This window comes from Heterocephalus glaber, unplaced genomic scaffold, assembly GCF_053883595.1.
Source record: "Heterocephalus glaber isolate CG9 unplaced genomic scaffold, H.glaber_assembly_v1.0 deba00001452, whole genome shotgun sequence".
Lineage (NCBI taxonomy): Eukaryota > Metazoa > Chordata > Mammalia > Rodentia > Bathyergidae > Heterocephalus > Heterocephalus glaber.
In genome coordinates this window covers 22,278,985-22,564,853 of record NW_028258302.1, presented here as the reverse complement: position 1 = coordinate 22,564,853, position 285,869 = coordinate 22,278,985, and the positions used below count along the sequence as shown (strand labels likewise).

The 285,869-nt window shown below is 51.1% G+C and overlaps 2 protein-coding genes and 1 non-coding gene across 3 annotated transcripts; 2 read left to right on the top strand and 1 right to left on the bottom strand.

Annotated features, from left to right (window-relative positions):
• The first annotated feature begins 39,633 nt into the window (after nt 1–39,633).
• Klhdc7a (kelch domain containing 7A) lies at nt 39,634–46,183 on the top strand. Its single transcript, XM_087215690.1, has 2 exons — nt 39,634–45,329; nt 45,960–46,183. The coding sequence occupies exon 1, from the start codon at nt 39,704–39,706 to the stop codon at nt 41,981–41,983; it is 2,280 nt and encodes a 759-aa protein (XP_087071816.1). The 5' UTR covers nt 39,634–39,703; the 3' UTR covers nt 41,984–45,329; nt 45,960–46,183.
• Nucleotides 46,184–68,895: 22,712 nt separating this feature from the next.
• On the bottom strand, nt 68,896–69,001 carry LOC147827276 (U6 spliceosomal RNA). Its single transcript, XR_015452839.1, has one exon. It is a non-coding gene; the product is annotated as a U6 spliceosomal RNA (small nuclear RNA).
• Nucleotides 69,002–159,673: 90,672 nt separating this feature from the next.
• Nucleotides 159,674–257,682, top strand: Pax7 (paired box 7). The gene is made up of 9 exons (XM_004850406.3): nt 159,674–159,824; nt 162,277–162,512; nt 163,074–163,203; nt 164,031–164,159; nt 210,697–210,896; nt 217,712–217,877; nt 219,493–219,695; nt 246,975–247,218; nt 253,905–257,682. The coding sequence occupies exons 1-9, from the start codon at nt 159,740–159,742 to the stop codon at nt 254,018–254,020; spliced, it is 1,509 nt and encodes a 502-aa protein (XP_004850463.1). The 5' UTR covers nt 159,674–159,739; the 3' UTR covers nt 254,021–257,682.
• The last annotated feature ends 28,187 nt before the right edge of the window (nt 257,683–285,869 follow it).

The following is a 285,869-nucleotide window of genomic DNA, read 5'->3' as shown; positions in this document are numbered from 1 at the left end:
GTGAATTATGCAGGAGGCTGTGGGAGCAGGGCGCTGGGATCTTCATTATTGATGAGAGATGACATGTCCTCCACTGACAGCCTGCCTAAGAGATATGATTAGCTTGTAAAAAATTAATCACCGCTCTCAGGGAGGACATGGATTAAACCCCGAGGAGGGGTGTTATCGATGTCTCCTAATTTCAGGGGACTTTGAAAAGGTTTTAGAGCAACTTGGAGGAGACAATTAAATTCAATTAGAATCACGGTGCTGAAATGTCACTCTCTCTTGGGGGACAGGCTGAGGGGGTGGCCTTGGGGACCTTTCCTTGCTCGGAGGGCCAGCAGAGGCTCCTCCCAGGTCCTCTCTTCCAGTATCCTCACCCTCACCTGTGGCTCAGCTTCCACCTCCCTCCAGCCTGGACCACTCTCCGAGCTCCCCCTCCATACTCAGCTGCTGGCCCTGCATGACCCTGAGATGTCTCAAAGGCACCCCCAGACTGCCACATGTGATGCCAAGCACCCAGCCACCACACCCACTCTGCCTGCCTTCACCCTGCTCCCTCCCCTCCCCTGGAATTCATTGATGTATATTCTCTTCCTCTCTCTCTCTCTCTCTCTCTCTCTCTCTCTCATCCTGGGGATTGAACCCAGGGCCTTTGCACTGAGTTAACTTCCTCAGCCCTTTTTTAAAATTTTGAGGCAGGGACTTACTAAGTTGCTGGGACTTGAACTTGGGACTTGAACCCAGCTGGGACTTGAACTTGCGATTATGCTCAGCCTCCCAGCGTGCTGGAATTACAGGTGTGCTCCTTCTTAGTGAAGTCTCCACCAACAACCATACCCAGACCCAAGACTTGCTGACTGAACTCCAAAACTCTTTTGGAATCCATCCATTCTCTCCATCTCCCTGGCTAAAACGCCTTAGTCATGTCAGCCTCCCCACCACCTGGACCTCAGCAGTGGCCTCCTCCCAGGTGTCAGAATGCCCACCTCTCTCCTCCCATCCTCCCATCCTTTCCTGATTCCATCCATGGTTCCCTGGGGATCTGGCCTCCAAGGGAATCTAATGTGTCTTGACTTCCGGCCTAAGGACTCGTCTGGTATTGAGAGGTGGGTGGTCCTGTGCATGAGCCCCTCCCAGAAGTGAACACCCCCAGAGGCACCCCACCAACAGTGAAGGTTGGACTAATGGGCAATCCCGGAAGCCTGGGGCTGGCTTCTCAGGAGGCTGCAGCACGGTGCCACCCTCTGCCTAAAGCAGCCTCGCAGGACCCTGGCTCACCCTCCCCAAAGAGCTGCCTGTGCCTGAGGCCTTATCTCAGCTTTGTAGTCATCCTCTCTGGGTGTTACTGATCTTCACAAACACACATCTGATGGTCACGTCCTCTCACTTGAACCTTTCTAGGATCTCTTGTTGATCATATGATGAAAGCAAACCCTTGAATGTGAGGATGGGGTCCAGTTTATGCTCCCCCCAAATACAGCCCTTGGCACTGGCGAGGATAGCAGAAGTAGCACAGTCATTGTTACCTTCCCCCTGGTCTTCTCCACTAAAGGAGGTCACAAGACTAGGACAGCTTCTCGGATCTTCCTCTGCAGCAGGTCATGGACCCTCATCAGAGAGCTGCTCACCTTGTCCCCATAGGAGAGGCATATCCTTTCCCTGAGGACCCAAGACAGGGGAGAATCAGAACAGGCCTCGCTGACTCCTGCCCCTAGGTTATTACCTTTGGTCATACTTTTATCCAATAATACCTCATAATTGTCTACTTCTTCATCAAACCTGCATTAAAAACACACAGATTGTGCGTGGGGGTGTTAGCTCAGTGTTTCTGGGACCTGTCTTGCAAGCACAAGGTCCCGAGTTCGATCCTCAGTACCAAAAACCAAAACCAAAACAAAAATGCACAGGTTGGGCTGGGGTTGTGGCTCAAGGGTAGAGCACTTGCTTTGTAAGTGTGAGGGCCTGGGTTGAAGCCCCAGCACTGCAAAGAAATAAAAAATCTTTAAAAAATACACGGCCTCACTGTTTCTTTGGGGCTTTGTTTATGAAGTCTCCTACGTGCTCTAAAACTCATCTTGGAGCATTGCTTGCATGCTTTTCTCTCGCTAATCTGCCTTTTGTTACAGCAGCCTAGCAATGGATGAAGAAAGATATTTTTCACCCTGTGGTGGCCCCCAAGAACCCAAATCATCCGACTCCTCCATCCTCATCTCCACATGCACCCCTCTGTGGGGGACAAAAAATAATTTTCTGTCTACCCTGTGATTCCTAACTAGGACTCCCCATAACAAAAGATAGATTAATGAGAGACAAATGGAAGTTCATTAACATGTCCCTCCTGCAAGCATGGAAGAAACCCAGAGAGAGGAGTAACTCGCTAGAGCAGATCTCAGGGAAAGTTTAAATTTCAAACCTAACCATCATCATTTTCTGAAACAGAGAGAGCAGAAATGGCAAAAGCCTTGGAGCTGGCAGAACAAGGCATCTGGGATGAAGGTCAAGGTTGTCCTACATACTGAGGTCATTGTCTGCTTCACTTTCCCTTCCTGGTACAGAGGGGACCCTCACAGATGGAACTTCCTGCACGGGTGTAAATTTCTCTTACAAAAGAGTGAGTTTTCAGCCCTACCCCATGTGTCTGCAGCTTCTCAGAACAACCAGCTCAAAATAACCATTATGCCAGAGAGGTGTATTGGAGAGTGGCATAGAGTGGTCTACGGTCATATTTTGGGGTGCTGCATCCCTCATGAGACCCATCGCCACCTTCTGGAGCCTCACATTCACCATGCATCTCCCTGCTACCCAGCCTTTGGCTGTGCAGAACTCACTGCCTACAGCCCTTTCCATAGCTCACGTCCTCCGGCTGGCCTTGCACAGCTGCCGGGTCTGTCTAAGATTTTCCCTGAGCTTCATCATGAGTTTTGACCCCTTCTCTTATAAATTCCTATCACACCGGATCCTATCCTTTCATTGCTAATAATCAGAGTTGCGATTTCACAGTTTCATGTTTCTTTATGGGATTGTTTGATTAGCACCTGCCTCCCCCCGTTAGGAGTGAGCCTCCTGAGGACAGAATAAAGGGAGGGAGGAGGAAGCGCACCTTGAGCTCAGAACTGTGGCTACTCCTTTCTTTGTAGGTTGTCCTTTGCAAGGTTATAGCCCCTCCTTTTGACTGCACTCTAAACTCTAAGTGCAGGAGCTGCACTTAAATGATTAAGACGTTTTCTTTAAGTTTACAGAGCCCAGAACATCTGGTGACCTTCAGATCGTATCAGAATACATAACATCGATTCTTATTCATTAGTTCTAAACATCAGCTGAAATAAAACATGTAAAGTCCTCTGAGGTTTAACTTACAGAAAGGTAATATAGCTATCTAAAGAACTACAGAAGCTGGCCTCAGGAGGTTGAGGTCCACTGTAATTCTGGCCAGAAAAAAAGAAAAACAAAAATAAAGAGGAGGAGTCTATACACCCTAGACCTTGCTCAGCATGTAGACTTCCAGTCTGTTTCACCCGGCACCTCCCTCTAAAACCCCTTCCATGTACCCAAGTTCCTGAGGACGACAACCTCCCAACTTCTCACAGCCAGCCCTTGAGTAAACCTGACTGCCTTTTGTCTCTCAAGTACTGGCTTTTCAGTGGCAAGCAGCTAGATCTGGGTGTGGCAATAAACTGTGCAAATCTCTTTATTCCACACTCGTTAGTGTTTTAACTACTTACTGAGAGCTTCTAGGTCTTCCCCCTACAAGCTCCAGATTCTCTCCAATGTTATTGCCCTTTATTCTCTCTACATGCCCAGGGGTCCAGCCAATCCAAACTGCTTGCACTTCACCAATTGACCCTCTCAGCTGAGTGCCCCCTAGAATGTAAACACCGTGCCACATGTGCCAAGGCTTCCATGACAATTTGTTGACCACATAAAAGACCCTCCACATGGCTCCTGCATGCTGTCCTCCCTGCTCCTGAAAATCACCACCTTTGTGTCAGGCGCTCTGTAGGGCTGTATTGAGCCCTTTCCTTAGAAGTTTTATTTTATAGATGAGGGAAATTGGGCCCCAGAAACATAAAGCCGCTCACCAAGCTCACAAAGCTGGAGAGTGGTACTGTGTGTGTATCAAGCCAGGCCTTCCCCACAGCACCTGTCATCCACGTTCCCGCCTCTTCTCACACATGGTTTCCAGTTCTCCCCATTGCTTAAGTCCAGCTCAAAAATCACCTCTTCCCTAGGGCCTCCCCTAATCAGCTCTTCTTTGGCCAGAACAAGGCTCTCCTCTGAAAGGCCGCCAGAGCCTTGGATCTGGCGTTTGGGTTTTGTTTTATGTGATCTATTGCACACAACTCTCAGCTCCCTGGAGAGGGTGGGAGGAGAGCGTTCTCATCTTTGTGAACTTCACATGCACCCAGGAGGTGCTGTACAATGGGTCCACATAATGTCTCCCCTGGGGGACAGTGTGACAGTGGCCACCCCTTCATAAGTGTCCTTTGACTGCCCCTTTCTTTGCCCAGCATTCTAAGTTCTAAAAAAAGCCACACTTGAATAATTAAGGTGTTAACTGCTAAGTAATCTTCTTAGATTTACAGAACCCAGAATATATGGTGACCCTCAGATAATATGAGAATGTGTAACGTCCCTTCCTTATTCTAGACCTGTGAGAAGTCATATGTTTGTCTAAAGAACTACAGTAACTAGACATGGGAGGTCAAGTCGAGCGCAATGTTCCAACCAGAAAGAAAGAGAGGAAAGAAAAAAGAACAAAAGGAAACACACCTTGAGTGATAAAGACCCCACTCAGCAGGTGGCCCTCTTGCTGCTCTACCTCCTTTCCCTCCCCATAAAAGTCCTTTGTGTGCCTGAGTGTCCTGAGATGGAGCTTTGAGGACAATGTCCCCTTCTACCTTCTCAGACCTGGCCCTTGAATAAACTTAATTTCCTGCTCTCCAATTCTTGTCTCCCAAGCATTGGCTTTCAAGTGGTGAGCAGATGGACCAGGATGCAGTAACAAAAAGGAGGCTTGAAAAACAACACTAGCTGGCATTTCACAGCAGCTGCTGGTTGCCAGGTCCTTTTCTGAAAGCTCTGCCTGCAGGAGCTAGCCAAACATATGAGCTCTCCACAAGATGGGGTATATCACTCCCATGTTACAGATAAGCACACTGAAGCACAGAAAAAGTAAATAATTTAGCCCAAGTCACGAAATTTGCAAGTCATGGAGCTGGGCCTCAAACCCAGGATTATGGCTCCAAAGTCTTGCTTTAAATCAAAGTGCTCTGAGGTTTGGGTGACCAACTGTCCAGGTTTGCCTGGGATGTGGGGCGTTCTGTTTGAAAATCGGGACAGGCTCAGGCACACCAGGACAAGTCAGTCACCTTAGGTAGTGTCTGCAGGTCACTGGAGATATGCAGTGCTGGATGGGGTGCTGCTGGGCATGGCGTGGGGCTTCCTATGGCTGTGCCCTGATTGCCTGCTGGCCTCTGTGGTCACTGTAGAGTTGCTCTCCTTCCTCCTTTGGTCTGCTTCAGGGTCTTGGGAGAGGACATTATATCTCGAGACTCTGCCTACCAGGTTAATGACTCTTTGGGATGCTGTGCCGCCGTCCTGAGGGACAGCAGGAGGGTCACCCTGGGGACTCAGGCCCAGACCAGCCATCAGACCCTTCCATGGGGATGGGGTTAATCAGGACCAAGGAAGCAGAAAAAGAAACTGGGCAAGGAGGTGACGATTGTCAGCCTTCTGAGCATCTCTGCTATGGACCTCCTCCTCGCCTTGACTGTTCTGGGGTTCCCTGCTCCATACCCAAGGGGCTTGACTGCTTGCTAAACAAGTCTCCAATTGTGGTCTGGTGGAGGGGAGGCTCACAGCAGGCCAGGGATCTGGGCAGCCCAGGATCAGCCCTATTTTTCCACCAGGAAGAGGGAAGCTCAGAAAGGTACAGTGTCTTGCCTGAGGTCACACAGCTTAAGATCACACAGTAGCAGACCTGTGGTTCATGGTAGGGCCATCTGCCTCCTCCCTCTTCGATATTTCACTCCACTGCAGGGGTGGTCAGGCAGCGGAGGTTTTGGTCTGGCTTCAGAGCCAGGCTCGTGTGGGGATAGGACTCCTGTACAGAAATTAGCTAGATGGAGATTTAGGATGATCAAACACAGTTTGAGGTCAGCCCTGGCGGGGCAGAGGCACAATGTGGCCTGGAGGGATGGGGACCTATCCCAATAGCAAGTCATGGTGGATACTCAATGTCCCAGATCAGCTGAACCTCAGTTGGCAGGAGAAGGTGCCCCTCTGGGCTCTGAGCTTCCGGCCCTTTCCTAACTTCGTCATATTTGGGATCTAGATCCTAGATCCTGGCTTCCTCTTCTTCCATTCCCAACCCACCAGAAAGTGCCCTTCTAGAGCCACCCATGGGCTAACAGCCCACATGACCTCTATGAGAACAGTGGCCAGCACTAAGGGCCCTGGGACCTCTACCTGGATCCAGGCACTGGGCTGTGAACATCTGTTTCTTTCCCGTCATTCCCACAGTGGGCCCTCAGTAGATGCTGTTATGCCCGCACCCTGGGACTGAGGCTGGGGCTGGATGGTCTGCTCACTCCTCCCTGCCCAGCCTTTTCACTCACCTGAGCCTCACCCTCAGGACAGGAGGAAGCCCATTCTCAGTGCAGTGGGGACAAGGTGCAGCTCAGGAGTCTGCCTTTTTAAGCACGCACCCCAGTCAGTCATTGTTCTTACCCACGCATGACTGGGGAAACTGAGTCTTAGAGGCTAAGAAGAACCTGCCGAGGATCACCCAGCTCATAAGCTACAGAGCTGAGGCTCAGAGGGACTGAGGAGCAGGGACACAAAGTGCCCGGTATCGTTGGTTTCGGGAGTTCTCAGGCTCAGAGGGTCAAGGTGGGAATCAATGTCACCCAGACCCCAGTGGCAACTTCGGGCCTGGATCTGAGCCTCCTTCCTCCCAAAGGCCAAGAAGACCTGAGAAGCTCGCATAGGGTCAACCTCCCAGCACAGCCAGCAAAGACAGAGCTTCATCTGCTGGAACTGGAGCGGCGCCATCCACCTGCTTGAGGAGTTGCTAATAATGGCTGGGTTTTAATGACACTAAATTAGTAGTGACAATATCGCAGCTTGGAAGGCGCCCCTGGAATTGCATGTACCAGTCAGGAATGGTTTCCAGAGCTTCTTTGCCTCAGGGCTGGAGAAGGGAGAGGGAAAGGGAGGGAGAGAAATGATAGCCACGGGTGCCCTAAATTGGGGAGAGATCGGAAAGGGAGTCATCGGGCATAAGACCTCTGGGTGGAGGGAAGCAAGACAGGAGGGCATGCTTAGAGAGCTCGGATTCCCAGCCTACCACCTGGCCTTGAACCCACTTCCTCTGTGTAGACCACCACCACAACAATAACAACCACCACAATGACAATCATAATCCCACCTAGCATCCACTAAGCACTCATTAGGCGCCAGGCCCTGTTCTAATGCTGCCCATGTTATAACTAATTAGCTCAATCTTTACATCCACCAGGTAAGTACCCGTGGCGATTACCAAGCATGACTGCCAATTCCTTGACTTTCAGCCCATGGAGACAAAGTCTCTCTCTTTTCCTCTTGGCCGGGGTGGGCTTGCAGCCCCTTCAGCTAGCAGAACATGGTGAGAAGGAAGAGCAAAGCTAGATAAACAAAGGCACAGCAGTTTCTGCCCTGTGTGGGCGACATTGGGTAGTGGAATCGTGGGTTCACATCGTGGGATATGGCCTTCCCCTGAAGCGGCCATGCTGGGAGCAAGCGCAAGCTTCAGGGAAGAGATCAGAATGCCCAGAGCTGAGGGCCTGACCACTTCCCACCCACCCCACCTCCTGTGAAAATGATGTCCTCCACCCAGTCGACCCAGGGCTTCGTTCTCCCTCAAGATCACATCCAAGCCGGAACCCTCTGGGTTCTTCACCCACATACTTCTCGATCTTCCCCAACATTAGATCCCCTCTGCTCCAGCTTCTGATCTCCTCCTACCCAAGGTGCCCAAAGGAACTTGGGCATCTTCCTTCTCTCCTCCACCACAGTTCTGGTGGATTCTATGCCTTTAAACCCCTCTCATTCCACCCCTTCTCCTGTCCCCAGTGGCCCTACTGTCCTGCCCTTACCTCTGGCTGACATCTCAGCCTCAGTGTCTCCTCTCCCCAGGAACTGCCCTCAGGCCACTGGAAGGGAAACATCCTGGATCCTTGGGCCCTGTGTGTCTGCCACTGTCATCTTCTGGTGCCTAGGACAGCCTGCCATCATGGACCTGTGATGTGAGCCCCCCATGACAAGGATGTGGTCGTCAGCACTTGGGTCGCAGTGGCACCCTGAGTCCCAGGCCGTGGGTGCTGGGTGCCTCCCACAGGCCCACTCCACTGCCATCTCTCCTTGTGGCCATCTCAATTCTAGCTCTTTCTGAGCTCCCACCCTGCAACAGCCCAGCCCCATCACAGCTCCCTGGGTTCATCAGAGCCAAGTACCGGGGACAAAGTGGCTGTCCCCCCTGCCCCTGCACCCCCTCAGAAAAAGCTCCAAGTCCCTTCTTGCCATGTGTTTAGTGATCGCCCCTTCTGGTGGCAGACTTGTTCACAGAGCTCTTGGGAGGCATTGTGCCTTCTTTTAAAAGGATATTTATCATGGATCCTACGTGCCATGCACTGGGTAGGTATCTTCCCTGACATTTCCTTTAAGTCTCCACTGTTCCCCAAAGAGGTGGACATGCTGATTCCATTTACTGGTGAGAACACAAATTTCCCTGGGAGCATCTATGTTAATAAGGAAATAAGGGGCAGGAATAAGCAATTAACTAATGAGGCCCTAGAAATGCACGGTCAGCAAAAGGGCAGCCCACCTGCCCTGCAGGGCCCTGAGAGGTGCCTGTGGAATGGTTTACAGAACGCTGGGCCAATGTGCTTAACCCTTTACACCTGCATTTCCTCACCTATAAAATGGGGGTAATCACAGTGCACACAGGTTACCCCTTAGCCAAACATGTGGGACTGCAAATATTTCAGATTTTGAAATATTTATATATATATGCAATAAGATATCCTGAGGATGCGAACCAAGACTAAACACAAAATTTATTTATGCTTCATATATACCTTATATATACAGCCCAAGATAATTTTATACATTACTTTGAACAATTTTGTACAGGAAATGAAGTTTCATGGTGTGGAATTTTCCATTCCTGGTATCATATTGTTTCCAACTTTGGAGCATTTCAGATTTAGTATTATCAGAGATGTTCGGCCTGTAGTGCCATCCATGCTTAGGACAGTGTCTTTTACCTGGTCCTCGGTAAATAATGGCAAAATGCTATGTTATTTGCAATTTACTACATTTTTTGTCTGCTACCCACCAGTGCCTGGCCCTACCTTCCTCATGGCTCTGACCCCAGTGCCTGAGATGGTGCATTGCATGTAATAGATGTGCAATAGTATCCTTGAATGAATGAACAAACAAATATGCCAAATTAACTCAAAGCTTCTACTCCTAGGGATAATCCCAAACCAGTGGGAAAGCTACACTTGCTATTTATTTATTTTTGTGGTGCTGGGGATCAAATCCAGGGCCTCACACATGCTAGGCAAGGACTCCATTCCAAGCCACACCCCCACCCCAGCACCATATTTAATGAGCACTGTTTATGGTACCTCATCAAGGAAGAGCCCGATGTTCACTTATCAACCCTGGATGAAATAAATAGCACTGTGGCCAAAGCATCCTGCCCCAGGGTTGGAATGGTGATACATGTCCATGCTCATTATTAACGAAAGCTCTCCGCTGCTGTCACTGAATGAAAGAGGCAAATGACAAAGCAAGAGTATTTGATTTGATCCAATGTGTGTGTGTTTGTACGTGTGTGTGTGTGCGCATCCGCGAAGCATGCCTGTGTGGTCTGCAGTGATCCGCACTTGTTTCCCAGTGATAAGACTCCAGGAAAGAGTTTTTTTCTCTTTCTTCTGCCTTTCTAAATTGCTTGGGGCTTTGAAATTGAAAATATATAAAACTTTGCAATGAGCTAAACTGAAAACAACTTAATATAAAAAGGGAAAGGAAAGGAACAGAGAAGATAACGACTGCGCGCGGAAGCCAAGGTCTCCCAGACTGTGGGTGTGCACACCTCCCAGCCCGGCCTGTCCCGACTCTGTCCACTCCTACCCTCCCTCCTTAGGACAACAGGGCCATGTGAAGGGCCCTGAGGTTCCTTCTGGTAGAAAAGGCCTTATCCACAGAGCCTCTCCCATTAAATGCTCTAGTTTCATATTCTTTTTCACTTATTTATTTTTATTTGGCAGTGCTAATGCTGGGACCCAGGACTTCCCACAAAGCTAGGCAAGTGCTCTGCCCATGAGCCATCCTCAGCCCTGGGAGGTGGCAGCACCCACTAAGTGACCCCTGTCATGGACCATGGTGGGACCACTTTCCACAATGCCCATGGCAGAGGAAACTGATGTGTGTGACGGACAGCATGTTTTGGGAGCCTGTTCCATGCCTGGCTCCACGGTCTGTTGAACGTGAGTCTACATTTGTTCTCACCAGAGCTCCAGTTGAGTGATGCAACTGCTGATGCCAGTCCAGTGCAGTGGCAGTGCCATTGGCTCAGCTAATAATGACAGCCACCAGTGCGTACATGCATGTGTGTGTTCATATCCCACACATATATACAATGCCTTAAAGGCATCAACTTAAGTGTTCATTATAGCAGCTCAGAAGGTTGATACTGTCATCTCCATTTACTACATGAGGAAACTGAGGCACAGAGAGGCTTAGTAAGTTGCTCAAGGTCACTAAGCTAATAAGTGGCAGAGGCCACCTGGCTCCAGACTTCAGAACTGTGACCCTGAGGCTGTACTGAACTGAGGCAGCTTGCACAGGTCAGTAGATAGGGTCACTCTATGAGTGGACAGCAAAGCTGTGACGACTAGAAGCACTCGCCTCAGAAGCTTCATGCCTCTGTTTCCCTGGCTGCTAGTACTGGCTGGGGGGTCCTTCCCACTCCCCCTAGCAGCAAGTAGCCTAATTGATGCTTCTGAACTTCAAGGCAGCTTGTTTGACAGTTGTTTTTGGAATACAAACATTTTTCTTCCTTTCTTTTCAAACACTGAAGATGAGAAAGTGTTTCTTAGCTCTGAAATAGACATTAACTACATTTCATTACGGTCTGTGTTCTGGGTGCTTTGACATCTTGGGAGCCTTTCGGTGGCTGGGGAGACTGTTCCTCCCAGAGATAGCTAGTTCCAAGAGAAACAAGAGTCCTTCCACGTGCAAGCCAACCAATCAGAACCGGGCCTGGCTCTCTCTGTCCTCATCAGTCACTGCAGGCCCTGGGCCTCAGGGGGCAGCCCCTCCACCTCAGAGCTGCTGACCCAATTCACAGACTCCCAGTCCTGCACCTGCTCCCTCTGCTCACCTGCTTGTCCACTCCTGCCTGGGAAAACCAAAGTCAAGGGTCTGCCATGCCCCCTCACCTCTGCCGCCTGCCCACTCTTGTGCGGCCCCTCTTCTTGGGAATGGAGGGTGGCAAACTGCCTTCTCCTGGGCTGGCCTCTCCTGTTCCATTGGTCTCACTGCATCTGAGTAATACTAAAACCACAGGCTCAACACAGGATGTCCCAGTCTCTTCAAGGAACAAATGACTCAGTCAGTTGGGCCCCTACGATGGAAGGACACCATGCCCCTACTGCCTGCGAAGCCCCTTCTACCTGGCACAACCCTCACATTCAGCTTTTCTGCTGCAGTGAAAGAAGTTTCCCACCATGACTGCTAAGAGTGCCCGTTCAAAGCCAGCCCTGCCATTTCCAGGCTGTGCGCCTGCCCCTAAGTCATTACTTAACTTCTCCATGCCTTGGTTTCCCTGTTTCTAAAGTGGGGAATAGTTCCAACCTCACACTGTTTTCTTCACTGCTGCCCAGGCCCCCTAAGAATGGGAAGGGAACCTAATAGGTCAATACCTATCACAAGGACCCAGCTCCTGATCTTGCAGAGGAAAGAACAAATTTCTAAGGGGTGAGTATCTCTTCCCGGTCAGTGGAGAGAAGCAAGTAAATCTGTCCCCTCCCATGAGCACCTTCCTCCTGCTCCAGTGCATGGGGAGTGGCGGGTACAGGCAGAAGTGGCACTCACCCTCAGCTCTGGGCCCTGAGAGTGTCACCTGCCACACAGCAGGCACCAGGTACCTGGCCCAGCCCCTGCCCTCAGGCATAAACACCAAAGGTACTCCCTCTCCCAGTCCCACCCCAGCGCTGGCCTGGGGGCCTCTCTTATGAGCCTGCCTCAAAAGGTGTCACCTCTTGCTGACAAACTCTAGTGACCATGAGAAGCTGGTTGGGGACATGTGTGTGCACATGCGTGCGTGGTGGGGCTTGAGGCTTCCTGGGCCCCAGAAAGGGTGGCAGGGTGATAGGGTGGAGGTCATGCTGCTGGCTGGTGCCCACTCAGGCCTCAGCTCAAATGTTGCTTCCTCCTAGATGCTGCTGGTGATCCTCTCTGATTGATGACAGTCCCCTGCCTCCATGTCCCCTCCTCATTCTCTTCCATGTCCCCCGGGTTATGTTCTTGTAGCTCTTGTCACTGATATTCTCTTGTTTCACTGTTCATTCACCACTTCTGTTCCCCAACTAGAGAGTAATCCCATGTGAGACTCCTTTCCTCATTTAATGCTGCTTTCCCCACACACCCCAATCCCTCCTGGGGACATAATAGATGCTCAATAAATGCCTATTAACCATTCAGATGAAAACATGAATGCACTGCCTGCAAAAAATGTATCTGCATCCAGAGGGCCCAATTTAGCTTCAACAATGGAGGACCCCTCCACTCATGGTGAAAATGGAACCCAGGGTTTCACTTGTGCTAGGCCAGTGCTTTGCCACTGAGCTATACCTGAAACCCTATGAGGACTTTTTCATTTCATGGAACAAAGGTCCAGAGATCAGATGGGTTTTGATCAGGTGACCATAGATATGATCAGGACTCTGGCTCTGTTTCTCAGAGGTTGTCTCAGCTTTATCACTCTCCAAGCATTGGCTTTATCTTCATATCGGCTTCCTCCTGTGCCCATGATGGCTGCCAGCAGCATAGGAATGAGAGACTTCACTGCTCCACTCATTAGGAAAGAGAAAGAGGGAAGAGACTCAGCCATTAATAACCACACCATGTACTGTTTCCTTCCATCTGATTGAGCCACTGGATGGAATACTGCATGCTGATTGGCATAGTCCTGGACTCCTGACCAATACCTGGCAACCATGACCATGCTTGATGGAGCTAATTATGGTCACCTCCTATATGTAAGAAGGCTTCCTAATGGTGAGATGAATACTTGAACAAACAGGAGTAGCCCAGGGTATTGGGAAGGCAGCCTGCCAGAACTACAGCATTACTATTCCATGTTAGGGATAAGGGATCTCCTGCCCAGAGAGGCTGGTACTGTGCCCAAACGTACTGATCTCATACACCATGAAATCTGGATATGAACTCAGACCTTCTTCTCTGACCCCAGTTTCTTGGTGACTAGGCACCAAGCCCACGTAGGTCAAGGCAGGTTCAGTATATTCCACTCCATAGGACACAGAAGCAGCAAGATCCCCCAAGTAACACAGTAACCCTGACTCAACCATCCCCAGTGTTCCCCTAGTTGCAGATGGGATCCCCTTGCTCCCCCGGGATCTCCAGGTCCTCCCTGCCCCGGAGGTCTGCTCCAGGTCCCCAGACTCCTGGGGCATCCACAGACAACCCATGCTGGGGTGGTCCCACCTCGGCCTTCCTAAGCTGCAGTCCTCCCAGTGGGCTGTGCATCCCCAAACTGCTGCCCCTTCAAGGGAGGACCCAGCAGAGTCTGCCCAGCCTCTCCACTCACACACCCTCCTCAAACTTTCAGTTACAGCCCTGTTCCCTCTCACTCTGCCACTGCACAGAAGCTATTCCCTGGTTTGGAAGCACTGGATCCCTTCATCTCTTTCGCTCTAATGCTTACTTCTTTTTCAGTGTCCCTCACTTCTTGGTTTGTAACCTTGACAAATTATTTCCCTCTGCTTGAGTTTTCTCATCTGAGAAGCAGAAGTAACAATAGAAGTGTTATGAGGGCCAGGGATTTAGCTCAGTGGTACCGCCACCTGCCTCACAAGCCCAAGGTCCCAAGTTCGATCCCCAGTACCAAAAAAAAAAGGAAGAAGTATTTTGGAAACTAAATGAGAAAATGCACACAACATACTTACAACCTTGTTTAGTGCCACCATCCGGCTGGTAGGTTCTTCTCTCAACCCAGAAGGAAGTACAAGGCAGAGAGTCCAAAGACAACTGGGCAAAAGTATTTATTGTAGAGGGAAACTGGAAAGCAGCATTTATTGTAAAGCAAAAGCAGAAAGTCCCTGGGCAATAAACCCAGAAGGGGGTCCCAGGTGGGTTGCCCCAGGAACTCTTTCTCTAGGGGTTTTTTACACGAAAATGACTGCATCTCAGCCACATGGAGGTCAACCTATGGGCTTACAAGTAGGAAAATTTGATTCAGAAGTGGGCCAATAGGAACTCGGGGTATGTAGTAAGTGTACTTTTGCAAGCACCATTAATTGTAACTTTTCTAAAATTAGCAGAACAAAAGCACTCCAGAGGGGTGTGAATAGAGGCTTGGTGGTACTGGGTATCTATCACTGTTTTATCTTATTTTCTAGGCAAGAAAATCCTGCCAGTCTAGGAAGGCTTTTGTTGAGCCTCTGAGCCCTGACCTTGGCCATCGTGCCCTTCACTGAGTATTCCCGACTCCCCTTTGGCATGGCTGCTGCCTGGCTGCCTGTCCTGTCTGCAGAACCCTCTTTTCCAGAACACTCCCTCTCTACCCTCCCCTCAGGGCCGATATCCCTCTGAGAAATCTTCCCGCCTTTCCACAGGGCCCTGTTCATCCTCAACATTTTCTAGTACTCATCATGTTTTCCAGAAACTGACTGTTTGGATTACTGTTGGGTGCCTCTTGTTAGGAAAACAATTCCCAAACCTTAGAAAACTGAACCTAAGCCCAACCACACCTGCACAGAGGGCTCATGGTTCATTCTCCCCAGGTCTTTGCAATCTCCCTGTTTCACTTAGCACCTAAAAGTGCTCATGAAGAGTTCACTGTTATGATTATTATCACCCTTTGGGTCTGAGTTTACACTTCTTCCAGGAAGCCTTCTCTGAATATCCATCTTTTCCTGGTCAAAGCTACTTGCCCTGCTCTGGACCCCACAAATCCCAAGTAGGTCAATCACATGCAAATATTGCAATAACTGATTCCTCCTCCCTGGGAGGAGAGATGCTAGCATCTGTCTGGTTTACCTCCTGGATCCTCAGTACCTAACACTCTGCCTGCCGCATTGTTGAAGATCAATAAATACTAGTGACCAAGAAAAATGAATGAACACCCAAGAGGCAACAACTCTCCATACATCTGAGTCACTGGGCCACCAGTAGTTTCTTGACAGTGGTGATGAGGGTTTACATTCACTCTAAGACCTTCTTTCTCCTCCCCTGTGCTACCCTGCCCTCCCTGCTCCCTGGTGAACCCCAATCCAGGATTTAGGATTCTCTGCTGATTAGCACCTTCTCTTGCCTTCTTACCCTGGCTATCAGAATGGATGCTCCCCTCCCAATCAGCTGCCTCTATTACTGCACCTGGAGCTTCATCAAAGGACCCTGATTTCCCTCCTGCTGCCCAAGCCCATTAGACACATTCTGGCTGCCAACAGGGGCCGACTCCCCCGCAACACGCCGGGCCAGGCCCTGCCCTGGCAGAGAAGCCAGACCCAGTCCCTCCTGGAACTACCCACAACATTCACTCAGATACAGATAATCCACGCAGGTAGATGGGAATCCAGGGAAGGATAATCGGAAACCAGCAGAGGATCTGGAAGTCATTTCTACTTGGCTTTGAAGAGCATTCAATGAACTTGTTTTTCCTCCTACCACAGATTTAACTTCTTAATCCTCTTTCATTTCTGCTAATATTGAAATGAGTTTGTCTGCTCTACGCACAGGGGGATGACCCCAGGATGTGTCTAACAGCTGCAAGGAGCAGCTTCAGGTTTGACGCTGGACAACACAATGAGCTGTGTCTCGCTGGGACCTGAGGCACTGGTGCAATCCCCTAGGCACAAACCCTAAGGAGGCCACTGGTGGTTCTCAAATCAGCTGAGTTCCTGCCCCACTGTCTGTCATTGGAGCCCCTGGCTGCACAGCCCTGCCTCTGGGGAAACAAAGACCAGCACCTCCCCACCACACACACTCATTCACACATGCGTACACACACACACACACAAGCATATTATCCCAGGTGGAAGAAAAGTAATGCTACCTTCTGAAAACCAGGGGAAAAAAGTCAAAATCACTTTTCTCACTTACCTGGTGGATGTTTTCAGAACCTGGTTGGTGGCAGAATTCCTAGCACTACAACAAATACAGGAAATCCCAATCCTAACTCCATCCTCCCTCCCCCAGGGTACTGGGAACATCTCCTCCTTCCGGGTATATGGATGAATCTGGAGGAAAAGTTCATCCCTGATTAGCTGAATTGCCACAACAGGTCACTCAGCCTTCCTGAGCCTCATGTGATCTGAGAAATGGGTACTGATACCTGGTCTGCTGATCTCACCCAGTGACAATGGGGAGGGCACACATGGTGGTAGCAAATATAGACATGAGGACATGAGGGTGCATACCATCTCAGTTGCCCACCACCATGATGGTAGCTGATGTTAGCTGAGCACTTACTGTATGCCAGGCCTTGCTTGCAAAGCTTTGCAAACATTCAGCCATTGAATCCATAAACAACCTTGTAACATAAGAATTATTCTCATCCACTGTCTACAGATGCAGACACAAAGGCTTGGAATTCATTCCAAGTGGTCTCACATCTGCTAGAGTCAGGACTCAAACTCACACTGGACTCTGGGTTATGGTGGGATAGAGCCACAGGTCAGCAGTGTAGTGGTGACACAGGGACAGAGAAGTAGACAAGGAGCAACCCACTAGCAATGAAGCCATTCCTGTGCTTTGAGAATGGAAATGGCCCAGCTAAGGAGGCCAGCAGGGAGATCCAGAGTGGACACGGTGACCCCATGGTCCCCATAGGCCTGCTGACCTCAGACCTTGACAGGAAGGAGGAGCCCTCCCGACTCTAGCTGGGCCTGAGTGTCCCAGCCTCCCCTCTATTCCTGTCTCCATCTTCCCTGGACATTCCTTCAATCACTAGACAGAGTTTCATTGGAGCCCTACAGTGCACCAGGCCCAGGAGAGACCCTGAGCCCTGTCAGCTCCCCTGCTGATCACCACCCCTTTCCCCACCAGTAGACCCAGGAGCCCCCATGGGGCAACCAGACCCCCTAGGACAGCCTGTGGGATGTCCCTGGTCCCAGACCCCAGCTGGGCAAAGCAGGAGGTGCACATGCAGGGGGTAGGGGCACCAATATGGGGACTCCACTTGGGGAGGCCCTGGCTGCACTCAACACCACCTGCAACAGATGCAGGCACCAGGCTGCACTGCACTGAGAGGTGAGGGCTTAGTGCACGGAGGCGGGAGAAACCGATCCTGTCTCTGCGGGAGCCTGGAAATCTCCACAAAGTCATTCTCCAAGAATAAGTGTTCCAGCCTCCTTTTCTTAGCAGATGATCCCCATCTCTAATAAGTCCATTCTCCTTCAAATCAGTTGTGGGACAAGATAATGGAGACTTGGGGGAAGATAGGTGTGTGTTTAACACTTGCACGTGTCACGTGGTAAGTAACTGCATGACCTTGGGCAAAGTCCCCTTGGGTTCTCAGTCTTCCTGTCTGTGAAATGAGCTAGTAGTGGTGTGCTCATGACAGGCATTGCTAAAAGATCATTCATTCATTCAGTCAGTCAGTCAACAAATCACTGCAGGGTACAGCTTTGTAGTAGGTGGTGTCCTAGGTCCTGGGGATATAATGTTATAAGAGAGAGATGTTCTCTCTCTTAATGGAACTTGATTTCAATTTGGTATTGGTCACTGAGCCTAGATGTGGCCTCAGAATCTTTCTAAACACAACATAACCTTGAAAGCCACCACTGGAGCACTGGAGCACAAAAGAGGGACCCTGAATTAGTCAGGCTTCTTCAGAGAAATAGTAACAATGAGATAAAAGAGAGAGGCAGAGGCAGAGAAACAAATGGACAAATCTTACAGAATTAGCTCACATAGTTGTGGAGGTTGGCAAGCCTGAAGTTTATAGATCAGGCTGAAAACTCAGGCCATATTTCTGTGTTACAGTCTGCAATCCTCAGGAAACTTCAGTTTTTGCTCTTAAAACCTTCAGTTGATTAGATGAGACCCACCTATAGTTACCCCATTATTGAGAGTCATCACCTTCACTTAAAGTGAACTGATTGAAGATGCTAGTCAGGTTCATAAAATATCCTCACAGCAATAACTAGGTTGGTGTTTGAACAAACAACTGGGCACCAGAACCTGTTCAGCCTGGCATAGAAAATCTACTTGTCACAAACCTTACTTCCTATCCCTAGGAATCATCTCCAAGCACACATTTAGTACTGACAGTATAAGTTTGGAAGCTTTCAATTCCACGTGGTTCTTGGGGAAAGTACTTTCTTCAGGCAATGGACTAAGTGATCAAAGAGCCCATGTAAGGGCTTAGGAGAGAAGTTAGGAGAGAGAACTTCTAAGAGGACCATTTAGACAATCAGGTCCAGCAGGCTTTCTCATAACCATCATCTGTCACTATCAACAACAAATACTTTCTTCTTTCAACCCAGAACTTGGGAATGTACTGCCTTTGGGATTGTCAGAAGGCTTCTTCACATTAGAGCGGAAGGGATTTTTCAGGTTGGTGAAATTTCCCCCTCTGTACTGACACTTTCCACACTGGAGTGTGATTTACAACCATCCGAGCCACCGAGGGAGGGAACAGGGAGAAAGCATGAGCACCTGCCCTGTGCTAAGGACCTGCATTGGTCAGGAATAGGCTAGGTGAGGCTGCAGGGACAAATCTGCCTGGAAACCTCTGAGACTCAACACAACAAATGTCCTTTTCTCTCTGATGTTGCATGTTGGACACAGGTTGGCAGGTGACTCTGCTCCAGTTATTCAGAGGCCTGGACTGATAGAGGTATCCTTATTTTGTTATGGTGTTACCCTAAATTCCAGGACTTCCTTGCAAGGGTACAGGGGAGTGTGGAGAATTCACATGTGCTTTTAAATGCCTTGGACTAGAAGTGGCTGCTTGTCCCATCTGCTCACATTCCATTGGCTGTAACCAGTCACATGACCTCACCTGTAGTCACCTGCACATCCGGCAAGGGGAGGAGAACCAAATGGCCAGATGCTATTCTCTGTCACAGCCTTTTTTTTTTTCTGGTACCGGGGATCAAACTCAAGACCTTGCGCTTTCAGTCAAAGCCTTTTTTTAACCTACAAGTATTGCCTGTATCAATACTCAGCAGGATAAATTGTACTTGTTTTACAGATTAGGGAAGCAAGGATCTCTCCTCTGATCCAAATGCAGGTTCTTTAGGGTAGAGGTTTCCCAAGGGCTATTTTTGGCAGCCTTGAGACTTTGCAACTTCCTTCCTGGTTTTCGCCTGGGTTCCGAACCAGTGATTCTCAGTCTGGGTATTGCAACACACCAGGAGGACTCCCCGAAGCTACTGGCTATTAACTCAACCCAAAGTAGAAAAACAAAATAGTAAATTATTTGTTTTTTTAAAAAATTCATAGGAATTAGAGTGAGTTCCTAGGAGGATGCAGAGGGAAGGGCGGCACGGTAGACACAAAAACCTGTAAGAGGAGTTTTCCGTCAGGAATTTACATCTCTCCAGGCAAAGAGCTGGGACCACGGCTCTGAGCAGCAGAGTTCTGCATGCAAAAGCCCCCTGCAAAGTGGCAGAGTGGGTGGGGACAACAACAGTCATCTCACTGCACAGACCTGAGGGCTTCTGATCCCACCTGGGAGGGAGCAGCCAAGGGCAGAGAGAACAGCCTGGTCGGGAGTCAGGCAGATCTGAGACAGAATCCCAGCTCAGCTCAGCCCAGTGTCCCGAGCCTCGACTTCTCCAATATAAAATGTGAGGACAGAGCCCACCTCCCCAAGTACAGAGAGAGAGGCAACAAAATGGGAAGAGGTATGCTAAGCCTTGAGGAGGTGCTTGCTGTCTCTTTTGCCCTCCCCTTCTCTGCCTAATGGAGAACTGGCACTGGGGCCAGATGTGTGGGTCCGTATCATTAGGAACGCAGCTCGAGATGCTGCATCCACCTTCACCTGTCAGGAGATGTTGAAAAGGCCGTACTGAAAAAAAAAATGAAAGTGAGTTAAATATTCAAGTACAGGAGCTTGGTTAAATAAACTCATTCAGACTGATGAAGATTGTGCAGCCAAATGTTTACAAAGAATTTGAAATAGCAAAGGAAATGTTTATGACACTATTTGCAAAGAAAAAAAAAGGCACAATATGGTATATTCAAAGTGGTATCAACTATGCAAAAACAGAGTTTTGGGGCCTGGGAGAAAGTCTTCAAAGATCAACCCTCAATTGCATTATGGCTCTTCAGATGAGACACTATTCTTTAGAGATCATGTTTAATTTCATGTGCATTGTATGTTGCAATTTCAATTTTTCTCATGTTTAATTTCATATTTTAAAATATAACAAATTACAAGAAAAATATTCCTTAAAAAAACACATAAATGTGGGATTTACACCAGTGTGCCAGAGATGGGAAGTGATGAGACAAGCAGCATGTGGCCCAGAATGGGAAGCAGGGACCCCTGTGGGGAAGGCAGAGCTGACCTTGAATCCTTTGCTAACTGGGTGACCTTGGGGGAGTCATTTAATTCTCAGAGGTACGAGGTGCTGAGGGGCAAATAGGGATGAGAAGTCATACCTCCCTGAGGACCTATGTGAGGAAACTGGTGGGATCTGGCACAAAGTAGCTTCCCACAGCAGCGACTCAGTGGATGCCTGTTGTTTTCTTCCCTATATCCTGGGGACATTTTCAGCATGGTGGCTGCTGGGAACATGGCTACAGCCTCTTGCCCAGGACAGGTGGGCAGGATCTGGCTCCCAAGTTCCGCATCTCTCCCCCACCTTTCCTCCCACCCCATGTGCGGTCCCTGCAGCATGAGTGGTGCCTGGTGTCTTAGTCTCCTGAAATTTGTGCAAGTCACGAAGCAGTGCTGTCGACAGCTTCATCTTCAAAGGGACTTAGAACGAGGGAGCAGCTGCTTCCTTTGCCCAGAGCCTTTGAAGTCCAGGTCACAGAAAGCAGAGTGACTGGGCAAGGCGACCTTGAGGGATTCTCTGCCAACCTTGGGGTCTGAGATTCTCTTCTGCTCTTTCATGTCATTCTCCAGAAGGAAAGTGGCCAGGGCGGGCTTGTGCTGGCTGCGGACGACCTTCCTCCTCTTCAGCCTCCCAGGGCTTCCTGAATCTCACAGCCCTCCTTTCAGACCGGGCCACACCCTGAACCTCGGGTCTCTGCCAGGTTCTCCTCAGGCACAGCTGCCCAGTAAGTGATGTAGTCCTCTACACGAGGAGTTCCTTGAGGGCACAGACTGGGTCTTATGCACCTTCACATTCCTGAGCCCATGGCAGGGTCTGGCAGGGAGCAGATGTTCAGGAGCTTGCTGAATGGATTAAGCCCATTTACCCCCATATGCTACTGTATCTCCTCAATAAGGCCAGCGCTCAGCTGTGGCTCCCCACCAGGGACAGAGTATATACCGAGAGGGTATCCCTGTACCAAGCATCCTCTTAGCCTTTTACTGCCTCCCCTCCTTTAATTGTCAAAAATGTTATTGCTCCCATTTCATAGACGAGGAAACTGAGGTTAGGAGAGCTTAAATAACTTGCCAAGCAAGTGGCAGAATGGAGACCAAACTCCTCACTGTAGCTCTGAGTTTGGGCTTTTCCACAGTCCTCTCTATCACCTCCCAGTCAGAGGTCAAAGGCTTATACCAAGATTTTATTTATTTATTTATTCATTTATTTATTTATTGGGTGTCAAAGCCAGGGCCTCACCCATGCTAGGCACACTCCCCTGAGCTAAATCCTCAGCTCCGCCAGCAGCTTCTTAATTATTTCCCTTTGAAGACATTTAATGGGTGAAATATATATCTATGTTTAAAAACTTCATTAAAGTATAACTGATGTCATAGAATTCACCATTTTAAGCACAAAAAGCACTGATTTCTAGTAAATTTTACAGAGTTGTTCAACAATCATCACAATATAATTTTAGAAAATTTCCATCCTCCTAAAAAGACCATTAACAGTCACCGTGTTCCCATTCCCAGCCGCAGGCAACCACTGATCAACTTCCTGTTCTACAGGAAGTAGGTTGGCCTTCTCTTAGAACTTTTCTTTTAAATAATAGAATCATGCAGCACGTAGTCTTTTATATCTGGCTTTTCTTGCTTGGATCTTTCTGAGGTGTATCCACATTGTAGCACGCATTAGGAAATTATTTGTTCTTTTTTTAACTGTCAAAGTAGAGTGGACACACTGTATTTGTGTATCCATGATCCTAACTTGATAGACACTGGGACTGTTTCCATTTGGGGGCTTTTAGGAATCATGATACTGCTGTGAATACTCACATGCAACTCTCTGGGAAACATTTTCATTTCCTTAAGACCGAAACTGCTGGTTGTATGTTTAACTTTCCAAAACAAGTTCCAAAGTGGCTGCACTTTGTACATCCCCACCAGCAACATCTGAGGGTTCCACTTTCTCCAAGTCCTCACCAATGGTTGGCATGATATGGTGTTTCGTTTTTGTGTGTTTTATAATAGTCACCTGGGTGTGAAGAGGTATCTCAGTTTGGTTTTAATTTAACTTTTTCTAACAGCTAATGATGTTAAGCATCTTTTCATGTGCTTACTGGTCATTTGTTTATCTTCTTTGGTGAAATATCTAGTAAAACCTTTTGCCCATTCTTAATTGAGTTATTTGTCTTCTTGTTGTTGAATTATGAAAGCCTGTTTGTTCTCTTAAAGCCACATCCTCATAATTGCTTTGGAGAGACGAGAAGCACTTATTTGGTGGGAAAGAGGTCTATGCTGAAATCCTGACTTTACTCTTGAAGGGAAGGGTCATGGTGTGCATGGGTTGCAATAAAACAGATAAAATGTCCAGCACATACTAGGTGCAGATCTTTCATTTGCTTCACAAATGAAAGCCCTGTACTAGACTGAACAGCATTGCGGGAGCTGGGGGCAAAAAGCCAACTCCCTGGCTTATGGAGCTCACATTCTAGAGAAGGAAACAGACCATACAGAATAACAAAACAAAATAAACATAAAATGATATGTCAGAAAGTGTCAAGTGAAAAATACAGCAAGAAGAATGAGCAAAGTGTGCCCAGGGGTTCCATCACATTGAGTTTTGAGGAGAAAATATGGGAGGATAGTGCCATCTCTGCCAGGTGTGGTCAGAGAAGATGCCTCTGAGGAGGTGGAGGCAGTTGAATGAAAGTCCAAGCAAAGTGAAGGAGGGAGCCATGCAAGGTTCTGTGGGAAGAGCATTCCACTGCAGAGGCATCAGTGGTTCCTGTCCCCGTCAGGAACAAGTTTGTGGTGCTGCTTGGAATACTAAGTTCAGTGGAGCCCTGTCTCCCAGGAGCCTAGGCAGGTGTCAGGGTTGGTTGGATCTCTGTGCTGCCACCGCCTCAAGTCTTGCAATCCCCACACCCCACCCGGCTCTGCCCGGACAGATGCACACATGAGCGCCCGTGCCCTGTGCCCCGGCTTCTTTCTCTTGCTGCTGCTTCATCTTACACGAGAAGCCCGGCAGGGGGTAGAGCATGTTAGGCCAGAATAGCCACAACTCTATCATCTTCAAAGCGCAGCATACTTTTCCATTAGCGGCTCACAGACAGCACAGACATCGGAACTGCTTTCTGCACAGCAGGGGCTCTCTGAGTGCCCTGGGTCTGGGCTGTGGCTCTGGTCCCGCAGGCCTCCCCACCACGGGGAGGGGGTGGCATTCTGAGACCTGCCAGGGGGTTGGGAGACACGGGCACAGGCTTGGCATGGTGCCTGTCCACTGGAGGCACATGATGCACTCTGGGGGTCAGGGTCTTTCCCCAAGGGCTGCTAAGCCTAAAGGTTAGAGCCAGTGCCTGAGAGCCAGACAGCCTGGGTTCAGATGCCAGTGTAACCATGCAGCAGCTCGGCCCTCCTGGGCAGGGAGCTTCATTCATAAACCCAATGTCTTCATCCTTAGGCTGCTGAGCATAGGAATACCCAAGCCAGGGGACACTGGTGACAGTCCAGGGCTTGGGTCTGGCACATGTACCTGATGTCAGACGCTGTTATCACACTGCTGAACTCTTCTGAGCTTGAGCCTGACTAAGCCTCCCACCTCCCTGCATGCAAATGTCTCCCTTTATCCATCCCTCGACTTTAGGGCTTAGCGCAATATATTTTAAGTTTGCCAGCCTCTCATCCTCAGCCTTTACTGCCCTCCCTCCTTCCTGGGCCACTTTCCTCTCTGCACATGGCAACTTCCAGCCAGGGCCTCTGCATGTCCCTGTAAGCAGGATGTTCTGTCCAAGAGTAGAACGTCTCACTTCTAAAACCGGCCAGCACTGGCCGAGCTCCACCCTGTGCCTGGGGTTTGGCACTAACTACATGCATCGTACGTGCATTTGCTGGTGATTTCCTATGGCCACACTGTGAGCTCCTCGAAGGCTGGCCTGAAATCCGTCTTCCTCTTGAGGCATCCCTGTGCCCAGCATGTGGCACCCAGTGGGTACAAGGTGTCTTTATGAGGTATGATCACAAATACTGCTGCTGAGTGCCATCCGAAGGAAAGATACAAAAACATTACAGTGTGTCCTCATCTACTTTGTTCACTGGGTCCGGCACCTTGCAACTTCCAGCTCTTTCTCAGAGTTAAAATGACCATGAAAGGTAAACATTTTAAATCAATTCAGGACATTACGGCAGCCATAACAGCAAACTAAACCAAAAACTTACCAAAGAGGACTTCCAGAACAGCTTCAGAAGGTGGTAGGAATGATGGGATAAGTGTATCTGAAGCAAGTGGGAGTTTTTTGAGGGAGAGTAATGACAATGTGTCTTTTACTGTAAGTAGCTGGACTCTTTGATCATACCTCGCATTTATTAAATGAATAAATAAACAAATATCTCTGCCTCCCTCAGACTTTTTCCATTCTGTTTCCTCTTCCTAGAATGTGGTTTCACTTCTCCACGTGCAAAAAACATCACATCCTCAAGGCCCTGGGAAACCAGGCCTTATGCCCCCTACCCTGCTCCTGTGCTGCCCCCTTCACCCTCGAAGCCCATTCCTGTCATGCCCTGTGGATATGACAACTTTTCCCCTAAGAGACTGTGAGCCTCCTGAGGGTGGCACTGTGCTTTGCCATATTCATCCCTGCACCCCACCAGAGCCTAGGCGCCTGGGCTCCTCAAGTCCTTGTGGGGCCCCAAAGCAGGATGTAGGACCGAGGCACTGGTGATCTTCCCTGCTAGCCCTGTGGCAGCAGTGTTTTATGCACAAAAGGTGGGAGGGGCATTCAGGCCTGAGAGTCACTCCAGGCCTGTGGCAGACACCCCTGCCCAGTATTAGCAGACTATAAGTGGCACAAGCTTTTTGCCTCACCATAATTGGCTGGCTTATATTAGGGGTCCAACGTGACTCAACTGGGCACGTCAGGTGGCAGAGTTGGGCGAGCATAGCTCCTTTGACAAAAGATTGTCACCGAGACTTAAGCCCTAGTCCATGAAGTGGCAGGGCCCTGTCAAGTCAACTAGCCAACATCAGCTCAACTCCAACTAAATTCTTTCGCTCAGAATTAACCATTTGTTCTACTTAGCAACACACACTAGAGCCTCCCCTTTTACAGTTCTACCTGCAATATTTGCTATCACCTGGTGTCCTGGTCTCTCCTTCCCACAGTTGTTATGAATAAACACTGGACATTCTTCGTGCCTTTTGTCTTAGCTGCCCAGAGAAGCTTAGATCAGCCCCAAGACTCATCTCTTTGAATTTCTCTTTGTGTCTTCTGTTCTTGTCAGCTTGCATCATATTGTCTCGCAGAAAATGAGGACCCACTGCAGGGGTCTATACAGGCCAACCTCCCCATGCGGCCTGGAAGTGGCTCTTCCCCAGAGTGTCACCCATGGGGCCAGTTCCTCTCTGCCACACCCCTGCCTGAACTTCCTGGTGTTGTCACGCCCAGGCACCCCAGATGTGGTGGCTTCGAACATCACAGGCCCCTCTCCTTCAGTCCTGGAGGTCAGAGGCTTGGCATGGTCTCACTGGACTAAACTCAAGTGTCCCCATAGGCTGGCTCCTGGCCATCCCAGGCAGGGACACCCAGGATCATCCCGATTTTACAGTCAGCTGATTGGCAGAGTTACTCAACCACACTTCAGTTTCCTCTGCTCTGTAACCCAACAACCAGAGATTCGGGGCATCAGGATATAGGCATCACTGGGGAGCTGTAATTCTGCTACCAAACGCTCTTCCTCAGCCCAGTCACTATTTGGGAGGCACCTTCTGTGGGCCAGAGCCCTTGACAGTCTTACCCCTGCAGTCGTGGCAGGTGGGGACACTACAGGTCTTCCCTGGAAAAGCAGGGCCATATGTGGCTCTTAGGGACCTTGGACGCTTTTATCTTCATTCATTGAAAAAATATATTTAAAATGATATTTTATGACTGCATTAGTACAACAATTCAATCCAATCTGGATTTTATCGTTTTTTAATTTCTGATTTTTTCTTTTTGAGACAGGGTATCCCTATGTAGTCAGGCTGGCCCTGAACTCACTATGTAGCCCAGGGTGGCCTCGAACTCACAGTGATTCTCCTGCCTCAGCCTCCTATGTGGTGGGATTACAGTCATACACTACCGCACCCAGATTTAATTTCTGAATTTAAAAAGACATGAAGACATTTTGTGGACTCCTAATGGTGTCATGAGCCCTCACACTGTGCTCAACCTGGGAAGAGGCAGGTACAGGGCCACATGGCCAGCAGAAGGCAGAAGCGGGTCACTACCAGGACCCCAGGACTCCAGGGCAGAGTTCTTTTTTCTAGCCAGTAACTACTCTGTCAGTGGCTGAGCAATTCTTGGCAGAATCAGACACAGAGCCGTAGGGACTCTAGAGATATTTTGGCCCCAGAATCTTATTTGACTCCTCAGGATCCAAGTGCCCAGAGAGAGAATACAGAATCCTCAGGGATAGGCACACAGCCAGTCAGCTCTGTGGCCAGGACGAGGACCTGGCCTCCTGATTGCCCATTTAGGAATCTTTCCTGTTCTCCCCTCTGGTCTAAGGAAGCCCTGGGATCCATGTCCCCTGCCTATGCACACATACACACACACGCACACACACACACACACACACACACGCCTCTCCCTGTCTTGGGCATGCAGTGTCAGGACGCACCTTGGCTACAGCTGTGCTGACTGCTTTCTACATTTGAACTGGTTAGGATCCATCACCAAAAGCGTCTACTTTCCAGGTGGGAAAACTGAGGCCAGAACAGGAAGGGAATAACCTGAGCCCCCGGCAGATGAGGCATCAGTGCCCAGCACCAGTGTGGGATTGCCCACCCCTGCAGCTGTGCTCCAAGTCAGCACCAGCCTGAGGGGCTCTCCCCCCCACCCCCCCTCACAGGGACCAAAGAAGGTTTTGAAAGAGCAAGTTCAGGGACACAGTGACCAGACAGGTGCAGGACCAGAGCCAGAAAAACTGGTTCTGAGTGCCCTGGGCAGCTTCCCAGCCTACCTTAAGTCTGCTGGGCAGGCATCCAGGTGGAACAGCAGGGCCTAGCCTTGGGGTTTGGGTCAGGCCCCATAGGGGGCAGCAGGCCTCCCCAGGCACCTCTGGGATGCCTACTCCTTGTTACTGAGCCCCTCTGAGCCTCAGTTTCCCCACGAGAAGCAGTCAGAGCATCTGCTTCTGAGAGCTGCCGTTACTCAGGATTAAACCCCCATAGCACAGCACCTGGCACCCGATGACAGCGAAGTGTCGGTTGTGATTTTCACAGTTTGCATTAGTAGTGATTAGCAGTGATTAGTGGTACACAGAGGAACTGTGCTGCAGCTGGGCCGGGAGGCCAACAGGAAAGGTCAGGGTGGCAAACCACCAGCACAGCCTCAGAGAGGAGCTGTATGGTCCGATGCCAAGACCATAAGAGCTGGGGACAGCACTCTGACGCTGCCGTGGCCTCCAGCACCTCCAGCACAGAAGGCCCATGGAGTCTGGAATGTCCACCTGAGTCCTCCACAGGACCCCACTGGTGGGACACACAGCTAGACCTTGCTTCATAGGAGAGGAAGGTCCAATTCTGAACCCATTTCACAGATGGGGAAAACTGAGTCCCAGAGAACAGGGATGACTTTCCCCTAAACACGCAATACTTTCCTAACAATGCCAGGACTCAAACTGGGCATCCTGACCTTTTTTCTTTTCTTTTTTGATTTTTGAAACAAGGCCTCATTAAATTGCCCACGTTGGCCTCAAATTTGCAATCCTTCTGCCTCAGTCTCCTGAGTAGTTGAGATTATACGTGTGCCCCACTAAACCCAGCTACATCCTGACTTTTTTTTTTGGTACCGGGGATCAAACTCGGGTCCTTGCACTTGCAGAGCAGGCGGCGCAGCCACTGAGCTGAATCCCTGGGCCTTACATCCTGACTTTTGAAAGAAAGGATGATCATTGCATGTTTGGAGATTTCAGTTCCTCACATCACTCATATCACCCAAGAACACTTCTCTTTACATTCTTTTGTTTCTCTCTAAGCCTTATCTGACCTAGAGCTCAAGGTAACTGGCACCCCGAAGCCCTGAGAACAGCTTACAGAAAGGGTGCACTGTTGGCCTCAGAGGCTGCAGCCAGCTTCACAGGATGTCATAGCCTTGGTTCCAGCCTCATGGTTCACCTTTCACCGAGGTGATGCCCTCAGAGCTTTGCTAAGCTACACTCCCTTCCATCTCTCCGCAAAGCCTCGCTGCCACTCCCAGACTCAGCCCTGGTGTCCCCAGTGTCCCCCAATCTTCCAGCCCTCCCTGATGGGTCTTGGGCCTGAAGACATTAGTGCACAGCCTTTCAGAAACAAGAAACGAAGACCACCCACCCTGGTGCTGCATTCATTCATTTGCTCTCGTTGGAGAGGCAATTTTTAAACAGTTTCTCAGTCTGCTCTCATTTGGTTCATTTGTTTATTTGACAAATATTTATCAAATACCAAGTAGGAGCCAGAGCTTTTCTCCAGCAAGCCCACCCTTTTCCCCTCCCCATTCCCCTCTCCATCCCCCTCCCTCCCTCCTCCCCTCTCCTCCTCTCTGCCACCCCCCCCCCTCCGCCCTGCCCCATGGAGAGAGGAATCACAGGAAGCTCACTAACCCTGTGCAGAGCTCAGGTCTTCTTAGCTCTCAACTCAGTGCAAGATAAGAGAGTTCTTTCCCATCCCCACAGAAGCTGCCCAGAGCCCTCTTGCATCCACACTGGGCAGTGGTTTGGTTCCTGACCTCAGGAGTCAGATGGCCCAGCTCCACAGTCTCCAAGTAGAAGACATGGTCCTGCTGGGCCTCAGTTTCTCCTTTGTCAAACAGCACAGGGAGTGGGTAGGTGGGGGGGGGGGTCCTACCTGAAGGTTTGCTGTGGGAGAGAGCAGCAGGCCAGGGGCAGGTCCAGCCCGAAGCAGACGGAGACAGGGGCAAGGATAGCCCTCGGGTGTGGGGCCTGTGGCCTGTGCTTGCAGCAATGGGCCTGGCACAGGGCTTCTTTCATGTGCTTTTGGTGGTGAGTCAGCCCTCTCTGCATGACTGTAATACCAGAGAGTTCGAAGAGGCCTCCTCCAAGGTCCCTCTCAGCTTTGAGAAGGTCTGATTCCAGAGAAAGCCAGCTGCCTAGAAACCCAGGAAGCCTCACTCTGCCCTGAAAGGCTCTGCTTCATCTCTCCCTCCAGGTTCTCCAGCAGCAACGGAAATGGAAATGCAGCACCACAGAGCTCACTATAAACAGCGAGCATCCATGACCAGCCAGGCAGATGTGAAATGACAAACGGCCCCACACCCCCTAAATCATGGGTCAGGGGAAATTAGAACCTGGAGCACAGAACACAGAAACAAGTCTTATTCTTGGGGAGTGAGCCAAGAGAAGTAATGGGGTCACACCTGGGAGGAAGGCCTGGACAAGGGAACTGGCATTTAAACTTTCCTCTCTTTGCACCCAACTGTTACTTCTGCTTCCTCCCTCTTCTCTGAGACTACAGAGGAGGACAGTGCCAGACCTTCCACTACCTGGGATGCTACAGGAGAGGGAAGTCTTTCCTTGGTTCTCATCTCTTTCTCTCTTATTTCAAGTCCTGCCATCTGCTTGGTCTCCATGGAAAGTAACTTTGCTCATTTCTGCATTCTGACTCTTTCACTCTTTCATCCCTGCCCATAAGCCCATTAATTAGGGCCTCTGCACCCAGGCACTCTGTTTCCACCATGTTGTGCACCTGCCAGTCCTTTAAGACTCAGTTCTCGGAACTGCTTCCCACAGTTTCATGGCACCTCCTGTTGTGTTCAGCATGATTTACAATGACACTGTCTCCCAATGACTCTGACTTTCTTTTTTTTTCCAGTATCGGGGATCAAACTCAGGACACTGTGCCTAGAGGCAGGCACAGTGCCACTGAGGTAAACTCCCAGCCCAGAACTATGGCTTTCTAAAGTGATAGGGGTGGCTCTAATAGATCAGAGGTTGAGCTTGCTAGTCTTGTGACTTTGAGCCTCTTTGATCTTTAGCGTTCCCTTCTGCAAAGTGGGCACAATCACTTCTAACCCAGTGAACTTCGTATTAGTCTAGGACATTAACATCACCTTCTGCAACCAGCAAACCCAAAAGTCTCATGGCTTCCCCTAACATCAGGTTATAGTCAGTGGTTCCTAGACTGGATGGCCTTGGTCAGTCTGGGAGTGGTGGCTGCCAAGATTATAACTCAGCAAGAGGGAGGGGAAGAGAGAGCACAGTGGATCTTCGCTTCCTGAACCCAGAAGCCACTGGTCCCTTCTGCCTGTCCCTGTTAGGTCATGACTCAAGCAAATGCCACAGATTAACTAACAGAGAATAGGAAGGCCCTAGCCCAGTGCCTGGCACACAGGAGGTGCCCGATGAAGCTGCTAGTTCTGTCTGTGTTTCTCCATCCTCAGAACCAGGCACTTAGTGCATCCAAACCCCAGGGAGACAGGCTGCCTCCCAAAAGAGTGTGAGGTGGCCCAAGCCCAGCCCTGCCTTCCTTCTGCTCCCACACCCCCACCCCATAGCCCCTGGCCAACTTGTCTACCTGGCTGGCTGTCTCTCTGCAGAGCACTGATTAGTGCTAATGGCTGTGCTGTTTTAGGTCCATTTAGAGGCTCAGGGCTGTGGAACAGTAACCTCCCCTGCCCCTCCAAAATACCACTGCCTCTGTGCCTCTGGACAGGGCCAGTCAGGTCCCACCTCCTGGCTGCCTCAGCTCCTCCAGGGCCAGGGCCACCCTCCTTCTCTCCCACACAGCCAGGCTCCCCGCCCCTCATCCCTCACCACTGAGGATGGCCAGGAGAGGGTCTCTGCTTCCCTGTCTGCTGGTGGTCTCCCTGGATGTGGGGCCCAAAAGGCAGAGTGGTCGTCAATACACCTTAACTCATATGAGCACCATGACAACTTTTACAGAAGCAAGGCTTACGGGCTCCATTTTACAGATGAAGAAATTGAGGCCCAGAGGAAAACAGTGTTTTCAACTTATTTGATAGGAAGGCTATCAAAAAGCAGTGGAATAAACCCAAAGCACACACCTCACAATGTACCCCCCTCTCCTGGCTTACTTCTCACTCCGAGAGCTCAGTCTGTGATTTCTTGTAGCTCAGGGCTTTATTAGGGGCTCAGGCTCATCCAGAACTTGCATGGGAATCATGTTGCTACCAGGCATATATGGGGCTGGTGGTTCCACAAAACACTGAAGAATGAAGTCGTGAACCAAAGAAAGAGGTTAGGAAAGTTTTATTGGGAATAAGGAGAAGGGGAATAGCTCCTGGAATTGAGGTGAGGTCCCGACTGGGTTGCCACATGGCTCCTTAACTTAGCATCACTTCTAGCTAAGAAGGGCACAGGAATTGCTTAATCATTTATTGGGCACCTGCCATGGGCAGCTCCATGAAGTTAAAAAAATGATCAATTGTAACTATCCTCCAGCCCAGTTTGTTTACATGGTGTTTACAGTAAACTGGGATCTTGGAAAGAAAACTGTTTATTTTGCATTATAATTTCCTTAGAACTCAGGAACATAGTATAGGGAGTGACTCTCTTTAGGACAGGCTGGGCTGCATTCCATGTTACAGAGGAAGTTCATGGCACAGAATTTTAAATTCCTCCAAACCCAGGAGCTTCCACGTTGCCTGAGGAATGTTCATTCCTGGTCGAAGTCCTAGTTTACTATTATTTTAATTCCCATTAATAGGGCTAGTGCCCCACAATTTCAGGCCTTGGTCATCTGCTACTAAACACTCTATCCACATCGTAAGCTGTCTGCTTTCCAGCCAGGGCCCAGGGCTTCTAGAAGATGCTCTGTGGGGCCTGGGTCCCAGCATGAGTGCAGAACCCCTGCTCTGGCCTGAGTCCCTGAGAATCGGCCCAGTCTCAATGGGGGATGTGTGTGTGTGTGTGTGTGTGTGTGTGTGTGTGTGTGTCTGCAAACGTGAACAGAACAGCAGGGATTCAGGAAAGAGCTCCATAAGGCGGGGATATGGCCCATGTGATGGCAGGGACAAGGGGACAGTAAATAGATGAGCTTGGCTGGAGCAGAACTGGTGTTTGTGAACAGTGACAAATGAGGCCGGGACTCAAGGGGACCTTGGAGAACAGGAGGAGGCATTTCAGTTTGATTGGAGAGACCACAGGGAGCCATGGGTTGTTCTGGAGCCAGCTAGCAGCAGCTCAGGAAGGAGCTTGGCAGAAAGGCAGGAAGAGCCAAGGGGAGAAATGAGCTCTAGGATGGGGCTCCACGGACATCTGGGCCCCGGGAGCTTGCTGCAGCTGGAAGGGCACAGCAGGGCTGGTAACCTTCAGGAATATTGTCAAGGAGAGACCCGGAGACCAGAAGGAGGCAGCCCTGCTGGGGGCAGGTCCTTAGCTCTGCCCGCTCCTGGCTGGAATCCAAGCCTGTTGGTTTCCTTCTGGCCAAGTGGTCTGTTCCTTCTTCTAGGCTGGCTGGTTTCTTCCCTAGGACATAGAGACAGCCCTGCCTGCTGTAGAGGCTGTGCAAAGGCACATAAATGAGAGATGCCTGAAACCTTCAGCCAGGACCAGGCACATCAGCTGCACACAACAATGCTAGTCCTGTTAGGACCCAGGCGTCCAGGCTAAAACACTTAGTTAGCTAGTTGAGGTTCAGTGGTCGAGTGCTTGCCTGACATGCATAAAGCCCTGGGTTGGACCCTCAGCGCTGCAAAACAAACAAAGTGACACTTAGCATCTGGGTGTGGTCATGCATGCCTGTTAACACCGGTGCTCTGGGAGGCTGAGGTAGGAGGACTAGGATTGCAACTTGGAGCCCAGCCAGGGCAAGTTAGCAACTTAGAAAGACTGTGTCTCAAAATATAAAATAATAAAAAGCTGGGGATGTACTTCAGTGTGAAGGCCCTGGGTTCAATCCCCAGAACTGCCACCACCAAAAAACAACAACAACAAATTTATCAAATCCCTGCTAGGTACCAGGGTGCTTCCCAGACATCATGTGTTTTCTGACAATGACCCCAGAGGACAGATCCTGCTCAATTGGGGGAAAAGAAAACAGAGGCCCAGGGAAGATCTGGATGCTCAATAGTGACGTCAATCAGGATTGATACTGGAGCTCCAGGGTCAAGGGTCATGACCTCTGGGTGGTGTTCAAGGTCATGCCGGTGATTGATTTGGGGAATTGCGGGTGGGTGGGGCACTGACCATGCAGGTGTTCATGGTGCCTCCCAAGAGCCACCTGGGGTCTAGCTACCATGACGTTTACTACTGTGATCTTTTAGGCGGGGGTGGATCTAGAACCCTGCTTACCAGCTCCTGGGTGATGCTTTATTAAATGGCAAAGGTTACTGAATGGGCATGCTGGCACACACCTGTAATCCCAGCGCTTTGCAAGACTGAGGCAGGAAGATCCAAACTTGAACCTACCCTGGGAAATTTAGAGACTTAGCAAGTCCCTGTCTCAAAATAAAGAAAGAATTAAACTAAAAAATGCTAGAGCGTAGCTCAGTGGGTAGTCCTCAGATCCAATCTTCAGTACTCAAAAAAAAAAAAAAAAAAAAAAAACTTTTGGGATAAAATAGATCTGGCCTTGCACAGGAATCTGAGTCTCAGTTTCCTGAATGGTAGAATGGGTAAATCTGACCAACTTTGCAAGCTGGCTGGGGAGATTAGAGATGGTGCCTGCAGCCTTGCCAAGCCAGGGCAGGACTCAAAGAGGCACTTGAACACCAGATCTTGACATTACTACTGTCCCTCTGGCTTGGCCCTGAGCCCTCTGTGACAGCCAGTCTCTGCAGATAGGCAGGGCCTCATTGCCACATGCTACAGCTCAGGACTCTTCCTTATCTTCAACTCCTTCCACCTCAAGAGGAAAAAAATCAGGATGCATGCTGCCATGTCAGATAGCACCCACGAATCGTTTCACATTCAATTTCCTCATCAAATTCACGGGCACGTATCGCATGCCATTATTCCATTTCCTAATGGTCTGTGTGGTGGCAATTGTAAGTAGGACATTTCTCCATGCCCTTGGCAGTCCCAAGCCTTCAGAGCTCTCTTTCTGGACCAGACCGTCTTCCCAGCAGCTGCAGCCTGCCTCGCCCTCCCCTAAGTCCTGCTATTGTCTGCACCTGGTCTCTGCTCATTCAGGATATAAGGGAACAAAGTAACTTGTCTCTTTGGAGGGCAATCTCTGCCCTCACCCTACACAGGTGATGGGTGCTGGGTCCAAGGTCAAAGTGAAGAGTGTCTGGAGCTCCCCCTGCATGCCACTCCAGGCTGTGGGACTTTGGAAAAGGTCACTGAGCCTCTAGGAAATTTAACATCCACAGCTATAGAATGGGATGGTACCTTGCAATGCTGGGAGCTGACTTCAAGTTCGAGAATGGTGGGGAGGACTGAGGAGGTACTGGGGGAACAGCAGCCAGGCTGGGAGAGCCCAGCAGTGGTGATTTATCAACCAGAAAGGAAACAGTTCAGCACTACAGGACCGGTAGGCGTGTGCAGTGCCCTGTAGCTAGAGATGAGGTGCAGGGTGCTGAGTGGAGTAAAACCTAGCAAGTCCCAAGGAGCATTTATCCAAGGAAAGGCCCCAAAACAAGGGTGAAAACCATGGCCAAATATGCACTTAGCACCTTTCAGACAAGCAAGAATCTATCCTCAACCAGAAGCACTATGTGCAGGTCCCAAATGGACCAGACTCACTCTCCCTCTGGTCCAGTATACCTGGAACTAGAGCAAAGGACATCTGGCTGTGTCAAACCAGAATCCTTTTATCTCTGACCCTTGCAGACTCAAAATGGAAGACACCCTCCCTCCCCTGCAAGTGGAAGTAGGTATATTCTTACATACCTCCCAAATCTTCCCTCTGAGGCCTCTGCCTTTCTATGCTCATATTCCCCTCCCTAGAGGCTGGCTCCTGCCTCCTCCCAGCCTCCACCCACCGCTCAAGGCCTCACCTACCACAGTTACCTGGAGACGGCCTCCACCTGAGAGAACTCAGACCTGGATTGACCAGTACAGTAAGGGACTGTGGCACAGTGGAATGCAAAGCTGATCACATGAGGATAGGCGTGTTGATCTGCACAGCACGCACTCCTCTCTGCGGGTGTTACGGTGTTACCCACCCCCTGAGCCTGCAGAAGAGTCTCAATTTATCAGAAAGCCCAGATTGGCAGCGGGCAGGCGCATTCACAGAAGCCCGATATAGACTTCCAATTATCTTTTAATTTCACTCCTGTCTTCATTTGTTCATTTCACTTTTTCCAAACAGAGACTGAAAAAAAAAGCGTAATTTGTGGAGTCTAAAGTCAGGCAGGGGGCCCTGTCGGCTTCACCTGCAGCTGGAAGGAGACCTGCAATGCCTGCCAAGGAAGCCCCTGCCTCTCCGGTCCCCAGAGCCCCTGTTCTGCTGACCCTCTGTCACTTCTTCCTTTCTAGATACTCCAGTACCAGGGCCCTCTCTGATTTGGGAAAGACACCCCACCTCCGGTTAGTTAGTTCCTGACTCACCTGGGAACCGATTTTCCATATGCAAACCAAGCAATCCAGAGTACACACTCCAACCACCTCCTTCTCTAACCCTCTGGGCCAATATTGCCCTGACCAGGCCCAGATATCAGGCAACTAAAGATACCCCAGGTTGCTAAAATTATTCACACTAACCAATCCTAAATCTGTTGACCCTGCTTTTCCCATTCCTCCTGCCTCTCCCATTTCTCCCCACAAATTGTAATAAAGACTCTCACCTTTGCTTCCCCCTCACTCCCTCTGCCTCCCCGGTGGTCCTGCATGGCCTCTCCTCTCAGGTACTGTGACCAGCTTCTGAGATGCAGTCACTTCCTGCTCTGTCTCAGTGTACCTGAATTACAATAAAACCACATCAGTAAGCAATGCCTTCGGTGGGTTGTTGAGAACTGGAAAGGAAGGCGGGCTGGTTCATGAAGGCTATACGCTCATGTGTTTTGCAAATGCCACTTCTGTCCTGAAACAAAGGAAGATCACAGAAAGTGCCACAGCCCTGCACTCAGCCTGAGTTCCAGGTGGGAGTTCTCTGTACTTTGTCATGGCTCTGAGAGTTCCCTGCTTTCCTCTTCCTTGATATTTCTCCTTCTAGACTTCCTCCGTTCCTGCTAAATCAGATGCTCCCCCCATCCTGTCCCAGGGTGGTACATGGACTCCCATTTCTCCCTACTCCACCTTCTCCTTGCTCAGCTTCTTCCCCAACTAAACCACAGTCTCCACGGGTAATGGGCCACAACTGTCCCTTCAACCCTTGTGACTGCACCCTTGTGACCTCTGGCCTGGTGCATGGGTCCCACCTGGTGATATTTGTTGAATCCATCAGTCTGTGTCCCTTCTTTCCTCCCTTATCCAATTCTGAATCATTTCTGGAATTACTTTTTCAGATTCTGACAAATCATCTCATTAATCTCTCCTAGGGAAGGCACTGTGGCTTGATCAACTCTTAGGAAGATGCCCCAGCTTTGGGTTGGGGAATAAGTTCCCCAGTGCTAGGCTTTATCTCCTGGTCCCAGAGATTCATCCAGATTCCCTCTTGCAGGCTGGGGGCTGTTTCGGGTACCCAGTACCCAGGAGCACTGGTTCCAAGTAGAAACACTGGTACCCAACATGGAGGGTGTCAGCTGGAGGCACAGGGAAAGGTCTGGGCCCCACAGAACTGTTATCCAGTGAGAGCAGCTTTCAAAGGGGCTAAGGCCATGCTTGTGTGATGGCATCTGAGAGTCCGGTGTGGATCACATCTTACCAAGGGAGCAAGAGCACTGGAGTAGCCCCTGCCGTTGCAATGGTACCCTGGCCATGATGGGGCTCAACGACCCCCCAAAGTCATTTTCTACCACTGGAAAAATCATTTTTATTACCCTTAATGCCTTGTGCTCTCCTTCCCAGGGGAGGTCCATGGGCTGTGCAGCTAGAAAGGTCATAAATTAAGACCTAAGTGACATCAGCAAGTCTCTCTGAGCCTGTTTCCTCACCTGTAAAGTGGGCCCAGTGATAACACTGCCCTTTCCAGATTGCTGGGAGGATTAAATGACTTGATTTATCCATAGCACCTAGGACTCATTCCCATTTCTGTATTCATCTGATTATGTAGGGAGCAAGAGCTCACTCACCACCAGGGGAAATTTTCAGCCACCCCCACTTGGCAGTCAGGCACCTAGGCACTGGCCAAGTCATGCTGGTGGAATAAATTCAGGTCTGTGAAACTCTGGAATCTACAAAGGAGGATTGAAGTCCCCATTTACAAGAAAATTGAGATGACATCAGGGATTCATTTGCCACTGCCCAAAAGTGGGACAATCATCCATTCCCCCCTAAAGGAGCTGTGAGCCTCGGGTGCCATTCTTCCAGGTGCACGCCCCAGGTTCCCCCAGTGAAGGCATAGGCTGCACTGGTTGTTCTAGCTACGCAGCCCATTATGTGTTTTGGGGTTCACAGGTGAGCCCAGGCCAGGCTCCGACAGAAGACAGATGCTGTGCCCGGGGCACTTGGTGACAGCAGATGAGCTAAAATCTGGTAGAGGAGCCTGGAAGGAAAAGGGTCCAACAGGTTGGGAGCACGTCCATCCACCAGCCAAGGTCAGGAGGCCTGGCCTGGTGAGAGCTGCCCTGAGCCCTGGCCCAGGCGTGGCGAAGCCAGGCGTGCTACACGGTGAGCTGGAGACAAATTCAAAAGGATAAATTGAGGCTGTGTAGAAGGCAGTGAACACTTGCAAAAAGAGTCAGGATGTTCTCCTAAGGTCAAAGTCTTCAGCACTAAATTCCTCCAGAGTGTATTTGCTTCCTAGACCCCCAGAGTGGTTTTTATTTTTGTTTTTCAACGAGGTGACACTATTAAAAATGGAGACCGAACACATGACTGCTTAACCACTCAGCTGCTCCAGAGCATGGGCAGATCAGGCAGGGTAGGATCCTCACTTGACTTTACCTGCTGGCCCCAGTAGGCAGCGAGAGCTTGTGACCCCCAAACTGGCCGCCCAGCAACCTTAGAGGACTTTGGGCAGGGCAGGGGCAGAATGAGGTCTGTACTTCTGGAGGTCCAGCTGATGACCATGAATACCAGTGATGAGGGTGTGTGATGAGGAGGAAGCGGAGGGAGACCAGACACTAGCATTTACTGTGGCTTCATGACACTGCTGCATAGTCACAGCTGGTAAGTGGCAGAGCCTGATAGTTTGGATACAGGATCCACAGCCCTGGTGATATGGGGATTGGGTGTGGTTAGTGTATAGGTCTTCCCTCAGCCAGGCTAGTCACCATAGAAGGGGAGAGGATGTGTCCTGCCCCATCTGGGTGCTAATGCAATGTGCTTTCTCTGCCTACTCCTCAGAGAAAACCTGCCGAGCAGGAAAGGAGGGCAGAGGCTGTCAAGAGCTGATCCGGTGGCTTGGCTGCAGGCCCTGGCTTCAGCCTCTGTGCTGCTTCCCCACTTGACCAGCTAAATGCTGACCCCAACACAGGGACTGGACCCATCCCCCACCACACCTACCCTGGATCCACCTGCTGCATGGCTCACCACACCCAAGCTGCCTATTGTAGGGATTTGCAAAAGAGAAAACAAAGCAGACCACAGACTAACCAACCCTATGCATTTCCTGGCCGGAGGACAGTCTGGTTAAGAGCTTCCTCTGACTGGCTAGCATTTGTAACATCCCCCAGCTGCAGGCCAGGTTGCTCTTCAGGTGGCTGATCTCGGGCGAACCTCCGGACAGATCCCACCCCACCCCTGGGGAAGGACTCAGGAGGCAGCTGCTGAGATCTGCCATCCCTGGCCCCAGTGCCCTCTCTGTGCCAACTCAAAGTCACCTTTGCTCCAACTCGTCAGCTGGCTGGCCAGGACACCCTCCCATTTGGCCCAGCAGGATCCAGGAACTGGTCCCTATTGGGCAATCATTAATCGGATTCTTGACATTCCTGGGCCTGGGTCCACCTGAGAAGCATGCTCCCCGGAGGAGCAGAGGCCCAGGACTGGCATTTGGACATGCAGCTCATGGGCAAGGTAGTGCTGTCTGCTGTTGCGCTGCTCCTGGTGACGGCAGCCTACAGACTGTACAAGTCGAGGCCTGCCCACGCACCACAGAAGGGTGGGAACACTGAGGCCAAAGCTGAGAAGGAAGCAGAGGCCTCAGGGCAGCCTGCTGTCCAGAGTGCTTCTCCGGGGACACTCCAGAGGCGGCCGAGACGTCAGAGGAGTAGCCACAACGCCGGAGCACCATTGGGCTGCAGCTGGGAGGTCCCGGGAAGCCCCTGTGTCTTGGCTCTGGGAGCCACTGGCAGAGACAGGAAGCCCCCGAGTAAAGGCAGGCAGTGCCCGAGCTCTGAGCAGGTACCTCCTTGCTGCTGTGACCAGGAAACCGGAACAGCTGTTGACGGTAAGCTCACCCCTCCCTGCAGCTCTCTAGCTGAACTTGCCTCGTCAGTGGACGGCAGCTGTGTGGGTGGTGAACTGGCTACATGGATGGACAGTGGGTCCTCAGAGCAACCAGAGCCAGGGAAGCTGGGACCCCCTCAGAGCTGGGTGGCCCCCATGGAAGATAGCAGTGACATGAACCAGAGCTGGGTCTTCAGCCATGTGACAGGAGTGAGCAGAGAAGAGGCCGGGACGGTCCAGGCTGCCTCAGACATGGACCTGGCCGTGCAGCAGCAAGAGGGAGCCACCAACTCTTCTTATACCTTCTCATCCATGGCACGGGTCCGAATGGAAGAGAATTTCATACAGAAGGCAGAGAGGCCAGGGCCCCAGCTGAAGGGCAAGGTGTACGATTACTATGTGGAATCCACTTCCCAGGCCACATCCAGGCTGGCCCCCAGGAGAGCAGCTCTGGCCGAAGCTCCCACCCCTGGGCCAGTGCTAGAGACCCTGGAAACAGGAGCATCCTCCAGAGGCCAAGCTGGTGATGCAGAGGGTGGGGCCAAAGCAATTGCCTCCCCGAAGCCAGTGCTATCACCCTCTGTACATGGCTTCAGCAGGAAGGAGAGTCTCCTGGAGATCTCGGAGAACCCAGAGCTCCAGCTCCAGCCTGATGGCTTTGGGGCGCCTGCTCCAGACCACCCAGACCAGGGTACCTTGCCTGGTTTATCCGGATACAGTGGGGAGCCCCACGTACAGCTGGTGGCTAGGACCAATTTCTTCCACCTCCCCCTCAGTCCCACTTCTGCCTTGGACATCTGCCTGGATCTGGGCAATTGCTATGAGGTGCTGACCTTGGCCAAGAGACAGAACCTGGAGGCCCTCAAGGAGGCAGCCTACAAGGTGATGAGCGACAACTACCTCCAGGTGCTCAGAAGCCCGGACATCTATGGGTGCCTGAGTGGTACAGAGCGGGAACTGATCCTCCGGCGAAGGCTCCGTGGCCGCAAGTGCCTGGTGGTGTCCGACATGTGCCCCCAGGAAAACTGTGGCCGCCTCTGTTGCTATGATGATGAGCAGGATGCCTGGTACCCCCTGGCCCAGCTGCCCCCTGAAGCAGTGTCCCGGGGATGTGCCGTCTGCAGCCTCTTCAATTATCTCTTTGTGGTGTCTGGCTGCCAGGGGTCTGGGTATCAGCCTTCCAACCGTGTCTTCTGCTATAACCCACTGACAGGGATCTGGAGCGAGGTGAGTTCGCTGAACCAGGCCCGGCCTCACTGCCGGCTGGTGGCTCTGGATGGCCACCTGTATGCTATCGGGGGCGAGTGTCTGAACACAGTGGAGCGTTACGACCCTCGTCTGGACCGCTGGGCCTTTGCCCCTCCACTCCCCAGTGACGCGTTTGCCCTGGCACACACAGCCACGGTGTGTGCTGGTGAGATCTTCGTCACAGGTGGCACGCTGCGCTACCTGCTGCTCCGATTCTCAGCCCAGGATCACCGCTGGTGGGCCAGCCCCACGGGTGGTAGCAAGGACCGCACGGCTGAGATGGTGGCTGTCAACGGCTTCCTCTACCGCTTTGACCTAAACCGCAGCCTGGGCATCAGCGTGTACCGCTGCAGTGCCAGCACACGGCTCTGGTACGAGTGTGCCACGTTCCGGATGCCCTACCCGGACGCCTTCCAGTGTGCCGTGGTGGACACCCGCATCTACTGTGTGGGGCGCCAGCGCACACTCTGCTTCCTGGCCGACCACGTCTCACCCAGGTTTGTGCCCAAGGAGCTGCAACACTTCCCATCCCCTCGGGGCACCCTCCTGCCCACTGTCCTCACCCTGCCTGGCCCCATTGTGCCTCAAACCAGGGTCTAGCAGCCCTCTGCTGGGCTCCCCAAGGCAAAACAGAAGGCAGAGTCCCACTCCTGCCTATCACTCCGGGGGTCTGGGAATTTGGCCGTAATGAGGGGAATTCTAACCCTTCCTCCTCTAGTTTCAGGGTCTCAGATGGGCCTTTCCCCTTCGTGGGCTTCAGAGGCCTGCCTAACAGAATATTAAAGCTAGGGACCAGCCTTCCAAGGCAGAAGAAAGACATCGCATCAGCATGGATGACCACCACCTTGCTTCATATCTAAATTCTTGGGGGCTACATCAGGACCCCACCAAAACTTAGAGCATAGCCTTATCCAACCACAGCACTAGAGGCCCCTCAAGCTATTCCCTCTAGAGATGGGCCTGACCTCTGTGAGCCTCCAGCGCCCCTTCCTAAACTGGGCCCCACCTTTAATTTACCCAGAAGCTCCTGGGGCACAGGTGGGGAAATTCAAAGGAGGTGGTTTGGGCAGGACCAGGAAAGAGGTAGGGGTACAGCCAGGAGAGAGGGCTGCAGCTGTCAATCAGCTGAAGTTGAAGGTGCCCACGGTCACTCTTGTCTGCAGAGTAAATTTACCCAACTCTACTTTTTCTTGTTCCCTGGAATTCTGTGTACTGGAAGGAGGAGAAACTAGCCATCTTCCCACAGAGGTCTACTCAGAATACAATTGATTCTATAAACAACGAGGTCTCAGGAGAGGGAGGAGCTGATGTGATCCAAGGCCACCTTCCTTCTAGGCCCCTGCTCATATCCACTGCTCCCTGACCCCAGCAGTCTTTCCCTAGACCTCAGAATCCTTTCAGGTGACCCAGCTTCTGTGTGGAAGCCCACTACCTGTCAGCATTTTGGGGCTGGTGAGAGGGCACAGCAGGACTGGCCTTCCCTATGCCACGTGGTCACCTGATTAGTCTCATCAGTCAAGGAAGGACCAGGAAGGGGCCAGTCTATCATAGAGCTGCAGAGCTGGCAGATTCCACTGGAGCAGCCAGAGGCTGGATTTCCTTTCACAGAAGGTTTGGTGAATTCTGAAATGGAAGAGACTCAGCCTCAGGAAGGCACCCACTCTTCCTTAAAGGAAGGGAGAGGGGTTGGTCCACTCTACCCCCAAAGCCCTTATTTCCTCTCCAAGAGATACAAAGATCAGACCCAAAAGCAGTTCTTGGCCCCAGCCTGGAGCAGGAGACTAATTTCTCCTCCTTCCAGTACAGCTCATCTACCTCCCTTGTGGTCCCATGGCAGACATCACTAATCAATGCCGTAACTTTTCTGAAGGAATCCTTATAATGGCCTCAAAACTGTACCCATTCTGAGTTCTGGCAGTCATAGTAATTACCAACAGATCAGCGCTGGGAGCTGGATTTAAGGATGGAGATGGACAGGACATCTTGGTGAAGCAACATGGCTCAGGGAACCTGGAAAACCCCTCAGGGGGCATGATGCCAGGATCCATCCATTTGCTGGTAAAATAATAGCATTTAAAGCACTTATAGACTATTTGGACTGATGACACAGCAGATATCTGCCCTAATGGAGCTCACATCCTAGTGGAAGAAAAAGGGGAATTTTTTTTAATAAAACCAACACAGAGACAAATACTTTGAACCCATGCTGCATAGGTGCTAAAGGGAAAGGTTGAGGGAAAGGACTGCTCTTTCAAACAGTGTGATCAGCCTCCCTGGTGGGATGGAATCTGAGCGGGGACCCCAGTGGAAATCTGGGAGATGCACAGACCAGGAACTGAAAGGCTGGCTCCTGCTGCACCACATCAGCTGGCGAGGACAGGGCTCCTTCCGTGCTGTGCCATCTTGGTATAGAGGAAAGGCCGGGTGGCTCAGCTATTCTGACTGGGCCTTGGTACAAGGAAAAGAATTCAATCACACCAACACTTGTGAAACAGACATATTATATGGGAACAAGCTACATTCCCCAGGAGAGAAGCAGAGTTTGCACATTCAGGGGTGAGGGCCAATGTAATCACCAGGATGTTGTAGACATCATCTTCAGTGTGCAGCTGAGTAATAGTGTGATGACATCTAGGATTTCCACTTGACCTTGTTTAATAGCCTGGGGTCTATGGACCTCTTGCTCTTGGATCAGAGTGGCTTCTATCTCTTGGCTTTCTGTGGATCATCTGTCATGCTTTCCCCAGTAAGAGTTCTTTCTTCTTTAGGAAAAAAAAAATAATTAAGTCTGTGTTATTTTTCATTTTAAGCCACCCTTGCCTGTTATAGAAAAAAAATTGGAAAATAGAGAAAAGTATGAAAATACTCTCCAATTTTGCCACCCAAAGACATCCCCTCCCATGGTGCAGACCCCCACCCCCAATTTTTTCTTCTGTGCAGTTTTTGTTCCGCTCGATTTTTGCCTAGGTATGATTATGCTGAATATACAATTCAGCTGCTTCCTTTCTTCACATAGCATTTTAGAATAAGCGTTTTCCCATGTTATTACAAACTCTCAGTAAACATCATTTCAATAGTTGTACAATATTCCGCCGAGTGAATGTATCACGGTTTATTTAAACATTTTCCCCTCTTGTTGGGCCTGTGGATTTTTTTTTTCCCAGTTGGTTTCTTTTTGTATCAGAAATAAAACATCCTTTGTTTTCTTGTCTCCCTTCTGGGGCTTCTATCAATATTTACAAGAATCCCAGCCTAGGTCCTGTCTGGAAGAGCAGAGTTGCTGAAACAAACATAGATGCCTACATTTGCCTACAGCTGGGGCTGCAGCTGGAGCTGGAGCTGGGGCTGGGGCTGGGGCTGGGCTGCTCTCTGTCTGTAGAACACAGAGCTGTCTTGGAAACCCCCAGCCAGAAAGCCAAGACCGGCTAAAGGGACATCCCAGGTGCCTCTCTAAGGAATCCCTGGCCAGATAAGACAGGGAGTCACATTTAGTGAGCACCTGCTCATTTTATGCTGGGGACTGGACTACATGGTTTCATAGACATCATCCCACCATCCTCACAATAATCCCATTTTGCAGGAGAAAAATCTGAGGGCCAGAGAGTTTAAGAAAATTTCCTTAAGAGCAAAATCCAAAGACCTTCCATGTCCTTAAAAGTGTGCTTAAACCTGGCCACCTCTATCTCAATGAGACCTTTCTCCATTGTGTCATCATAAGGCAATGTAGCCAAGGACTTGGCCCCAGCCCACATCCTGGTTACCCAATCCCATCTCCACACACACCAATTAATAATGCTCCATCTCTGAATCTTGAACTCAAAGGAAATTTTCTTAAATTCTTGGATCTTCGATGCCTACATCCATAACATGAGTTGCCCCTGCCAGGCTCTGAAGAAGGATATTGTGAGAACTAACAAGAAGCACCCAGTCCAGGGACAGCTCCGACGTGGGTCCCCGAAGAACTGTTGTCTGGTGGGGAGGGGCTGCTGAGCCAGCTCGGAGAAGGGGGTTCTTCTGGGGCCTCCTTCCCTTTTCCCCCGAGTCCTGTCCTCTTAGGGGGAAGCTGTCTGAGATTGAAGCTCCAAAGGCCCCTTTTTGTCTGAGAAGGTCTAAGGGGATGCTCAAGATAAAGGTTACTCATATTCTGGGGCTGAGGGTATAGCTCGATGGCAAAGTGCTTGCCTGGCATGCATGAGGCCCTGGGTTCCATTCCCAGAACAGCAAAACAAAATCAAAAACAAAACCCTCATATTTGTACTGCTCAGGTTTTGAGACTGTCAGGATTGACTGACGAGCTGATCTGAGCTTCTCTGGGCTCAAAGCACTAAGCCTCTTCCTGGGAGGAAGACAGTCCAGCTTCAAAAGTGCTCAGAGGTCCTTGGAAGGCCTGAGAAGGTGCCAGGTAGCAGGAGCTCCTTCCCTTACAGATGGAGTGTAACTAGCTTTAGGGCCTGGGAGGAACCGGGCCATGTCTTGGTTGCATATTTGGAGCAGTAGACAGAGGTGCCCAGCACTTCCTGCCTATGTCATCCTTACCTGGAGGAGCCTCATGGCCTTGTCCCCCTCATTCCCCTAGGAGTCCCCTGAAGCTGTAGCTGCCACCAGGAGCAGCTCCCTAGGCAGGTTTGAGGCTGCGAGGCTAGCAGAAGGAGGGAGATGAAACAGGGTGAAGGAGGTTCCTTCAGGGAGCTAGAAGCAGAAGAAAGAACTGCCTGGAGGGAAGGCTCTGCAAATAGCTCCTGGCCTCCAGTCACTTGAAAGGTGGGATGGGGGTCAAAATAAAACAAAAATGAAAAGCGATTGAGTCTCACTTGCCTTTTTGTGTGTAAGGAGGAGGTGGAGACATGGATATTATACCAATGCCAACAGCAGTGTCCTCGGCACCGGCCTATGTGCAGGCCTGCAGGAGAGGAGTTGAGCCCCAGGTCTCTGCTGAGTCTGCAGAGCCCTGTGGCTGGCCCAGGGGTATTTTCACAGGACAGGGGTATCCTCAGAGGACAAAGAGAAACAGACCGGGCCCTGCTCAAATTTCAAAATGACCGTTCAAAACCTACTGATTGAAATGATTACTAATAATTATTACAACAATCTTTTTATGCTAAAATCCTAGAGGACAGAAATGTAATCATTGTTATTCATTTATTGACATTCGATGCTCATAGTCTCTTTAGTCATATTAGCTCATTATTTTTAAACTAATTTTTAATTTTTTAAAATTTTGAAACAGGGTCTTGCTAAATTGCCCAGGCTGGGCTTAAACTTTCAATCCTTTTACTTCAGCCTCCCGGGACACTGGGATTACAGATGTATGCCACCATGCTTAGATTTATTTTCTTTTTTAAGAGACGAGGTCTCACTATGTTGCCCAGGCTGACCTCATAGTACTGGAATCAAGTGATCCTCCTGCCTCACCCTCCTGAGTAGCTGGGACTGCAGTCACATGCCACCACTTTTGGTTTCTATTGCCTCATTTTATCCTCAAAACAACCAAGGTAAATAGCAAAACTGGCCAAATTCTCCCCTTCCTATCAATTTCTCCACCACTGGCATCTTGTCATGTGACTTGCTTTGGCCCTCTGGGACAGTACCACACTTGCTATAGCAGAGAGTTTGCTCTCTTTTGGCCCTTGGAAACCCTGAGACTTCCACCAGGGGGACAAGGCCAGGTTAGCGCAATGACAGCCACATGGCTCAGTCGCCCCACTTAGCCAGCCAAGCACCTGACCAGAGAATGAGGCCACCCACCAACCACCGACCACAGGACCCCACCAAACCCAAGCAAGGCCAACAGAAGATGCGCCTGGCTGAACCCAGCCCAAACCTCTGATCCACAGATGCATGAGAGGAACAGATATCTGTAGTCAGAAACCACTGAGCCTGGGGTGGTTTGCAGTACAGCCACCAATGGGTAAGTGGTTGACTGTCCTGTGAGGTATCATCTAGGGTCATAGTTTCAAAGTTGAGGGATCTAGAGCTCCAGAAAGTGAAACAGCCTTCCCATGGTCACACAGCTGCAAGGAAGCCAAGCTGGGAAGCCACCCCAGGTCTACCTGACCGCAATCCCTCAGTTCTTCATCATCCAGCCATATGGCCTGACTCCGTTCTACAGAACCACCAAGGATTAGGATCCCACCCAGGGGCCGGTTACCAGGCCTGGCTTCAACCCTCTGTCACTCCTGGAGGACCCCATCTTCCCCCAGACCCAGGAGCCATTGGACATGGGGGGCGGGGGGACAGCTGTGAGCCAGCTCAGAGGAGGATCTAGAAAGACCAGAAGATCAACTTCTGGAAATATCTCTGCTAACACCTGCTGAGTGTCAGGCTCTGTCACAGACACTTCACTTGCAGTAATTCATTTAATTCTTAAAACAGCCCTCTTTGTTAGATATTCACTATTTCAAAGATGGGGAAACTGCGGCATGGAGTTTAACTGTTCAAGGTCACATAGCCAGGAAGTGGTGGAAACCACCAGGGCAGGACTGCTCCCCAGTGTCAGGAGTGGTGAGTCAGCTGCGAGAATGGGGGGCTTTGCTTATCTCCCTTTTAGAGTCGCTGGGTCCAGGCTCTATGCGGACACCGCATGAGCAGGGGCCTTGGCCATCTTATCTGCTTGGTGTTGTTCACTTTGGTGTCTCCAGTGTCGGATCCCAGATCCGGCTCAGGGCAGGAGCCCAGAGGCACTTTGTTGGAAGAAAGAATCAAGGTGGCAAGTATCACTTATGAGACTGCCTGGGCCCCTCTTGGTGATCGGGCCCCTGACTCCCTGCTGATGCTTTGGGGGGAACCTGGAGCACCCCGGTGTGGGTTTGGTCCCTGGCATTGAGATTGGAAGTCTAAAATCTTGAGGCCACTTGCCCCAAGTCACAGCCCTTTTCACTGTGGTGCCCCGCAGTCTGTCACACAGCACAGATCTGAGGGAGCCAGCAGAGCTGTGTCCTGGGTCCCGTGTGGCAGTGGTGGCTGCCCTGCCACAATCCCACTCCCTGCACAGCAGCCAGGTCACTTGTCTTTTCACATCTTCTTCCCTTTCCTCAACACAGCCCCCAGCACAGCACACAAGGTAAGGGTGGCAATGCCCCCCTCCCCGCCAGGTCACAGTGTTGAGCACAGCTGTCCTCCTGCCTCAGCACCTGCAGCCCACCCAGGAGCCTCCACGCTGGTGAAAGACACTCTGCCCATGCAATGGCAGCCTGGCACCACCTGAGGGTTCAGTGCTCCCCAGGGTAGACCCACGCAGTGACAGGAGGGCAGAGCTAGTGTATAAATACCCCAGTTCTCTGAGTCCCAGGGGGACAGCTCTGATGTTCTGCACTGGCTCCCAGATGCCCCTGTAGGACTGAGCCCTCATTATCCTGGTGGTAATGAGCTGATTAATATTGAGAGTGTGTATGTGTGTGTGTTGTACTAGGAATTGAACCTAGGGCCTTCACACAGAGCTACATCCCCAGCCCTTTTTTATTTTGAGATAGGGCCTCCCTAAGTAGCTGAGTTGTTCAGGTTGGGCTCAGATTTGCAATACTCCTGCCTCAGCCTCCAAGAGTGCTGGAATTCCAGACCTGGAACATCACTCTGAGCTGTTGACAACTTTTTAATAAAGTCACATCTGACCTCCCTGAAGATGCTCGCCTTGCTCCTCCTCCCTGCACAGACTCTAGGAGAGGTGCACTCACTCTTGCCTCCTCTAGAACTTCACCTCAGGGATACCAGCCGTCTCTCCCTAACTCTAGAGAGTTTCAAGCAGCATTTGGATGGGCTCCAGCATTATCCATTTTAAAAGAAAAGCCATTTTCACAGGACTGGCCTAGTAGTACAGTAAAGTAAGCTGTGGGTATGCCTCAGGAGGGTGAAAACACTACAGTCTTTCTTAAAGAGGCTGTCTTTCCTAGCTTTTTGACCCCTTTGTCAAAGATCAGGTAGCTGAATGTCCCTGGGGTTGTTCTGCATCTTCTATTCTGTTCCACTGATCCACGAGTCTGTTTTTTTGCCAATGCCATGGTGTTTTTATCACTGTAGCTTTGTAGTGTGACTTGAAGTCTGGATATACCTTGAGACCATAACATTGGGTGAAATAAATCACACACAATCTTAAGTATCACGTGGTTTCCCTTATGAGAAACCCAAAATATAAATAAAGTGCAAAAGAAAAGATGGATAATAGCAAATTGGAAGGAGACCAAGAGATGGAGTAGGGGGAGGGAAAGGGATTTTCAAAAGAGAATTAAGATGTGTTGCGCACATGCACCAACTCCCCACAAGGAATGTGATCATTATATACTACAAAAATGTATGAATAAAAAATTTTTTAAACTACACCCATACAATGGGTTGCTATTTGTAACAAGTGTCAAAGGATGTGGTTTCATTCTGTTCTTGAGGACAGTTTAACCTCTACAGTCTGTTGATCATTTTTCCTGTAATCACATTTATCTGATCCCATTCCACAGCCTTTACCTCATGAATAGTAGGAGAGCTCTTGCTACACTGGCCTCAATTTGAATCACAAAAAATTGAGTGAATCCTTCAAAACACCTTGAGTAACCAAATCCAATCTGCAGAAATCCAAACCTGGCACCACGCCTGGTAAGTGTCTAACTTGGACTGGACCTAGAAACAGTGCAAGCCGTTGCCCTCTCCCCTCAGCCCACACCCACACCCGCTCCCTGGCCCAGGCAGTGGGCTGGTCGGTGGGCTGGTGGCAAATCAGAGCAATGCCAACCCCAAGAAAACCCGGGCAGCAGTGTCTCTAGAACTCGTTGCTTTAATTTAACACAAACACACAGTTTTTATTGTGGTAAAATACACATAACACAAAATTCACCACTGTCATCGCTGTAAGATGTGCAATCCAGGGCCATTAAGTAAATCCACCTGTGCATCTATTCATGCTTTTATCAGATTACAAAGAAGCCACAAACATTTATTGTAGAATATATAATTGGGAAAACATAAAGAAGCCCAAGAAGACAGTAAAAATCATTCCTTCTCAGAAATAATCTGTTATCGCTTTGACTTCTTCATTTCCAGTTTCTTATTATCCATAATTTTAAAAACCAAAGAATGTGGTCTTACTTTCTACATGGTGTGGGGCTGACTTTTCTCCCATCAGAATATTGTGACTTCTGGGTCTTGGGTTTTTAAAAAATATATATCATTGGGTTTATTTTAATTGTGATAAAACATGCGTAATATAAGATTTACCATTTGGGCCACTTCTAAGTGTAGAGCTGGGGGGCATTAAGTACATTCACACATTGCACCAGCCTCCCTCTATCCCTCTCCTGATCTTTCCTGCCACCCCAAGCAGGTTTGTCCCCATGAAACCTCAGCTCCTCCACTCCCCTCTCCACCCACCCCTCATGAATAGAAGTTGTCTTTAACTCTGGAAAACACCTTTCCCTAAAATGAAGACCTTTTCTGTTCCGTCAGCACAGGTAATTAGGAATGTGCCTTAAGCACAAAGACAGGCTGGTTTTTATCCATTTTAGAAGATTCTGCAACTAACACAGCACCCAACTCTGTGGGACACTTTGGAGGAAGAGAACCTGATAAATAGCTTCTTTCTCAAAGATACCTCATTCCTTCTCAATGCCACCAGCAAGACAAAGGGAAAAGCACTCTCTCTCCTCCATGTGCTTCCTCCAGTCTCACCCTAAATTAATTACTTTTGGTGCTTTGGTAAAAATATCATTTGGCAACGGCCAGGGTATACACCATGTTAATGATTGTGTTACATTGTGGGTCCTAATTATGCAATTTTGAGCTCTTTCAGTAATGGAGAACTGAGTAGCTATAATTACATAGTAGCAGGACAAGGTCTGTATTTAAGGAGCACCACTTTGCAGTTCCACACAGGATAAGCAGCGGTGGGAAGGTTGGAAGCCCAGAGTTGGGGTGCACAGTGGGAGCCAGGGAAGATCCCCCTTTAGCACAAGTAAACAGACGCACATTCTCCATTCATCAGCTGTGTCTATACCTGTAGTCCCTGCAAGGTGCTAGGGTTTCTGTGGGAGTCGGTAGACTCATTCTCCTGAGGACACCAATGAATAAACAGATAAACAACTGCGTAAAATAGTGGCAGATTGGCTTAAATTCAATGCAAGAAATAAATGTCAGCCATGATGGAGAGTGACAGGAGAGACACATTAGATAGTTCTCAGAATGCCTTCTTCAAATAGGTGGCATTTAAACTGGAATATGAAAGATGAGGACTTGGCCTAGAGGGAAGGAGACATGGAGAGAGGAAGGGATGGGGAGAGAAGGAGCAAGAGGAAGGGGCACCCTTGGAGGGCCACCAAGAGTAAAGACCTTGTATCCTAACCCAAGAGAAGCTGGCCTGAGGGGTGCAGGGTGGGCCCAGGCCACAACATTGTCAGAAACCTCCAAAGGATTTTGTTGTTCTTTTTCTGTTTTAAAATCTTTTTATTTGAGAATAACTTTAGATGCCCAGATAAGTTCTGACCCAGTTTCCTGCATTGCTCACCTTGCAGTCCTATGGTTCATTGGTTTCGGCTAAGGAACCACAGTGCTCATTTACATTGACTAAGTCTACACTTTACTCAGGTTTCCTGAGCTTTTCTGCTGCAGAATTACATCTAAGATCCTATAGTACTTTTAGCAGTTGCATCTCCTCAGGATCCACTTGGGGGTGACAGTTTCCTAGACCTGCCCTGTGTTTGGTCGCTATGATGGCTTTGAGGACTACTGGCCAGGTGATTGTTAAATGGTCCTTCTATGTGGTCTTTTCTTATGTTTTTTGGAGGAAGTTGATGGGTCTCCAGGCTACAGTTCTGGGTATAGACTCATAGATATTGACTTTCTACACTGGGTCATATTCTAACACTACGTTATTTGCTTTGCTTCATTTATCTCAATGTTGGCCACTAGGGCTCTTTTGTTTGACTTCTGTGTCCCTGTATCAGTCCATTTTCTGTTGCTGTAAGAAGATATCAGAGGCCAGATACTTATGAAGAGAAGAGGTGTATTTAGTTCACTGTTTTGGAGACCCATCATTTGCTTAGCTCAGGTGAGGGCACTTCAGTGGATGGCATCACAGTGGCAGAGGACATGCAGAAGGGTGAGACACAGTGAGACAGGAAGCCAGAGAGGTGGCAGGGTGAAAGGGGAGTCTTGATCCTTTATAATAGCTTACTCTTTCTGGAGCTAGCTCACTCTCTCTGGAGCTAACTCACTCCTGGAGACCTGCATTAATGCCTCCCCAGGACAGCACCCCCAGTGACCTAATCATCTTCTACTTCTTACACCCCACTTCTTAAAGGTCCCACCACCTCTCAGATTGCCATCCTGAGGACCAAGCATCCAACACATGATCCCCGAGCATCTCAGGGTGGGGACAGAGAGCAAACCACATTTGAACCACATCAATTCTGCTGTATCCCCATCATTTTGTTCCTTTCTCTCTGGCACTAAGTCAAGATGGTCCAGGCTCATATACAGTACTTCCTGCCCAACTCTGGGCTCTGCTATTTCTCCAAGGAGCTCTGGTTCCTTTGATGAGAGAATGATATTAGCAACAAAGATCTGAGCAGAGGGGCCACAGGGGGATTTAAGCACACAGTGGCCTCATCTGATTTCAGTTTCAAGTGTTCCTGGCTGCTACGGAGAGAATGTGTTGATGGGCAGGCAGAGCGGAAGCCTGGAGATCAGGTAGGAGGAGATGGGGGGCATCCAAGTAAGAGGGAGTGGCCTGGGCTACACTCGGACACCGGGGCAGCTCGAGATGGGTCATTGGAATAGCAAGGTGGCCCCCAGATTGCTTCTGCTGCCCAGCTCACCTCAGCTCCCGCCCAGTTTGCCTCTACCCTAAATGTGACCAGAGACCTAGGGCAGGATCCCAACAGACCAGGCTCAGCTGACTAAACAGGACACAGTAGTGGTAAACACAGGAAGGGAATTTACTCTCAGTATGGCCGCACTGGGGAAAAACTAGCAGTCCAGTGACTGGAAGTCTTGGGGGTGATATAAGGAAGGAACAGAAGGCGGGGGAGAGCTGAGCAGTCTCGGTCAAATCAGGGTCTGATTGATCATCATATCAGGTCTGGATCTGCAAGGTCCTGCTGGGGCCGGGGGTGATGATTCCTGGGCTGTTCAACTCATTGTTCCTGACTAGAGACAGCTGGAGAGGAGAGAGGATTCACAGGGAGAACAGGTTGAAGGACAGAATGGGATTAGTCAAGACAATGACCGGGTCCTCTTTTGGGTTTAGGGCAATGATTGGAGACCTTGGCTACACTCTGGTGGTTTGCAAAGGGGCATTAGATTCGACCCACCCTTCCCACGCCGTGAGTCCGGACTCTGGGACAAAGTGCCACCTGCCACCTCCCTCTTTTTCACTGAAGTCTCTCTCTTGGCCCTCCCCATTGACTTCAATTCTCGCTTCAGACTCTTGCTGTATCCTCTGGACCCACTTCCCTCTTTCTCCTCCTTCTCACACCGCTAAGTTCTAATGTTAAGACACCGAATCCCGAGAGGTTCTTTCTCTGCTGCTCACCAGTCTGCCATCTTCCCGGAAGTCTTTTTTTTTTTTTTGTATTTTTGAGTCAGGAACAAGGCATTAAAGAAGTTCATTTTGGGGGGAACTATTTATTGAGGAATAGACACCTCCTGCCTGAAAGGGACAGGAGCAAACCTGGAAAGTGAGTTGCCCCTAGAGAAGTTCATTGTTGATAAGCTGTTGATTATGATGTCCCTGTAAGTCTTGAAAATATTTTAGTTATTTTATCTAGATGACTTTAACCTTGGAGGGAGAGTGCTTAGGGAAAGTTTGGACTGATCAACCTTGTATTACCAGCTTTTTAAACAAGCACAACTTAACTGATTAACTTGTTTGTGCAGATTTGAGCAAGAATCTGACTCAAAGTTTAGGGTAGCAAAAGGAGACAGATACAAAATGAAGATAAAGAAGTCAAGCTTTTATCCTATGTCTAGTTGCCTGTCTGGAGCCCAAAGAGTCACGGTCTTTATCAAAAGCAGCCTTCAGGTTCCTGCTCAGTGACTCTTCTTGTGCATTCCCTTTCTCTGCAATTATCCTGAAATGTTTCCTGTTGCTTACCACCAGGCTCCCTGTCCTATGGAGTTATAGTGCTCTCACCTTTGACCGCTACAATAAGTCCTAGAAGACAGGGTCTGGGTGGGTTTATTTCACTTCTCCCAAGCTCTCACATAGAGCCCACACATGCACTGGGTGTGGTGGTATATGCTTGAAATCCCAGGACTCTGGGAGGTGGAGGCAGGAAGATCACAAGTTCAATTCCCCAACCTGGACAATTTAGCAAGTTAGGGAGACCTTGTCTCAAAATTTAAAAATAAAGGGCTAGGCATGTAGCTCAGTGTGAAGGCCCCTGGGTCAATTCCCAGTACTAGGAGGGAAAAAGCCCTCAATGTACCTGGGCCATGCTTGGGAGCTGAACTTGCTTAGGAGCTGGATTTGTACTATTCGGTGAACAAAACAGTTGGCTGAGCAATGGAGCATCAAGAATGGAGCTGCAGGAGGCACCATGTAACCCACTTAAGAAAATAAACTGTTCACAAGTCCTTTCTCCACATTCATTTGCATGGAAACAATTAGCATGCTAATTAAAATTAAGTCTTCTCTGTTCATTAAAGTCAGCCCAGCAGGACCCCCAGTTGGCAAGATTGTGCTGGCAAAAATGTTGAGGTTCTCTGGTCACAGAAGAGAAGCCACTTCATGTCTAGTCCAATATTTATGAATCTCAGTGACTGCTGCATGTGATGGGCCGTGGTACCTCGGATTTGAGTTGGCTAGACTGGCAAGCCCGTGCCAGCTGACACCGCCATGTCCCAACTCAAACTAGTGAGATTTGTAATCCCTCTCCCAGCCTTGCCTAGGTGGAGCATGCCCGGCTCTATCAAGAGTTTGTTGCTCAAATTAATAGTACAAACAGGATTTCAGAAGGGAATGTTTAACCCACTTAAGACAACACACTGTTTTGAAGCAATTAGTACCATTTGCACACAATGAATGAGCTCGATGCAGAGAAGCCTTATTTCTGCATTAAGAGGAATCCACCAGGACCAGCATTTGGCAAAGCTTTACCATTGGTTCGTTCCATCACCACATGTTCTCCAAAGGAGTAATGAGGCCATTTACTGAAAGCAATCCCCAAGCTTCGGGTTTCTGAGTCATTCTCAGTAATTCTCGCTAGGCCTTCATTTCAGCATCTATAAAATGGGGGTGATACCTATCTCATCGGGTCATTGTGAGGAGTTAATGAGTGAGTTTATGGCCATTAATGGGAGCTGGATTCACTTTGGCCTCCCCCCAAATTTGGTCAAATGAGGAGACAGACTCTCAGCTGCTAGTGGTGTAAGACCGAGGGCCTTACCAAACGCTCGGAGGAGCTGACTGCAGCGAAGAACACCCGGGAAGGAACACACCGGACAAGTTGGAAAATAAAACAGACCTTTATTAGTCTGGCCAGACGGCACTCCCAAAGCAAAATAGCTTAGAGAGGCAACTGGCTCAGAGTCCGAGGCTGTTTTTATAGGGGGTTGAGGGGGAAGTTAACATATAGAATTAAAGAAAAGGGGACAAAGGTTAGTGGTCGACTGTCAAGTATTGATGGTCAGCAGACATTTGCAGCTTGTTCTATAGATTGTGGCGTCCAGAACATCAGTTCCGGGCAAACAAGGAGTTGAATAGTTTACTTTGGGACTTTAGGTCTGTTACAGATGTTTATCTAGTGTCCCAAAACTAACAAGCATCTTTATCCATTAACTCACATTTAATCACCATGGGGCTGGAGAAAAGGAACAAGGGTTATGCAGTCCCACAGTGGGGACAACCTGACATCATTCAGAAGCCCCTGTGTTCCTAGAACAAGAACAGCATCCAACTTTGATCTGAATTTTGCTACCGACTAGCTGGGAACCAGATGAACTTGTCTAAATTTCAGACATCTCCTTCTGTCATGTGAGCCAGATGAATAAGCTTTATGATTTTAAACTTTTTTTAAAAAATAAAAAGGTATTAAATTTATTTACTAGCTTATATTCCATTGGGGAGGTCAAACTTTTCTTCTACCCTCTTAGGTTTAGTGCTTAGGAGCTTGCAAATTAAACTAATAAAAGATAGATTAACAAGAGAGAAGGCACACAGTATTTGGTAATATTTACATTCCCAGGAGCTTGCAGAAAAGAAGGGAAACTTTTAGACTTAGGGTTTTATGTATTCTTTTAAGAAAGGAAAGAGAATTGGGCTTCAAGGAATAGTAAATCATAGGGAAGTTACTAGGAAATACATAAGGGAGCTAATAAATGATCAGGGTTATTTTAATAAGGTTTGTTTACGCAAATTCTTCTTGGGGTCAACTCCCCATCTTTGATTTTTTTTTTTTTTTTGGTACCAGGGATCGAACTTGGGACCTCGTGCTTGCGAGGCAGGTGGCGGTACCACTGAGCTAAATCCCCAGCCCCAACTCCCCATCTTTGATGATATGAGTCACTCTTCTCTCCCTGGCCCAGGGGAGGGTGGGAACCCCTTTCTTACAGGGAAATTTATGCCCTGCTTTTAGGCAGACTAGCGAAGGCCAGAGAATTCTTTCTACGTTTGTTAATTCTCAATTATCTTCCATTCAAAATAATGCTCTCACCAAAACGACATGTTTTGGGGTGCACTTTCTGTCCCCCTTCAATTCTAATTGGAACCAAAATAAGTGTGGCCCAGAGTTTGCCTGAGCTGGGGGCAACCAGCCTGGAAAGTTCTCTGGTTGAGGTGTGTGTCTCCTCCCAGCCCCACGTGCCTTGAGGTGGAACCCGGAACCACACAAAGGCCCCTGGGAAAATGGTGCTCTTGCTCATTCCATAGATATTTACTGAGCACTCAGGGGGTATCAGATGTTGTTTTAGGGACTACAAAAAACAAGTACGTAAACAAAGATGATTTTGGAGTGCTGAGGAAGGATACAGAGACAAGAAAATAGAAAGGGTCTTTGTTTGGTTCCCAGGAAACAGAGGCTAAGAAAAAGACTTGAGTGTAAAAATGGTTCATGAGAGAAAAATCTCAAGAAACATGGAGTGGGGAGTGTGACACAAGACAGGGAGGGAAAGCAAGCTGTGAGATTATGGATCTCTTTTTCTTCCAAAATAATTTCAAATTCACTGAAGAGTTGCAAGGAGAGTATCCAAGAAACAAAAACTTTTGAACATTTTCTGGCTGTTTTCTTCCACATATCCTGACATCCTGACAAACTGGTGACAGGATGTGTCACCCCCCCACTTGGTATTTATTTTTCCTTGCAAATAAGGACACTTTCCCACATAACCACAATGCATCCATCAAAATGAGGAAATTAATGCTGATATATTACACCCATGTATCACTCCCATCCTCAGATGTCTCCAATGTCCCATGTCGGGATCACACAATGCATACCCACAGCAGGGCTCCTTAGTCATCTTCAATGGAACTTTCATGACCCCGGCAGCTTTGATTATTTCAAGCCAATCATTTTGTAGAATGTCTCACAATTTGGGTTTGTTCAATGCTTCCTGTAATTTAATCAAAGTTACTCATTTTAGCAGAAATTATCACAAAAGCCCTGCTATGGGTGGAGTCCTGTAGGAGGTGGTGAGACTTAGATTTGTCTTGTTATTGGTGATATAGATTACTACACTCAGGTAGCATTTCTGTGTCAAGTTGCTCTTTTCTCTTTTATAATTAGCAAGTATGGGCCAGGTTCTGCTCCCTGCCTTGCAAGCACAAGGTCCCATGTTCAATCCCTGGTACCCCCCCCCCCAAAAAAGACTATGAAGTATGTTGTGGTGAGGTACTTGGAGACCATGTATCCTATTCCTCATAAACTTTTACCTCCTAGTTTAGCATTCCCTGATAAATCTTGGCAGAATTAGTTATTACCATGATGCTTGCCAAACGGTGATTTTTCTAATTCCCTTATTTATTCTACACTTATTAGATAAATTTCTATTATAAAAGCTTTCTTTTCTCCCCAGGTATGTATTCATTTATTTACTTTTATCAATGTGGTCTCATAAGTTCTTGTTTCTTTTCAGTGGATTATAACGTGTTTTAATATAATTTATTTTGATGCTCAAATTTTCCCAGAACTGGTCAGTGGCAGCTTCTCTGTGCTAGATACTGTGTTCTCTTTGACATTTTCTTGCACTACTTTGAGCATCTCCTTATTTTCTAGAAAAAATATATTTTTATTTATCTTATACTTCCTTTGCCCCAGCTTTGAAGTCAGTCATTTCTCCAAGTAGCCCTGATTCCTTTTACTGGTGAATGATATTTAGAAACCAAGATCTAAATGTTAAGGGTGCTCATTGTTATTGAGGAGGTGATGCTCCCAGGCCCTCTCAGTGGCCACATGCATCTTCTATATCTCTTTCTTCACTTGTATGCAGTCATACCCAGGTATCATAGCACATTGATTCCAGACCCCTCCACAAAAGTATCATATAAAATAGTGTAGTAGCTGAGTGTTGTGGTGCATGCCTATAATCTCAGCACTCTGGAGGTGAGGCAGGAGGATGCCCAAAAGTTTGATGCCAGCATACATAGTTCAAGGCCAGCCTGAACTACATAGTAAGACCCTGTCTCAAAAGAAAAAAAAGTGTAATACTTGCATACATCTTCATCTGTGTGTGTATGTAAGTGTGTGTGTGTGTACTGGGATCAAACATGGGGTCTGGTACATGCAAGGCACATAGCCCACCACTTGAGCCGCACCCCACCCTACTATATATCTTAAATCATCTCTAGATTATTCACAACACCTAAGACAATGTAAATGCTGTATAAATAGTTGTGGTACTGCATTGCTTAGTGAATCATGACAAGAAGAAAGTCTGTTACATGCTCAGCACATACTCAATTATTTTCCAGGCATTTTAGGTACACAATTGGCTGAATCCCTGAACGTGGAAACCACCAATACAGAGGGCAGGAAGCATGAGTTCCATTTGTGCAGTCTCCCTCTTCACCTGCGGGGCACTGTCATCCCATTCAATGCTTCCTGGACCACTTTCTCCACAGAAACATCCTCCTCTCTGCTCAGGAGCCAATATCTTCTACCAGGCTGCCAGGCAACCACAAACTCCTGCCCCCATGCAGACATCTACTTCAGGTGTTCCAGCCCAATGGCTTTTAGACTACAACACTGAAGAAGGCCAACAGGCCAAAAGGACAAAGCCAAGTGGAGTTCTAGATCTGAGAGTGCATCTTGTCTTGAGGGTGGGTTTTCTGGAAGCAGAACCTGATAACTGAATGCAAATATCTGTGGGTTACTAAGGAAATGTTCTCAGTAGAAAGAAGCATGAGTGCAAGAGAAGCAGGAGAGAGGAACAAAAGGAGCCATGAAGGAATGCAGTTTAAGATGGACTCTAGGGGCTAGGAGTATAGCTCAGTAGTACAGCACATGCTTTGGATGCACAAGGCCATTGGTTCAATCCCCAACACACACCCAAAAGGTGAAGTCTACCCACAGCTGGATCCCACAGAGAGCTGTGGCGCATGTCTCTTGCCCCAATCATCATGGAGAGGGACTGTAACTCCACTGTATTTGTCATTGCTATGATAAATTACTTAATACCTGCAATTTAATGGAGGAGAGGTTTACTTTGGCTCACAGTTTCAGTGGGTTCGGTCGATGGTCAGCCAACTCCAGAAAGGACAAGGGTATGGTCAACTCCAGAAAGGTGGAAGGGTGTGGCCAAGAAACTGGAGAGAAGGAAGAGCCAGTGACAAGAATACAACCCTTGGGCTGGGGATTTAGCTTAGTGGCACCACGGTTGCCTTGAAAGTGCAAGGTTGTGAGTTTAAACCCCAGTACCAAAAAAAAAAGAATACAACCCTCAAGGTCACATCTCCAATGACCCACCTCTTCCAATCAGGCTACAACTCCAGCTAGGCCCCATCTTGGACCACATGAGACTCTCAGGGATCATTTTAGATCTAAACCATAATACTCCACACAAGGTGACTTCAGTCACCCAAGACACCAATATTCCCAGCATTCTAGAAAGCTGAGGCAGAAGGATCACGAATTCAAGTCCAGATTGGGCAACATAGCAAGATCCTATCTCAAAATAAGGAATTTTAAAAGGGATGGGGATATACTTGAGTATGAAGGCTCTAGGTTAAATCTCCAGTGCTGCCAAGAAAGAAAAAGAATTTTTATAAAGGAAGAAAGTGAAAAGACAATCCACTATGAGAAAATACTTACAAATCATATACTGTTAAGAGTCTACTATCCAACACATGTGTAAATACCGAATAGTTTCTCTGGTGTGAGAAACTGAAAATGTAAATAAGGACTAAATGTATAATAGATAATGTGAAATAGGAAGAAAAGGGGCAAAGGGGAAGGAAGTGGGAGGGCTAGGGGAAAGGATAGAAGGGAATGGGATTAATATGAGAAAATGGAAAAATAGGAACAAAATCTTTGTAAATAGGGAGGGCTGGAGGGGTTGAAGGGAGGGCTGGGCAAGGGTGAAAAATAAGAACCAAGAGAGACTATGCAAAGGTGCAAATTTCCAATGATGAATGTCATTATGTTGTATACCTAAAATGTACCAATGATTAGAATGAATAATCGATAATGTAAAATAGGAAGAAAAGGTCCAAAGGGGTAGGGGTAGTGTGAGGGGCAGGGGAAAGGAAAGAAGCGAAAGGAAAAATGATGCGAAATGGAAAAAATGTAAATGAAGTCTTTGTAAATAGGGAAGGGTGGAGGGGGTGAAGGGAGGGCTAGGAATGGGGAAAAAATAAGAACCAAGATGCATTATGTAAAGGTACAATTCCCAATGAGAAATGTAATTGTGTTGTATACCTACAATGTACCAATAAAAGAATTTAATACAAAAAAAAAAAAGAGTCTACTGTCCAGAATATATAAAGAACTCTTACAACTCAACAGGAAAAAAGAAAAAAATCTTAATTGTAAAATGGCCAAACAGTTTGAGTGGACATTTCTCCAAGGAAGCTATACAAATGGCCAATAAATACATATATGGAAACAGGCTGACCATCATTTATCACTAATGAAATGCAAATCAGAGCCAAAAGATATTGCTCCACACTCTCTAGGATAGATATAATTTAGAAATGGTAAGGAACAATCTTTGGCAAGGATACGGAGAAATTGGAACTCTCATAAACTGCTAGTGAGAATGTAAAATATAGTGGCCATGGCAGCACATGGTTTGGAAGCTTCTCAACAAGTTAAACATAGAGCTGCTATATGACCCAGCAATTCTGAGATATTGGTATATACCCAAGGTATTTAACCAAGAGAATTGAAAACAGGGTCACACAAAAACTTGTGCAAAATGTTCATAGCAGCATTATTCAACATAGCCAAAAAGTGGAAACAACCCAGATGTCCATCAACTGATAAATGGATAAACAAAATGTGGTACAGCCATAAAAAGCAAAGAAGTACTGATATACACTATAACATGGGTAAACCTTGAAATCATTATGGTAATGAAGGGAATCAGACATAAAAGTATGTATGATTCCATTTATGCAAATGCATAAATACAGAAAGTAGATGAGTGGTTGCCAGGGCCTGGGGACATTATAGGGGATGAGTAGTGACAGCTAATGGGTATGGAATTTACTTTAGGGGTGATGAAAATATTCTGGAATTAAACACTGGTTTCACAATGCTGTAAATATACCAAAAACTCATGAGCTATACACTTTAAAATAGAGAATTTTATGATATACAAATGTCTCAAAATTTGAAGGTTAGAAAGACAGACTGACATTATCAGCTGTCTACCCCAATATCTGTTACTAGGCTGAAGTGTGATGTTTGGAGTCCAAGAAATCATCTTGGACCATGATTGGCAACTAAACATGTTGTCAGCCAACAGAAGGGGCCCACCCTAATGATGGATGAGTTTCTGTGTTGGCCTACCTGAGGCTTCTTTTACATGAAAGAGAAATAAGCATTGAAGAAACAAAAAGATGACACGGTTTGTTTTGCTCATGTTTCTGCAATGTACTTCTGCAACAGCTTGTGTCTGCTCTTGTCAGCATCAGCTGGGTGGCTTGACAGCTGGAGACTGAAATCCTTGGAAGACTTGTCCACTCTCAAATTGGCCAGATAATGGTGGCTGTTGGCTGGGATCACAGCTGGGGCTGTCAGGTAGGACACCAAAGCATAGCCTATCTAGATGACCTGCACTTCCTTTCCATGCAGAAGTCATGACTCAGATATAAAGGGGAAGACGGAGGCTCCCAAGGCAGAAAGTACATCACCTTTTGTGATGGAGCCTCAGACATTGTGCATTCTCTCTGCATCTACTCTCCTAATTTAGACACAAATTATAGATTTTGATTGTGTTGTATTCCTCTTTGAAGTTCTGTTTTTGCTTTGTGTTTTTAAACTCTGTTATTGGTGATATAGACATGTAGGGTTATGATATTCTCTTGATGAGTTGACCCCTTATCATGTTCCTCATTCTGAAATCTACTTTGATGGTAAAATAGCCACTCCCACTTTCTTTTGATTAGTGTTAGTATAGTATATAATTTTTAATTCTTTTACTTTTAATTTGTGTCTCTCTCTCTACATATATTTTTTTTGTACTGTGGATCGAACTCGGGACCTTGTGCTTGCAAGGCAGGCGATGGCCCCACTGAGCCAAATTCCTGGCCCTATGTCTTTATATTTAAAATAAGTTTCTTTCAGGCAGCATTTAGCTAGGCCTTGTACTCCTTTTTTATTCAAACTGACAATCTCTGGCTTTTAATATAATTATCAACTTGGGACCTTGTCCTTGTGAGGCAGGCAGTGACATCACTGAGCTAAATCCCCAGCCCTATTTTTCATTCATTTTATCTGTTATTATTCCTTATTTCTTTCTCTTCTCTTGCCTTCTTTTACATTAACCATTTTATAGGATTCCTTTTTATCCCCATTATTGACTTGTTAGTGATCTATTATTTACCTATCAGTGTGTGTGTGTGTGTGTGTGTGTGTGTGTTTAATGACTGCTCTAGAGTTTACAATATGAATCTTTAATTTGATTCCATTTAGAAATACTATGCTATTTCATACATGGAGTTAAAACCATAAACAGTCTTTGATTCTTCTCTCTCACCTTCTGTGCTAGTGTAGCCAGACATTTTACCTCTGTAGACATTACAAACCAAACAATACATTATTACTATTTTTACTTTAAACAGACAAATATATTTTAAGTGATCTTTACATGTATAAAAACAGATTATACACTTACCTACATATTTACCTTTTCTGACACCTTCTAGTCCTTGACATTTATCCACATTTCTTTCTGATTTCTACTTCCTTCTGCTTGAAAAACTTGCTTTTTCCTGTCTTGTAGCTTAAGTCTAAGAGGGATTAGTTCCCCTAAGTGTTTATGTGTCTGAAAAAGATTCTTCTTTTGCCTAATGTTTTGGAAAATATTTTCAGTGGATATAGAATTACAAACTGATAGATTTTTAAAGGCTTAGTCCTCTACAGACATCACTTTATCATCTTCTGTATTACTTGGCTTTTGGAGAGAAGTCTGCTTTTATCTCAACCTTTCTTCTTTGATATATAATGTGTCCATTTTTCCTACTGCTTTTGAGGTTTTCTCTTGATCACTGATTTTTAAAAGTGACCATAATATGATATGACATAATATGAGCTTCCTTTATGCTTTATTCTTCCTGAACAGGTTTATTGAGCTTGGATCTGTGGATTTATGGTTTTCATCAATTCAAAAATGCCCTGGATATTATTTATTCAAAGTTCCCCACCCCTTCACTCCTAGGTTCTAATTGCCCATATGTTAGATCACTTGCTGCTGTCACATTGATCACTAGTGGTGTTTGCTTTCCTTGTCCTTTTCCCTGTGTGCTTTGCTTTGAATAATTTCTATTGCTCTATTTTCAAATCCACTGATCTTTTTTCCTGTAGTGTCTAATCTACTTTTATTCTTGTTGCAGTGTATTTTCCATTTCAGATACTCTATGAGCCTTACCACTCTTAACTTTCCTTCTCTCGGGCAACAGTCCATGATGCCTGAAAACACCACTTGCGCCACTTTGACTTTCTGGTTGTTTAAGGTGGGAGGGCAGAAGCAGAATTCAGCCATGTTCTAAAACCAGCACAGTGAGCTACTTCCATTGGCAGATAAGACCCAAAAAGCACGTCTAGTAAATTAATGGACCATGGCAAGACTTGTAAGGGCCTGATCTCTGTCCATGGCAGGGCTTTGTTTGTTGGATAAGATTTCCCAATTTGAGGCCAGGCTCAGTACCACTGCCAGGAATCTTCCTCACTCACATCGCCCCCAACCCTGAATCCACCTTTCTCTTTGAATTAAAAAGAAGGTTGAACAAATATCAAAATAATTGCACTTAAAGGGTTGCCAAACTGTTAGCTTTTCCAAGTCCATCCCACATCTCTGTCTGCCTGCGAGAACAATAATGGCAGGGGAAGCCTTGGAGACCGAGAATTCTCACTGTGTAGGCACCATCCTTGCATGCCCTTCAGATCATGGCATGGTAACTGGTCCTCTACCTTCTGGGTACAGCCCAGGCCCCTGTGTGGCTACGGTGAATGTCCCTTGAGATCCAATACTCCTGTGGCTAGAGCCACGCCAGCCCCCACCCCATCCTTCTGAATGCCACCAGTCCTGGTTGAACAGTCTGCCCCTTCTGCATGTGACTCCCTCCCCCTTCAAAGTAAGTTACCTGCTCCTTTGTACAGCTGCTCAAAATGAAACTGATACTTGCTTCCTTGTGGTTAAAATAGAAAGCTATTGAAGGAAGGGAAGGAGGTCAGACTTCAGAAGAGGGGTGCTATGCTCAGAGATGCTGAACTGGCCCTTGGGGCTTGTCTTCAGCCAGTGTCATGAGTGGAGCCTGCCTGCTTTGATTGTTGCTGTAAAACCAGGCCAGGAGATAGATCCAAAGTTAAATCTCAGCAAGATGAAGATCTTGTGAGACTCGATTCTTCTAATGCTTAACTCCTAAAATAATCAGAGCAGTACAGGCTCAGGCATGAGAAAAAGTCAGATTCAAAATTTGGCTTCCCCACCCACAAGCTTTGTGATTTCAGGTAAGTGATCTCAGTCTCTGAGCCTGAGGAATTCATCTTGGGTGTACATGGAGATGATTTTAGCTCACACCATGAGGCTGCTGTGGGATGGAACGAGACAGTGTGTGGAGCATTCAGCACCGGTGTGCACATGAAAGGACTCCGTGCACTTGGCTGCTGGAAGAATAGGACGAGCTGGTCATGTGCTGAGCACAGGGCTGCAAGTCTCTCAGCTGGGGTGCAGGAGGAGCCCTCATCAGACTGGCTCTCAGCCTCCAGCCAGTTTCCACAGGTTTATATTGTCAGACTAAACAAGGCCAGGGTTCTCCTTGGCACACAGCTCGGGAATCGGTGTCTTCCATGGACTCCCCACAAAGAATGAATCTCTCTGATGGAATCAAGGAACAAAAGCCTGTCCAGCAGGCTACTTTGTTGACTGCCAGTTCTTCTGCTAGTGGTTCTCACAAAGGATGGGAGGTGGAAAAAAATCTATATCTGAAGTGACTTCTATATAATGCAGCCAGCTGGGATGCTGGCAACATTTTCTAGGTTAGAAATTTTTTTAAAAAATTTTTTTCTGTTGTCTGTAGAAAACAATCTGCTTCCTGGCCTGAATATTTTATAAGGATCATTACTGGATCCCACATTTTAATGGTTTGGGGGAATTTTGGTCATATTTCTAAATCTTTTCAATATTGTTAGCATTATTATCTGTGTAAATGAAGGTGAACACTTATTTTATGGCGCTAAGATGATGTTTCAATGACAACTACCCCTTCCCACAGGCTGTTCCAAGTCTGTTTTATGCCCCTCCAAAAAGGCTGACAAGCAATAAGAAGGCAGGTAATACTGGATACTGATGGTTTCAAAATTCTTGACAAAAAAGCAGAAAGTTTGAAGTCAGCCACTCCACGTGGCCTTGATTGCACTAAGAATAAGAAAGATTTTTGAAGACTGAAGACAGAAAAGAGAAGAGTAGCTACTGCTCAACCTCCACTGGTGGTCCCATGTGGAGATGACCCAGTCCAACTTGTGTATAAGGCATTTCTGCCATTTCTTTGGTCACTGGCTCACTGGCCACTGTGGAGCTGTGACTAGAACCATCTTGTGACCAAAGAATGGATAGAGGTCCCTGCTCACTTGCTCAGAGGGAGCCACAGCAGGGAGACTAAAGAATGACATCACACCCATTTCTGTATGTTCTCTGTAGCACTTCTGCCTCTCAAAAGGCCAACCCTCCCAACTTTGTGGAGGATTGAACAAGTGAGGCCCCTCTCAGATTCACAGTCCCAATCCTGTTTGCTTGATTCCTGGGCTCAGAACTTGGCATGAGCCTTGGGGTAGTGAACTTAGAAACTGTTTATTCGCCAAAGTACAATTCAAAACATTTACAGCTGTTTCTGTCAAATAAAAACATATGGTGTGTCCTCATCCACCTTTTTCACCAGATCTTGCACTGTGGAAATTCTGGCTCTTCCCCAAAGTCAAAATGACCATGAAAGGTAAACATTTAGAATCAATTCAGGACATCAAGTCAATCACAACAGCACAACTAAAGACACTCAAGAAAGAAGACTTCCAGAACTGCTTCAGGAAAGAGCAAGAATGATGGGACAAGTGTGTTTCAAGCAAGGGAGAGTATTTGGGGGGTATTAATGGCAATGTGTCTTTTACCATAATACTTTTAACAATTTAAACATTCACTGTATTTTTCAATCACACCATGTAGATCAACCATCATTTCCTGGTCTTTAGTCCAGCCCGTTGGTGCATAAATGGTGCAAATTAAGTTCTCTACACATTGCATAAGAGCCTCCAACTGCTAGGGCTGGGTGGGCAGAGTGTGTGTGTGTGTGTGTGTGTGTGTGTGTGTGTGTGTGTGTACATGTGCATATGTGTGTTTGAGGGGAGGGAAATGAGGTACAAGAATAATAAATGAAATGCAATGCCTGTCTGTCTGCCTTCAAAAACTCACCTTGGAGACCATCTTTAAGGCACCTTTAAGATACTCACCACTGAGACAGCCAGCAAACTGACCCCAGGTTACTGTTACCCTCAGAGAGTCCCACTGTTGGCATCCAGAGGGGGCTTCCTGCCACCTTGTGAGAGCACAGGAATTCTGGAGGAAAGAGGGCACATCATCTAGAGGCCAGCTGGAGATGTTGCCCACATCCTCGGCCTCCTGCTCTACCATTTTCCTATGTCTCCAGGGTAACAAATACATCACCCACCACCCCCACAGGTCTAGCAGCCAGGCAGCCGGAAGGTCAAGGCTAATGAAAGATGCTATCTGGAAACCAGTGCCGAGCCAAGCTGACACAATTAGCTGTATCTGTGGTCCTTGTGGTTTGGCAAGCGAGGATGGGGTGGAAGGAGAGTTGGGGAGGGGGGCATCCTCTCCCAAAGCTTCAGAACAAAGAGAGCAATTTGGATGGCTTCCAGTTAGTGATAGCAGCTTTCCGAGTGGCCGTCTAATTAGTGCCTGCCCAACTTCCGAGAGACGATCACACAGAGCAAATAAAGCAGGGACGCTTGGCTTTCCCTTAGCTCTGGCCCATGACCTTTCAGAATATGACAGCTCGACACTCAGCCTACATTGCTCCAGTTCCAATGCCAGGAGGTATTATCCCCCAAAAGAGTGCCATTCTCATCACTGGCATTTGGAATACAGCTTGATAATGTTGTCAACATCCCAGATACCCCAGAGCCCCTTAAAAATCCTTATTTCTCCAAGGTTGGTGGGGAAAGGAGAAACATGTAGAAGGCAGCAAACATCCTTTTTATCTGGATTTTAATTGTCCTATGAGCCAAGTTTATTTATTTTTTTTGGTACCGGGGATCGAACTCAGGCCTTTGCTTGTGCAGCAGGCAGTGAAACCACTGAGCTAAATCCCTGGCCCCAGAGCCAACCAAGTTTATTTTTAAAAATTTCTTTTGGTGGTACTGGGGATTGAACCTAGGGCCTTCACACTAAGCTAAATCCCCAGCTCTTTTTAGTTTCAGACAGGGTCTCACCAAGTCACTGAGTTGCTCAGGTGAGGCTTGAACTTGTGATCATCCTGCCTCAGCCTCCCAGAGTACTGAGAATACAGGCCTACACCATCACTCCCAGAAAATTTTTATTTTTAACTGACACAGACTATTTGTATATATTTAAAAGGTACAGTAGATAATTTGATATATGTATATAATGTGCAATGGTCAAATCATGGTAACTGGTATTTCCATCTCCCCAAACATTTATCTTTTTTTCCAACTCTTCTTTCTAGCTATTTTGAAATGGTAAATTTTTGTGGATTATGGTTATCTTACTGTGTTAGAGAATACTAGAAGCAATTCCTCTCATCTAACTGTATTTCGGTGTCTATAATCTAACCTCTCTCTATCCACCTTTCCCTTGTCCTTCCTAAACTTTGGTGACCTCATTATACTCTCTTCTATGAGAGCAGAAATATGGAATATATCATGAATCTGCATATCATCCTTGAGCAAGGGCCATACTCTTCTTCTCTGTACCATTCAATTTTAGGATGTGTGCCTCAGAAGCAAGCACCGACAGTGACCTATGTATGACCTTGAGTGAGTGGACTAATCTGGACCTGCCTCAGCTCCCTCCCAACTGAAAGGAGGTTCAGGACCATACACAGCCTGACAAATCATCATGAGAATCCAGGTCAAGAGCCTAGATTGGGGAGATGTTCAAGAAATGGTACATGACGAAGGTGACAGTAAAAATGATGACAGTAGTGATGGTGACTGTAACCATGGTGATGCTCCTGCTGCTGGTGGTGTTGATGAAGATGATGATGATGATATTTATTCCCTCTGTTACTTTGTTTCCCAGAGTGGGAAAACCCAGTGCCATGATAGAAAGAGACTGCTGGTGGCTGGGCTCACACATGGTCCTCACCTTACAACAAGGCACAATAATGACAATCATAGTTGGTAACAAATACCTGACTGTTCTCCAGGGTGTTCTTCCTGTGGAACAAATGTTGCTTCCAAGGCATTTTGGGGGGAGGGAGAAAAGCTCAGGACATTGAGTGAGCTGTTTCCAGCATAAGAACTTTGTGTCACAGGAGCTCAAGAGACAAAGATCTGAGATGGAGAAAGTGACCTCAATGGCCAATGGCATCTAAGGCTCACTGCGTCCATTTATAGAGAGACAGGAAGCTGGCAGGCATTCAGTAGAAAGCTGGAATTCCAAAACCCTTTGAAGGTTATCTGTTATCTGGTGCTGCCTAACAAATCACCCCAACATTCACCACTCCAAACAATCCCATTTTATTTTCTCCTCCATTTCTAAAAGTTGGCAAGGCACAAGTGGCCTGCATGCCCTGGGGCCTCTTCTGAGCAGCGATAGCACGCACAGGGGGTGTTGGCCGTTGGCTGTTGGCTGAGGTTTTAGTTGGTGGCCTCTGTCCTCCTCCGTGGGGCCTCTCTGTGTCTCATCGGTTTCTCACAGCTGGGCAGCTTGTTCAGAAAGGCAGTTTGTCTCAAGAATAAAGGTTATAGAAGGGAGAAAGGAGAAGCTGATAATTCCCCTTAGACCTGGCCTGAGAAGTCCCAGAATACCACATCTACTGTATGCTGTATATCAAAGCAGTTGCAGCCAGACCACCCCAAGAGAGAAGGGACAATGCTTCCACTTATCAGGAAGAGGCACCACATATATACAGGTGTGCAGGGTGTGCAGAGCAGGGAGGAATCGACAGTGGCCATCTTTGGAGCCGAGGTTCCTCAAAAGCTGAGGGACTGACCTTTCTCCCCATAGTTGGATTTTTACTTGGTTGCTCAACGCTCACAAAAACAGAAGCTTCCTGACCTCCTCTTCTGCTGCATCCTTTGGCTACAGCCAGTCAGTTGGCCACCCCCCTCCATCATGGAATGGAAGAAGTGAGGGCATGAACACAGGGAAGGCTGGTTCATGGTGGCTGTCTTTGAAGACTGCTGACCTCCCAAGAAGATACAAGAAATCCCAGCTAGCTAAATGCCAGCTAAATCCCACACTAAATCCAGATCCTCTGGTAAGTTCCCCCTTTTATCAATCCAGAATTAAATCAGAAATGGGAGGTAAAAAATTATGTTTTTCCTTTCTTGGTCTAATGTCTTGAGAGTCCACACTCATCCATCTCCTTGTTTTCTGCTAATGTGAATTAGCAAAAAATTATCATTATTTGGGTATGTGAAATGCTTGACTCTATCTTTTACCACAGATCTAGAGGCAGACTAGATGTGGTGGGGATGCTCAGGAGGAAACATAGCATGCCCTTGTGTGTTAGGCAGTTTTCCACCATTGTAAAAAAAATACTTGTGGCAATCAGCTTACAAAGAGAAAGACTTAATTTGCTTGACCAAAAAAAAATCTCAATTCTAGGACTCACGGTCCTGTTACTGAGCCTTTAGAAATGGCTCAACAATTAAACTTATTCCAGATCCTTCTCTCCTGGAACAGAGAATTGAATGAAACAACTCAGAAATAATGCCAAACGTTTATTTGAAAAATGAAGGGTGATGGAGTAAGGGGAAAACTGGCTCTGCAGAGCAAACCTGGCCCAAATAAAAGAGGAAAAGAAAAAAAGGGCAAAAATAAAAGTACATCCTGGTCTGGAAGACACAGAGTGGGCTGCTGTGAAGAGTCAGGATAGGGGCTCCTCACGGCATCTATGTTCTTATATGCTGTCCACATCTCATGGGAGCCCGAGAGAAGTTCCACATACCGGGTCCTGGGAATTATTTGGCGCTGTCCTGGGATCTTGTCATTAACAGGGGATTTCTCCAGCCAGCTTTGCCACGCCCTATCTCCTATCTCAGTCCCACTCTTCAATGCCTGTTCTAGGTCTCACTTACAAGAACTATTGAGGTGAGAATTCAACTATATTGTCATTCAGTGACCTCCAGGGGAAAAAAAAAAAGCAACTGATTTTCAGCTATGCTACCTGTGACTAATGCAGGTGAGAAATCGTGTTTAAGGCGGTAAGGTTCTCTTGAGACCTAGAGCCATAATGCAGAACCCTAATCTTACTGCTTGCTTGCTTTAAAACTCTACAGTACTGCTAGAGGTGGTTAACATGTTTGACACTGTTTGCATTCTTCATTTTTGCTTTAATGGGTCATTAGAGCAGTCTGTTGGCTGTTAGTTAGACAAAAGATGCTAGGCCTTACCCTTTGCCAACTGAGTCCTCACTACCTTTTAATCTAATCAGATCAGGAATCGATCACAGGTTTCCATTTCCTGGAAAACCCATCATTTATAATCTGTTAAGATTCAGTTGTAGATAATAGAAACCACCCTTACAAAGTTAGGCAGAAGAGGATCTATCACAAAGTATCAGGAGCATCCAGACCATCAGGACCACAGGAGAGGTAAGCTCTGAACTGAGCCCACAGGGAAAAGCTCCAGTCTCCACAATCCTTCTGTGGCTCTCCTCCACTGTTGCCCAGGAAACCAGTAAGTCAGGAAGCTACTTAACCACACCATTACTTTATGACCCATCCCAGCAAATCAGGGATGGCTCATGCCCCACCTCTCTCCCTGTTGAAAGTAGATCCACAGCCAAGTCTTTCCTAGAAAGTTCTGATTGGTGAAACCTGAATCACATCTGAAGCCCTGGCTTCAAGGGAGGATGGGAAATTAACTTGTATTTTTCTAGCTTCTCCCAGTACAGGAAGCATACTAGAAGGCTGCTGAAATACATGCTGAACAAGCAAATCCATAGCATTCACCACATAGCTCATTTCTTCAGATCTGAATAATTCTTTTCTTGAAAGCATCACTCAGAAATATGCTGGGAACTCTTATCTGTACCTCAGTTCAGTTCCACTGGGACTTAGAGAAGACTTGTTTGATGCTGGGCCCTGTTTAGAGTTGCAGATATAGAGAAGAACAGAGCCAGGCTTCAGTGGTCCAGGATTTCTTACCTTATGAAGTGTACAGATAAATAGAAAATAAGCTGGAGAAGCCATAATATGGAGGTTGTGCTATAGTTTACATTTGAATGTCACCTAAAAGCCTGTGTAGTAAAGGGGACATGGGGACTCCAGACCCCTTCTTCTCACTCTTATTTTCCAACTGTTATGAGGAAAGCAGTTATCTTTACCACACACTGCTGCCATGATTCTCTGCCATGCCACAGGCCTAAAGGCAATAGAACCAAACAGCCATGGACTAAAACTTCTAAAACTGTGAGCCAAAATGAACCTTTTCTCCTTTTACATGATCTCAGGTATTTGTTATAGTAGTAGAAATCTGACTGACACAGACAGAAATTGAGTCTATGCAGTGGGTATGAGGTTGCTTCCATGTTATGAAGTACATGACATGGTACATTTTTGTATTTCTACCAATCAGACTTAAACTTCTCTTAGTTTTTCCCCCGAGAAAGCAGAAAGTGCAATCTCAACTGTTATTGAGACTTCCCTGATGATTCCCAAGGGTCGAGACAAGGTCCCAGGGTCTTAACAGCACAGGAATTGGGGAAGTTAGTCAACTATGAACTCTTATCCAAGGCCATAGCATGCCTGGAAGCCAAGTGACTACACTGTTTCCATGTTATATGTGGGCATGGTGGCCTTGCAGGAACAGAGAAGCCTCATGCTTGGAGCAGCTATGCTCTACAGGCCTGCCATCTTTCTGGGGTGACTGCCAGAGCCTGGAGCTCTGGTCCTGACCTGAGATTCCAAGGCAAATCTTTGCCATTCCCAGCCTTGGAGGAAGTTCTTCAGACTCCCCCTCTCCACTTACCCACTCCTACCTCCTCTCTCCATGATCCATCTATTCCCTTTCCCTCGATAATATCCCTACAGTGGCTATTTTCTAATGCCCAACCTATTTTTCAAGGCTCAAGTAACCCTGATACTAAAGCTGAACCAAGATGGTAAATGAAAGGAAATTTAAAACCAACCTCACATTTATGGCCATAAATGCAAACATTCTAAATAAAATGTTAGCAAATAGAGTGTAGCAGTTCATTTAAAATAGCAATACATTATGACTAAGTAGATTTTATCCCTGGAATGTAAAGAAAATACTCGCTGGGGCAGGGGATTTAGCTCAGTGGTTCCACCGCCTGCCTTGCAAGTGCAAGGTCCCGAGTTCAATCCCCGGTACAAAAAAAAAAGAAAGAAAAAAAAACTTAGTGCATCGAGGGTTCACTGTATAGCAGGTACTTTTCTAAATTCCTTTCTAATACTTAGAATCAATGAGAATCAACTCTCGTGTTCCTCATTTGGCAACCCAGAGAAGTCAAGTAACTTGCCCTAGGAACTCAGCTAGGCTTTCATTATCATAAAACCTACTGCTTAAGCAGAATAGTCATTTTCTCATCTCAATAGACGCAGAAAATCATTTGAAAAACATTGACATTCGTCTATGACTTTAAAAAAAATAATAGTTCTGAATCAATTCCTCCTTAAAGCAATAAGAACACTGGCAAAAATGATCAAAATCATCACTTCTCGGCCTTTTGGCTAAGACCAAGTGTAGTAAAAATTATCCAAATCAACTTTTTTAGAACTCTGCAAGTTGGGCAGAAGCTAGTGACATTCTGAACGTCATTTATTCGAGGAAACAGTTAATCTTGCTAAGATCAGTGAACTTTGTTACATTTTAATTTTTCCTATTTCCATTCTTTTCTTTCCAATTTCCTGTTGGCTTTGAAAACCAACAGACTACAACAGTAGCTATGAAAACCAATAATCTAGCAGCCAGTGGGGACAGTCTGGATTTTTAGCTCCTCAAAAAGTCCTGTCTCCAGAGAACCAATTCTATTTTATGTCTAGAGTCTCCCTGGAAAAGCCCTATTTCCAAGACTTGTCATTGTTTGACCTGACTCAGAGTTTGCTCATTAGAAAAAGTCTGTCGCAGGGCATTTGTAAGACAACAATGACAATTACAACAATGATGGTGATAATGGCAATAGTTTAACATCACAGACCAATTGGAGCAAATATAAGGCTGGCCAAAAACTTTTTTTAAAAAATGTAGGTGGGCCAGGGATTTGGCTCAGTGGTTCCGGTGCCTGTCTCACAAGTGCAAAGTCCTGAGTTCGATCCCTGGTAAAAAAAAAAAAAAAAAAAAAAAAAAAAAAAAAGTGTAGGGAATTAGACATCCTTATAGGGCTTTGGAAATATCCAACATATTCCTAAGACTATAACACATGCACAGAGAAAAGAACAGAGAAGATCTTAAGCTCTCATCTCTGGATAACCTTGAAACCCTTCAAAAGCAGGAAATGGGGGTTAAAACATAGATGTTAAAAGTCAAGTCACTGAAAACAAATGCAGAGCCCCTTGGAAAAGTTATTTATTTGTTCAAGGCATTTAAGAAAATCTTTTCCAATCATTAGCTGACCACGAGGATAAATAGGCGGACTTCAGTGGCCCCACATGACAGGACATACCAATTTAAATAATTAGTCCAGAAAAGCCACAAAATAATGAAACATGAGGAAAAAACAACAACCACCAAAAACACTGAGGAGGTGGGGACCCAATGTCCACAGTAGCCACATTGTACTATTTGAAATGTTCATTTTATTTTAGCCAAGTGTGGTGGCTGTCACCCCAGCATCCTTGGGAAGCTGAAACAAGAGGATTGTAAGTTTGAGCCCAGGTTGAGTAGATTAGTGATGTAGCAAGACTCTATCTCAAAATAAAAAATCAAAAGGGGCTGGCGGTATAGCTCAGTGTGAACGTCCTACATCCAGTTCCCAATACTGGAAAAATAAATGTTCATTTGTCAGCAAAAGAGCTTAAGGCACACAAAGAAATAAAAACCTCAGCCCATACAAGGGAAATAGTCAATCAATGGAAACTGTCCTTAAAGAAACCAATATTTAATGTTGGATTTACTCAAAAACCTTTTAATCAGTTTTACAAAAGTATTATACAGAATTAAAGATAAGAATAAGGGCTGGGGATTTAGTTCAGTGGTTTCACCGCCTGCTGCACAAGCGCAAGGACCAGGGTTCAATCCTTGGTACCAAAAATAATAATAATAATAATAAAGATAAGAATAAGAGAGCAATGTTTCATAAAGTACAGAGTACCAAAAATATATAGAAATTACAAAAAAACAAGCAAATAAAAATTCTGAAGTTGAAAATTACAGCTAAAAGAAAGAATTTACTAAAGTACTCATTATCAGATTTGGATTGACAGAAGAAAATCTGAAAGGTCAATTGAGATTATCCTGTCTGTGGATCAGAATGGGGAAAAAAATGAGGATAATTAAACAGATTCTCTGAGACCTGTGGGATATCACCAAGAATAGCAACACAAAAATAATGAAAGTCCAGGATCAGAGGAGAGAGAAAGGTGTAGAAAAAAATAATTGAAGAATAATGGCAGAAGGGACAGAGATTTAGCTCAGTGGTGCCACCACCTGCCTCATAAGTGCAAGGTCCTGAGTTTGATCCCCAGTACAAAAAAAAAAAAAAAAAAGAATAATGGCAGAAAATCTTTCCAAATATGAATTTTTCCTAAGACACAGTAATCTACACATCCAAGAAACTTGGCCACTTTTAGGAAGATAAGCTCAAAAGAGAATAAACAAGAAACACGACAGTAAAATTTAAGTGAGAAAGACAAACGGAGGATCTTAAAAGCAGCAAGAGAGGAGTGACTTATCACATACAAGGAATCCTCCACAAAACTGATGGCTGATTTCCCTTCAGAAACCATGCAGACCAGAAGGCGGTGGGATGGGGTATTCAAAATCCAGGTTGAAATGAAAAGATGCTATAGAGTAACAAGTCTACATGAAAAACAAAGAAGATAGGTAAAAGTAACTGCATGAGGAAACATAAAAGGTATAAAAGTATTTTTATAACTTTCTTCCCTTCCTTTGTGATTTAAAAGTCAACTGCATATGCCAATAATTATAAATTGTGTTGAAGATATTTTAATTTATTAAGATGTGATTTGTATGACAAAATAGCACAAAAGCAAATGGAGGGAACAGAAGTAAGTTGGAGAAAACTTTTAGTAAGTCCTCAACTTATGAACATTCAAGTTTGCAAACTTTCAGATACGAATGGACATTGCATTACAAACATTTGTAGTGTGAACAAATCGTGGAAGTAGTTCACAAGCCTGCCAGACATTGTCACAGTTGTGCCACTGTGTGCTTACTGTATAGTGCAATAGTGAGTAAACAGTAGTACAGTGCTCAATCAAAATCCAGGATGTCTGGAAGCAAGAGGAAAATCAGTGGTGATGTGGAGGGAACTGCTTAGAAATAGAAAGCAACAACCATGGAAACAAAAATGAAAATACAGCATAAGACTCACTTTGTCAACTTATGGATGAATCCAACATATGAACGTTCTCTCAGAACAGAACTGGTTCATAAGTCAGTTACTATACTAAAATTGGTATTAGCATGAACTAGATTTTTTTTTTTGGTACTGGGGATCGAATTCGGGTCCTTGTGCTTACAAGTAAGGCGGTAGAACCACTGAGCTAAATCTCTGGCCCAAGTAGGTTGTTTTAATTTAAGATGTTAATTGTAATACCCAGGACAACTCCTGAGAAAAATAATATACAGTGGTATCTTGGTTCATGAACTTAATTCATTCCACGACTCTGGGGAAGATGGCCGCATTCATGTTTGTGTGGGAAAGATGGCCATGGTTGTGTTCATCACCTAATGCACAATTTGTGAATGGAGGCAAAATTTTGCCAGGGGTCAGGGATTTAGCTCAGTGGCGCTGCACCTGCCTCGCAAGTGCAAGGTCCTGAGTTGATCCCTGGTACCAAAAAAAAAAAGTTTTTTTGCCAAACACTTCTATGTGTGAACTGTTTGCAAGAAGAAGGCTTTGCGAACCAATGTATCACTGCATATACATGAAATAACAAAGAAATTAGAATGTCACACTAGAAAATATCTACTTAACACACAAAAATACCTTAATAAAAAACCTGAGAAATAAAGACATATGTAAAGGAAATAGTAAGTTAGGAGTCATGAGTCCTACCTTAACAATAGTTACATCAAACACAGATGGATTAAACAACAATCGAAAGGCAGATATTGGCAAAATGAAATTTTTAAATGATTCAACTATCATCTGTCTACAAGAGAATCATTTTACACTCAGTGACAAAAGAAATTACAAAAACAAGTCCACTTGCAAAAACATCAGAAAAAATAAAATACTTAGGAATAAATTAAATGAAAAAACTGTCAGATTTATGCACTGAACACTACCAAACCATTGTTGACATGAATTAAATGCTGGAATCAATTAAAAAATGTCCCATGCTAATACACTGGAAAACTAATATAGTTAAAATAGTAATACCCTAAACTGATCTATAAATTCAAAGAAAATTTTATCAGAATTCTAGCTGCCATTTTGCAGAAATTAAAAGGCTAATCCTAAAATTTGTATGGAAAATTAAGGAACACAAAATAGTCAAAACAATCTTGACAAAGAAAAAATTTGGAAGACTCTCCCTTCCCAATTACAACAGATTCTACAAGGCTATGGTGATCAAGAATCTGTGATACTGACATGCGAATTGAGATATAAGTCAATGGGATAGATTTGAAGCTACAGAAATAAACATCTGTAGTCAACTGATTTTTGACCAGACAATTCCATGGGGTAGGTTTTTTTCAACAAATGGTCCTGGGTATCCACATACAAAATAATGAATTTGGATTTACACCATGTCAACTTTCCATTATTATAACAAATAACTGAGATAGATAATTAACTTATAATAGGAAAGGATTCTTTGGGCTAACAGATTTGGAAGGTCCAGTCAACAATGATCAACAAGTCTGTCTTATTGCTTTTTAGCCTGTAGCGAGGCAGCACAGCTTAGCAGAAATATATGATGGAGCAAAACCACTTAGTTCATGGTCAGGAAGTAAAAGAGAAAAAGACGACGAGGCCATGATCCCACTGTTCCCACAAGGCCATGCCCCAACGGTCTAAAGACCTCCCACTAGGCCCCAACTCCTAAAGGTACCACTAGCTCCCAATAGTGCTGTGAGTTGGGGACCAAGCCTTCAACACATAGGCATTTGAGAGTCACTCTAGATCCATGCTATAGAACATCATATACAAAATTAACTCAAAATTGATCAAAAGCCTAAATGTAACATCTAAAACTATTGCTCTTAGAAGAAAACATGAACTTGAACTAGCAGTGGTTTATTAGATATTACACCTAAAACACAAAGATAGGAAAACAAAAAGACAATCCACGAAGTAGGAGAAAATATCTGCAAGTTGTATACCTGATAAGGGACTCAAATCCAGACTATCTAAATAACTCTTAGTATTCAACAATAAAAAAACCAAGTTTTCTTAAATGAGCAAAATGTTTAAACAGACATTTCTCCAAAGGAGATATAGGAAACTAATAACCACATGAAAAGATACTCAGTGTCATTAGTCAGTAGGGAAAAGCAATCAAAACCACAACTGAGACATTGCTTTATAACTATTAGGCTATAAAATGACAATCTCTGGCAAAGATGCAGAGATGGGAGAGCCCTCAGACACTGCTGGTGAGAATACACAATGGTGTAGCCACTTTAGACAACAGTTTGGCAGTTAACACAGAGCTACCATACAAGCCACAAATTCCACGTGAGGTGCATACCCAAGATAACTGAAAACATGTTTCCACAGAGACCAGCAGGCAAATGTTCAGAGCAGCATTATAACAATACCCAAAAAGTGGAAACAGCCCCAAATATCTATCAAGATGTGAATGGATAAATAAAATGTGATATATTCATGCAATTAAATATTATTCAGCAATAGAAAGGAGTGAAGTAGTGCTACATGCCATAACATGGAAAAAACTTACAAGTGTTATGGAAGTGAAAGAAGCCAGACAAAATAAACCACACATGTTGAATGATTACATCCATAGGAAATCTCCACAATAGACCAATGTAGGTGGTGGGGGCGGGCAGGGGAAGAGGAGGAGGAAGAGGAGGAGGAGAAGGGGAAGGAGGGAGGAGGAGAAGGGAAGGGAAGGGAAGAATGGTTGTCAAGGGATGAAGAAAGAGAGTGATTGAGGTTTCTTTGTAGGGTAATAAAAATATCCTAAAATTAAACTATAGTGATAGTCACACAGTTCTGTGAATACAACCAAAAACTACTGAGTTATACACTTTTAAGTGGTACATGAATTTTATCTCAAAAAAGCTGTTATAAACACATACACACAGTACACTATAAGTAAAGAACACATCTTGAAAAAAAAATCTATCGCTGGGGATTTAGCTCAGTGGTGCCGCTGCCTGACTCACAAGTGTAAGGTCCTGGGTTCGATCCCTGGTACCAAAAAAAAAAAAAAAGAAAGAAAGAAAGTATCTGTCAAGCAACTAAATTACAGCCACATGCAGGCCTTTAAACCTAGCATTCTGATACTCTGAGGTAGGAGAGTCACAAGTTCAAGCCCAACCTAGGTAACTTAGTGGTTTATTGAGAACCCATTTCAAAATTTTAAAAATTTTAAAAGGGTTGAAGATATAGCTTAGTGAAAAGGCCCTGGGTTCAATCCTCATTATCACCAAAACAAACAAACAAATTTAAAGTAAATATCATATGTAATATTCACGAAGCAGTAGAAATAAAATTAAAATACAAAATAAGCATGCTTGCTGTAATGTTTTATTTAACATTGTACTAGAGATTTAGCTAGTATTAAAAAACAAGAAAAAAATCAGATAAGGAATTTTTTAAATGAAACAAAGATATTATTGTTGCTAGATGGTATGGTTGTCTATGTGGAAAATCCAAGATAAACTACAATTAGAATGAGCAATATAGTCAACTGAAATTTCCAGACAAAACTAGTGTTCTTATCTGCCCACAATAATCAATTAGAACGTGTAACTTATAACTCATAAAAGAAAGAAAAACTATAAGTTACTTGAGAATAAAATCCAGTGAAAGATGCAAGACCTTTATAGGGAAAATCATGAAAAGTTACTGAAGGATGTAAGAGAATACCTGCAAAAATGGAGAAATATAATGTATTCATGCTTGGAAGAGCTCAGTATTATACAGATGGCAGTGCTGCTCAAAATTAATCTATAAATTCATTGCAATTCCAATCTGAATCCCAATGGAGACTTTCATGGAGCTTGATAAACTGATTCCAACATTCATCAGAAGTGGCTAAGTGCAAAGAAGAGCCAAGTTAAAAGAATGAGGAGAAAATAATTTCTCAACTGGATATAAAGACTATGAAGCAATGAGATTAGCAATGCTCTTGCTTGGCAAGCACAGAGCCCTGGGTTCAGTTCCCAACACTAAAAACAAAGCCATGAGAAATTAAAATAACAGGAGACACATGCAAGATAGATACATCTATCAGTGGAACGGGCCAGAAAGACTAGAAACAGTCCCTTGTATTTGTGAGTACTTGAATATGTCAGAGGTGGTGTTATGCATTGTTTAAAAAGAGGATGTTTATTCAATTGTGAGACAATTGAAGACCTCTAGAAGGCAGATTTTTAAATTGGATCCCTACCTCACACCACACATAAAGAAATTCCCAATACATCAAAACAAAACTTTAAAGCTATGATAAGAAAAGTTAGTTGAATATCTTTATCACATGGAGTTAGGAAACAACTTCCTTGGCAACTAGCAAAAGATACAAATTATAAGAGGAAAAAATATTAACTACATCAAACATTAAAATTTCTGTATGCTAAAACCATCACAAAAATAGTTAAAATACAACAAGATATTTAGAGAAAACATTGCAAGAGTATAGGAAGAAGCTGGGTACAGTGGTGCATGCCTGTAATCCCAGTTCTTTAGGAGACTGAGGCATGAGGTTTGCAAGTTCAAGTCCACCCGGGCACCTAAGCCAAATTCTGTTTCAAAACAAAAAATTTAAAAGGCCTGGGGGTGTAGCTCAATGCAAAGACCCTGGTTTCAACCACCAATAACTAATAAACCTCATTGTTATTAGTCATTTTAAATTTTTCTAATTTTACAAAAGGGTGTGAATCAAGTAAAACAAATGTCAACATTCATGAATTCAAAAGAAGAAGTAAGCAGGACATGGTGGGGCATGCCTATAATACCAGCACTTAGGAGGCTGAGACAGGAAGATCACCATGACTTTGAGGCCAGCCTGGGCTACATAGTAAGTTCAAGGGCAGCCTGAACTATATGGCAAGACTCTGTCTCCAAAAACAAACAAACAAAAAAAGCGTAAGTAGACGGAAGTCTCTTCCTTCTTCCCTCCCTCCCTCTCTTCTTTCCTTTTCCTTTGGATTTCTAACAAAAAATAACTAAAATTGTCCTCACCTTCACAGAGGTGGAGGAGAAAAATGAAGAGCTAGAACAAATTTTTTTTTCTTAACATTCTCTCATCTGTACCTTGGAGTAAGAGTAGGGAGAGTCCAGAGAGCCTTCTTTGAGGAGGTAATGTCTCCATGGAGTTTTATGGGATGGGTAGAAGTTGCCCTCCATGGACCAGGAGAAGGGTGGGAGGAGGGCATTGCAGGGAGAAGAGTAGGTGCAGATGCTCAAGGCTGTGGTTTGAAGGTCCCTAACATTCATGTTGGAATTTGATCCCCATTGCAAGGGTGGGAACTGAATCTGAATATGCTATTTGGAATGGTGATTTGATGGGGTGGGGTAAGGTTAAATGAGCCTAAAAATAAATGGAGCCCTAAACTAATGGTACTGTGGCTTTATAAGAAGAGGAGCTAGGACACTCAGTCCTTCCCTCTGTGTGATCCCCTGTACCACCTTGGGCCCCTGCAGAGTCCCCACCATCTATAAGTACCTCCCCAGAGGCAGCCACCTGATCTTGAACTTCCCAGCTTTCGGAACCATGAACTGAATAAATTTCTTTTCCTTATAAATTACCCAGTCTGCAGAATTCAGTTATAGCAACAAGGAATGGACTAAGGCCTTCAGAAGCCTGCAGCAGCATGCATATTCAGAACTGATAATTAACTGAGCAAGAAAGTGGGTGGGAAAAGTGGCCAGGGCCAGCTGTTGGAGGAACAGAGGAGCCAGGCTAAGGATGACACACTCCATCCTGCATCCTGCAGGCACTGGGGACTCAGGACCAGCAGTGTCCTCCACTGTCCAGCCCTCCTGGCCTCTACTTACTATGCATCCAGGGTGAGAAATAATTCCACACCACTTCAAACAGATTAAGGTGGGTCTGCCTTCCTTACTAGGGATGTGGCCAGACTTGTCTTTTTCTTTTCTTTTTTTGGTACAGAGGATCGAACTCGGGTCCTTGTGCTTGCACAGCAGACGGGGAAACCACTGAGCTAAATCCCCGGCCCCAAATGTTTTTTGGTTTTGTTTTTTTTTTTGGTACTGGGGATCGAACTCTGGTCCTTGGGCTTGCGAGGCAAGCAGCAGAACCACTGAGCTAAATCCCCAGCCCCAGACTTGTCTTTTTCAAGCTCAACAACAAGCTTGGGTTGGGAGAGGGAAGCAGAGTCACACGGTGACTTTCATGGGCCCTAGGCACTTTAATCTTCATGGGTCCTCTTCTCCACAAAAAATAGAGGCAAATATATTAATCTTATATGTTAAAACACTTTCTTCTACCTAAAAGTTTGCTTTTTTAATGATAAAAGAAATTAAGATATCTGTATGGGCCATCGTCGGTATGCTTACTGCACCTAAGGAATAAGTCAGCCTTGGAGACAAGACACAGGGACACCATGAAGGAGGCATCACCACAGTCCCTGGGGTCGGTGCTGATGCCATCACCATGGCAACAGAGAGGCAGGCCAGAGGAGAAAGATGCTGGGGAGCCAGGATTGGAGTGAACTAGACATTCCTCTGGAAGGATAAGGATGGAGGGAAGGAACAGAGGCTGACCAACCAGAGAAGTGGCTTTGCCTCCCCCTACCCCCACTTATGCAATATAAATGAAGGCAGAAAGAAGGTGACTAATTGGAGCCGTTTGCAGCTTAAATGGAGCTGCTTCCTCATCCCTCCAATGGGACGACCCTAGTCAGGGAAGTGGGCATCCAGAACAGTTAGCATTTAGGAGATTGCTCGGTTCCAAGCACATCACTGCTAAATGAGCTCCCGGGAGAGCCCCGTGCCAGAGCTGTGACATGGGCTTTCTGAAACTCTGGAGATGGGCAGGAGCAGGGAGTCAGCTCTCAATAAGGATGTCTCTCACAGCTTCATCCATCAGCAGGAAGGCTGCCCAGCTGGCATCGATACCCCACATAGAGCCCACACCTAGGCCAGAGTAGGGCACAGCCTGGACTGCGGCTACTGTCAGTGTGTTGCTTCTCCACTGAGCTGAGCCAGCAGCTGAGGAGAAAGAGAAATGGATCCCAATTAGGGGCTGCCTCAAGCTGTGCTAGGATGTTGGCGGGTTCCCTCAGCTTCCTCTGTGTGAGCGCGCACACACACACACACACACACACACACACACTCTATTCATTCTTAGAGAGCTGGGTCAGCATTCACTATCTCAAATTGTATCCCAAAACTCAAGACTCAGCTTCCTACAAAGCAGAAGACAGCAAGGATGTGGGGCTTCGTATGTCCTCATTCCATAAATTAACAGCTGCTTCCACAACCGTCCTGGTCTGGTTTGTTGAAATCTCACTCTCTGTACCCCCAACAGAGGTTGGGCTCTCCGCCAAGGTGGCGCCTGGGTACCTGGCTACTATGCACAGCCAGCGTCTTCAGCAACCCCAGTTGGTCTCAAGCTTCTCAGGGCATCACAGTCACCTGGAGGGCACCTTGCTGTGCCCCGCCTTGAGTCTCAGTTCAGTAGCTGTTGGGGTAGGGGAGGCCTGCACTCCCAGCAGCTTGCCACTGATAAGCATCCTGAGGCTGCCTTTACCACGTCCAACCTTCTCCTGTTCTGTTTTGACCTTGTCTGACCTCCAAATCTGCTGCTTCTTACATTTTTCCTAACTTGGATTTGACCTTGTCTTCTCATCCAAACTGTTATCTCCTCCAAACTCCAAGGCAGCCATGCTGCTTGTGACCCCAGATTTAACATCCCTCTTGCTCATCCTGCCAGCCCTGTCCCTAGGTCTCCCCTTACAGACCTGAGGGACCTCAGTCCGCGCCCAGTGCGTGCCAGAGAATAACCCCAGGGCACTTCTCCTGTGGCTGGTGAGGGGACAATGGGGTCAGAAGAGCCCGTGTCCCTCTTTGGCCTCACAAGTAGCCCTGATTTACTGGGACGCCCCTTGGTTAAGTGGCTAGTCCACAATGTCTCCTGCTGATTCCAAGATAGGCACGAGTGTTCCCCCAGTATTCTGGTGCCACATTCCCAGCTTACCCCTCTCCATTCAGCTCCTGTGTCTGATGGGAATGTTTCAGGAACAAGACACACAATCCCACCTACAGCCGCCGAAGCCTTTGGAGGCCCCATTGCCTCAGGCCTTCTTGGATTCCTCAGGAGTCTGGAGGGGAGACTTTTTGGGTTAGGTCACTGACACAGGACACAGGTGGTGGCACCTGGAGTTCTTTGACCTTCATGTGAGGATCAGGAGATGGCAGCCAGTGTTCAGGCATAAGATCCCCCCAGGGCTGTCCCAAAGGTGGAGCACAGGGACGAGAATTTCCCTTACGTCTCAGGCCAGGAAGTTCTGCCTCCAGAGGAAAAAGTGGTGACAGCTTTGAAGCAATAACCAAGACAATGTACCACAGCATCCTTGAGAACCAGATGCCCCACGGGATTCTGGGAACATCTGCATGGCCAACACGTTCAAGCCTGGACTGTGAGGCCAGTGATCTGCAGTCCATTCCCCTTTCTAGTCTCAGAGTCTCACACACCAAATTCGTTCGTCCAAACACAGGCCCATCATTCCCATGCACCTGCTGCACTGGACTAGCCGGGCACCATGGAAGGGGCATGGACTTTGGAATCAGACCAAATTGTCTTCAAATATCACCACGTTCAAGCTGAGAGAGAAGGCAATGGCCTAGGGAAAATGGCACATGGCACGCCAGCCACAGCCTCAGTGAGTGCCCTGCCAGCCCTCAGGGTCTTGCATCCAGTGAGAGAGACAGACATCAGCACACAAAATCACAGCAGAAAGGGGCAGGCATGAAGCTAAGAGAGCTCTGAGTTCATGTGGCTGGTGTGTCTACAAATTCATCAGCAGCCTCCCCTGAAGGACACTGCAGCAAACAGCCCAGACCTCAGCTGTGGGGAGGAAGGGGTGAAGGAGCCATCGTGATGTGGTGCTCTAGCTTCTGCAGCCACCGTGAGAATACAGAACGATGACCAGAGTGATAGTAATTGCCACTACTCACAGAATGATCACAGTGCACCAGGCACCGTCCAGAGCTTTACAAATATTAACTTTTAAATTCTTAAAAAATCCCAGGACACAGGTACCATTATTTGCTCCATTTTTCAGCTGACGAAATAGAGGCACTGAGAGGTAACAAAACTGAACTTCAGGCCCCGGCTCTGCAACCTGCCTCTCCGCACTAGGCTACACAACCTCCCTGGGTAGATTGAAGGCATCTCTCCTGCCCCAGGAGTTCATATGGAAGATGACATTTGTTCACGAGGAAGACACCCAGGTGGACTGGGTTTGGATACAGTCCCACTACCTGAGCAGCAGCCCAAACATCAGCGCACCCCCCTCCTACACATTCCTAGAAGGAGGGAGATGCTCTGTCCTACTCCTCCAGGGGGCTGCGGGCAGAATGGTATGGCCCAAGTGAAACCCATGGTATCCTCCACTCTCAGCAGGCTTGCTTCTTCACTACTGTGGGAGTCTGGCCTTACCAAGCTGTGCCATGGGATCCTCCATTCTTTTCCTGACACCTCATCTATGCCAAGTCCCAGGCTGGGTACCACATCAGACACACAAGTTTGACTCAACCTCAGCCCCGAAAGCTTCAAGGTTCTGAGTGGGATGCAAGATGAGCATTTGCAAGATGGGCTACAGCAGCCCAAGGGAAAGCGTCCTGCCTAGGCCTGGCGAGGCCGGCTAGGGAAGGCCAGTAGAGACACTGAGGAGTCAACCCTGGTGAAGCACTCAGGAGGGACGACAGTAATAGTGGCAAACACCATGGCAGACACTTTCCTAAGCACTTGAATGAAGTGAACTCACCAGGTTTCAAAATGATCCAATGAGGTCAGTATATAAATCACTCCCACTTTCCAGAGAGGAAACTGAGGCACTGAAAGGTTAACATCTTGCCCAAGAGCATAGACATGGTAGATGGCAGAGCTGGATCTGGTCCTGACCTCTGGGCTCTCAACCTCTCTGCCGTGCTGACCTGTCCCCTTTCCCACCCAGGGAGGGCCAGGTCTAGGGAGATAGAGAGATCAGTAGACTGAGTTCTGCTCACTGGGAGAACTCTGGGGCCAGGAGACAGCTGCCCCTGCTGCCCTTTTGCAGCACATGGCACAGCTGGCCAGCTGTGTTCTCATCCCGGCTGATTGTCGACTGACCCTGGACTCATTCCCCAAGGACCCTCCCCCATTCCAATCCCAGCCTGAGTCCAAGTGTTTGCTTCTGTGGAGCCTTCTGGGGCTAATTAGGAGAGCAGAGACCACCTGAGACACCAGGTAGGGGGCCTACTTGCCCCAAGAGCCCTCAGACCCACCCTGACCTGAATCCATAACTCAAATGCCTTTCATGGGAATTTGTTGGGTATGTACTCCAGCTGCAGCCAGCTAGTTTGCCAAGTTCTGGACCAACATCCAGACTTACCCAGCAGGAAAGCTAAAGGACAACCATTTCCCTTCCAAGAAAACAGACCACAAACTCTCCAACCAGCTCACTCCTTTCCAATCCCAGTGCCAGACAGAAATATTCCATCTTAAAGTCAACCTCAAAATGTGTCCTCTATTGATTATGTTGATTTGTATATAAAATCCTATCTTGTTTCATCACACACATACACAAAACTTGAGGCAAGTTTCAAAATACATGAAATCAGATACAATGAATAGATGAAGAGTCAGGACAAAGAAGGGCAAGGATAGAAAAGAAAATAATGCTGAGTTTTCTTAAGTTACAACATGTCATGTTCTGTATAGTTTGGTTGAGTTGGGTTGCTGGCTGAGCTTCTTAGGGGTCAAAGCAAGAAAGACTAAATGTATCCACTACATTTTAGGGGTCCTGAAAGAAAAACAAAACAGTTGTTTGAAGGAGGAGGAGGAAATAAGGATGAGGAGGTGGGCAAGGGAGAAAAACAAGGAGAAGAGACAACACCAGTGTTGGCAGCATGAAGTTTCGGGTTCTGAGATGAAATCATTGAGCAGGGACTAGGTTTGCCCAAGATTTTGGGGCATCCAGAGGGGAGCCCCAAGCTCATCCTAATCTAGTCTGAGCATCATCTGAAGGTCAGGCCTGGATGCTAGCTGCAAATCCAGCTCATGAGCATCTCTTTTCCCAGGTCTCCCTCGGATCCTGCCCAAGCCAGCAGAGCCCAACAAAATCCAGCTTCAGGGTCCCTGCCATCTGTCCATGGGTGATCCTGCCTGTCATCTGGGTGTGGATGTGCAGCCACCCCCAGGCCCAGGCAGGCCCTCCTCATCTGATGACAGGCTTTCCCTGGGCTCCAGAAGCGCTTCCTCGAAGGAGGAGCAGGGCCCTCTTTCTCAGCACCTTGAAGGTTCCAGGCACCATGCAGTTAATCAGACCTTAGCCCTGGGAACCTGCAACTGTGACCTTACTTGGAAAAGTCTTTGCAGATATGGTCAGGTGCAGAATTTTAAGGTGGGCGATTATCCTGTATTATCTAATGGGCCCTAAAAACCAGAACGTGTATTCTTCCAAGAAGGAGACCTGACCTGCTGGGACAAGGTGATAAGAAGTGGCATCAGAAGGGACTTGATGCTGGCTTGAAGCCTGGGTCACAGGGCCACAAGCTATGGCACGCTCACACTCCCAGAGGCTGGAGAGATGAGGAATGGTTCCCCCTGGAGCTTCTAGAAGCACAGGCTGTTGACACTGTTATTTTAGCCCAGACTTCCGGCCTCCAGCACTGTGAAAGAATGAACATGTGTTGTTCTAAGCTGCTAAGTTTGTGGAAACTCCTTACAGCAGCCACAGGATCCTAATACACAGCCTGTAGATGACAAAACTCATGCTCAGAGAAGCTGAGCCCTTTGCCCAAAGCCACATGGCTGGCCCAGCCTTGCATTCAGCTTTCTTCCAGGAAACCACTTTGTCAAGGGTAACTGCTCCAAAATGAAAAGCCCAAAGAGTTGCTGGGCATGGAGTCCCATGCCTGTAATCTCAGCACTCTGGGAGGCTGAGGCAGGAGGATCGCAAGTTTGAGCCCAGCCTGGGCAATTTAGCAAGACCCTCTCTCAAAATAAAAAATAAAAAGAATGAAGAATGTAACTCAGTGCAAAGGCCCTGGGTTCAATCTCCAGTACTGGTGAGAAAAAACACCAGGAGGCTGAGGTCACAGGGAGGGGCGCAGCAAGAGCCTCCTGGACCCACACAGCAAATTCCTGTCCTGGCCTCTCCTTCGCCTTGGCTTCTGCTCATGCAGGCTGCAGCACACCACTCCCCACTGATTCCTGCTCAGGTTCCAAGCTCCAAGGTGCATCCTGGAGAAATCCAGCTGGTGACCACCAGGAATGATCTGAACACTCCCAGCCTAATGGCCATGGGGCTCCAGGGCTAAGCACCTGGCCTGCTAATGTCTCCCCTCAGCAAGCTCCAGGCCCCTGCCTCTGTCCCCTCCTTTCCTTTCTTCATCTCCTTCCCTTCCCACCATGTTCCCAGGGGGATCAAAGAAAGGGATGGTCATGGGGCCATGCAGAGGACAAAGCCAGTGTGACAGTGTCTTTCCAGCCTGACTTGCCAAGCAACTACAAGTAGAACAGCACTGCGTTCTCTGGGAACCAGCATGTGCCAGGAGCACACACTGGGTACTGTCATGGCAGGCACATCCCTGCGGCCCCCACAGCTTCCTTGCAAGAAAAGAGTGTACTATCCCCATCTCAGTGTTGGGGAAACTGAGGCCCAGAAAGGCAAACAGCTTTGCTTAAAGCTGCCCAGCTAAGAAGTGGCCAAGCTGGGCTTCGCCCGGGTGCCCGAGGGCTTTCCCACCACCCCATCCTCCCTAGGCACAGCAGGGGGAAACTGCTCTCCCTTAACCAGGAAGACCCCCAGGACCAGCCCTCAAAGACCAGCTCCACCAAGTCTTTGGCCCAGAGTTTCCATTTATTCACTCAAAACATGGAGAAGTCACCCACGCCAGACCAAGCCTGCCTGCATTCTGCTCATGCAAATCGAATGCAATGAGAGATGGGGAGTCATTTTGAAAGTCAAACTTTTGTGCCTGGGATTATTATTGTAAATACTGTACACTCAACTCCTGATTTCTCACGCTAATGGGAGGGAGCAGTGGTGCAGATAATTAAAAATGCATTTATATTTGGCTCCAGAACATGTTTTTGTTCTCATGTTTGGATGTGGGTGGGTCTGATATTCTGGGAATTCAGTGTGACTCCATAATCCTTCTGAAAAAATAATAATAACAAACACCTGCCTTGAAAACAACCAGAAATCTACCCCATGATCAGCCCCAGCATCTCCCTGGCTCTGCCAAGGATGGAAAATGTCACCTCCAAGGTAGATGTGAAAGCACCTGGCCCAGCAGTCATGAGATAAATAATGTTTTAAATCGCTTCGTTTGGGGATGGTTCGTTACACAGCAGTAGATAACTGATACATCCTGCACCATGTTCCTAGGACATCTGTGTCCGCCCCAAGGTTTCTACAGATTCCTGATCACTTTGGGGCTCCCATTTCTTCCCCCACCCAATGTTCCTTTCCCAGACCTGAGCCCCCATCTCTTTCCCTGGAAAGAATAATTTACAAGGGTTTTCCAAGCATAGCAGTTTGGATGAAAGATCTGGACCAGCCCAGTGGCTTTAGATCACAGGATCACAAATGGCTTCCAGTGGGGGATGCTGGAAATCTCCGTTCTTCAAAGCTTGTTCCCCCACCAGCAGCTTCCTTCCTTGGCTTTGGTTTCTCACTACTCTGTCCCCTCTCCCCTCCTCCTGCTCTCTCTCCTATCTCCCACACCGCCCCATATCCACTCTCATGCATATCCAAGCTGGGAGCTTAGCTATCTGCCACTCACAGATGCTTCCTGCTCTCTGAGTCTTATCTTCCACCCCCAGAAGATTGTTAAAATATTTTCCAAAACAAAGAGCATTTTCCCTAAGGGGACTCTGATGTCAGATATTAAACTCATAAGTTGCACTTTTTAATCCTGCTGTATAAGTGAGGGAAGACACCTCCAGGTGACCCACGTGTATCTGTACTTTTTTTCCCTTCTTACCTTCAGACCACTAGCTTCATTCAGAATAATTTTCCAGCCTCTTTTGCAACCCAGAGTGGACATGAGACACCTAATTGCCTTTAAGATAGAAGTCTGCTGAAGATTTATGCCAATATTTACCTTGTCCTGATGTACCCATTGCTCCATTTCCAGCTTCCTCTTGCCTAGGATGTGGACACAATGTCTGGCAGTGCAGCAGCCATCTTGCAACCAAGAAGCCAAAAGCCATATGCCCAGGAGAGCAGGGCAGAAAGATAGAACTACACTCTTGATAACTTCCTTTGCCACACCTGGACTGCTTAATTCTGGACTCTATATTCAGTGCAAAAAATAAACCTGTATTTGTTGAATTTCCTGTCTCTGCATCTGAATGCAATCTTACCTGATTCAATAAGTAATTACATTTTGATTTCAAAAACCTTTCCTTTCACTGCCACTGCTTCAGGTAAAATGATGATGATGTCAACTACAGCCTGTATATTAAACAAAGTTGCTAATGATGTCAATTAAAGGCGCTCAAGTAATGTCACCTGCAATGGTTGGGAATCATGTAGAAGGGGAAAGGAACAGCTGGGAACCCCTGGAGTAGAACAGCCCGAGCCCTCCTGAGGGCAGAGATGGTGCCCTCTTTGGCCCAGCATCCCCCTGGCATGCCCGGCACAGAGGTGCCCGGGGCTCATCAGTGGGACCATCGTGTGATGGTCACCACAGGTGGTCCTGAGAGAGCGGAGAGCAGGCTTGGAGCAACCCAGCATCTCTTCATCCTGCAGTGGCCCGTGGAGGCGGCCTCCCCTGGCACTGGACAGACCCACAGATGCTTTGGGGACAGCTTGGCGGCACTTTAGTCTTCACACCTGACTGCTGTTCCAGCTCAGCCACCCACATACAAGTAGTCCCAGCGTCTGTGTCCAAGCCCGAGGTGGGGAGGGTATCGCTTCTCTTCCAAGGATGTTGTAAGGACCACGGGATGTGCCTGCCATGACAGTACCCAGCTGTCCAGATCATGAGCTGGAGGCGAACAGGAAGGTCATGCAGTGCAGCTGATACCTTGGTTCTTTGGGCAGGGGTGGGGGTGAAACAGCATCTCCCTGTGTAGTGCAGGCTGGCCTCAAATTTGTGACCTTCCTGCCTCAGTCTCCCTGACAGCAGGCATTACAGGAATGCACCACCACGTTCGGTGGGCAGCTTGGTTCCTTTAAACCCTCTCCTGGGTCTCCCGCCTTTCCTGGAATCAGTGCCCAGGGTCAGCCAGGGTCCCTGGGCACAGCAGCCCTTGGAGGCCGCTCCCTGACTGTGCCCAGCCCTGTTTCCCCACTGCAGACCCTCCCTCCCCTGAGAGAAGGTGACCCATGCGGCCTCATGTTCCACCCTGGCTCCCACGCCACTTTGATATATTGGCCTAATATTCCCGGAATTATTTTTTCTACTGTTTTGTTTTCTTATGCAGCCCCTGAGAGGCCCCATTACCTTGCTGCAAGCATGGGGCGCTGCTGCCGTGAGTCCCCCGGTCCCTCTGCGAGACTAGGATGACAGCTAGGCTGGGCCCCGCAGCTCAGAAGGCCTCGGGCTCCCGGAGCTTTGCCATCAGGGAGGCTGGAGCAGGTTGGCACCTTCCACTCGCCCTGTTCTGGCAGGGGCCACCCGGGACCAGGCTCAGCATGGAGAGGGAAGAGACCCCCCCATGCCATCCTTCTGACTTAATTGGCCTCTTCCTGTCCCCAGGGTCCCTGGCCTTTAAAATTCATCCCCAAGTGACCATCTGTCCTCCTTTGCCTATCCCGCACAAAGAGCGGGGCAGTGCACTGCCGGCCTGGGGACAGGGCTCTAGCCAGGCACTGCCCTGTCAAGTCCTCTGGCCTCTCACCATCTTGCTTGGCTCCTCTTTAAAATGAGGGTGCCATTTTCTGGCTTGCTTATTTTCTTAGATATTCAATATTTAATGAGCAGCTACTATGGGCTGGGCACTGACAGGCGCCCTTGCCATGGGTTCTAGTAAAGGAAAATAACAGCAACGACAACAATAATAACAATGAGCCACCGCCTTCTCCTCCTCCTCCTCCTCCTCCTCCTTCCTCAACGCCTTCACAGTCACCACCATGGCCATGTGTCCTCGGGGCCACCCTGCTCCCAGATCTCCATGGGTGCTAACCTCCCGGATCCACCCAGCAGTGCCCGTGGTATGGACTATCAGGAGACAGGGAAGAGCGTGGACATGGATTTGGGGGAGACACTATCCAGCCAAGGGCCATGGGCATTATTCCCCCATTGGTAGACAGGGAAACAGAGGGACAGAGAGCAACTTTCCCAAGGTCCTGTGGCCACACAGGTGGCAGGCCCAGGATCCTAACTCAGGTCTGCCTGGCTTCAAGCCCTACCTCACCCTCCACAAAGGACTTCAGCTATTACTCTCGCTGACTGATGTGCCATTCTATACTGTGATTTCACTTAACTGTCCCTGCAGCCTTCAGGGGCCAGGGCAGTGTGCACACTTCGAGATGACAACGGTAGGCTCAGAGAGGCTAAGCAGCTTTCCCAAGGCCACACAGCAATCTAGTGTAAGAGGCAGGGTTAAAACTGGTCTGACTCCACACCTACATACTTAGCCTTAAAGCACCTGCATGTATTGCTTTGCTTTGTGACAATTTTAATCAGGAGGTGTCACAAATCACCATCATGCAACTTGAAGGATTTTTTTTCCAAAGCAAGAGACCCTCCTACCCTAATCCCAAGGGTGGGAAGGGGCCCTGCCATCGTGGGGGAGGGGAGGCAGAGGAAACGCTTGGGTCCATCTGCCCTCCCCCACCACACTCAGTCCACACTCACACGGGCACACGCACACTCACACTCCACATTTCTCGGCCAGCCCTGTCCCAGATCAATTAGCAAGCCTGGGTGGTCCCGGGGGAGCCCCAGGGGTGATAGACTTATTGATTAGCTGCCAGAGTGGCACAGTGTGGGGCGGAGAGAGGAGAGTCATTCAGGCAGTGTTCTCTGGGAGGGGTGACCCAGACTCCAGCCGGAGAGTAAGTTGTATTTACTGTGATGGTAATTGAAAGACAGTGGCAGCCACCCCGTACTGTTCCCGCCAACACCTAATTGCTGGACCAAAAACTGCTAGAGAGCTGGGGCTGGGGGCAGGGGGGAAGAGAGAAAGAGAGAAAAAAAAGAAAGAAAGTTAATATAGCCCAGAATCAATAGCGAGAGCTTTCACGGTGTCGGGCACAACAAATGGAGCCGAACGCCGGCAAGCTGCTGAAAATTAGCCTTCGGGCGTACTCAGTTTGAAAGCTAAGAGCTAGTAAATGTCGAGGCGGAGGAAGTTCTCAGCCCCTGGTGTCCGCGTGCTTTCTGGTGGCGAGCGGCAGCTGGGGCCAGCGCAGAGCACACTGGTGTGGCCTAGGAGGCATCTGACAGGCCCTAACTTGGCTCCTTGGGGAAATACTCAGGAGCCGTGACCTTGAACCTGACTGTCAGTCATGGACCTTCCGTTTGCCGAGCTGTGGATCACACCCCTGTGAGCAGAGGGTAGTGTGCGTCCAGTGGTGCAGAGAACAGGAAAAGACCAGGGTCCGGGTCCCAGTGTGCTGCCTGCTTGCTGTGGGAGGCCAAGTGTAGCAGGCTGAAAATGATCCCCCAAAAGACACCCACACCGCAGCCCCTGGGGCCTGAGTGCTGCCTCCTGTGGCAAAAATGTCTTTGCAGATGCGATTGGTTTCAGGATCCTGAGACAGGCAGACCCTCCTGGGCCCTCTGGTGGGCTCTGTGCACCACACCAGCACTGTCAGCAGAGGCAGAGGGAAATCTGACGGACACAGAGCAGAGATGTGAAGGGACCGAGAGAAACTGAAAGATGCCACCTGTGAAGATGGCGGGAAGCAGCCATGAGCCCCCAGCTGCTGCGTCCACCAGAGCGGAGCTTCTCCCTCAGAGCCCCAGGGGGAGCACGGCCTCACAGACCCTCAGGTTTTGGCCCAGGGATGGTAATTTCAGACTTCCGGCTTCCAGAGCTGTGAGGAAACACATCTAGTGTCTAAGACGCCGAGGTGTGCCAATGTGTCACAGCAGCCACAGGGAATAGTGCACCAGCTTTGCAGAGCTGAAAAGATGAGGAACACCTCTTAAAACAGCCAATGTGGAACAGATGTCAGAGTGGAGATATCATAGTGCTCAGTCAGTGGCTGCCACTTCCGAGCCTGGGGTCCCACTTTAGGAAAGGTTTTGTGTTTCTGTATGAAGCATCTGCAATTCCTCCAAAAATCTATTCTGGGCAAATTATTTATTGTCTGTCTCATTTTGCTAGAAGGCAGCCCCACAAAGGCAGACTTTTTTTAGTTTGCTTACCTACATGCTCATGTGTCCAGAACAGTGCCTGGCACATAGTAAATGCACAATAAGCATTCATTGAACAGTAACACTATATAACCAAAAGTAACTACCTGGCTTGAGGGACATGCCCGTAGGACAGTGCCAATAAATGGGGCCTTTGTAAGGAGCACATTTCCTCTCTGTGCGTTTCCTGATCCGGGGAATAGTGATGCCCCAGACAGCATGGCTCCCAAGCACTGGATAAGAAAAGAATACCCATCAAGGAGGACAGCTGTGCCCTGAAAACCACAAAGAGCCATCTAGAGCCTCTTGCTGGTCATGCTGAGCTCTGGTGAGAGAGACTCCTGTCGCTCATACCTACTCAGCTCCTGGAGGCCCAGAGAGTGTCCTTGGCTGCCTTCAGGGGTGCAGAAATCCCCTGTGATTGTGTGCAAAATCTTATGCGAAGATGTATTTGTACACTTGCTGGTTAGGTGCTCACTCGCTGTTGGATTCTCACAGAGGGTCTGTAACCTTTGTCAGCCTTGGAGCAATCAACCTCCCTCTCTTCAGCTCTCCCCCGAGGCTGCTGGCAGTGGGAGCAATCTGCAACTTCAGCAAGTCCCTGGCTATGCCCAGGGGTGACTGGCATCTGGGAGCACAGAGTGGATGTGGAGCGCTGAGTGCTGGGGGCTGCACTTCACAGAAGGCACCAGAGAGGCCCAGAGGTTCTGTAGGTAAACCGCAGCTGCCCTGAGAGCCAACATGCATGCCTCTCCCCTTTGCCTTCAGAGTTCGAAGGCAGCCTCAGCAGAGTATATGACAACAACGAAAATTCGCAAATGCTATACCAGCACACTTTTGGAAAAGTCCCACCTTGGAGACAAGCTACCTATTCCAGATCTTTGCAAGGAGCCCCCAGACCCCATGTACAATGTACACACACAAACACACACACACACACACACACACACATATGCACGCACACGTGGAGGGGGGTGCACATGAGCAGGATGCTCTTGCTAGGAACCTGGTCCCCACAGCCACTTCACATAAATTGACAGGACTCTCAGAGGCAGCTCTGACCCTGCTGGGCTGGAAGAGAGAGGGTGACCCATTCCTTTTCCCTCCCTCTTGTCCCTGGAGCTCTGACAGTGTGGCTGCCCCAGGAACAGGTGTTGTGTGTTGGTGGGACAGGAGGGAAGCAGGTCGTGTCCCATCTGAGCCTCCGTCTCTTCTGTGTCCCAGCAGGATGAGGTCAGAGAGCGCCTGGAGCCCAAACTCCCATCACTGCGCGCCTTCCACACACCAGGAACCTGGCAGACAGCATCACAGTTCACCTGGGCAAAAACCCCGTGGTCTCCTCCTTTCCAGGTAAGGAAGCTGAGGCTCAGAAAGGCCGGATTCCACACTCAAAGCCACCCAGGGAGCTACCACTGATTCAGAGCCCAGATCCATGTGGTCTCAAGTCCTCAGCTATCTCCGGGCTGCCAACACAGCACTCGCGGAAACTCCAGCATCTGCCCTGCCTCTGCTTGCTGTGGAGACCACGCCCCTGCTTCAGCAGCTCCAGTGGGTCTCACTTCCCCAGGGAAACCCAGGTCCCAGGCTAATTGAGGGCTGGAGAGCAGGCGGGGAGGCCAAGGAGCTCAGCGCCTCCCACGTGGATGGCCAGGGCTGACTGCCTCAGGTCCCACACCTGCCCTCTGACTCACTAATTGGCACTTCCTCATTAGAGCCATCTCATTGAGATGAAAAATATATATATGTATGTGTGTGGTGGCGATCTGCCAGAAAGGCTGAAATATCCAATTAATGGTGCCAGCACCTTCAGAAAGCTGCAAAAATAAAAGAAGGTGACAAGGGCAGGGGAGAAGGGAAGGGGTTTGGGCCTCAACAGCAGTGGGTCCAGCCAGGAGCTGCCCGCCAGCTGCAGAAATGTCTGAATGAGGAGCTCTTCAAAGACTCATCATGGAAATGCTTGTTACAAAGCAGAAGTCTGCATAACCACTGGACCTTGCCTGGGCGAGGTATGGGTCAGGATCTGGTAACTTCTGTGAGAGGATACTGTCATCTTGGAGAGCAGAGACAACTGGCTTTGGCCACCTAAGCAATTCAGCATCCAGACCTCATACCTGTCCATACCTTTATTCAATAAGCCCTGAGCTCTCCTCAGGGACTTTGCACATGCTATCCACAGCCCAGAACATGTTTCCCTTCCTGTACCCACATGTGGGGTTCTTCTCATCATCCAGCTCCTAGCTCAGATGCCACCTCTTCAGCAAGAGCCCTCTCAACCATCTACTTAGAGCAGCTTCTTTTCTGGAGTCTTCTAGCACTCTAGAAGACTAGGGGACAGCTGCAGTCCCAGGGCATACAGGGTGCAAGAGTACTTGGGTGGTGAGTGAGAGAAACATTTGCTGCATACCTACTGTGTGCTAGGCCCTCGGTTCTCTAGAAGGATAAGAATGGCAGGAACCCTGCCCTGAGGAGCTGGAAGGCAGCTGTAATTGGTGTGGGGAGTGAGGCTGTCTTGTGTTGTGACAGACGGAGGGACCCACCCTGGGGAGACCCTGGCCTGCCCCAGTCAGAAGCTGTGCTTGCTACACTAACAAACAGCCCCAGAACATCCCAGGTCGATTCAAGCCACAGGGCTTCTTTCTCATTTATTTAATGCAGCTGGGGCCAGTCCTGTGAGGTCTGCTCTGCATCCTCCTCCCTTTCCAGAACCTGGGCTGTCCCAACAGTCAGGGATCATGTGTAGGGAACAGGGAAAGGGGACGTTACTAGAACCTCTGCAGTGAGTCCTAATCTCCTGCAAGCCACGGCAGCACAAGGCAAATTACAGGAAAGGGAGAAAAATGAGACTGAGAAGAAGCTGAGCTTTGGGTCTGATCAGTGCTGCTCTGGGCGGCAAAGACGAAAGCCCCCAGCTTACTGCGCCTTTTATTCAGTACTCAGTACATCGGGAGAAACAAATGTAACAAATGACTTGCAGAAAGTTCAGTACATCCAGGTAAACAAGATGTAACAGTCCAAGAGCAATGAGGAACTGAGTAGATGAAGATTTTGTTGCTCCCAGGATGTCTTCAGCTGGTGTAATCTTGTCCTGCAGAATCACAGCATCACTGGATCACTGAGGTCTCAGTTGTGACCGGAGGCCAAATTGGAGTTATGTCTCGGAATTCCATAGCTGGGCTGTAGACAAGAGAACTAGGCTAACCAAATGATTTTTCCCTAAAATTATGTAACATTGCTCCCGACAATCATGGCAAAGGGGAGCAAAGCCCCTAAGGGTTCTGGGTGAGCATGGCACCCAGTTACCTCCCATTGATCTACTGGAAGTGAGCACAGCCCCACCCACCCGAGGGGGTGAGGATCTCTCCTCGTGCCTAGGAGGAGGGGACAAGGAGAGGGCACTGGGGACTGTGCTGATGGTACAGCCTTGGTCCCTGCACAAAGAGCTGGTGGCACTGTGCTCTCTCCCAGGCAGCCTCCCTGGATGACCCAACTGACCCAGCAGGGGAGTGCACAGGTTTTGGTCACCCTGGCAAGAGGCGGAGCTGGGGTTAGAACCCAGGGTTTCTGCCTCTGGAGAGCCAGCAAGAGAGGCCAGACCACCCTGAGGGGGGCCCAAGGAACAGCCTGACCCTGGAACCCCAAACACGCTGTTGGTCTTCTCCGCGTCCCTCTATATTTTTCCTGAACGCTGCAGCCAGCTCCATCTCAGCTCTCCGAGGAGTAGATAGTAACAGAAATTTGATCTTAAAACCTGTCAAGCCGGGTGTGTGGTGAGAAGAAAAGTGCCATACACTTTCCAGGTGTTTTTATTGGAAAAGGAAGGTGCAAAGTCCAGAGTCACGCTGTCTTCATAAGTGGGATGAGCTCACCAGCCGGAAAAGTGACAGCTTCCACCCCACGCTCTGTGTTAATTGCCTCACCACCACGGCCCTTGCTGGAGGGACCCGGATGCAATTAGCATGCAGCTGCCCCCATCCTGGGCCTGCTCTGTCCATGTCTTTGTCCTGTGGAATTAACACGGCCCCTACGCACTCACTCCGTACAGGACAGATCTGAGCTTTTAAATGACCTGTGGTGACTTCCACACACTGGGCACTGGCTAAATGCTTTATGTGTGTGGCCCTGGTCACCTGCAGGGACACCTGCCACCTGGCCTTCGTTCACCTTGTATTCTTGGTGCCCGGCGCCATGCCAGGCATGTCCTCAGAGAATAGCCTCAAACCCCATTCCCGAGTCTCCCCGTCCTCTTCAGAGATGTCTCCCAAGCAGAGAGGGGGCTCTCGCTCCAGATCCCAGCCAAGAAAGTCTCAATTTCGCGGTCTCCTCTCAGGGTCTTTTTCCTCTCCTGTGCTATGTCAGCACATGGCCTAGGTCAAGGACAAGGCAGCCCTTTGCCTCAGTCTCTCCCGGCATCCACTGAGGACCAGGCACGTGTGTGCACCCAAAGTTTGCTGAAGGTTTGGCAAGGGGTACCAGAGGAGGCTTCCCTGACCAAAAATGGAAAAGCAGACGTATCTGTTGGGAAATACCAAACCCGCCTGTGGCTCACTGGTACAGTGCTTGTCTAGCATGCTGGAGGCCCTAAGTTCCATCCCCAGCACCACAAAAAATAACAATAAAAATTTAGGAAGACTCAGGGGTGGTGGCAAATGCCTGTGATCCCAGTACTCCAGGAGGCTGAGGCAGGAGCATGGCAAGATTGAGCCCAACCTGGCCAACTTGGGAATTTAGTAAGGCCGTGTCTCAAAAGAAAAAATAAAGAAAGGCCTGGGGATGTAACTCAATTTACATCCCCTGGGTTCAATCCCTAGTTCTGCAGTTGGGAGAAGGTAAGAAGGAAGGACAGAAGGACAGAAAAAGAGGAGGAGAGGGGGAGGGGGAGGGAGTGGGGAGAGGAACAGAGGAGAGGAGAGGAGCCAAAATAGACAAAAACCCTTACTGTGCCAAGTTCAGCACACAGCCACTCACACAGCCCCATTCCGACCCAGGGCCCTGTTGGGGAACAGTGTCCAGACTCTGCCCAGCTTCCTATCTGCTCCGCCTGCCTCTGAGGCCTCCTGGAGCTGGCATGGGACTCTTGTACAGCACCATTCATGGTCTTTCCTATCCATCCGTCCCAACAACAGCCCCGGCATGGGGTGGCATGGGCTTCATGGGCAGCCACCTCCAGTTGAAAAGTAAAGGCCTTGGTCTCATCCAGGCGGTGCAGATTTTGGGTCAGCCCCTGGCCAAATCCAGATTCTACAACAGCAAGCTAAGAAGGCTATGGAGTGGCCCCTAAATAAAGAAAGAAAGGCAGTGGCACATTCCCAACATCACAGGAGCTCAGCAGGGGCATCCAGATCCACACACATATACATGCATGCGCGTGCACACACGCACAGGTCATCTGGTCCAGTTTTCTGTCTCACTCTGACAATACTCCCATTTTATAGTCAAGTCAATCGAGGCACAGAGCTTTGCCCTAGCACATGGCAATGAGGGGCCTAGACCCTGCCTCCTACATGGGTGAGATTCTCTCTAGGGAGCCCCAGACTCTGCAGAGAGGCCACGGGGTCACCCGGGAGAAGGTGGGCAAAGCCTTTCAAGCCAGCTCCCCTGTTGGAAAGCCCTGCTTCTGCCTGTGTACATGTTGAGCTCCCTGCTGGGTTTTGTTTAAAGCAACAGTTTGCTGCTTCAGGAAAAATCTGAAAGCCAAGGCACTGCTGAGCCAGGAGAGGCCACGGTGGCCTCTGAGGGACAAGAAGGTCAGAATGGCAGTGGCTGGGCCTCAGGAAGTGTGCCTGACCTCAGTGGCAGCTGCTTCTCTGCCCCAGAGGCCTGTGCAGCTTCTCGCCCGCACCTTCACCCAACTCCCCACCACAGCCCTCAGCTGCTCTTCGGCGACTTAAGGATGTAGAAGCCATCAGACCCAATCTCCCACAACCAGATCTTTCTCCAGCGGGCTGCACCTGCCCTGCTGAAGGCCCATCTCCCCGCTGGGACCCAGGTCCCCCCAGGCCCTCCTGTGTCCCATCTCATTTCTCCCCAGCTCCTTCAGTCCCTCCCCTCCCCACCCTTCTTGTTACATTTGGAGATGTTCTTCACTCTCGCCCCACAAAGCCAACCCCTGGACTGCTCCAGCCCGTATCTTTCTGCCTCTCTCCCGTCCCAGATGCCCCAGCAGCGGTCAGCAGTTGAGGTTCCTGATGTTCTTCAGCCAACCCTGCTGTCTCCCCACCCACAGCGCCCTCTCAGTTCCTCCTCCAGGCTCCTAGGACACAGCCACCGGAACCAACTTCTGTCCCTTCAGTCTTCCCTTTGGATGAGTGCATCCCTACCTGTGGCTCCAACTGCCACATGCTTGCTGATGACCCCACTCAGGCCCCCAGCTGGGTGGGCTCTCTGCTGCCTCTCGTGCCCTCCCCCATCCATTCTCCACTGAGCAGTCACAGGAGCATTAGGAACACGGACTCTTCCAGCCTCAGTGGCTGCCCGATGCTGTGCTGAAACTTTACAGGCCCTCTGAGCAGATTGGCATCCAGGATCCTGGCCTCATTCTAAGCCACTCTTCCCATTGCTGTCTATACCAGGAACTCCCTTCAGCCAGGCTTCTTTTTGCCTCTGGCCCTCTGCATATGCTGATCCCCTGTCCTGGCCCCAGCTCTAGTTTCACCTGCTCACTTCCATTTATTCTCAGCAGTAGGGGAGTCTCGCTCCAGATGTCAAGTGGCCCTGCCTTGCAACTTCTCCAGGCTTCCTCCTCTTGAGCTAACCCCAGTGACATCCACCTTCCTCCCTAGCCTGGGGGCTCTGAGAGGTCAAGGGCGCCATCTGTCTTCTCAACATGACGTGGTGTCCACTGCCAAGCACATGGTGGGAGCCCAATAAATCCTGGCTGGGTGGACCAATGAGTTGGGCCAACTCTCAGATCACTCTGGAACCTGCCTTCGAGCATCCAGGGCAGCTTCATGAAGAAGCTGGGCAGACACTATCCCCATTCTACAGATGGGGAAACTGAGGCTTGGATAAAAGCAACAATTTGCTTTTGTTCAGGGATGCAGCCAGGATGTGGCCAGCCAAGATCCTGACCCAGAGACAACAGCAAGCCCTAGGCACCCACCCTGTCCTCATGACCGCCCTCCCACCAACTCCCACCAGTTAAAGCTGCATCATACACAGTGACAGATCCGCAATTGGTGATAGATTTAATTAAGCAGACCGTGTCCCAAGCCTCCATCGTGTAACTGGCCTCAGAAGACACAGTTCCCTCTGCTCCTGAGTTACGACTTCATTTGCCAGGTCAGCATTTCCACCAAAAGTCACAGGCGCCGCCTGGCTGTGGATGTCAACTGCACCTCCCAGGTCTGCTAGTGCAGGGCAGCCTATTGCCCTTACCAGGCCCAGAACCAACAGAGGAGAAACTGAGGTACAGAGAGCAGAAGTGATTCCCTCTGGGCTGCACAACCAGAGGTACTAGGCTTGGTTGGGAATTCAGCCCTTGTCCGTGTGGCCATGCACCCCACACCCTCCCTGGTTCCCCCACTATAGGTCGCAGATCGGTTTGTCCTGGGTCTTGTTTCTTTGTTTTTTTTAACCATCATAAAAGGCTCCTAACTCTTGCCTCCATCCCAGTTTCAGAAAATAAGCGTCTCTATTTATAGCCAGATTGTAGCACTTAATCTGGCAGTGTCGTGTTGTTCACACCCACTGCCTTTCTCTGAGCTGCACCCCATCTCCTACCATGAGCTCAGATCTCTGTGTGGAAGATTTCCCATGCAGGCCTGGGCCAAGAAGGCCGATTTCCCCGGGGATGCCCTGGCTGGAGTGGTTCTTCACAGAGCAGTCACCTTGTGTATTATTAATAGTGATCATGGTGAAATATTTATAAAGGAATGAGGGGATATTTGAGATTTGTTTTAAATTAAGGGACGGAATGGAAGGAGGTATGCACGGAGCAGGACTGACCAGGGGTGGGCGGTCATGGGACAAGGGACTGAGTAACAGGGGCACTTTAGATACCTTGCCCATTCTCAGGGAAGTTCCAAATTGTCCATAATCAAAATGAACTCTTTATATTAAATTCCTTCCCCCAAAATAGGAACCTCAGCCGGGAGTGGCTAAAAGTGATCGCTGGTTGATTACTTGTGGTCACCAGGCCCCCTGCCTTCCCTGTGGGTCTCATCAACTCTCACCTTCCTCCTTGGCCAGTGTTATCTGGGTCACACGCATGACTCCAAGGTTCTGGACCAGAGGTGGAGAAACTCAAACCCAGGCCTCTCTGCAGCCTCTACCCCCATTCCCCCTGTACACTGCAGTGACACTGGCAGTGCCTGGGACATCCTAGCCCAAATCTTGGAGCTGCTGCAGACTCCAGTCCTGGTCCCACCTTGACCCAGGCCTCTTCCCCACCCATGATTGGGGGCATTCAGTCCAGAGCCCCAACCGATGGACCCCATTGTGACCCAGGGTTCTGAGCCCTGGAAGTCGGAGCCACATCGCTAGCATGGCCCTCGGGACACAGGGCGACCCCTGCTCCCCACCTCTCACCCCTGCCCTTGCAGCTCGCTGACCTCCATCACCCCTGTGCACGCTCCACTCCACCCCACCCAAATGAGACAGCTCACGGGAAAGCGAAGCCCACACTCCCTCTCTGGATACCTTGCTCATCCTCTGTCACTCTGGGTAGCTTGGGCAGCACCTCTCAACCTGAAAAAACCTGTTGTCCTCTAAGATTCAGCTCAGGGGTCACCTCTCCCAGGAAGCCTCCCTGATGCCCGGGGCTGGGAGGAGTATGGCCCCACAGTGCTATGCTCTCTCCAGCACTGCAGGCTGTGTGTGTCAGCTGCTCTGCCTCCCTCTGTCAGTTAACTGTGAAAATCAATGGAAAGAAATTTATTTTAGCTCACGGCTTCAGAGGTTTCAGTCCATAGTGAGCAGCCTCCATTGCTTTAGGCCTATGGCAAGGCAGGAACATCATGGCAGCCAGGAAGCAGTGAATACAGGAAAGACAGAGAGGAAAGGACAGGGACCAAATATAGTGTCCAAGATCATGCCTCCATGACCCACTCCTTTGAACTAGGCTCCATCTCCTAAGTTTCCATCACCCACAATAACACCACCAAATTAAGAGAACAAAGCCAGAAAAACCCTCATGGAGCCAATGTTCCAGTGAGGGAAGACAACAAGGAAGGAAGGGAGGAAGGAAAGAAGGGAGGGAGGGAGGCACAGTCAGTTCTCTGAACCCTCACATTCCACATCAAATATTTGAAAAAAATTGCACCTGTGTGGAACATTTTTTCCTTGCCATTATTTTCTAAATAATGCAGTCTAACAACTATTTTCGTAGCACTTACACTGTGTTAGGTTTTGTAAGTAATCTAGAGAAGATTCAAAGTATACGTAAGGTGGTGGGCAGGTTCTGTGCCAATGCTACCCCATCGTATGTAAGAGACTCGAGCACCTGTGGGTGCTGGATCTGCAGGGAGGGGTCCTGGAATCCATCCCCATGGACACCAGCAGAGCACCATGCAGTGTGTAAGATGTAAATGGTGATGATGAAAACAAAAGGGTACTAGAGATTTGAGGATGGGGAGCCAAAGTAGTAACTTTACCTTGTTTTGGGGGGGTTTTTTTGGTACTGGGGATCGAACTCGGGTCCTTGCGAGGCAGGTGCTGGAACCACTAAGCTAAATCCCCAGCCCTAAAAGTAGTAACTTTAAATAGCTTGCTCAGAAAAGACTTCTTTACAAAGGTGACATGCGGGGAAAGTCCAGTACTGAGGTAGCAGTGAAGGATGGACCCTGTGAGTAATCGTGGACGAGCACAGTAATCATGGGCAGCAGGAAGAACCTGCACAAAGGCCCTGGAGTAGGCACAGTGCCAAGGTCAGGTAAACAAAGAGGGAAGGAAGGTGGGAAGGAAATACAGGACACTGTAACCATGGTAATAGTCTTTCACTGAGTTCTTTGGGAAATCACTGTGAGCCACCAAATGACAAGATCAGATTGCCAGGCTGACAGAGGTCTGGCACAGGAGTGCTTAGCTTGGCACTTGGCATGCAGAAATCTCTATGTAAACACTGTGGCTTGTGACTGCTCTCATTCTGGGGAGCATCTTTTTGGTTGATGATGAAGGTGTGCATGGGATCTGTTCTCCCAGCAGTTTCTGGGGTGTTCTGCACACTGGAGTGCCCTTTGAGAGCCCCATCCCCCAGGGGAGCTTCCTTGAAGGACCACCCTTGTCCCCACATGAGCTCTGCCTGCAGGGGACAAGAAGCAGCAGCTGCACTCAGCAAAGGCCAGCACAGCTGGGGTGAATGCTGGATGGGAGGGAGGCCAGGACAGGCGAGTTCAAGGCAAGGCGTTATCCGGGCTGGGCAGGGCCAGGAGGGACCAGTCCATGAGGGGGTGAAGCTTCCACCAGGATGCAGCCCACATGCTAGGCGGCCTCTGACCTGGGACAGAGAGTGAGGGCTCCCAGCAGGGAGTCAGGGAGGAGGAGAAGAAAAGACCAGAGGGAGGAGGGCAGCAGGTGTCCCAAGCTGTCCAGCGATTTGACAATGGAGGCACACACCCTCTGCCCTCCTAGCCCCACAATCTCAGGAGACTCCGGAGTGCAGACAGCCCCTCAGGTGAGCGGCCACAGTGAAATAGCTTCTTCCTGAAATCGAGGCCAGGAAGCGAAGCAAAAGAGAGAGGCAGCAGCTGGTTGCTGACTTCTAGAGAAGTTTTTCCTAAGGGGGTGATTGGGGTTTGCTTTTAAATTCCGAGGCGAGCCACAGGAGCAGAAAGAAAATGAGCCTCGGCTGAACCCAGAGCGAGGGAGAGGCCGGCCGGGCAGCCAAGTGGCTCCATCTTTGAGAGTGTGGGCTTTGCTCTAATTATGTAATTAAAACGTGCACCTTACAAAGTCAAAAATATAGAGAGCAAGGGGAATCCCAAAACAATTTGTTGCCTTTCCTTCTCGTCTTTATTTCGTGCATTTGTACGTTACTCTTTCACTTACTCATTTGCCAGTGATGTGTTAAGTTGTTCCTAGGTGGCTGATGCGGCCCTGGGCCTGTAGGACTCTGTGTGCAGCAAGCAGACTGGGTCCCCGCCCTCCCTCCCCGGAGCGGGGTCTCCCGGCCAAGCCTGGTAAAGCACAAACAGTCCTGGGCATAAAATGCTTGGAGAATGCTAACCGCTATAAAGAAAATAAAAGGGAACAATGAGAAAGAAGGTCCAGAGGGTCCAAAGCCCCTCAGATGAGGTGGCTGAGGAGACCATTTGAGAAGGAACAGCCAAGATGCACCCACCCAGGGGAGAGCCCACCGAGGGTGCACATAGCCCCAAAGCCCCAGGGCTATACACACCCGCATTTCTTTCTTTTTTTTTTTTTTGGTACCGGGGATGGAACTCGGGTCCTTGCACTTGCGCAGCAGGCGGCGAAACCACTGAGCTAAATCCCCAGCCCACACCTACATTTCTAAGCGACAGAAAGAAAGCCCTGTGGCTGGAGGCACACCCCAGTACTGCTAAGATCCAGGAAGAACTTCAGCGAAGTCAAAGGGCGTGAGCCTGGACTGGGATACTGGGACATGGACATCCCTGTGGCCCGAGTTTACCCTCCAGGGAGGGGACACAGCTTGGCCAGGAGGATGGTGCTCCAGGCACCGTTCTGGGCTCAGGAGATTCCTGACCCATTTCGCCCTGCACCAGCTCCATGCAAGACGCTTTGTGTGAGGGTGCCCCAGGGCGAAGGTAACCAGGATTCACAGCCAGGCCATCTGGCTTGAGTCTCCCTGTGACTCATTCCTGCCTCCTCTGGTGTGGCCAGAGGATAAAAAAATGACACTTCTTCCCGGAGCTTCCATTTTGCTTGATGATTTGGGGGAAGCTGCTAAGTAATTTAACTGATAAATTCTCTAACACATTACTTTGATACCCAAACAGATATAGATTGATGACAGAATGCAAGGAAAACATCCATAAATTTTAAAGAGAAACCTCGAGGCTTTGACAAAATTTTTGGCCACTTCAGGCTGCATGAGAGCCATCTGCCATTATATAAGGGAGCAAGGGGAGGCCCAGAGAGAAAGAATACTCTGCATACCTAAGACTGGCTCCAGACACCCTGAGGTGCAGTGATTCAGTGACAAGGAATTGACCCATCACAGCAAGCCACAAAGGGACGGCAGACACTCTCAGCTGAGCCACACCACTCACGTTCGGGCTCTGACAGTGCACCTAGGACAGGATATTCCAGGACAAAATCAATGTCCTTGGCCAGGACCAAACTGTGTCTGCTCAGCATGTCCTCAGCCAGGACCCAGGGCTCACAACCCGCAGCTGTATGTGGCCACACAGGGCCCAGATGAGATGAACCAGGGATGGTGCCCAGCCATGCTGCCTGCCCAGCACCTCAGCCCCCCATGCCTGGCACGTAAAAGGGCCACACACCACTGCAAAAGGTCAGGCAGGCACAGGTGGATGGCAAATGGTGGATTCCACAGAGAACTACATATGGTGATAGATGTCACATCTATCGGAGATGGATCAGAACAAGCAATAGATTACATAGGCGTATAAATATTCCTCCTTATAGATTCCATAGATGGATATATTTTTGAGACACAGATTCTATTTCATGGAAATGGACACATTCAGGTGTGGGCTGGAGCTGGTTCACAGCCCCTTGAGTGGATTCTGCACATCTCACCCACTTGACCAGCAACATCAGCTGTTGCTCATCAGCCTCAATAGGAAAATTTACACCACAGGAATTGGCAGGTGCTACAAACTGGGGCTTTTCTTTCCCAGAGAGCTGATTAAGGAGCACATACTGGTCATACATGACATGCAATGCCTAGCAACTGGATATTTCTCAGCTAGATTATATATCAAAGGACCACATACAGGACAGGAATCCCAGGTTACATTGCCTAGTGTATCAGTCAGTATTTACTAAAGAAACAGATATAATGAAAGATACAAAGTTATACGAGAATTTACAAGATTGGCTTATAATGGCCACCCACAGAGTTGGGTGTGGAAGAGCTCAGAGGGTCTGTCTACACACTTGAGTTAGAAGGATCCAGTCGAAGGTCTGGAGCTCACTGTCATGTCCTGGGAAAATCTATGGAGGCCAAAGGGTCTGTGATGCAAGGCTGAAGGTCTGCACTGGAAGCTGAAGAGGCTGCACTGTAGGCCAGGCGATGACATCCAAGGTGAAGGCGAAGACTGGAGCTCCTCCGAAGAAACAGAAGCAGATCTGTCCTTCTTCATTTCCCCTTTATGCCATCCAGGTGACAAGCCGCCCTAGGATGGGTCTTCCACACCATGGGGTGTAGAATTGCTGTGCCAATTTGTTAAGCTTCTCTTACTCAAGTTGATGCAATCAATCAACCATCACACCTAGTGACACCCGAGCTTCAGTTTGTGTGAGAACATGCTGTGATGTTCACCCAGCAACAGAATCCCTAGCAGTGGGATTCTCAGGCTGTGTGCCCATCATGAGGGAACACGTGACTCTGTGTTTATATGTATACATTATGTAGGTGCATTAGAGAGGTAATATGTTCAAGATAGATAGACTGTGTGTTTTAATTTATATTTGACTGAACCTTATAACACTGCTGTTATTCAACTATTTTTTTTTGGTCTACCAGGAAAGGCAATTTCATATACCTTGTAGATAGCTGTGTGTGTGAGTGTGTGTGACCATTAGAAATTACCCCAGGGGCCAGAGATTTAGCTCAGTGGTTCCGCCACCTGCCTCGAAAGCAGAAGGTCCCGAGTTTGATCCCTGGTACCAAAAAAAAAAAAAAAGAAAGAAAGAAATTACCCCAGACCAAAGTCAAAGAGGAGACAGAGATCTGAGGTCTAAGATCCACCCCACCACTCCTATCCGTGTGCCCCTAGGCAGATGGCTGCCCATCCCCTGCCTTTGTTTCACTGCTGGGAATGTGGGGGCACTGAGATCCACCTCCTGGGCTGCAGAAGGGACTACAGCCATGCCCAGGGCAGACCCTGCCAGGAACCTCTGGGCACAGCACTGTCCCTAGTTGGATCAGCCCTGAGCAGCCAGGTGGCCACAGTGGGTCTCTGGGGACCCCACCTGCAGAAACACTTGGCCTGGGTCTGGCATCTCCTTTCCTGGTCCCTATGTTATCCAGCCCCAAGAGTGATGAGGCCCCAGCTGACAGATGTCCCAGCCCTGACAAGTGCTGAGTCTGGCTGGGAAGCAGCATCCCTGGGCCATCAATCAACAGAGCAGTGACTGGTGACTGTGCCTGAGCAAATCTATCTTGGCTGCCCTGGTCCCAGGTCCTCCCTCTGGGAAAGGCCTCTCTAGCAGGCGGGGGCAGCACATGGCCAGAGCTCTGGGCCTATACAACTGTGTGTCCTCGAGAGGCCCATCCTGCCTGCTCTGGGCCTTGCTGCTTTTATGCAGGTTTAACCTAAGGATGTTTAAAAGGAACTGAGAAAAGAAAAGATCCAGCCCTGGGAAGAAAAGATCGTAGTTCTGCTCTTTACAGAAAGCAGCTCTCAGGGTCCTCACCTAGGGGCCAAGGAACGAGCAGGGCTCCAAGCTCCAGCTCTGTGGCTTTCGGCCAGCTCTGACCTCCCTGAATCTGAGTCTCCTCCTCTGTAAAATGCAGACAACACTTGCCCCACAGGGTTTCCATGAAGATGGAAAGAAAACATGATCCACGTACCGGGTTTAGAGCACTGGCAAAATGCAAAACTCTGTGCCACTAACTGTCTGTGTGTTACGTTTCTTCCCACAATACCATGAAGTAGGTGTGATTATTGGTGAATTTTACAGGGAGGAAATAGACTCAGGGAGGCTAAGTGACTTCCCATGGCCTACAGCTGACAGTGGCAAATGAAGGTGTGGCTGCAGGCAGTCTGGCTCCAGAGTCCAAGTGTTCACCTCGAGGCTCTGTCCACACCAGCTCCTGGGGTCTCGTCGCTAATCTTTCATCCCTTACTTCCCAGGCTACGAGGACCTGGGCTGGGTTGTTTGCTCTGGGATTGGCCTTAAGGCTGTTGGACCAGGGCCTGGAAGGAAAAGTGTTCAGCTGAGGCTTTGAACACAGATCCCAGCCTTGACCTGGAAGGACATGTCCTAAGCTGGTGCAGTGCCTCATCCCTTCACTGGGTGGGGACATTTGGGGCTGTGCAGAGACTTAGGGATGGAAGCTAAAAAGAGGGAGCAGCAGGTCACCCTGGATGTGGCCTCAGCCTGGCCTCTTAAGCACCTACCAAGTGCAGGGACCTCTCCAGCACTTTTCTCCTGAGATTCCCACAGCAAACGGTTTGAGGACTGGAAGGAGAAAGAAAGACCAAGGGCTATCACGAGAGAGACTGGGAACAAAACCCAGGCTATCCATTAGCCAGCTGTGTGACCTCAGGCAGGTGAGCCAACCTCTCTGGGATTAACTTCATCATCAGTAAAATGAGGATTTCAGTGCCAATCTTGCAAAGTTGTGATGCACAGAACTGCCTGGCACATAGCAGATGCTCAGTAAACGGTGGCTGTCATCGTTTATTATTTTGCTTAGGCAAGCCGCTATTTCTGAGCCAATTAAAGACAATCTGCTTCAAGCCCAGCAGCTGTTGACCAAAACCTTTCTGGCTAGTTTCTATATACCGAGGAGTCTGAATTCAACCCATGGCTTTTGGAAGAGTTGGTTGACTTTCACTGCTAGTTATTTGTGGTGTATCTGGCTGTTCAGACCCAGCCCAGGCAGCTGGTCCTTCAAAGGACAGGGCTCTGGGCTGAGGGCAGCTGGCTGCTTCTTCACGGCTATAGAACAGTCAGGTGGAGAGTGAAATTCAAGCTCTTCTCTGTAAAAACAAGGGCCTGGTTTGCACGGAAAGCCTGGCTTAGTGGCCAAGGCAGCTAGCATTGGCTGCAAGGCACCTACCTACATCTGCAGGGGAGAGGGAGGTGTGGGCAGCCTGGGATCCTCTGACAAACTCGTCCTTTAAAAAGAGCCATCAGCGTGGAGGGGACCAGGTGCAGTGTGGAGCACTTGCCTGGCATCTGCAAAGCCCTGGTCAGATCCGCAGCACTGCAAAAATAAATAAATAAAAGTAAAAAATGCCGTCGGCCAACTGACCTAGCCCCTGGCCCCAGAATGTTCCAGCTGAGTGCTCCCTTCGGCAGCAGATACACTAGAATGCTCCAGTTGAGGCCTGGGATGCTGTAAACTGTAACCGATACTGGAATCATCCTGGATCTGCAACACGTGAGGGGCTCATAGAAAATAGCCAGACAAAAAAAAAAAAAAGAAAAGAAAAGAAAATAGCCAGACAGTGGCAGGTCTGTTGCAAGCAGCCCTGTCCCACTGCATAAGCCTCTACTGCTGGCTGTCAGGTGGATGCGAAGCAGAGTAAAAGAACTTGGAGAGACCCTGAAGGGGAGGGAAAGGAGGCCGTGAGCTTGGGCTCCATCAGAGGGACCCAGAGGGTCCGGACTGGAGCAACGTGGGGTTTTTCTCCACCTCTGCTGTGTGGCCCTGACTTCTCTGACAGACCTCTCTGGGCTTCTTCCACCTAATCTGAGAAACAGAAAGCAGATATCACTATGAGCTGTGTGAGGTCAGTGCCTGGATTGGGCTCACTGCCCGACCCCTGGCACACAGGAGGCCCCTGAAAATAAATATTGAATGAAGATGCTTCTCCCTCCACCCCTCCTCCACCTAATTTTCTCAAGGCAAGCTTTTGGGTTTTTTTGTTTTTGTTTTTGGTACCAGGGATCGAACTCAGGTCCATGCACTTGTGCAGCAGGTGATGAAACCACTGAGCTAAATTCTCAGCCCTCAAGGTAAGCTTTTGATTAGAGAAGTACTCTGTGTCATTATAGAATGTTTCTGCAACAGCCACTGTGTGTCTGATTTTTAAAAGCGTTGATCTCTAGCCCGTTCCGATCCTAATGAGGCAGAGAAAGAAAGCATCGTTCCCACATCCACATCCCTCTCTGGAATTGCTCTCCCTCCTTGCCAGCCGATACCCAGGCCCCAAGACTGGAATTGAAGACTCGAACACCCACAGGACGAGGCAGGAGCCAGGAGAGAGCAGGGCCAGGTGAGGTCCAGGTGACCTAGGGGCTCCGTCCTGCCCAGGGGGATGGCACCTGTCCACTCCCACGAGTCATTGCTGGAGAAAAGGCCTGAGCAGCCCACTCTTGCAATGGTGTTAAAGATGCAAATCTAGATTTTTATGTGAAATCGCCTGATTTTTAAGTGTGTGACTAATTCAATAATTACAAAGGGAAACTTAGAGTGAGGCAGATAGAAGATTCCATGGGTAGGACTCAGCCAGCCGAGGTCTCCTGGGAGGTGCAGATGAACCTGGTCCTCTGGAGAGGGCAGCTCTTCCCCCAGAACCGGATGTGGAGACAGCTCAGCCTTCGGCCTTCGAGAAGCCCCACTCCTGATGGGAGCAGCAGAAAGAGACAAGAATCCCAGATCCCTCTGGAGCTCAGAGGGAAAAGCATCTGGCCACTGGGCAGTCACGGGCTGGAGTAGAGGGGACCCCTGCAGCACTTTCCTACAGAGTCGTGAAGGAAAATCGGGATGTGGATGGGGGCAGGCTGGCAGCGCAAGGTGTTGGGTGGCTGAACGGAGATCCGGCCTTGGAGGGTCCAAGCCAGAGCCTCCCAGGGATTTCCAGGGCCCCTTGTCCCCATTCACAGATGAGAAATAGAGGAAAAGGGAAAAGGAACATGCCTAAGGCCAGGCAGCAAGCTGGCAGCACGCACAGGATGAGAATGAAGCCACAGGGCGCCAGGCTGGGATGGGAATGGGCCAGGAGCCCCCTAAGGATGAGGACACTCCGGCCAGAGACCCCCACCTGTCCTTCTCGGGTCTGTGAGTGGAGCCAGGGGGTCTGCCACCTCCAGCCCTGGCTGCCCTTTGAATTAACCTTCAGACTGCGCAGGTTAATGGTCCCATCCATCTTCCACCCAACCGGCCCAGAGGTCTGGCAGGAGAGGAGTGTGTTCAGGGCGGGGCGGGGGGGGGCGTTCCAAGAGGACTGGAGGATGCCAGGGACACAGAATCCCTAGCTGCCAGGTCATAGGATCCTGAGGGGTCGGGACAGAGTGCCATGGAGCACCCCCAGTGGAGGGCCAGGTGCATCTGCACTTGAGATCCATTGCACACATGAGGACATTTTCTCTCAATGCTAATGAAATCGGACTTTCTTTTTGTTGTTGTTGTTACCGGGGATCGAACTTGGGACCTTGTGCTTGCGAGGCAGGCGCTGGAAACACTGAGCTAAATTCCCGGCCCTGAAATCGGACTTTCTTTGTTACTGACTTTAAGATTTCAAGATTGAAGGACAGGTGATACTTTTGTGAACTTCTCCCTTCTCTACACCTTGTCATTTCCACTCCTGTCAAGGCCAGGATCATATTCAACCTGAGAAGATCCCCATGTGTCCTTGCCTATCAAAGCTGTCTTTCCAGAAGGTAATGCCATTCTGACCCCTGTCACCATCAATCAGTTTTGCCTTCTCTTGACTCTCATGCATGTGGAATCGGAGAGCTTGTGCCCTCTGGCAGACTGTGAGGTCCAGAGATGGCTGCCACCATCTCTCCCGTGGCTCCTGCTCTTCCTGCCATGTGACCTTAACCCTGTTCCTGTGCAGTAGTGGGACCCATGTCCCTTCCCCTCGAACTGTATGGATCTGATGACAGCCTTGACTAACAGAGTAGAGCAGAAGTGACACTGTGTCTGCTAAGCAGGTCATAATAATGTCCTGCATTTTCACCATGCTGCCCCGAGACACTCCCTCTTGGGACGACCACCATGCTATGAGGGAGCTCAAGCAGCCTGTGACAGGAGGGCACATGAGGCACCCATCACCCAGGCGACAGCCAGAAAGAGAGGAAGCCATCCCACAGGTGCTACCCGGAGCAGAGATGGGCACCGAGTCCCACCCAGAGCACTTCTGTGAGCTAAAGAAGCCACTGTTCTTGTTTGATACCAGTAACACTGAGGTGGTTTATTATGTAGCAAGAAGTAACTGGAGTGTGGTCCATAGAAACAAGGGTGATGTTCAAGTAATCTTTTACCTCTGTATTTAAAGGAAGCCATGGTATTAATTTGCATGGGAGAAAGAAGAGAGGGAGAGGGGGAAGGAAGGAAGGAAAGAAGGAAGGGAGGGAGGGAGGAGAAAGAGGGAGAGGAAATATTAGTTTTTATTTTTAAAAATACTGGATGTGGGGCTGGGGATTTAGATCAGTGGTTTCGCTGCCTGCTGCACAAGCATAAGGACCCGAGTTCGATCCCCGGTACCAAAAAAAAAAAAAAATACTGGATGTGACTGTATTCATTAGCTTGGGCTGCTGTAACAACATGGATGGCTCAAACAGCAGATATGTATTGTCTCATCATCTGGAGGATAGAAATTCAAGGTCAAGGGGCCAGGCCTCCTTACTGTCCCTGAGGAGAGGGCCTGGAGCCTGACTGCCAGGACAGGACTCTGAGAACTGCTGTCCACCTTGGAGACAAGGGGACACTTGGCATGTGTGGCTCTGGCCCAGCTCCCCATAGATGGCTCCGTAACAACTTCCTCAGGCCAGCAACACTGCTGCAGGAACGGGTCCACCATCCGGGTCTCTTGTGTCACGTTCTCATTCAAAGAACAGCACACCAAGACCCAGCCCTGAGATTATGGGGAAAAGTAATATTTAAAGGCACTTATTAAAGATACTCAGAAGGCTGTTCGAATGTCAAACAGCTGTGTGCAGTCCCTAATTTGATGATCTACGTGTTAATGAATCCCAGACACGCAGATTAAATTCTCTTTAAACTGCATGTGGTTTTAAAATGTATTTTCTCTCCAGCATGTCTGATTCAGAACAAGGTTAGCAAACACCTGCGAAGCAGGTCCACTGCTCTGGGGTCGGAGCTGGCGCTGGTCAGGCTGAGCTTACAGGCAGGATACAAAAAGGACACATGGAGAGAAATGGCAGCAGTGATGCAGTGGGGACCACCAGAGGCCACGAGGGCAGCTTGCCTTGGGGAGGGGCCCTTTCACTTAGGTCCTTACATTCAGGTGCAGAGAACATTAACAGAGGAAGATTGCTAATGACAGTAGCATCGGAGTATAAGGATGGCTGCTGAGGCAGGAAACGGCCATATGATTATGAGGTTGGAGGTGGAAGAAACCGGGGAAAGGAGGTTGTTGGAGAAAAGAGGAGAGGCTGGAGAAATAGCATGTGCAAAGGCCCTGCAGGGAACAGACCTGGCCCGTGCAAGACCCAGAGAGAGCCAGGAGGTGGCAGGTGGTGGACACATGCAGTGGAGGACTCCACAACAGGAAGTAATTGTCCTGCAAATCTCCAGAGAGATACATCTGGAAATACGGCCAGGACCAAGGCAAGAGCAGAAAAAGTGATCACACTCACCCCACTGGGAAATTACAAATCCATGGGCACGTACGGCCCCCTCTATACCCGATCCCAAGTGGGGGTATGCAAGAGTCCCCTCTGAGAAGCCCTCGGGCAGGCAGCACATGGCCCCCAGCCCCTTTAGTCAGCCTGGTCCCCTGCAGTACAATGTTTGCTGAAATTCACAGTGGGCACCCAGGGAGCAGTGGGAGCCTTTGGCCAGAAAAACGGACCTTAAACATCTGGATGCCTGGGAGGGCTGGTGTCAGGATGGGGACAAGAATGCCCAAGCCCGTGGCCACACGTGACTTTAGCGTGTCAGCTTACTGGCCTGCCCTTCTGGTGCCCGTGACCTTGGTTCAAGGGGAAGAGAGTGGGCCTTGGTGTGGGCCTAGTCTCACCCTGTTCAGCAGCGTTCATTGAGTACTGAGAAAGAATGGGCGGGTGAATGAATGAGAGGTGAATGAATGAGGGACTGAATGAATGAGGGAGGGTGGACACTGGCCCTTCATTGGCTTCAGGACGCCCCTGCCACCCCCGTCCATGTGGGAGCTGGGCCCTGCCATCACTTTCACCTCCTGCACGTGCCTGGGACTGCGGACCCCAGCCAGCTGACAGTGACAACTTGACAGATGAGGAGCTCTGAGCAAGAGGAGATGCGGGGAGGATATGTGCGCTTCCCTGTCGTCCTCCATCTATTTTTATTTCTCTGTAAATCTTGAAAGGCAAGGGTTCCAGCAAGCTGCTCCTGTGCTGATAGAGACTGGCAGTGCCCTGAGTCACTTCTCAGTGTCCCTGCTCTCAGTCCCAGGCCCAGGGGCAGGCATCAGGGCTCTATGGGAAGGAGGAAACTGCCCCAACCCAGACTGCAGCCCCTCTGAGAAGGGCTGCGCTCCAGCTGGGGGTGCAGGGGCCCAGAGGAGGGAGAGAGCTTTGGATGGGAAGGAGCCCCAGGCTGCAGACAGGAGGGCACGTTGGTCATTGACTGGCCACATGACCTCAGCAGCCCTCCCAGGGCCTGGGTCTCCTCAACCATAAAATAGGTGGGACCACCCCAGCTCCCCTGACACGAGGACACAGAAAGGGTGCAGGAACCAGTGGCCAGATGTTTAATCAATGTGTGCCACACGATACCCCCAGGTGGGACTGCTCCAGGGTTCCTGTGAGGACCTCAGCCCCTCTGCTCCCTGGCCTCCTGTGTCCCCCCAGGGCCCCTAATATGCCAAGGGCAGGCTGGCCAGATCTGGGGAGAGACCAAGCCAGGACAAGGTCATGCGGTCACCATCCTCCAGCCCCGGAGACCGGACAGCTCATTTCTCCCCTCCAGGGTGCTATCCCTTGGTCCAGTGGCGACATCAGCTTGATTGCCTGCATTAGTCCTGAAACATCAGTGTATGTCAAACGCTTGTCACTGGGCATCTGGTCCACAGCAGACATCAGCAGGTAAGCGGCACTATCATCTTGTGAGGGAAAAATGGCCATGGGCTTGGAGGAAAGAAATCAGGTGCCAGGGCCCCAGTGTAAGAGGGCACGGCTCACAGGCTGGGCAAGTGAGGCCAGCACCAGAGAGGTCTCCTTTGGTTTTGCCCGCCTCGCCCTGTCCCCTCCCTCAAGTCAGGCAGGGTGATCAATGCTGCCTGGACACCAGGACTGTGTGGGCTCAAGGTCTTGGTGCTCACTGTAGCCTTTCGTGGTCCCCATGGAGGGCACGGGTGTATCTCAGAGGGGCTGTGTCCATTGCTCAAGGTTGGCAGGGAAGTGGCAGTGTCCAGATTGAAGTGGGTGTGCGGGATTCAAAGATGACCCTCACCCACCATGCTCTGCCTCCTGCACCTCACTGCAGGGGTTGTTTCCCGCTAGGGAATGTGGGGGTGACCTGAGCTGAGAACCCCTCTGCACCCCCACTGCTGTTCTCCCCTCCTGGACCGTCTGGGGCGCCCTGGACACCATGTCCTGCCCTGCTGTTCAAACCAGCCACACCTATTCCTGGGCCAGAGAGCAGACAGCCCAAGACTGGGGACAGGGACTCAGGCCACTCCACCCGTGTTGACGCTACCAGCAGGTCTGATGTGTGCACCGGGACATCTCCTCACGGGCCAACAGGCCGGACGGCTCAGCCACCTGCTGCCCACGTGGTTCAGGACTTGCTCACCTGCTCTGTTCACTGTGCCCCGTTTCCTTCCTTCCCGGCACATCCTGTAATCCAGGGGTTTTATTCAGAGAGAGGTTGTGTTGTTTTTTTTCTGTCTCCCACTCCCAGCTCAGGACCTGCCCTGTCACGAGAGATCTGGGACATAGGACTCGGTAACTATTTGCTGCATAAGAGGTGGGGGGTCCCCCATTTACAGGGGAGGAAGTGGAAGCTCTGGAAAAGCATTTGAATCCAGAACCTGGAGACAGCCTGGCTGGCCTGCCTGAGCATTGGCCCCCTTTTCTGCAACATGCCCCTCTCAGGAGTCCCGGGCGGGTCCTAACCAGTGTGCAAAAGTGAAATGCAAGTGACAGTGCAAACAACCTGGCTGCCTGGCCCAACATCCTGCTGCTGGAGAAGGAAGCTGGGGCCTCAGGTGGCAGCTGGGGGCAGGGCAGGGAGGGCCCGAACCCAGACATTCGGTGCCTAAGGTCTTTGGGGAGACCTCCAGTCCTATGGGCTCAGGACCCCCCTGTCTGTTCTGCAGAGAAAGTGAGGCAAGCAGGTGAGGACAGACACAGAGCAGAGCTGAAACAAGGCCCCGCCGCCATGATCGGTCCGGCAGGACTGATGTGGGCACCGGGACATCTCCTCACGGGCCAACAGGCCGGACAGTTCCCACCCTGGTCCAAGCCACCATGCCTCCCCAGGAAGTCTCCCGTCACCTCTGCCCTCCTTCTGGCAGCTTGCTGCCCACAAAGCCATTTCTGCCCCTGGGCATTTGCCCCTGCTTCTCCTGAAGCCCGAAGCTAGATGCCCCAGCCATGCACTTGGCAATTGGGCTGTGCAGGGCGTCAGCCTCCATGACTCCTTATCCCCTCTCTGTTTATGTCTCTCAGCCATCTGTGTGCCTTCTTGTTTTCTGTTTGTCTCACTCCCTCAAGATCTGACCCACAGGGCAGGGGCTTTGTCTCTGTTGTTCCCCGTGTGTCCCCAGCACAGAGCAGGCACTTAATAAACATGTGTTGGGTAAGTGAATAAATCAGCTACTCAACTGAGCTAAGTGATCATGAAGGAGGACTTTATTTTTCTGAAGAGGCTCTGGCTCCAGAGTTGCCATGGAGAGCCAGTTACAATGGACTATGGGCTCCACCTTGCCATCACTTGGTCATATGGCCAGTCAACAAACACTCACTGGGCTTGGTCATACAGGAATCAGACAGATGTCCACCCTGTACCCTAAAGCTGAAACCCGTGGGTGGCTGGCTCAGCCCCTCCCAGCCATGTCCCCCACCAGCGCTGAGACCTCTGAAGGACACCACAGTGGAAGGGCTGGGGTCCCCTCCAGAGCTGGCCGAGTCTCCCCAGTAAAGGAAAGGAAGCTGAGGTTTAAATCCAGGGAGCCCATGGGGAACTCCAGCCTCTGAGGCCAGGGCAGAAGCAAATCCAGCCTTCACCCCCTGGCCAAATGGGGAAACAGAGCCCTAAGAAGCACAAGAAAGGGATTTGCCCATGGTGCCACCGAGACAGGAGCAGCGTCCCTACCCTCGGGGACTCCCCAGGGAGGGGAGAACAGCGCCAGGCCTGGAATGAGGCCGGCTGACAGCCTCAGGACTCAGTGAAGCCCAGGCCTTGACTCTGCTGCCCCCTGTTGACGATGGCTTCACACTCCAGCCAGGTCCACAGGCTGCCGGTTGGCGGAGGGTCAGACAGGAACACCTAGAATACACAGGAGTTGGAAGGTGGGAAGAGGGTCACAGAAAGGAGTAGGGGCCTGGCCTCCCCAAGATGCCACCCAGAAAGGCAGTCCTGAGAGCTCCCGGGGAGATGGGACAGCAGACAGGGTGTGGGGCACCACCTGCTGACCTGGGCAGCCACAGCCAGGGTGTGGGGTCACGGACCATGGAGGAGGTTGCTTTGTGTCACTGATTTAAGGTGGCTCGCTCTGCAGAAGCAGATAACAAAAACAGATCTCTACCCCTTTGCAGCTGTGTGGCTTTGGGTTTGTCACTGAGACCCCTGACCCTCGGTTTCTGGATGGGGTAACAGTACCCAGAGCAGAGTACTTGTGGGGGTTCAGTGAGGTCACGTGGGTGAATCACTGAGCACCTGAGACCCAGCAACCCAGTGCCTGGCACTGTGCTTGGCCCACTCCAGGCTCTTAAAGCTCATGCAGGGCCCAGATGAGAGCAGGACTCAGTTTTACAGGTGGAGAAGCAAGTAGGGAAGCTTCCCCAAGGAAATCCTCCCAATCACAATGAGGAAATTGGGGTAAAGAAAGGATAAGTAACGTATCATGTAGGTGGTAAAAGAGCTAGGATTCAAATGCCATGATGAGCACAAAATAAGACAGCTAAGCATCCTGTCACCACCACCAACTCCATCACCATCATCAATAAGAAGAAGCCCCGAGGTCAGGCAGCCCCAGACCACAGCGGACCCATCCATGCCTAGACAGGTGACTAGGATGAGTCACTTAGCCTTTCCGTGCCCCAAATCGGATTCCTGAGCATGTGAGCCCTTCCACGGCACCTCAGATGCCTCTGCACCCCCACCCAGGACTCCTGTCCGAGCCCAAGTCCTCCAGGGCTGAGTGTGGGCCACCTCAGGGCTCCAGGAGCCCAGGAGTCTGCCCCAGCCCCAGGGCTAACAGGGTGGGCATGATGTCTTCCACCGCGGGAGGCTGCCCGGTCCTCTGGACTTGCCTTCCCTTTGCTCCTAGCTCTGAGCCACTCCAGGCTGCACAGAAGAGATGGGGTGTCAGCCCAGGAAAATGAGCCCACCCAGGGCCTGGCCTCCCTGAGTCATCAGTGCCTCTACCTGGTGGCCCTCCACACTGGCCACTAGGAGTACATAGCAGTCATTAGCTCTGTGACAGCTGATCCTTAGTGTCAGCTTGATTGGGCTGACAGTCACCTGGAAAGGTGACCATGGTGAATGCCCTGATTTCTCAGTGAATTTACTCAGGAATGAGATTGCGGCTGACTGCGCCATTACAAGGAGGAGCCCAGTTGGAGACAGCATGACCCAGGCACCTTCCTCTCTTGCTCTTCCCCTGTTTCCTGGCCACCATGAGGTGGGTGGCTTTGCTCCTCCACACCCTTCTACTTCAATGTCTCTGGATCGCCATAGGCCTAAAGACAACAGAGTCAGTGACCATGGACTGAACCCTCTGTACTATAAGCCAAAATACATCTTTCCTCCTCTCAACTGCTTTTCTCAGTACCTGGTCACAATGATGACAAACACAGCCAGAGATAGCATCAGAGAATTGGGATCCATGGCATCGTTCACAGGACTACAGGTGTAGCTCAGCCAGTATCACTGAAAGAAAATAATAGTTTCAATGTTGCTCTTGATCCATGATGACAACTGACTACCTCCCAACAGCCCACTACGTCCTGGGAAAAAGTGCTAGGAACTTTCTACATCTCTGCAAGGGCTTATTGAGCACCTACTATGTGCCCAGCACTTTTCTGAGCAGTTGGGAGAGTGCAGTGACAAAAACAATGTCCCTGTCTGTGCAGAGCTGATTTTCTAGGAAGGAAAGGTTAAAAAAGAAGGAGGAGGAGGAGGAGGAGGAGGAGGAGGAGGAGGAGGAGAAGAAGAAGAAGAAGAAGAAGAGGAGGAGGAGGAGGAGGAGGAGGAAGAGGAGGAGGAGGAGGAGGAGGAAGAGGAGGAGGAGGAGAAGGAGGAGGAGGAAGAGTAGTAGTACTGGTAATAAATGCTATGGAAAAAGACAAACCAGATGGAGAAAGGGGACTGATCTTGCTGGATGAATTTTTGTTTTAATAGAGTGGTCAGGGTGGGCCTCCTTGGGAAGTGATACTTGAGCAAAGACTTGAAGGAGGAAGGGGATGAGCCAAAAGACATATGTGGAAGGGACAGCCTGTGCAAAGGCCCTGAGGCAGAAGGGTGCTGGCCTGTTCCAGAAGAGTAAGAAGGCCTACGCAGCAGGAGCAGGGGAGGAAGTAGCCTTGTGAGGACACTGGTTTTGCTCTGGGGGCTGCTGCAGTATTGTGCAAAAGCATGGCAGGATCTGATTTGGATTTTAAAAGGCTCCTCTGGCTGCTGTGTAGGGTGGGAAAAACAGAAGCAGCAAGATCAGAAAGGAGGCCACCAGCAATCCAGGGGCCAATCTGGGTGGTCCTGGGAGATGGGGAGAAGTGATCAGAGCCCTTCTGATCTGAGGGCAGAGCTGGACCACGAGGCCTTATTTCAGCTTCCCCAGCCCTCGGCAAGCTGGACACGATTGCTCCCATCCTACAGCAGAGCCAGCGGAGGCAGGGAGCTTGTGTCGCTTCCTCTGCGTTCAGCCGTGTGTGCACGGACAGCCTTGCAGCCTCCAGAGAGCAGCCCCAACCTCGGGCAGAGGGCTGCGGAGGGGCCCCCACCTGCCCACCTGGCACCCCATAAAGCCAGCTGGAGCGTGAATTGATGGGCCATTACCAGCCCAGCACCCAGAGCAACCATGTCCCCAGCAGTTTATAAACTCGTAAAAATGCCATGCTCACGCCCACGCGTCTGCCTCCTTCACTGTGAATGAACGGGCTTTCCCGGGAAAGAGGCCCCCACTGCCAGCATCCCCGTGCCTGGGAGGACGCGACAGGGCACCTGCGTCCCCTCCCCGCCAGCCCTGTCCTGGAGTCTGCCTGTGACGGGCCTCTCGTCCCACCTGGCCAGTGGCCCTGGCTCCCCTTCCTCGCTGCTCAAGGAGGCCCTAGGGGGACAGGTAGGGCCAGAAGAGGAAACAACCTGTGGCCACCAGCAGCCCGCAAGACCGCATCAATGATGGCGAACTACGGCCCTCCGCATGGAAGGACCGCCACAGGCCACCGGCCGGCGAGACCTGGACACAGTGGGCTGGCACCCAGGTCAGTATCCTCCAAGACCAGGGCTGCCTCACTCAGGGGCTTGCCTCAGGGTGCCGCCCGATGCAACCCTGCCCTGGCCCTTGGCACAAGTCCGGCATAAGCCTTTCAGGAACACACTGCAGCTGGAGTCCAGGTGGGAACACCGGAGGTTCAGAGAGCTTGCCTGAGGTCACAGAGTGGCAAGTGGCAGAGCCGCTTGCCCTCTGCTTCCCGGGCCTCTCCTCACCTGTTCTACTGGCTGTTTCCCTCCGGGTCCCGCCTACCACGGATCCCGAGGGTCTCACAGGGTCACCGGCTGGGCTGTCCCCGCCCCCACTCCCAGCGTCTGCCGAGGCCTCTGCTCCTACTCTTTGGGGACCCTGCCCAGGAAATGGGCCCCTCCCCTCCCCTCGAGAGCGAGAGCGAGCCCGTTCCAGGGACGTCCTGCCGGGCGGGACGAGACGAGAGGGCACAGGAGAGGGCGCGACACCGCCCATACCTGCGTCTGGTGGGGCTCTGGCGCCACCTAGCGTCCTTCTGCAGCACTGCGGCCGCTACGAGAGCCGAGCTGGAGTTGGGTTTTGAACCCCATCCTTGAATCCTGTCAGCCACCTCAACGCACCACCTCGACCATGGCTTAGTATATTTTTCTTTAAATCAACTCACAGGAAAAAGAAATCAACTCACAGGTCTTACCTAGCCTCATCATAGCCAATAATTTCTGCAAAATCCCAGGTCTGATGTAGCCGTGGCATTTTGTTCTGATAAACCTTAAAATTAATCCTAACTACATGGAACCTGTCAAATATTATACTCAAGTGCCCCATAAAATCGGCTCCCAGATGGCCTCTGGGCAGCAAGCACCCTGGAAGCCATCCCTTAGCAGACAGTGGCAGGGCCAGGAGCCTCCATGGGCGGTGGGGGGACTCGTGGCCCCTGTCCTACCCAGCTGGTAGCCACAAGAGCAAGACATTAATTCAACATCTGCAAGAATAATTCCAAAGAGATGACTCGATAGTCCTGCGGAGGTGTGAAATGGCCGCACGTGAGGAAGGCCCTGAGACTCGGGACGGGAGCTGGGGGATCCTGGAGGGCTTCCCGGATGCAGTGCTGGAGCTGAGGCTTCCAGGAGGAGTGGAAGTGGGCATGGTAAGGAGGGAAGGAAGGTGCTCTGGGCAGAAGGACAAGCAGCTCCAAGACCACCAGGCAGAAGGGAAGCCCGGGCCGATCTCCGGGGCTATGCGGGGCACAGCTCCTGCCCACGGCCCAGGTGGGCATCTGCCTGTGGGTCTTCAGTCCTTTGTCCGCCTCGCCCCCACCTGTCTCATCCATCCACATCCCCAGCCCAGCCAGAGGCTTTCCATCGATTTCCTTTTCTTCCTTGTAGTCCTAAAGTTTTGTTTTGTTTTGTTTTGTTTTGTTTTGACACCGGGGATTGAACTGGGGACCTTGTGCTTGCAAGGCAGGCGGCGGAACCACTGAGCTAAATCCCTGGTCCTGTAGACCTAAAGTTTTTCTGTCAGGCTCCCCCTTCTCAAATCAAGAACAATTAAGTTCAGAGATGTGGAGTTATTTTCCCCAAGGCACACAGCTTGGTGGAGCCAGGAAATCATACTCAAGCCTGATAGCTGTGCTCTCTTAACCACATCGGGCTGCCTCCCAGCTGTGTCCTACCTCTTAACCCCCTAGACTTACTAGGAGCCAGGAGATTCAGCTTTGCACTAACTTGCTGAGCACCTTTGGGCAGGTTGCTTCCCCTCTCTGAGCTTATCTCCTAATCTGTAAAATAAGAAGGATGTCCAATGTGGTGGCTCACACCTAGCCATTTGCACAGCAGCCCTTGGAAGTAGTGCATGGGTCCTCCTGGGAAGAGGCAGGTCTCGGGGGGAATGGCCTGGAAGCCCACCTCCTGGCTCTGCCCTTGCCCTCTGCCTCCTGGCTGCAGTGAGGTGAGCCCCTTCCCTCTGCATCAGATTCTTCTGCCTCTGCAGCTGAGCCTGCCGACCATGGACTGACTTCTGGAACTGTGAGCTAAAATACACCTCTCCTCCTTTCAGTTGTGGGTGTTGGGTATTGGGTCTCAGCAGCAAAGAAAGTGACCAAGACATAGGGTTATCCCCTGTTATAGGTGAGGACACGAGCTTAGAGAGGGTTAACAACCTGTCCAAAGTCACACTGCTTGGAAGGAGTGAAGCATCACAGAACCATCTCTGATGTCAGGCATATGGACTCTTCCGAGTGTGGCTTCCCAAGGGCTCCTAGCCTATGCCTGGAATTACAGCCCATTTCTACCCTGATCCCTAGGCCACAGCGCCTGAGTCCAAACTCTGCTGCCTGAGGCTACGGGACATTTCTGTCCAGAGGGGGAGGGCCGGGATGTGGCCTACACCACAGCAAGCTGAGCAGGACCCCTGTTCCAGCCAAGCTGGTTTTTGCTGCCCCCAGAATCACTGGCCCATCCCAGCCCTCTGGGAGGCCTTTACTGTCCTAAGCCTTGTTCTTTTCTAATCAATGCAAGGATTGTTCCTGGCATTGGAAAATATGCCACTGCCGGCTGCCTTTACCCTGGGAACCCTGAGGAGCCTGGCCGACTGGCCTCGACTTGCCCTGGCCTGGGAGGAGGGCTGGAGCCATTGGCCAGGGTCCCCACTGGGCTCCGATGGTGCAGAAGGAGCTCTAACAATGATGTCAGGAGCAGGGCTCGTAGGCCCATGCTCACCGTTTTGAGCAAGGAAACCACTGAGCTGGCTGAGGGACAGAAGCAAGTGCCAGAGCACAAAGCCCGAAAGGAGCTGCAGGTTTTGCAAAGCAGGTGCCCAAGCGACGGAGAGCTGGGTCTTAGACTGACAGAGAAAGACTGGTTGTTACTGAGCACTTCCTACCTGCTGGTGCTGTTCTAAGGACCCCATGTCTCTGACCCGCGCATACCCCATCCAGCTGAAAATAAAGAAACTGAGGCACAGAGAGGTTAAGCAGCTTGCCCAAGCCCACACAGCTGCTAAATGGTGAAACCAGGCCAGTTCTCAGGATGACCCCATCCGACCTCTCTGCATTACACAGGTACCTAAGGCCCAGAGAGGGTCATTAACTTCCTCAACACTGCACAGGGAGTAGGGGCTGGGCCAGGATGAAAATGGGGGGTTGTAAGGTCCTGGAACGCAAGACTAGAACAGGTGCTCAGAAGGATGCAGGGTTAGACCCTCTATGGTCCTGACGGATCCCTGGTGGGGAGAGAAAGGGCCGTGTGGAAAGCCTGTTTCAGCAGAGGTGGAAGTCTAGACGTAAACCCCAACACAGAAAAACACAATGGCCTCATGTGAAATCTTCAGTATTGACGTCAAGCAAGAGTCTAACCTCATTAGTAATTAGAGAAATGCCAAGGAAAACCACAGTGAGACACCACTGGACACCAATGAAAAAGCTAAAACGGGAAAGACTGACCACACCAAGTGTTGGCAAGGAGAGGGGGAACAAGGACCCTACCTCATTGCTCAGGGAATGGAAAGTGGCATCACCACTGTGGGACAGGGAGGAGGTTTCTTTAAAAGTTAAATGTACACCTCCCATGTGACCCAGCCCCAAAGAGCACGGACCTCAGGATCCACCAGCAAGTGAGTGGGTGGACCACTGTGTTGTTCCACACCACAGGACGTGACTCAGCACCCACAGACTGCTCATATACAGGGTGACGTGGATAATTGCAAAATCAGTGTGCTGAAGAGGCAGCTGGACAAGATGAGCTAGCACTATAAGATTCCATTTATGTAAAACAATAGAAATTCCTGTAAAATTCCGGTAGAAATAGATGCAGATCAGAGGTTTACTGGGAGAGGGTGAGGGGGTGGAAAGGTGACAGGGGGTCACAAGGGAGGTGAAGAATATGTTCACTGATTTTGTTGATGGTTCCAAAAATGTACACACACACACACACACACACAGACACACAAATCGTAAACTTCAAATGTATGCAGTTTATTGTGTGTCCACTGTATCTCAGTGAAGCAGACTAAAACAGTCCTATGTTAAGCTGTCCCGAGGAGGCCCAGAGAGCTGTCTCTGGCCGCCTGGAGTGGCCTGGACGAAGCCCCAGGCACCCCGGTGACTCTCCAGGCCCCACCTAACCCCAACCTCCACTACAAAGCCCCAGATTTCAGAAGGAGGCTTAGAGGTTAATTAGCCTAGCCTCTCATGGTACAGAAGGAGAAACGGAGGCCCAATCTTCAGCACCGTCACTGTTACCAGAGTCCTCATGCTAGGAAGTGCACTGTGGAGGGAATCCTCACCTGCAAAGCCCCAAGCCACTGTCGGTGTTGGTGAAACGCACATGACCCAGAACCACTCAGCACACTTGAAGGTGACCAGCGTGAGATTGGGACCCTGGGGCCGGGGCTGAGGCTCTGAGTGAGTCACATGATCACTGTGTGCCACCTCTGTCTGGCCACCAGGTCCCTGCTTTCATCTGCCAGGATCAGGAAGCCAACTCAGTCCCAGCTGAACACAACGGGATCCAGAGCTCACAGAGCTGTGAAGGCCCCCAAGGACGAACCCAGCAGCAGCTCAGACACCAGGAGATAGGTTCCTGGGCTCTCTCCCTTTGGGTTTTTGGTTGTGGTTTTTTGTTTTTTGTTTCTGTGGTACTGGGACTTAAACCCAGAGCCTTCACACTGAGCTCCTTCCCCAGCCACCACCACCCCTTTTATTTTTCTTTTTTAATTTTGACACAGGGGCTCGCTAAATTGTCCAGGCTGGGCTTGAACTTGTGAACTTCCTGCCTCAGCCTTGGAGTGCTGGGATTACAGGGGTGTACCACCATACCCAGCTGGCTCTCTGCCTTTTGATGGGGGGCTGCCCTCCCCCAAAGTTGGCAGCCCATGGGCTCCAAGATGCTGGCCAGAGCTACAGGGCTAAGGGATTGAGGGTGAGCAGGCTCACAACCTGGGGAATGCAGAGGCCTCCCCACACCCTTTGGTGCACCCGGGTGTGGACTGAGACGTCTGTCCCACAGGAGCTAAGGGGCGGCCTGGGAGCGCGGAGGGGGAGCGAAGGAGAGGCCAAGCAGGAGCCACAGCCCACCCAGCCAGGCTCCTGGAGGCTCGCTGAGGTGGGAACTCCTGTCTGTGCAAAAGAGGGTGGCCAGGGCGGAAAACACTCCATGGTGTGTGGCACAGTGCAGTAATGTGTGTCCTTGGGCATTTTGATTTCCAATTTTATTTCATTTAAATTTTTGAATAGCTAATGCATTTCACATACCTCAAAACTCACAAGATGTAAAATCACACGTGGTGGAAACTCTCCTGGTCTGTCCAGTGCTGAGCACTGCCCCCCAGAGGTGATCACTGTGCACCACTTCCTGGGTCTCTTCCAGGAGTTTCTATGCCAATAAGAACTCCTATTTCGGGTCATCCTCTTTTTGACTCAGAATGTAAAATAGCAAACATATTGCCTCTCTCTCTAATGTTTTCCCTTACCCATGGTACCCCATGGATGGACCAAAATTTATAGACAGGGGCCAATAACTGCATCTCTGGGCCTGGCTGGAATGCACACTCGAAATGTGGGTGGATCTGGACAGGCTGCCCACCGCCACTAGACACTGTGTCCGGCGAAAGAGAAGACGTCTGTGTCTCTGCAATCTTCACCAAGAAAAGGTGTCCTCTTCTGTTGGGATTTGTGCCAGGTTGATAGAGAAAAGTGATAGCTGGCTTTAGTTTTAAACGGGCATTCATCTTTCTCACTGTGAGCTGAACCTCTCCTATGTCTAGGCACATTCGTGTTTTCTATTCTGCAAACTGCATGCTGTCTGCCCCTGTCCTTTGCCCATTTTTGTATTAGGTTGTTTGGCTTTCTCATCAATTTCCATACATTTCTTCAGGGCCGAGATTTCGCAGGCCCTTTGCCTGTGATAACACTTGCAAATATATTTTCCCAGTTTGTCACTTGTTTTTTTGACTTTGCTCGTGATGAGATTTTTTTCAGCATGCAAAATATTTTTTATTTTTATATTAGTAAATTTATCAATCTTTTTTAACAGCTTGCTAGATGTCTGAATCCTAAGTAGAAAGTGCCTCCTCTTGAAAATCATAAAAGAATTCTCCCATGTTTCCTTCTAAAACATTTATGGTTTCATTTTCACACTCACATCTTTGATTCCTTTGCAGTTTATTTGGGATATAAAGTAGGAGTCCAGACCTGTTCCCCAAGTGACTATTCAATCTTCCCAACATCGTATGTTGAATAATTCAGGCTTTCTTCATGGTTTGGCATGGTAACCACATCAAGTGCTTAAATGCCCATCTAAATTTAGGCCTATGTCAGGGTTTTCTATCTTATTTCATTGTCCACTTGAGAATTCATAGTTCTAAACTACATTGTTTGTTGTTGTTGCTGTTTAGGTGCTGGGGATCGAACTTAGGCCTTGCACATGTTAGTCAAGAGCTCTACCACCAAGCCACCCCCAGCCCCAAAACTCCTATTATTTTAACAACTGAAGCTTTGGCCACGGTTTATCCTTCCCTTCAGCACCCTCCCTTTCCAGAATTTTCTTAGCTATGCTTCGTGGTTCATTTTTCATATGTGCTTTGAGACAAACATAACCCATTTAACAAAAATGATTGATGTTTTATGAGACTCAAAGTATATTTATCAATTAGCTTAGAGAGAATTACAATGCCAAGGGCCTGAAGCTCCTTCCTGAAGCACTACGTCTCTTACCACTTGCTCACATCCTGTTGCTCCTTAGTAGTGTTGTTAATTAAAACATTTAGTGAAGGGCTGGGGATGTAGCCCAGCAGTAGGGCGCTTGCCTACTGTAAGTGAGGTCCTGGGTTCCATCCCCAGCACTGAAAATAAAAAGCATACTGAAAGAGAATGTACAGAGAGAAAAGTCACAAAGCATTAGAGGTCAGCTTGGTGAATTTTCACAAAGTGAACGTCGCCATGAAGTGGCCACCACAGTGAGGCTCATAAAGTGACCAGAGCCCGAAAGCCCCAGAGGAGCCACGCTGCAGGTCTATCATTGTGCACATCTATCTACTTTGAACATCGTCATTTATCTCAAGCTGCCTGCGCTCCTGGTGTATATCTCTGAGCAGAGTGTGAGATTCACGTACACCGTTCTGCATCCTGGGACTTTGCCATCTTCGTCACACTGGACTTATACATTGGGTGACTCCATTCCAAAGTGCTTCAGCAATGCACTCTGATGGACACTCGGGCATTTGGCAATAGCATCATCGTACTGGCAATAGTAATAAGTAATAATAGGAATTGCTAGTAGTAAGTGATAAAGGGATGAGACATAGAACCTTCTAGTCCATGTCTTTTGGTGCAAAGATGTGGGCATTTCTGTCAAGCCCTCCTAGGAGCAGCTTGGCTGAGTCATAGGGATAATGTGTTTGTGAGCTTGGGCAGATGCTATAAGTCATTTCCTGAAGAACCCGTATTCATTTCCGTTCCACCCAGCTAACTGCTCCATTTCATTCTTTATTTTCTTCCTTATTATTTTTTTTTTTTTGGTACTGGGGATCAAACTCCGGTCCTTGCGCTTGCAAGGCAGGCAGCGGAACCACTGAGCTAAATCCCCAGCCCTATTTTCTTCCTTGTTGTACTGAGAACTGAACCCAGGTCCTTCCCACTGAGCAACCTCTTAGCCCTTTTTATTTTTTATTTTGAGACAGGGTCTCACCAGGTCCCTAAGTTGCCCAGACTAAGATTTTATTTACAATCCCTAGCCTCAGCTTCCCAGCTCACCACCACACCATCTTCAATTTTTTTTGGCCAGGCACACAGTGAGACTACATTTCCCAGGCTCCCTTGCAGCTAGAGGAGGCCATGTGACCCTGAGTGTTCCACAATGGACAGTGAGTGGAGTCCATGCGCTCCTTCACACTCCACAGTAGGCGAGTCTCCACCAGGCTCCCTGTTCCTCCCCTCTCTCTGCAATGCCAGTGGCCCAGTATCACACCTGGGCAATGCCAAAGGAGGGCAAGGAAGCGTGTCAATGGGCTTCTGCTCCCCGCAGACCTCTTGGAGCACAGCTGCCCCCCACTAAGCAACGTGCAGAGTGAGACTTCCCTGTTCATAAACCAATGATTTGACATCTTTTGTTATAAGAGTTAGGGCTTGTGCCAGGGATTTACCTCAGTGGTTCCGCCACCTGCCTCGAAAGCGCGAGGACCCGAGTTTGACTCCTGGTACTAAAAAAAACCCCAAACAGTTAGGGCTTGGGATGTAACTCAGTGGTGAGGTGCCTGGCAAGCACAAGGTCCTGAGTTCAACTCCTAGTACGGCGGGCGGGGAGGGGGGGCGGTTAGGACTTGTGTCCTCAGTCGGGAAGAATTAGCCCCATAAGTGGTACTATTGTGGCACAATCTGAACAGCCAGACAGTGGATGAGAGCACTCAGCCACATGATGAAGATTTTCTACATCCCTTAACTGTCCAATAACAAAGCAAGTTCATGGGAGTGCATTTCCCTGTACATCCTTTTATACTTTGTCCTTTTATAAATGCACCTGATATATTATTTTTAGACACCCATGACTCTCATTGTCCTTATGGATCACACACTTGTGCATTCCTGAGTGCCTTTCTTTGCCTTCATAACAAAGTCCATGTTGTCTGGTACTAAGATTATGAGACAGTCATTAGATGTTTGATTTGCATCTGCCTAGTGTACTTTCGCCCAACTTTTACATTCCACCGTTCTGAATTATGTTGATTTCAGTGGATCTTGTGTAGAAAGCAGAGTTGGATTTGGCTTTCTGATCCAGGTCAAATTTTGTTTTGCTAGGCAAATTAAGCTCGTTTGCATTTATTCACATTTCTATTAGCTGTATACAGTCTTATTGTATGTATTTCCCCTGCTTTATGGATATGTTTTAAGTCTTTTACTACATGGTCTGTTCTCTTTTTACATGGTTCTTCTGCCCTGCTCTTGTTGGGATAGGAAGCATCCTCCAAAGTACCCTGGAAGAGGCATATGAGGTCCCATTTTTCTGCTTCTCTCTTTCACTTCCTGGCCATACAGGAAGTGACTTGTTCTGCCAGGAGTGCCTGCCATATTGTGTGGCCTCACAACAGCCCCAAAGCCCCAGGAATTGGAGCCAGCAAAACTATGAACCAAAATAAACTTTTCTATTTTATAAGTTGATTTTCTCAGGTGGCAGTAACAGAAGGCTAATACGTGGTATATAAAGAGTTTCATCCTCTTTATTCTCACAACTTTTTCTGTTACTCCCAGCTCATCATGTCTCAGAAAATGAGAATGTTATGCTCTTCTTTTCCTAACCATCCTGCCCTTGCTTTCCACCAACACACCTATTTAGACATTGACGTTTCCTCTCAGCGATTTCCTCGGTTCTGTTTCATTTTGTTTTTTGCAATACTAGGGCTTGAACCCAGGGGTGGTCTATCACTGAGCTACATCCCCACTCCTTTCATTTTTTATTTTGAGACCAGGTCTCACTATATTGCCCAGGTTATCCTCAAACTTGTAGGTTCAAGTGATCCTCCTGCCTCAGCCTCCTAAGTAGCTGAGATTAAAGGTGTGTGCCACCATGCCTGGCTCTATTTTTTTAAATTTGTTATCCTTGATGATGCTCTTCAACTCCCTGCTACCATACACCACTCTCTGCAAACACACTTGACTTCCCTTACTCTGTCTCCCATCCCCTCCCTATTTTCCTCTGACATATCGTTTTTTTTTCCTTTGTACCAGGGATCGAACTCAGGACCTTGTGCTTTTGCGCTTTCGAGGCAGGCAGTGGCACCTCTGAGCTAAATCCCCGGCCCCGCTAACATATCTTTTTTGATATCACCAAGGCCACCAGAGTCCAGGCTTCCATCACTCTCCTACTTGCGTGAGTCATGGTTCCTGCCAGTTCTCTGTGCACCCTGTCTCAGTGTCTGGAGCTCCTCTCTAGAGGGGGAGTTTCCTGCAGAGACCCCGAGGAAAGGCATTCACTGCTCTCAGGGGGCCTCAGAATGGTTGGTGGGTGGGGCTTACACGTGCAAGGCAGTTGGGCTCCTGGTCCCCCCCAGGCCACCCCAGAATCGAGTCTCACCTGGCACAATCACTGAAACCTGCAGCAGCCTCACCTGCATGCTGTGCTCCAGGCGCCAGGGACAAGGTGCCATCCCCAGACCTAGGCTCATCTCCTCCCACCTTCAGGACACACAGACCCTTCGGAGGATGGGGATGCAAAGAGGTGCAGGCTGCTGCGTTTGTGAGGGCGGCCTTCTCTGAGGGATGGGTATTTAAGCAGAGCCAAGTGACCTGGGTACAGCATGAGGAAACGTGGGGGAAGAACGTCCCAAGGAGGAGCTGGTGCAAAGGCCCTGTGGCAGGAGAGTGAGTGACTGCTGAAGGAAAGCCCAGAGGCCAGCATGGCAAGAGCGGGATCAGGGGAGGTCTGAGATAAACACAAGCAGGTGCATCATTGGGCACTGAGGATGATTTATCTGACTAGATTTAAAAAGGATCTTCTTAGAAGCCAGGTAGAGAATAGATTACAGGAAGACAGGAAGTGAAACTGGGTCTGACCTCATGAATGAATGAGTTTCTGGACTCCCACACTCATGAGAATTCAGCGCCTCCTGTTCACGCGTCCCTTGATAGCGTCAGGGGTCGCACTGCGTGATTGACCCCCCCCCCCCCGCCCCGTGTGTAGATGAACACGGTGGTGGTCACACACAGTGCATTTCTCAGACTGCGTCCCCATCGTTAAGCGAGGCTGAACGGATCTGCCCTCCGGGGCCAGTCGTGGAAGGCCTCCCTGTGGGAGCTCTGCGGGCTGGAGGCGGGAGCAGGTTTCTTGGGGAGGGTGCTAGGGTCGCAAGCGCCGCCCCAGGCTCAGGGCGGCCGGGATTCCGGAGAAGGCACTGGGGGCCTCTAGGTGGCAGCATTGCTCTGCCCGAAGGCGGCCGGGCGCCAGTCCCAGGGATGGGAGGTCCAGGGCGCAGACCGGGCTCTTCCCTGGGTCCTAGCCTTCCCTGGGGGCATGGTGCGGACTCCCCGGCTCTCTGGAGCAACAGATACTTTTAGCGTCCCTTCCTTCCCCTGAGCCTCTCGGCAAATTCTGAGAGCTGGCCTCTGGGAACCTGGGGTCCCCTCCCTCTTTGGGTGGTGATATTGGGGCTTGAACCCAGGGCCTTTGCTCTGTGCTCTATCCCCAATCCTTTCAAGATTGTATATTTTGAGACACGGTCTCGCTAAATCTCTGAGGCTTGAGATCCTCCTGCCTCAGCCTCCTAGAATGCTGGGATTACAGGTGTGCGCCACAGTGGCCAGCTCCTGCAGTCCTTTTTGCATGGGAAAATGGAGGTCCAGGGAGAGGATGGAGACCACCCCAACAGCCCCAGAGCTGGTTTCTGTTTGACCTTCCCACCCCTGTCAGAATCTGGAATGGTGATAGGGAGGCCATGCAGGTGGAAGGGTGCCACTGTCCTGGTGGGGAGCCTTCCTGGGGTTGGGAAGAAACAAACCAGTGCAGCGCACCCCTGGGCACCTTGCAGGGCCCACCAGGCCCCCACAGCACTGGCACAGGGAGGGCTCTATGGTGGGGATAACGTCCTCTCCTCCTCCTGCCTCGGACACAATGTGCGTCCCCAGCCCCAGGATGGTGTGCAGCACCCTCAAGGTGTGAGTGCAAGGGTGAATGAATGTGCACCTGCCTGGCCTGGCCTGAGGTCTCCACCATGCCCCTCCTGCTTCAGCCTCCCAGAACCCACTGTGGATGGCCATCTGTCACCGCGGGGGCTGCTGCCTCCCAAGAACCTGCGACCGGAGTTGGTTCCATGTCACCAGCTTCCCCACAGTCTGGCCTGTTCCCAGCTGACCAAGGCAGGAGAATGGGAGACGACCCAGTGAGGCTGCTGTCCCACCCCTGCTGCCCCTGGCCGAGAGCCTCGCGGGCTCGTAAATTACCCCGCAGGCTGCAGGGGAGGTGGGACTGCAGTGTCGGGAGCCAGGGCTGTCCAGAGCCTCCCTGCAGGAGAAGAGGCTCAGAGATAAACAGAAGCAGGGGAGACGAGAAGGGGGACAGAAAGAAAGGCAAGGAGACCGAAGATGGAGAGAGACAGAGAGGCGAAGGAACAGAGAGATAAAGACCAGAAGTCCTGGAGAAGGAGGGCGGGCGGTCACTCTGCCCAGCCCCTGTCCCTGAGTATGCAGTTCCTGCCCTGGGTGCCGACAAGACCAAGGGAGGAAAAGCCTTCCCAAGCAAGGCCCAGGTCACACAGCAAACCTGGTGGCAGGTCAGAGAGTTTCAGGACAGGATCCCTGGGCCACGACTAAACGCTAGTCTCAGGATCCCCAGTGGGAGAGGACACTTACGAGTTGGGGGGACAGAGGAGGCACCACCCACGTGTCCCAGTTACCTCATGTCTCAGCCTCAAGGCTCATGGCTGTACCCCCACCTCGCCCCCTATGCTGTTACACTCATGCAGAATCAACTTTTGCCTCTCAAAACATTTCTTTTTTTTTTTTGAGACAGGGTCTCATTATGTAGTTCAGGTTGGCCTGGAGCTCACTATGTAGTCCAGGCTGGCCTCAAATTCACAGCAATCCTCCTGCCTCAGCCTCTCAAGTGCTGGGATTACAGGCCAGCACCACCATGCCGGGCTGAAAAAAATTTCTTAACTCAATCTCAAGCTATAAGATCATCGGATTGCAGCACTCCTGGACTAGGACTCAGCAGCACACTCTGTATGTCCTGGGGCTTCCGCATGGTGTTGCTGGGCTGCATTTTCCTGGAGAAAGAGGAGACTAAGTAGAGTCCATAGAGAACCCTCCAGTGCATTAGGGCCCCTCCCAAATTTTGGAAGAAAGCCCAGGAGGCCACTCGCAGTGACGGAGCCCTGGCTGAGAGTCTGGAGGCCCCAGCCCACGGGCCCACCGCACCATGCTTGAAGGCTCACTTGGTGCCTGAGCCCCTCCCCTGTGACTGCCGGAGCTTCCTATGACCTTAGGTTAGGCTTCAGGATCGTGTCCACTCTGCACATGAAGAAACTGAGGCTTAGACAGAAGCAGTTTCCAAACGGTGATGGGCCCCAGTGATGCCTCCTTCAGTGTCCACAGCCCGAACACCCAGCTCTCCCCCCAGGCTATGGCCAAGCAGGGGTGCAGGTGGGGGACCACAGTTGCCTCCCCCAGGACAGGCTCCATCATCCCACCCCAGTTGAAGGCGGACTTTTGGAGATGCCAAAGACCTTCTAACTCCTAAATTCCATTGTATACAAAGATTTCTCATTCAGATGGGGAAACTGAGGCCCATCGGAGGTTACCTAGCTCTGGGTACCCTTTCTGCTCCATCCAGGGGACTAGTGGTGCACGCTGATATTTAAAGATTACTCCTGTGTTTACCTGAAATTCACATTTCCCTGGGTGTTTTTATTCACTAAATCTACACTTTCATTTGCTGAGTGCACACTTTTTACTTGTGAAATCTGGCTGCCCAAAGTGAGACACCCTGGTCTTCCCCAGTTCCCAGTGTCCTTTGAATCCCAGGACTGGGGTGTGGCTGGGGGTAGAGGCCTTGCCTGGCATGGGCAGAGCCCTGGGTTCCAGGCCCAGCATTGCAAAAAAAAAAAATATCCTTGGGGAACAATTATTTCCCACAAAGCACTGAGGCCCAACCATCTCTAACACCCCAAATCTCTGGGGGTTCCCAAGGTGATCTGGAATCGGTTGAGACCTGACCCTGTGACCTTGAACAAGTCCTCTCCCCTCTGTGGGCTCCATTTCCACCTGTGTAAGGGGAACAGGCTCCTCCTTTGGGACTCTGCAGACCAGGACTAGGTCCCTCTTCCTCCCAGTCAGGCTGGGGGTGGAGTAGGCAGGCAGTCTGGCCCAGCCACCAGGGAGGCTCTGTGGGTCACCAGCCAAGCACCCTGCACACCAGCCCACAGTGTAGACCAATGCCAATGGAATGCAGGCCCTCTGAGATGTTGTCGCAGATTCCCTGGTCCCTTGCAATCTTGCCCTCCCTGACGCCTGCCTCCTTGATTGGGTCACCTGGCCCCAACCACTCACCTGGTGTCCACAGAGCAGGCCTGGCCAACAGCAGTGCTTGGCATCATTTGTGGATGGCACTCTAGGGCCAGGACTGTACTGCCCCCTCGTACTTGGAGAGATGCACTGTTAGCGGCCTACATTTGAATCCAGAGTCCAACTCCGGAGCACATCCAGCTAAGTACACCCTACTCAGCAAGGCCCAGACCTATCCAGTGTGGGATGGATGAACAACTTCCCCTCTCACCAGCCCCCTCTGGGCCTGTGTGTCCTCCACAGCCTGGGACAAAGCCAGCCTCGCAAATCTGGGAGCAGACAGCGAGCCTCAGAGGTGGACCCTGGGCTCCTGGTCCCAGGGCCACTCGGAGCTAGGCCCTGAGTCAGACCCCATGCTGGTAGCAGGCCAGCATGGAGCCCCACAGCCCCGGACCCTGCCCCCTCTGAGACCATGGCATGCTGTGCTGGGCAGCAGATCAGAGGCTGGGGTTAAATTCCAGCTCCTTCCAGCTGGGGGACGTTAGGTGAGCCGCTGCGTCTCTCTGAGCCCTCTGGCCGCTGCCCACCCTCAGGACTGCTGGGCCCACTGGCTCACATCAAGGCCCTGCCCAACCCACAGCGCCTCATCCCTGCCCCAGCCCCCAACCTCAAGCGCTAACTGCAGCCTCACAGGCCCTGAGCCCACCTGACAGCTCTGGGAAGGTCCAATCAGGGAAATAATTTCAGTTAATTCCTGAGCCTGCCACGTCTACCACCCACTTCTCCTCCCAGCAGGCCGAGAGGATTTATGAGTTCAGGGCAGCATTGTCTTGTAAAGGGCTTTGAGATCCTGGGAGAGGCCACCCCAGGGACTCCAGGGATGAAACCGGAGTTACAATGGCATTAGCACCCAATTACTCCCGGGTGATCACTCCGGCTCCCCCACAGCTAAAAAACCAGGAGCTGAGTTCTCCCAGCAACCCTGCTTTTGCCCCAGGAGGACCAGGCTGGGGCAGGAAGGTGCTCCGGGCCAGAGGCCTTCCAGCTTGCTGTGCGGCCTTAGGAAGTCCACAGAGCTTCTCCGGGTGTCTTGTGCAGTCATTCGCTCGGCCTGCATCTCCACCTCCACGAGGCCCACCGAACCCGGGAGGGTGTGAAGCTGGTGGGGTATGGACCAGGGAGGGGCCGGGGACCTCAGCTCCCACTCCCCAGAAGTCCACTGAACCCAAGACACACACATGGGTGAGCTATTGTAAGATTCGGATAAGAGCAGCCCGAGCACTGCCCCTCAGAGGGTCTTCCACACTGGTGTGATCCTGGCTGCCTGCTCCACAAAGCAATGGATGAATGAGGAAACGGGCTGGGGGACTTGCTGCAGTTCCCCAGCTCAGAAGCAGGCAAGCCAGGGTTCAAATTCGGGGAGGCAAACTCCAGGCCTGGCTCAGGCACAGGCTGCTGAGTGGAAGCCCCGCCTCCTGCTCCCTGTGTCAGCACAAAGCTGCACAAGGGGACATCTGGCTGCCCACTGACGCCCCCACTGATGACAACAAGGGAACAAGCTTTCCTGAGCACCTACCAATGGCAGGCTCTGTGCTGGGCAGTGTGGCTTCTTCGTCTCCACTTTATAGGGGGAACTGAGGCATGGCACGGGGCAGAGTGCCTTGCCCAGGGAAGGTCTCAGAGCTGATGTGTGGCCTGCCCCATCTGACTCTCTATTTTCTGGAATGCTTCTTGCTCTCCCCTTGATCTTTTCCTGCACCTGTGGCCTGGAAGGTGTGAATTTCAGCTCACCCTGATTCTGCAAGTTCACCCTGTCTGACCTCTTCCATGCTGGACTCACAGGGCCCAGAACAGACCAGGAAGAAAGTAGGTGCTCACAAACATTCACGAGTGAGGGCTGAAGGAAGTGCTCCATCAGGGAGGCGTTCTCTGCACAGGGATAACACAGCCTGACAGAGGGAGTGGGGCTGGCAGGAGGTGGAGGAAGCATCAGCAGAGGCGCCAAGCCAGGGCTCATGGGCACAAGGCCACACGGTGTCTTGGGCCAGACATTCACTCAGTGAATCCCTGAAGGGAGGACTCAGCATGCCCTCCCCTCACACCACCAGGTCTCAAAGCCCTTCCTGCTGGCCGCTTGGCTACCTATTCTTCCCTGCTGCCCACCTGCCCTTCCCAGGGGAACAAGACATGGCCTTCCCTCCTTCCTCGGAGGCCACAGCACCCTCCTGGCCCTGCCGGGGTCCTCCTCTTCCTCCTCCTACTCCCCCACCCCTTCCAGCCCATGTACCCCCACACTGCCTCCTCCACCCATCCTAAGTTAATTCCCTGAAACTTTCCTTGGGAGCAATTTCCACTTCTTATTACGCCCGCTGCGCTGGCCCAGCTCGGTGCTATCTGGCTCCTTACAGCAGGGAAGACGGTGTGACACTTGCCTGGAATAGCAGAGGTGACGGGGGGCGGGGGGGGGCGCAGCTCCTGGGATTATGATAAGGGCCTCCGGCCGCTTGGTATGCCAGCCTGGCCGCCACTCGCCTTCCCTTCCGTCCTAGGAGGTAGGGGTGATTTTCCATGCTGGTGCTATCTGCTATCAAGAGGGAACATTCAAATGCAGCCCTACATTTCCAGCTCTACACCACCCTGCAAGATACCACCTCCTCCAAAGGAAATGGAACCTTACGATTTGAAAGGGAAAAAAATTAATTGAAGTAGCCAGGTCATTCCCTCCCTATCAACTCCAGGATTTAATGAAAAAGTGGAGACCGTTTTGAAGCAAAGCATGCATGTGGGGTACAGAAAGAGAGGGGCGGGGGAGGGAGGGATCTGGTCGACTTGGAGAGGTGCCACACATCCATGGGAAGGGGTCCCACGAGAGCCCCGGGTCCCAACCTCAAAGGTGTAAAATCCAAGTATGGGAGGGAGATGAACCTTGGCCCATAGGAGAGATGCCAGGTGAGAGGAGGTGGGTCACAGGGACTCCACTTCTCCTCTTACTAAAATTTTACCAAAGGGGAAAGAGGCTTCTGGAAGGTTTGCATTCTATTATTATTATTATTATTATTATTATTATTATTTTGTTATTATTTGAGGGTTTGGGGATTGTTTCCTGGGTTTCCTGGGCTGTCAGCAGAATATTTATTGTACTGTATGGTGGATTAGTAACGAGATTGTCTTCCCTTTCCACAGCCGACTTCAAACCCCCATCTATCTGGAAGGAGATGTATTAAGCAGAAGGATTTCTTTTTTGCCAAAGTCAGCAGCTATGGCAGAGATGCCTCAACTCCCGGAACCCGGGCCTTGTGGCATCGCCCACAGGGCCTCAGGCAGAGAAGGGCGGGTAGTCGGGCTCTGTGCCCTGTGCCCTACTGGGGCTGGCACCAAGTCATCCTCATTTCTCTTGGCCACTGTTCACGCACACACACCGCCACCTGGCACCTCACAAACTCCTCCCATGGCCACTGTGAGCTCCAGTTTGTGGGTACCCCCTGTCCCAGCAGGGCACCACACTCCAGAACGCCTGTACACCAGCCACAAATGACAGCCTAGAAAACTGTGGATTACTGGCTGGCAGGGGAGACTCCGCTGCAGCTGGAGCAGGGGACAAAGGGGCCAGAACAGAGAGGCTGGCCGCCCAGCCTGCCTGCCCTGCCCACAGCAGCTCCTCCACAGGTTCTACAGGTCTGCCCTGAGGGAGGCAGGAGAGCCCTGGCCATAGCCATTCATTACAGATTGGTTCAGGGATGGGTTTCCGTGTCCGCTCCAGCCTCAGTGGGGATTTGCGGGTGCTGTCACATGCTGGTCCCCTGCAGGCCTCACTTTCCCCATCTGTCACCCAAGAGGTGGCATCAGAATCGCTAGGGACAGTCCTAATTCTGATCATAGTAACAGGACAGCAAGAAGAGCTGTGGCAAACTTCATCTCCGGAGTCCTCCTTATCAACCCGAGTGAGGGGAGCAGCCTCAGGCAGAGTGGGTGAGGCTGTGGGGACAGGGAGGGGCCGGAGTGTGCTCTGTCCTTAGGCAGGGGGTGGCAGCGCCTGCACCACATCCTGTCGGCTCCAAATCTCTCCTCGTGACTCTCCAGCCTGCTGCCCGAGACGGTTCTGCAAGTCCAGGATTATACACTTATCTTCCAACTTCTCATCAACCTAAAATAAATAAAGACATGTGCCTGGAATCCTCAAGCTCCCAGATGAGTTTCTGGCAGTGACAGTCCCCTCTTGGCTGCTGCAGACACCAGGGGAGCTGTGGGGACATCAGGATGGGGCTCTGCGCTGGGAATGGAGAAGGCGTAGAGAAGGTTGCTGGCCTGGGCTGCACTGTGGAGGCAGCATATCTCAGTCTGTTTTCCATTGCTATAACAAAATCCTTTGTGCTGGGTATTTCTAAAGAAAAGAGATTATTTAGTACCCATTCTGGAGATTCAAGAGCAAGGAGCCAGCATCTGATTGGCTCCAGTGAGGGGCTGCTGACTGCATCACAGCATGGCAAGGGCATTGTGGTGGAAGGGCAAATGAGAGGGAGATCAGACAGGAGCCAGAGAGATGCAGGGCCAGGCCGTTTCTTCCTCTCCTTCTCCTGCTCCTCCTCCTCCTTCTGCTCTTTCCTATCCTCTTCCTCTTCCTCTTCCTCCTCCTCCTGTTCTTCCTCTTTCTCCTTTTTCTACTTTTGTTCAGTACCAGGATGAACCCAGGGCCTTGCATGGGATAAGCCTCTATGCCTGGGCTGCACTCCCAGCCCCTGGGCTTGTTCCTTGTCCTCACAGAATGCACCAGGATCCCAAGAAAACTGCACTAATCTCTCTGGAAGGTGATGTCCCCAGTGACCCAACAGCCTCCCTTAGGCCCTGCCTCTTAGAGATTCTTCTGGCTCCCAACACGGCCACACTGGGGCCAAGCTTCTGGCACATGTGTCTTTCAGGAATTCCCTTAAATCACCTCCAAAGCTGAGCACACCGAGGTCCACCATCTTCCCTTCTCCTCACACCACCATGTCCCCCCAAGCCCGACTCTCCCTATTCTGGGCACCACCCACATGGTGGGTGGGAGGATGGGGGTCCTGGGCATTGCAGGGTGCTTAGCTGCACCCCCAGCTTCTGCCCCTGGATACCTGTGGCACCTCAACCCCTTCTGACCACAGAAGCCTCCTGGGACTGCCAAATGTCCAGCTGGGAATCACGGCCCCGGCAGGCACAGCCCGGCCCAAGTGCCCCGTCACTCAGGATGGCTTTGGCAGGCAGCGAGGTGCCTCTCTAACACTCAGTTCCTGTGCCTGGAATGCGGGCAGCCTCACAAGCACCGTGCACGCTCTGAGACTCCATGAGGCAGAGGGTGTGGGCTGCCTGCCAGGGACTTAGCTCAGCACCTGGGGGACTGTGCTCAGTGAAAGGAAATGGCCCGGAAGCTGGAGGAGCACAGAGGCTCACCAGGAGGACCAGCACCTGTGACAGAGTCACCAGAGCCGGGTGTGAGGAAGTAAGGGAGGTGCCTGACATCAAATGGGCAGAAGCCAGGGATGCCGTTAAACAGCCCACAGCTGGCGAGAGAGCCCCACCACCAAAGCACTCACACAGCCCAGCTCGTCCATGGCACCTTAGCTGAGAGATCCTGGGTCAAATGATTCAGCTTCCCCTCCTTTCTCTTTTTGCTTAGGCCACTAGGAAGCTCAGAGCAAAGTTTTAAACTCAACTGCCATGGTTTTTCTCAGTCGAGGGACTTTCTGTTCTTTTGTTCGTTTTGTTTAAGGTGGGGGTGTTTTCGTTTCTTGGTTTGGTTTGGTTCTACTATTGAGCTATACCTTAGTCCCCAAGGCCCACTCTTTTCTCTCCCCAACTCCCATCTTCAGTTATCCTATATATTCTTCTTTTATCCTCTTTCAATCAGCCCAGTGGACTTTTGTTTTATTTTAATCATACTTTATTGCTCTCAGGAGACCATATACATAAACCAAAACCCAAATTAGTATCTGTTGTGTTTTTTTTAATTTTAGGTGACTTTAAAATGTTTCAATGGTTTACAGTTTCTTCTGTGTTATTTCATCCTCTCACAGCCACACAAAACAAGCAGGTGAGGAAACTGAGGCTCAACCAGGTAATTCTGTGAATAAATAACGAAGCTGGGACTTGCACAGGAATTGAACAAAATGTCAGAGACTAAATGAGTCACATTAATCTGCTTGGATTGGGCAATAATAACATTAATAACAAACTAGGTGTGCTGGTGCATGCCTGTAATCCCAGCATTCTGGGAGGCTGAGGCAGGAGGATTCCAAGTTGTAGCCCAGCCTGGGCAACTTAGTGAGACCCTGATTAAAAAAAAAATAATTAGTAGCAATTCTTTTTTTGGGGGGTGGGGGGGTACCAGGGATTGAACTCGGGAAATTGTGCTTGCAAGGCAGGCACTGGAACCACTGAGCTAAATCCCCGGTCCAGCAATTCTTAACATGTTAATTTGAATTAACCTATTAATCCCCACTGTAAACTTAAAAAAAAATTATAACCCTATTTCTGAACAGGAGGAAACCCAGCATTCCCAGCTAATGGGCATGGCTCATTTAATGGTCCACGCAGGCTAAGACCCCAGATGATTAACACATCTGACTCTGTTTACTCATTTTTTTCTGCTACCCTCGTCATTATAGTGTCCCCATTCCTATCTCCTTCACGGGCACCAGAGGGGCCACCAGACCCAAAGTGCAGCAACAGGGGTCCCCATACCATGGAATATTACTTGGGATGAAAATAGACAAAGCACCAATTTGTGCTACGACGTGGTGAAGCTCAAGTTTTCACCCTGGAAAAAGGCGGAGTAAAGAAGCAGCGTGGTCCATTTGTATGAAGCACCCAGAGCAGGTGGCTCTGCGGGACCAAAAGTAAACTTAGCTGCCTGGGGCTGGGGCAGGAGGAGGCATGAGGGGCAATGGGTACAGGACTTTATCTCTGGGTGAACAGGAAATGTTCTAGAACAAGATGGCGATGGCACCTCAACATGGCAAATGTTCTAAGCACCACTGAACTGTACAGTTGGAAGTGGATAAAGTGGTATATTGTGCATTAGGTGTATTTTACAGCAATAAAAAGGTAAGAAGGATGGTGGAGGAAGAGGAAGAGGAGGAGAAATGCTGAATCCACCTCAGCCTCTGGCCCAGGAGAGAGTGAGCACTGACCTTTCTTTCCATCCTATCTCTGCGACATTGGCGCACTGTTTGCACAACAAACCAACCAAGAAAAGAGAAGACAGGCGGCACCAAGGCACGCCTGTGGAGCAGCTGCGGCCTCCCAGCTGTGGGGCAGGACGGGCGGTCACAGAAAGCTCCACACAGCCCGTCAAAGGCTTATTTTGTCTACACAATCGGCACAGCTGGTTTGAAGTTTGGGGCTTTGTTTTCTTTTCCCTCACTCTCCCTGGCTGCTTTAACTTGGTGAATAAGCAATTTGAGAATGACTGAGGAAAAATAACATTTTACTGATGCCCAGGGTTCCCAATTGTCCAATTAATGGGGAGAGGGGCAAGCTTGTTCTCTGAAGGAGCTGGCTGCAGGCACTCGGAGCCGAAATGAGCTTTGGTCTGGCTCCAAGTGATGGACAAATGATGCAATGTGAGACCTCCTGGGCTCCACTCCTGCTTGGGCGAGAGGGGAGGATTTTACTGAACAGGTGGGTTCATGGCAGCGTAGGTATCCTTGGGAAGAGAGAGCAACCCACAGAAGCCGCAGCTGGGAGGGGCTCGTGGAACTTCTGTATCCATACAGTGGAACATCGTAGCTGCCTACAGAATTAAAAAACCCAAGGACAAGAAGAAAGATTCTCATACAGATTTGACTAAATAGCAGTTGAACCCATGACAGGATGGTAAATGTAGGTACAGGGGAAAAACTGGAAGCAAATGCAGGGAGAGGTTCCGCTATGGCCAGGCAGCTTGCCCTTCATGCCACAGACTTTGCGAAGAGCCAGTATTGATTTTATAATCCCAAACCACTTTTTTCAAGTATTTCTGGGGAATATCAAGGACCAGCCTTCCCTTTGAAGGCTTCTAGCTTGCAAATGGTCTAAACTCTTCTTTTCTCTGCAGCCGCAGTGGGGGGAATTCAGATCACAGATGCGAGGCAGAGGGCTGCAGGCTGCTCCTGGCCACCTCCCAACCCCGCTGCCTCTGCACAAAGCGGGCAAGAGCCTACCCCTGGAGGGACCGTGGGGCACAGGCTTTTGGGGGACACAGCCTCCTGCCTGGACTTCTTTCTCAGAGAAACTTGGGCAGAGGATCATTTGGGATCTAAGTCTAGCCAGTTCCTCATGAGTCTTTTTTCTTTTCTTGCAGTGCCCCACACAGGTAGGTAAGTGCTCCACCACTGAGCTACACCCCCAGCCTGCTGATTCTTCTTCCTACCGGCATGACCCTCCCTTCTGCTCTGGTACTGACTCAGTCGTGTACCCTTGAGCAAGTCACCAGAAGCATGCGTCAGTATGAGAGAGACATCATTGCTCCAGGACCATTTCAGCAAGCAAGTTCTGGGACTTAGATCCTGCCTGGAACAATGATGCCACCTTTGGGCCTCTGGTCTGATGCTTCACCCTCTTGGACATGACTGGAGGGCAGGCACAGTTCCCCCTTTGAGGAAGCAGAGGCAGGATTCAAACCCAGATCCCCGATGGTGGCAGAGCCCAAGTTCTTTGGAACTGTTTCTTGTGTTGGTACTACACGGTCCTCTGGCCACATAGCAGCTTGAGGATTCACACCACATTTGAAAGTTCAGTAAACATCTGTGAAGACTCTGCTGACCATAATAATAATAACAATAATAGGCATTCATTGTGCAACTACTAAATGCCAGCCAGTGCACTGCGTGCTTTTCGTACATGACCTCAGTTAATTCATTTTTTTTTTTGCATGTGCCGGGGATCAAACTCCAGTCCTTGGGCTTTCGAAGCAGGCAGCGAAACCACTGAGCTAAATCCCCAGCCCAAGAAATAGCTTAGCTTTGTTTTTTGTTTGTTTGTTTTTGATACTGGGGATCAAACTCAGGTCCTTGCGGTTGCACAGGAAGCAGCGAAACCACTGAGCTAAATCCCTGGCCCTTTGTTTAATTCTTGTATGAGTCCAGCAGAGATAGGACTTAGTATCAGCCTCCATGTGAAGATGAGCAGATGAAGACACAGAGAGGTAGCCTGGCTCACCCAACCTCGCAGTCAGGGGCATCAGAACTCCAGAGCGGCTGAGGAGTTGAGGGTCAGATGATTCATTCGCCGTGTGGATTGCAGTGGGTCTCTGTGCTGCACCTGGGTGGTAGATTCTAAACCGACGCTGACCTGGCTGCTTCTAGCCATGAGGTCACTGGCATCTTCTGCCCAGCTCCTGCTTCCAGCAGGCAGCAATGCCCTGGGCCAAAGCACTCAGTGTATGGGGCTCCCCTCAGTGCGGGCTGGTGGACACTGCGGCCCAACTGCAAAAGACACATTAGGCCCTCTGCCTTGCTGACCCACTGGTAAAGTGTGGCGTCCACTTCCTAACCCTGTACACCTCACGGCACACCTAGAAACGGATGCTAAAGGAGCAGACAACAGCACTTGTCTCAGCCACCTCCACACACACACCCACCACTCACACACACCACTCACACCCTGAAGATGTGGAGGGGAGAGAGGCCGGCTCCAGCAGCCCCCCCCGCTTCTCACCACCCTCTAGCATTTCCTTTGCACTTGAAGGGAAAAGACAGAATTTACCTTGAGAAGGCTGTGAGAGACTCTCAGTTCTTCCCAAAGAAGCTCTGCTTTAGTGTAAATTTACAGCTTTCATGTAAATCCATGGGCATCTGCAAGTAGATGAAAAAATGTGAGTGTATCAGCCAGCACTTTTTGTTAACATATCCCTCAGAGCATGAAGAAAGCGGAGATGTACTCTTTCTGTCGGCATCACATCTTCCTTTCCGTGGACTTCAGCTCCCCCTCAGTCTCCTGGACACACAGCCACATTCACATGCACGAAGCAAACAGCGCACACACATGCAGTCTCCCTCTCTACAGCTCCATGGACTTTTTCCCCAGAATGACTCACTGCATGAAGCACACCTTTCTGATCTGTCTCATTAATCCCCAGCTCTGAAATTCAGAACAGAATAAAACCTCCAGGTTTGAAACCCTTCAGGAGGAAGGTCCATCTGACCCTGTAAGTAAGCACAGCGGCACCAGACACCCACAGGGGAAGTGACTTGTCCAAGGTCATTCAGTGAATCCATGCTGGTGCCCAAGTGGGCACCCAGGTCCCCTGGCTCCCCGTCCCACACTGCCCTGAGAGGTATGAAAATAGAGGGCATTGTCTAAATCACAAGGAGGCAGACAGCTCCTGTCCCGGAGAACCTAGGGAGGGTATCCTCGCAGGCACAATTGCCGCAGAAAGTTTTCAAAGACTTTCCTAGCCTGATACATGTAAAGAAATCTTTGGAGAGTCATTCCCATTAATCAGCTGTCAGCAGAGCTCCAAGGAAGGGAAGGGGAAGGGAGGAAGAGGACACTAACTCATTTCCCAGAGCCTGTCTTCAGGATTTCAGAAATGAGTTTAGCAGAGCAAGCCACTGCGGGGGGATCTGAGAACATGAGGAATGCCTGGAACCCCCTCAGCTATTCTAAGCCTCCATCCAGATCCCTCTGATTTAGTGACTCCGACACGTCAGCAGGCGTCAGAATCTTCTAGAAGGCCGCTTAAAACACTTATCCACCCACCCCACCCCCCGCAAAGTAGTGGTTCACCTTGAAGGGCTGTATTTCTAAGTCCTCGGGGGTGCTGGTCCACAGCCCACACTTTTAGAGTCATCACTATGCCTATCCAAAGCTATTTGGATGCTTCTGACAAAAAAGTGAAAAAACTACATGATCTTCCTGGAAGCAGAGTATTGTGACAGTTGGGGCTGGGACTGACTCAAAGCTGAGCAGGTGTTGTTGGCACTAGAATCACATGGAGACTTCAAGAGCATTCGATACATGTGTACTTCCCAAGCCGGGAGAGGCGGCACATGCCTGTAATCCCAGCACTCAAGAGGCTGAGGCAGGAGGATCACCACAAATTCAAGGGCAGCCTGGACTACGTTAGTGAGTTCCAGGCCAGCCTGAACTACATAGCAAGACCTTGTATCAAAAACACATTAAAATGGGCCAGGTATTTAGTTCACTGGCATCATGCTTGCCTTGCAAGCACAAGGTCCTGAGTTCGATCTCTCGTACCGCAAAAAAAAAATAAAAAAAAAAATAGTACACTCCCAGCCTACAGGGACATCCAGAGTAGCCACTGTATTGGATTAGGGGCCAATCCGCTGCTAAAAGCATGAACATGACCCTGAGTCTGTGGAATAATTTTTTTTCTTTTTTGGTACCGGGGATTGAACTCCGGTCCTTGCACTTGTGGGACCGGTGGAATAATTTTTACATGAAGGTTCTCATTTTTGAAAGTGATAGTCTTCAGTATAGAAAACTCAAAAATGCTTGGAGGTAAAAAGAAGAAAATAAATAAAACCCAGAAGCTCACCCCTTAGCAGTACCCAGCCACTGGAGGAATGCATGCTTCTGGCTTTTTCTATGTATAAGTATCATTTTTTTTCAAAGGAGGATCTAGCTGGTTGGGAAGTTGCCTTCTTTCACGAGATGCTTCATGAGCATTTTGCCAGGTCATTAAAAATCCTGATAGTAGGGGCTGGGGATTTAGCTCAGTGGTGCCACTGCCTGCCTTGCAAGCACAAGGTCCTGAGTTCGATCCCCAGTGCCCCTAAAAAATTAAAAAATAAAAATCCTGATAGTATAGTTCGGTGGAAAGCACAAGCCCTAGGGACTGGGGTACAGCTCAGAGGTAGAAAGTTTGTGTGTGAAGTTCTAAGCCCTAGGTTCTATTTTTAGCACTTCTGACAGAGAGAGAGGAGAGAGGAGAGAGAGAGAGAGAGAGAGAGAGAGAGAGAGAGAGAGAGAGAGGCTTTCCGAATTTACTTTGGTATATGTCACTTACTTGGTCAAATTACTTAACTTCTTAATACTCTCCTTTCTTCATTAATACAATTGGGGTTATAATATTAGTGTTTATCAAACAGTTGTGAGTATAGATGAGTTAATTTAAGTTTTTCTGAGATGGCGGTCTTACTACACATCCCAGGGTGGCCATGAACTTATAATCTTCCTACCTCAGCTTCCCAAGTAGCTGGAATTACAGGCATGTGCCCCGATGCCTGGCAATTGTACATCTTATTATAAGTTCCTGTGATGGTTCCATAGCATTCCAAGAGGTATGTGTTTCATAACGTATTTGTCAATATGCTGTGTTAGAAATTTTTATTCCATCCAGTTTTCCCTATTATCAAAAATATTGTGCTGCACTTACAGCTTTGCACATGTGGGTGAAGAATCACTGGACATACAAGTGATATTCTAAGGGTGACTCAAAATATTTCTGCAGCTTTTGAAACACACTTCCCAAACTGGCCTTCAGGAAGCTGGTAACAATTTGCCACAAACAGCATCAAGAGTCAAGGTTTCTTGAGGCCTCTGTAATCCTAAAAGAACCATTTCCCCCTCATGGCTGCCACTTTGAGGGGTGAACATTTCAAGTATGTCTTTTAGTTGCCTGCCCATATCCTTCACCCTGGGGTTGGTCCTAAGTCCTTATTGATTTCCAAGAGCTCTTTACATAGCAAGGATGTTAGCCTTTTGCAGCACAGGTGTTGAGATCTTTCCCTCTTCTTGTCACTTGCTCTCGGTAGCTCTGCTGGGTTCTTTCCCCCTTAGTGTTACTCAGTCACCAGAGAGCAGAGCCGCCTCCCCCAGCATCAGCATCTTCCTGCCTGGCTCCCCAGCCCAGGGGCCCTTTTACTTGTGTAGCCTGGGGCAGTTCCTTTGATTTACTGCCCCACATAATGAAAAGCTCCAGATTGGAAAGTGGTCTATCAGGTCTTTCCAGCCATCTGAAATGACCCCAACTCCACTGGGCTCCTACCCCTGCTGGTTGCCTCATAGGTCACAGGTCATAGGTCATCATGCCCCAGTGACCCCCCAAAAAGGGATCACTCCAGCCCCCTGATGATAACAGTTGATCCTGGCAACTGGTTTAGCTGCCTGTGTGTCTAAATTTCCCTGACCGTTTTTTGGTGAAATGTAAGTTATAGCCAAGGACTGCAAGAGGAAAAATCATATTCAACTAAAGGAAAGTAGTAAGAGCTGCCCCTCGCGGAGCCCTGCTAAGTCCAGTTCTGAACACACCTTATCTTGCCAGCAATCCCTGCCAGCTAAGGGCTGCTGTGCTCATTTCCCCTTTTTTTTTTTTTTTTTTGGTACCAGGGATCGAACTTGGGTCCTTGCGCTTGTGCAGCAGGCGGCAAAACCACTGAGCTAAATCCCTGGCCATGCTGTGCTCATTTCTTAATGGAAGTTCAGAGAGGTTAAATCACCTGTCCCAGGAAACCCAGCTCTAGAGGAGTGAAACCATCACTAAGATGTAGCCCCCCAGGTTTCAAGGCCTGGGTCCTCTCACAGAGCCCTGTTCACTTTGTTCAACCCTGAGCTTTGCGGCTCACTTGCTCTAGGACACCAGAAAACCACTTCGTCACTGTAGTCCCGTTTCCCTCCACCTGTGGAGAATGGCGGCGAGCTCCCACATCATCCAATATCGAGGCTAGAATCAAGTTTTCACAAGAAGGGCATGACAACTCAGCCAGCTGGAAGGTAGTTGAGAGAGGTGCCAAGCACCTTCTTGGGTGAATCCAGGAACAGGAGCCATCGTTCACTTACCACCCACCACTGTGTCATCAGACGTCGCCAGATACTTTGGACTGCAGGACGAATCATCTGCCCCTTCCTGCCTCACGTCACACTTATTCATTCATTCAGCAGCACTGCTTCCCAGGTCCCGGGGAACAGGGGACTGTGTCTGTGACCTCAAGGAGCGCAAACCAATGCATACATACACACACCCACTCACACACACAGACACACCATGCTCTCCCAGGCACACATCATGAACACATATGGACTCACATGCCCAGATGATGCACACACATGCACACACTCATACACAGACACATCGTGCATGCACAATGCATGCATCATGGACATAGTCACACACACTCACATCATGCCTGTGCATGCACACATCATGGGCACACACATGCTCATGCTCATACATGGCATATTATATACAGACACTAGCACACATTGTGGATGCATAGTCACACATGTTTTCATATCTCACGCACACATATACATGTGGTCCACATGCGTATGTTCTCTTCTCCATTTGAATTTTCATTTGCAATGTCTTTCTCATCCTTGGCTTGGAACCTTTAAGTCTCCAAGGCCTCAGAGACACAAGGCCCAGCCCTCATGATGCATGGCAAATCTGTGTCACCCGAGTCCTCGTAGGCAAGGCAAGTGTGGCCCTGCCCTTTCTGAACTCAGCAGCCGGAGCTTCCTCCAGGTTGGGCCAGAGAGCATTCAGCAGAGGCTAAAACAGTGGCATTCACAGCCCACCAGTATGTGTCCTGCGCTTTAGACTCTGATTTAAACCAGCCCCACCTGGGCCACTAAGGATGAATCAAACACAGGTTAGGCAAAACAAGCCCGTGTCAGATAGCTGTCTACGGCAGGCCACCATATACACCATCCGTTTTAATGTAAATACTGCATGTTGTAACACTGTGAAGGCAGGAATGTTAGTTTCCCATGGCCATGGTAACAAATTACCACAAACTTGGTGACTTAAAGCAACAGACCTTGTTCCTTTACAATTACGAAGTCAGAAGTCCTAAGTCATGGTCACTGGGCCAAAATCGAGGTGTCGGCCAGACAGGCTCTCCCTGGAGGATCAGGGAAGAAGCCTTCCTCACCTCTTCCAGCCTCTGTTGGCTGCCGCCCCTGTGATGGACTTATGGCCACATTGCTCCAGTCTCTGCCTAGTGGCCACAGTGAGGTCACCTCCTCTCTGCTCTATGTCCCTTTTCACCTCTCTGATAAGAGCATTTAGAATTAGAGCCCACCCAAATAACCCAGGACAATCTCCCCACCCTGAGATCCATGACTCGGTCCCATCTACAAGGATCCTTTTTCATTATCAGGAGAGTTACACGTTCCAGAGGCTAGGACCTGGCATTTGGGGGCCACTTTCAGCCCACTGCAGAATGTACACAAATGATGGATGCCAACTTAGTAACTGCGATGACTTCTGGGGAGGGAATAAAGGCTATTTGGGGAGAAGGGTACAGCTGTGTCAATCAACACTTAATAAATTGTTTAAATTACTAAAATAAATAATTTTAGGGGTGCCAGGGATTGAACCCAGGGTCTCACATACTAGGCACGCACTCTACAGCTGAACTAGCCCCCCCCCCCGTCACCTCTCTTGATTTTAAAGCCCTGCTATCTCCCAGCTGTGCGACCCTGCGAATTTATTTAACATCTCTGGAGTGTTATTTCCTTGTCCATAGCATGAGGGTATAGGGGGCTACTCCATGGGTCTTTATGAGGATCAAACAACAAAGTATGCGAAGCACCTTCCAATTTGGTGTAGCACCATATATCTGTAACCCCAGCTACTCAGGAGGCTGAGGCAGGAGGATTGCAAGCTTGAGGCCATCCTGGGCAATTTAGCAAGACCCTGTCTCAAAAAATAAAATCTGAAGTTCTGGGGGTATTGCTCAGTGGGAGAGTGCTTGCCTAGCATGTGTGAGGCCTGAGGTTTCATCCCCAGCATTGGAACACACACACACACACACACACACACACACACACACACACGCCCTTCCTGAGTGAGAGAACTCAGTTTTCAGGCTCTTGATCCCTGGTTTCTGAAACTCAGCCTCGGTGGGGGGCAGGGCGCCCAGGCGAGCAGAGAACGACAATGGCAGAAGTCGGGGGGACTCCCTGCAAGGGGACTTTTTGATCTGCTCTAACTGCCACTATAGAGAATTAGATGGAATTCATTTTTATGATGAAGGAATTAATGGTTATGGAGAGAATCGGGTTCAGGTGGAAGACTTGAATCCAAAGAAGGGAATAAAGCCTTGAAATTCAAATGAAAAATTACTATATAAGCATAAAGGAAACCTATTTTACACCTGTAAGACTGAATGTATAAATATGAACCAACGGCTCCCTCTGGGAAATGGGGATTGTGCTTTTAATTCACCTAGACAAATATGCAGTGCACTTTCCCTTCTACCTATACATGTCAATGAAGACCAGCACCAGGGCTCTGAGGACCCCGGACCCCTCCTCCCTCCACCTGCACACCTGCAAGCCAGGCAAAAGCCCTCTGGTGTCCCCAGAAGCCCGGGAAAGCAGGGGACGCCTTGGTCAAGGTCATCTCAAAGGCTCCTGTGCAGCACTAAGGTTCTCTGGCCTGAGATTCTCACTCCCCAGACTGCTCATGGTGGGATACAAAATCCTGCAGAGGTCAGAACATCCCAGCTTCTTTCATTCATTCAGCTTCACCCTTCTGCACAACTACTGTGTGCCAGTGTCTGCACTCAGTGCCGAGGATCAAACCAAGGGGAAACTGAGGTCATGAGAGAAGAAAAGTGCTGGCTTTAGAGTCAGCAGGACTGAGGTGAAAATACTTTTCCTGCCATTGATAAGTTGTTTGACCTTGGGTCAGTCCTTGAGCCCTCCCACAGCCTCCTCTGTACACAGAACTGCTGCTGTCCACCACACACAGTGGCTTTGGGGCTGCCAGTAGATGCCCAGCACAGAACAGGGATTCCTGAAAGGCCAAGGTCAAGGAGTAACACAATCATCCAACGCAAACACCCTCTGTACAACTGCAGAGATGCATATGAGCTGACTCCAGGGACTGAGTACTGATCCCTGAGGAAGGCAGACCTCATGTCAGACTGGGTTTTACATGCCATTTCCATCTCTGAGCCTAGGATTGGAAGCCATGCTCTGAGGTCTGTCAGAGCATCGTTCCTGCTCACAGACAGCCGTTCACCCTCCCATGCTCTGAGAGGAAGCTCTCCAGTTAACACATGAAGACACCTTGGCACAGAGGGCAAGGTCACACAGCAAATCTCTGGCCTCACAAGATTCCAGCTGGTGTCTCCCAGCCTTTTCCCAAGTGCAGATTCCTGTTCATGTTAGAATCACTCGCTTCTTTCTTTGCCCAGTGAGTTTATTTATGGAGCATCTAATTCAGCACTTAGGATGCAACAACACATGCAGAAACAAGTACTTGCCCTTGTGGTGCTTCCCTGAGCTTTTCACAAGATCTCTGCTCCTGCACCTCCCTCCTGAGTCGATCAGGTCTGAGGAGGGGGCTTTCCCAAGACAGGAGGAAGCAGGACCTCTGGAAACCAAAGAATTCCACTTCCATCAGCTTCCCCTCAGCAACAGCAAGGTGCCAATCTGAGGTGAAGAAAAGACAGTATTCAATGTTCCATACTTATTCCTTATTCCTGTCCTACCCTACACCCTAAAATCCCTGGAGGCCTGGAAGGAACGTTCCTCTGGGCTTATGGGCTTCTCTGGAATCGCTCTCAGCCCATGGCTGCCAGCTGTCCTGCACTGGTGCCCAGCCTCCCATTGATTTGGTTGATGAAAAGGCTTTGCTGGTGCCATAGATGCTCAGCTTTGACAAAATGAATGTCCAAGGGCAAAGTCTACAACCCATTAATGCCAGGCTCTGTGCAAGTTGAACTTGGAAAAGTGATCTAAAGAGTCCAGAGCAGGCAGCCCAATTTGATTTGACACTTGGTCTTTGGTTCAAGCTGCTGGGAGCTTGGGAGGAGGCCTCTCTCCCTAGGCTCTCAAAGGGTGCCAAGAGGGGCTGGGGATTTAGCTCAGTGGTGAGGCACCTGGTTTGCAAGTGCAAGGTCCTGAATTTGATCCCTGGTACCACAAAAAAAGGTGCCAAGAAACAGAAGTTCCCATTTCCACACCTCACCTGGAATCTGCACACATGCACATACACTGGTGTGTGTTCACATGCACTCACATATACACATACTCACATGGTGTCACACATTTGCACACAGATGCAACACACGCTCTCAGACTCATGTATGCATCTGCACACGTTGCAGTGCACACAGTCATCTCCAGCCTACCCATTCCCTCTAGGCCACTGGGTCCAGATGGGACTATTCTCCTCTTCCCAGGAGGCTCCTCCTCCACTCCAGAACCAGAAGAGAAGGGAGATTTCCAGGCACAGGAAGAGTAGAGAGGTTGATACAGATATTGAGGTCTACCTTGTAAAGTGACTCGGCCACATCTCTGCCCACCAGTGGAAAAGCAGTTAGTGAGAGAGGGAAGTCGGGGACAGGAAGAAGAAGCCTAGCAGGACTCAGTGTCCAGGGAAGCAGCAGAGGCAGCTGGGTACCACCTGGGTCCCTCTTAAGCTTGAGCTTTCCTGGTCTTTATTTCCAGAACCTTCAGACGTAAAAGGCTCCCAGGACCACCCTGAGAAAAAAGAGGAAAATGAAAGGGAGGAGACAAAGAAGAGGGAGAAAGGGAGGGAAAAAATGAGAAGAAATAAGGGGGAAAGAAGAATTGGAGAAAGTATGAGTAGGAGGGAGGGGAGGAGGGAAAAGCCGGTGTGAAGGGGCAGGAAAAAGAGCAAGAAAAAAGGAAGGAAGAAGAGGATGGGAGGAAGAGGAAATTGGAGAGGAGGCAGAGGTTCGGGGAGTAGCGAGAAGAAAGGAGCAGGAGGCCCCACCTGAAGAGCAGAGCGGGCCTCGGCGAAGCCCGGCTGGGCTGCCGCCATTGTTTAAAGACCTGGAATCCCATGCAAAACATTTTATTTTCTGGGGAAAATAAAAACTCCAAGCAAGAAAACAACTCAGTTTTCCTCTCCTTCCTATTCAGATCTAGGCACTTAGAGGAGCACTCCTTCCTAAAAGAGAAAAATACAATAATAGAAAATCAGAGGAAGGGGCGAAGGTGTGCCTTTCCAGGGGCACCTCTTCAAATGGGCACTCCCGGAGGAATTCCAGCCTAGGAACCCGGGGTATTCCTCTGCTCTCCCCACCCTGTGCTCTCCTCCTCTCTCACTCCCAAACCTTTGGAGATTGAATCGCTGAGGTTTGTCCAGGACTGGCGCCTCTCCCAGCAGAGGAGGGGAGCAGAGTGGGCTCAGAGCCCACGAAGGTACAAAGGACCTCCCCCAAATCAAAGCCCCTGGCCTTTCAGGTGGATTTATTACCCTTTTTTTTTGGTACCAGGGATCGAACTCAGGTCCTTGCGCTTGCAAGGCAGGCGACAGAACCACTGGGCTAAATCCCAGGCCTGATTTATCACCCTTTAAATAAAGATTTATTGAGTAATTGCTTTCAAAATGTGCTCATTACACTGGATGGGAAATAGAGTGTCCTCTCCTTTGGGCAGTGAAGGGACCCTGACCACTTAGGGGCAGGGAGAAAGGAGCTCCAGTTTGGCAGTAAAAGTTGCACTTCCTGTCCATTCACAGTCTGGGGAAGGAGCCACTCAGGTCGGGTCCGGTCCGGGGCTCACCCCACCTGGGGTCTTGCTCCTCCAGCTTAGGCCAGTTTCCTTCTTTGCCATTGGGTTTGGAGGATTCAATTTGGAGGAAAATTTTCTATGAGCATTATCATTATCCTTTTTTAAACAAAGAAAAAGGTTGTGTGCACAGAGATTTCAGAGCAGGCTTGGAGAGGTGGAGGTAGAGGGCTGCTACCCAAGTCCTCTGGAATGGGGTGTTTCCTGGGGGGAGCTGGGTCTGCCCAGAGATCCTCTTTTAGAACAGGCGGAGGAGGAGGGGGCTCCATTCCCAAGGTCTTGGCCCAGCCCCATCCTGACTAAAAGATTGTCCCCAGTGGGACTCGGGTGTGAGTTCCAGCCCAGAGAGCAGTGGAGGCCAGTACATACCTCAGGAAACCATGGAGATGGGGAGGAGGGCAGACTAGACTGACAGAGCCACCGGAAAGAAACCAAACGGCCCTGAGAGAAGTCAAAAAGGCCAGAAGGGAGAGAAGAGGAGGAACCCCAAAACCAAGACAGAGAAGACCCCAAGACAGGGTATCAGGCAGAAAGAGGCACAGAAGGAAACTTGTGTGTGACAGACAGAAGGGGGAGGGAGAAAGGGAGGAAAAAGGTAGAGAAAGTGCTGGAGGAAAATCCTTGCGGGGCAAATCCTGCCCAACACAGACAACCAGGCTGGAGTCCTCCCTCACACAGGCAAACGGTGGTCCTCAGAGCTGATTAATGACTGCACAGGGAGTGAATTTGGGCAAGAGAGTTAGCTAAGGGGAATGAGAGGAGCGGCAGAGCCTCTCCTCCACCCCCACCCCAGCTGCAGCCATCCCGGTCCCCAGGTGAACCCCCCTTTCCCCTGCTGGATGTGAAATCGCCATTTCACCCCGCCACACTTCTTAATTGTTGCAAAAATCATTTGTGAAATTGGTCTCCAACAGGCGAGAACCGCCACGCTCATTCTGACAGACAACCCTTCTTCCTCCCCCTAAGCAGCTCCACCAGGGCCCACGGAATCCCCAAGCTATGGGAGCACAGGGTTGGTGGCCAGGGAGCCCCACTTGGGTCAGGACTGGATCAGCTGCAGTGTCTTCTGATGTGGAGAGTGGGGGTTCACCCTGAGGGCAAGGTGGCTCCAGCATAAGACACAGCTCCCAGAGTCCCAGGGATGGGAGATGCAAGGGCGCTGGCTGCAAAGTCCATGCAGGGGAAGGAGCCTTCCAGCCTGGGCATCTGGGGGTCTGGGCATCTGGGGGAATCCCTTCTTGCTGGGGGGGCGGGAATCTGACCCCAAACACACACACACACACTTGCCCAACCCACACCAAGAGCCACATTAAGGCAACATGGATGTGACCCCAGAATGGACACACAGGCAGACTCCCACTTAGGAACCCACATTTACTCAGACTGACCCAGACAGGCCAACACCTACAGAGCCAGGTTAGGCCCCCATATTCACCCCTAAGCACTCTGGTCCATTCCACAACACAGAGGGGCTAAAACCTGTCAGAAGGAAATTGGTGACTACCGGATGAATGGATGAATATGCAATGCACACATAGGAAACATATGCCCACCTGGGGTGGGGGGACCAGGCAGGCCAAGCCGCACAATAAGTTACCACCTTCCCTGGACACACGCCAAGGTTTGAAGCTCTATCTCCCCATCTCTCTTGGGAATGGCCCCCATAACTCCGGCAGCCTGGCACCCAGATCCAAGCGAGGTACCCCCCTCCCTGAATTCACTTTTCCAATGCCAGGACTACCTGGTCTGCCTGTTCAATTCTTGAAGCTTGTGTTTAACAAGGCTCTCAGCAGGGTCTCCAAGCTCCATTCCTGGGAAGCCCCCCAAAAGTCTGATGAGCCCTGGTGCCGGGAGAGATGGTCTGTCACGTGCAGAGAGGGGCAAAGGTCACAGGTGAGAAGGGGAGGGGAGGGGACTTACTGGGGCCAGCCTGCAGAGAGACCCCGGGGCCAACCTGGGACTGACCCTCCTCCAGGAGAGGGCGAGAAGGGGGGAGTTTGAGGCCTGGGTTTATTGTTTTGTATTTTGCCTCCAGCTCTGGGCCAGAGCCGCTCTTTCCCGGGGGAGACAAAAGGCCTGCCGATGTGGCGTCCTGCCCCGCTGGGAGGGCGTTTCGTCCCTAGGAATCCGTGTCCTGAGTGTGGGGCTGCTCACCACTCTGGCCTCCAAAAGCCCAGAGTTGTGGGACTTGAGATCAAATCCCCCTCCTGACAGTCTAATTGGGGTCCCGACAGCCCCCCCCCCCCCGGCAGAGGAGCTGAGTTGGTAGTAAGTTGTAAAGGCTCCCTCCCGGCCATCTTCCATCTCTTTGGACCCCAAATCCTCAGTACAGCCTTGCTGCACCGCCGTGGGACACCCAACTACCTCCTGGAAAGAGGTCTTGGGCTGTGGCAAGGTGGCCTAAGGGAAGAAGGCAGTTCACACCCTCCAGGGGGGAAAGGAAGCAAAGCATTCCTAACCTTGGGCAGACCTGAGCATTAGATGCAGATAAGGTGGCTCTGGGCTTCTTAGAACCTCGGGAGGTCAGACAAAAACCCGAACCTAGGGCTCTGACATCATTTCACAGTCGTAATCCCTCCCTCAGTGTCACCCCGGCCCTTTCCTGGTGGGTCCTACCAGAGGACATTTCGGAGTGAGTGAACAGAGGAGGCAGAAGATGTGAGAGACAGTGGACCCTACACTGGGAAGCCGGAGAAAAGGGTAGGATTCAGAGAAGCTCCCAACCCACCCCGGTGGCTCCGGCAGAGACGGGACAGCAGGAGCAGCGTGGGCGATCCGGGGCCGGGAACCTGGCGACTCTGGCCCATCATCAAAAGAAGACTCATGGAGAAAGTTGTCCCCTCCCCTTCTCTCGGGGTCCTCAGCTCCCAAGGCCTTGCTCCCCGACGGGCAGTTCAATGTCTTTCCCCCAAAATGAGGTCGAGCCAGGGATTAGAAAAGAGAAAAAAATATTCTTTGGGGATTTCTTTTCGTTACTGGTCCCTCGCTCCCTTCCGTCCAGGCCCCCCTTCCCTCCTCATGAATAAAAGAAAAGTCCGAACCTATCAGATCTCTTTGGCTGCCTCCTCCCCCTCCTCCTCCTCTTCCTCCTCCTGCTCTTCCTCCTCTTTCTCCCCCCGCTTCGTTCTCGGACAGTTGAGTTGAGCACTTTCGCACAACTTGCCCAGCTGATCACTCTCGCCCCCGCTCTTTTCCTCTTCTCTCCCCAACCCAGCCACTCCCTGTCCCCCGCGCCTTGAGCCCCGACACCCGAGGAGGCTCCAGTTCCCTCCTTGAGTCTTCCCGGGGACGGAGTGAGCGGCAGAGCTGACGCGGAGGGCGCGGGGACCGAAGGCGTGGAGAAGGGGAGGGAGCCGGAGCGAGCGCTGGAGAGTAAATATATAAATAAATTTGAAAAAGAAATCAACTCCGCGGCTCTCGGCTCGGGAACTTCTCCCCGGAGCTCCAGAGCTTGCCGCCCGCCGCCTGTGCGAGGCCGGGGGCCGGATCCCACCGCGACCCCCAGCCCCTCTCCCAGTCTCCGGCTGCGCCCGGGCGCGTCGGCGGGCACAACTTCCAGCCCCGCTGCGCCGGCGGAGGCGGACTTGGTGCCGGAGTGTGTGTTTGTTTGAACTTCCTCGTCGCCACCGTCCCAGCCCCCAACCTCCGCCCCCGGCTGGCTCACCCCCCTCCCCAGCTTCTGGACGCGCAGCCCCGCAGCCGGGGTTGGGGGGGGGGGTAGGGAGCGCGCTTGGAGGGGAGGGGGAAGAGGTTAAAGAAAAAGAAGACGAAGAAGGAGGAGGAGGAGGAGGAGGAGGAAAGAAAGAAAGATCGCAGCAGGGGGAAAGGCAGCGACGGGAAGCGATCTGCCTACTCCGGAGCCGTCGCCGGCGCGCGCAGGCATGGCGGGCCTCCCCGGCGCGGTGCCGAGGATGATGCGGCCAGCCCCGGGGCAGAACTACCCCCGCACGGGCTTCCCCCTGGAAGGTAAGCGCGCCCGGCTCGCCGCGCCCCAGGCCGCCGCCCGACGCTCAGGTCCGCGGAGGCGGCAGTCGCCAGGGGGTGTGGGGTGCGCCGGCGGCAGCTGCGGGGTCCCCTCCTTTCTGGTCCAAGTCTGGGAGCGGGACCCAGGAAGTTTGGGGGCCGACACTTGCGCGCTCTGCGTGGGCTTCAGCGACCGGCGGCCTCCGCTTCGCAGGTCTGGAGCGGCTGGCCTTTCCCCGCGGGTGGACTCCAGGTAGATTTCGGCTCCTGGTGGGTTTCAGCTCTCTCCACTGTTTCCAGAACGCTTCTTTGCCGATAGTTTCCCGGCTGTCTGGGCTAACCGGCTATGGGCTTTCTATGCTTGTTCTGAATTGTTCTTTCCACCCTCCCAGCATGGTCTTCCGATCCCTTTTATTTCGAAATCCCATCCATGTGTGATACTTTCTATTCCTAAACTACGAAGGTTTCCGCTTCTTCCAAAGCAACTCTCAAAACACTCCGGCTTTTCGGCCTGGAAACTAATTGGAAATAATCAATTGGAACGATATTTTTTCCCAAAAAACTTTTCGACCGGGCTTCCCAACTCTGCAGATCTCCCGAGAGAAGACCCCAAAACAGGAAGAGGGTAGGACAATGTCCAAATCAGGGGAAAGTGTTAATTTTGCAACGTGTTCTTCCCAACTATCTATCCGGCGCCCGGGCAGAGCGCAGAGAGCAGGGCGCGAGCGGGCTCCCGGCAGCAGAGAGAAAGGCCAGACCTTTTCCTGAGGTTTTTGTTCTCTTTTCTTTTTAAACTCCAGGAAGGCCTCCAACCGGTCCCCGATGGATCACCGGCCTCTTGGGGGTAGATAGCCCAGGGTGTGGTAGAGAAGCCCCTTAGATGCGAGTGTTACTTTTTGTTTTTTAATTACCCGTCTTGTAATTGTAATAAGCTCCTTGTGCGTGAGGCTGGGGAGAGGTGGCGGGGAGGGGGTGGGCGGGCAGGCTGCCTGCGGACTGGGGAGGGGGCCCTCGGGCAGCGGGACTGCTCCGGGTCCCTGAATTAGACAGAGGCGAAGAGAGTGGCTGCGTGATCAAGTGCGCGCGAGCAGCCACGCAGGCGGAGAGCGCCCGAGCCCGGGGATTTGCCGTAGCACCCTCCTGTAGCCGCTGCTAGTAAAACAGGCGGCTGAGGACGCGCGGCGGATTAGGACAATATTTGCCCAACATGACGCAGAATACTGAGGAGAGCCGAGTGCCGGTCGCTAAAGAGGCTCTTGAATATAAAGTTGGGCGCTCTAGAGCTCTCGAGCGCTAATGGCATATCCCGACACGGAGCCCGAGTGACTCCGACTTGGCGACGCACGATTTCTGATTAAATCCGAGGGTGGCTTCATACACCTACTTTTACAAAGAGAGGTGGGGGGACCGGGAGAGCGAGGGAGGGGGTGGTAGGAACAACTCGGCAGCCAAGGCCGCTTCTCGCCTCCTCCCTTCCAATTATTACTGTCTGCTCCCTCCACTCAGGCGGCTGTGAAATCGTTCTAATCTTCCAGATCTCCGCAGCCGCCGAGTCCCCAAATTGGGGGGATCGAGGTCGGATTAGTGCATCGGGTGGCCCCCAGCCCTCTGCGAGGAAATTGTGTAGACTTTGCATTAAGGCAGCGAGCTGTGCGTTTTCCTCTCTCCCGCACGCGCCAGCGCGCTTGCCTTCTGGTTCCCAAAGTCACCCCCACCCTGGGACTCTGGCCCGGCTTAGTGAGCAGAGCCTTCAGAGGACAAGGACAGTGCATGGATTTCTGAGACCAAGTGGGGTATTTTGGAGATTACTGACAGTGGGGTGTGTCCCCAAATTGTCCCAAAACGAAATTAAAACTTTGAGAGTGGTTGGAAGTAAAGGGAGTCCCCCTGGGGACAAATGAGGTGCCCCAAAGAGGTGGCAGCAGCCGCCGGAGGGTGTCAGTGGTCCCAGAACTGTGCCTGGGCTGTCCAGCCTTGGGTAGGATCCCTCGCCTGCTCAAGCCAGAATTGTAAATGGTACTAATCAACCAGTACTTCCCAGTCACCCATGAACTGGATCAGTCACGACTACTGGGAGTATGCAATGGAATCGATGGGCTGCCTCTCCCCAAGTCCCTGGCCTATCTGAGAGGCAGGCAGAACTGTGGCCCAAGCTTCCACCTGAGGGACCAAGAGCCATTCCCCCAGAGATCCTCACTCTGCTCAGGGCCACTCAGGCCCCCCAGGCGTGTCCTGGTCCTGGGCCATAGGGCTGGAGGTGGGGGCTGTGTGCAATGTGGCTTTCAGACCGTCGTCTCCCAGACTCTAAACTACCGAAACTGCCTCAAATTTGAGGAGCCGGGAGATCTGCTCTCAGGGGGCTTGGGACTTGAACTGCTGTGGTCTGAAAGTGCAGCCAGCTCCCCTTTCCTGCCCTTACCCTGTCCCCCTCACCATTTTCATCTCCCTTCTTCAGTGTCCACCCCACTTGGACAAGGCCGGGTCAATCAGCTTGGCGGGGTGTTCATCAACGGCCGACCCCTGCCAAACCACATCCGCCATAAGATAGTGGAGATGGCCCACCATGGCATCCGACCCTGCGTTATCTCCCGCCAGCTACGAGTCTCCCACGGCTGCGTCTCCAAGATTCTCTGCCGCTACCAGGAGACCGGGTCCATCCGGCCTGGAGCCATCGGAGGCAGCAAGCCCAGAGTGAGTGTCTTTGCCACAGAGGCTGGCAGCAGGCCTGGCCCTGGGCTGGGGGCCCTCGGCTTCAGTCCTGTCACCACCCTATGTCATTCAGCAGCACTAGGGTGTCTTTAGGCTTCCTGGAGAGATTACAGAGAGAGAGTCCCAACTCCCAGTGCGTCCCCACTATTTTCTCACTATTTGAATTTCTCAGAGATGAGGATAATTGTAGTCTAGGCTGCCCCAGACCTGCAGGCCAATGAGGCATGTCTGGGAACTGTCCCTACACCTGGCCCAAATTCCCTACCACCACGCTGGACCTTGGGAAATCTCCAAGTCTTGCCTGTGGTGGTCGTGAGCCCCGGGGCTCCTATTCAGGTTTTATTTTATTATCTCTCCCTGCCTCTCCTCACCTGTCATCTAGGAGCCAGAAAGGGGTTTCTTGAAAGAATAGGGGCATTCTTGGGGGATATGGTGACCAGAGCTATGGTGACCAGCCTGGGATCTTGGGAGGTTGATATTAAAAGTGTCTTCCTTCCCCTGCCCCATCTTTCCACTCCTGCTCTCCTGCCTCCACCTCTGAAGCAGGTGGCGACTCCGGATGTGGAGAAAAAGATCGAGGAGTACAAGAGGGAAAACCCGGGCATGTTCAGCTGGGAGATCCGGGACCGGCTGCTGAAGGATGGCCACTGCGACCGCAGCACAGTGCCCTCAGGTGAGAAGACAGCCCGAGCCGAGGTGCTTCAGCCAGTCCAGTGGGGCTCGGTGTGCTGGAGGGAGGAGGAGGAGGAGAAGGAGGAGGAGGACAGAGGATGGCTGACAGGAGCCCTGGAGAAAAACTGGGAGGCAAAGGAAGCAAGAAAGCACAGAGAGAATGAAAGTGAGTCAAAACAGGAAAGTGGAAAGAGAGGAGAGACAAAGTTAGGAGAGAGGGAGAGAAGGAAGAAAGGAAGGGAAGCAGAAGGGCTAGAGGAAGGATAGCAGGAAGGAGAAGAGGAGGGAGAAATACAAGGAGGGAGGAAGGGAGGGAAGACAAAAAGCTAGAAGGTTGGGTGAAAAAAGGAACCAGGCCCCAGGAGCTCTCTGGGCAAAGTGGCCTGGGGAGAGGAACCTGCCCTGGGAAGGCTGAGATGCATGGGCTTCCCCTTCTCCACGTCCTCACCATTTCTAGCAGAGCGTCCCAGATGTGAAGCTCCCCAGTCATGCAGCCCTGGAAGGGAGAGCAGCTGCGCACGCGCCTGCAAGGCACGGGAGTGTGTAAGGGTGTGCATAGCAATGGGTGAGGTGGGTGCCTCTGCCTGGCTCTTGGCTCTGTGAGAGCCAAGGAGTAACCCCAGTTGTGACCCTCAGGTGTGACTAGGCTTTCCTAAGTCTCACTACTTGAGTAGGCGCACTTGCTGAATGCCGGCACGGGGATGGTGATTCTTGTGTCAGTGAGGAGGAGGGGACACGATGACTAACTCAGGGGTCCAAGCCACTGCGGGCTGTTTTGCCCCCAACAACTTATACTGGCTCTTTTGCCTTTGAATTTCTGAGGTTTAGTGAGTTCGATTAGCCGCGTGCTCAGAATCAAGTTCGGGAAGAAAGAGGAGGATGACGAAGCGGACAAGAAGGAGGACGACGGGGAGAAGAAGGCCAAACATAGCATCGATGGCATCCTGGGCGACAAAGGTAGGGAACAGCAGGGGCGGGCGAGGCGGAGCCGGCGTTTTCCCACACTCCACGCGCTGGCCCGTGCCTCCCTCCGCCTTCCCAGAACGGCGCGGCCAGGCTTCGAGCCGAGAAGTGGAAGGCCCGGGACCTGGGCCTCCCAGGCCTCCTAGGTGCAACCCCAGGACGGGAACCGGGCGCGACACTGAGCGTGGAAGCTGGGCCGATCGGGTAGCGCGTCGTGTGCTGCTCGCTCGTTGCGGCCTCAGCGCGCGCCCAGGCTACTCTGGGGCGCAGGTCCTCCGGTTGGCGTTTTGGCTGCTAGTCCTAGTGTCCATCAATTATTTATAGGAAACTGGGGGGGGGGGGGCCGGGAGCCGGCCCGCGGGTCCCTAAATGAATTTGTTAACCAGACCTGCACGGGCTCTCTAAACGGTCCCTTGAAACCCTGCCTGACAGTTGACTGACCGCTGCAATCAATAAAAATTAGCCAGGACCGCTGCCTGACTCGGCCCCGCTTCGGCAGGGCGGGGTGGGGGCTTGGGGGGGTGCTTCCCTCTTTGGCGTTTTCAGGCGGGGTGGGGTTGGTGAGGCCAAGTTCCCAAGCTCACTGGTCCGGGTCCCAGTGGGGCACACATTCCTGCCTCACACCCTCTCCCCTCCCTGAGCACGGCTTCTGCACCGGGCTGAGGCCGAGCCCAGAGCCTGGCTCTCCCTCGGATCTGAGGAAAGCGTTTATTTTTCAAGCACTTGCATGCCCGCTGGGGACTGGGACTTGCTTTTGTTTCCCATCGGGAAAGTGTGGAGAGGAGGAAAGGCAAGTCTTTCCTCACCTCCTCCCTGTGCAGCTCGCTTTTGAGACTTCTTGTATGTGACATGGGGCCGTGGGGACAAGTGACATTAGAAGAACTAAAGCCACAAAGACTGACCCACGAAAGAAGGCCCAGGAACAGACGCAGGGAAGTGGTGGACAGAGACTTTGGAGAAGGTGGGGGAATGCTTCTCCTTCCAGGGGCTTCTCCGGGTTCCTCCCTGTGTGTGCCCCAGCATTCCTAGCCCAGGTCTCTCTCCTGTGCTGGGTAGTTCCTCCCAACCTTGAAGATGAACTTCTCTCGGACAAAGCCCGCTTCCGAAGACAAATCCCAGCGAGGGAGGCCCAGCCCCCATCAGCCTAGATGGAGTGGGAAGGATGGGGGTTGGGGGCAGGCAGCCCCAAGTGAGAGCAGCTCTGAGCTGGGGAAGGGGCGGGCTATTGACATTCATGGCCCCTAGTGCAGCCACAGTCCCTCCTGGGACAAAAGGGCGAGGGAAGAAAGGGAGCCCACTGTGGCTGGCACCCCGCTGTGCCGGCCTGCCAAGGAGCCTGGGATCTGCCCGGGAGGCAGCCCTGCACTGCCAAGGAGCCCTGGCCTGGCAAGTGGGCCCAGACCCCCAGCCTGTGAGGCACCCAGTGCATATATCAGTTCTTGTTAGCCAGAGACTAGCTGGACTTGAACGTGAGTGACAAAGAGTGGGGAACATGAACTTGAATACTTTCCCCTGACAAATACTACAGACCAGACACCTCTTCTCAGTTACCCCAGGAGTAGAAAAAGGAGAAAAGTAGGTTTGGATTTATTTGGGAAGACTTCAGATTCTTGTGTGTGTGAAGGGTACATACAGTTTACTCTGCTGGAAGCACAAATAGGTAAAGTTCCTCTGAGAAAGAATAAAAGGAGAGGAGAAAGGAAAAGGACACGTGGTTTGGGATGATTCCTTTGATTCAAGGGAATTTGAGGGTTTCAAGATCTGGTCCTGGGTGATAAACCCAAGGAACAGGCAACTCCGATGGACAGAGGATTTCCTTCTTGGCAAGAGAGCCAGAAAGCTCCACGTTCCCAAGGGTTTGAAGAGGAGCCCAGCAGTTTCCGAGTGGGGAGGCTGAGAATACAGGTGCATTCTGAGGAATTCAGAAATGAAACGGCCTCGTGCAGCAGGTCCGGTGTCCCAAAAGCCCTTCAGGTTCTGAGCGAGGATGGGTGTGGGGGGCATGGTGGCTGGAATCGTGCTGGGTGACAGACTCGGAAGTGCGTACATCTCTCCATGTGACTCGCGCCTTTGGAGCTGCACTTCCGTGCCCGTGGGATTCTGTGTGGTGTGTAGTGTGATCGTAGGTGGGTGTGCGAAAGCACTGTGATGAAAGAGGTCTCTGTCCATCTGTGGACAAATAGCAACCGTTTCCAATTGGAGCGTGGGGACTGGTCAGCAATCATCCTGACAACCTCTCATCTCTCTCCCAGACCCTAGACACCAGTTTCATGGCCAGGTTAAAGGGGAAAAGACCTCTGAACCTCCACCCAAGTGGTCCAGGTGCGGAGAGGCAGAGGTGCCCCGTGGGCAGAGCAGGGGGAAGGGTGCACACCCACAACTTTGTTTTGGCTTCTTGCTCTTGACAAATGCTTTCTCCAGGGGTTGCCCCTCTCATGGCAGGGAGCCGCCAAAGAAGGGGTTTAAGAGCTCTCCTCTTTAAACGCTAAAGAGAGATCCCTCCCTGAGTCCGTTTTTCCCTATCGTCCGCTTGGCATTTAATAACGTTAAGACTTATTAGAGCTGGTAATGAAAACTGGGGCTGCTGAATAGGAAACTGTGTTGGAGAGGGGTGTAATAGCTTCCAGGCATGGTAAGAAACTATTTATCCGCAATCAGTCCTCACTCTCAGAGTTTGAAGCACAAACGTTAAGTTGAAGGGTTTTAAAGCAGATTAAATTGAGCTTTTATTTCTGTGCACTTTCATCTCTGAACAGCTCACTCTTGCTCCCCTTGGGCTGATATTCATGAGACTGTTCATGTTTTTTTTTTTTTTTCCTTCCTCTTATCCTTGTTAAGACTGAGTTATTAGGATTGTTGGTTGTGAGAATTCTCAGACCACTGCCGGTAGGGGCACCGGTCAAGCCCGGCTCACCTGGAGGGAAGTGGACAGAGTGGACAGCTCTGCCCCCCTGTCCACTTAGACTGTCGCCTCTTCATCCCCATCTTCAAGGATCAGTCCAGAGAGCTGACAAAGAGAGGATCTAAGAAGGGAAGAAAAAAGAAAAAGATTTTCCCAGAATCCGAGCGCACAGAGATTCTCAAGTGGAATTTGATAGGGGCTTACAAAGGGCCAAACCATTACTCCTAGGAGCTGAGAGAAGGTGAAGAAATAAGCAATAATGTAAATAACAATAGCAACAGTAACAAACAATAAGAACACCAAAGCCTCAGGCATCCTGCAATGCATAAATTGAAACCCTAACGGATCGGATCCCACCGTGGGGCTCCATATTGGTCTCTAGGGTAGAAAGCCCAGTGGGGTTACAATTAATTTAAAATATTGAAATAAGTTAAAGGAGAAGGAGGCATCCTTTTCCTCTGTGGCCAGAAAAACCTAGGGGTGTTAAGAGTCCAGCAGGAGAGTCTGCACATTTCCTAGGCTTAAAGGCCTTTGGAGGTGGGGGAGATGCCAGGGGGTGTGTAAGCCAGATTTGTTTGTTTTTACATTTTTCCTCAATTCATTTTTAAGGCAGTGAATTTACAGGTGTGGAGTGGGAAATGACGAGGGGGAAAAGATCAGAAAGGAGGGGAGAGCCCGGAGTGTGGGTTTTAGACACTTGTAAAAGGAGGTGGGAAACAATTTAATTTGGCAGCAGCGATGGCTGCTAATGCGGTTTTCGGTCGTTTGCTACACTGGAGGAAGCTGTTTTGATTGTGTGTACAAGGACCTGCCAAATTTAATTAGGCTCCGGGGGAGCGAATGAATAGGGGAAGGGGGGCACCGTTCCCCGTTCCCCTCAGCCCACACTGCTTTTTCGCCTTCACACCTGGAAGGGACATTGTTTATGGGATGGGTGAGAAGGCCTAAGGGAGGGGCGGGAGAGGGAGAGGGACCTTGGAAAAGGGGGTGAGTGAGGGGACGAAGATAGTCCATCTATCAGGAAACGATCTGCATTGATTTAAACCAACAAGTTCACTCCTCTGTAAATGTGTGTTTAGAGAAAGGTAATTGACACTCCACCAAATCAAAGGATTACCCCGGGTTGGCAATCTAATCAAACAGAGTCCAGGCGGGATTTGAGGCGTTCCGAGTGGGATCAGCTTCGCATAATGGGGGCTTGGAGGAAGATGGGAGGGTGTCAGGCAATTCCCCGGCTTTAGGCAGAGCTCCGCGGAGGAGATTCGGAGACCAGAGGGAGAGAGGAGGGGCCGGGGGCTCCGCCGGGGGCTGGGGGCTGGGGCGAGCGGAGGGGGTGCGGCGGGGAGGATCCCGGGGGAGGAGGCTCCCGGCGAGGGGGCGAGCCCACACTGGGCCGACCAGACTCCCCCTTTTCTTCCCTCCGTCCCCCCAGCCGAAGAACAGAGAGGGAGGAGGGAGCCGAGCCTGACGAGCACCAACAATAAGGAGATAACTATTACAAAGGCAAACACTGGCGCTCGCGCGCGAGCCGCCCCGCCACCCGCGGTAAACAAAGTCGGCAAACTGTTTGCCAGATAAACTCGTGCCTAAATCGAGTGTGACGGGCCAGGAGAGAAGAGACAGAAGGAGATAAGGTTGGAGGGGGAATGAACGAGCATAATCTAATAGAAGACGTTTAGAAAACAAACTTTAAACAAGGGAGAGCAGGCGAGCGCAGCGTAACATCCGCCCCGGAGAGCCGGGGGAGCCGTCGGGGGCTGGGGGGGGGGTGCCGGGAGCCGCGCGCCAGGGAGGCCCTGCCTGTGGGACTCCGCGGGCAGCCTCGGGCGAGGGTCCCCGGGGCGCCGCGGGAGAGGCTGGGCTCCGAGATGGAGGTGCAGCCTCCCGCGCGCCGGCTCGGCTGAGCCGAGTGGGGTCCCCTGCTGCGAGGGCGCTCGGGCTGCGTGCTCTCCTCCGGGCACCGCCGCGCACTGGCTGTTTCAAGGCGTTTGTACCTAAAAGATTCGCGTGCGCGGCGCAGCAGTTAAAGGAATTAGATATTTACCAGTTTGAAATAAGCCTGGGAGGGGGGGGAGAGAGAGAGAGAGAGAATATGAAATGAAAAGACGGGGCTGGGGGAAGACTTCAAACGAATTGAATTCATCATTTGGAATGGTGGAGGGGAGATTTACCAGACAGTATTGGGAAGTTATTTAGATATTAATAACACATTTTCCTGAGGCGCGACCACGGCGGCCATCTGCGCCGCTCTCCGAGCTATTTGGCTGAGTAAAATATGGGCGTCTCAAATGTTGGGACGAGATAACGCAATCAGGCTAACCCCGGTCCTGAGACTGCTCAGCGGCGCTAAACCCGGATTAACCCCCCCAGCCCCCTCCCCTTTCACAGCTTTCCAAATTTTCAGTGGAATTTACATGGAAGGATTTTAAAGCGCACATAACAGTAGCCTTAAAGCAGTAAGGTGATTATTTGGTTTTTTTCTTTTAAAGGAATGTCTTTCTGAAAATGATAGCTGTCACATATTGCATTATATGTAAAAGATATTATATAAAACATATTTGATAGAGAGAGGGGGCTGAAAGAATGAAATTTCCTTCCAGGTTACCTCTTTGGAGTTCCTGTTTACCATTTTTATGTCCTCAACATAGACAAAGTTGATGGGGCTTCATTCTGTAGTCCAGTAAGGGCCCTCAGGATATGAACATGAAACGAACAAGGTCCTGGCGTCTGCCCGCTAAGCCCTGACACAGCTCACACCCCAGAAATGACAATACCTGGACGAGAGAAGGGATCCTGCACAGAAGAGAGACTCCAAAGGGAAGGTTCTCCTGAGGCTCTGGGGCCTTGAAGGCCATGACTAAGAGGCACATTCCAGGAATTCAAGAAAAATAATTCCTCTTCCCCTCCCACTCCAGACGAATGGGGTAATTAGGAAGCCCACTTGAAAGTTGCGACGCCCCCCTAAGTTTCTGCTGACCTGGGCCTTGCCTCTCCTTCCCCCTTCCCCCAGCTTTGGTCGAAAGCGGAAAAGATGGAAGTAGGGTCAGCGCTTTCTGACCTGCTCGGGAGGGACTGGCCCCACTGGGGTCGGACAGGGGGAGGGAGGGAACTCGCCTTCCCAAATCGAATCAAGGCAGAACGGTGACCTAAGGGGGAAACTTTGCCATTAGTAGATAGATCTCTCCAAAACTTCAAACAATGGGGTGGGGGGAAGGCGAGGCCGGGAAGGGGTCCCAAAGCTCAGAAGGACCCCTCCCAGGCTGAGGAGGAGGGGCCTGGAAGAGGAAGAGAAGGGGTCGAGGGCAAAGGGGAGGCGGGGGCCAAAGGCAGGGGTGTGGAGCAGGGGCTGTAAAGGAGGGTTAGCTGCAGATAGAACTTCAGCCCCCGGGGAGAGGAAAAGCGTGCCTGTCACCCGCAGTCTCTGAGGGATGAGGGCAGTGTGTGCACCCCAAGTCCCGGCGGAAGAGGCCCAGGGCATTCCAGGGCACGTCGGGTGCTTGGGCCTGGCCCCCTGTGTGCCAGCTGGGCTGAGTGAGGGCAGATGGTAAGGGGCCCTGAGGCGGTTGCGGTGAACTGGCCCGGGTCTCCGGGTCTGCAGGTCAGCAGCTAACGAACCTCTCCGTGATTGCTAGCCCGGGCCCTGAAAGTGCGGTGGAGTCCTGAGCCCGTGCGGAGACCGAGGGAAGGGTGGAGAGAGGCGGTAGAGACTGTGAGCTCCGGGGACGTGAGAGAGTTAGGATGAGAGTGTCCTCAGAAAGCGCGCAGGAAATTCAGAAGGAGAAACGCCAGTGCGCGCCAAGAGGCGGACTTAGAGTTTGAGGACGTAGAGAAACGTGGAGGGGCCGAGGGAGGCGCTGAGCAGCAGAAAGACAAAGAGACACAGTTCCCGAAAGGCTGGCCCTGGGCCGGGCAGATCAGGAGGGACAGCGGGACAGACAGCAGAGCCCGCAGGAGCGCGCGGGCGGAGAGGGCGAGCGCGGAAGCCGGCTGGCAGGGGCGAGGCGGGAGGCGGGCCAGCAACGCCGCCCTTTTGATCCTGAGCGGCTTCTCCTTATCAGGAGCGGAGCGCTTTCGGTGACACCGGCACAAAGGCAGTTCATCATATTACAGCGTGGCCCGGCGGCTTGCTGCGATCCCGCCGCTTAATTAGAGGCGAGAGAGCCGGGCCGGCGGGGCGGGAGGGAGGCCGACCCCCAGGCGGGGGCCAGGGCTCGGCGATCCGAGCCGAGGGCTGGGCAGAGGCCGCCCGCGCGCCCGGCGGGGCGGGGACCCTTGTGCAAAGCATCGCTAAGTCAGCCCGCCAGCCCGGGTTTCACTGCCTCGAGAGGGAGGCTTGCCGCCTTCCGGGTTAGCAGCCGCCCCTTCGAAGTTCTCGGCCGGCCGGGGAAGAGAGGGTGCGCAGGCCACGGTCCCACTGCTCTGCGGGGCGTGTGTGGGGTGTGACTGCAGGGCAGTGTGAGCGCGAGGCCACACCCTGGTGCACTGGGGCCTCTCGGGGTCCGGTTCGCACCCACAGGTTCCCCCTCCGACCACCTGCACTCTGAGTCTCTGTCTGAACCCTGGGGTAGAAGACCTGAGAAAACTGGGAGGGGCAAAGCACGAAAGGTAAAAGGGTGAAGGTTTGGGCGCGTCTCACACCAGCTCACTGGGGATATGAGTTTGGACAACACACTCGGCCGCTCTGGGCCTCAGTTTCCTTCCAGGAACAAACAGAATCAGCCTAAGACAAGAGCTCTTACCCGGTAGACCCTGGAAAATACGGTTTTAAAAATCTCGCCTGCCACATAGTTCATATAAGCAGAATTTGCATATAATGAAAGGGGTCCCTGGGCTTCATGAGGTATCAGAACCCCATTTCTGCCTGTTTCTTAATGCTTCCAGGGTTCGCCCCCCCGGGGAGTCCTGCCCCTAACCGGACTGAGGAGATGGAGGGGCAGAGAGCCTGTGCTGGCCACTGCCCTTTCCTCCCTTTTGCAAGGCAGGGGCGGCCGGGCCCTTTGTCCCCCTCCATTTCACGGTGGGAAGGACCCTTTCTGGGCCATTTATAAGGCAGACATGACCACATATGCTGTGTGCCCCCTTTGTCTGCAGCACCAAAAATACCCACCCCCCGTGGGTGAATAGGTGTCAGTTTCTTCATGCATTCTGTAAACATTTTGTTGAGCACCTACTAGGCATTGTGTGAAATGCCCAGGAATGATATGTCGGGCGTCAAGGATTGAAGAATTTCAATCCTGAAGAATTTCTGACAGGTGGTGGAGACAGAAAATCAGCCCACAGTGAATCTCAGTGCAAGTGTTTGCCTTGAGTTCACGGAAACTGCTTGTGTATCTGGGTGTTTGTGAGTGGTGTGTGTGTGTGTGTGTGTGTGTGTGTGTGTGTGTGTGCGCGCGCGCGCGCGCGCGCGCCCAAGGGACTACAGGGTGTGTTTGGGCATGGGGCTGATTTTGGCAGGCAGCCAGAGCTGACCTCTGGGGTCGCAGGCGTCCGCCGGCTGCGTCCTCGCTGCGCTGCACCCGGGCAGTTCGAGGAGAGATGGAGGGAGGACAGCGGGCCGCGGGGCTCCGGAGCCTCTCGCCTTCCCAGCGCCCTTTGTCTGAGGACGCGAAAAGCCCGAGATCAAAGAGGCTCCGGACGAGACAGAAAGAGGGGTGGGACTGCGGGGCCGGAGAAGTAGCTCTGGAAACTCCACCCGGAACTTTTCTGGGGTCCTTAAGGTGGGAGCCTGATCCAGCGGAGCCCCAGCTAGGAGTGGGGCGGCTTTCGACTGGGACCGCTCCACGGTCCCTGGCCTCCGTGCCGTGACAGGTGGAAAGCGGCCGCTGGGGAATGGAGAGACAGCAAGAATCATGAGCTGTCCTGTGGTGTGTGTGTGTGTGTGTGTGTGTGTGTGTGTGTGTGTGCGTGTGTGTGTGTACATACATACGTGTTGTGTATACCCTTGTGTGGAGATCCTGGGTCTGGAGCAAGCTTTCTGGGTCCCCGCAGGCGGCATAGACTCTAAAATCTAAAATCGGATTCAAACTCAAGTTTGCCTCTCAGAAGTCAGTTTGGGGCAGGTATGGTCAGTGGAAGCCGCGGAGTCCTGTCACCTGGTCCCAGCTCTCCCTGTGGTCCGCCGGCACTTCGACTTGGCTTTGAGACCCCTTCCTTCCTCACGCCTCATCCTTGCGCTCTTCCTCCGCCCTTGGACTCCGTGAGCTCAGATTTACCCTTCCCGGAGTCCAAAAATACGGTAGAAAAAATAAATTCAGCGAGGAGCTGGGAGGAGGGAAAGGGGTGTAGCTGAAAGAAGCCCTTTTCTTCTGCTTTTGACCCCCACTCCCTGCGGGCCAATATTCCTTCCTCTTCCCCCACCTGCTGCCCACCAATGACAAATTCAGAATGCCTGCCCCTCCCTGTGGTGTTTGGGGAAAACTGAATTAGCGCAGAATCCGCACACTTCAGCAGTTTGTTGGAGGTGCTCGGAGTGAACCCTAAGAAAGGAGGCGCTGGAGCTTTCTTTAATAAATGAGGCCGAATCACCCTTATTGGAGGGCTCCACGTGCGTTCGACGACCCTTCAGGTGACACCAAGCGGCTCAGCTGGCGGCGCGCTCCGTGCCATAACCCTTGTGCCCCTCCCCCCCAAACCCGTTGATTTTCCTCCCAGCTGGGTGGTGGGCAGGAATCGGAGAGGCCATCCTCTGGCGTGGAGCCCTACAGTTACTTCCAGTGCCCGAGCCTCAGTTTCCCTGTCTAATGAGTGTCGATAAGAGCCGCTCCCGGCTTTGGGGCCGAAGGAAAGGAGGCTGGATCCCAGGCAGTCCGAGTCGCGGTGGAGGCCAAGAGTTGCTCCTCCCCCGCCGCCTCTCCCGCGGTCCTGCTCGCGCCTCAGTGGCCACTTTAGAAATACAAACAACTTTAGAAATAAAGTAACCAAACCCCTAAAGGGGCTTTGAAGGGCGAATGCCTGGTGGCGCTTTACTGTGGTGTGGGCCGAGGCCCCGGCATAATCCTGCTTTCATTTCCACCGACGGCCGACGGGGAAGCGCTCCCGGCCTCCCGGCCCCTCAGGAGGCTGATTAGGGCACAAAGAGCCCCCATTATCCCGGGAAGAAAACCGGGGGGCAGCGCGGGGCGGTGGCGCGGGGGGGGGGGGAGCGGCCCGCCCGCGCCCTGCTATTGACTTAGTGGATGAAGTCAAGAGCGCGCGCCGGGGGCCGGCGGGAGGGGACGGGGGAGGGGGGGGAGGCTGGGACAAAACGGAGGCACAAAACCCCGCTCCCTCCGCCGAGCTGCGGCTGGGTCCGCTGCCCCCCGCGGCTGCCGCGGAGGGAGGGGCAGAGGCCTGGGGCTGCTCCCCTGAGGCCCAGAGTAAGTGGCTCGCTGGCGGGTGGAGAGGGACGGCCCCCAAGCAGCACTGTCTAAGTACTGCGAGGCTCGGACACACCGCCAGTCTGCCTCTCCGGTCTTCCTTTCCTCCTTTGTGAGGCCGGGAAGTTGGTTACACGGGCTCCAAAAGTCGCCCCAGCTGTGCCTGCGGATCAGTTAGGTCTGGCCAGACAGATGCCGCTCCTCTGAGATGCTGAGAGCAGGCGCCTGAAAAGGGGTAGAGGGGTAAAGGAGACAGAGGAGGATGTGGGACCTTAAAGGGTTTGGGTCCCTTTGAGCAAGGTACTGACAGCCTCAGTGTCCCACTCTATGAAATGGGCCTGTGGAGTGCATGGGCCGCCTCGGGGTGTGCTGGGAGGAGTAGAGAATGTCACAGACACTGTGTAAATATCACTCCCCAAGCCCCTCCTGCCTCCTTTCAGCCTAAAGCCTCCACCAGAATAAAGGCAGCTCCCCTGTGATTTGGGAGATCCTAGAGGCCTTGAAAAGCTCTGGAATCCGCCCTGATGGAGGCGGGCAGCTGCTCTGCCACATACAAATGTCCCCTCCTGTCCCAGCCAGGCCTGGGGCAACTTCCCAGCCTGCAGAGCGGCAAGGGAGGAGCGCAGAAACAGCCAGTTCGCCTGGTCTGGGCCACACTGCTGGAGGGGTGGAGGGACTTCCTCTGCTGGTGGCTTCTGTCCCTTCCCAGGTAGCACGGGCAGCTCTGGCCAGCAGGGTGGGGAGGGTGGGGTTGAGCAAGCACTATTTGGTGACCAGAAATGGTGAAAGAGGCAGGGGCAGCCGTGTGACAGACTCCCAGCCCACCTGCCTTCTCCTCCCCCCAACCCCCCATCCCTTGAGGTAGGGTGGGCGTCACCCCACCCTTCTCCAGGAGTGACAGGAATGTGCTTTGAAGGCATCTCAGCTCTTTATTCATTACAAAGCTTTTTTTTTTTTTCCACAGCTATCTTTGAAGCTCTTGGTTCAAATGGGCTGTGCTGGGGTGGAGCCTCCCAGACTCCAGGTCTTAGATTCATCAGAGGCCCAGTTGAGCAGTTAGGACTTATGTCAAGAGTAGAGGAGTTGTGGAGGGATTTCAGCAGGGGAGTGAGGGTCTAAGTGGACAATGTTCTGGAAGATGTGGAGGTTGTGGCTGTGGCCCTGGTCAGAGAGGAGGAAGGAAAGAGAGGAACCTTGGAATCCCTCTGCAGACTGGGACCCCAGAGGGTGGAGCCAGGCTGGAATAGGCCTTGAGGGGTCATCTGGCCATTTTGGAGATTGAAAAGCTGGGGCTACAGGGAAGTGATAGGAGTGAGCCCACAGGAAGAAAAGTCACCCTGGCCTGTTGGCACTTGCCCTGGTAGAGGAGCCAAATAAGCTGGTGAGAGTCTTGCTTCCAGGAATTAGGAAGACAAGGGGTGGCCCTTTTCCATTCCAACAACACATCACTATTTGCCTTTAATGTGGTTCGTGCTTTAAATTCCATTTCAAAGAGGGAGAAACTGAGGCACAGAGCATTGATTAGCCCAAGGAAGCAGGGAGGAGAATTCTCTCCTAAGAGGGTCTTGCTGGACCCTGATGCCTTTATTCTAGGAGGCCTAGGGGACCAGTCCTGATCCTTGTCCAGTGCCAGCATTTTCTCCTGAACCTGGGTCCACTGCCCTGGGGGAGACCTTTGCACTCCCTGGGAAGTTGGGCTTGATGGGTGCCACAGACTTAGCCCTCTGGAAGATCTATCATTACCCTAGGAAAAGTCGTTTTAGCAGCAAGGGAAGACAAAACCTATCACAGGGACATCCCCTGCTGTGGCCAGAGTTGGAATTCAGATGTCAATGGCCCATGCACTCTCTGGCCTCAGCACTAACTACTGTGTAATTCCAGACAAAGCCACTTCACTGTGCTGGTCCTTGGCCCCTTTGTCTGAAGAACAGCAAGACAGGATCAGCTCCGCGGTTTTCAAACTATGTTGCATGGAAATCAGGGGTTCTGAGCAGAAGCTTTGAGGTGATCCTCCCAGCTCTGATTCTCTGGGCAGGTATGCATTGGAAGGGAGGAAGTAAAACCCAGCCTGTTCCTCAGAGAGGAAACTCCAGGGAGGCAGGCCTCTTCCCAGAAAGGCGCAGGAACTCCTCTCCAAGGCTACACTTGCAAGGGCTAAGGGCAGCTGTTTACTTATGCAATCAGTGCCCTGGGGCTGTGGTTATCAGGTCTTCAGAGATAAGGTGCTATTGCTTATCTGGTAACAAATGATTCCCCTCCTCTTCCATTCTCCTGATTAGGGAACTTTCTCTCCTGGCTGGGAGGGCTCTTTGGTCTTCAGACACTGACCTCTGCCTCTTGAGTCTGCTCAGCTTGCTGGGGAGGCAGGAGGAGGCAGTTAACCTCCATATGTGACTGGGGTGGGGGGACACTGGTGGTGCAGCTGAGTTGCAGCTGTGTCCTGGGATGGTTCAAAGGAGAATTCAGTGCAGAACTGGGGAGACAGAAAGAGCCTTGAGCCAGTAGGGCAAAGCAGTGTACAAAACAAACACCTGACCTTTTCTGGATCTGGGACATCTGATAATAGTGGCATTTGGAACCTGCATGGGTCATCTGGTGACCACCTGAGGTGAGAGCTCCAGGTCCAGTGCAACATCCTGTTTTACAGGTAAAGAAACTGAGGCCCAGGGAGGCGGAAGGACTTCCTACTCATTGCATGGCCAGTCCAAAGCAGGGTCAGAACAGGGACCCAGGCTCCAGACCGTTAAACCAGACACCTTGAATGGAACATTCCTCCACAGTGGCTGGGTCCCTCATCTTTCATTGCTGTCACCTGCTTGAAATGAAGGTCTCATCTTCCAGGACACCATGCTAGGATCACTGGGGACAAATTTCTGCCCCTGTCCTGCTGTCCCACTCCGGCCTATACCATGGAGTGGTCAGCCAGGCTCTGTCATCTCAGTTCTGTGCCTTCAGCGTTTCTAGCCAGAGGCAGCACAGTGCCCTGAAAGGTGCCACCCTGCTGGGGTTCCCCAGAGCAGTGTGGGTAAAGATCACAAATAGGCACAGAAAAGGTACCTGACACACAGGAAGTACATGATTAAAACAGTAAAAGACCTGAGAGAATTTTTATGTGACGGATAATACATAAAGCTTTGTAAGATGAGACTTTCCCAAGTCAAATATGTGTATCAGGGGTTCTAAAATATAGGTGCAGATCCCTGCCCGCCCCCCCAGCTTTTCTTTTCCAGTACTGGAAATCAAGCCCAGGAGCTTTGTACTGAGCTACATACCCAGCCCTTATTATTTTTTATTTTGTAACAGGGTCTAAATTGTCCAGAACAGGCTCAAACTTTCAATCCTCTTGCCTCAGCCTCTAGAGTGGCTGAGATTCCGGCGTGCACCACCACTTCTGGCTCTGTTTGTTTTTGAAAAATGTATTGCCAAAGCTTGGAAAATACCTTGGAAAAATACCAAAATACCAAATAATAAAAAAGTATGTCTTGTGCTGGGGATTTAGCTCAGTGGTTTTGCCGCCTGCTGCACAAGCACAAGGACCCTAGTTCAATCCCTGGTACCAAAAAAATAAAAAGAAATCTAACTTTTGGGCCGGGGATTTAGCTCAGTGGTTTAGCCGCTTGCTGCACAAGTGCAACGACCTGAGTTCGATCCCTGGTACCAAAAAAAAAAAAAAAGTATGTAATGTAAAATTTTAAAGGATTCCCATCTATTCTCCAGCAATGACCTTGTTGGGTTTGAAGGTGTAGCTGTCTAGACTTATATATCTGTATTTGCATCTACGTCTGTATAGATCATCCATCTGTCAATCTAGACCTGGATGTGTATGTAAAGGAAAGTACATTGGGTCCATTTAACATGATCACTTTAGGGATCTCCATGAACCACTCACATCATGGTATATGCACACGTTTGTGTGTTTCTCTGGAGAGGGGTCCTTAACTTTTTTCTTTTTCGTCCATTTCTGGGGATGGAATGCAGGGCCTTGTACATGTTAGGCAGGTACTCTACCACTGAGCTATATCCTTTGCTTTCAGTGAGTCTCCTGGAGCTCAGGGTCCCCAAAAGGTTAAGCATCCAAGGCAGACTTGCAGGTGTTTGTCCTGGAAAAGCCCCCTCTCTCCGCCTCCCTTCCCCCAGGCCCTCAGTGCCTCTCCCCCTACTCCTGCACCTGCTCCTGCTTCCGGCCTCCTCTGCTTCAAAGCAGCAGGCTGGGCTTACCTGCCTGCCTGGGAGAAAAGCAGCCTGGCTTGAAAGGGGAAGTGGCATTTAAGGCACTTAATTAGACCCAGGACAAGAATGGAAGCTGGCGCGCGCTTGGATCAGGCCAAGGGGATTGCTAGGGATTAACACCCAGGTAAACCTATCAAGGCTTCCCGGTCTCCTGGCCAGCAGAAAGGCCAGGCCTACTGGACCAGCAGCCCAGGAAGCACATTCCGGAGAGGGGGTGGGGAGTGTGTGTGCTGGGAGGGCAGAGGATGGAAGAAGGGGGGTCTGCTGTGGGCTCTACCTGTAACCTCAGGTGACCCCCTCACCCACGCCTAGTGCCCCCAAAGGGAAGGGAAGGTAGAATTAGAACTATTATTTCATTCCCACGGCACAGTGAATTGAGCACCTATTATGTGCTGGTCCCCAGGTCGCTGAATGCAGGGACTGTTGTGGGGGTAGACAGACAATGAGCCAGTGCATAAATGAGGAGATGCTTCCAGAAGGCCGGTGAGGGTTTGAAGGATAGGAAGCAGAATAGTGATTGGAAGGGACCAGTGGGGAGGGATGGTGGTTGTTATCAGGGAAGCCTGCCCGAGGAGGTACTGTTTGACCTGGGACCAAGAAGGCAGGCAGGAAGGAGGCAGCTAGGTGTCCAAAATAGCTCTTCTCCAGGACAGTAGCCAGGAGGGAGTTGAATATGCACCCATCACTGCATTCTATATTTTACAAGAGTGAGGAATAAATTCATCAGGTCCTCTCAGCAACACCTGGAAGGAGGGATGGTTAAGAAGCCCATTTACAGACACAGAAATGATGCTACAGATGGGCAGAGACCTCTCAGTGGAAATCTATGCTCTCAACCTGCCCCTCTTCCTACAGGTCAGGAACAGAGACAGAAGTCTGTGTGCCTCATCTCACTCCACCCTCACCCCGGCTTGGGTTCAGGTCATCCCAGGTTTGCAGACAGACCCAGTACTCAGACAGGTTCACTCAGTCACCTAGAGTCACACGGCCAGTAGGTGGGAGAGTCGGTAATCAAATCCAGGTCTTCCTACCAGGACTCTGCCTTTTGCAGCCATCTGACCTTGGGAAGCCTTCAGCTGACTCACCAAGCCCTGTGTCCCGGCAGTGTGGCTTTCTCTGCCTCCTTCAGTGGAAGGGCTCGATGCTTTAGGGAAGATTCACCCGGAGTGTTCACTGACTTGCTGCTCTCCTGGGACTCCCAGCCCATATTTTTGACTTGTGTTTGGGATCATGGATTGAGGACTGTCCGTTGGCCTAGGGAATGTGTTGGTAGATAGATATTGCAATCCCTGTTACGGGAGAGGTGTCTTTCTTGTGTGTATTTTGTTGTTGTTGCAACTGTCCCCTGTGTTCTTGGCCCCTGCTGGGTGTTATCTAGGGGAAGGAAGAGCAGTTGGTTGGGGTTGAGTGTGTTCGGGGCTGTAAGATTGTGTGATCCTGGGTGTGTGATGTTAGTGATTTGAAGAGGATGTATGGGTGTCGCTTCAAAACAAGAGATGTGACTCGTGTGACTTTGCAGCATTCACTGTGTTCGGGAGCAGGTCACTGGACTTGGCCATGCCTCTGAAAGTGTGCATCCCCATCTCCCAGACTGGAAACCGAGGCTCAGAGTGGTCAAGTCAGTTGGGCAAAGGCTTCTAGCTGGTGAGTGGCTGAGCCAGGAGGGGAAACCAAGGCTGCCTTCAGACTCCAGCCAGGGAAGGTTTAAGTGACAACAAAAGGTTTAAATGCCAGCATGCCTGCCGCTGCTGTCAACACAGGTCCCGGTGGACGTGTGTGCAGTCACATGCACGCCTCCCTCTTTGCTCTGGCCTCTCAGCCCCTACCCATTCCCAAGGCCCCCAGCCCAGCCCCGTCACACGAGGGCCTTTCTTTCTGGGGATTGCAAATACTCCAAAGATTAACGCCAGCAGCTGGCTGCAGCCTGAACAATGGCAAGACCTAGGAAGTGAAGAAATCGCCAGAGGAGCACAGCAGCCTGCAGTGCACAGTCTGCCGCTTGACTCGGGTGACCCGCCGTGCCCCTCCCCTCACCGGCCCCAGCCCCTGCTGCAAGCAGAAACAGATTCTGCGCAGAAATGCTTGCCAGAAAGACCACTGTGCACTATCACCGCCCTCGAGCAGAGACTAGGGAGAAAGTTAGAGAAGAGAAATGGTGCCCAATCAGGGCAAACAGCAAATAAATAATCACATATTCAGGAGAGAGCTGGGGAGGGGACAGAATCTCAGTTGGGTCCTGTGACCAGCTCCAACTCTGTTCTCCACACCCAAAGACAAAACAAGACCAAATAAAGCAAAACCAAAGATCCAGTTTCCTTCTCCTTCCTGAGTCACCACTTGCCCACATCCTATTAGAGAGACAGGTGCCACCTATGGACCTCACTGGCTACCTGGGCTGGGAGAAGAAAAGAGACCAAGCATGGGGTGGGCCAGAAGTTCCAGTACTAATTTGAAAGGGGTAATAATGAAAGATGGGGCTGTGGTGTGGCTGGATGGTAGAGTACTCACCTAGAGTACACAAGGCCTGGGTTCTGTTGTCCCCAGAACTTCAGGGTGGCGGAGGTGGATAGAATTGTTCACTTCTGGCTAGGATGTAGCCCTGGGCAGCAAAATTGTACCTGTGGAGGATTTACTATGTGCCAGGCGCAGTACCTCTGATTTCACAGCCCTGGAAGGAGCAGGATTTACTGATCCCATTTTGCAGATGAGGGGACTGAGGCTCAACGAAGTAAAGCCACTTGCCTGAGATCACAGGGGTGGGGAGAGAGGCAAAGAGGCCTTTGAATGTGGCCCCCTCCAGCCTGGGGTACAGGACTCCTATCACCCCCAGGTCAGGAGAGGCTGATCACGCGGAGAATCAGCTTTGCTTGGCATATGCCTACTATGCCACAGAGATGTTGGCTCCTAGGCCAGAGCCACATATGTCTTTCTTTAATTTGTGCATAATCATTATTCATTCTAATTTTGCTACTTTGTCTGGAACTGGTCAGGTTTGTACACACTCCCTCCCAATTCATCTCATCACACCCTGCAAGAACATAAAGAACACTGTTTTCTCTGAAGACCATGTAACTCCCTTCAAGCAGCCAGAAGCTGGTCTCCCCAGATTCCGCGGTCAGAAACAAGGGCTACGGCCCGTCCCAGCCCGTGACTGCGCAGCTTAGAAATGCAGGTGGTGAGACCCCTCCGCAGATGAAGGCACTTAATTACCACGCAATCAATATGCAAACAAGTGCCAAACTGGGTTTGAATCAAATTTCTCATTGGGGACTCAGTGGGGGTGGAAAGTCCGGCAGAAGGGGGGCTGCTGAGGGGGGGCTGGCGGTGGACTGCAGGGTGGAGAGAGGCGCTTGGGCTGGGACCCAGGCACCCGAGGGCTGCTCAGAGGCCCCAGAGGCCCCAGTGTCTGGCGAGGGGCCCAGCTCCCACTGAGGGGACCAGGGTCCGTGGCTCTGAGCCGCGGTCTGCGGGAGGGTTTCCAGGCCTGTCAGCTGAAGTCTGGAGGCCTCCACTAATTCATTTGACTCGGAAATCTCAACTTGACCAGGTCCCCCTCCCCTCTTTAAAACAAACTCATTAAACTTGTCACCACTCATTAGGCCTGTAAAACATTGAACTAGAGCCGCTAGGGAGACTCAGAGAGGGGGTGTGTGCGTGTGTGTGTGTGTGTCTGGGAGCGTGCTTTCCAAAGCGGCACCAGGCCCTGGGAGACCCATCCCTGAGGCTCACCAGGGGCAGAAGTCACTTTCACTTGTTCATCTACTTCCTTCCTGCTTGCATCTGCCTTCTATCAAAGGCGGAACAGTGAGCGGGCGTCCTCGCATGCGTGTGTGTGTGTGTGTGTGTGTGTGTGTGTGGTGGGTGGCTTGAGTTAGTCAGAGTTTGAATTTAGCTTTGCCCTCTGGCTGTTGGAGGCTCTCCAGTGCTTATCCTTCTTGGGGTCTCAGTTTGCCCCATCTGTAAAACAGGTATTAAAATAATAGGCCCCCTCTCTCTGGGCCATTGGAAATAGCACATATACATGTAAAGCACTTACAGCAGTGCCTGGTGCAATTTGAAAGTGCAGCTACTGGTAACTATTATTGTCATCGTGATGAAATATTTAAAATGTAAGAGGCAGCAGTTTAGAAGCTGGAAATCTGGATTTGGTAAGGCTTGATTTGGAACCTCAGCTTCCTGCTGAGAGCCCCTGGGTCTGAGACCATGTCTCTGCGTCTCGGTTTCTCCAACTAGAATGAGCAACTTAAAAATATATGTTAACAAAAATAAGTTTGTGTTGGGAGTGGTGGAGCATGCCTGTAGTCCCACCACTTGGAGGCTGAGGCAGGAGGATCGCCACAAGTTCGAGGCCAGCCTGGGCTACATAGTGAGTTGAAGGCCAGCCTGAGCTACAAAACGAGATCCTGTCTCAATAAAAAAAAAAAAAGAGTTTGTGGAAGAAGTGAGTTGACACAAGATTAAAACTGGCACGGCCTCTGGCACAGTGGGAATATTATGAATATCCCTTCTCCTCTGTCCCCCACATCTAACCCACCCCCAGGCCAAGTTGTGATGCAGCGCTGAATTCAGAGGCCTTCTAGATCCTGTTGCTTTGAAGAGGATCAGGGTCTGGTTGGAGAGGAGATGTTCTTACCATCCACTGCAAAGCTGAAGAGGCCGGGGTCGGGGAGAGGGGCTGGGCACGGAAGCCTCGCCCTCACCCTGAAGCTAAGGGTGGATCCTAAAAGGATCTTAGTTCTAAGGATCTTAGAAAAGCAAACATCAGGCCAGTTGTGGTAATTCCAGCAGGAGGACCTCAAGTTGGAGCCCAGTCTGGGCAACTTAACAACTTAACAAGAGTCTAGCTCAAAAGAGAAAGAACAAATGGAAAAAAGAAAGGAAGGAAGAAAGAAAGACAGAGAGAGAGAGAGAGAGACAGAGAGAGACAGAGACAGAGAGACAGACAGAAGAGAGACAGAGAGAGACAGAAACAGAGAGAGAGAAACAGAGAGAGACAGAGACACAGAGACACAGAGAGAGAGAGAGACAGAGACACACACAGAGAGAGACAGAGACAGAGAGACAGAGACACACACAGAGAGAGAGAGAGAGAGAGAGAGAAGAAAGAAAGAATAGAAAAGGGCCGGGCATGTAGCTCAGTGCTAAGGCTTTGGGTTCAATCCCCAGTACTGGGGAAAACAAAACAGGCTGGGATGCAGCTCAGTAGAATACTTCCCCAGCATGTCAAAGGCCCTGGGTGTTATCGCCAGTCCTGCGAAAGCAAAACAAAAACTCAGAAAGGGGAAAACTGCTTAGAGGAAAGCAAATTGCCCCAATGCCCCATAAAAAGACACCTTTTGATTTAAAAACCTGCCTGATGGCTGAAGATACAATGAACTCAGATCTAAAAGGAGAGGCAGAGCGAAGACCCTGAGTGCTGTTGCTTTCTGAACCTCCCTGTCCTTCTCTGAATCGCCTCTCGCCCAGGTCTGCAGAGCTGTGGATGCAGCCTCCCTGCCTCCGGCACACTGTGAGGCCCGGGCCCAGAGGCAAGTAAATGGCAGCAGAATCCAGGGCCCCAATGAATAGCGGTTTTGTCTGGGTTCTCTTTTAGGATCTGTGTTGTGTTTTTTTTCTCTTTAAAGTGGGGTGTCCAGGAGCTCTGGCTCTTTCTCTCTCTCTCCCCTTCCCCCTCTTATTGAGAATTCCCCCTTTAAATAAAAAAAAAGGACGCCAGCCTTCTGCTATTTTTCTCCTCTCTCTGAAAATGAGAACATCAGCCATTGAAGTGGATTGATGAACTCTTCCCAAAAGTTTATTAAGGGAAAGTTAGACAAAGGCCCCAAGGCCGGCAGGCAACTGAGCAGTCAGTATATATACTGGACGCTTTTGTCCCCCCAGGGCAGTCGCATGAATACCTCTCAATGGCCCTCTTCAGAGTGACAAGATCAAGCCAGACAAGGGCTTGTTAAAAGGGACTGCAAGCCGTTTCTCTTTCTCCAGCCCAAAGCTGCGTCCTCCATTTCTCTTGCATTAATGGACATCTGCAGCCACAGGAATAATTGGCTGGAATTCTGTTGGTTTTGTGTGGGTTTTTCTTTTTTCTTAAATACACCCTTCCTCCTCCTCTTCCCTGCCCCCACCTGCCCCTCGCCCCCGCCCTCTCCCTCCCCCAGCAGTCTTGGAGCCATATGTCCCTGAGCATGGCCTGCCTGTGTCTCTGGGGACCCCAGAGAATGGGGTTCCTGAGCCTCTGTCTTTTCTGGTCCGTCCTCATGTTGATGTCTGTCCCTGCTACTTACGGGGCACCAGGGGCCAGCTAGGAACTTAGGTCTGTTTTACCTCTTTGGCCTTGGACATTAAGGTGGAGACTATCTGCCCTCAAGTTACGGGTGGACACTGAGGCAGGAGAGCAGCAAGCTTTCTCAGGAGCCATCTGGACAGACCCCCAAGGCCTGGTGGACTCTCAAGTTGTCCTCCTGCATTTCAGCTGCTGTGTTATGGACAGGGCTTAAGGCCCAAAATGTGTCTTAGCCGAAGTTGTGGGGTGGGCTTCCAATCAGGCCTGCTGGGCCACTCAGCTCAGAGACAGTGTATTCTGGACAAAGGTGGCCCCCGGGACAGCAGGGGCCTGACCAGTCCATGGGAAGGACACGAGCTGGCTTTGGAGAACCCCCCTGAATTATCAGTGCCAGGGGAGAGTGCCGTGGCGTGGACAGCCCAGTAAAGGGACAGACCCCAGTGTCTGAGTGTGGCTGGGGACTGTGCACCTGTGTTTGTGCCCACATGTTTGCGTGCATGCAAACGTATATAAGCGTGTTCACACACACGTGTGTGTGCATGCTATAGAGTCACAGTTCTAGTGAGTTTGGTTCTGTGTTTATGTCTCCTGTGCCCTCCTAAGACCTTCCTCAGGGCCTGGACCAGCCGACTGCATTTTATTCTCATTTGACTCCTTCCTTCAGTGCTGGTACAATATCATGTCCAGAGTAGGTGCTCAGTAAATGCCCCCTACACTTAGAACTTTCCTGATACCTGTGAGCATTATAGGGAGGGACACCCAGGCCTCTGTCAAGGGATGAGGCCCTCTCCCCCACCTTCCCAGTCCTCCTCCTCTCTCCATTGTACCCACACTTCTCTTAATTCTGTCCTGGAGCAGGAGCGTCCTTAATGACATTGGGTTATAGAATTTGCCCCAAGACATTGGCTTCATCTACAAACAGCCACCTGGTAGCCATGACAGCATTGGTGGTTTCCTCCGGGACAAGGAATAGAGGGTAGAGAGAAGAGACTTTAGGAGGCCTCCCTGTTCCACTGTGCCTACTTTTCTTGGTCCTATCGTGAGAGTCCCACGTGCCTCGAACTGGCCACCCTACTCCCAGGGCATGGCCTGCCTGAGGTGAAGGGCTGAGTGGCCCTTCATCATCAGGGAAGAGCGACGGAAAGAGGACTTCGGAAAACTGGCCTTGGTTTTAGAGGACATGGACATTGAACATCACAGTCCGTCCATCCCTGGAGGTGGACTTGGAGCTCAGTGGCCAGTCTGGAAGAGCCTCTGAGTTAGCCTAGGGAGCTTGGCCGTTTGAGTTAGACCAATCTGGGTTCATATCCTGGTTCTGCACTTGCTGGCTGGTGGCTGTGACAGGGTGAAGCTCGCCCTCTGAGGAGTGGAGATGCTGCTTTCAAATCCAACCTCCCAGAACAAAGCAAACAAATATCCAGTTCCTCCCTCATCTCTGCTCTTCCCCAGACCCTTTCTTATTTTCTGGCTTAAGGACAGAATTAGGAGGGAAGCAAACAGGAAATCCAGATGCCTTGTCCATCCAGAGAGATGGGGGATGAGCAGGCATGGAGCAAAGTGAAGGTGGTGGTAGAGCTATTGTAATTTAAGAGCCCCCATAAGAGTTGCTATTTCATGGGTGATTCAAATCAAACTTCCCCCAAGGAAGGGCTGTGACCTCTGACCCCTGTAACCTGTATTTAGCACGTTCAAAAGCCCCTCCTAGCCCCAGAGAGCTGACCTGCTCTGGGTGCAGGGCGGCAAGGCCAGCAGGGCTATAAACAAGCTGGACTTCTTGGGCTTAGGAATCCTGAGTGAAAAACCAGAAGGGAGCTGGGAAGTGGGGGGATTCACCTGGGAACATGTGGCCAAAGTGGGTGAGTGCAGGGCTGGGGGAGGCTAGGTTGAGCAATGGGGTGCCTGCTGATGATCATGAAGTAGAGAGAGACAGGTCCATGGGCCCCCGAATGAGAAGGTATTTCCTCTCCCTGACCCTGTTCTTTCACCTGTAAAATAGAACTGAATACATTCTGCTCAGAGGGGTTTGTAAGGATTAAGTGAATAATGTGGGTGAAAGCCGCTCCCTCTGGCCTGGCTTGGGGAGGGCTCAGCAATGCTGGGGGAAAGGTGGAAGCCGTCTGGGATAGGCAGGGTGGCTGGACAGGGCTGGGGGGTGGAGGGACTGGGGACAGGGGTAGCTGGGGTGTTTGCCAGGCACTAACTCTGGGGCCAGGCTGGGCTGCAGCAGAGAAAGGCAGTGCCCTGGCTCTCAAAGGCTCCCTGTGCTGGGTGTAGGGGATCAGACAGGCAAACGTGTGTCCGCCTGTTCAAAGTGGCAGTCGTCCTGGGGACTGGGGGGCCAGGGGCTTCGGAGAGTCAGGCTTTGGGGTCCTTGGGGGTAGAATGAGTTTGTCATGATCCATTTCCTGCACATCTTTGCAGGCTCTAGTTCTGGTGCCCATGTCTCTTGGATCGGAGTCAGTTTGCCCCCCTGTCTTCCTGGGAGGAGTGCAGAGGCTGAGAGAAGGGAACTGCCATCCAGGTGTCTCTGGAAACCTGCAGGGGCTGGGCTCCTTTTCCTTCTCTGCATTCTCAGGCAAGAAACAACCTCTGTGAGCCTCAGCCATCTCATCTGTGAAATAGGCCTGTTGACTCCCTGTCACAGTGTGGGGAAATCACGTGCTTGGAACCGTACCCAGCACACAGTGGATATTCAGGGTGCAGAGCTGGTGCCGGAGAGAGAGCTCCCGAGCCCAAGTTGGCTTTCTGGCTGTACACAAAAGCCAGGGCTCTGGAGGCCAGGCCTGGTCTTTGAAGCTCAGCACAGCCCCTTATTATCACAATTAATTATCCGGGGACAATGGGCGAGGCCCTGCCCTCAGCCCTCACCTTCAAGTGGCAGGGGGTGGGCGGAGGGCACGGGAGGGGGAGGTTAAGCGGCTGCCTGTTTGTTTATGAGCGCAGGAAGCTTTATTGGTTTTACACTCCAGCCTGTTTTGAAATCAAAGAACATTTCCAGGGAGGGGGTGGAAGTCAGCAACCAGGAGCTGAGAGAGCGGCTTTATTTTTTTTGGCCCCAGACACAGCCTGGCCTCTGCCTGCACCCGTGTCCTCCAGGGCTGGCTCTGGGGCTCTGGGGCTCTGCAGCAGCAGTGGGTGCTTCAGCAGGGTCAGAGTGAGCATCAGGGGCCAAGGAAGCCACCTCTCCTGGCAGGCTGGGGAGGACAGGGAGCAAGCGCTTGGGAAGTATGTGACCTGGGCAAGGCAGGGTCTCTCATCCTCTCTGAGCTTGGGTGATCTCATCTTCTGTCTGAGCCCCAAGATGACCTTGGTCCCAGCAACTTGCAGAGTCTCCAGGAATGCTCATGGGTAGCACCTGTTAGAAACCTCGTGAATTCTTAGGGTTTGCAAGTTCGCCTTCATTATTTCCTTTTTTTTTTTTTGGTACTGGGGATCGAACTTGGAACCTTGCGCTTTTGAGGCAGGTGCCGGAACCACTGAGCTAAATCCCCAGCCACTCCTTCATTATTTCTTTACTCCGTTCATCCATTCACCACTTACCCACAGCTGCAGGTCAGGCTTCAGCTCGGAATTTTAAAAAAGAAAGCTGGTTTCTAACATCCAGAAACATGTTGTGAGTTCTATCTGTTGAAAGAAGTATATGTTTATTGTGGGAAAAAAATTTTAAATACTCAGAGCATATACAAAGTAAAAAGTTTGTCATCCCCTGCTTCCTACTCCCCAGAGTTAAAAAGTGATAATTTGGGAGTCTGATCTTCTAGATGTTTCTCTGGAGAGAAATGCACACATCAGCACTGTTTATTTTGATGAGTGTGATGGGGCAGTAGACACTGTTCTAGCTTTCATCAGTGCACAGCATTTTCTGAAGGCTGAGGCAGAAGGCTGCTCCCTCCTGGTCGTATGGTCAGCACTGCTTCTTATCCATTTTATTGGTTGCTTTGGTCACGGTGGGTCTGAGAAGTGAGAACTGTGTGCCCAGCCTCTGCTTATCACTTTAGCCCTTCTGTTGCCATTTCACAGAGGATAAGACTGAGGGCAACAGAAGTACCAGGATTTCTTCGGGTCTCCTGCTAGAAGTAGCTCAGCTGGAATTAGCGTTTTCAGACCCTTTGTCCTCTTGAATATTCTAGGGCACACAGGAAATTGGCTCCCTTTGAGGTCAGCATAGGACTCTGGCTAGGAACTGTAGCACACACAGTGTAGCCTGTGACAGAAGGTCCTGGGTACAGATGTCCCCCTAGCAGGCCAGGGGCAGTTGTGGCTTAAGCATAGCCTCGCAGTGAATGTCAGTGGCCACTGGCTCAGCCGAGGTGGCTCCTGGTGCCATCTGCTTACTTTCGCTCCTAGGGCAAGCACAGAGAAGGGAGGAGGCTTGGCTCCTTGCCCCCAGCCACCGGAAGCAGGAAGTGGGCTCCAGGCTGCAGGTCCCCTTCTGGATCAGGACTTTGAACTTCTGGGCTCCCCCAGATAAGAGCACAAGGGCGGGAGCTTGGAGCTGAAAGCTTCTCTGGCATCAGCTCCTCTTCAGATGCCACCTCTAGAAACATCCAGCTGAGCCTCTCACTTTCATGCATGGAAGGACAGAGGCCCCAATAAGGTTAAGTGACTGGCCCAAGGTCACACAGTACCTGGAAGCAGGAGGGGTAGATTCTGCCCTGCAGTCACTGTCCTCTGAGGCTGTGGAGACCTTGCTCCTGGCCCTTCATGGTCCATGCCCATATCTGGGGTCCTCCTGCCCTATTCTGGAACTTCTTCCAAACCCAAAGGAGGCCAGAGGCACAGCAGAAGGGGAGCTGGTGACCTGGGAGAGGGACAAAGCCTGGGTTGGGAAATGAGGTGCTCCCTGGGGTGAGAGGTAACATCAGTTGCTGAGATTACACAGTAAATGATAGAATATTAAGACCTGGGTGGGCTTTGGACCATCTAGTTTTGTCCTCTCAATTTTTTTTTTCTTGGTACCGGAGATCGAACTCGGGTCCTTGCACTTGCACAGCAGGTGGCAAAAACACTGAGCTAAATCCCTGGCCCTGTCCTCTCATTTTATAAGTGACACAGAGCCCCAAGGAGCTCCCTGCTCTGGGGTCCCTTCTAGCTGATGACAGTGAGCCCCAGGTCCACTTCCCCAGGGGAAATGCCAGCTTAGGACAGGGCCCAGTGGGGACATCAGCCCTTGGTTCCAGTGATTGTGAACGCGGCATTGTCATGTGGTGGCCAGCCTCCTGGGTTCTGGCAGCAGCTGGACCTGAGCTCCAGTCCTGACTCTGTCATATGTCCTTGGGAAGCTGGCCTCCTCTCCCTGTGCTTTAGTGGCTTCATGTACAATGAGAGTTCTATCACAGGATGGCAGAGAGGGTGAGCAGGCACATGGCTTAGCAGAGAACATGTGCATAGTAAGAGCTTAATAAATGCCAGCAGCTCAGTGTTTATAATCTCAGCGCTGACTGAGGGGTTGGAGTGTCCCACCTCTCAATTTCAGGGCCCTGAGATGTGTCCTTTGCAAGTCTCGGCCCCACAGAAGGTGAGGACCCAGGTGGCTATGCCTGGGCTAGTGAGACACAGGCCGGGTGGGCTCCCTGGGCCTCAGGTGCAGAGACGGTGGCCTCTTCTTGCAGAGAGTGAAGGGAGGTGGGAGGTTCATTTACACCTTCTTTTCCCAGCACCACGACATCCTGCATCAGAGTAATCATGGAATCATCTGAATAGTTCGGCAGCCCAGGGTGGAGGCCATGTCCAACCTTGGGTCGGTCCTGGAAGCCTCCAGACACAGCGGCCAGACTGTGGTCTGGGGAGACTCAGGGGTTCCCAGAGCAGTCATGGGAGAGGAGGTGCTGTGTGCTAGTGGCACAGGTGGCACAGGGGGGCACACCTGCAGGCCATGCACTCCAAAAGGGACTGGGGCCACAGCCTGCCTGCCGGGCTCAGCCTCCATCAGGCCAGTGACCGTGGGAAAGGCTTTGGGGTAGGGAGAGGGTGGGGCCTAGGGGCACCTGTGGAAGGTGTCATGGAGCCAGGCACCTCCCCAGCCCTGGCAGAGTCCTCGGGGGTCAACCCTTCACCCAGGTGCTGTGTGGCAAGGTCTCACCGCCATGCTGAAGACAGGCTTTGAAAGTCAATTATTTGAAACCAATGATGCCAAGGCCTTGAGGGCCTCTCAGCAAGCTCTGAGCAAACAGGCTTTTGGCAAGTTCAGAGAAAAGGAAACAGGATTGAATTTCCCCTCCGACTCACCTGGGGGAGAATTCAGACTGCCTAGTGATGAGGACATGGGGGATCGTGGCTCTTTGGCTGGCCTGGGGTGGGGGTCCTTTGGGGTCACTGAGGCAGGCCAGGAGATACTTGGTAGCTTCCCCATAGCACTGGTCCTAGGGCTCAGGGCTACTAAGGTCAGGCAGTTCTTCCCTTGGTCTAACTTCATTACCTCGATGTAGATCAGAAAATGGTGTATCCCTGGCTCAGCAACTGAGTCGAGGAGGTGGGTTTGTGATTGTGCTAGCTGGGTGTGCTGTTGGGCAATCTGCTTGGCCTCTCTGCACCTTCCCCTGTCTGTAAAGTGCAGAGAATGGGGACTCCCACCTCAGGGGTTCTCGGTCAAGCATAGATCCTACAGGAATAGAAGGAAGGGGAGAAGTTTGTTCCGAAGCTGGGTTTCCTCCATCTTCCAGGGAGCCAGTGGGGAGGAAGCCTGCTCTGGCTGCTCACACGCCCAACTTAACAGAGCCCCACGAAAGGGACTTTCCGCACCAAGTCATATCCACATGTGACTGTGACTACAGACGGGGTGGGGGGGGACCAATTGCAGAAGACAGATCCAGAGGATGCATTGGAGGGATGGGGTTAGATGCACACCTTTCAGTCTCTGTAAGTCACCATCTCCTGTGAGCAGGGGTGGGAAAGGCTGGGGACTTGAAAACCAGCAGAAAGAACTCTGACAAGGTGGCAGAGGCAGGAAAATGGCCTCTGTGACCTCCCCAGGCCACTCCCAGCCCTCAGGCCCACTGTTCTCTTGGGCTGGGGCCCCTGGCCTGAGCCGGCTGGCAGCACCCAGGGATGAGGCTGCCCAGTCTCTGCCCTTCTCTTCCCCCAGCTCCAGCCCTGCCTTCCTTCTGGCCCTCCCCCCCCCCCCGTTCCCATAGCAGCCTCCCATCCCCACTGCTCTAGGCCTGATAAGAGAACTCAGAGCAAAGCTCAGGAGGCCTAGAACAGTGGCTCTCAGCCTTACCTGTGCAGAGATTCACAGAAGGGAGCTTTAAAAAACCCCAGTGCCGGGGCTGCTCTCCAGACCCCAGACCAATGACGAGGATGCATGCATGTGTGCGTCTCTGTCTGTGTGTGTGTGCGTGTCTGCACGTGTGTGTGCAGGATCTTTTAAAGCTCTACAGGCAATTGCAGTGAGCAGCCCTGGCTGGGAGTCTGAGCCATAGTTCCTCTGGCCACACACATCCTGAGCTGCACCTTCTGCCTGTAAGAAGCAAGAACCTCCAGTCATCCCACAGAGCCGTCAGGCAGATTAGGAGGGAAACCCATGCGAGAAAGGGCCTGACACCTAATAGGTGCTCGTTAAATGCCTGCTAAATAATATTGGCTCCCATTTTTGGAGCGCCTACCCTGTGCCGAGTACTTTGCATACATTTACATACTTTTCTCTGGACCCAAATGCTTTCTGGGACTGGCACTTTTTTCCCCCCCAGAGCAAGGCTGCCTTTGTCCTGGTTTTGGGCAAGCGGGTGTGTCTGTGAGCCCTGGCACGGGAGCCTGGCTGGGTCTTGTTTGGACATAGCTTAGGTAACCTTGGGCAAACAGTGACTCAGCACTTGGCTGTGGATGAGTCCTCCGCAGGCCAGGCCTGGTGTCCTCAGATTTCTTTCTGCAGCATGTCAGGGCCCATGAGGATGTGGCAAGCACCTGGGTCAATTTTCCTCGGGGGCCCTTGGGAGGATAGGGGACAGAGGGACAGGGGCTCCTGTGGGCCTCCTAGATGCTGGGACTCAGAGAGGCTAAGTGACTGCCTGGAGGCCCAGGATTTGAACCCCAGATCCCAGTCTCTAAAGCCTAATCCTGCCGGAACCAGACACCTCCCTCCATGACTGGCTCAATGCCACCCAGTCCCTAGCACTTGGCCTCTGTCTGGGTCTCTCTCCTCCCAGGTCCAGGGCACCCTCAGACCGGGCGGGGGGGAGGCATTGATTCTGGGCTGGCAGGGCGAGTGCACAGGGATCTATGGTGGCTTTAGTCCTCCAGAACTGGCTCCTGGGGTTAGCGGCCATACCTGGCTCCAGATGGCCACACTAGCAACACCTACCCCAGGCCCCTGTCTTGTGAAGTCTGCAATTGGCCACCCTTCCAACCCTTAATGAAATGCCCCGAGAGTGCCAGGTGGGGGGTCTCTGGGACCTGCTGTGTCAACTCTGGTAAGTCCCATTCCTTCTCTGGGCTCAGTTTGCCCATCTGTGAGACAGTGAGTTGGGACTAAATTTGCTCCCAGCTTGACTGGACCGACTCTTTAGTTATAGAAATGGGTCTCAGACACTGAGGCCACTTCCCCGTGGGAAGCTGTCCCCAACAGGAAGTCTGGAGCCTGGAGGCATTGAGATGTGGAAGGTGGCTTAGCCTCTCCTAGCTGCTGCTACTGCTCTTCCTCCTCCTCCTGTTCCTCCTGTTCCTCCTCTTCCTCTTCCTCCTCCTCCTCCTCCTCCTCCTCCTTCTCCTCTTTCTTCTTTTTATTTTTTCCAGTACTGGAGATGAAACCTAAGTTTTTATCAGGCTACCATAGAGCTAGGTCCGCAGACCTTTATATTTATTTATTTATTTATTTATTTATTTATTTATTTTTATTTTGAGACAGGGTCTCACTAAGTTGCCCAGACTGGGCTTGTACACAGCATCCTCCTGCCTCAGCTTCCCAGAGTGCTGGGATCATAAGCTTGCACCACCATGCCTAGCTTTCTGAGCTCCTTTATCCCTAACCAGAGATGTTGTTGCAGTGGTTAAATGACCAAATCTACACCCAGCCCTTTCAAGTGCCTGGGATCCAGGCATTGGCTCTGTGTACCACCGTGGCCCCTGACAGGATTTCTCTGCGTTGCAGAGTTGTGGTCTCTAACATGGGAACAATGGCACCTGCCTTGAGGTGCTATTGCAAGAATTAAATAAGACAAGTGCCTGTGGCTTGGTGCCTGGCAGGCAACCCCAGTTATTGTAAGATCAGTTATCTGTGAGGGTGTGGCCAGGCTTTCTGCCATCTCCAAGCCCCATCATGAGCAGGAGCAGGAGAGCCCCGAAGTGGAGGAGGGCAGGGATGGGGTGGCTTTCAGTGGCCCCGCTCAGGTTGCCAAAGACATTGTGTCCTTCAGTACTCAGTGCCCTGGCAACCTGCCTGTGCCTTCCCACCCTCTCAGCCCATGGGCATGGCCAGATCGGCCCTGGCCCAGCCTTGTTCTCCAGCCAAATGCGCCCCTTAGGGCAGAGCTCTCAACCCCTAATTCATGAAACCTGTTGATTCGGGATCCAGATCTGCAGTCCCTGGGGCAGCTGACCGCCTGTCTTTCCATCATCCATCACACAGGAAACCGCGCCGGCCTGGAGGAGCTGTGGGCTGCGCAGACACAGCCCAGGCTGCTGTGACACCGTCCACTTGGCTCCTGGCCCCACCGGGCCCATTTAGGATGTGCTGTTCCATGGGGAGCCCCACGCAGGGCTGGAGAGGGCCTTCAGAAATGGAAATGGGCCCATTTGTTTATAATTTACTCTCTGACACTTAACGGGAACCCGATGGGGCCAATAAAGGCCCCAAACTGGCCCGGTTCCTACTTCAGAAGTGCTGGAGCCAGACAAGTCCTCTGGAGGCAAAGTGGAGCCACCCGCTCAGCTCCCCCTCCCCAAACTTCTGCAAGACCCTGCACTGTCCCCTAGACCAGCCGGGGAGCCGCCAGCCTTTCCATGCTGGGGGCCAGGAGGACAGGCACTGGGCTTTCCAGGTAGAGAGGGCGGTGAAGGTGATGTAGGGAAGGACTAGAATATTCTGGGCACAAGGTAGGCAAGGAGAGGGGCCCGGGGTGAAGAGAAATTCAGCTTTCAATTTTGCTCAAGAGAAAAATGAGTATATGAGAGACAGAATAATTTTCCAGTGTGCAAGTCCTAAGTAAAACCTGCTTGAGACGTTGTGAGTTATTAAAGAGGAGGAAAGAAAAGAAATTGTAAAATCAGTTTGCCTTTAGCAGAACTGTACAATGCACTCTTTTTTCCAGGAGAATCTAATTAGAGGGCAGGGGGCCGAGGTGAGAGGGGATGGGAACCGGAGTTCATGGCTGAGAGGCCTCGATGAGCTGGTTGAGTGGAGGAATATTTCCCTCCCAGCTTCATGAGGTGCTTGGCAGGCCTGGATTCGAATCCTGTACCTCGGTTCTGCCTTTGGGTTGCTGCTTTCACTTGGAATCTCCATTTTTTCATTTAAAAATGGAACTGCAGAACTAGGGGTAGAGCTCAGTAGTAGGGCACTTGCATAGCATTTGGTTTAATCCTCAGTACCACAAAGCAATGAAATTATTTTTAAAAAGAAGTTGGGTGTGGTGGCGCCCGCCTATAATCCCAGCACCCTGGAGGCTGAAACAGAAGGATTACTATGAGTTGGAGGCCAGGCTGGGCTACATAGTGAGACAGTGAGTTCAAGACCAGCCTGAACTACATAGCAAGACCCTGACTCAAAAAGCAAACAACCACAACAACAAAACCCAAGAATGTTCCAATTCCTTGTTGGTGGACTTGACAGGATGAGGTGAAAGAAAGTGTGAACAGAGCTTGTTCTCACACTCAGCAAATGCTTATTTCTATCAAGGTGATCAGCATGACCTCCTCAGCCAACACTTTCCTCCCCCCAGGCACCCTGCATGATCCTCACTCCCAGAATCTCCCTCACCATCTCCTCCTCTTTCATCACCTCCCCTTGAATCCAGACAGCAGGTCCCCTGCCTCCTGGGGTAACTGGTCCATCTCGGCCTTAGAGGCCATCAGCAGTCTCTCCCCACCCCCAACCTCTTGCAGGATACATGCAATTCTTTTAATAAAAGATCTACTTCTTGTTCAGAAATAAGTCCCAAAGGGAAAGTCCCTGGAGTCGTAAGCCTACAGGCACACATGTACTGACCCACAGCTGGGCGTGCACACAACAGACCACACTCCTTAGTCTCCAGGACCCCTCATCAGCTCCCCAGAGTGCAGCCTTGGCCTGGGGGCACTGGACTTTTCTTTGTTTTGTTTTTTGAGACAAGATCTTGCTATGTAGTCCAGGCTGGCCTTGAACTCACTATGTAGCCCTGACTGGCCTCAAACTCGTGGCGATCCTCCTGCTTCAGCCTCTCGAGAACTGGGATTATAGATGTGCATCGCCATGCCCGGCTGAGTGCTGGATGTTTAAATAACACCTTGCAGGGTTATTTGGGGTCCCGGCCAATATGCCACTAAGGAAGGAAGGAGGCAAAGAGTGTAGAGGCAGCAACATCAGCATGAGCGTATTTTACAGTTTCCAAAGACTTTTTGACACTTTCTGAAGGGACATGAAATAGCACAGGGGTCTGGGTTCAAGTCCTAACACAGACACATATAGCTGTGTGACCCTAGATAAGTGACTGCCCCTGTTTGAGTCTCATTCTTAGACCTGGGTTAGTATCAATGTACAATTATGCATGCAAGGCTCAGGACCTGGCATAAGAAAAGAGCATCACAGTCACCTGATCTCCACAAAGGACACTTGTTCTCAGCCTTGTTCTCCACCCTCCAACATTTATTCATCTCCAAATCCTTCAAAGCGTTATCTTTGCCCTCTGAGAACCAGTGCTTTTCACACTCTCCCCCCTCCTGGCTATTTTAATGTAACTATTACCTATGGCTGGCCACATTTTCGGAAAATAGCATTATTTATTCTATCAAGATCCAGCAAACCAGGCTTGCCACAAGGTGTGAGTAACAGATTTTATTTTTATTGATCAAAAAAAAATTTTTTTATCAAAAACACATCAGACTAGAACAGGCATAAGCACCAGGAGCAAATTGGATTTTAACTCCTTTAAAAAATGGCTCCCTTCAGCAGCCCAGTTCCAGAGCTGCCTGACTCCTCCTCAGCGTGGTGCTTGGGATGCGTGAGGGTCCCCGTGCGGGGTGGCCGTCTGGTGGGCTCCTCTGTGGTGCTCCATTTGTACTTGGGGGGCCTCTAGTGGATTCAACACCTGGATGTAGATGGGGAGATTGGACAGAGTATCTGCATGTTGGGGTACAGAGCGCTTGGAGTCACACAGCTGGGGCTTCCAGCGTGGGGCAGGTGTCTGGTGTTGCATAAATACATCGCTAATGAGATTATTGTGCTCGAAGATCCTGACATACTCAGCGGCAATCTCAGTGGCTTGAAGACCAAGCTGTTGTATGTGCCTGTTGGAACATGGCAAGTTATTGTGCCGATCTGGCACATAGAAGGATGCCATCCATCCATCCATTCATTCATTTGTTCATTCAACAAATGTGTGTTGGGCACTTAGCAGAGGCCAGGTCCTCTTCTGGGCATTGAGGATAAAGCAATGAACAAAAACAACCACAAAAAGAAAATCATGTCCTCATAGAAGTGAAACATGGTCCCTCCAAATTGAGCCCAGGGGACTGGAAGATGGCTCATAGAGGAGTCCTGGTCAGGTGTGGTCCCCATTTCAGCCTTTTGGTTTTGTTTTTTGGTGCCAGGGATTGAACTCAGGACCTTACACTTGTGAGGCAGGTGGCAGCACCACTGAGCTAAATCCCTGGTCCCCCACTTCGGCCTTTTAAAGGACACTCTCTGGAGGCTGACAGCTCTTTCCCCTTGCAAGTGTCAGTGATGTATCTGACTGCTGAGCAGAAAGGGAATGATGTGGGAGAAAGGGCAGGGGGCTTAGCTGAGGCTCAGTGGAAGCAGATGTGAGAGAAGTGAGTACCAAGGCAATGGAGAGACGGGGCAGCTTCTGGCCGGTGCTCTGGGCCTCCTAGGGATGGTGAAGAATCTGATGAGGCAGCTACTGCAGCACATTTTGGGAGCGGGCACAGAGAAGTCCTCTCTCCATGTTTGCCCCGGGCTGGGCCACCTTGGGCTGAGCACATTCTCACCCTCTCCCGGGTATGAAAAACCTCGGCAGCTTTAGAGCCCTCTCTGTCCCTCTGCTCCCACCCTGATAGCAGATGAGGAGAGCTGTGTATATTCCCTGAGCTCTGTTCCCTTGTCACACAGCAGCATGGCATTGTTTGTGGCTGCTAGTTTCTTCAGAATTTCCCTAGAATCATGGTTCTAAAAGTTCGGCCCCCACCAACATCTGCAGCAGCATCACCTTCCAGCTTGAGTTCCTTGGAAGTGTAGCTCTGCAGGCTCCTCCAACTGAATCAGAGATGCCCATGGGGGGCTAGAAGTCCAACGATGCAGATGCCAGGAGGGCTTGGGGGCACTCGCCTGGAATTAAGTGGTGACTTTGCTGCTTAGGATCTGAGCGGCCACCAGAGTGCTGGCCCTCTGTATAAAGTGAGGCTGCTGGCTCTGCAAAGGGGTTTAGTGAGCCCTAAAGGGCAACAGGCAGCTCCCAACACCTTTGAAATCCACTGCATCAGCTCCAGAGCGACAGAATGGCAACGTCTTAGAATTAATTACAGAATCCTGAGATGCCAGAGCCCAAGAGGAACTATTTAGTCCCACCCTCTTTGACAGGTGGAGAGACAGGCTGAGAGAGGCTGTGTACCTGGCCCAAGTGACATAGCATGGCAGAGCCACTCCTGGCCCCTCTGATCACACAGTCTGCTGGCTTTCACCTTCCATCCTGGCCTTTGGGTTCCTTTGTGGAGGCTCACAGCCGGGCAGTTCTAGTGCAGCTTGCTCTTGAGGCTGGAGATCATCTGAGTCTCGTTTTCTTCGAGCTTGCAGCTGACTGAGGACCTGCCAGCACACATGTGCCACATGGATGTCTGGAATGGATGAATTCCTATGTTGAAGGCATAGCCCCAAGTCCAAGTGTGTCCTTCACTTCCTGTCATGCTGGTTGCCCTGGGGGCAGGCACCTGGGCAGGGGCAGCGATCACAGGCCCAGGGACAGCTGCCCTGATGGAGGCAGGTGACAGCCCTCAGCCCTCCCAGCTGCCCACCAGCACCCCAGCATGGGTACCTGGCTCCAACTAGTGTCTGCTCAGGACCAAGTTTTCCAGGGCAGGGGTGTCCGCCTGACAGAATACATAACAGTAATTAAGAAATAAGCCGCCTCGCCCAGCTTCGCAGCAATCATTTGGCTAAGTAACTACCATGGTCCAGTGCCTCAAAAATCACCATTAGAGTACGCTCCTTATGGCCATAAAATTTCTCGTTTTCTGCCTTTCATCAGCCTCCCCCTGCAATCTTCGCCTTGCTTTATTTATACATTCGTCCTCAAACAATGGCAATAAACTCTTTCCCAGAGTGTTGCAAATCAGAAATTTGTCCACATTTTTCCACCACCTTCCACTGTGGACCTGCTTTGCCTGGGAACGGCCCAGCCAGGCCAGCTGGAGAGGGCTGGGCTGTCAAGATTGATGGGGACATGATGATAGGAAGGGTTTGCTGGGGAGAGCGCGGGGAGGGGACAGCGGCAAGAGAATGCACCATGAAAGGCCTCCGCTGCCCAGCGACCAGCCAGACACAAGGGGCCCACAACTGGCTCCAAAAGGGGAGGGGGGAGGGGAGGGGATGGGGAGGGGGTGGACGGAGGAGCCTTCCCCACTCCCTTCTCCTAAGAGGAAGAGGGGCTTAGGAGTAGGGGACCCAGGGCTGCCTGTGAGTGAGTAGACCAAGACTCCCTGGAATCAGATGATCTCCGGGTGTCCTGTAGCCCACACGACCCCAGCAGTCAGCCATCCTTTCTCACAAGCCCAGATGGAAATTCTGCCGGTGTTCCAGGCACTGCGATCCGTGTTGGAGGAGAAGTAATGAATAGATCAGGCTCAGCCCTTTCTGAGGTTGATCTTAGAGATCCAACAGGACCTCTTCTTTCGAGGGGGTGGGGAAAATGGGGCTCAGAGAGAGGGGTTTAGACCCCACAGAGGTCCCACAGCAAGTTGGGGAGGGGACAGTGCATCGGGAGTGACTGAGTGCGGGGCTCTGGCAGCATCAGTGTGTACAGAGGGAGAAGTCACTTCCGGAGGCAGCGTCCCAGGCAGAGGTTATGCTCTTAGGACCTAAGCATGGCCTGCGTCACCACCACCTGCCCAGGGAGGAGGACTGTTGGACTCAGTTCTCTACAATCTGGGCTCAGCTGGCCAGCAGTGTCCCCCCTCCTAGGGTATCCTCTGTTACAAGGCAGGAGCCTGAGAAATCGCCTGTCCCTAGGTGGGGGACCTTCATGCCAGAGCCTCCAGAGTGCTGGGCTTTGGCTTCCTGTGCCGAATGCTGGGAGCGGGGAAGCTGATGGGTAGAAATGGCTCTAGAGAGAGAGTCGGCAGCAAAGTTCTGGGAGAGAAGCTTTGACTTGGGAGCTCAGGTCTGCCTGATGACTGACAGTCCATGGGCTTTGTTTTATTTTGTTTTTTAGTTCTGGGAATTGAACCCACAGGTTCTCTACCACTGAGCTACGTCCCCAGCCTTTCTGGTTTTTTTTTTTTCCTTTGGTACCGGGGATTGAACTTGGGTCCTTGTGCTTGCGCAGCAGGGGGCGAAACCACTGAGCTAAATCCCCTGCCCCCAGCCCTTTCTGTTTTTTAAGACAGGGTCCCACTAAGTTGCCCAGGCTGCCCTCGAACTTGTGATCCTCCTACCTCAGCCTCCTGAGTGGCTGGGATTACAAGGGGTGTGCCCCACTCCTGGCTTGTGGCTTCTTTATGTAACTGGTGGTTGCAGTTTCTCTCAGGAATTGTTATTAAGAACATTCCCAGTGATATAAACTACAGAAGTGTTCACAGTCACCCTGTTCTAAGGAAGCACCCGGGAAAATAAGAGAAATATAATCGCCCCTCTAGGAACTCCCTGTCTTCCTGTGATGGCACTGTCTTTACTCTGGGGGTCCCCAGTCTGACAGGGAGACCCAGTTCCCATGCCCGGCATCTCTTACAACTGGGTGTAAGGTTATTTGGCAAACAGGTCATAGCCATTAAAACCCAATCATGAGTTTCCAGAGGGAGTGGCTGCCAACGGCTGAGGGTGACAGGAAGGGCGGGTGCCACGGGGGCTCGTGTACTTCTCTATGTGGCAGTCACAGAGAGCTGTGTGGAGGAGGTAGGCTTCAAGTCCAGGTTGGGATACGGGCCTGTTGGGCAGCAGGAAATGGTGTGAGGGCCTGAGGCCTGTTTGGTTGGTGCAACGAGGACCTGCAGTGTCAACTGGCAGTGCCATCATGGTGATTAAGTGGCGGCTCTGGGACCAGCTGCCTGGGCTCAACTGCCACTCTGCCACTGGGTTACTTAATCCCTTTGTGCCTCAGTTTCCTCACCTGGAAAATTAGGTTAATACTAACCCAAGCTTTTAGGTTGCAGTGAGGCAACTTGAGTTGCCTAGTGAGTGCCTAGTGAGGCTGGACTCCTCAGTGCCACCTTTCCGTGTGTCCTTCCATGGCCTGCACGCCACCCCTTGGGGGACCCCAGCAGCCCCAGCACAAGCCTTTCCTGGTGGATGAGCCTGAGGCCAGGTTAGGTGGACAGAGGGAAGCAGGGCCAGGTCCTGAAGCCAGTGTCCACCCTGGGTCCTCAGGTGGCTCCGGTGCCGGGGATGGGGTCTAGCAGGTTCCATGCCTCAGTCGCAGGGTCTTTTCATGGTGGCTCTGTGGGCACAGATAGAGCACTGGCTGCCATCCCCTCTCTGATACAGAGGCCTCTCCCCAAGACCGCCATGTACCCTGGATCCCCAAGGGTCTGTCCCCTTCAGTGGCTTCTTAGTGTCCATAGCACTGTGCTTTGGCTGAACCGCTCACCTTAGACCCCATCCTGTCCACTCTGTAGGCACTGTGCATATTCTGGACAGTCCCGGGAGAAGGAGGGGACTTGGGATCTGGCTGTGGCTGGGTTTAGGGGAATAAGGATGGGGTGACAAAAGAGCATGCATTCAGGCATTCGTTCATTCATTCTTTGCCTTTGTGTTTTGTGCCAGGCAAAAGCACTTGCCTGGGGGAGGTGGATACGGAAATAAATTTAGTCTTCACTCATAACAACAGTACACACTTATTGGGTACTTGCTGTGTCCCAGGCATAGTACTACACCCTGGTCTTGCAGTCATTTCTTTCATCCTCAGGCAAGGCAACTCCATGAGGTTGGAATGTTGTTTTCCTCATTTTACAGATGAGGAAATCAAGACCCAGAGGAACTGAGTCACTTTCCTGGGTTGGTGTGGGGCTGGGCACCGCTTTGTAGCTCTCGAGTTTCCATCCCTGGAGCCCAGGGAGGAGGCATCATGACAGTTCTTACTTCTGGTGGATAGACAAGGAAATGAACGGTCCCAGAGGACAGGTGGTGTGCTCAAGGTCACAGCACAGGTTGGAGACTGAGCCTGGAGTCTCCAACTTGTGCTCTGTGTGATGGGAGATCCTAGGTGCGGGTTGTGGCTCCCCAGACACTCTGCCCTCTCTTCCCCAGCCTTTTCCCACTTCTGTCACTATCCCCATTCTGGAAATGACACACCCAGCATCTGTGGCTGGTGGGAGGCAGGCCCAGAATCAAAGTCAGATTCTTCGGAGCCCATAGCCTCTGTCCTTCTTTTCTGCCAGTCCCCCAGTGCCAGCCCTTGCTGCCCCAGCCACATCCCAGGAAAGGACCAGGTCAGCCGGGCTGTCAGGAGCTGGCATAGTGGGCTCTGCTCTGCCTGGCACCCAGAATTGCTCTCTGCTTGCTAAGTGACCTGATCAATAAGTGATCCAAATAACCAGGGAAGAAGTGAATGACACTGGTGATTGTTTCCAGGTGGTCTTAAAGCCATAGGAAGAGGTAAAAAGAGATTTGGACTGAGCTCCTCTTATGGTGAGATTGTTCCTGCCCAAGATACCCACTTAAAATAACCCCCCACACTAATCTATAGCTGCTGTCCCCTCTCCAAACTCCTCATTAACTCATAGCTGCATTGGGCACCAGCAGGTTAAAGACAGCAAGTTGCAAGAGCCCTCATAACACCTTCAGCTTCAACCTCTTGTCTTAAGGTAGGTAAATCTTGGTTTTGATATATCTGTACCCAGGAAGTCTTCCTGTCAAACTGACCCTGGCTTAGATGTTTCCACCCCTTCATACTCTGTCCCTTCTCTCCCATATGTGACATGTGCTTAGTTCACAGTTCACTGTAGAAGAAGTAACTTTAGATCTGTCCTGAGAAACATGACTCTGAATTCTGGTCTTGCAACCACACAGTACCATTTCAAGCAGTACTACTTCCTTCTTCCTAGAGCTGACCCTTCCTGGTAGGAGTGTATAAACAGTGCCCTCTAGTGCCTAAGAAAAGTACCATGCTGTTAGCACAGATCCATGATCCTAGAACATTTTGTGGTATAAATTGTCTACTTCCGGTTCACAATTTTACAACGCAGCCTAATGGGTTAGACAGGGACTTCCTGGAGAAGGAAAGGTTTGTCAAGTTTAGTTGTGCGCAAAGTGAGCTTCCCAACTCCGTCTTCTCTCAAGACGCTTTCTCCTCTCCTCCAATCGGAAGGTGAAGTAGCACAGGATTTGGAGTCAGACAGAACTGTTTGCATCCCTGCCTTACCTCAGGGCCCAGACTCTGCATGGTGGCCTTGGCCAGTGCACAGAGACAATGGAGTCCCCAGGTGCCCTGTGGCCACAGGATGCTCTGGCTCCTCTGGACCTGTGGGGAGGGGGTCAGCAGGGCCAGGGGAGTTAATGGAGAACCCATCTGCCAGGACCCTCTTTCACCTGAGCACCCGGCTGGCCCCACACACCACCTGGCTGTGCAGCCTGGGAGGGCATGGCACCTGGCCAAGGTCTCTGCTCCCCAGACAGAAGACAGTGTGTGTCGGTTGCGGTGAGCAGTCACATTCAACCAGAAGTGAGAGCTGAGCTAATGGGCAAATGCGAGTGGAGCACCACCTTTCTAGGCATTGGTGCTGAGCTGGGTGCACAGAGGCGTAAAAGGGGAGGGGAGGGGCCTAAAGGATGGGTGAGGCTGGGTGGCAGTGCCCAGTACTAGATGGGCACCAGAGAGCAGCATGGGCAGAGGAGTGGATTGATGAACTTGCAACCTGCCCCCCCGACCCCACCTCTCTGCCCCACCGCCTCTCACTCTGCCCTGATGCAGTCCAGCTCCTGCAGTCGGCCAGACCCGAGCCGTGGTTACAGCTGAGTGGTTCTTGCAAGTGGAGGGGCCAGGAGGGCTCTGGCCAAGGCCCCAGTCGCTGGCCCCCAGCTGGGCTGTAAATGACTTTTCCATTTTCCGAAGCCTGCACCCAGGCCTGTTTGGTATTCAGGGAGGCCCAGCCCACACTCGCTGGCTCTCGGCTCTGCCCGAATTACTTGATTAAAACGCATATCAACTATTATGGGATTCATTTCTGTGCTGCAGCTCCATGCCGGGCCTATGATAAGCTGTAATAAAGACTGGGTTGGGAGGTGGCTGGAGAGGAGAGCATGGGGACAGGGCTGGGGGGGGGTCTGTGGTGGGAGTCAGAGAGACAGACCCCAAACCTCAGGCCACTGCTGGCTTCCACTGACCTTGGCTGACAAAGGAGTTGGCTACGGACGACTCCCTCCTGCCTTCTGGAAGGTGGGTAGATTCAGAAATCCCAGGCACCTTATTTCGTGACTGCTCCTCTAGCAAAAGAGATAGGAGAGAAAGGTTGGAGATGGAGAAGCCACCTTGATTTTCAGGATGGGAAACAAATTCTCCATCATCCGGGGAACTTGGTGTAGCCAAGTTGGCTCTCACCAGGCTGGGAGTCCAAGGCACTGGATTTCTTCCCAGGTCCCCTTCCCTGGGACCCCAGTTATCATTCATACAATGGGACCAATAGTTCTGCTAGACCCTCCAAGGTGATGGGGGAAGTGCACGGACAGTGAAATGCCTGCAAACTGTAGAGGGCTGAGCACAGGTTTAGGGTGAGGCCACTACAGAGCCTCAGAGTTCAGAAGAATCCTAGCCATCATTCTGCCAGGCTGTATTAATTGAAGAATACATTAAGTGTCTGCTGTGTGGCAGGCACTGTCTTTGCTGTCTGTGCTCAAAGACCTCCCGGCCTCAGGAGACCAACAGGCCCATCACCAGGCCAGTTCACTGTTTCTGAGAGCTCCAGGGAAGGGTGCTGAATTCCACCTGGTGAGCCCAGGAGGCTTTGCTGGGGAGACCAAGATGGGGAGGACTCTGCCCCGTGGCAGAGGGGACCTGCCAGGCAGGGGAAGTTTGTGTTCAAAGATGTGGAGGTGAAGAGAGCCTGGCTCACTCATTCAAGGAGGCTGCGAACAAAGGAGAGAGCCATGCACACGGCAGTCAGCCCGACATGTGGGCAGGTCGATGGTTGCAAGGTCTGGCTGGCAAAGCTAAAGCATCCTGGAATGGCCTGGCAGCAAGCAATGGCTTCCTCGGGTGTGCCAGGCTGGTGAAGAAGGCTAGAAGGAGGTGGCACTAGGGGAGAGACAGTGCCAGCCACCCTTGGGGATTGTCTGTCACCACCCTCAGCCCGGCTGGCACTGCACTTTGTTCAGAGCAGGGCTTGCTCCTGCACACCCTGGGCTTTGAAAACCCTGAGTCTCCTGTCCCCCGTCCTAGCCTCCATTCCGTCCTCAGGCTGTGCTGTGGCTCTGGGAACCACGTAGTTGTCTCTGTGCTTGCCCCAGTTCCTCTGGACCAGCGCTTCCCCCATCGGACTGGAAAATCCCCAGACAGGGTGGTACCTCCTCCATCAGCCTGGAAAGCTTCCGAAAGCAGACGCTGTGTATACAATTAGTAAGGGCTGTGTTCCTTCCTTGCTCTGAGTGGATCTCCCACATCCCTGTCCCTGAGCACAGACAGGATCTTAGCTGTCTCCCTCCTCCGTGAAGCTATCTCCAGCCAGCACCTGGCCCTGGGGACCCTGGCAGCTCACAGAAGCTGCAGAGGAGTGGGGCAGGAGCCACAGCTGGCCAGAAAGCTGCTCCTGCTGCCACCCCGAGTCTGGTGTCTGATAATGAATGCGTGCCCATGTCCCTGTCCCCACATATCCCCTCCCCACACCGGCTGCCCATGCTTCACCGAGAGGTGACCCGCTTTCAGTGTGTGGAGGACTGAGCCCCACCAGCAGCGTCTCTGTGGCCAATTCCACTTAATCCTGCTGATGAATTTAACTCGGAGGCTAAAGGGTACCTTGGGGCCTGAAGGGGAGGTGCCTCAGAGGGGGGCACAGGAGACTGAATCAGTGGCCCTTTGTGTCCCTTCTTCTGCTACTTTGGCCTTGTTCTGCTCTCCCCTCTTTCCTGTTATGGCCATCATCAATAAAAATAATTATCCTTCCTGCCCTTGTCCCAAATTACCCTTAAAGTCTTTTTATTACATTCTCTTTTTTTTGACACAGGGTCTCACTATGTAGTTCAGGCTGGCCTTCAACTCACTATGAGGCCCAGCTGGTCTTTAACTTTTGGCAATCCTCCTGCCTCAGCCTCTTGAGTGCTGGGATTACAGGCATATTCCACCACGCCCAGCCTTTATTCCACTCTTACAGCCATCAAGTGTGGCATGCAGAGATGTATTTTATCCTCATTTTCAGAGCTGAAAAAGGAAGATCCAGAGAGGGAAAGTGACTTGTCCAAGGCCACACAGCAAGGGGAAAGCCTGACCCCAGAATCTAGGTCTCAGGTCCACCAGGCCAAGGCAGCTGACTGGACCAGGGCTGTCCCACGGGGTCCTCCAGTCGGCTCCCAATCAGTGCTTTCCTCCCTGTTCCTCTTCATGAGCCAAGCACGGGCACACCACATGCCCTATTCAAATGACTGAACCTCTCTGAGCTTAGTTTTCCTTGTTTGTTAAAGAACCCACCATCCTAGCTTCATAGACTCATCACACAAAGCCAGCACTGAGAAACATCCCTGGAATGGGGTCTCTTCCCGAAAGCTGGGCTGGGGAGTCAGTGGAAGCTCTTTGTCAGGGGGCAGAAGTCGCCAATAAACTTCGGTCTTGCTTTCATAAGATGTCCGTGGCTGTCTGGGGGCAGCAGGACAGACTTGCTCTCCCTTCTCAGCATCCAAAGGGGTTTAAGGCAACACTCTCCTTGGAGAGGACCTTTCTAGGTCCTCCCAAACAGCAGAGACCTGTGGGCCCTGCTTTGCGGCCTCAATCTGGACTCAGTCTAGCTGTGGGGTTCTCAGGTCCCTGGCGAGTGAGGGGTGGGGAGGGTCAGGGAGATGGAGAGGTCCGGAATTGTGGGTCAGAAGCCCGTGGCGGGTTCAGAAGGCTGCATGTCCTGTGGAGAGTGAGCCATGGGTGGGGCGTGGGAGGATGCCAGGGCTGGGGTGAAAAGAAGTACTTTGAATTTTGCCCCTTACCCAGCGTAGAGCAACTGTTGATCACTTGCTGACTGTCTTTGCAGTTTGGTCACAACCCTATTATTTCTTTAATATTTTGCCTTATCAACATATTATTTCTTTAATATTTTGCCCTATAAAAAGCACTTTAAAAACTGTTTCATGGAGGTGAATTTGTCAGTGGCAGATGAGTGTCATTTCCTGTAACTAAATGAAGCCATAAAGACGAGATGCCATCAGAATGAACAGTGCAATGAAATTCTTTTTTTTTTTTTGGTACCAGGGATCAAACTCGGGACCTTGCGCTTGCAAGGCAGGTGCCGGAACCACTGAGCTAAATCCCCGGCCCTGGTGCTATGAAATTCTACCAGAGACTGGCTTGCAGGGAGATCTGAGCCTGTGGCCTGCCCTCTCCACTAAGAAGGGAGACCACACAGACCACACCGAGTGTCGTGGTGCTTGGAAGCAGAAGTGCAAGTTCCAGGCAACTTAGCAAGACTCTGTCTCAAAACAACAACAACCAAAAAGGAAAGAAGAATGTGTTAAAGACAGTCTAGGATGTGCTGTCCCAGTAGCCATCAGCCATGTGTGGCTCTACAAATTTGATTTAAAATTAAATAAAATTAAAAACTCAGCTCTCTGGTTACACTAGGCAGTTGTCCAGGGCTCCATACCACACGTGGCTATTATGATCCTCTTAGATAATGTGGATCTAAGACATTCCCGTCATTGTAGAAGGTTCTGCATTGGAGCTAAACTAAGACTCCATCAGGCGGGGATTTCCTCCAGGTCAAGGCTATGCCTCCTCTGTCAGACTGGCACTCTCCTTCCCTATCTGATCCCTGGCTCTGAGTACAATCTCTGCCCACTGATTTTACTCCCAGTAACCCTGATGCCATCTCACTCAGCTCCTGCCTGAGCTCAAGGACCCCCCCTGGAGGGACCAGCCTGGTACCCATTCCTGCCTCCTTGCCAGTCCTCACTTCCTCCTTGCAAGGGCTCAAGAGCTGGCTCTCCTTGTCCCCATAAGAAAATTAAGGTTATGCTGTGAGTTTGAGAAAATGAATCTGTGGGATTAGCTGTATTTGGTGCTGAGCCCCAGACGTGCTGGGGAGGGGGCTGAGCCAGCTGTGGCTGCCCTGGTCTGCACTCAGTGATGGAAGGAGTCTGGGCAGCTGTCAGCCCTGGCTGGGACAGGGCAGAGGAAGGTTTGGATCTGACCCCAGGTCTCTGGCCTTGGGATGAGCCAGGCAGTGGTGAAGGCAAGACTCCCTTGCCATTGATTCCCTGTTCGGACAGCATGGCGCCAGAGTTGAGGACAGCCTGGAAGTGGTCAACAAAATGCAGAGATGACTTCCCAGTGGACAAGATGAAAGGATGGAGGGAAGGGAAGCTGGGGCAGGGGGACATTGCCTGAGATGGGATGATCTTCCCAGGGAATGACCTCCACACTCTGGTGCAACCACCTGGCTCCTGGCCATGTGTGCAGTGCCATGATGGAATTACCCTTCATGCCCTTGGATCCATGGGGCCTTTCGCATGCTCTTCCCTCTGTCTGGCATGCCTTCCCTCCACCTCCACAAGATACTGCATTAGTTCTTGTTTCCACTGTGTTTTGAGGGTAGGGGTGTCCCTTGCGGAAGGGGCCTAGGCCTTTTTGTCACCAGCATTTGATGCAGTTAGAGCATGACACTGTTAGTGAGCAGTCAGGAGAGAACAGAGTGAGTGCCCATCTGGATACTTACTCAGAAACTCTGGGTATTTCACTCTGCCTTGCTGTGACTCAGTGTCTCCCATCTGCAGTGTGAGCTCATGGTCTCTGAGCCTTTCCCAGACAAGTGCCCTGAACACAGGGACCAGGTCTGACCATGTACCCAACATACTGGGCCCATCCAAGCATACAACAGGTGCTCAGTAAATGCACTGATGGATGAATGAATCACAGAAAAGAGTGCTTCTAGGAATTTCAGAGATGAAGGAAAAGGAGGTAGAGGGAGAAATGCAGACAGAGAGAAAAAAGAGAAAGCAGGCAGGGTGAGGAGGAAGGAAGACATTCCCCAGCAGTCTGCTAAGACCTTTTTTCCTCTCCCTCCTGCTTCTCCTTGGCCCCTTTGTCATGCTCCCCCAGATCCCCGGGTGCTACCAAGGGTTAGCTTCAGCCCTGCTGGGCCTCTCCCTTCCATCATCTGCCCTGCTGGGTCAGGATTGGGGGCTGGGGTGGAGAACCAGCTCGGTGCCCAGGCTCTTGGCCTAGATAGCTGAGATGCTTGATCAGGCCCTTCCTGTTGCCTTCCTAGGCTGGACCCAGTACAGGAGCAGATTCCTGGCCTGACAGCCCCCTCCAGAGCTGGGAAACAAGATGGTTTCAGCTTCCTGGGCTCTCTTTGCATAGGGAACCAGAAGTCTTCACCCACCCTCTTGTTCCAGGGTGGAATTTAGTGAAAATGATGAAGCGAGGACCATGATCACCCAACCAAGGACACCCAAGTGAAGTCACCTCTTCCAGCCTGGAAGGTCACTCACAGGTCTTGGGACATCCCAGCGAGGGGCTGTTATAGCAAAACCCTTCATGCTACAAATAGGGAAACTGAGGTCCAAGGAGGGGAGGTAGCTTTCCTCAGGTCACAGGCATCTGGAGCAGAACCAGACTGGGTCTGAGCTTCCTGACACCAGCTCTGGTGCCCACCCCCCTTCCTTCTGCTCTTCGCCCTGGTACTGTTTCCCCTAAGTGAACCGCATTCTTGTCTAAATGATCCCCAGCCCAATCGTCATTTAAATACTCAAAATACAAACAAATGTAAAGCAGAAACAAAAGTCCCCCAGCCTAGAGGTGAGGATGCTACATTTGGACCACAGCGTTCAACAATGCATTGTGGGCTTTTCCTTTGCACATGGGTTTCTACCTTGCCTTTTATAAAAGTCAGGCATATTGAGGCATGTTAATATATGGGAAAATTCTCCTTGATTTGGAAAATTTTGACATGTATTTTAGCATAAAGCCACCCCACGTATTACATCATGGGCATCCTCCTATGCCAGCAGAAATAACCTAAATGCCCAACTATAGGGGACTGGCTTTCTAAAGCATGGAACGGTTCTTTTAGAAAGTATGTATCCAGCTCCCTAGTGCTGGGTGTGGATGTAGCTGCCCTCCTTCACTCTGATAAACAATGCTGGTGTGAATATCCTTCTTCCATGTGCTTGGCAGGGACCTGTTCCTCAGTGGCATGTGCCCGGGTGGCCACAGTGTGTCCCTTGTCCCCCTCCCAGCCCCCACACCCTCCATGTCACTGAGCTCTGGCCCTGTCCTCCCTCTCTGGCTATAGGGAACCGGCTGGATGAGGGCTCGGATGTGGAATCAGAACCTGACCTCCCGCTGAAGCGAAAGCAGCGCCGCAGTCGGACCACGTTCACAGCCGAACAGCTGGAGGAGTTGGAGAAGGCTTTTGAGAGGACCCACTACCCGGACATCTACACCCGGGAGGAGCTGGCACAAAGGACCAAGCTGACTGAGGCACGCGTCCAGGTGAGGGGGTGCCTGGCAGTGCTCGGAGTGTTCCAGAGATGGACTGAGATCATGCATTCAGTGGGTACCCCCGGGGGTTGGGAACAGGGGACTTAGGGACCATATGAATAATTAACCATGAAGTACAGAGTCAGCAGGCAGAAAATGTTGGTTAACTGACTGAGAGGTGGACAGTGCAAGGTGGAGGAGGGATAGAAGACGTAGAGAGGGTTAGAAAGAGAGGGAGGGAAGGAAGGAGGAACAAAGAGAGGACTCAGGGAGCAGGGAAACCTCCAGATCTCCAATGAGGGGAGGAAGGGCTTAGGAGGGAAATTTCTAAACCGGCCTAGCTTCCTCTGATGGGTATTGAGTCTCCTGATATGGGAAGCAGGCAGGAGGCGGGGTAGGTTTGAAGCATCAGGGCAGGAGACAGACTCCCGACCTCAAGCATCCCCTGTGTGCCCTCAGGGTGAGGTTCCCAGGCAGTGGGGAGCAGGGGTGAAGGGCAGGAGCCTGCTGGGGTTCCGGGCCTGCTGTGGGGAAGGAGGACAATGTCTGTGAGGCCCTCAGCTGTTTCCAGCACAGAGCACCGGGTGGGCACCTCTCAGGGCCGTGGCCCAAAGTGGGTAAAGGGGAGGGTGGGGAGGAGAAGAGGGAAAGGTTGTGATGACCAACTTGCTGGGAGCCCGTTCCTGGGAGGCAGGGCTGCAGAGGGGTCCCCAGCTGCTTCCTGGGGGTGCTTCTGTCCACCAGGTGCCGCCCAGGGCCAGCTCCCATGCTGGGGACTCCACACATGACCTGGTGGCACTTCAGGCCACCTGGGCAGGTTGGCATGGTCTCACACACACACACAGGAACACATCTCAAGCCGCAGGTGCAGCAATAGGCTCAGAAAAAAGGTGTTCCTGGGGCGCAGAGTGGGGCCTGGCTGACGCCAAAGCCCAGGCTGACTCAGAACCTGGCATTGGAAAGCAACAGGGAAAGTCCTAGAAGCAAACTGGCATTGAGCCCTCCAGGAACCCTGTGTCCTCTCTGCCTCCCACTCCCAGGGTGGGAGGCCTTGGGCTACCTTAGAGAGAGAGACCCCAAGGGGCTGGGGGCAGGCAAGGCCCTCACATCTCTCCCTCCCTTCTTCTCAGGGTGACATCTGAGCCCCCTCCCAGCTCTGCCCCCGCCCTGCACACGTCCTGTCCCAGCAGCTGTTGTCCTGGGCACATTCCCGAGTGCTTTCTCATTCCCACGTCTGGAGGCCTCACTGCTTCCCACCACCTTGAAGCCTGATGGCTCCTTGTAAAATTTCCTGGCTGTCAGGGCCGTGGTTTTATTGGCCCAGGGGACACCAAAACAGGTGTCACTCAAGGTCCAGGGCAGGAAGAGGTCTGGGAATGGAGGAGCTGCTGAGCCAGGAAGAGGCCAAGGTGACAGTGCTGTGCAATTCTGTGACTCCCCTAGGCTCGCACTGAGAGGCGAGATCTCTGCTGTGGGCCCGGCTGGAAGTCCCCTAGGGCAGAACTGGTCCCCCCTCTTTGGCCCCAGAGCTTTCTCAGCAGAGGAGGGAAGCAGACATGTCAGATTTTAAATGATGAACAAAGAGCATTTAGCCTGGAGAGAGGACTGAGGCACAGGCTGCTCTGAGAGGCCCCCATGGATGGGACCAAGATGGAGAGAACAACGCCTTCATGGCCAGCAGCAGGGTCTTCAGCAGAGAGCCCAGGCCTGAGAGCACGGGTGCCTCCTCTGACTGGCCGTGTCACCTTCAGCAGACCACTGCCCTTCCCTAAAGTCAGTTTCCATCTGTAGCTAAGGGATGAGACTCAGTGATCACTAAGATGTCTTCAAACTCTAGCATCCTTACCTGTTTGGCGAGGTGATGAGGTCCCCGTCACCAGAAATGTTTAAGCAAAAGCACAGTGTCCTGGGCTGGGGATTTAGCTCAGTGGTTTCACCTCCTGCTGCGAAAGCACAAGGACCGAAGTTCAATCCCCGGTACCAAAAAAAAAAAAAAAGCACAGTGTCCAGTCAAGCAGGGACTCTAGTAAGAGGATTCCTGGTGCAGAGAGCAGGGCAGGACCTCAAGGCCCCTGAGCACTGCTGAGATCCTATGGCTGGGGACTTGCGAGCTGTCATCTCTGATTGTAAGAGTCTGTGGTCTGGGATGCTCAGCCCCTCTACCCCTGATCTGCAAAATGGAGATGAGCGAGATGAGCTAGGTACAGTAGTGCACACCTATAATCCCAGCACTCTGGGAAGCTGAGGCAGGAGGATATGAGTTCAAGCCTAGCCTGGGCAACCTAGTGACTGAGTGAGATGCAGTCTCCAAACAAAAAATAAAAAAGAGCTGGGGATATACCTCAGTGTGAAGGCCCTGGGTTTGATCCCCAGTGCCACAAAAGCTAGAGAGAGAGAGAGAAAAAATAGTAGGGTCTGTCTTCATCTAGGATTAAGTGATTAAATGCAAAAAAAAAAAAACAAAAAAAAAACCCTTATGAAATGCCTGGGACACGGAAGGGGGTGGCTGTTAGGAAGACTCCACCTGTTCTTGGCAGTCCCAGCCCTGGCTACCCTTGCAACTCCGTGCCCATTCCTCTGGCAGTCATTTATTGAGCACTTGCTGTTTTCCAGCTGCTGTTCTAGGCACTGAGGACTCACTGGGCCCCATGCCTGCAGCCATGGAGCTGCTGTTCTGCTAAACACCTTAGCAGGTGAACCTTATGTCAGGTGGGGATCTGTTAGGACAAAGAGCTCCCTCTGGCTCCCTCCAGCCCTGCTCCCCACAGTGGGAGCTTCCTCTGGAAGCCTGTGTGACATTACCTGGTACCACAAAGTCCTGTGCAGCCAGCAGGAACCCCAAGCCCCAGGAAGGGCAGCAAAGGGGAGTGAGGCAGGAGAAGCAGTGCCTGGGGACCCAGGACTCCTCTCAAGGAATTTCCATTTTAAACAGCTGGTGGTCTAACCCCACCCTTGCATCTGTCTTCACATGCAACCTTGGAGGCGAACACATTGGCTGTGTCCTGAGCCCAAGAGCATCTTCTAGAAACAGAGGCCTCAGAGGTGCTGGAACCTGGGGTCACCCCTTGGCACTTCCCGGGCCTGCCTATGAAAATGTCCCTGTCCCTTGGTGATGAGCACCAAGCAATCAAGGAATTGTGCAGTGGCACTAAGCACTGTGGCCCCAAATTGGGACTCTGCTGTTGGCTTTGGTTTTCTCTGAACGGAAACGCCGTTGTGGAGACACCAGAGGGGCCCCTTCATTAACACCTCGCACTGGATGTTGGCATAGCATCTCGGGATTTGTGTGACGTCAGGCAGGATACTCAGCACCCTACAGTGTCCTCCTTGGTCCTCCCTAACTCTAGGAGGTAGATGTTATTTTCTTCTCTATACTATAGATGGAAGCCCAGGAAGTGGCTTCCGAGGGACACGGTGGTCACTGTGCTGGGCCTGAGCCCAGGTCTATCTGCTCATTGTCCAGAGAGAACCAGGTCAGTCAGCTCTGCAAGCAGATGGTGCCTACTGTGCTCTGCTCCCTGTGCTGGGTGTTGGGAGAAGGAGCAAAAATGCATAACTGGGGTCATGGGTGTAGCTCAGGGGCAGAGCCCCTGCTTAGCATGTGCAGCATGAGCACTCACGCAAAGTTGTAAACCCACCCTCTGCTTTCAAAGAGCTCAGCCCTGATGGGGCATCTGGGTGGGGCACTGGGGCAGCTGCTGCCCCTCTTAAAGCCCCTGTTTCCTCTCTGTCAATGAGCAGCTTGAGTTAGAGCTGGCCAAGAGCCCTTCCGGCTCCACCAAGTCTGAGGATATTCTGTAGAATACTAAATGCACGATAACGCTGCCTAAGCACCCTGCCTGTGTAACTCACTGGCGGTCCAGAACCACCTCCAGGTGGTATTATTAGCTCCATTCTAGTAGAGGAAGGCATAGAGACACCATGAGATTTCCTCTCTTAGCCAGAGTGGAGGCAGGATTCAGAGCCAGGCAGGTGGCTCCAGGGTCCCCAGTCTGAGTCATCAGGCTTCACAGTGTGAGAAGGGAGGTGGCCTGGCCAGGACCAGGGGGGAAGACAGAGGAGAGTACTGCCCCAGAAAGCCCTCCCGGGTTCTGAGAAGCCAGGTTGAAGCCCCTGCACTGGCCTCTTTCTGGAGCCTTGAGTGCTGCGCCCAAGCTCACTGTCGGGGCCAGGCCAGGCAGAAGGCAGCACCAGGGTTGGGCCCAAGTCCTGTGTGCCTCCATCCCTAGGGCCTTGCCCCGGCCACAGGAGAGGGCCTGGAAGGGTTTGAGGAGAGGAGAGGAAAGTAAAGAGGGAGGGAGCTGGGCCAAGGAAGGGCAGGGCAGAGGACGAACAGAGGAGGCTGCTTACAGCTGTATTTAAGGAAAACATGAGCCACACCTAGGGAACAGCTGCTGCTCTGCCAGCTATGGCAGTGCACCCAAACTCAGGTCATTCCCCAGCCAACTCCAAGACTTTTTGTCACCTTCATGTTTTACCTGTAGTTACTTGGGGTTGTTTTTTTCCTCTGAAACTGGGGACTGAATCCAAAGGCACTCTACCACTGAGCTACAACCCTAGCCATTTTTGTTTCTTATTTTGAAACAAGGTATCAGTAAGTTGCCCAGGCTGGGCTCACACTTTCAATCCTCTTGGCTCAGCCTTCTGAGGAGCTGGGATTACAGGGGCAGGCACCACCATGCCTGGCTTCACTCACTTACTTTTTTTTTTTTTTGGTACCGGGGATCGAACTCAGGTCCTTCCACTTTCGAGGCAGGTGACAAAACCACTGAGCTAGATTCCCGGCCCAACTCACTTACTTTTTTTTGCGGGGGGGGGGGGGTACTGGGGATCGAACTTAGATCTTTGCGCTTTCTAGGCAGGTGGCAGAAGCACTGAGCTAAATCCCCAGCCGGGGATTACTTTTTAATAAAGTCACTGTATTTTAAGGTAAAAGCATGTATCACTTCTATAAAGATAAGGCAGTTGTAAAAAGAATATGCACAGGGAAAACAAACATGATTAAAGTGTTGCAGGGAAATGTCACCTGCAAAGGCTCCACCCTGGGTTCTAAACAGAGATTAGCAAATACTAAGGAAGGCACTCAGGGTGCATTAGCACCAAACTGAGACCTTCCCTTCCAGGGCCCAGAAGGCTAGGGAGTGGTGGAGTGGAGTACCCCTCACCTGAAGCCATGGTCCCAGTTCCACCCACCTCATCCAGCATCCCCTGTCTCCTCGGGCTCTCTGGGAGACAGGCGCCATGAAGGGCAGCTTCAGCCCTACCTGCAGGCCCAGCCCAGCCCAGGATACCCCTGTGGACACCATCAGTGTCCTGTGAAGGTGGGGAGAAGCTAGGACTTTGGTTTTATTTGGGAGCCAGAAGTTTTCACCCCTCGTTGGGCTTCTGTCTTTTCCCTGTGAAACTGAAATGGGTCAGAGCAGCGGCTCCCTTCCTCCAACCCAGGAAGCAGACACAGCTCCTTCCCTGGGAAGGACCTAGGAAGACCAGCAGTGTCATGGGTGCGAAAGCGCCTTCCACCCAGCTGATCTGCCCTCCTCCCGCTTGGCAGATGTGATCCCCAGGTTTGGGCATTGTGGGTGATTGGGTGGCAGAGGAAGTTGGGGTCATCACCCCACTGGGAAGGGCTCCTCTGAGTGCCTCAGCCCCAGGAAAAGCCCCAGGAAAGACACACTAAGGCCTCCCTTGTTTATTCACTCACTTGTTCATTCATTCATCCATTCAGTAAGTATTTGGTGAGCACTTGTAGGGTGTCCAGCAGTGAATGCAGAATGCAGGACCCTTGAACTACTGTGAAGTGGGAACAGGAGAATGTGTCTCATGAGTCTATGTAGACAGATGTGTAAATGCGAGCCCAGTGATTGGAGGAAAGGGAGGCTCAAAGACATGAAGTTAGTGTTTCCCTAGTGTGTGATAAACCCCTGCATGTGTTTCCCATTCCAAGGGGACAGGCTGTGTAAGCAAAGTGAGGTCTCAGTCCCCAGACAAAGAATGAGCCTATGCAGCCGAGTCTAGAGCACGGGTCCCATCCAGGTGTACTCCAGATGTGCAGGGTCCTCCTGGAGGGTTTCCTGGGGGAAGCAGAGAGTGAGGTGTTTTGGAGCTAGCCAGACAGGCAGGACTTGGAGTAAGTGGGAAGAGCACTGGGCTGAGAGTCACTCGTACTTGTCTGAGCTTCAATTCACCCTGTCTTATGGCCAAGTCACCGACTTTCTCCAGACCTCCATTTCCTCATCTGTGAAATGGAAATAATGATAAGAGCCCCTCTATGGTGTCTGTGAAGACAGAAGGGATCATGCCTATGAAATCATCCATATTGGTCACTTTTCCATTGCTGGAAAGTTACCCAACACCCACAATTTGAGGACACAAAGTTTAACTTGGCTCATGGTTTTAGTGGGCTCACTCCATGGCTGACTGACTACAAGGCAGAAACAGCATGGCAGAAGGGCATGGTGGAGGATGGCTGCTCAACCCACGGCAGCCAGGAAGCAGAGAAGGAAAGAAAAGAGGAGCTGGAGAGAAGAATGCACTCTTCCAGGTCACAGCATCCAGAGACTCACCTCTAGCCAGGCCCTGCCTCGTCATAGCATATTCAGCCATGAATTCATCCATGGAGGAATCCACTGATTTCGCCTCCACGATCCAATCACCTCCCACACTCAAGGCTTTTGGGAACATTTTAGATGTAAACCCTACTTCCATCCATGATACAGGAAGGTGGGTTTCCTTCCTGGAGGAGGATGCTGGCTGATGGCTCTGAGGACTGGTTCTAACTGTGTTTCTGCCAGGCCTGGGATCTCCATTATTTGCTCTCCCTCCCCCAGGTCTGGTTCAGTAACCGCCGTGCCCGTTGGCGCAAGCAGGCAGGAGCCAACCAACTGGCAGCGTTTAACCACCTTCTGCCAGGAGGCTTCCCGCCCACCGGCATGCCCACGCTGCCCCCTTACCAGCTGCCAGACTCCACCTACCCCACCACCACCATCTCCCAAGGTGAGTGTCCACCACCCCTTTTCCCCTTCCCTGCCCAACCTTCCTTGTCTTTCTTTCTCTGACAAGAGTTCTTCCTTTTATGACTTCTTGTGTACTTTACTGTGGGCAGACTATTGCAACAAAAAAGAAAAGCCCTGCAGCCCTGCTCTTGAAGTTCTTGGCTCTGTCCGGAGGCTGCAGGGCGTGGAGAGAGGATCAACAGGCAGCCCCTGTGCACCTCTTTAGACCCTAGCTATGCAAAGCGTAAAGTAAACACATATCTGGGATCTTATTAAAATACCTGCCTGCTCCCTGGTGAGGTCTAAGCTACTGGCCCAGGGACAACACGTTGAACATCCAGGATCTGGAGTGCTTAGAACAACTTTGGAGGGAAAGGATTAGAAGGTTCTCCAAGGGTCCGTGTGTAATCACAGTCTTGAGTCTTTCAAATGTGAGAGAGTGGAGTGCGTCTGTGTGTGTGTGTGTGTGTGTGTGTGTGTGTGTGTGTGTGTATGCAGGTACTGGGAGGCTACTGGGACAATTTTTTGAGATCAAGTTAACCTTCAATCTATATCAAAAATTTACGAAGGGGCTTAAATAACTTTCTAGAATCTCATTGTCTTGCCCGTCTGTTGCTTGAAAGAGCCATTTTCAGAGATGGACTAAAGGTCAGGCCTCCTTGGAGGACCTGAAGAAACTTGCTTGGAGAGACCCTCCCTCGAGTCTGAAGAATCAACCCTTCCTTCCCCTATGCCAACTGTGCTGAGTGTGGTCAGGCCTCTGAGACAGTCCTGGGGAGGAGGCGTCCCTTGGGACCCGTTCTCAAAGCAGGGATTTGCACCTGGCTTTGGAAGGAGGGGAGAGGCAAGGGGGTGGTAGGCGGGAGAGTCTGGGGAGGGGGAAAAGGGAAGGTGGTCTGAGGGGAGATGGTTTTGTAGGGGAGAAGGGTTGCCTCCCACCTTCCTGGACCCTGCCCTGTTGTCTCCCCACCTTGGTCCACACTGGGAACCACACTGCTTGCTCTCTGCCTCCAGACCTCACCTGGAAAGCTGAGGAGAGTCAGCGTCCCCAACTGGAAGGCTTTGCAGAGAGGCCGGGCCACAGCAGCACAGCACACAGTAGCTAGGAGCAGAAAAGGCTCTGGAGTCGGGGTGTTCAAAGGCTGGTCCACCATCCTCAGCTTGGTTATCTTGCATGAGCACCTAGCCCTGCCCAGCCTCAGTGTCTTCGCCTGTAAAATGAGTCACATTCTTGCTTTGTGCCTGTGGACACCATCTGTAAAAGCACTTGGCAGTGGTCAGTGCTCACAGGCCACCGACAGGACCAGCCTGGGTGGATTAGCGTTTCCAGTGAGGTGTGCATCTCAGTGCAGCTGATGTTTATCGAACACCTAGTATGTGCCTAGCACCGTGCAACAAGGCTAGTGGACGGTTGCCTAGAGGATGTCTAGAATCTTGGTTGGGTTTCAGCTAAGACATGGACAGTCCCTGGTGCTGTCCAGAGCCAGCTTGTCCCATCCCAAGTCACCTGAGAAGGTGGTCCCTTCCTTCCAAGGGATAGGTGAGGAGGCTCATGGCTCTTTCCTGCATCCAGGAGGAAGTCCCCCACCCAGTATCTCTCTCTGGTCTCTCCACAGATGGGGGCAGCACCGTGCACCGGCCCCAGCCCCTCCCGCCATCCACCATGCATCAGGGTGGGTTGGCTGCGGCTGCCGCGGCCGCGGACACCAGCTCTGCCTACGGAGCCCGCCACAGCTTCTCCAGCTACTCTGACAGCTTCATGAATCCGGGGGCCCCCTCCAACCACATGAACCCTGTCAGCAATGGCCTGTCTCCTCAGGTAGGGTCCTGCTCCCCTCTGCCCCCAGTCTATCACCAGATGCCTGCTGGCTCAGAATTCATGGTCTCCACGAAGCCACTGGCTGGTGGTACCTCGAGAGGGTTTAAGTGGAAGGGCAAATGCTCCTTTCACCTTCACTTATCACTGTGACTTTGTCCTGGGTTGACCTGCCTCAAGCTGATGCAGGTGGAGGAAAGGATTCCTTTTTCTTGCTCCCTGGAAATAAACGGGTTATTTTATGGACTTGCTCTCAGCCCAACAGCACCCCACTCACCTCATGAAAGTCAGGTGCATTTAGACATTGCATTGGTGCAAGCTGCCAGCACCTGGGGTTTTGATTTAGAACCAGGAGCCTTTCCTGGTTTCTGCTGTCCTGTGCTCTTTCTGATGAGGTTCTGGACCAGGAACTATACTCTGATTGGATCTTGGGAACCAGTTCACTCACATGTGATTGGCAGCTGGTTAAGCCATTTATTGCCTGGTAGTGCTGATAGAAGTCCTAGGACCTCCTTTGGGTGAAATGGGAAAGATAGTGCCAGGCTTGTGGTGGTGATTGGTGGGTTTGGGGACTGGGACCTGAAGATGCCGGAAGTCCTGGTGAATTTGAGAGACTACTGGGCTTATCTTTGCAGCTATAGCAGATGCCCAGATCCCCATGGGGGAAGGAGTTAAAGCTGAGATTGGTTTTACTCTGTCTCCCACCTGCTGAGCCCCCCCCCACCCCCCATGTCTGTGGGGAGAGTACAGACGCGTGATGCAAGCCGATCCGAACAGCTGTGGTGCTATGGAAATGGTGCAGGCTTCGGGGAGGGTTTAAAGCCCAGCTGCGCTGCTCAGGGCGCTCTCAGGCCAGTGTGCCTCTGGGAGCCTCTGTTTATCCCTCAGTAAACAGAGGGATTGTTACTACCCTCCTACCAAAGGATGTTGGCTGAGCTCGGTGTGCTAATGGATCAAAGCCTCTGGCACAGAGCCTGGCACAAGAAGAGCCAAGTAAATGTTAGTTGTCTTGCCCTCCTGTTGCTGGATGATATAATTAACATAGAAAACCTGTTAACTTAAGGGGGAAAAGGAGCCAGAGGAGGACCACAAGCAACACCCTGCAGGCCTCATCATCCAGCCCCGTTTGTATAAAGTTTTATTGGAACATAGCCATGTCCAACCTCTTATGGCAATGTTTCTCTAACAACAGCAGAGTTGAGTAATTTTGAAAGAGACCATAGGGGCTACAAAACCTAAAATACTTCCCAGCTGGCCCATACAGAAAAAAAAAATTGCCAACCTCTGCTCCAAAACACTCCCAAGAATGCTAATTTTCTGCATGTCTGGGTTCTTTCCTATGCCTCTATTAATTTGCATAGTTGAGAGTGAATTGCATTTCCGTTCCAGCATTTAATAGTAGGGAAGGCCCAGGGCAGGTCCCTTTCCCTCTCTATGCCTTGATTTTCTCACCCATGAAATGGGCATAGTTGAGGTTTGAAAGAAAGATCCAGCTGCATAAGGCGCTCAGCTGAGTCCTGGCACAGAGTGAGTGCCAGGGAAACACGGGCAGCCCCTCACACTAGCCCCTAGAGGTGATGCCACTGACTGCTGAACTTGTTGTCCCCAGCACTGGTCCTTGCAGGCTTCCCCTATTCTCTTGTTGGTATCCCAAATGCACAAAACCCTGCACATTCAAAGCCTGCATCCAGAGGGCTTCCCCTGGGGAGCTAATTGGCCACTTCTGGGGCTCAAGGTCATGACCTCTGTCTCATTAGTGTAAGGGCTAATTGTCCGGTCCAACCTTCCAGCGGTGGGTTGGGAGATATACATGGGAGGATCCCAGGACCTGCTAGGAGAGGACCTTGCCGAGATCCGGAATGGGGCCCAGGCCTGGCCCTGTGAGACAAAACAAGTTTGGAAAGCTGAAGAGGGATCTGGAGATTATATGGGACAGCCGTGTCACTTTACAGATGCCCAGGGCTGAGAAGCCAGGGCCTGAGTCTCTAACCGATGCTCTTCCCTGCTCACTCTGTCTCGTTGTCCTGAAGCAGGACTTTCATCACCGCAAATGAAGGGTCCCTGGCCTTTCGAATGGAGTTTGGGATGGGGTGATAGGCATGGAGAGAGGGAAGAGGGGGGGAAACAGGGCCCACTAGTGTGAGCAGGTACGCCACAGGGGAGCTCCTCATCTCTAGGTTTAAAGGCTTGGGAGCTGGACGTTGTATTTTCACCCCTTCCTGGAAGTTCCTGAGTGGGATTCAGGTTTCCTCTGCCCAGTGAGCACAAAAATGCAAAGCCAGAGGCCCTCGGGAGGCTCAGGCAGAAAGCTGAGGGCGTGATGGATTGGGTGAGCCTTGGACTGCCCGGAGTTACCACCAAAGGTGTGAAGACAGATGGAGGGGTTGCCGGGGCAGAGGGGACCAGGAAGGGAACAGCTGCTGGGGAGGGGGGGAGGGGCCGTGCATGGCAGCGGCAGGAGCAGCAGGCAGGCTGTGGGGCTCTGTGTGTATGAGATGGCCCAGGCCTCCCGCGGGTGTGGGGGGCCCAAGTTCCCACCATTTCAAAGCCCAACTGTGGGTTTGAACCCCTCTCTCTCTGAGCCCCAGACCAGACATCTTGGGCTCATCTCTGGGGTCTTGGGAGGGATGAGGCCAGGATGTCCACTGTGTAGGGACATTGGACTCTGGTGCCCCCAGCACCCTGCAGGAGGGGCTTCTCTGAAGCTCACCTGGGCAACAGGGAGAAGATGGGGTCTCCCCCTGGTAGCCATGATTTCGGGTCCCACCTGTTGCCCTGATAGCTTTGGTCCTCAGAACTAGGGGGTGTTTCATTCTTACAGAAGCTACCAGGGGATGAAGTGGGGGTCACAGAGCCTCTGTGCAGACCTGGGACATGTAGCTCAGTACAGTGCTGCTTTGCTGTCCTTCTTTCTGTGAGTTGATTCGGGTTTCTTGTCTCCAACTGGCCGAGAAGTGGGTGCTGCTGAGCCCCAGGGACTCCCTGGAGACAGGATTTCACAGGAAAGCCCTTTGCTCAGTTCAGCTCTGCGCCTGTGCTCTGTCTCTGAAGGGGGTGACCGAGAAGACAGAGACACCTACTGTGTGCTGGCCACTGTTGCCAGTCCTTGGGATAAGTTGGTAACAGAATGGGGGGGACCCAGCCCTGGTAGAGCTGACAGTGCAGTAGGCAGACAGACAGGGAGGGGCTGAAATCAAGTCACATGGCATGCTCAATACGACCCTGACAAGGACAGAGGCACTCTGGAGCCCCTGTGATGTTCAGATTCTGTTCCGATTGTTTCACATATTTTAATGCACATACAGAGTAGAGCCAGGATGTGAACCCAGGTCTCCAGAGCCCTCAGTTGCAGCCACTCACTCACTCTGTCCTGGCCCTGAGAAATCCCCACCCCTGTACAGCATGGTGGAGAGAGGAGCTCAGCAACCCCATGTTGTGGATGGGAAAACAGGCCAAGGAGCTCAGGGGGCAAATGGCACAGCTAGGTCAGATGTGCAGAAGCCTCCTTTGAGACTTGGTTCCCTTGTAGCTGCCACCCAACACTAAGCACTCAGCATTTGATGTCTCTGGCTTCATACTTGGGTCCTTCTAAAGAAGTGTAGGGAATAGGAGGATGAAGCAGGAAGATCTCAAGTTTGAGCCCAGCCTGGACAACTTAGTGACTTAGTGAGACCCTGTCACAAAATAAAAGGGGACAGGGCAGCTGATGATGCAGATCAATACAGAGGCCCAGAGTTTAATCCCCAGCATTAGTGGAAAAGTGTAGGGATAAGAACCAGGCCCATCTGAGGTTAGGACTCAAAGACCGTAGTCCTCTCTCTCCCCTTTGCTCTTGGCAGAGGATCAGTTCACTGGAAAATGACTCTTAGAAAACAACTCAGTACAGTGTTGGACAAAAGACTCCTTTTGCAACATGAATACTGCAGATGATGGCTTGCGGTACATACAGAGACAGAGAAGAAGACGCTAGGCTGGCCCTGAGGGTCCCCAGTCTAATGGGGAGATACCACCCTGTCCCTAGGAGCTTGTAATCTGGTGGCAGAGGCAAACCCTGTCCTTAGGTGTCCTAGTGTAATGGTGGACACACAGGCATCTCCTGGAGAGTCCATGCAATGGGGAGACAGGCATCAAAAAGTCCTTTGGAGATACAGGTTTCCTGGTCCCCAGATCCCAAGCAAAGACTTAAGGGCAGAGTTCTTGAGGGTCCTTTGGGCTGGAGGGTCCAGCAGGGCACCCAGGGCTGAGGCCTCTGCAGGGCTGGCTCCTGAGGGTTGCGGTGGGCTCATTCTTGAGCTTCCTCTCCTCCCACCCTTTCCTAGATGCTGGCACCCAGTGTCCTAAAATTTCCCCCAAGTCATGCTGCGGGGTTAAGGTTAGGGCTCCAGTCCCTGGTCAAGAACTCCTGACACTGTGTCTTTCTGTGCTGCCACCATTGTTCCCACACCCCTCATAATGTCCCTCATTCATCATTGTCTCCTTTGTTCGTCACTGGAGCTTAACATGAAGCAACCCACAAAAAGGATTTGTACATTTACAGTGCCCCCCCCACTAATGAAAAATACCAAGTGTGCAGTTAATCACTTGACCTCAAGCCCAGCAAACCAAGCCTTCTTGTCTCTTCTCACTCCTTAGTGTCTTTTCCTTTTCCTCCTGAGCGTCATGACTATGGGCACAGGGACTGGGCTGCAGCTCAAGAATCGAGCATTGGCTTAGCATGCACAAGGCCCAGGTTCTCTCATCAGCATGGCTAAGGACAGAGTAATGATGGTGACAGGCAGTGCGGAGCCAGTGCTTACAGCAACCCAGGCACACACAGGCAGGATGTGCCTGCATTTGTTTGTGGAAGGTGCTAGTGATCTAGGACTCTCATTATACAGGGGAAGAAATTGCACTGCCCAGGGTCATCCATCCCACTCATCCAATAAATACTGCGTATTTATTGAGCTCTGTGCCAGGCCCCATGCCAGGCTCTAGAAAGCGACGGAGTTAGGATTCAGTCTCACCCCACAGGCCTCTGTGCCCTTGTGCTGTGCCTGCCCCGAGAGGCTGGCCTGATGGCCCATTTAGGGACCACACTGGCAATTAGGGGCAGAGCCAGGTTCAGCATCAGAACCCAAACCTCACACTTCCCCTTTCTTCAGAGACCTGGAGAGACAAAGCTGCAGGGCAGGCTGACCTGTTTCTTTACGAATGGCCCTCCTGAGCGCATCTCAAAGCAGATGCCCAGTGCTGCCCTCCTGGCATCATCTGCAGTCTCCTGGGAGCCCAGCAAGCAAGGACAGACACTCCATCAACAGAACACCTGCTGGTGCCTGTGTGTGTGTGACTGCTTTGCCTGTCTGAATCTTTCAGGCCCCACAGCAAGGAGACAGGCTCAGAGAGGTTAAGTAACTTGCAGAATATCATAGAGCTGCTGAGTGGTGGAACCAGGGTTCTGAGCCGTCCGCTGGGCCCATGATGTCACTGCCCCCTTGCCCCTCAGCAGAACAAGACCAAGGCAGCCTCTTGCTCTGGGGAACTGAGCAGTGCCCCGCACAGACTGGCACTGGAGACTCCATGCCTGTCCTCTCCCTCCCTCTTTATTTGCCCGCCCCTTCGTTGGCGACATTGCGTTTATAATAAGCATTTAAAATGAGTCTTGCTGGACCAGGGACAAGGAAGGAGGAGGGAGTGAGAGATTTGTGGGCAGGAAGGTGGGGAGGGGAATTGTGTGGTGTTAAATAGCCCAGAATTTTTAAAAAACTGATGCAAATCACTAGTAGGAGAGAAAATTATGTGCAATTACGTCCTGATATTGGAAGGTTTTGCCTAGTCTAGGCAACAAGATCTCATTAACAAGCAGAAAATAAGATTGAAATGGTGTGTAAAAGAGCTGAAAAATGAATTTGAATGCTGCGTTTGTCCACAATTACCCCCTCCTTCACACATATTTTATTGCAATTTTTTATTATTCTTAATCTCTCCATTCCTCAAAGCAGATTGGGGACATCCTGGCATTACCAGGGCATCAGGAGGAGGTGTGGAGGATTTCCTGCCCCTGAAAGGAGACCCTTCTCTCACACATTCTCCAAGGTTGGGTTTTGGAGGGATCAGAATTCATTTCTCGGGCTTAGCGGGTTGTAGGAACACGGGATTTTAACCCCAGCCCAGTGCTCCTCTGCGCCCCGCCCCGCCCTTCCCTTCCCTCCCTTCCGTGTGACTCCTCTGAGGCCCGCTTCCTTCTGCCTTTCCCTTTCCCTCTCCCTCGGGCCCACAAGTGGAAGGAACCTCAGGGGAAGGGAAACTGAGGCCTGTTGCTAACAGGCCAAGCAGCCCTGAGTCTGAGTTCTGGATCTGCCATTTATTAAATTGCTGTGTGATCCTGCTGCAGCTTGCTTTACCTCTCTGAGCTTCATCTTCCTCATTTGAAAATGGGGTGCTATCTCTTGAGGGTGCTGTGAGGACTAAGGAAAAATTTGAGAAAAGTGCCTGGCACAAAGTAGATGCTTACTAAATGTGCATTCTCCACCCCTCCATCTATGCCCTGGCACCCGACTCTGCCTTACTCCCTGCCCTTCTTCGGCCCTCTCCGCTTTACCCCTTTCAGCTGGCTAGGAAGTGCCTGTGTTGGTTTCCCATCTAGGACAATGCAGGGTGCTCTTGTTGACCAGCTTGGGAAGACAGGTGCTGGAATACACACAGAACCCGCTCTGCAGAAAGCAGAGGAAAAGCTACCCTGCCCCACTCCCTGGGAAGGATGAGCCAGAGAGAAGGAGGGCATGATTCAGACAAAGGGCATGAGCTCTGAGTGGTTTTTTCCAGGATTAAGGAAGGCTAACTGAGTCATCCCCACCCCCACACCTCCCCTTCCTCATCGTGACAGGGCCGGCAGATGGGGCCGTGTAACCGGGAGCTGAGCATGATGTTACAGGGTCATGGTCAGTTTGTGGAAGGGGCCAGGAGTCTGGCCGGACTTTTGTGGCCCTGAAGCCAAGTGACATTTTTTGTGTCTGCCCTCCCCAGCCAGCTCTTGCTGTACCCAGTGATAGCCTGGCTCCCCTGATCGAGGAGGCAACTGGGGGACCTGGCTACTGTCCACCCTGCCCATCAGGTGCCCCCCAAGCCCCCAGGGCCCTGGCCAAGCCAGCCTGGGGACAGGGATGAGCTTTAACCCTGGGGCACCGGGCACCCCAGCTCTCTGCAGCACTGGGGAACAGACTGCCAAGCTCCTGTTCTCACGGCCTCTCTGCCTTTGTCCATGGCCGACTCACCTCGGTGGGAAAAGCTGAGTTATTTCCTGTTAGCAGCCACTGCCCAAACACAACCATCTGTCCTTGTCCGTCCATCCGTCAGAGGCCCCGGCTCCGGTCCCGCAGGGAGACGCCTGGGCTGAGCCGTCTCCTGCAAAAACAGACCCGTGCTTCTGTCTCTGGCTTTCCCTCCCTCTTCCAGGGTGGAGGGGAGTCAGGGCCCTTGGGAGGGGAAGGGACTGTCTCACCTAAACCAGGATGGGGCAGGATTCTGGGCAACTGGGATAGGGCCCCACTCCCTGAGTCCAAAGAGAAGCTAAGGGTGGAGGGTGGTCCTCGAGGCGCTCTGGTGCCTGCCACTGGAGCATCTGCATGTCTATGCTCCACCCCTGAGAAGGTGCACTCAGGAGCTTCCTCTGCCCTGCCATGAATAGGCAGAAAGGGAAATAGCCTGCTTGGGAGATCCAGATGTTGCCAGGAGATCCCCTGCTGCAAGGGCCCACAGTCTCAGTTAAGACCAAAGGCAGCACCCTCTCTCGGCACACAGTGGCTTATTTTGGTGAAACATAATACATGGTGTCTGGCACATAGTAGGCCACCAACTACTGTTGGTCAACCCCTGGGGATCCTGCAGGCCTGACAAGACACTGTCTGTGCCTAGGGGACTTCTTGGAGGCACTTAAATGTCAGCACATGTGGTCCCTTCATGTTCATCCATTCAACTCCCTTTCTGACACAGCCCACAGGGAGGCTTGAACAAGAAAGACACACAGCCATCTCTGCTGTGACAGGGTGTGTTTGAGGAGTAATAGTATGTCCTACAAAGAGCCTTAGAGAATCAGTTGTGGACAGTTTATTGTGATTTCTGGCAAGAGCAGAGGAAGTGTGGAGTAGGGAGGGCATGATCAGAGAGGGCTGCTTGGAGAAGGAGGGCCATAGGTGGGAGAGGGTTTGCTCAGGGGGAAATAAAGGAAGAGGGGCTGAGGGTGGTGCAGCTGAGAGCAGCATGGATAGGCCAAGCACGACAGCAGTCAGCAACTTGGGTGGAATGGTCTGCTCACTTGCTGTGATTTCAGGCAAGCTGTGTGAGCTCTCTGAGCCTCAATTTCCCCATCTTCAAGGCAGGGCATATGCCACTCACCTTGCAGCATTAGCAGAATTAAAGGAGACTGTTCGTATGGAGCAGCATGCCACATCTTCAAGATAGTAAGCGCTCAGTAAGTGACTTTTTTTCCTTCTCTGCTGCTCCCACCCTGAACAGAAATCCAGTTTAAGGTCTTGCTTGGTTTCTCTGCTGAGGTCATTTTTGCTCTGGGACAGGAGGTTCTGTCCAGCCCAGCACTGGCCAGGCCCGGTCACTGGTTGGAAAATCAGGAGATCTGGGTTCTTTCCTAGTTCTGCCTCAGACTCGCTGCGGGATCTTAGTAAACTCCTCCTGGCCCCAGGCCCCAGTTTCCCCGACCTGGGCAATGATGGACCAGCTGCTGTTGAGGAGTCTTCCTGAGCAGAATGGTGGCTCTGAGCCGTCACAGCACCTATTTCCCAAGGCAGGCTTGGCCCCCTTAGTCCTGACCCGCACCTGCTCCCAGCCCTTCTGGGGCCCCCACCTGGGCTTCTGGGCTTCCCAGCAGGCCAGAGGTTTAGCCTTGCAGTTGCCTGGCTTGGTGGGAAAGAATGCAAATAGTGGATTTGTCCTTCTTTCTCATTAGCACAGGGGCTCAGGACGAGACAGCCCTGACAGATAGAGGGAGAGAAAAAGAGGGAGATTAGCAGTTCATACTTCGGGCAGACTTGGAGCTGTGCAGGCCTGTCCCCAGGGTCCCTGGTGGGAGGGAGGCTGCCAGGATGGCTGGGAGGCTGGACCTGGGAGCCGGCTTGGACCCCAGGTAGAGAGGTAGGGTGACTCTGAGGGTCTCCAAAGACCACACCCTCCCCGGCCTCCAGGCCACTGCACCTGCTGCTCCCGTGGCCCAGGACACCTCCTTCACTACCCTTCATCATCGTGAGCCCAACCTCACTTATCCTTAGGTCTTGGCCCCCTTCCTGGAAGGCCCCTCCTTACCCCCTCTTAGCTGGGCTTTTCCTGGGGCATTTATCACATTTTTATCAGTATATAAAAAGTACCTGTATTACTAGACAAATACCATTCATGCTAACAATGGTCAAATTTTTTGAGCACTTCCCACAGGCCACTGCGTGGATTATCTCATTCAGCCTTTATGACATCCCCTTGCAGGAGGCCCTGGAATTTATTTCTGCCTTGTAGATGGAGGTGTAGGGAGAGGCACTGAGAAGTTTAGATGATTTGTCCTGGGAAAGTTGCTAACAAGGGACAGGGCCTGGACTTGAACCCAGCTGTTCTGGCCCCAGAGCTGGGCTCTTACCTAGTGCTGGTCCTTGCGATGGTCTGTTTCCCACCTGCTTGGGAGGTCTTTGGGGGCCCCAAAGGGGACTCTGTAATCTTGTGAGTCCCAGTGCCCTCCAGAGGCAGGAGAGCAGAGGACAGGACACAAGTGTTGGGTCTCTAGGCCAGGCCCATCTCCGGCACTGTCCCTTCCTATTTGGTGACTTCAGTCAGATGCGTCCTGCCTCTGCTTCTCTCTCTGTGAAGTGGACCTCCTAGCAGTCCCCGTCTCACGGAACTGGCATGAGGAATACATATGCGTGCAGATGGTGCTAAGGCATCGCAGAGACTATCACAGGCCAAAGGTCGCAGTGCAGGGACGGGCCCCAGACCTGCTTTGCAGAATTGCTTTTCCCTCCCTTCCAGTCTCCTTTTCCATGGTCTTTTGTCTGTCCCTTCCTGCTTTCCTCTGTAGCCTCCTGTCCTGTCCCTGCCTCAGCCCCAGGCCTCCTCCAGCTCCTCTCTCCAGCTGTGAACATTTCTCCAACACCTCCACCAGTGGGGACAGGTGTCGGGCCACCCCAGAGAGTTCCTCTGTGGTGTGGGGCATCTGGTCATGCTGGGGACCTTTGGAAGGGCAGGCCTGAGGGGCACACCTCTCCTTCCCCCTCACCAGCAACTCTAAGCCCTCCACCCGAGCTGGGCCAAGCCAGCCTTCTCAGTTCCTTCTGCAACCTTTCCAGCCTGGCCCAGAGCTTCCTGATGATGTGAAATTCACCTCTGATTTCCTGTGTGGTGCAGGTCTGTTCCCTGTTTCTATTGCTAGCTTCTGCACTCCTCCTCCTCTTCTTCCTCCTGTCTCTTCCTCCCTCCCCAGTTCTTGCTGGCCCCAGATGGCAAGGCCCCCAGCACCTGGACACCCTCTTGCTGTCAGACCTGTCGAGTCTGTTGAATCTAACCCACCTGTACCCCTCCCCAGGCAGGGCCCTCTCTTTTCCCCCTTCCCCAGGTCCTGCCTCTCCAGCTCCTCAGAACAGCTTTTTCTGCCCTTCCTTTTCTCCTCTCACTCCCCCACCTCCCCATCTTGCTTGTCCTCTGCTCTTCCCTCATTCCCAAGTCTCCCCACAACACCTCTCCTGCCCTCTTGCCTTCTCTCCTCAAATTCCTCCTGCCCCCTGGACACACTGCTCGAGGTGGTGGCAGTTTACTTGGTTGGGTTCAGCTGGGCTGGGCACAGGGTCCCTGGGCCAGGCATGATGGAAGCAGTGGACAGGGGACCAGGCGGGAAGAGGGCTGCCCCTCCCCTCTCGCTTGCTGCTGCCATGCCTTTGATCCATGGCCCGAGGCCCTGAGGCCGCCTAACAGTGGAAAATGCGGGGAGACAAAACCACTCAGTCAAAGTGATTCCCAACAACTGTCTCCCTGAGATAAGGATGCGCTCTGGCTCTGTGGCCTGCTTAATTCCCACTGCCCAGCCTAGGATCCCAGAGCAGCAGCACACTGGCCGCCACAGGGCCTGCCTCTGCAGGGCTGGGGACCCAGGACTGAGCAAGAGGACCAGGGACCAGGATGAGGTGGCAGCTGGGTGTAACCTGGGCTGGGCCAGCAGGAGGGCTGGGGGACCTAGGACATGGCATGTAGGGCATGCCGAGCATCTGAGATGGGGTGCCAGGGCAGGCTGCTAGATCTCTGTTGCTCCTCTGCAGAGAAAAGTGGGGAGACTCTCTCCACCCTCCCACCCATGCCTTCCCTCCAACCCCCTCCACCAAGGAACTTGCCTTCCTGGCCTAGAACTTTTTACCCCTTCATATAGCCCAGGACCATTCTCTCTCTGGACCCAGCTTTCCTTGTCCCTGGCCTGGGTGGCCATGCTCGCTCTCCCTCTAGTGCAAAGTCCAGGCTATCTGTTGGCCTGTGTTTCCAGCCCATAGTGGGGCCGGGTAAGCAGTGGTGGGTGTGCACAGACTCTCAGAGCATCTGTTCCATGCCCAGACCTGCCCGCAGAGTGTGCCTTCAAGAACCTTCCAGTGAGTCGACAAGAGCAAGCAGCCAGCCACAAGTCAGAGCCCTCCAGAGAGGAGGTCCTGGCTATGCTGGTGTTGGGGCTGTACCCCCTCATCCTCCTCCACCAAGGGAAATCCTGACCTCAAGGACTCCTGGAGGTCCAGCTTGCTCGCTGACCACTGACCATGGGAAGTAGGGGTTTGGTGCAGAGATCAGGAGGCAACAGGAGATCACTTCGTGCACAGTGAGGTCAAGAGGGGAATCTGAATGGTATCACCCCGAACCTCTGCAGGGCTGTAGGGATGGAGAAACCCAGTGTGTATGGAATAACGGCAGAGGAGAAATCATGAAGGAGGCAGGATTCGGCTCGGGAATTCTGAGGGCCAGGAATGGCAGTGCTGCCTTGAAAAGATCGAGTACCCCACCCAGGGCTGGCGGTGGTCAAAAAGAATCTGGATCTTACCTCAAAAAACTGTAGGAGGGTGGGTCCTTCGCAGGGCAGACAGATTAGATCAACGTCTATAGTCCCCAAACCCAGGCACTGGAACTATCTGGGATGCCTGTTAAGTATCTTGGTTCCTGGACTTTACCCTAAGAGCGCATGTCAGGAGGTCTGCAGCAGACCGGGAAACCTGGGTTTGGAAAAGGAATCACTGGGCCTGGGATTTAGCTCAGTGGTTTCACCGCCTGCTGCACAAGCACAAGCGCAAGGTCCCATTCGATCCCTGGTACCAAAAAAAAAAAAAGGAAAGGAATCATCAGGGGCAGGCTGTCTAAGGCCTGGCACCTCCAAAGCACTGATTTAGCAGGCTTCCACTTTGCCAGCCATGCCCAAGGTGAGCAGAGGCCCTGTTGAAGGTCTCTTTAGCCATACTGTGCCTGAGGATTCCCGGACAACCCAACGACAATGGCATCTTTTTGTTTTGTTTGTTTTGGTACCGGGGATCAAACTCGGAACCTTGTGCTTACGAAGCAGATGGCAGCACTACTGAGCTAAATCCCCGGCCCTACAATGGCATCTCATCTTTTCTCTGTGAAGCCACTCTGAGGAGGGATGTTTGCATTGAACTGAGACCCCGGCCCTAGCAATCTCAGAGCCAGGACCCCCTGGAAATGGCCAGCTCCTGCCTAGGTTTGCAAGTAGAGGCAGTGCAGTCTTCACTGCCCAGGAGTGGGGCGGGCAACCATTCTGAGAGTAAGGTGGATGTGCCAGTGCATGGTCCTGAGGGCTGCTTATAGCATTTCCAGCCATCACTGCCTCTGTTCTCATGGCGTGGACTCTCTGCTTTGACAAAAAGCCCTGGGAAACCAGGCACTCAGAGGCAGCCGTGTGAGTGAAATAGCTCTGGCCAGGGGACCAGGGGCTTGGTCCCTCCATCTTACTGGGCTCTTGGGGCAGCAGAGCGTGAAGACCTTGACCTCAGCCCCCTAGGCCCCAAACACCGAGGCTGCCACTGGCCCATGGCCAAATGAATGCTACCCTCTCACCAGACCAGGGGGCTCTGACCAGCGGCGTCAGAGGATTAAGGTCCCCTGAGAGCCCTGGCAAGTGTCTTATCACAAAGGGGACACGTCCAGGCTGAAATTGAGACATGATGCCCAGGGGCAGAAGTTCCTGAGTCTCTCCCGGCAGGAAGCTCCCTTGCCTTCCTGAACATGGCCAGTGCCCTCCCCCAGCCCGAACTCTCCACATCTGTGCCTGAGCCCCAGGATGCTGACCCCAACCGCAAACAACTCCACTGGCTTCTCTAGATCTCCAGAATAAAGCAGCTCTCCTAGTGGGGGTCACACTGTGCTTTGATGCCCAAAGAAACAGGGCTACTAGCCATCTTGTTGCCATTCATAATGACAGTAATGACACACCTTGCTTGTTCCAATACCAGTGACTGACAAGGTACTTTTCTTCTCGTTAGCTACTTGATCCCCGTTGCATCCTAACTTTTGGAATCACCAAGCACATTTTGCAGCCTCAGAGGTAAAGGACAAGGTCAACAGCAAGGGGCAACATTAGAATCCAAACTTCAGGCCTGCCCAAGGATGAGATGCCCTCCTCCACACGGGGCTGCTAGCACAGGAGGGACGGACATGACCATGGCTGCTCCAGGTCTAGTCTGCACTTTAATAAGCTCCCCAGGGATTTGTGGGAGCACTAGGAAAGGTGCCCCCCTGCCCTCCCCTCCTCCCAGCTCTTAGATGCCTCATATGCTCCCTGCAGTGACTCCGAAGACCACCCGGACAGCAGAGAGTGGAGAAAGGAAGGGGTCCGGCAGGGATCCATAGTCCTCAGAGGCTGGGAGGAAGAGGCAGGAGAGGGAGGGAGGTGGGCTGAGGGCTCCTCTCACCCTGCAATTCTCAGTGGTACTGACCACCAGCTGGAACAGCCTGCAGGCCTGGCACCGCCTGGCCTCTAATGCACACAGCTCTTGGGCCGATGTGTGTGTGTGGGGGGGGTTCCTGCTGCAGGAGGTGTGCGGGGGTGATGGGCAGAGGTAAGGGGCAGTTGGGAGAGTGGTACTCAGAGAGACAGAGAGAAACAGACATCCAGAGATAGAGAGAGGCAGGGACAGGAGGAGAGAACAGAAGGACACAGGGGGACACAGACATGGGCAGAAGCAGGAGAGAAAGCAGAGAGAGTCACGGGAGGCCAGGAATACGGGGATGGGGCACAAGGGAGGGTCAGAGACCACAGTGGAACAGAGGCAGGCAGCTGAGGTGGGAGGGGCCCAGAGCAGAGGGGGCAGATGCAGGGAGGGAGCTGGGGGCTCCAAGGAGAAGGGGGCACAGAAAAAGCTAAATTAAAATTCCAGGCCTACCAGATCCCAGCTGTGTGGCCTTAGGTTGCCCCATCCACAGAAGCAGCAGAAGCAGAAGGTCCCTTTGTCCCCTGACATGGTAACCTGCCTGAGCTGGCTTCTCTCCATACTCCCTGCCACTCCCTCCTCCTTCCACAGTCCAGGTGTCCGCCCATGGCAGGGACCTTTCCCCAGGTTGTTGGAGACTGGACCCCAGGTGCCCTGGCCTCCTGGTGTGGTGGTGACCAGTCCCCAAGGCCCCAGAGCCAGGGGTGAGAAGTCCTGCCCTTTTGCCAAGTGTTTCTCTTTAGTTCCAGATGCCACCCTGACAGGTCTCCCCTGTGATTAATGTCCCCAACCTCTAGCCTGGGACCAGCTCCTCCTCCCCAAGCCAGAGCTGGCTGGTGGCTGGGCAGCACAGGGCCTGTGCCTTCCAGAATCCCCTCCTGGTCTATCTCTCCCTGGGCCACTCCTGGCCACTTCTTCCGATTGTGGCTGAGTATCTCTCAAGCCTCTGCCTTCTAGGATGTGTGGTGTCATCAGTCCTGCCACCATAGTCATGAGGGTGTGCCAGCCAAGTGCCCAGAGCCCCTTGGGGCAAAGCAGAGAGGCTCCAGAGCACCTGGGGAGCCCACACAGCCCAGACGACAGCGTCATTTGTGGGCACGGGCACAGGATAACTTCAGCTCTGTCAGTGACACGGGGAGGGGAACCTGACAATTGTCAGATGACTTATGGAAACCTAAGGCCGCGGACAACTTGAATACCCTGTGCAGAGTGGCAGAGGAGGGGACCCTGCAGAGCTGGAAGTAGAACCGAGATTAGAACCTTGGCTGGCCGGGGGGTCTGCTGTCAGAGTTGGGGATCAGGCTGAAGTTAGAATGGGTCATGTTGAATTGGAGAATATGATTTCAATTAGGAGCAATGCTTACCAGCAGTGTGATCTTGGGCAAGTAATTTGACCTATATCTGTGCCTCAGTTTCCTCATCTACCAAATGTAGACGATAGTGGTACCTGCTTCTCAGTATTGCTGCCAGGAGCAAAGGGGTAAACACATAGAAATACTTCAAGCACTACCTGGTGAGGATCAGCAATGAAGAAATGTTAGCTAGTTATGAATGGCTACATTTGGAAATCAAGCCAGCTCCGGATCGTGGAGTGGGGTTGTAATCAGAGCTGGTGGCTCAGGTTGGAGCTGGGGGCCTGCAGTACAGGACGAGATGGGGACTGCCCTCAGGTTTCTGACCCCACCTTGCCCAGCCTCTTCCAATATAACCTGCAGCGCAGCCTTACCAGCCACAGCGCCAGCCAGCGAGCCCCTAACTCCTCCTGCATCTCTCCCGGCCTCGAGCAGAGACAACATCTCTCCTCCACAGTCCCCAGCCTCTTGTTAGTTTGCTACGTCAATGCTGTGGGCACGTTTTTGCTAATTTTGTAGCCGCCTTTATCAAACAAGGATTCACAGGCGCTTTATCCTTGATAAGTGGATTAGTCGGTGAGCTAAACAAGAAGGTGTGGGACGCGGGAGCTGCTCCAGAGAAGATATTTGTTTCATGAAGAATGGAGCCTGCGTTCCCTGCCCTGTGCGGGGGAGGCAAGCGGGGTGTCACGGAAATAGCTGGAAGCACCATTTCCACCTTTTTTCCAGGGCCAGGGGAGCCCTAACTCTTCAGGACTTTCTGCAGTACAAACAGGGAATGGGAAGGAGGCTGGATCCTGGGAGGAGGGGCCCTGGGTCCTTGGGAGGAGAGGGAAACCTGGATTAAATCCAGGGATATGAACACTCCTGGCTTCCCCTCCAGCTTTTGATTCCTTTTCCTTTCCTGTTTGGCCCCTCAGGCCCCTCCAAGGGCCTCTTGCTAAATCCTGGAAAGCCCAACATGGATAAGACATGATCTGCTCTTGTACACTTCATAGTCCAGTTGAAAAAACCCAAGGCAATGAATTAATAGATCCCCAAGTGTAGCAGCAAGAGGTGTAGCTGGTCAGAGACTGGAGCATTCCCAGGTGCTTCCTGAGCCTTGATGATCTCAGAGAAGTGGCCCTCTGGGCTTCTCAAACTGCTCTTTGTCACTCCGATAATAGTTGTATGTTCCCCTTGAGACCCCAGGGTAGGGAGTAACATGGATTTCATTTATGATCTTTAAAATGCATGTGAATTTCACACTCCTTGCCGCTATAGAGTCATATATGTTGGGTAATGATACTGTGACACATTACCATTAGGTCATGTTGACACTTTCTCCAGGAAGTTCTGCCATGTTTAGCTTGTGACTTTGCATGGCATGTGATCGCCAACCAGATGTTGGAACCCAGGGAGGTGGTAAAGAATTATTGAGATATCTGGAGCCTGAGTGGCCAAGGTGGTCATGGACAGAAGGATCAGGGGTAGTGTTTTGGTGATCAAGGCCAGGAGGCAGCCATCAGGGTGCCCAAGATGGACATCAGAGGCATCTCTCTGCAGAACCCCAAGATGGAGTCAGATGCGCAGGGAGCAAGGAGAGGAGGATGGAGGATGCTGGTCCAGATGTTCCCCACATCTTTTTGAGAGTATGGGTTGGTGGAACCCCCCTGTTTCCTTTTTTCCTTCTGTTTTTAATGTGAGTGGCCAGGATCTTGAGGTCCCTGGCCTGTGCTGCAGCAGGAAGCGGGTGGAAGGGGTGAGGAGGAACCAAGGCTCTAAAAGGGAAAGAAAAGAAGGAAGCAGAGCATTGCTGGTCCTCAGCTGGCCCTTAGCCGCGCTTGTCCTCCCTGCGCTGCCTCCAGCTGAGTGTGATTTTGCTATTTATTTACATGTAATTATTGCTATGAGATGCAGATATTAATGCTGTCAAGAGCAATTTGCTCTGACATTTTTCACTCGCTCAGTGCCCCCGCCACTCTCGATGGGGCCCAGGGATCTCCTGGCTCAGCCGCTGCACACTCGGTGGCTCTGCTGGCCAGGAACCACCCAGCCGGCAAGGAGTGGCGTCAGCGAGCTCACCCGGCTCCTCTGGAAACTCATTAAGCTTTGAAATTGAATTTGGTCCGGGAGAGGGCTGGCTGGGCCCCACTTCACCGGCCGAGGCTGGCTCAAGGCCTCTTTGCTCTGTCTTCCACAGAGAAAACAGGGTAAGAGCCAGCCGAGCTGGCTGGGGCTCAGGCCAGGGTTGGAGGCGCTGAGGGCAGTGGAGGAACCTGGTGGAGACGGAGGAGAGGCATCATCAGAGCGATGCTAGGTACAGCCTCTACACTTGATCTTAGCCAAAAGGCCGAGAAGTGACAGGTACAGCCTCTAGACAGTGTGGAGCAAGAGTGTGCATGGCAACGCAAACTCTCTGCACCATTGCCAGCCACTCCGCAAGGAGACTGGGCAGCCCTAACTTTAGGAGACATTATTGCAGTAGAGGGCTGTAGCCGCTGAACTAAAAGACTGTTACAGAGCTGGCCTGGCACCATAGTCAGCCTGCAGAAGATAGTGCCTCTGGGATAGGAGAAGGGGCTGAGTTGGCCCTACAGTGAGTCCCTTAAGTAGATGCTAGAAAGGGAATGGACTGAGTTCAAGTCCCATCCCCACCACTTACAAGTTGTGCTGATTTGGGCAAATTACTCAGCTTCCTGGAGCTTCAGTTTCCTCCTGAGCTTTAAGACGGAGCAGTGACTTTCCCTTCTATCACATGTGACTGGATCTATGATGACCAGATGCTGGCCCTGTATGATCTTATCAGAAAGTGTCAACAGCAGCCTCACACAGCCACCTGGCACATGGCCACCACAAAGCACCAGTGAACAGGGCTATGTTCTGATTTCAGAAGTGTTAAAATGTGCTTCTTTGAATTGGGGCCCAGCCAGCATCATGGGGAGAGGTGGCTGGCAGTGCTGCCTGCACACAGTAGCTGCTTAATAACCGGGGACTATGATCATGTGTCAGCCTAAGCCTCTCCATTCCAGGGGCCGGTTTTGGAAGAGGAAGCAGAGGCTCATTCACTCCTTCCATGCAGGGATGGGCTTCTCGGGGTGGCAGCAGGCCTGAGCCATCATGGCCACCAGCCCCTAACATACTGTGATATATGCCAGCTTGTCTGGCCAGATACCAATGAGGCCTCCCTGCCACCACTCGGTCCCTGCCATGGCCAATCTGCATCCTCATCTCCAGCAATTATGGAGAGGGACCCCCCCCCCATGCCAGGGATGGGGGGCTGAGAGCCCAGGCCTCCCTGTCCTCCTCCAGAGTCAAGGAGGCCCCTTCCCTCCCCCCATTCCTCCGCCTCCCCCCCTCCTCAGCTCGGCCAATTAGGTCCCTGACACCTGGAGCCGCTGACAAACTGTTTCTGTCACTTGCTCTCTGTCTTTCATTAGGGGCTCTGGAGGAGGGGGAGCAGGAAGGGAGGGGAGGGAGATGGGATCTTTCATGCTTAGTAAGGCCAGATACATTAATTACAAAACGGCCATTTGCCGCGTGAAAGTGTGCTAATTAAATTTATGCAATCATTATCTTTAAATAGTCATATCTTTCCCGGAGATCGTCCCCTTCCTTCCCCAACCCCGCCACTGCTCCGAGCACTCCCTCTAATCCCCCGGCCGCCATTTATCCTGCCATCAGAGATGGTCCCTGAGTTCCGCTGTTCTCCACCAGCTCCAGCACCCTGGGGGCCTGGAGCTCTCAGTCCCATCCTGGTACCAACAGCTTCCAACTCTGCCAGCCTGAAGATCTACCCGGAGAGAGGCAGCCAGGATCTCCTTCTAGTGTTTCCAGAAAGGTCTAGATGCTTCCAGATATTTGGAGTGCAACATCTTGTCGACCAAACATTGAGAATTTGTGTGTGTGTGTGTGTATGAGAGGGGGAGGAGGGAGACAGAGACAGAGAATGAATATCTTTGACTTCTTGGAAAACTAGTGGGAAGCCATTCTATCCACCACCACCCCCCCCCCCCCAGCTCCAACAGTCTTTAGCTAAAAGCCCCCAAGGATTCTCTGGTAAGGAGAAGACTCTGAAATCCTTTGGGTGGGGGGGGGCAGCTTTTGAGCCTGTCCCCATCCAGGGAGTACTAAACTATACCCCATCCCTTCCTTTATTTTATTTTGAGACAGAACCTTGCTAAGTTGCCCAAGCTGGGATCAAATTTCCCCTCCTCCTGCCTCAGCTTCCTGAATAGCTAGGATTATAGCATGGGCCCCCACAACCGGCTTGGATATTTTCTTTTCATTCAACCAACTTTATACCAAGCCTTGTGCTGGGGATAAGAAGATAAATCACTTCATTCCTTCATGCTCACTCAGCCAATGTTTGCTGGCCACCTACTATGCACCAGATGCTAGGAATAAGACCCCCGCGGCTCCTGGGGTGTAATGGCCACAGGAAAACATGGCGGTGTCATGTACATGAGAATTTGTGTGTGCACGTGTGTTTTGTATGTGTGCAACAGCATACGGGGGGAGGGGCAGGGTCTGCCTGGCCCAGTCGGCTCAGAGCTTTCTCTGGGTGAGGTCACAGCTGAATCCCACCCAAGAGGTTCTTATCTCAGGCTTACCTGGAGCCCTGTGCTGTGATGCCCCTCACCTGACTTCTGCTTTCCTCTTTACTCCAGCAGAGCTTGCCTCTTGCCTATCTGAGTCTGCGAGGCTGAAGTGCACACTCAATGAGGACACACAAGAGAGGCCCTAGTGGGGTTGGGGTGGGGCGCCCCCACCTGGCCAGAGGTAGCAGGTGCGGTTAGTGATCTTGTGTTTACCAAGGGCTCTGGGAGTTCCTGGGGGGCTGGCCTCAGCCTGTCCTCTTGGTGAGAGGGTCTCCTATGGAAACAGGACATGTGCCCTCACACACACTCATATACACACAGGCCTCACATGCACACACGGGCACACATGCACACAGATACACACAGTACCCATGTATGCGATGCAGGAGTCCCATGTACACATATAAATACACCCCATAATCTCACACACAGTACTTGTGCATGGATACACACACACAGTGCACTCATGCATGACACTCCATGCATGCACACATGCACATACTGGGATCACGAGCCATTTCAGAGATGCAGGGCCAGAGCATCAGGGTAGAAGTTAGGGTTGAGGGTTCTTACCCCAGTCCTGCCACAGATTCCTTGGATGACTCCAGGCAAATCTGAGCCTCAGTTTCCTCATCTGCAAGGTGGAGTAACAATGCCTCATAGAGCAGCTCTAAGGCTAGAAGAAAAGTGCTTTGTAAACTGTAAGGTGCTGCCAGGTGTAATGGCCCAACTATAATCTCAGCACTCAGGAGGCTGAGGCAGGAGGATCACTGGGAGTTTGAGGCCAGCCTGGCCTACATAAGTTCAAGACCAGCCTGAGCTATATAGGGAGACCCTTCCTGTCTCAAACCCCAAAGTAAATAAAAACAAACAAACTGTAAGGTGCTGTACTTCTATAGGAAAATGGCAGCAGCCAGGCTTAAGAAAGCCTTCGAGGAGGGCTGGGGGGCAACCAGTGAGAGCTGAGTAGAGCAGGGTGAGGGAGGGGAGTGTGGGGCTGCTGTGCAAGATACGGGATGGGGTCGATGGAGGAGGCGAGGGGGGGGCTGCAGGAAATCTCATTTGGAAGCTCCAAGCCAGCACCCGAAGCCCATTACTGCTGTCCACAGGGGGCAGGGGGAGGGGAGGGGCCAGATCCTCTTAGTGGAGAGCTGAGAGGGAGGAGGGGCATGCAGTGGTGGCTGGCTGCCTGGGTGGGTGATTTCTTGCTCACACTAATCCCAGCATAGAGCTGGGACAGGCAGGGGACTGACTGGTGGGGCATGTGCATGTGTGTGGGTGTGAAGTTTGCATCTGTGTATTTGTCAGGGGCAGCAGAAGGTGCATAGAGCCCCATAGGATTTCGTTAGTGAGCCCGTGAGCATGCGCTCTGAGGCTGTGGAGGGTGTGCGTCTGTTTGCCTCTGTGGATAGGTGGATGGTGTGGCCGGGCAGTGTGCACGCACACAGCTTTTCTTGTGTATCATTCTTTGTGCTTCCCATTGGCCCATGAATGGGTGTGTTTTGTGGCACCCCATGCCTTTGCCCATGTGGGTGTGGATGCGTCATCAGATTACATTGTGTAGCAGTCATAGTGATGCTTGGGAGCACCACTTGGCTGTCCTTGCATCACCCAGGGTGACCAGATGGGCAAGCTCTGGTGCAGTTCTGTCCCTCCTCCCACCTTCAGCCTGGACTCCAGCCCCAGACCCTCAGGAGCCTGGCTCAGTGGTGAGCTAGGCTATCCTGCAGCACCTCCTCCTGTGGCCCAGGGTCACACACCCTGTAGTCTGAGGACAGTTCTCGGTCCATGGAGACATTTTCGTGCAGCTCGGACAAACGTTGTGGTCCATTCCTGGCAAGCTGCTCCCCGACAATGGGAATGGGCTGTGCCCGAGATGTTCCCCCTCGCACTGCTTCTGGAATCAGCAAGTGATGAGCTAGGGCTGAGCTGCATCTAAGGCTTGGAGAGAAAAGCACTCGGGTGCCCAGTCAGCAGGTCCTGCAGAGCAGACACGGGACAGGGGACAGGAGAGAGTGGCTGTGAGTACGCCCCTTGCTGTGAGGCCAGGCAAATCAAGGTCCTCTTTGGGCCCTGCGCCTGGTGCGTGCGTAGGTGTGTATACATATATGCATATGTGTGGAAGTTGATGAGTTTACCTAAAGCAACCAGGAAAATATAAGGATTGTCCGACTGTTAATTGGGGTTTCGAGAAAAAGTTTTTTGGCGATCTGGACAAGAGGCGTTCTGGGCGCCCCTCATCCTGCAGCCAGGCGTGTGTCCTTGCAGCATGGGGTTGAGGAGTGCGGACCCTGGGCCTTACCGGGTTGAGGCAGGGAGGCTTCATGGGTTTGCTGTCATGCCATGCCCATCGATGCCACCTGTACATGCAGGCCAGAGGGGCAGGGGACTTGTGGAAGTGACATGCGCCTCCTCTCTTTCCTAGTTGCACCCCAACCTCTGAAGGGGAGGGCAGGACTTTTCCAAGGGCAGAGCAATGCCTCTCTCACATGGCACCCGCCAGGGACTGACTCCTGGGGGAAAAGAGATGGAAAGGACATGTCCCTGACCAGGAGGGGGCCCTGAACCTGCTCTCCGGGGCCCATTTTGATCTCAGGATGGTGGCCACACCTGCCATCTACCTCTGCCCTCTCTTCAACTGTAAGATGAGTAGGAGAGGCATGGGGAGGATAGCTGGGGCCTGTCGCAAGCATCCTGCATGTGCTTGCTTATTCAGTACGGATAGTGATCCTGTAGGTAGCTACAATTCCCATTGAACAGATGAGAAGACTGAGGCCCAGAAGGCTAAAGAAACTGCCAGGGTCAGCTCGTCATCCACAGAGCACTGATGCTGGAGAAGATATTCATCCCCCAGGCTGCAGGAAGCCCCTAGACCCAGCACCAACTGGCTAGAGGTCCACAGCAAAACTGCCATCTGGTCTTGGGGACTTCAGGCTCCCCTTCCGGCCATGTGGAAGTGGGGTTTCCTGATCTGATTCCACCCCACCCACCATGCTCCCACCATCCTGACCTCACCAGACCCCGGCCCCTGCGCCTCCCAGTCCCCCGCACCCTGCCGCGGCCCCTGCCCACCCAGCAGACCCTGCCGTGGAGCTGGGAGATGGGATGGCCCCTCTAATTGCAGCCACGCTCCCCAAGCCACATTCGGTTATCACAGAGGGTGCAGACCTCGCAGCTCAGCCTCCTCCGTCCCAGGCCCTCGGGGCCAGCTCAGCAACGGAGGGAATTAATTACATTTTCCCATCCCCTTCTTTTAAAGTAGGGGAGCACGGCAGCGCGTCCCAGGGGAGGGGGTAGGTAGGCTGAGGCTGTGGAAGGGGGCCCCACCCCCAAAACCAGCCAGCCTCTCCCCAGGGGCGGAAGGGAGGGTGAGGCTGGCCTCTTATTGATTTAGTCTGGTCCAGGCTGGGACTGATTTGGAGCAGAGGGAGAGGAAAGGGGGCAGTGGTGGGTGGGGTGGAGGGGGAGGGAGGGACAGCTGTCATTCAGCCTGACGGACAGCCCTGAGATTTGCCTTCAGATAAAACCTTACAGATGTGGAGGTCGGTATTGATTTTGAGTTAGTAACGGTAAGGTACCAAGAAGTAATACATTACCAAAAGCAAGGTCACCAGGAAAACGTAGAACCCACCCGGGGAGAGGGCTCGGCATTCTTGAGGGGGGTGGATCACCACATAGGGCGGGGACTTCCTCAAGTTCAAAAGTTTGCAGGCCCAGGACCTGGCAGGGCCCCTCACTGTGGGCAGAGCACTTCCTGCTTCTGCAGGCAGAGCGGGGACTTGCAGAGGTCCCTGGGCCGGGGAGGCTGGGAGAGTCCGAGTGGCCTCTGCGATGCTCTCCCTGCACACCGGGCGGGGGGGGGGGGGCTGGGAGACCTGGTGCAGATCCCCTCTCTGTCACTACCTGGCTGTCTGACCTCGGATGAGCTTTTTAATTTCCTCATGCCTCAGTTTCCCATCTGCAGAATGGGAGGAATAATAACCCCTTTGCTTGAGGAACCATTGAAGTGACCCAGGGTCCTTGGTCCTGCCCCAACAGAGTGTCCCCTCGCACTTCTCTTCATTCAGGTGCCATCCCGTTTGCTTGGAAGCTGCTCTGCCTGGAGACAGGGGGTCAGGTGAAAGGGAAGCACTTTGATCCACGGGCCTCTGGGGACTCGGAGAGACTGAGCCGACACTGAGCAGCCCCCATTCACACCTACCCCAGATGTGAATTTGATTTGATGTTCCAGGGCAAATCCTATTACGGGAAAAGCTCCCTGGGCCTGAGCTGTTTCTGAGCTGTTTGTTAACTCCAGGGTCCAAGGCCTCTGAGCCATGGGGCACCACACAAGCCCTTTTAAACAAAGGACTGTAGGAGGCCTGACAGCTCCCAGGATTTCTCTTCTGAGCGCTGACCTTCTTGCTGTTTCTTAAACCTGCTGGGTGTGTTCCTGTCCCAGGGCCTTTGCATGTGCAGATTTCCCTACCTGGCAAGCCCTTCTTGCCACAGCTTCCCGTGACTGGTTCTTTCTGGACTTGCTGGGTATCACCTCTTTGAGGAAGTCTTGCCTGACCCCCCAACCACCCCCTCACCATGCACTTTCATTTTTCCTCTACATTATTTGTCAGACCCCGAAGTTATACTGTTCATTGTTCACTTCTTTGTCATTGGCGCCCTTCATTAGACTGGCAGCTCCTGAAGGACATGGAGTTGGAATCTTCACTGATATGTCTCTAAGCTTAGCATCTGGCACATAATAAGTGCTCAATAAATATTTGTTAAATGAATTTAAGCAGAGCTTCTCTGAGCTCACTGTATATAGCGGGCACAATGCAGGCACCAGGGCAGTAGAGACAGTAGAATACACCATCTTGCCCTCAGGGTGCTCACAGTCCAGCATATGTACAGCCTGGCACATAGTAGTGTTCTACGAAATGTTTGTTGAATGAATAACTGAATGAATGAAAATTCTCTTCAGGAAATGACCCATTGTTTGGTGTTGCTGTAGCATAAAGTCCAGCGTAGGAAAGGATGGGAGGAGTTGGGACAGGTAGGTAAAGGACAGATCACAAGAAGCCTTTGCAGAGGGGTACTGAGGAGCCATTGATGTTTCTTGAGTGATGTGGTAGATTTGTTTGCAGTTCTCTGCAGTCCCTGTCTGACCAGATGAATACTGGGTCTGTGCCCAGCTCCCAGCCCATCCCATCATCCCTCTGGGCTGGGCGTCTTGGTGGTGTGTGGGATCAGACTGAGTCTGCACAGAGCGACAGACCCTCCCCATGAGTTCTGAGGGCCTGGGCCTCCTCTGTGGGGAGCAGGCTGGTGTCTGTGGGCTGGGGAGTGGGAAGCAGGGTCCAGATTGGGAACCCAGCACGTAGCCTGGGGAGGTGGAATTAGCTCCAGAGTTTGCCCTGAAATCCTCTCCTGCCCTTCCGGCTCCACAGCCCAGTGCGTCAGACAGCTCCTGCATGGCCACCGCAGCACCCGCTGTCGGCCCTGCAGTGACATAGGCCTCCGGTGCAGAGCAAATTGGGGAGCCCGCTGCTCCCTGTAATAGCGAGGTGTCCCAGAGGGGTCCAGAGTGGCCTGGCTCTGGCTTCTGCTCCTTCTTCTCTTCTGCTGTCTCCCATCTCGGAGCGGGGCATCTACACCATCCCCGCCCACCTGACCCCCTCCATCCCCACAGCAACAGTGGAGCCCAGGCAGCCACTTAGCAGTCCCTGCAGGGCCTAGAGGAGGAAGAGACAGAGGAGGTGACCCAGCCAGGGAAGAACTGGGTTGGCCTGGCCCCTGAGTGAGGCCTGGAGTGAGACCCTTTGAAGGCCTCAGAGCCATCGACCCCATGTCGGAGGGTCAGTCCCGACATTTCCCAGGTGGGCTGGGGTGGGTGAAGCCAGCTTGTGCACCTGAGGGAGACCTGGGCCTCAGTGTTTCCATCTGAGAGGTGGGCACCCTGGAGTAATGGCTGCGCCGCTTAGCCAGGCTCCCTGCACAGCCTGCTCCATGCACGCGGCCCCCACCCAGGCCCCACTGTGAGTCAAGACCCCCCTTCATCCCCTCTCCCAGCACTGACAGTCAGGGAAGCCGGGGGAACACCTCTACTGTCACAGCTGCGAAGCATCACACGGTGCTGTGTCTGCCCTCCTCCATGGCCTGGGCTTAGTACCCTCGGCGGGACACATCTGGGCAGCTTCAGAGGGGTCTAGTCTTCACCTTCTCTGGTGTCAGGGAGGAGGACGGAGAAGTCAGAGACCACAGCACCGGCCATATGACTTCCCCTGCCCAGAGCTGGGCGGGTGACCTGCAGAGCTGTCCCCTCCCATAGGCATCACCAGGAGGTCACCAGGGCCACAAGGACCCGCCTCCCTCGGGTCCTCCCCAGGTTTGATGGGGACACGCAGGCTGCTCACTCTCCTGGGACTGCTGCCTCCCTCCCCATCTTGATGGTCTTCGTTGCCTCCCCAGACAGACCCAGTCCTCTCCCTGTCCCATCCTGCAACTCCAGGGCAGAACCAGGACTTCCCTGAAGTCCCACAATCCTCAGCTAGAAGCTGGGGCCAGAGTTAACACTAGTGCCTCTTTGTTAAATGAATAAGTGAACATCCCATTATCCCGATACCAGGTTCTCTAGTTTCTAGAGACAAGCCTCACATGTCAGTCTGAGTGCCAGCAGTAATGGTGAGACTTTATTTGCTGAATCAGGCCACATAGGGAGGGGGATGATGGTCACAGACTTTGGGGAGCTGGCGGAACCAAAGCATGTCTGGGAAGCTGTTTAAAAGTGTTGGGCTTGTACTTTGGTGTGGAAGGGGCAGAAGCTCAAAGCACAGAGAAGTTGAGAGCAGAGCAAGGCTAGCACAGGAAAGGGGTTGGAGCCAGGCAGGCAGAGCCCTGCTCCCATGTTCACATTGGAAGATGGGGCCTTCCTGGTCTGATGGGGGAAGCACAGCTCCCTAACCCCGGGGAGCTCTCTGACTGATAGGAGAGACACTGTATCTAGTTAGTTCATGAAAGCCCACCTGCTTGCATGCATTCATTCATGCACTCAATCATTCAGCAGCCAGGCTTTCTTAACAAGTTCATTCATGCCCACATGCATTCATTCATGCATGCATTCATTCATTTACTCATTCATTCAGCAGCAGGGCCCTGGGGGGACAGAGAGGTGCCAAATGCCCTGCCCTGCCCCTTAGAGCTCTCAGTGGAGGGAAGCCCCACAATCAGGACTCGGGCAGGAGAAACACTAAAGACCAGTAACCATCGCATCCACGGGGCATCACAAACCAGGTAAACTGAGGACCTGGATGCTGCAGGGACCTCAAGGGAGCCATCCCAGCAAAAGGCTGCCAGGGACCATCAGGTGTGGTCCTTTCTGCGCTGGCACCCTTGGGGTCTGTCCTCTGGGCGGGACACTGACCATCTCTCCTGCAGGTCATGAGCATCTTGAGCAACCCCAGCGCAGTGCCGCCGCAGCCACAGGCCGACTTCTCCATCTCCCCGCTGCACGGTGGCCTGGACTCAGCCTCCTCTATCTCGGCCAGCTGCCAGCGGGCCGACTCCATCAAGTCGGGAGACAGCCTGCCCACGTCCCAGTCCTACTGCCCGCCCACCTACAGTACCACCGGCTACAGCGTGGACCCCGTGGCTGGCTACCAGTACGGCCAGTACGGCCAGAGTGAGTGCCCCCCCCCCTCCCTGCCCATACTTCAGAGGCCTCGTGCTTATTTCTAGAGACCAAACAGCCGGGGGCAGATGTGGGTTCCCATTTCACAGGTGGGGAAACCAAGATCCAGAAAGGGGGCAGAGTTGACCCCAGACGATTCTAAGCTGGGCATCAAACCCAGATCATCTCCTGACCAGGCCCCTGCCTGTGTCCTTAGGCACCTCTAAAAATACAATGTGAGCCACAGATGTCATTTAGCACAGTTGCCACATTTTAAAACATAAGAAACAAGTGGACTTATTTTTACTAATCTTGTGTTTAATCCAGTATATCCAAAAGATGATTTCAACACGTAATCCACATAAAATGATTGAGATAGTCTGCATTCTCTCTTTCAAACTCCATCTTTGATATGCAGTGTGTGTTTTACCCTCCTGAGCCATTTTAATTCAGACAGAAAGTGTTCATCAGAAGAGTGGATCAGTATTTAAATTTCATACAGATCATAAAGGGGATGTGAATTTGCGCACCAAAGTTGTTCCGAATGGACTTGTAAGTTTTCCAACCATGAAATAACTAACTGAAGACCAGTTTTAAATTAGATGGAACTAAATAAACACTTGCACTTGGGCTCCCTGGTTGGACAAGCCCAGGTCAGGTGCTCGGTAGCTGCTGTAGCTGGTGGCACCAGGGCGGACAGCCCCGTGATGTCCTGTCCTTCTCAGCCCCGTGGTGTGAAGAAAGCTGTGTTTGGACCTGTCTCCCAACCCAGCCCACTCCCTGGGCCTCGGTTTCCCCAGACGCCACGGTCTCCCATGCTCACCCAGCCGCTGTCCTCTTGGCACCAGGCCTTGATTCCAGGACTGCAGATCCTCAGACCAAAGGCTGGAAGAGGTGGGCCGGGGCCAGCAGTGGGGCAGCCCACACAGGACAGGGAGCCAGAGGTCACAAGGCTCCCCTCCAGCCCCGCCTCCCGGCAAAGGCCTCACCTGCTGGTGTCAAACTAATCAGAAGGGCGTGTGGGGGGACAGTGAGGCCTCCATGCCCAAGGGCATCCTCCCATCCCCAGCAGCCTGGCCGGCCTCACTGACCCCTGTCCCTATGCCCCCCTGACCCACTCTTCCTCCCATGGCCTTGGCCTCCATGGCTAAATGAGGGCCAGCTGTGTCGGCCTCCACCTCCCAGCTGTGCTCCTGGACCCTTGCTGTGTGTACGCACAGATGCATGTGGGTGTGAATGCATGTACAGGGGGTGAGTTACAATTCATCTGAGTGTGCCCTGTGTACGTGTGATGTGTCTGAGCACTCCAGGATCCGTGTAGTGCATGCATCTTTGCAGTCAGGCAAGTTACATGTGTGTGTAAAGGTGTGAGGAGCATAGGTGGGCATATTGCATATGATTCTCACATGTGTGCACATAAATGACCATGTTGTATACACGTGCTATGCATTTGGCTCTGTATGCATGAATACATGAGCACACATGTTGCACATATATGTGATGATAACACATATAAGCTCAGATGTGCATGCAGGTGTGTGTATATGCCATGTGCTTGGCATATGTGCCCACATGTCCCACATAAACGTGTACACATGTGTAAATATGCACAGCAGTGCGCCCATGTGTGCACATATGCTTGAGGAATCTATGCATGTGAGTTTTGCTACGTGCACCATGTGGCACGTGCATCTGGATGTGCCTGTGTGACGTGTCTGTGTGCACCACTGGCTGTGTGACCGTGTGTGCACGGGGTGTTTGTTCGGGAGCAGGGGGCACTCGTGTGCACAGGACCGGCCCCAGAGGGACCCAGCAACCCCCTGAACGCGAGCGTGTTCCCGACTCCAGCGGGACAGACTTGCTCTCGATCAAGATTGGAGACCGGTGCAGTGGCAGTGCAGCCGGCCCCAGGCCGGAGGAGTTAGTCACACCCAGAGCCCTGGACAGGCTCCAGGGGCGCCTGCCCATTCGGAAATAAAATTAACCCCAAAGTCAGCGTGGGGCGGTGGGGGAGGGGATCAAAAGAGAAGGCGCCCAGGAGGCGAGAGAGGGGTGCCTGCTCCCCAGGCCTGGAAAGCTGCAGGGGGAGGGCCCCCATGCCTTCTCCTTCCATCCCCACCCCCCCTCCCTCCTCTCTTCCTCCTCCTTCCTCTCTCTTCTCCCCTCCTGTGCCCTGGCTCCTCCAGGGTCAGCTCTGAGCTGCTCTTGGGCCACCTCCTCCAGCCCCACCTGAGGGGCAGCTCCGCACGGACCCTACCCCAAGGAGGCTGTGGGGTTGGCTGGAATGGCTGCTCCGTTGCCACCAAGTAGTCACACACTTGCCTCTCTGAGCCTCAGTCTTTCCAGCTGTGAAATGGGGACCAGGGATGAGACTGGTCACCTCCCAGTTTTCCTAGTGCCCCATCACCCTCAACTTTGACAGTCAGGGACAGACACACTGTGTTCCACTGGCTGCATCTATTGCTGGGATCCCACAGCACACACCAAGCCACATGCTCTGAACTTCTGCTATGTCTGCACTGGGGCTCACCTGTCACCTGCTCACATCTGTCCTGGGCTTGGCTTATCCCATGGGACACTGGCTGAAATCTCATTCACATTGTTCTCAGTTATTATCCCCCGATTGCAGATGCAAAAGCCAGGCTCAGAGAGGCCAGGCAGCTTTCCCAGGCCCCACAGCAGAGGCGGTGGGTAGTGACACGTACCTAGACCCAGCTGCACATGGATTCACATTCACAGCTTCACACACATCTACACCTGGACAGGTGTAAGCAGTAGGTTACATGTGAGTATCACTAGTGTGTGAACACACAGGGTTCCAAAATCTGAACAGAAACTGACATGTGGACGAAGGAAGGGGAAATGCCCATTTACTGAGCATCTACTGTGGGCCTGACATCCCACCTTCGGCCACCTCACTGGGTGGCTGTCCCCTTGGGGGGTGACGACATGGCATCCCAGAGGTTATTTGCCTGAGGTCAACCAGCAGCAGCGATGGAAGCCAGTGCCCAGCCCCTGGAGGACCGCTCAGCTGTGCATGGAAGACATCAAAGCTCCAGCACGGAGGAGCCCTCCTCCTCTCTCCCGGGGCTCTCACCTTCCAGGGACACTGGCTAACCTTCTTTTCCTACTCCGGCCACTGTCCATCTGTCTATCTGTCCCTCCCTGTCCCGGGGAGGGGGGCAGGGGGCCAGGGATGGAGCACTCTGCAGATTAATATGGCCCTGGTGTTCCCAGAGGCCAGGGCCATACTAATGATGGGGCTGATAGAACTCAGAAGTGTGAAAAGAATTTTAATAGATCTGACAAGTCTAATAAGAATTTGTGTCTAGAAGGGTCCTCCTCTGGGGCCTAGGGCTGACGAGGTGCTGACGGCTGAGATTTGTTTACTGGTTGGCACCAAAGCCACAGCTCCTGCCAACTCCTGATTAATCTAATTTGAGATGTTTAGAGCCCAGGCAGGGGCAAGAGGCAGAGGAGGGACACACGGAGAGACAGCGGGACGGGGAGGGCCGTTGACTGAGGCCCTAATGAGAAATGTCACAGCCCTGCCCTCGCCAGCCCCTCGGCTCCACCCAGGGAGAGGCAGGCTCTGTGGCCCTTGGGTGCCCTTGAAGTCGGCTGGGTTATCAGTGAAGTTTGGTGGCCTGGTGTTTCCTTGGCCACCTGGACAGGGCCCAGGCAAGCTCCTACTATGTGCTGGGTGGGGGGTGGTAATAGGAAAGTGGAAGAGGAGAAGATACGCAGAGTGCATAGAGGTGGGAGCATGACCAATCCGAGCGCTTCCATGTCAGGTGCTGAACAAGGCTAGACCAGCAGTTGTCCTGTGCCTTGGTTTGCACATCTGTCAAATGGGAGCAATCTTACCCAAAGCAAGGAGCTATTGAAAGAATGAAATGGGACCAGGGCCACCTAGCACACAGTAAGCATTCACTAAGCGAGGTCTTTCATTCTGTAGTTTTTCCCCTGGTACTGGGAATTGAACAAGCTGAGTTCCATCCCCAGCCCTTTTTTATTTTTTGAGGCAGAATCTTGCAAAGTCACCAAGTTGCCCAAACTGGACTTGAACTTTTGATCCTCCTGCCTCAGCCTCGCAGAATCACTCTGACTTCTCAGTCAGTCTTGGCAGACTCCTCAGCAAGAAGGGCTGGAGAGGTAGTCAGGGGTTGCTGTGGTATGGAATAAGTCCAGGTAGGCGGCAGGGGGACAGGTCTCCCAAGCTGTTTGTGTGCCCGTGCACAGGCCCCTGCCACTGCACAGAATAGAAGTGGGTCCCATGCAGGACTTGGGTGGGAAGTACCTCCCACACTCTCGAGTGCCGTGCACAGAGCTGCTGGTGACTCCTGGAGCTGGCACCAGGGTGCCTGGGCTTGAATCCTGGCTTCACAACCTACGAGCCCTATGACCCTGAAAATCATGCCACTGCTCAGGACCTTGGCTCCCTGTTCTGTGGTGGGGGACACTCCTGTCCCAGCCTCATAGAATGACTATGCGAATTTAGTGAACAACAACCATCCGGTGCTGAGAGCCAGCAGGCCCTGTCCAAGGTGGGCACTTTGTCAGGGCTGGGCCTCCTCTCCCTCTTCCTGTCACCCCTCTGAGATGGGGACTCCTGGTTGAGTGGAGGAAGAGGAGATGGTGTAGCCAGAGCTGCAGGGTCTCCCCAAAGCCAGAGATGGCAGTGCCACACCCCCTCCACCTTAAGGGGCATCCTCTTCCCTTCTACCAGCCAGGAACCTGAAGGCCAGTTGGCTTCAGGGGGAGGTTGGCAGCACCCAATGCTCAATGCAGGCAGTAGGTGGCCTTAACTTGCCCCTTCAGCCCTTGGAGCCCCTGGCAAGTTGAGGGGCACAGGGTTCCAGACACTCCAAAGAGACCCCAGGGCATTTGCACATCCTTTAAGAATCACGTAGGCCCTGTGCTCCCTGGGCCCTCTGTGACCAGCATCATAAAGAACATTGCCTCACATGACCCCCATAGCAGCATCCCCGAGCACGTGGCCTCTTCTCCCCACTTCAAAGATGAGGAAGGAGTCCTGGAGAAAAGAGTGAGAGTCTAAAGCTGCATGATAGCTGCACCCTTTGCTTCTTGTTCACATCAAAGGTCACGTTTACTTACCAAATCCCAGTCCTGGGATTCCACTGCACTTGAGCTCATGGCTTTTGAGCTCACAAGCTGCCAGACACTGCCCTAACTAATATTTTCTCACTGAACCTTCTCCCTATCCCTTCAGCCTCAGTGCCCTTAATACACCCATTTTATGGACAGCGACTCTGGGGTTTAGGTGGGTGAAATGCGGTCCCCCAAATCACGCAGTCAAAGTAGGCAGGCTCAGGATTTGAGCATAGGTCCTCCGAAGGACTAAGCAATGGGGCCTGCCTGGCTTTCTCCTCAGGCCACATCCATGCTTCCTGGTTCTACCTGCTTGTCCCAGGCAGGAGCCTCCAACTCTGAGAAAGCCCAGGCAGGACAGCAGCCCCTGGTGACTCCTAGTACAGTGCTCTTCTCTCTCCCTCACCTCTGGATTCTTGTGGTCCCAGGAGGCTGGATTGGCCACAGCTGTGCCTCAAAAGGCCATGCCACAAAGCAGCCAGGTCACTTGGTTGGTGCTGCTTTGTGCTATAGCCTCTGCTAGAGCAGTTGGGACAGGACACATGTCCCTGCAGGCCAGAGGTCACACCTGCACATGAACGGAGACAGATGTGGAGCTCACCTGCACACAGTGCCTGCACACAGTGCCTGCACAGCCATTGCTCCTACTCTTGTGCTCAGGGAGGTATGCAGGGCTTGCAAAGCATGTGCACACATCTGAGTATTGCTCTGTGTGAACATTCATGCACATGCCCATTACTGCTGCATGGAGATTCTTGTTTCCACTGTTTGCACACTGTTATACATGCACAAGTGTGTACCACTCACAGGCACACACATAACCCCTAACCTGCTGACCTCAGACAGACCTCAGCTTCCTGTGTACAGGGCCCTGGCTCCTCCTTCTGCATGGACTCTTCAGTTCACCTGCAAAAGCTGCTTTGGCTTTTGTGCAGGAGTCTTGCTTTGCCTAACTTATGACCTAGGCTCAGGTCCAGGAAAGGCAGAAGGAGGCAGAAGGACCTTTCCCTCATTGTTATAGGGCCTCAATGAGACTTGCTGGCTATCCCACATAGTCAGGATGTGTAGAGGGATTGTTGGAAAGGGATTAATTCTTCACATATCACTGTGGATACCCACCTGAACTCCCCTAAGAAACTACAAGAAAGGCAGGCAAATAATAAATGTTAAGTAAATATTTGCTGAATAATGGAGAGGAGATGAGAAAGAACTGCATGAAGAGATGGAATGAATGAAATAAGCAACAAAAGGAGAGTGAGGAAGGGAAGGAGGGGAAAAGGAAGGAAGGGTGGTTAGAATAGCAAGTGGACAGATGAACAGAAAGATGGAGAATGAATAGGTGGGTGGATGGATTCATGGACTGCTGGGTGGCTAGAGGAATAGATGAACAGAAGGATGGATGGATGGATGAATAGGTGAATGGGTGGATGGCTAAAACAGATGAACTGAAGGACGGATATATGGACAGAAGGGCAGATGATGCATGCATGGTAAAAGGAAAAACAAATCAAAAGAACCTCAGTTTCTAGGAGTCTCTCTCTCCACCCCCCACCCCCCCCGCCCCTTTTCCTCTCTGTCTTTTCCAGCTGCTGTTGATTACCTGGCCAAAAATGTGAGCCTCTCCACACAGCGTCGCATGAAGCTCGGGGAGCACTCCACTGTGCTGGGACTCCTGCCTGTGGAAACTGGCCAGGCCTACTAGGGTGCCTGGGGCGACTTGCCCCAGCCCAAGCCCCAGCCCAACCCTTTCTGACCCCTGAGCCTCCCTCCTTGGTCCCCTCATCCCCCTGGGATCACAGGAGGCCAGGACAGGAGCCCATCCCTTCTCAGTGGCAGCCCTCTGGAGATGTACAACCAGTCTGTCATTCACCTGTGGTTAGGGACCCAGAGTGGCCCCCTCAGCATCTGCCCCCTCCCTCCCCTGCCGGCCCTGCAGTACTCCCCACTCAAACCTGCTGGGGCCTCAGGGCCATCTCAGCATGGAGGCAGAGGCTCACCCTGAACAGAACACCTCAACCCAGAGAAGACAGTGGCTGAGATGAAGTGCTGGAGCCCTTTGGCCCGGGTCCCGGGCGTGGCTGACTAGAAGAGTAGATGAAGCTCAGGGTAGCTCTCACCTGTAGGAGCTGGGAGCCACCTACAAGGTGAGCCCCTAGCCCAGCCCTAGAACCACAGCCCTTTCCTCCTCTGGAGACCGGGACTCCAACAGAGAGGAGAGCCTGAGATCTTCCCAGGGAGTTGGCAGAGTGACAGTCACAGCTCCACCCAGGAATATGGAAGACTGAGCAGCCCTCCCCATACACCCCTGCTCGGTATCTTAGGTCATATGGGGGCTGTGTTTGTCCTCAGGGTACTGGCCTAGGGCATCAGGATTCAGCTCAGGCCTCAGGGAGCAGAAGCCTCTCAGAGGGAAGCCCAGTTCCACCATTGCCCTCCATACGAAGAGCCAGGGAGCCCACAGACCCTTGTGTCTTCCTCTTAGCTGGATCAGATGAGATGGGAAGGGGCAGTCTTGAGGCTAGAGGAGGAAGAGGCACAAGGTGGGCTCTGAGGGGCTTTTGTAACCAAGATCTCTTCTCTTGCGGGTGGCCAACCCTTGAGGCCAAAGTTTCAGCTCTCAACCTTCGAGTTCTCAGCCCTGGAATTTAGATTCTGTACAAAGCCTCCAACAGAGACTGAACCCCGTGCCCTGGGGAGGGACCTCTGACTTCCCTCAAATCCCCTGACATTGCTGAAGTGCAGAGAGCTTCCTCCGGAGCTGTGGAGAAGGCTTCCTGGACCCACAGATCAGACTCCCAAGTCCCCTTGGCATTTTGGCGGAAGCATGTCTCTGTCCCACCCAGAGTGACATCTTAGGTCAACTCATTTGGCCAAGAGGCCTCCAGCTCCTGAGTGGGTGTAGCTGAGCTGGGGCATACGTGGCTGGTTTTCAAGCCACCATCACTGGACAGAGGAAGATGCCAAAGGCTCTAGAGAAGAGGGGAAAGGCACCTTCCTTAACCACCAGTGGCTTCCTCAAGCGCCACTCTTTTGAGAGCTGGGACCTTTGGGGGTTAGTTCGAGCCCCTCATTCTCCTCCCTTGGAACTCTTTACCACCTTCACTTATTTATCACAATTTATTCACCTTCACCATCATCATCATATAATCTATGCTTGGATCACTTTTATCAAGTGCTGCTGGGCACAGGACACTTGTAAGGGAGACACAGCCCTGAATCCACAAACATTGGACCCAATTGCCTGTCTCCACCTGAGCTCCGAAGGCCTCCACTTTGCTCAGTCCATGTCCCTGGCCCTCAGCCAGCGAGACATTTCTAGAGAGAAGGGCTCTGCCTTGGGAGCTAATCTGAGTTCTTTCCTCTTGGTTGGCAAGATGCTTAGAACCTCTCCAAGGATGTCAACTGTGTGACACATGCTCACCTGTTTCTCATCTTCAAACCCAGTCATATCTAGCCAATCTCACGGCATGAACAAGATGGCTAGTTAAGGGAACCCTATTAATAACTGGTGACAAATAGACTCTCTGGGAGCAGCGGGCAGCCAGACAGATGTGGCCCGTCAAGGGAAGCCAAGGTTTCAACTGGAGCTTCCAGTGCAAGAGACTGGTTTCTTCAAGCTCTGGACCGAAGGAAAGATCATGTTGTTCCCTTGAAAACCTAGTCCATGCTTTTGTAGCTATCACAGCCAAAAGCATCTCTTCCAGAAGACCAATCACATCTTCATTCACATTCCTTGAATGGTCACTCCTTTCCCCTGGAGGCCTGGCCCTATGTGACTCAGGAGCAGGGATCTCAGGCAGGTGACATCAGAACTGCCCAGCCACATCCAAGAGGTGGCATTCCAAAGCTAGGACCAATCCCAGGGATCTGCCTGTCCTCCCATGGTGAAATGGAACCAAGATCTGCTTGGGAATAAACCAAATGATTTCTCACTACATCTAACATCTCTGAAGCTGTCCCAAGCCACCAACTTGATACAAAATGGGACTTATTTTCTTCAGGGCCCTTGATCCCAGAAATGTTTCCCTTAAAAGCCCTTGTATTCATGTGTCTATCCAACCCAGTCTATAAAACTCAGCCTTGTGTCAGCAGCTCACAGCTTCACCAGAGAGATGACGTTAGTGGAACAAGAGGCACAAGGCTGCGATCCCTTTGGGGTTTGTCAGCAGCCCCCCATCCCTGTAAATAGAGTTCATAGCAAAATAAGAGATTTCTTCTCCAACTTATCCCAAGTAGCTATTGGTCCTACCTATGGGGGGCCCTCTTCTGAGCTCATGTACATTAGTTGGAAATGTGGTGATGTGCTGTTTGTTTATAGGAAGTTGACTTTTTATATATAAATATATATACTAAAAAAGGAAAGAAACCCCCACAGTGTGTGTCGTGCTAGTGCCAGGGACCATCTGTAGGGATATATCTGCATATTGTGTGTTTCAGATTATACATTCCAGGCTCTACTGAGGTCTTTCAATTTTTGTTGTTTTGTTCTTTCATTTGGTATCTCTCTTGCTATGAAGAAAAAAAAGTGATGTGTAAGAACCGAGCTATGCTTTTATACTCTTCTTTTTCACTTGATTCACCTTTGCTGTTCTTTTCCCAGAAGAACATTAAAAAGTAGAGGAAACAGAGAAGTAGGGGCATAAGAGAGGAGAGAAGAATGAAGAGAGGTTTGCCCAGAAGACAAATGAAAAGGTCTGATTGCTGACCTGACTATGGCTGGAGAACAGGACAGGTGCTGACTTTGAGGCCTCCACCAGCATCCAGTGTTGGTCCAGATGGAGCTGGTGAGACATTCTGAGATTTGGACCCAGGACCTTGGTGAGAAACTCTGTGGTTGCCACCTGAAAAGACTTTCTCTGAATCTTCTCTCAGGCCTGATGTTCTCACCAAGCTCCTGAATGTGTGTTTCCGTATTGGACGTTTGTGCGGTCCACAGGTTTTCTCTCCCCTCCTATAGAAGCACCAAACCAAGACCAAACGGGGGTATTCCAGCGCCATCTTGAAATGCTCCAAGGCACCTGTGTATTTAATGCTTCTTCTCTCAACTCTGAAGTGGCCAACCCAACCTGGGAAATATATTCACATAGTGCTCTAGATCATTCCTTTTTCCTAGTAACAGCAACGTCGTTGCTTCGGGTTTGACTCACAGCCATTCTCTCCTCGCAGAAGTGAGTGTGTGTGCGTGAGGGTGTGAGTGGGATGTGTGCGTATGGGCGTGTGTTTAAATATAATCACACCATAATTTATTCAGCTATATGGAATAGTAGACTAGAAAGAGAAACTGGTATTTGCTTTAACTACCTGCTGCTTGTAAGCGCTGCCTCTGTAACTCAGGCATAACTGTTATACATTAAAAGAAATTAAAAGCATTTTGAAGGTTCTGTGTATTAAATTGCCAGTGTGTGACTCGGGGCTGAGGGGCATCATGAGAAGATTTTTGACCTGAGAGGGCCAGGGTAGGAACTCTGTCTCCCTTGCACCCCAGTGTTCCAAGCAGTTGCTGGGCATGTAGTGGATGCCTGATCAGTGTCTGATTAATGGAGTCAGGGGTCAGAGTGGCCCCTGAACCCATGGCAACAGCACAGTGTCCCAGAACAAGGGGAAACTTAAGTCTTTTTCACCAGAATAAACTTCTGGCACCGAGTTTGGGACCGTCTGTGGCTCTCTCCCAGCACATGGGTCTGGGGAGAGGGAAGAGAGCTCAGAAAGAGAGCTACATACTGCCTTAGATGCATAGCCTGACATGGGGTTCTTGGGCAGGTGAACGGTGGGGGAATGGGGAACGATGGGGAACTCTAGAGAGAAATGTAGAAGGGGATGAGGAGAACACAATAGGGCAGGGGAAGAAGCTAAGCAAAGGCAGCTTAAACCAGAGGCCAGCTCACCCTGATGTGACAGGGAACTCTAGAGTGTGCATTGAAACACCCAGGGTGTGTCCCACTGTGAGCATGACTGGCTCTTTGTGCTGTATCTGTCAGTCATCACCTGCCGCCTGTTCCCCAGATGTGGACAGAGGTTTTATCTCTCCAACATCTCCAAACACAGTGGCTGTGTGGGCTGAGGGAGTTCCCTGGGGAAAGGCATAGCTGGGAGCCCTTAGCTAGGAACCTGCACTTTGATTTGGGGACAGGGGCACTGGCCCAGGAAAGGAGACCTAGGCAGGGACCAGCAGTGTCCATTCCACTCATGCCCCCTGGCTCTAGACTGGGGTGCCCGAGTCCTTATGGGGCACTGGTTTCCTCGGATGATCTTCTGAGCAGGAAGTGGGGGAGTTGGGAGAAATCACACTTGAAGAATTGCTAAGGGTTTCTTCGGACCTGACTCCCCTCAGCCCAGTCCAAGTTGTCCGGGGCACAGCTTGGATTGTGGTTGGGTCTTTCCAGGGTCCGGGACCAACTGGAAGCTGTCCCCAGGTGCTGCAGAGTTCTTGTGGTGTGATGAGCCCCATCCAGCCCTGTAGGAAACCTGGATCATGTCCACTCTCCTTTCTCTCCTTCCCCACACAGGCAATCTGTCTCTCAGTAAGTCAGGAAGATATGAGGAGAGCCTAGAACTAATCAAGTTCTCTCCTCATCCCAGCAGCTGACTCACTGTGGGTCCTGAGACAATTTGCTTCCCGTCTTGGACCAAATTTCCATGTTTTTAGAAAGCAGACTAGAGGGCCTCTGAAGCTCTTCCAGGTTGCCATGGTGATCAGCTAAGCCAAAGGCCAGCTTGACGCAAACCAGTGCTGAGAAAGCAACCCAAAGTACTAGTGTAAAGACGCCAAGGAGGTAGGTCCCCGTCACAGCTTCTGTCCTCAGGGACCCCAAGAGGGTCTCCAACTCCCTCCCCTCAAAAACCTTTATGTGCATCCCAAGGAAAACTGAGAAATGTAGTCTTCTGCACAAGCACACTACTGCCCAGAATAAAATCAGATTTCTGTGTGGAAGGAAAGGGGGAGATAAGTGTTGGATAGAAACATATCAGTCACAGAAATGCTGCATAACACAGCAGCCTCTCTTCCTGCTCACCCTGGTTGTGCTCAGCTTCCAGTGGATGAGTTTCCAGTCTTTCTTGGGCAAAATTCACTAGCAAGGAAAAGGCACTCCTCAGGCAGACGATAGATGGAGCCACTGAGGTGAGAGGGACATACAGGGCACAGGGACTGAGTATGACCCCATCTGTTGCAAAGCTGAGTCTAGAAAATCTGGTCCTCCCAAGAGGACAGCTTCCTGAGCTCCATGCTCTCCCCTCCCATGCTGCCACCCGCGTGCTCTGAACAGAGGGTCCTGCTTCTTCTCCTGGTGATGTCAGCTGCTGCTGGGGAGGGGGCTCGTGTCCCAGTGGCTGCAGGAAGTGTGTTCAGAGACGCATTCACCACTGCTGTCTCCCCTGAAAGATCAAACTGTGCTCCCTCTGGCCAAGCCCCACCCTGGGTCCCAGGACCCCTCTGTGTAGTCAGGTCACAACTCCTCCACTGCCCCATCCTTCAAATGGAAACATAGTCTGTTCCACTGTAGCAGGACAGAATACAGTAACCAACAGCCCCACATCTTGATGGCTTGAAACACCAAAGGCTTGCTTTGTTGTTGTTCATACTTGGTCCACTGCTTATTACCTTAGTCTGATTTCTGTTGCTGTAACAAAACACCCAAGACCGAGTCATTTATAAAGAATGAAAGTTTATTTGGCTCACGGTTCTGGAGGCCGGAGAGTCTGACTGCTCTGCCATCTGCTCGGCAGAGGTGGTGAACTGTGTCCTGGCTCTTAAATCCTCTACCCAGACCCAGGACACTGCCGTCATGCTCCATTGGACAACACGAGTCATGTAGCCACACTGAACTTCAAAGGCAGCAGGGTGACACCAGCTGGGCAGCCCAGGTTGCAGGGCCCCTTACAGGGTTCCAGCCACACTCAGCTCCGGAAGAGATGGTGAGGAGCGTGAGCTCCAGGGAAATGTGCTGACACTTACAGGCCAGGGGCTCCACTCTGCAGCATCAGAGACCCCTCCCAACATTCTGCTGAAGCAGGCACCATTGGTCTCACTCCACCAATGAGGAAAAGGACCCAGAGAAGGAAGTGACCATCTCCAAGTCCCCCTAGCTACAGATGGAAGGTGTCAGAGATTCAAAGCCAGACCCACATGGTCCCAAGAGCCTGTCCATCATTCTAGGCTGCTGCCCCAGAGTGGTTCAGTAAGTACCAATTTTCACATTCACGAGTTTGTAGGCTGGCCATGGCTTTGCTAATCTAGGCTTGGATGGTGCAGAACTCCGAGATGTCACTCAATCCTGAAGCCACCGTGGCGAATCTTGTGTGAGTGGTCCAAACTTCTCTGAGACCTCGGTTTCCTCATCATCTGTAAAACTGGCACCAGCTTCCAAAGTGGTGGTAAGGATTAGGGATCACAAAATAAAGAAACCATCTTAGATTTGCTTAGCCTCATGTTTCACTAACTTATTTGGTCCTAGGGCCTTTTATGGTAGGATTGCTTATAATATTATAGAGAGGTGAATGGAGAGCTTCCTAGCAGCCAATGGAAAATGAGAAACTTGATGAATTGTACAAGCATTGATGTCAATGAGAAAACAAGAAATTTACTAAGAGAAGTTTTAAGGGGGCCGGAGATTTAGCTCAGTGGTTCTACCGCCTGCCGCACAAGTGCAAAGATCCGAGTTCAATCCCCAGCACCAAAAAAAAAAAAAAAAGAGAGAGAAGTTTCAAGGATTATAAGTAATTTCTCCCAGATGTCCTCCTAAGGAGAACACTTAGTCCCAATGACTTCACTTAAACTAAAGATCTTTTAGGAACAGCTACATAAGGAAGGTAAATCCATCAAGAAAGTCACAATAACATGAGTTTTTGAAAACTGGGCTTTTGATAAAGATTGGATGGCAAAGATCTGGGGATGCACTCTGGATATTTTCTGGAGCTGTAGATCTACAGCTACTTAACAAGTTTCTAGTAGGCAGCATTGTTTTTGTGCTGATCTCTGTGTTTGAAGGTCTGTGTCTCTACCTTTCATATTTAATGTAATAAGTGGTATAATTTGACTTAGGTCTGCCTGTTTTACATTTTTCTCTTTGTAACTTCTTTTTTGTATCTTGTTTTGTTTCCCTCACTCCTTTACTCTGCCTTTTCATCCAGAAAAACTTATATGAAGCTTTCTCTAAAGCATATCTGCTACTTAAGAATTCTTAGTTTTTCTCATCAAAGGATATCTTTCTTTTGCTGTCTTTTCTGAAAGATGTTTGCTAAATATAGGGTTCTGAGTTGATAGCTATTCTCTTTGAAAAAGCATGCTCCAATGTCTTCCAACTTTTATGGTTTCTGATAATGTATCTTCAGCTATTTGAACTATTGCTCCTCGTGTCATGTGTAGTATTATTTTTTTCTCTGACTGCCTAAAAGATTGCTCTTTGCTTTTAATTGTCAGAAGTTTGATTCCAGATGGTTACAGTAGCATATGTCAATAGTCCCACCTAATCAGGAGGCTGAGGCAGGAGGATTGTGTGTTTGAGGTCAGCCTGCAACTTAGTGAGACATCATCTCAGAATAAAAAATAAAAGAAGTTTGATTCGGTTATGTCTGGGCATGGTTTTCTTAAGTTTATCTTGTTCAGAGTACACCAAACCTCTTGAGTCTATGTGTGTGTGTGTGTGTGTGTGTGTGTGTGTGTGTGTGTGTGTATATTTTTTTTTTACTAAGTTTGGGGATTTTTCAGCCATTATCTTTTCAAAATATTTTCTCCGTGTCCATGTCTTACTCTTCCTAGTCAAAAATCTCCATAACAAAAATATCAGATCTTTTCTTATAGTCACACAGGTCTCAGAGGCTCTGCTCACTTTTTTTTTTTTTGGTAACTGGGATCGAACTCAGGACCTTGTGCTTGAGAGGCGGGTGGCAGCACCACGGAGCTAAAATCCCCAGCCCTTTCTGCTCACTTTTTGAAACTCATTTGTCTCTGTCCTTCAGATTACAGATCTTCTCTTAATCTGTCCTCACATTGAAGGAGTCTTTTCTGTCATCTATTCTGTGTTAAATTCATTCAGTCATTTCGGGGGAACATTTCTGGTATACTATGCTTCGGTTATATAATTTCCATCTGGTTCTTTTTCATAGCTTCTATTTCTTTACTAAAAGTTTCTGACTCTTCATTCATTTCAAACATGTGTACCACTGAAGGTCTTTGATAAGTCCAATATGTGGACCATCTCAGGGTCAGAACCTGTCAATTGTCTTTTCCCTTAAAAATTAGTTTAGAGTTTCCTGGTTTTGAGGATGGCAAGTAATTTTGGACTTTTTCAATAATACATTGGATCCCTTTAAAATCCTCTGGAGAAAGAGATTTCTGATTGTTATTTTGTTTAGTGGTTGTTTTTATTTAGTAGACCACCAGCCTGTTTAAGTTCTGATTTCAAGATCTGCTTCCTTCTGTGAAGTGTGGTTCTGGCTCACAGCCAGCCAGTTTTCAAAGCTTTTGCTGTGCTGTTCAGGTCTGTCTTACTCTGCTTCTTGGGGATAGTCTGGGACTTGGGCAATGGTTCATATCACTCTGTCCTTTGCTTGATTATTGTTCTTAAATGTGTCTCTATGCATGCACCACTTGAAGCTCAGTTCATATGCAGAACTAGGAATTTCCTTTCTCATCCCTCTCTTTTTGGAGATTTTCTCCACATCGTCTGGCTCTCAAAGCTTTTCTGGTCTTTCTGGTCAGAAAAATGGGGTTCTCTTAGGGTTTAGTCTCCCACACTGTCACACCATTACATGTGACTTGCCTGCCCCCAGGGAGAAGATCTGAGAGACCAAGAACAAAACCCCAAACCCTCTGGACTCTTTCCATATCCCTACTAAATGGTGCTGTGCTGTCTGGCTCCTCTGTCCAGGGAGAAAGGTCTTCTTTCTGGCTTCTAGGTGCCCACAGGCCCCCATTGCCACACAGTGGTTCACCTCTACCCTGGTGTTAACCTCAAGGCAGGGCAGAGATTTACAAAAATAGAAAAAGAAAACAGATTCCTTTTACTCTCCAGCTCAAAAGGACCTTTTAGGTTGGTCCTGTGGCCAGAAAGACAGGGCTGTAGATCAGTCTCCCTGCAATTAAGTAGGGTTCATCTGAGCACCATTCTTGGCAGCACCAGTAAACCAATTTGGAATGATCCTGGGAACCCTTTCTTATCTGTCTGCCCATGGACCCCGGGGCTTCTGTGTCTTCTTGGTCCCCTAGTTTTTCATGCAGTCTTGGTGATTTATGCGTGTAAAAGGTACTAAATATAATATTTCTAATGCTACATTTTGTATGTGCTAAATACTGTACCACTCATTCTGCCAACACAATCTCTCTTCATTCTCAAAACAGCACATTTTGATAAGAAGTGGGATGTCCTGCTCCAGGTCTCCAGGTGCGGGATATGGGAGTGGGGGTCCTAGCCAGACCCAAAGGACTCCAGAGCCTGCTCTTGACCACTGAGCTAAACCTCTCAGATCCACAGGCTTCTGATAGAGTGACAAGGGTATGTATCCCGGCTGTTCAAAGCTTTAAAAATAAAAAAAGAACCCCTCCCCAGGTAGATAAGAAGTCTAGAATCTAGATAGAAAATAGGAGTTGAATTTAAGAAATGGTTAAAAAAGAATACACTTGCCATGCCAGGCTGTACTGAATGATGTCATGTGTTGCAGCTGTTGAAATGGGTGAAAAACAGACCTCTTCCCAAGAGCCCAGTCTGTGCCACAGCCTGTCCAAGGCAATTCAGAGCAGCCTAGCAGGGGAGGAGCAAGCAGAAAACTCAAGTGCCAGCAAGAGGAGCTCTAGAGGTTGGGTGGGGGAGGAACGTCCACCCCTCCAGATTTCTCATCTCTGGGTTCAACATGGAGGGACCTTTAAAGCTCACTGACGCCACCCTGTCCCACCCAGTTGGATCAGCATCTCGGTGGAGTTGGGGGAAATTTTCAGACTGTCCCAAGTGATTCACAGCTACAGTTGGGATGGAGGCCCCACTCATCTGGGAGAAGACACCTAGATCCACTGAAGCAGCATCTGGGCTCACAGGGTGGGAGGGCAGGGGAATGGAGGGCAGGATGCAGAAGGAAGCTCCCTGAAATCAAAAGGAGCTTCTGTGCCAGCAAAGGCAGGGGAGGTGGGGGCCCCCACAAAACCACCCTCACTTCTAGCCACAGAGTTTCTGGGTTCCCAAGACCATGCTCAGTCTGATCATGCTGGAAGAACTCTTACCAGGCACAAGACACTACCCATGCTCAGGGGTTACCACTGTGAAGAGATACAGACAGGCATCAGCTCAGGAAAAAGATGCATGCAGCAGAACCAGAGGAGGTTCAGGCGCAGACCTGTTGTCTTTTGCCTGTGGATTCATAGATAGTGGTGGCTTCCTCAGGGATGACATGTGACAGTGCACAGTGTGCTGCCACCCGAAGGTGCTCACCTGAGCTTGGATGAGCCAGCATAGACTGCCATGTGACCAGCCTTCACTTCACAGACACTCTGGAAGTGGAGCTGAATTGGAAACCAGCCTTGCTGTATTACCCAGGCTAGCTGCGACTCTGATGCAGAGTTGGAGAACCCCAGATCTCAGTCGCCCCTTACAAAAAGGTTTGCTTTCTCTATGGTGTTCTTAAACCACTTGACACGCATGGCCTCCAAGGTCACAGTATCTGAGGAAGAGAAGGGAGGTGAGGCACACCTGGCCCTAAAATTTCATGTGGCATTTCCTCTTAGAGCCCATTGGCCAGAATCAGTCACATGGCTCCAGCTTACTACTGCAAGGGAGTCTGGGAAATGCAGAGCAGTGCATGGAGACCTAGTGCCCAAGCAGCTGCCCTCTGAGTGTGAGATAAGGCCTGTCCTTTCCTCTCAGCCCTGGGGCAAGTGGACCACACCAGGCAGGGAGCAGAGCACCTGCCCAGCCATCTATGCTCTGGACCAGCCAAATTCCTGGAGGTTTTCCATCACTCCAGGTCAACTCCTGGGAGTCTGGGAACAGTGAAAAAGAAATTCAGCCAGTACAGACAGCAGATGAAGTAAAGGGACCAGCTCCTGGAGAGGACGGGGGAAGCTGAATGGGTGGGAAGGTCCTGTCCTCAGTGGCTTCAGCAAGGACCTTACTGCCAGCTCAGCCACCAAGAATTCCAGGCCAGGGCTCGTCACAGCTGGCAGTGAGGGTGCAGGGCCTGCATGGACTCAGAGTCCTTCATGGAGATTAGGAGCTTTGTCCTCATTCTGCTCGGTGGCAACTCAGGGCTAAAGTCTTTCTGAGGCCACCACAAGGCTTAAGGGCATCCTGGGTCATCTAGGCGGGAGGGAGACTGAGAATTCCACTGGGATGGGGGTCCTGGGACCAGGCTAAGTCTCTGCTCCCCTTGGAGACAGTGAGGTCTCTATGATGATAAAAGAGGAGCCCCACCATTGGCGAGGTCCTCACCCTGTGCAGGTGCTGCCAGGTTCTCACCTGATCCTTAAAACAACCCCATGAACTGGAAATGATTCTCCTCATATTACAGGGGAGGAAACCAGAGTCTAGAAAAGCAAAGGAATTTACCTAGGATTAAACCACAGGTGGGAAGGTGGACTCAATGTTTATCATTTCAACAACATTACACAATGGAAAATTTCATAAGAGAAAAAATATGGCCATCATCCAGCTTCAACAGCTAATAGCCCACCACTAATTTCATTTCATCAGTGCCCCCTACTTCCCCTCCACACCCTGGGTTACTTTAGAGCAAATCCCAGACCTCACACCATTTCATCCTTAGATGTTTCACCACACATCTCTAAAAGATAGAGCTGCATGCTTAACTACACAGGTCCTGGCATGGAGTGAACATGAAAAGCATGTGTTGAACTGAATACGTGCATGGGCACCTTCCAAGCTGAGGGTGCATTCAAGAGTCTCTAGAAGGCAGCCAGCCATGGTGGGAAGACAATGGGCTTTGCCATAGCTCTGGCTGCAAAGCCTGGCTCTGCCAATCTCTGTGGCCATGACACTTGGTGAACTCAAATATTTTTGCATGAGCCTCAATCTCCTCCTCTGGAATTTGAACACTGTAACACTGTGGCTTACAAAGTTGTCAGGACTAAATGAGGATGTGAATGTGAGCAAGTGCCTGGCAGAGAGCCTGGCTGCGGTAAGATGTTCGCCAGGTGTGTGACCTTGGTAACTCACTTACTCAACTTGGGCCTCAATTTTCTCATCTGTAAAATGGGTGATGATAATACCTACCCCAAAGGGTTGCTCTGAGGACTGAGTTAATCTATGCTAGATTGCTGATGCCTGGCACCTATTAGATAGTTACTAATGAGTTGCCAATAGAAGCCCACAGCTTGGGAAAGGACCACCCAGGATAAGTGTTCCCATCTTGTAAAATTCAACAGCTACACATCACAATATATTTCAGATTAGAGCAATAGCTCTCCATGAAGGGCAATTTGACTCCCCAGGGGATGTTTGGCCTTGGCTGGAGACATTCTGAGGTGCTACAATTGGACAGGTGGGCTGCTCTGCTGCTAAATATCCTACAAAGATTAGGGCAGTCGATTCTCTGACCCAAAATGTTAGCACCGAGGTTGAGAAACTGGACTAGAGGGGAGACCAGGAGGGAGTTGGCTCATTACACAGAGGATGCAAGGCAGATCTCCAGCAGCCAAGGCTGTGTCCATGCTCACCAAATGAATGGAATGTTTTCCCTTTTGACTGGTGTAGCAGTTGACCAGACCCTTTCTGGCAGTCAGCTGCACGTGGCGGGAGGCCCGTTTCCAGTCGGTACCCTTTATCTTGCAACAGGTCCTCTCCAGGTCTGTGCAGCTAGTTTGGAATGGGGCTGGAGGGCTCTACAGAATGAAGGGCCCCAGGCTCCAGCCAGGACGCAGGGTCTGGTGGGGTGTGTCAGCAGAGGTTGGATGTGCTTCTGGTCCCATCCTGGAGGCAATGGGAAGGTCCAGGGAGCAGGCTCATGCAGAGCAGAAACATGGAAGATTCGTGGGTTTTGGAACCAGAATGGACTGCTATTCAAACCCTGGCCTTCTCTGTTACCACTAGGTGACCTTCTCATGGAACTTAACTCCAACAAGACTCTTTGCTCATCTGTAAAATGGACCTAATAATACCTACTCCATAGGATGCTATGAGAGTTTATCCACCAAATATTGAGAGCAAAGGCTCAGAAAGGACAGCTTTGTAGCTGTTAGGGTTTGTGCTTCGATGTGTTTCCCCCCAAAGCCTCATAGTCTTAAATAGGGCTTTTATAGAGGTGGCTGAATCTAGAGCGTGTGATTGATTCATGGTGCAATGCTGGGCTTGAGGGCACTGGGATTAAGGGTGTGAGTGCTCCCTGCCCTAAGTGGTCTGGATAAGATAAAAGGGGCAGAAAGGCTGTTAAGGTCTCTTGTTGCTTTCGCTACCATGTGGGCACCATGAACTGGTTCTCCTCTTTGATTCCCTTCTGCAATGCCACACTGCCTTGGAGCCAGCCAATTATGGACCTCTACAAACTGAGCTAGATAAACCTTTTCCCTTTAACTTTGGGTGTTGGGTAATTTGTCTCAGCAATGAGAGAAAAGTAACTAAGACAGTAGCTCTGGACAGGATGGTCCTCAAACTGCAGCTCTGGGAACTTGGCTGGTCTTTCAGGTTTGTTTGAGTGTCATACCTGGCCTGAATGAGACTCTCATAAGCAAATATGGCATTCTCAGCAAACAACAGGCTAGTCTTGACAAACAAAACAGATGACCATGAAGAAAATTTGGGGCAAGATATATAATCTCCACAGCACTGGAGAGTCCAGTATTATAATGAACACCTGCACTGACCATCCTGGGACCCTCAATCATAAACATCCCATTCCAGATTACAGCCCCTCTTCTCAAAACCAATATAAACTTGGTTTCTCTCCCAGCTAGCTTCTGACAATCATTCAGAATCTCAACCCTGCCTGCATCCAGACAGAATAAATCCAGCCTTTTCTCATATAAAGCCTGTGTCCAGGTTGGTTTCTCATGCACTGTTTGTAACAGAGAGCATTTAGGGAATGAGCAAGGTAGAAAAGAGAGTCAAGGTCTGGGAGCTGTAGAGATCAAAAGCAAATGAGGGCCAGCAAAAATGTCCTCAGAATTGCAGGAGGACAAGGCGGGAAGCAGGGGGAGAGCAGCACCAGAGGCAAGAGGAGCTGCAGACGGGATAGGTATTAAATCCTCCCTAAGCAGAGCATCGAGAACACCGTGGGGCTTAAATGGCTTGGGTAAGTTGTCATCAACTCAAAAATGCTGAAAGATTGGCAAGAAAGTTTCCGTGTGCCACCTGCTTGCCCTGTTGGCCCTCTCCCGCTGGAGTCGTCCCCTCCATAGCCATGCAGAGGCTCCTGGGAGAGGCCTGTGAGATAGAGCTCCAGGCTCCAGCACACACAGCCTAGGATCCACGCTTAGCTCTGCTACCCCAATGTGTGTCCCTGGATAGTCCTGGAGCTCTTGGAGCCTGCACTTCTCCACCCAGAGCTTGGGTGCATTGAGAGGCTTGGGGCAAAGTTAGGATCAGAATCCACACTGCTAACCCCAGTTACCCCGGCCATCCTGTAATATGGCAGGGCAGCTTTCCCAGAGCAGGAGGGAGCTGTGTGGGTGTTAGGATTGGGCCACCAGGTGCCCTGTTTGCCTTCTGCCTTACAGAAACAGAGCCTGCTTCCAACACATCAGTCCACTGGTTCTCAACCCTGGGTGCTGCAGGTAGGATCAAAGGGGAGCAGCCAGGAGTTAAAACAAGTACCACTCAGGCCTTGCCTTTGTTCTAGCTCCATTGATCACTCTCTGGGGGTGCAGCCCAGGGATCAGCATCATTGTTGTTACTGTTGTTATTGTTATTATTATCTCCAGTTGATTCTGACATGCCTCTGGTATGGATAACCATTGGGGAAACTGAGGCCCTAGAACTTTAACCCTGAATTTCCTTGGGGTGAAAACAGAAGGCTGGTGTCCTCTTCCTTTCAGAAAAGGTATCCTGAGAGGAAGTGTGGTAAGTAATTAAGAACCGAGGCACTGGTGCTGAGTCCATCTGGGTCTCTTTGTAACAGTGTGACCTAGGGCCAGTTGTCCCCAACCCGATTCCTAGGAAAGATGGATCCTTAAATAACAATTTCTTGGCTCTTTACAGTTGACAAGGCATTTTGACCCACACTATCTCTTTGAATCCTCCCCCCATAATCACCCCATAATAGAGGAAAATTTTCAGTTGTTTTCTGGTTGGGGAAACTGAGGCTCAGAAATGAAATTACTCACCAAATGATACTTGGCTAAAGTTTGGATGCAGATTTTCTTTCTCCTTTGCCGAGAAAAGGCTGGAATTAAGAAGGCCCACGGTGGAGCCTGCACCAAGGTTGGACTTGGAACATGGGAGAAGATTGGGAATCACTGAATAAATGAATGAGCTAAAAGATGGGTAATTGGTGCTTCTAAACAGGGCCTGCAGTGACCCAGAACTCTACTCCAGAAAAGAAAGAGGAAGAAACTTTCCACCCATAGCAGCACTCTGTGCCAAGAACATGATAGCCCTTTGCATGTGGCATGGGGCACTCTTGGTCATACATTTTGCTGGAAGGGATCCATTCAACAGGTGAGAAACTGAGGCTAGATTCAGTGGGTGGACAACAGCACCTACCTCCTGGTCTAGAGCCCCTCCAACATCCCAGGATTCAGGAAGTGTTATGGAATTGTCAAGAAAATTCTGGGCAGAGTTCCTGTGGAAAAACAAAGCCCCAGTTCTGGTTTTTTTCGAAAGAAAAATTCTGCATCTCTGACCAGTACGTACCAGAATGAGCTGGGCAGTAGGTGTCACATAAACACTGGGTGGCTGATTTTTTTCCTGACACCCAGCATTCTCACTTTCTGTGTTGCGCATTGGGCTAAGCACTTTCCTTATGCTATGTAAGGGGTTGGTAAATTTTTGTGAAAAAGGGATAGCCAATATTTTTACCTCTGTGGTCCAATGTGTGTCACAACACTCAACACCACCACCATAGTGAGAACAGCCCTATGTAAGACCATGTGCCAGTAAAACTTTCTTTATGGACAGTTGAATTTCATGTACCTTTGCATCACAAAATGTTATTCTTCTTTTCATTTATTTTTCAACCATTAAAAAATGTAAAAGCCAAGGGCCAGTGATTTAGCTCAGTGGAGCTGCACCTGCTTTGCAAGTGCAAGGTCCTGAGTTTGATCCCCACTACTGGGGGGCGGGGGCGAGGGGCAGGGGATGTAAGAGACATACTTAGCACCCAGGCTGTATGGACAAGTGTCAGGAAGATTTTGGTTCAAGGGCTGTAGTTTGCCGACAACAATACAACATAGATTTTGTTGTTACCCCCCTTTAAATAAGAAGAAACTGAGTCTCAGAGAGGTTAAGGCGTCTGCAGGTTCACATACCTAACAAGCAGCAAAACCAGGAGTCGAGTTGAGACATTTGAACTATAGAGCCAGACTCTTCATCACACTGGCACCAAAGGGAAACTGAGGCCCAGACTGGGGATCAAGGCAGCAACCTACCCAGGGGCACACAGTGAGCAGAGGCAGAGCCTGGCCTGGCTCCTGATGCAGCCCAGGGTTGCTTCTTCCACATCATGCAGCTTCTTTATTTATTCCAACTAACGATCATCTGTTAGCAGACCTGGAAACGCTGACATGGGGGGGGGGGGCAAGAGCAGGAGAGGAGAGAGGGCCACCGCCTGCACACGCATCCACACACATCCACATGCACACACACACAAAACGCCTTCCATTTCCTGAGATGTCCACCTGCTTTTATGAATATAAGTGGATTTGTAACAAGCATTGCAGCTGCATATAAGGCATTCAGACATGGAGACAATTTTACTAGATAATAGACTATCATGCAGGATACAATTTAAATTAAAAAATGCAATTTTCACCTTGAAATGAACAAATGATTACAATTTCTATACAAATTAAGGCATTCAGCCTCTCTTTCAGTAGTGGCACCAGCCCATGAAATATGACATAATTACCATGAAATACATTTTCAAATATTTTGATTTTTGTCTGCTGCTTTTTAAAAAACATAGGCCGCCTTCTAGGTCTCCAAGTGTGTGTTGGCATTTCCCACCTTCTGGGAAAAACACATTAAAAAGAAAAGCCAAAGTCCCCGAAGATGAAGTTGGCCCCCCTCCCTGGCCTCCCCTCCTCCCCTCTCCTCACCCCTCAGAGTTCCCTGCCCTCCCCCTCCCCCTCCCTTGTCGAGGAGATAAAATTGAAAAAAGGCAGATGGAGGAGGAGAGGGGACGCAGGCAACCAGCTCCAAAGCCTGAGATTTATCTAAGTTGCTACGCTTATCTGCAGAATCGCATCTGTTGGTTATCTCGAGCCAACCACTCCAACCCGTCCTCCCGCTCCCCTCTGGAAATCACTCCCTGCTCCCTGGCCCCCGCTCTCCTCCTACCCATGCATTTCCCCCCTCAACCTCCAGTTTCCTTTTTTAATTATTTTCCCATTCTGTTGTCTCTTTGTGGCTAGAGACGAAAGGATGAACAGCCACTGCCTGGGGTTTGATCTGGCCCTATGGAACTTTGGGGTCCAGAGGGATAGATGGACAGGAGGCTATCAGTGGTCTCAGATCTCTGAGTGGGGTTCTCTGTCTACTCCCAAGCTGGATGACATTGATGAAGGTCATTCCTACCTGAGTTTGCCTCCTGCCTGTATTTGTAAACCCACCATCTTGAATAACCCATGCCTTTGGGGTGGATCTCTTGGGCCATAGACCTATGAGCAAACCCTGGACCTCTCCCTCAGCTCAGAGTTTCCTGTCCTGACCTATCCTCTGCTGGGCAGGCTTTTCCCACATCCAGTGGCTGCCTTCAGGCCTTGGATTCAGAGTATCATTAGTCTACTGTCAATCTCCAGGCTGGCGGTGACCGACCTGTCCCGCCTTGAGGGTTATTCTGGTTCCACCCCAGGTTCCCTTGGGCTGAGTTTTCTCCACTACAGCTTGATCAGCTTCCCACCTTCTCTTGGAGACATGGAAGGAGCCAGAGGAGAGAGGTTAAAACAAAGGTCAGCTTCACTAGAGAGCCTGGCTTTCCTGAGCACCTGGGCTTTTGTCTTCCATGAGTGCACCTGCTCCACTATGGTCCTGCCTTTCAACTGCCCTGCAGGGAGGCTGGCACTCAACACTGTACCAGGTATTGTAGTCCACGGTAGGGAATTGTCACAGCAATGCCACACCCAGGGCCATGGCTTCCAGCCACTTATTTGGAAGGTGGTTGGAGGGGATTTGTGAACTGGACCACATCATTTTCCTCTGATCTCCTCCTACTCTAACTCCACCTTCCCCAGCCCATCCTGAACCCAGGGAACACTGACTCATACTTTAGTGCAGAAAGCACCACAGAATGTCTTAGGGAAAAGAGAACAGGTCTTAAGACCAAACAGAGTTTCCAAATCCAGTCTCCATCTCCCTCATGCTCTCTGAGCTTGGCCAGAACATCTGAGCCCTGGGTTTTCTCCTCTGTAAAGTGGAGGTAATGATGGTTATCCTACATGGAGTCTGTAGAAATAACTCTGACAGAGCATGGCAGGCTTCCACATGTGTGTTTTTCTCTTCTCCTAGCTTGGGCTCCCAGCTTGGTGATCTTTAAAACAAATACTTCCAGTTTATCAAGAATATCCCTAACACCCAAATATTCATCACTTAGAAACATGTTGGCATGAGGGGGAGGAGTTCCTATATCTGAAAGAGACAGAGTATTGAAAGATGAATGTGAGTATCCAGGGAGGGTGAGAGAGTTGGGGGAAGAGGAAGAAGAGAGATAATCATAATAAAGGCTATTAGACCCCATTGTCTGTCACAGTCCCTGTCATCTAAGGCCCTTTATCTCATTAATCCTCATGACAATATTAGAAGGTTAATATCAATCTCGTTTAAAAATGGGAAAACTGAGTCACAGAGAGGTTGTGTCATTTGCTCAAGATTACACAGCCCAGGAAGTAGCAAAGCTGCGATTTGAACCCAGACTTCCTGGTTCTAAAAAACTGTTATACACCAGTGCCCTTGGTAGACCAGGTGACCATATTTTTCCATCTGTTTATTTTTTCAATAAGAAGATATAATTAAATAGGATATGATTCTAGGAACAAAAGACATGTGAAAACTAGCAATGGAGTATGATGCTACACAATCAGCTTCTCTCCAAGGCAGAATTCATTAATGCCAAGCACAGAAAGCCAAAGATGATGCCCACGGCATTCTGGTCAGACCAGGTCCCAGGGTGCAGCTGGGAAAGAGGAGTGAACACAGGACAGCAGACACACAGGGTTCTGCCATGCCCCCGCATGGCTTAGCCAGATCACTTGGTGACTCTGGGCCTCTGCATCTTCACCTGTAGGACAAAGAGACTGTGCTCTACACCTCTTTCCATGGGCCTCCCAAGGACAGGAGGGAAGGAACTCTGAGGGTCCACACTAGGGCACTCAAAGTGGGCAAATAACTCCACACAGCCCACCCCACAGCACATCTTTTTCAATGACCATTTTTTTTCTCTCAGTGCTAGGGCTCAAACCCAGGGCCTAGTGCATACTCAGCAAGCAATCTAGCATTGAGCTACATCCCCAGACAAAATGATCAATCTTTTTCAATCTTTTAAATGCATGTAAAAAGAAAAGAAAAAATGCATGTGAATTTTGCTTTCTGTCCTCAAGCACATGCTATATGGTTTTAAATGGTCTCAGTTCAGTTCTGAATCCCCACCTCACCACCACCAATTCTATCTAAAACCACGACTTCTGTCTTTATCACTTTCTCAGCACTGGACACCATACCTGACACACACAGCTTCAAGGAGGAGAGGTTTATTTAGCTCACTTTTCCAGTCAAAGTTTGGCTGAAACAGCACGGTGGGAGGGTCTAGTGCAGAAAAGCTGCTCCTCTCGTGTGGCCAGGAAGCAGAGAGCAAAGGGAGAAGTTGGGGAGGAAGATGGAGCCTCCTTGGTCACGGCCCCCACTGACCCACCTCTTCTGACCAGACTCCACTTCCTAGCAGCACACTCATCTTTGCTGTGTGTGGCATCACATAATCCAGTCACCCTCCAAAAGCTCCATCTTTGAACACATGAACCTTTTGGAGGAAACCTTCCAGATCTAATCCAAAACAATAACCAACACTTAGAAAAGTTATCCCACATTTTTTCTGGTTTTTTTTTTGGGGGGGTACCGGGGATTGAACTCAGGTCCTTGCGCTTGCGCAGCAGGTGGCGAAACCGCTGAGCTAAATCCCTGGCCCCCTGTGTGTTTTTTTTTTAGGTCTACACATTCAGCAACACTCCAGATCCTCTTAACCAGCCCTTCCAACACCAGAGTTCCTCTAGTATCATGTTCTACCCATGATCATAGCATCCACACATTCAAACATGGAGTCATTTTAATATCTTAGCATTATAACGTTGTTACCTTTAAGGGTGACTGGACTCTAATACTCAGGCACAGCTGTGTTCCAGTATCCAGTCTGTCCAGTCCACCCTAATGTCCTCTGGTCCTCAATTCACCTGTTTCCAGTGTCAGCTCTCAGTCAGGGACAGGAAGGTGCCCTGTCCCATATGTCCCCTTGCTCTGGGAGGCGACTCCCAGCCTCAATCTGACCTGTACAGCCTATAGGCTTCAGCATAACTAAGGCATCTGGTGATCCTGAAAGGGGGCAAGATGACTATGCTAGAAGTTATCTGTGTAATAATGGCTTAATAATGACAGCCCACATTTGCCAGTGCTAACTGTGTCCTCTGCTGTATTGTGTCGGTGAATTTTCACAACCACCTTACACCACTAGGATGGTTCCCAACATACAGAGGAGAAAACAGACTCGGAAGGTTCTATGACTTGCCCAAGTCCCACAGCTAATCACAGGCTGCCAAATCCCAGCTCCTCTGTTGCATCCTCGAGTATAGACAGCACTGTGAGGAATGAGGCATCAACTCCAGAGCCTGGTGCAACATGAATCAAATATGTATTGAGAAATGACTGAGTGAGTGGACAGAAAGCACTAACCAGCATTCAGCCAGGTGAAGGGTTAACCCTATGTACAGATAACTGGTGCTCAGTGGCCAAGATGTTTCTGATGTCTCATAGGTACAGAGGGACAGGGATGGTGGTGGTGGCTAGAGCCTAGGTCTGTGGCTGTGGCCGAGTCCTCTACCCACCCACCCCCACCAAGGAGCAGCTCCCAGCCTTGGCAGGGCAGCCTGGATGCCTTGGAAAGACACTATAATATGATCTCAAAGATGTTCAAGTGCATAAAACATGAACTAGAAGGACGGAATGAACATGTTCATAGACATCACCACGGAGAATGGAATTATGGGTTTTCTTTCTATTCTCCAAGTAGATGCTCTGTAACTCTGACAACCAGAAATTCATTTATTAGAAAAAGGTAGACAAGGAATGAATAGGAGAAGGAAGGCTTGAAGAAAAATATCCTGTTCTTGGCTCTCACCTCCTGTTAATGACAATTCCACAGGAAAAAGTAGAAAATTGCCCCATTGGAGAAAGAAAGAGGAAAGGGATTTAACAAAACCCCAGAGGCCTGGAGCTTAACTGTGCCCCGTGATAAAGAGCCAAAGAAAGGCCTTGCAAAAGAGCTCTGGCCACATGTGGACACCAGGCCAGTTAGTGACCCCCCCCCGCCCCCCGCACCTCTCCCATCCTCACATGACAAGGTAGGGGGTGCTGTCCTAGGGCTCTTTCTGCCTGGATGTACCCAGGCCACCATTCACAAGTCCGTGGCATGACCATTCCTACATAGAAGATTCCAGTTCCAGCAGGTCACGTGTGTCACACTGTCTGCAAGCCTCACACCCTGGCATGGGACCAGCCAACAGTGCATAATTTTATGACTAGTGCCCCTTGTCATGGCAGCCACCATATACTGAGCACCTGCTGTCTACAGGGCACAGAGCCGAGGCCTGGACATGCATGACTTCACGTTATCCTGGCAACAGCTGTCAAGGAAGGTGCTGGGCTTGTCCCCCTCGGAGAGGCACACATAGAGATCCTCTGGGTTATGGGCTCCCCAAGGACCAGTGGCAGAGCTGGGACGCAAACCCTAGTCTCTGTGACCTTCAGCAAGGCTCAGCTCTCTCAGTGGAGTCTGTTAGTGTGACTGTACGAGGTCCTTGCTCCTCCCAGGGTTGGCAGTGTGAAAGTCTTGCATGACTAATCATGCAAGATTGGAAAGATCTCCAAGTTAGCCAGCAAGGTGGCTGAAAAACGATACAGACGAAACTGTGTGAGGGTGTGTACACCACCAAGTACAGGAAGGAGAAAAAGAGTCAATCTGAGCAGCTGCTTCTGTGTGTATTCGAGACAGGTCTGGGGCACCCACTTAAGAAGCTGGGCACATGGGCTGCCTCTGGGCCAGGGGACAGGGAGAGATGCCTTTGTCCTTGTGAATTTTGAATCATGTGAAGGTACATTTATATGTATATAAAACACATGTAATGTACACATTTTTTGAATTTAAGAAAAACAAAGAAGACATTGCCTTTGAAAGTCCCCCCACATAAGATGCCACCATGCTCACTGAGAATGGGCTCCAGACCTTCTCTCCTAAAAGCGTCTGGGTTTTAGAGCCCTGGACCTGCTTTCTCCTCTGCTGTTGCCCCCCTGGCTTATTTGCACCATCAAAGAGTCCTTCAGGAGAGCCTGAGGTGGGGATAGCCACTGACTCCTAAGGGCAGTGATGAGCTTGATGGCTGAGATTTTCTTATCCCCGGGCCCTGTGGGGTACTGGGGTTCCTGACCTCAGAACTCATTCCAGTTGGTGGAGGCAGACAATAAGCAACTGAACAAACAAATATCGAAATTGTGCTTGCAGCTGGTGCTAAGCCTGGTGCAGGAGCAAAAGGCTCCAAGAGGCAGGAATGGGGCTGCACTAAGTTCCCCCTGAGGAAGCTGTGTTTACACATAAACCTGAATGATGCAGACAATGTAGCCACACATAAGCTCAAGCAAGGTGTGCCACGCAGAAGGAACAACACATGCAAAGGTCCTGAGGTGAGCTCTCCCAGATGGGGTAGTATGAGGCTTGGGGTGAGATCTCTGACTTCAGTGGGGTAACAAGTCTCTCACACCTTAAATTCCTTCCTGGACACAGAATGACGGTAGCTACCAAGTCCCAAGGCTTACTAGGGTCAGGTGCCATCCCTAGCCCTTACAAGCCCCTTCTCTATCATTAGCAACATCACTGATTCTCAAGTGGCTCCCACTAGCAGCCAGGGAAGCATCACCTGGGGACATCACCCAGCTCCACCCTCGACCCTGAACTTGCACCTTGTGTGGTGAGGCCCAGCAGGTGATGGTAACCAGCCCTCCACATAATGTTTGCTGCAAACCCAAGCTTGAGGCCCGCAGACCTTCATCATTGTCACATCCTCCGCCCCCCCCCAGGCCCTTCTTGTCTATTGCCTCCCATCCTGAGACTGTCCTGTAATGTGACCCCAGGCCACAGGGGGCCTCCCCAAGTCTCCAGCATCAGCAGCTTCTGCCCCACATGTGCAGGGTCCCCACGGGCAGGTGACCTCTCCACCCTCCTCCCTGGGATCTCCAGATGCGCCTGTACCCAGGGGCCTCCTTCAATTTTTGTGATATGCAGCTGCCAGCCCACCCCCTCTGTAAGTGGACAGATGCCCTGCAGCCATGACAGTACTGGCCCTCTGTGATCCAGTGAAATGGAGGGACTTGGAGCACATATAGCCTAGGTTTGAGTCCTGGCTCAACTAGCTGAGTATTCTCAGATTAGTTTCTTACCTACCTCCTCAGGGTCTCATTTTTTTCAAACACAGATACTGCCAGGCATGGTGGCACATGCCTTTAATCCCAGCACTTAGGAGGCTGAACCAGAAGGACTGCTGCAAGTTCAAACCAGCCTGGGCTATATAGTGAGTTCAAGGATGGTATGAACTACCTAGAGAGACCATGTCTCCAAAAACAAATAAACAAAAATTCTGGGGGGGCGGGGATTGACTTTTTATTTATTTATTTTTTAAATTTTAAAAATTCTTTTATTGGTACATTTTAGGTATACAATATGTTTACATTTGTCATTGGGTGCTTGTACATCCCTCAAAATTTTTTAAATACACATACTAATGCCAGGATTAAAGATGTGAATTCGGGTAAAACTCAGACCACCATCTGTCAAGTAGCATATACTAAATACATGTTAGAAGTGGGGTTTTCCAGGCCCTTTCTACCTGCACCCCAGCTTCACCTGCTCTGTCCCTCCACACACACCACACACCAGCCAACTGGGCCACCCCGAGTCCCCAGACCTGCGCTTCTTCCTGCCCATTCGGGGACCCTATGTAGAATGCCTTTCCTCTTCACCTGGAGGTCTCTGTTTTCCCCTTGGCCATGCCCCACCCCTTCCGGTCAGCTCCAGCCCTTGTGACTTCCGCTTCCCACCTTGGCAGTTATTCCTTGAAAACAGAGACATATCCGGGGTCTGGCTGTTAATGAGTGTTTCATAAGTGTTTGTAGGGCAAAAATGCAGAGTAAATTTCTTCAAATTAACTAGTCCCAGAGACTGGCAAACAAAGATGTCCAAGACACAAAGAATGACATTTCAAAATGGCAGAAACTATTCAATTTGATCCTGGATACTGATTGTCCCCAAACTGTATTTCTCGGTGAGCATCAAGTACCCGGGAAGGCAATGGGAAGAATGACCACCAAGCAATGCCAGGGAGATGCAATGGGCAGTGAGACACATTCCAGTGCTGGGTGAAGGGCTCTGCTACCTTGCCTTGTCGGAATTACTACCGAAAGGATGAGGCGAAGGGTTAGTGCATAAAAAGAAATCAAAGAGCTCCCCTGCCCTGGAAAATGTTGACAGAGAACAGTCCCCTCCGCCGCTCCAGATCCTGGCTGTCTGCAGGTCCTCCCTGGCCAGCCCCTGGACCTCTAAGTCTGGTCTGCTGAGGGTGGCCAGCGCTTGGTGACAGGTACACACTGGGGGTGTCTGAGGGCAGGACCACCAGGCCAAAGGTGCTGCAGCTGCTAGGAGCAGGAGGGAGAGGAGCAAGGCCAGTGGGCATAGGAAGGAGGGAGAGAAAAGGCAGAAGGTCTTCTGAATGCCACTCAGCGGGTGTTTATTGAGCATTTACTGTGTTCTGGGGTGGGGAAGGGGAAACTGAGGCCCAGGCAGGGAAAAGGACTTGCCTTGACTAGACTTGAGCCTGACTCCTTGCCCCAAACTCTGAACTTGAGAAGGTCCCCAGTCAGCCCAGGGCTTCTGCAGACTCCAGAGGTAGGTGACCCTCCCTCCTCCATGGGATGCTGACCGGGACCGTGGGGGACAGGAAGTGTCCATAGTTGTCAAGTGACTCCTGTCAGCCCGTCCTCCCTGCATCCCTGAGAGGTAGGCTTCACTGTCCCCACCTCACAGGTGAGGAGACTGAGGTTCCAAGCCAGGAGGTGGCCCATCCTATCCTGCGGGGTGAATACCTACTGTGTGCTGGCTTCCTGGGACAAACTAGACTCTGAGGTCTCAGAGCAGCATTGTGAGGTCTTCAGGAGGAAGACCAGGCTCAGAGATGTCTACAGCTCACCCCAGATCACAGATCCAGCACCCCAAGAGGGTCCCCCTCACATGGGAGACAGGTGCTTTCTGGAGGAGGGGAGCAGATTGGTCAGAAGGCCCCTGGGCAGGGGTGTGTCTGTTTATCCCACCACTGCCCCTGGACGCTGGCCCCTTCTCCTTTTCTGTCCTCTATCCCAGGAGTCCCTGCAGCTGTGCCTGCCCCTTTCTCCTTCCCCCACTGTCACGGATTATCCTGGGGACCCTGGGGACAGGGTTGGGAACATCTGGATCCTGTTACGGGGCCTAGCTGGGGGTTTGGGGGTGGGGATGCTAAGCCAGCAATGCAAGGGACCTAAATAAGTTTCAGAGCTTCGGCAGCGCCCTGGTGTAGGCGGGGCAGGAAGGTGGGATCAGAGCAGACCAGGAGACCCTTCCTGAGCCGCTGGGCCAGTCGGGAGTTGGATTATGGAATTAGTTCAGGAGACCTCACTGGGCAGGGGATGGTGAAGGTGGCCCCAGGCAGTGGCCGGCCAGGCTCGGTCTCCACTTCCCTGGGGACACTGGGCACTGGAGGTTTAGTGGGAATATGGTTTGGTTTAGGGGCCAGCCCCACAGAACAGGACAAATCAAATTCAGCTTGAAATTCCAGGCTGGTCACGGCAGCCCAGGTGAAGGCTGAGTCCCAGGCCCAGAGGAGGAGGGAAGCCGTGAGGAGCCATGCAGGGCTGGGAAGGGGTCCATACTGCGGCAGCCTCGCCATTGCTCAGGCTGCTACCCAGCATGTCCCACTTTGTGCTGGGAGCCGGGCAGGACCTGAGAAGCCCACAGTGAGGGCTGTTTTCAAACACTTCCTGAACTCTGAGGCCACTGGCTTTGATGGAAACCCAGCAAAGAGGGCAGGGTGAGCATCCACACCTTACATGAGAAAAGGGATGAGAGGGAGATAGAGAGAGAGAGAGAGAGAGAGAGAGAGAGAGAGAGGCAAAGAAGGAACCGCTTCCTGGGGCTGACACTCGGCAGGAAGAGGGTAAGACAGGAGGCAGAGGAGGCATTCCGGGCTGTGCAGAGCAGGACCTCTGCGGGGCTGGAAGGTTCACACGGGTGGTATCAGGGTTCAGATTGGACTGGGAGGCTGAAGATGGTAAAGCATTTTGAATACCAGAGTACGTGGTACAGATTTTGCCTCAGAGGCAATAGGGAGCCATTAAAGGTTGACTAGATATGTGTTATCAAAATATTCATCACAGCAACTCGACAAAATAGGATAAAGGGAAGAGACGGGGGCAGAACAAGGCAGACAAGCAAGGACTCATCAGCAGGGCCTGGAATGAACGGGCTGCAGGACAGATGCATTGTGAAGGGAAGGAAATAAAAATAACTCCCAGTATAATTATGGAGGAATGTTTACTAACAGCTCGCAAGTAACCCTTGCTCTGCGTGCAGAGTCTGTACAGGAAGTAGCATTACTGTTCTGTTCTATAAACAAAGACACGGAGAGGCAGAGGGGTGTGCTGGGGCTGGATGGAGTTCTTGGGCTCCCCAAAGGGCACCCTGGGCAGATAACCTGGCCACCGTGAACCCCAGTTTCCTTGTCTGTAAAATAAAAATAATGAGGCCTCCGTACCTTTTTTGTGAGCATTGCATGTGGGGAGTACAGTGCTAATAGGGTGGCAGGAGTCAGTGACAAGGGGGATGGCGGAGGTGAGAGCAGGGAAAGTGATGAGGTCAGAGGCGAGCAGCACCACAGGGTGGTCACAGTGGAGTTGTCACCTGGGGCCAAGTTTTAAATATTGCTTAGTTCTTGCAGCTTACTTCCAATAGGGCATCCCCAGCCAGCTTCCCCTGCCCCTGGCCTTTAGCACTCAGGACCACCATGTGACACTGAAGGGAAGAGGCCATCTGGCTGGGGCACAGCCATGGGAGCAGGGATGCAGGCATCACTTACAGCCCTGTCGTCCTGGTGTCCAGCATCTCATCTGCCTGTACCTGCCAGAAAGCCATACCCAGTCTGCTGCCACCGCTCCCCCATCCTGGGTCCAGGAGCCACCAGGCCCTGGCAGTGCCCCAGAGTGCAGGGAGCCCAGGCACACGGCCATACACTGATAGAGGCCCGAGCCACTGACCTGTTCTGCATGGGCCAGGCCAGTCCAGCAGCCCAGCTGTGGAATGACCATGACCGTGACAGCCTGGTCAGGCATTCTGCATTTGCTGAGCACCTATTGTGCACCAAACACTGTCCTCAGTGCTGGAGACCCGGATGAGTCTCTGCTCAAAGCACTCACATCCTAATAGGACAGGTGGTAAATGGCAGTGTGAGACTCAATGTAGTAAAGAGGATTACAGACATCGGGAAAACAATTTTTATAAAGCAAACCTTCAGCTGGGCATGGTGGTGCATATCTGTCACCTAGCACTCAGGAGGCTGAGGCAGGAGGATCTCAAGGTAGAGGCCAGACTGGGCCACTCAACAAGAATCTGTCCAAAATAAAATAAAAGGACTGAGGCTGCAGTTCAGGGGTAGAGGCCTTGCCTAGCACACACAAGACCCTGTGTTCCATCCCCAGCACAAAGGCAAAAGCAAAATAAACCCTTTTGATCTTCCACAAAACATTTGCTCCTTTAAGTAATAGAACTGAACAGACTGGTGAATGAAGACAGAAGCAGCATTCTTGATAGGGCAGAGCCAAGAACCAGCAGATTCTGTGCCCTTTCTTGAGATCCTTTTCAATGACAGCCACATGGAGGGGAGCTGGGCCTAGGAAAATCTCCTTCCCTGCTACACCTCGGTTTCTCCAGCTGTAAAATGGATCCCAAGCCCCTACCTGCTAGTGTGGCTGGGCAAGGTCAATGTACAACCATAAACAGCCCTTCCTGGCTGGGCAGTCACTGTCACTAAGTTGCATGGCTGAGCGACTACTGGATGCAGGGCAAGCAGCAGCTGGGGATCCTGTCCTCCCCTGACCCTACCACCCTAATTCTGTCCTGCTCAATGGGGGTGTCTTGCCCTTGGCTGACCGGGCATGCCTGGGCGGAAAGGGCAGCGGCTCCTTTAAGGCAGGCCCCAGCTGGGCCGCCTGGATATTGGAGCGGGGACAGATTAGGTAGCAAGGCGAGAGCCCAGGCCAGATGCGCCAGAGCAGCCTCGTTATGTATTCATGAGCTGTGAGGAAAAGAAATAAAAGGATTCATTATCACCCAAACTGTTACTAATGACATGTACCTGGAGCCCATGCACCTCTGGAAATCTAATGCGACACACTCCGGGAGAAAATGTATTCCCGGGCTGGGTGCCGCCGCGGATGGAGAATGTCCCCTCCCCGCCCCTCCTCATTGCCATTCACTCGGGGCGACATTTACAATTCTTCTGCCATTATGTCTGACCAGGGCCTCTGAGCCTCTGTCACGACCTGCACATTAGCTGAAAATTGGAAATTCCACAGCGTGGCCATAGCCATGGCCGTGCTGTGGTGGGCTGGGATGCAGAGGGGCGCGGGAACCTGCAGGTAGGCAGGTCTGCGTGAGGGTGGCAAGGGACTGGGCTCGGAGACAAGAGGAGGGACAGTGCTGCTGGCCTCCATGAGTTCTGCTGGCCCTGATCCGTCCCCAGGCCTGGGGTGGCGAGGCGGTGGCTGTGGCTTACACCTGTCCTCTGCTTTCCCTCCCAGCCGCATCCTCTGAAAGTCCTTCTGCTTCCCAAATGACAATCCTGGGCTTTGTTCCCTTCAAAGGCTTGGTGACATTAGCCACTGCTCTACAGGACTTCGAGTCCCTATCTACTGAGAGGGACAAAATGAGGGCTGGGCTTCACAGGGACTTTGTCTGCACCAATCCTCAGCTCCTCACTAGAAAGCTGGTTCTGTGGGAACCCATTTACAGAGAGGAAAATGAAGGCTTGCAGAGGGGAGGGGAGCTGCCAAAGGCCATGCAATGGGACAGAAGTAGAGGCAGGATGGGTGGGTGGATGGATGGATGGGTGGATGGGTGGATGGATGGGTGGATGGATGGATGGATGGACTGCAGTACTGGGCATTGAACTCAGGGGTGCTCTATCATGGAGCTACATCCTCAGCCCTTTTTATTTTGAGACAAGTTTTTCCTAAGTTGTCCAGGCTGGCTTCAAACTTGTGATCTTCCTGCCTCAGCTTCCTGAGTAGCTGAGATGAACGGCATGCACTGCCATGCCTGGCAGGATTTGACTGGCCCTGGAATAGTTCCAAAACTTCAGCTTTCACCTGGTGCCACATGAGAACTCCAAGCACAAGGGCTGGTTCCCCCTGAGAGTCCTCTCCACAGGCTTTTTCCTACTGTGTTCGGATGCTTGGGATGGGCAGCTCCAGGCTGCTTGGGACCAGCTGTCCCAGGTGACAGGCCCTGGGCACTTGTTTAGTGCAGCTGCATGGAAGATTCAGCCACCTGTCCAGACTGCCAACTCCCAGGTGAGAGTGTTTCCTGAATCCTCCTGTGGATCCTGCTGCATCCTCACCACCCAAGAAGTACATAGTTAAGCCTTGCACAACTGTTATGGTTCAAATCAAGAATGTCCCTCAAAAGTCTTACAATCAGAGGTGGAGCATTTTGGACACTGGTTGGGAAATCGGGGCTCTATACTTGTAAATGGATTAATCCATTCATGACTTCTTGTGTTGCTAGGAGGCAGAGCCTAGTTAGAGGGGCTAGTCACTGGGGAAGTGTATTCATGTCCCCAGATTCTCTCTTTCCTCTCTGCTTCATGGATGCCACAAAGTGAGCAGCTTTCCTCCACCAATCCCTTCCACCATATTTCTTCCTTGGAGCCAGCTTACCATGGACTGAATCCTCAGAACCATGAGCCAAATTAAGCCTCTCTTCCTTTAAATTGTGGGTGTTGGATATTTTGTTACAGTGATGGGAAAGCTGACTAATATAGAGGTGTGTGTGTGTGTGTGTGTGTGTGTGTGTGTGTGTGTGTGTATGTGCATTTTCCAGGTGGCCTGGGAGGCAGAGGGAAGACTAGAGTGGACCTTACCCAAGGAAGAGCTCTGAGGAGGAATGATAGATAAAATATAGCCTTTCAAATATTCAAGAAATTACTTTTCAGTGTAAATATGTCCCAAGTTTCATAGTTTATCTGAAATTCAAATTAATCAAGCATCCTGTATTTTATTTGTTAAATCTGGCAGTGTGAGTTTTGAGATAACCAGAGCTACCTCACAGTGGCCCTGGCTCACCTGGACAGTAAGCGTCAATGCCCCAAACCACAAATCCCCAAGGTCATAAACTGCAGAGCTTCTATTAAAAGAGATTCTATTTCCCAGACCTTCTTGTGGCTAGGAGTGACCACATGACTGAGTTCTGGTCAGTGAAGTATAAGTATGATATCAGAACTTCGTATGTCATGCCTTAAAAAGAATTTTTAGAAAGATACTTCTTATATTAGTCACTTTTCTGTTGCTGGGACAAAATATACTAGACACCTGCAATTTAAAGGGCAGGTTTATTTTGCCTCATGTTTCAGAGAATTCAGCCCATGGCTCATTGGTGCTAAGGCAGAAATGGCATGGCAGAGGGGCATGAGAGAGGAAAGCTGCTCCACTCATGGTAGCAGGAAAGAGAGAGAAGGAAGGAACCAGAGGCAAGAACATGCTCTTCCAGGTCACACCTAGAGTGACCCACCTCTAATGAGGCCCCACCTCCAAACAGTGCATTTAGCTATGCATTGATTAGTGCCTCAGTCTATTGGTGAGTATAACACCCCCATGATCCAATCACTGTCCAAAAGTCCTACTTCTGAACAGAAGTCTTTTGAGGGACATTTTAGATTTAAACCATAACATTTCACCCTTGGCTCAAAAAGGCTCATGTCCATCTCACTGCACAAAATGTACTTAGTCCATCTCTAAGAGTCACCAAAGTCTTAACAGTTCCAGCAAGGCTGAAAAGTCCAAGCCCAAAATCTCCTCTGAGACTCAAGGCAAACTCTTAGTTGTGAGCCCCTGTAAAAATCAAAGAGAAAA

Coding starts and splice junctions, on each gene's coding strand:
- Klhdc7a (XM_087215690.1), top strand. CDS start 39,704: ATGCTCCCCGGAGGAGCAGAGGCCCAGGACTGGCATTTGGACATGCAG.
- Pax7 (XM_004850406.3), top strand. CDS start 159,740: ATGGCGGGCCTCCCCGGCGCGGTGCCGAGGATGATGCGGCCAGCCCCG. Junction 162,513..163,073: donor TCGGAGGCAGCAAGCCCAGA/GTGAGTGTCTTT, acceptor CCACCTCTGAAG/CAGGTGGCGACTCCGGATGT. Junction 163,204..164,030: donor CCGCAGCACAGTGCCCTCAG/GTGAGAAGACAG, acceptor TCTGAGGTTTAG/TGAGTTCGATTAGCCGCGTG.